This window comes from Rhinatrema bivittatum, chromosome 18 (assembly GCF_901001135.1).
Source record: "Rhinatrema bivittatum chromosome 18, aRhiBiv1.1, whole genome shotgun sequence".
Taxonomy (NCBI): Eukaryota; Metazoa; Chordata; class Amphibia; order Gymnophiona; family Rhinatrematidae; genus Rhinatrema; species Rhinatrema bivittatum.
The window spans coordinates 10,283,173-10,496,019 of NC_042632.1; the positions used below are offsets into that span (position 1 = coordinate 10,283,173).

At 44.4% G+C, this 212,847-nt stretch overlaps 1 protein-coding gene and 1 non-coding gene across 2 annotated transcripts; both read left to right on the forward strand.

Annotated features, from left to right (window-relative positions):
- The first annotated feature begins 1,639 nt into the window (after positions 1 to 1,639).
- Positions 1,640 to 124,066, forward strand: GABRP (gamma-aminobutyric acid type A receptor pi subunit). Its single transcript, XM_029583948.1, has 10 exons — positions 1,640 to 1,717; positions 37,962 to 38,053; positions 40,861 to 40,958; positions 60,604 to 60,671; positions 68,623 to 68,840; positions 75,105 to 75,187; positions 76,033 to 76,170; positions 93,493 to 93,645; positions 104,945 to 105,138; positions 121,816 to 124,066. The coding sequence occupies exons 2-10, from the start codon at positions 38,001 to 38,003 to the stop codon at positions 122,134 to 122,136; spliced, it is 1,326 nt and encodes a 441-aa protein (XP_029439808.1). The 5' UTR covers positions 1,640 to 1,717; positions 37,962 to 38,000; the 3' UTR covers positions 122,137 to 124,066.
- TRNAR-UCU lies at positions 6,680 to 6,752 on the forward strand. Its single transcript has one exon. It is a non-coding gene; the product is annotated as a tRNA-Arg (tRNA).
- Positions 124,067 to 212,847: the final 88,781 nt, after the last annotated feature.

Here is a 212,847-nt window from a genome sequence, read left to right on the forward strand (position 1 = left end):
AAGAAGACCAGGAAGATCCAATGAAGAACATGAACACCATCAAGTCAGGGAGGTGACCACAGAAGACCTTGCAGGAAGAAGAGCCATGGACAACCATGAAGATATCCCAACGAAGGCCCTGAGGAAGTGGCAGAGAAGTCCTTTTATGGGGCTTCAGGACTGATGAGGTGATGATGTCATCTGAAAGAGCCACGGGCTTTTCCCACCATGGGCCCTGTAAATTCACAACAGCGATGCTCATGCAAGCCTAGGGAAGATGTCATGCAGGAGATGAAGTTGGCGGTATTCAGGTCGCAAAGATGGCAGAGGTGACAACAGCATCATGGCTGGCAGCTCACACACAGTGAAGAAGGTGGAAGCGGTGTTGGCGGCACTCGGACTGTGATTTCACTGGCAGCATTAGGGCTCAAAATTGTGGCACCGGGCCAGTAAGTGGAGTCATTTCCAGGCCTGTCCCATGAGAGAGAGCAACAGACATGAATTCTATTCCCACCTCTGACACCTGCTGTTTGGAATGGCCAGAATTGTATATGATGCTGATATTGCAATCACAATTCTTGATGGAAGAGGAAGAGCTAAATAAGAAAGATAGTAAATAAAATAAATGGTTTTCAATAACAGTGGGTTTCCAATGAACAAAATTCAAGTGGCTTTGGGAGCTTAAGGATGAGAACTTCATGAACACTGAATGGTAGTCGGACAGAGGACCATAATAATACTGACTTGAATAAGAAACAATATCCTACAGGCAGTCAAGCTTGTATGACTGATAGCTGATATATATTTAATTTAACAATTTATAAACTGCCTTTCCTGAAAAGAAGTCACACCAAGGCCATAAATAATTATAGGCAATAAGAATTATGACTTAGATTCAATTTTTTATTTTATATTCTATAATTTAATAATAATAACATTAAACTAATTAAAAAGGAAACATAAAATCCATAAAAGGCTAAACACAGATATCATAAATAACATATTACAGAAAATGATGCATTAAAAAAATCAAGATTTCAGGCCTTTTCTAAAAGAAACTTAGTGAATATTTTGCTAGAATAGTGTAAATTTGAACAACCTGGCAGAGTGGGTGGGCTAATTGACATCACCAATGTTACTGTGATAGAGAGGTGCATCCTGCTCTTTACCACAGAGTGTTATAGAAGTACCTGGGAAGAGATGTGCAAAGAAAAAAAGAAACTACAGGAGGCCATGCATAATGAGAGATGAAGGGTATGGAATGATGGATCCCAGCTACATGAGAAAGATTGAAATAAGATGATGTATATTATAGCTCCCTGATGAGAACCAGAAGAAAAAAAATAAGGAAACTCCAATGCATGATGGAATCCCGATAAGGATCAGTTTGGAAGGAATATGGAGAGAAACTGTGATGATGGTTCCCTGATGAGACTTAGATGAGAAAGAAGAAGAGATCTTGCAGAGAAGAGAAAAAGATATCCTGTTTACATGTCTGTTCAACCAAGAGAGGACTAGAAAAAAAATTGCCACCAAGAATATTATAAAGGTAAATTTTCTGGGGGCGGGAGGATGTCTAGGTAGGAGGGACTGAGATAGAGGATTACAAGTAAGTGAGAAGACAAGGAGGACTGTACAGACAAAGGGCCTGTTTCCTGAGAGCTGCAGCAACATGAAACTTGCTCAGGGAGTGACCGTCACCTGCTGGAGCAACTGGTTCTCTTCCTGGCTGTGACTGGTAAGGGAGATTATCTCTGCCATAAAATGAATACAATATTCCAGCTCAATCAGGCAGGGCTCAGACAGTGATTATCCAGTGAGATATGGAGATCTGGTAATCCAGTGTAGTGAGACCCAAACACATCTCTTCTTATTGTACTCACATACTTTGTGATGGTTTTTTTTTCTTTGCTTCCTCAGGATCAGGGAACTGAGGCATTGTGATCATTGAAAGTGTGTACAGGTAACACTTATTTATTCATATGTTTATTTTCACTTATAAGCCACTTTTCTACATGATATGCTCAGAGTGGAGTGAACATCAAATAAGAGTTTTATCAGACCATCTGTTTGTCATATAAATCAGTTTCATATACTAGCCTGTTTCTGCATTTGCATGTACTAGCATTTAAGCATGTAACAGTGTTCAGGTTTAAGAATTTGTACACTTTTATTATTTTGCATGTTAGTAACTGTCCTGTGTTAAGATGCAAGATTCAGTTCCAATGGGACTGAAAGGGACATTGATAAGGTGATCCAGGCAACATGCAAGCTTCCATTATCCAGCTCTAGCAATTGTGATCTGCTATAAGCTTTCTTACAGTGACACAAAATAGCAAGGGACTCATTATATTAGGGGCTGCATTAAAATCTCCAAGTTTAATAATCCAGCAAAATCTATCCCTGGGGTAAGTTTTCACTCAAGATATGGCAAAAGGTGACCAGAAGCCTAGTTTCATATAAGGGACAGCTCCATTATGACACTGGAGAATAACTTTCAAACAACCGCACGCAGTGGCTTTACCATAATATTTTAAACCTGTGCATATCACATGTGCATGCATTATAAAATACACATATCTTTACCCTGCAACATATGCGTATATTCAGGCTTACACATGAATGCATTGCACGCAATACCTTGAAACTGTATAAATCAATGCACTGAACATGCATGCTTTTCCTTATTTTAAAAACATACTTGCATACATTTTATGCATGAAATTAAAGTAGGACTTACTTGCATATATTGGGATTTACAATGGCCAATTTTAAAACATGAGCATGCAAATGAAATTAACCAATTTACTAATTAGTTCAGCGGTTTACCCAGTCCTTCTTCAGGTTCCGGCCCGGGGGCATTTCGGGGGCGTGGCCGAGGCCTCCAAAACAGCTCCCGGGCTGGGGAATCGCGCAGCCAGCGTGCGCGAGTTACGCCTGCTTCGAGCAGGCGTAACTTCTGGAATAAAGGTAGGGGGGAGTTTAGATAGGGCTGGGGGGGGTGGGTTAGGTAGGGGAAGGGAGGGGAAGGTGGGGGGAGGTGGAAGGAAAGTTCCCTCCAAGGCCGCTCTGATTTCGGAGGGAACGGAGGCAGGCTGCGTGGCTTGGCGCCCGCTGGCTGCCAATTTTGGGCAGCCTTGCGCGCGCCGACCCCGGATTTTAATGGATACGCGTGGCTACGCGCATATCTATTAAAATCCCGCGTACTCTTGTTTGCGCCTGGTGCGCGAACAAAAGTACACATGTGCGTAACTTTGTAAAATCTACCCCAAAATGCATAGATTTGAAAATATGATCTTTAGATGTTTTCTCTCCCATGATCTAAACACCCCCCCAGGGACACCTACTCCAAATGAGGGTAAACATATGCGTGCTGGTGATGCCTATACATGCTTTTACTTTGGTAAGGGGTGGTCAGCTTTCAAATAGGCATTTGCCCGGGTAAAGGGCCTTCTCAGGGTCTCACAACAGAAAACATAGACTAAACAGTCCAACCCGTTTGGCTTCTTTTTCTGAAAACTTGAATATTGTTCCGCTCAAATGGTAGCTAATCTTGCCACCACCTCGGGGCTTATATGTAGTTCTCCTGTTAATATATAATGAGAGCATAAAAGCACTCTGCTCATGTTTACCTGCCAAAGATGAAGTGACATTACCAGGGCAAAACGTGCAAAACATTCCACACAATGCCCCATAGCATTTCAAAACTGTTATATAACTAGAACAAAGTGACCAGTTGGCTAAAGCCCTGAAACATTTCAGGTTCATTCCTGAACAAGACTAAGCCAATAGATTTGCATGTGGCATTAAAATTATGGATTATCTTAAACCTGAAATACCTTGTACTGCATGAAAGTTACACTTAATGCATTACCTCGGCAAGGTTCCAAACAGAATAATCCGTAGTCCACCCTTTTACCACCCATCCCCCGCCCAAAATAAACAGCAGGGCTAAAAAGTTACTGAATGTTATAAATTAATCCTTGGTCTTTATTTTTATATCCCGACATTCGATCTGAGATATCACATCGGTTTACATTCAGGTACTGTAGGTATTTCTCTATCCCCAGAGGGCTTACAATCTAAGTTTTGTACCTTTAATATGTTGTAAACTCAGATCAAAAGGTCAATATAATAAAGTGTGTTAACACTATTGCAAGTGTGGCCCCTCCTTGGTCCAGACTATGAATTACCCCTATGCTTGAGGTGGGGAGTACCACATGAGAAATTATATTTACCAATATGATTTATCTTTGGGTTTGTAGCCTGAATGGGGGATAAGACAAGGTCATGGTTGCCCCAATCCCACAATTCCGTGCCCTTCCCAAATAACCTCTCACTTGTGGCACCACAGACGAGATAAAATCATCACACCAGAATAAAACAGGGATTAATCCTTTTACTAGTATTATGTAAGTAGACAGTAAATCTAACCAGAACATTAAATGGGAAAAGTACAGTAGTGAAGTATAATATAAAATTGCAGTTTTCTTATTTTTAATGAAGCAATGCTAAAATAACACTGGGTATGGCTTGTTAGCCAGGGAAACCAACATACTCATATGGACAGTAAAAAAAAAAAAAAAAAAAAGGAAGGCTAATAGAGAAAGGTTGGGAGGAATAGCAGTGTACACTGCTATTCCTCCCAACCCAACTGCTATTCCTCTGAAAGTACAAAACTTTCAGAAATTATTTTTACCTCTGAGTACTCAAAAAGGAGGGGGGAGGGGCAACAGATCCACCCCAATGTCAACAGTTTATAAAGGGTATATCTACTTGAATGAGTAGATGTGAATCGGTTATTTACACTTTTGAATAATAGAAGGACTAGGGGGCATTCCATGAAGTTAGCAAGTAGCACAGTTAAGACTAATCAGAGAAAATTGTTTTTCACTCAATGCACAATAAAGCTCTGGAATTTGTTGCCAGAGGATGTGGTTAGTGCAGTTAGTGTAGCTGGGTTCAAAAAAGGTTTGGATAAGTTCTTGGAGGAGAAGTCCATTAATGGCTATTAATCAATTATACTTAGGGAATAGCCACTGCTATTAATTGCATCAGTAGCATGGGATCTTCTTAGTGTTTGGGTAATTGCCAGGTTCTTGTGGCCTGGTTTGGCCTCTGTTGGAAACAGGATGCTGGGCTTGATGGACCCTTGGTCTGACCCAGCATGGCAATTTCTTATGTTCTTATGTTCTTAAGGGTGCACCCTGTCCCAAACACAAAATTGTGTGGAAAAAAAAGGGAATGAAGAAAATGAAACTGTTCCGCTTGATGGCGTGCAAGGTCTCCCTCTCTCTCCTGTGGAGTTTCCCCAGATGGTTTACTTGGTACTAAGCAGAAAGGAGCCCTGGTTTCAGTCTCTTACAGAAAGTTCACACTCCATGAGCTTCTCTTTCACTGCCCTATCTTGTGTGCCTGTGGCAAGGGTTTATGTTTGACTTCAACTGATAGACTGAAGCAGTTGAAATACTGAATTTGTGCAAAAGGCAAGGAAATACATTTTCTCCCTCCTCTAAGATACTCTTTATGCAAAGTTTAGATTTCTTGACTCAGTCTCTTAGGAGGGTGATCCAGCCATGTGCTCTTGGGCCTGGATATCTCTGGAAAGGAAATCTCTCAGACTCTCAGCTCTTGGCTCCTCTTGTTGGGATTTTACATGTAGCTTAGCTATGAAGCAAGAACTGCTGTCTGTCTCACTATTTCCTCAGAGCACAGACTTCTATCTCTCCTTGATAATTAGATCTTCAGGAGAAGAACAGATTGCAGAGCTGCCAGATACACTCCTTTCTTCCTAGCCATCCTAGCCCTTCACACACAGACAGAGCCAGCCAATTTGTGCCTTTTCTTCCTTAAATGGTCTCCCAGCCTTCTTTTGGCTTCCTCCTCTGCTGTCTATATAGTGCTGTTCTCTGGGCAGGTTAAACGGTACAGCCCTTTTCCCAACTTGTTACACTGTGAATGCTGGATGCTGATTCTTGCAGAACATTTGTAATTCACAGGAGAGCAAACAGGTTTTTCACGTATTTTTATATTCCTTCACCTTGGCTGTGGTGGTTTGCAGTCTCTACAGGGTTGAAAAATCCTTTTTGGCAGATCCAAAACACATCACTCAGATCTAGGTGCAGCTTGGTCCACTTTGTAATGCTCCAACACATGATAAACTTTTGTGGGGCAGGAACCTGGTTTATAGTGGTATTAATGTTAATTAAAGTCATGCTTTATTGATGATAGTAGTTGGTCTCTTGCGTTTTTTGCAAAGTTTTATCTTTCTCTTTTTTTGTGTATATTGTTTGGATACTATATCTTTTTGTCTTACCTATGCAGAAGGAATAGGGCTATGACTCCAAGTGAACACAACTACTCTACTGTTTCTCTGCTTTTCTGAGATTTAATGGAGGCCAGGCTCACTGAAATGTAATTCTACATAATACCTTAAGTACTCTGAGTTTTGGGTCACCTGAAGTATGAAGCCATATCTTGGTTATGATATTGCAAAAGAATAATCACTGCTAGTTGTTATTTAAAAATTGTATTATGATCATGATGTGTAAGAGCATCCATAATTACAATAGCAATGTCTATTGATTACGCATTTTTTGTCTAGGTTTGCATTCATTCTATCATTACTTATCATTGTCACCTTCCATCACTGTTGGTTTCAACTTGCACAGTTATATCAGTGTAGTTCAGTGTGCATCTTGGCCATGTAGCCTAATGGCTAAGGCATATGACTTCTGATCAAACGATTAAGGGTTCAAGTCCCTTCATGGTCAATTGTTCAGCTTTTTAGTCTAGCATGGCCGAGCACCTTTAGGTGCTAGATTAAGGCTCCAGGGGGTGTGGGTTCAAATCCCACTGCTGCCAGTGTCTAATTTTGGAGTGGAGTAGTAGCCTAGTGGTCAGAGCAATGGGCCCTGAACCAGGGAAGCCAGCATTCAATTCCTACTCATGGATTACTAAAGACAAATTACCTCTCCCTCTGGCAAACATTTTATTTATTTATTTATTTCAGATTTTTATATACCGGCATTCGAGACAGCAGTCACATCGTGCTGGTTCACATAAAACAGGGGTGCATAGTAAACATAACTATAACAATGGTGTTGAAAAGGCAGTTACATATAACAGGGTGATAAGAACTTGGCTGAGAAGGAAGAGAAAGGAAAGGTTATTAAAATTCACACAGGTAAACGATAGAAGATAAGGATGACCATGGTGTATTTGGAGATTAGTTAACCGAGTTGGAGAATAGTTAACCATGTTGGAGATTAGTTAACCATGGTATAGTTGGAGATTAGGGGTGGCTTGGTGGTGTTCTATCAATTGGCGTCCGGGAAAGCTTGTGTGAATATCCAGGTCTTTAGTCTTTTTTTGAAAGTTGAGATGCATGGTTCTGTTCTTAGATTTGACGGGATGGAGTTCCATAACGGTGGAATGGCTGTAGAGAAAGCCCGGTCTCTTAGTGTGCAGTGTCTGGTGGATTTGGACGGTGGTACCTGTAGCGATCCCCTGTATGCATCTCTTGTTGGTCTTGACGAATTGTGTAGTCGGAGAGGGATCTGTAGGTCAATGGGAGCCAGTTGGTTGATGTTTTTGTATGTGGTAAGCATGGCCTTGTATATTATTCTAAAGTGTATAGGTAGCCAATGGAGGCTCTTTAGAATGGGGGTTATGTGGTCCCTTCTCCTGGTATTTGTCAGAATTCGTGCAGCTGCATTTTGCACCATCTGAAGCGGTTTGGTGTATGAAGCGGGCAGGCCAAGTAGGATGGTGTTACAATAGTCTAATTTTGAAAAAATGATTGCTTGTAGGATGGTTCTGAAATCTTGGGCATGGAAAAGTGGTCTAATTCTTTTCAGCACTTGTAGTTGGTAGAAACAGTCTTTGGTGGTTTTGTTAATAGTGGCTTTGAAATTCAGGCGATTATCAATTAAGACTCCTAGGTCTCTCACTTGTGTGATTGTTGGCGTGGCTTGTTGTGCAGAGGTGATGGTGCTGTTTTCTGAGGCGATGAGCAGGAGTTCAGTTTTGCCGGAATTTAATACCAGGTTTAGGCTGGTGAGGAGGAGTTTAATTTTTTGAAGGCATTTATCCCAGTAAGCTAGAGTTTTTGCGAAGGAATCCTTAATGGGTATCAGGACCTGGATATCGTCCGCATAAAGGAAGTGTTTGAGGTTGAGGTCGGTGAGAAGTTGGCATAACGGTATAAGGTAAATGTTAAATAAAGTAGGAGACAGGGAGGACCCCTGTGGGACTCCTACTGACGATGGGTGTTGAGAGGATTCTTTGTTCTGTATCTTGACCTTGTATCCTCTATTGCTGAGAAATGATATGAACCAAGATAGAGCTGTGCCTGAGATACCTATGGAGGCTAACTGGTTAATGAGTAATGAATGATTAACGGTGTCAAAGGCTGAAGAAAGGTCCAGTAGGATCAGTAAGAAGGCTTGACCTTTATCGAGGCCCAGGATGAGGTGATCTGTTAAGGAAATGAGGAGGGACTCCGTGCTTAGTGTTTTGCGGAAACCGTATTGTGATGGGAAAAGGAGGTTGTTTTCTTCAATGTAGTTTGAGAGTCGGGTGTTCACCAATTTCTCCATAATCTTGGCTATGAAGGGGAGGTTGGCGATCGGACGGTAGTTGTTTGGGTCATTAGGATCTAGATTAGGTTTCTTGAGTAGAGGTTTGAGAGAGGCCAATTTTTAGGTCATCTGGGTAAGATCCTTGCGTTAATGAGCAATTTATGATGTCTGACAGGGATTTGGAGATGGAGTCAGGAATTGATAGAAGCAATTTCGAGGGGATGTGGTCCGAAGGGTGAGAAGATGGTTTCATTTTCCGTAGTATACCTTGGATCTCAATGGAAGAAGTGAGTTCCAGTTCTTCTAAGCGGGAATTTTTGAAGGCGGTCTGATGTGGTGTTGAAGTAGAAGCGGTGTTAGGGGCAGTTGAGTTAGAAGTTTGCTGATTTTGTTGTTGAAAAATAGCGCTAGTTCTTCCGCTTTAGATTTGGCTTGGTTTAGAGCGATTTCTGATGGGTTTATTTGAGTGAGGTTAGAGACGTAGCTAAAGAGGGCTTTAGCGTCGAAGATTAGGTGGTGGATCTTGGATGCGTAGTAGTTCCTCTTGGATCTTAATGTATTGGATTTGTATTGGTGAAGAGTTAATTTATAGGTAGATAGAGTGATGGTGCATGGGTTTTTGCGCCATTTAGCCTCATTTTGTCTTAGCAGTAGTTTAAGCTTTCTTAGTTCTAGGGTAGACCATGGTTGCCTTTTGGAGGAGTTGGGGTGAGGTTTTTTTGTTGTTAGAGGGCATAGCTTGTTTGCTATCGATTCCATGATGGTGTTCCAAGATCGAAGCGCTGAATTCGGATTGGTGAAGTCTACTTGGGTGAGATGTGATGATAAGTGATTGCTAAGATCTTCTGTGGTGCATGTTTTCCTGTAAGTGAAGCAATGTGAGGGTATGTGAGATGGACTGGTATCTTTTATTGAAAATGAGGAAGTTATGAGGGAGTGATCTGACCATGGTACCTTCGTGCAGGTGGGGTGCTGGACCAGTTTGATTGCTGTATTGACGAAGATAAGGTCTAACGTGTGTCCGGCTTTGTGTGTGGGTTCGTTAACTAGTTGAGTGAAACCTAAAGCGGAGTATGCTGTGAGTAAGGCTTCGCAGTTAGGTGATAATATGGAGTTGTCGACGTGCAGGTTGAAGTCACCTACGATTATAGCTGGGGCATCTAGATTGATAAGGGAAGTAGTTAATTCGACCAGAGGAGAGGCGTCTGTTTCCAGTAAGCCTGGAGGAGCGTAGAGAAGTAAAATTTGGAGTTTGTCTGACGAGAAGAAGCCAAATTCGAGTTTCGAGTCGGTGTAGGAGGAGTGTTGAGTGAATCTGAGGTCCTTTTTTGTAGCTAGGAGGATTCCTCCTCCTTTTTTTTTTCCCTGACGTGGGATGGGGAAGAAGTTGTATGTCTCTGTGGGTAATTGGTTAATTATTGCAGTGTCTGAAGGTTTGAGCCATGTCTCAGTAATTGCGCATATATCCGGTTTCACATCGATGAGATAGTCATAAATGTGGTGGATAACCTTCGGGAAGAGCTCAGTAAACCACAATCCAGTGGGAGCATTGAGAGGAGAGGATCACCTTGCTGGTGGCTGAAAGTTTTAAAACTTAAAAGTACTGGGGAGAAATAAACTATTGGGATATATTATTTAGTGTGTTTTGTGTGATCTGTTTTAAATAGGTAATCAGAAAGTCAGACAACAAACAGAATTTGTGTGTTTTATTTTAATAGGTAGTCAGAAAGTCAGGCAACAAACAGAAGTTTGTGTGTTTGTATTTCCCAACCCTCCCAGCCCTTTCCCATCCACCCCTAGCTCATCCTTTAATTTATAGGCAGGTGTCACTTTCACACTTAAAAAAAATAAAAATAAAAAAATCAGCCTTTTAACAAACTCAGAAATTCACCATACCTTATCAAAGTTTGATCATTCCCTTGTACCAGATAAACTAATACATTTAAAGGATCCTAATTGTACACAATCCTACACCCATAGCAACCTAAATCTTAACTAAGAATTGAACAAATTTAAGATGAAGGCAGCAGTCCAGCAGCAAGAGGGGGGGACTCCCAGTCTTTTGCATCGAGTCTCAAATATATGATTTTTTACCCACCAGTGAGAACTACGTGTGCATGCAATGCAAAGAGCTCATGTCTCTCAGAGAATGAGTCAGATCTCTGGAGGCTGGAGTGGAGACCTAGAGGAGCTGAGGCAGACAGAGAGGTATATAGATGAGACCTTCAGGGACATAGTAGCCAAATCCCAACCTCAGTCTGGCATCCCTGGTGCTGTCTTGGAGGAGGAAGGTCTCATGAACGGAGAGCATCAACCTGATACAGCAGGAAATGATACTGTAGCAAGGACCTGCTCTCCAGGTAGTGCATTGTCCTCTCGCACCGAGGATATCTCTCCCAAGGCTTCTGCCAAGGAGAGAAGGGTCAGATCAGCCATCATAGTTGGTGATTTGATTATTAGGAATGTAGACAGCTGGGTGGTTGGTGGGCGTGAGGATCACCTGGTAACATACCTACCTGGTGCGAAGGTGGCGGACTTCACACGTTATCTAGATAGGATTTTAGACAGTGCTGGGGAAAATCTGACTTTCGTGGTACATGTGGGCACCAGCGACATAGGAAAATGAGGGAGGGAGGTTCTGGAAGTCAAATTTAGGCTCTTAGGTAGAAAGCTGAAATCCAGGACTTCCAAAGTAGCATTTTCTGAAATGCTTCCTGTTCCATGTGCAGGTAGGCAATGCATGGATGAGACGATGGGGCAAGGAAAAGGGATTCAGTTTCGTAAGGAACTGGGGAAGGGGGAGTCTTTTCTGAAAGGATGGGCTCCACCTTAATCAGGTGGTACCAGGATGCTGGCACTCATCTTTAAAAGGAGATAGAGCATCTTTTAAACTAGAACAAAGAGGAAAACCGACAGTCGCTCAGCAGCGCATGGTTCGGAGGGAGGTATCTTCAAAGGATACTAATGAAGCATTAGAGTTAGGGCATCCCAACAGAGAGGTTCCACTAATAATAAAAGTAGTCCAAGTTCCTGTAATTAAAAACTCACCTGAGTTAAAAGATTCCAATTTATCCCTGACAACTGAAAAGCAGAATGTTAATATAAACAAAAAACACATTTTGAAATATTTGTATGCTAATGCCAGAAGCCTAAGAAGTAAGATGGGAGAATTAGAGTGTATAGCAGTGAATGATGACATAGACTTAATTGGCATCTCAGAGACATGGTGGAAAGAGGATAACCAATGGGATAGTGCTATACCGGGGTACAAATTATATCGCAATGACAGAGAGGAGCATCTTGGTGGAGGGGTGGCACAGAATCCAACAGGATAAAGATCCTGCATGACACTAAATATATAATCAAATCTTTATGGGTAGAAATTCCTTGAGTATTAGGGAAGAGAATAGTGAAAGGAGTATACTACTGTCCACCTGGCCAAAATGGTGAGGAGGACAGTGAAATGCTACGAGAAATTAGGGAAGCTAACCAAACCGGTAGTGCAGTAATAATGGGAGATTTCAGTTACCCCATTATTGACTGGGTAAGTGAAACATCAGGGCATGCTAAAGAGATAAAGTTCCTGGATGGAATAAAAAACAGTTTTATGGAGCATTTGGTTCAGTAGCTGATGAGAGAGGTAGCAATTTTAGATCTAATTCTCAGTGGAGTGCAGGATTTGGTGAGAGAGGTAACAGTGGTGGGCAAAAGTGGGGCAATGGTGATCATGTGATCAAATTTGAATTAATGACTGGAAGGGGGACAGTATGTAAATCCATGGCTCTAGCACTAAACTTTCAAAACAGAAACTTTGATAAAATGAGAAAAATAGAAAAAAACTGAAAGGTGCAGCTACAAAGGTAAAAAGTGTGCAACAGGCATGGAAGGAAGGCTAAATGATTACCGGCATGGTTAAAAGGTGAGGTGAAAGAGGCTATTTTAGCCAAAAGATCATCCAAAAATTGGAAGAAGGTTCCTTCTGAAGAAAATAGGATAAAGCATAAGCACTGGCAAGTTAAATGTAAGACATTGATAAGACAGGCTAAGAGAAAATTTGAAAAGAAGTTGGCCAGAGACAAAAACTCAAAACAAAAACTTTTTAAAATATATCCAAAGCAGAAAACCTGCAATGGAGTCAGTAGGACCGTTGGATGATCAAGGGGTTAAAGCGGCACTTAGAGAAGATAAGGCCATTGTGGAAAGATTCAACGATTTCTTTGCTTCAGTGTTTATTGAAGAGGATGTTGGAAATGGTTTTCATGGGTGATGATTCTGATCAACTGAACCAAATCACAGTGAACCTGGAAGATGTGGTAGGCCTGATTGACAAACTGAAGAGTAGTAAATAACCTGGACCGGATGGTATACACCCCAGGGTTCTGAAAGAACTTAAAAATGAAACTTCAGAACTATTAGTAAAAATTTGTAACCTATCATTAAAATCATCCATTGTACCTGAAGATTGGAAGATGGCCAATGTAACTCCTCTATTTAAAAAGGGATCCAGGGGTGATCCGGGAAACTATAGACTGGTGAGCCTGACTTCAGTGCCGGGAAAAATCGTGGAAACTGTTATCTATATAAATAAAAATGTTAAATAGTTTGTACATCGTCACTAATCTCACCAACCGCTTAACCGAATGCATTCAAATTTGCACACAACATTCAATTCCCATACGGGAAGGATCTTATATACTTACATTACATATAGGTCACACCTGTGACAGGTAATACAAGTTTAAAAATTGCTTACACAAAACAGCGACATCTGGTGGCCGTCAGCGCAAGCACAACCTCTTACACCTTTCACACACACTCACACACCACACCCCACCCCCACACAGGGCTATTGTCTTTCATTCACACTCCCTCATAACACACAGAAATCCACACTAATCACACCACACACCCCCACCCACACGCCTGCCAATGTCACTTACTTCACCCACCCTCCCAAAACACATCAAAACACGAATTCCTGGCTGCTACATTGGGAAGCCACGCATTTCACACACCCTCCGAATTTAAATTAAAGTACCCTCTTCCACCCACCCACGCACTGCACTCCGATCACACACTACATCTGAAACAAGTCTGTGCTTATCCGCCGGCACCACAGGAACGGTCCGGGACACATCGCATTCAGTAGGGCCGTCGGATGCCAGCAACCAAAATGGCGCTGGCGAACCTTGCCCTTACTATGCTATACGGAGACAACAATGACGTCGGTATACCATGTGACATAGTAAGGGCAAGAGCCCTTCGGCGCCATATCCTCAGCGGACATTTGCCCTTACTAGGTCACGAATCCTGATGCATCCCTTTCACCGGTGAAGTTTTGCGACATGGCAGCCGGCGGAACAAACCCTAGCACACACCCTCGCCACCGGCTGTCAGTTTACACAGGTAGCCGGGGAGGAGCACGGTGGGGGACTGTTCTTATTTTCCGCCGCACATTTTTCATGGGGGGGGCACTCATTCTCCACGTCTCCTGAGAAGGGGGCTGTAGCGTGGGTTGCTCTATTTCACTGGGTTGGGGGGGGGGGGGCCCCAGGAAGGTGTGCTTGCATATTTAAACTATTCTTTGCTGGTGCTGTTCATTGGCGTAAAAAAAAAAAAATAAACACACAAACTGTAACCTTTACTGCTCTGTTCTGTTTTTTCAACTTTACCAGGCTCAGCCACAGCTGAACCGATTGCTTTCAAATTTGGACACAAGCTTCACCTCACATACGGCAAGGTTCTTCTACACTTACATTACATATATGTCACACCGGGGGCTGGTAAAAAAGTTTTAATATTTGGTTCCACAAAACAGCGACATCTGCTTGACGTAAGCGCAAGCTCTTACACCTTGCACAAATGCTCACACCCCACACACACGTGACCAATGTTTGGGATTCACACACCCTCCGACCAGACACAAATCCACCCTCCTCACACACCCCCGCACACATGCCAATTGCACTTACTTCACACACCCTCCCAAAAGACACAAAACCCCACAAAATTCCAGCATGCTACACCGGGAGGCCACTAACATGCCACATGTTTGCAATTCCCACACCCTACGAGATCACACAAAAACACCCTCCTCACACCCCCCCACGCACATGACTTTTCTACTTACTGCCCACACCCTCAGAACGCACGCAAAACGGCAGAATAGTTTGGGCTGCTCCAGCGGGGGGGGGGGGGGGGGGGGCAACAGCGCTCCGGGACACATCACATACACTAGGGCAGTCGGCTGCCAGCAATCAAAATGGCACCGACGGCTCTGTCCCTTACTAGGACACTCGGGAACGCCAATGGCGGCAGTAGCCCATGTGACATAGTAAGGGCGAGGGCCCATCGATGCCATTTTCTGGACTGGCAACCGGCGCACCTTCGCCCTTACTATGGGGTAGATTTTAAAAAGCATTTACTCGAGCAAAACTGGTTTTTGCTCGAGTAAATACACTTTACTCAAGTAAGTGGGCTTTTCAAAATTGCTACAATATATGCCATTGAATTGTCCATAGGATTTACTCAAGTAAGTGCACTTTACTCGAGTAAATAGCTTTTGAAAATTGCTACGATAGTATGTCACATTTACATGCGTAACTCCTTTGAAAATGACCCCCTATCTGAGCAAGACGCCCGCTCCCATTGCTCCACCCCACTGACAGAGTAAGTTCTAACAGCCGTCGGAGACAGTTTCAGTGCTGGCTGCCGAGGGCCAGGCGCCAATACTTCCATGCCGGAACGAACGCACGCTTCACCGACTACCATTTTTGACAGATATCGGCGGGCCTGCAGGGGGGGGGGGGCGTGGGGATGTTATTGCATCCATGTTCGGGGGAGGGGCAGGGGGCGGTTATCCCCATTCTCTTTTCTTTCTTTTCCACTTAACCTGGCTCTGCCACTGCAACGCATGGCCGGGTTCAGCTAGTAAAGAATAAAATCACAGAACATTTAGATAGACATGGTGATGGGGCACAGCCACCATGGATTTACCCAAGGGAAGTCTTGCCTCACAAATCTTCTACATTTTTTTGAAAGGTTGAATAAACATGTAGACGAAGGTTAACCAGTAGATGTGGTGTATTTGGATTTCTAGAAGGCGTTCAACAAAGACACGCATGAGAGGCTTTTAAGAAAACTAAAAAGTCATGGGACAGGAGGTGATATCCTTTTGTGGATTGCAAGTTGGTTAAAAGATAGGAAACAGAGAGTAGATATAAATGGTCAGTTTTCACAGTGGAAAAAGGTAAACAGTGGAGTTCCTTAGGGATCTGAACTTGGACTGGGGCATTTTAATATATTTATAAATGATCTGGAAAGGGGTACAACGAGTGAGGTCATCAAATTTGCGGATGACACAAAATTATGTAGAGCAGTTAAATCTCAAGTGGAATGTGATGAATTGCAGGAGGACCTTGTGAGACTGGAAGCATGGGCTTCCAAATGGCAGATTAAATTTAACGTAGACAAGTGTAAAGTGATGCATATAGGGAAAAATAACCCTTGCTGTAGTTACACAATGTTAGGTTCTATCTTAGGAAATTGTTGGCCTAGTGTGCTGTGACTATCAAAAAGCAAACAGAATGTTAGGATTTATTAGGAAGGGAATGGAAAATAAAATGGTGGATATCATAATGCCTCTGTAGTGCTCCATGGTGAGACCTCACCTTCAATACTGTGTACAATTCTGGTCGCCGCATCTCAAAAAAGATATAGTTGCGATGGAAAAGGTACAGAGAAGGGCAACCAAAATGATAAAGGGGATGGAACAGCTCCCCTATGAGGAAAGGCTGAAGAGGATAGGACTGTTCAGCTTGGAGAAGAGATGGCTGAGGGGGAATATGATAGAGGCCCTTAAGATCATGAGAGGTCTTGAACGAGTAGATGTGAATTGGTTATTTACACTTTAGAATAATAGAAGGATTAGGGGGCATTCCATGAAGTTAGCAAGTAGCACATTTAAGACTAATCAGAGAAAATTCTTTTTCACTCAATGCACAATAAAGCTCTGGAATTTGTTGCCAGAGGATGTGGTTAGTGCAGTTAGTGTAGCAGGGTTCCAAAAAGTTTGGATAAGATCTTGGAGGGGAAGTCCATTAATGGCTATTAATCAAGTTTAGTTAGGGAATAATTGCATCAGTAATATGGAATCTTCTTAGTGTTTGGGTAATTGCCAGGTTCTTGTGGCCTGGTCTGGCCTCTGTTGGAAACAGGATGCTGGGCTTGATGCTCTTGGTCTGACCCAGCATGGCAATTTCTTATGTTCTGAAGTTAATGTAAATCGGTTATTTACTCTATCAGATAATAGAAGGACCAGGGCACACTCCATGAAGTTAGCAAGTAGCTCATTTAAAACAAATCGAAGAAAATTCTTTGTCACTCACAAATAGTTAAATTATGGAATTCATTGCCAGAGGGTGTGGTTTCAGCAGTTAGTGTTACTGGGTTTAAAAAAGGTTGGATAAGTTCCTAGAGGTTAAATCCATAAGCAGCTATTACGGTAATTAGTAAGCAATAGTAGTCTGTGATCTATCTAATGTTTGGGTGCTTGCCAGGTACTTGTGACTTGGATTGGCCACTGTTGGAAACAGGATACTGGGCTTGATAGACCCTTGGTCTGACTCACTATGGTGGTATTTCTTATGTTTTTATGTAGAGATAATACATTCTTTTGTAATGCATTGCATCTTGAAGAAAATTGAAGGGCTTAGCCCAGGTCATATTTAAAAGAGCTGTGTGTGTCAATTGATCCAAATTAGATGGTTCTGAACCAAACATGATGGATGCTACTACTGGGTATTGAGAAAAAGAATTCCTATTGTGCAATAAACAGGATACTTTTTCAAACTAGCTGACATAGCTAAGACACCAACTTGTTGAAGGTACTGTAGTCTTGACAGACATTGTATCCTTATAAGCAACAAGTTCTCCAGCACATCCACAGTCACATGAACCATTCTGCTAAGAAGAAAATCAGTTTCTAAAACCCACCCACCCTGTTATTGTTTGTAAGGTTTTGGGTGGACCCTTGGACACTGTGGCTGCTGACCACGCCCAAGGGGGGAAGTCCTGTGAGGGGCCACAGATCAGGCTCAGATTTAGGACACACAACACAGATAGATCTTTTATTAACAGTATTGAGGAGCCACCAGAGGTGGCAGTAGAGAGCAGAGATGGAGCCCGGCTGGGCTTGTAGTCCCTCAGGGCTCTAGAACAGCGATCTCTCAATGGCTGTGCTGTAGTGAAGAGAAACTGAGATAGTGAGTTCAATGAAGTATATACAGGGTTCTGGAATAGAGCCTCGTTGGTTGAGTTCTTACACAGCGGTTTCTCTCGGTAGGAATCACAGGATCTGGAATAGAGGCAGGCCCTCGAGGTGTGAGTACCTGGTTCCAGAGAACAGCTCTGAGAGAAGTAGATGGTAAATCACTGATGGTGTAGGCAGTGGTATCTTCCAGGCAGAAGTGAAGTCCAGGCAGCGAGTCCGGGAACATGGGCCCTCGAGGAGCAAGTACCGGTTCCAGACAGCAACCTGAAAAAGAAGAGAGAAGCCCCCGATGAGCGGGTACCCCAAATAGAGTAAGTCCAATAATGGAGAGGCAGAGTAGCTAGGTACGGAGAGCGAATCCCATCCGTAAGGAGTTCCTTGACCTTGCTAACTCGATTAGCTAGCAGTAGTGTATGCTTTTTGTATCCGGGATGCGTGACGTCATCACAGGGGGACGCCCCTGAGGTTCGCGCCAAAGAAAGTATTTGAAGCAGGGCCGCGCGGCATGCACGCCCTAAGGCAGCTGGACAGCATGGTGGGAGGCAGCGCCCAAGCCGGACCAGGGACACCGGAGAGGACAGCAGGCAGACACTGCGGCAGCCAAACGTCCATCAACCACGGGAGGAGTCGCCAGAGAGGTAAGGAGGGCAGAGTGGAGATGTCGGGCAGCAACAGTCATAACAATACCCATGGATTATAGGGTATCCAATCAATGCTTACTTTTGAGATCATGGGTATTGTCATGGAGTTGAAAAGGCCATGAAAGTCTAAGACAAAGGAACTAACTAAGAGGAAGAAACCAAGAAAGATGGGATTGTTCTGTTGGACACTTCTTGTAAACTTCTGTCTATGTCTGCTGCAGTTCTTATCTGTGTTAGAAATCTATTCGCCAGTATCTCAAGACTTCTTTGTACCTTATTGAGAGCAGTTTGCCATTTCTTGCTCTCTAAAAGTTCTTTGCCATTCTGGGATGTTTTCAGATATGGATATTGCGCATCTGTCTCCTGCATAAGCCATGGGGGTAGCCGACGGGAGGATGGAATACCATAGGGGGAAGATCCGAAGGCTCTCCTGTCGGGTGGCGAGGCAGGAGCAGAAGATGTGACCAGCTGACCCTCGGCACTGAAGACAGAGGTGACTGTGGAGGCAGACGAGGAGTCGAGACATTTGAAGAGAAGAAGTGTGTCTTCGCCACTGGAAGCCTGAGGTCCCCCCAGAAGGAGCCCGTAGGGACCCGGACCACTGGGACTTAGGTGGACCTTTGAGAGGTCGAGAGTTCGGTGCAAGGGCTGACTGGAGCTTCACCCCTGGAAGCCCGTGGTCCCCCCGGGAGGAGCCCGTAGGGACCCCGGCCACTGGGACTTAGGCAGGCCCATGGAGACTATGGTCAAGGAGAGTCCAAGGTCGAGTGCCAGAGGGTCGTCGCTCACCAGTCCGAGGTCACACACCGAGGGATCACCACTTTCCAGTCCTAAGTCAATACCAGGAATCACCGCTAGCCGATCCGGTCAGGAACCAGGAACACCAGACGAAACAGGAACAAGGATCTAAAGCACAAGAACTCACCGAAGCAAGCAGACCTGACTAACCAAGGAAGTTGCCAAGTCAAGGAATGAGCAGAGGAAGCCTCCTGTTATACTTCCTCTGCTCTGGATCTAAAGGGCTAGGTACCTTTAATTCTAGTGAGTGGGCGCGGCCTCGTGCCTAAGATGGCAGCGGCCATCTTGGATCTCGGGCCGCGGAGGAAAGCCGGTAGCTACCGCAAGGGAGGAGCAGGGACGGCTCCTGACCTGGCGGCCAGCCCGGAGGCCCGCACCGATGCGCGGGGGCACCGGGCACATGTAGCAGGGCGGTCTGCCCTGACGCCGACGCCGCGGCCGCCACGGCTCAGGTAGGGGGGCACGCCCGCGGACAGCCGCGGGCGCAGAACACAACACATGTGTTAACATCCCTGAGACCAGACCATAGACTGACATCCTGGACCTTGTGTTCTCCGCTCACAGAATGGTTCCGTAAATGGCTGCACTTACTTCAGGGCAGGTGAGTCTTGCCACAGCAGGATGTCACTGAGTAGCAGGATGCCACCAAGTAGCACGCTACTGGGAGCATCTCCATTGGGCTTTTCCTAGACACATGCACCCGAAGTCACAGCTCTTAAAGGGCCCAAGGCAGGAAAAGCCACAATGCCTCGGATGACATCTGGACTCTTTGCCCAATAAAAGGGCCTTCCTGATGTCCTCTCAATGCCTCATCAAAAAGGTTGCCTTGTTCCAGGTCTTCTGCCTTGTTCCAGGTCTTCAGTTTCAGCCTTGCTCAGTTCCAGTCTTCAGCTTCACCCTTGCTGTGCTCCATCCTTCAGCTTCAGCCTTGCTACACTTCAGTATCCACCCTGCTCCCATCAAGCCCTCAGCTTTTGCTATAGCCTTGTGGATTCTGTCATAGGGATGTGAATCGTTTTTTGACGATTTAAAATATCGTCCGATATATTTTAAATCGTCAAAATCGTTAGGGCCACGATACAATACCAATTCCCCCGATTTATCGTTAAAAAATCGTAAATCGGGGGAAGGGGGAGGGCAGGAAAACCGGCACACTAAAACCCCCTAAAACCCACCCCCGACCCTTTAAATTAAATCCCCCACCCTCCCTAACCCCCCCCCAAATGCTTTAAATTACCTGGGGATCCAGCGGTGGTCCAGAACGGCGGCGGTCCGGAACGGCCCCCTCAATTGAATCCTGTTGTCTTCAGCCGGCGCCATTTTGCAAAATGGCCGCCGCAAAATGGCGGCGGCCATAGACAAAAACGATTTGACGCAGGAGGTCGTTCCGGACCCCCGCTGGACTTTTGGCAAGTCTTGTGGGGGTCTTGTGGGAATAGAGATGATGTCATAGATGTGACTGGGTAGTTGGTTTATAAGGGCGATGTCCGAATTTCTGAGCCACGTCTCTGTGATGGCGCAAATATCAGGTTTTGAGTCCGTGAGATGGTCGTAGAGAATGTGAGATTTCTTTGTTAGGGACTGGGCATTGAAAAGTGATAGGGTGAATATCGAGAGTCCTAGTAGTTGGGAGAGGGGGGGAGGCCAGGATTGAGAGGAGAGATCTGGTAGTTCAGCTTGAACGTTGTGGTGGAGCCTTAAGGCATGTACTGTGGTAGTGATATATAATGGGAATAGGGTAGGATTGCATCTTGCTTCTCGCTTCTTAAGGTGTATGCTAACAGATGATTGATAAGGGAAAGGTACTGGTACAGGTGTAGGTCAGGTTAAAGATGTTAATTGCTGTTTAGTCTTGTACCTAAGACTATGTTGTCATCCGCCGTTGAAATGTATGAACCAGCCTTTGCCGGATTTAGGGGTCCGAGCTTAAAGATTGGTGGGCTGTCTGTCTAGAGTGATCGGCATATCCTCTGCCTCTCCTAATGCAACCTGGTCAGCGTCGTCACTTTGGACGATGCTGACCAGGTTGCATTAGGTTGCTGACTAGGTTCAAGATAAACAATCTATATAAAACATATAGATTGTTTATCTTGAATCCTACACAAATTGTTGCTCACCACACTTTGTCCTGAGAAAAAGGAATACTGTAGCGAATAAGCTACTATAAGAGATTATAAACTCCAGAATTATGATAATATCCACATATCTATTACTTGCAAAGTAATATTTCATCCATTTTTATGCACAGTCTCACAAAATTACACTGTCCTAATTGAAATATCCATTGTAAGTATATTGTATTGAATATGCAATTAGACAAAACCAAGATGGCCCATGCTCAACAGATGTCATATTAATGCAATGGTTTCTACAATGCCTGGACTATTGGGACAGTCTCAGGGCATGTGAATATAAATCCATCCTCTTTGCAATCTTTCCATCTGCTGTAATAAGATCTACTTACCATATTTAAGTTTTGTAAGTTCTAGCAAATTAGAGTGGAGGAGTAGCCTAGTGGTTAGAACACTGGGCTATAAACCAGGAGACCAGGGTTTGAGACCCACTGTTGCACCTTGTGACCTTGGGCAAGTCACTTTACCCTCCATTGCCTCAGATACAAACTTAGATTGTAAACCCTCTGTGGATAGAGAAATATCTACAGTACCTGAATGTAATCCACTTTGAAGTGCTGTGAAAAGTGGAATTCCACTTTTCACAGCACTTCAAAGTAAATAAAATAAATTCCATGTGATACTGTGATGGTTCCATGGAATACAGTCACTGTGTAAGCATAGCTATCTCTTTAAATAAGCAGTCCCAGGCCCAGCGATGAAATCTCAAAATGTCAGAAAGAGTTCATTTATAAGCGCTTTACAAAAGAGATTACAAAACAAAAATGTAAACTTTTTTTTAAATTTCTCTTTTTAATTTTTTATACTAGCACTGGCTAATCATGAAGCAATTCCCTCACTGCCAGAGGCTAGGCAAAATCAATTAATTAATTAATTATTTATTTATTTATTTATTTATTTATTTAGGATTTTTATATACCGACATTCATGTGGTAGATTACATATCATATTGGTTTACAATGAGACACAGGTTGCAAAGAGCATTTCAAAGAACAGGGTAATAAGGAACTGGGAGCAAAGTAATAAAAAATTAAGAAACATAATTGGAAACTGTTAAATAGTGACCACGTAAGGGGTGGGAAGACAAACCAAAATCCAAACCAAAGAGACATTGAACATAAGATACAAAATCCAATCCATTGCAATGAGACATTGAACAAAAGATACAGTGATAATAACCTATAAGATAATCAAAAAGTAGGTGCAGTTCAATACAATAAAACCTTGAGAGTGAATATGCGATGGTAATAAGCTTGTGAGAATGTCAGAAGTTATGATGAGACCTGTCAATCTAGATGGAGAGACCATTCCGGACAAGAATGGAAGTATGACCTAAGAGAGAGTAAGATCGAACTTCCTTGAGTGTGTAAAGGTAGTTATTAAGTGATCCAGGATAAATCATTCCTACATTGGAGGAATGTATCGACTGGTTATGTGGAGGCTTGTTTTTGAAAGGAACGTCTGGTTATGGGAAGGCTTGTTTGAACAGCCAGGTTTTGAGTTTTTTTTTAAAGGTTCGAGGGCAGGGTTCTGGATGGAGATCTAAGGGAAGAGCGTTCCATTGAGAGGGACCAGCAGTGGATAGTGCACGATTCCTTAGGGCGGCCTTGCATGGGTGGGCATAGAGAGAGCCTTTGTAAGCAGATCTAACAGGTCTGGAAGATTCGGGGAAGTGAAGAGGTAAGTTAAGATCGAGAGGTATAAGGTTGTGCGTAGCTTTGTGAATTATCAAAAGGACTTTGTAGAGAATTCTGAATTTGATGGGTAGCCAATGTAAGTTACGAAGTATGGGAGTGATGTGCTCTCTTCTGTTAGTGTTGGTCAGGATCCTTGCAGCGGCGTTCTGAACCATCTGCAGAGGTCTGATAGTAGTTGCTGGGAGACCTAGGAGGAGCAAGTTACAGTAGTCGAGTTTTGAAAAAATGATAGATTGCAACACCGTCCGGTAGTCGTGGAAGTGTGGAGGAGGGGTCTTAGCTTTTTCAGGACCTGTAATTTGAAGAAGCAGTCCTTTGTGGTTAGCTCCAAAGATACAAATTCTCCCCTTCTCCTGAGCTAAAGGCCAGGGTGAGTCTGTGTTCTTGTAGGCTGAGAACATAAAAAAAGTTAATACCCCAGCCCAAGCTTTACTACTTCCTGGCTTTACCTCAACTGGGATTTCCTTGAGACTTTGCAACCAATAGGTTCGGAAAGAACCTCTTCCTCAGTTTCTTTGGCCAGTAGCAGCATCCCATCCCTGCTGCAATATCTCTGGTGTAGAGATATCCATCTCCAAAAATCACTTTGAGCCTCTTCTGCTTCTTGCATACGCCTAATAGAGCTATCAGACCCAGGTGATGCTCCGGCTCTCCATCTTCCATAACTCCTCCTGTGAACTCTTTTTCTTTTCAACATTATTCCTTGGGACTAAGCTGATGCCTTGGTATTGCCAATCCATATATTCTGATCTAATTTCCCTCCTCTTGTTCTGTGTGATGTAAACCCCTTGACAGGGATCTTACCAATACGTTTGCTGTGATTATCCCTAACTGCCTTACTCCAGAAGAGACATTAACCTGTTGTGTTGTGTAGTAGGTGAATGAGTACTGTATAGATAACCTTGAGCAGGTTATCATCTTGGGTCATTTTCAGGATGGTCAAACATATTCCCATGTTGATTTTAGAGTGAAACACCAAATAATATGCCATTAACATATTTTGCTTAAGTTCCCTTAATAGTTTGCCTCATACCTCACTATACGCTCATTGTGTGATTGCCTCACAGTAATGCATGCCTTGCCCTGTCATATTGCTCAATATGACTACTATTATAGAAAAAGCACGTTTCTCCCTGCAGTCCTGTACAAATGAGGCTTGTTCACAGCAAATGACCAAATAGCAATATTGATGTAAAGCGATTTCTTACCTCTCCTTTTCCTCTAGCATTGAGTCACAAAATGATTTGCATTCCTCCCTTCCTCCTCATCAGAGTAAAATGATCTGGAATATGCATTAATGGAAACAAGAGTGCGCTAGGCCCAGCAACATTTTAAAGGAATCTAACGGGTTGGTTTCTTCCACCTAAATTACATCATTGCTGAGTCTCTTGTTCCTGAGACAGTAGATCAAGAGCAGGTAGCCTGGTCATTTTTCACATGAGAAGGGGATTTATACAGTAGAAAAATAACAGCTCTTTCTTCTATAAAAAGTATCCTGGCACCTAAAGCAGTCCAACCAGTTGGGAAGTAGGTTGGTGATTTTGTTGTTTAGAATTTTATTTGTGTGCCAGGACATCAAATCGTGGTTATTTACTCATGAGTTTGCAGTGAAGCAGAATTGATGAAAGACACAGGGGCAGGGTTTGGTGGGAATTAGGCTTTGTAATGTGCTGTTTTTCTATTTTATGATGTAAACATGTGATGTATTGAAGTTACTGTTTATTTTGTATGATTTGTTTCTTGCCTTGATTGTTTGTTCTGTAAGTGTAAGGCATCAGATTCAGAGAAATAAATAAATAGTATAATTCAGTGAGCCCTGGTTTCCTGACATTCTATAGTTCTGGCAAGGACTGCAAAATCAAGCCCTAATCGCAGAATTGCTAGGTTCTTACTGAATAGCAGGAAGTGAGGATGGGCTGCTTAGCCAAGCATGAATGCAAGAATTCCAAGTCTGAAGAGTCGTGCCTGGGGCTGCATCCTTCTCTTCTGCTGGAGTCACAGTTTGAACCCTGTACTAGTATGGTGAGGAGGGCATTGCTCAAGTCATGTTGCTCTCCTCTTTCTACAGTTGGCTAAATGAGGATGAGGGGAATTGGCTGGGGGAGAAGCAAGGATGGGCTGAGGAGGGGAGGTGGGATTTGACTAGGGATCTGAAGTGGAATCTGCTGGGAGAAAAGGAGGGGATATTGGTGCAGAGAGTAGCAAAGAAAGGTAATAGAGATAAGTGGGCAAGAGATATGTGTGAGAGAAAGGAGGCTTATGCCTCCCTCTCTAACCCCCTTTCCCCCATTTCCCTCCAACCCCTGTCCTCCTTCCCTCTATCCTCTATCCTCCTTCTATCCCTCTGTCCCTCTATCCTCCCTCTATCCCTCTATCCCTCTATCCCTCTACCCGTCTCCCTTCTATCCCTCTATCCCTCTATCCTCCCTCTATCCCTCTGTCCTCCTTCCCTCTATCCCTCTATCTGGAAGGTGGTGCTGATACTGCCTGACTATGATGAGAATCAGATGGATGATTCCAGCAGGTTAATAAACTGGGCTATTTGAAAGGGGCTACTTCTGTTCATATACGAGAGGCATGTTACCACCCACCTTATTATACCACTTGTGAGGGGCTCGTGTCATCCATCCAGTTGCTGTCTTTGAGACTCAGATTTATGTCTCTGAGACTCATGCCAATGCTCTCACTTGTGAGAGGAAACAGAAAACTTTGTGTTGATTGTATGCAGCCTCCACCCTTGGCAGGAGTGGGGGATGATCTTCACAAAGTGATGCAGACATTTGATGATCTGGTATACTCTCTGCAATTTCCATTGTTATGTAGAGCAGTTCCTGAATAATTTTACATTGCAGTTGTACTTTGAGGAAGTAGACTCAGTAAGAGTGCGGTTTGTGAATAGTTTCGGTCACTATAAGCCTTCATAGAATCATTAAAAATAAGATTGCGGAATAATCTTAAAAGGTCATCTAGTCCGTTCCCTGTACCTGTATCATCCCAGGCAGTTGTTGTAACCTGCCCTTAAAACCTTTAGAGAACAGTTTTCAGACTCTCTACATTGGGTCAAAAGCTACATGCACTTTGTACCAATTTTCAAAATGAAAGCACACATTTTTACTTTGAAACTTGATGCAAGTACAAATTATGTGCAGTCATTTACATCTGCTCTTTTTCTGGACCTATTTTTGCAGGAAAAGTATGCATTAAGATTTGAAGATACTATCTATGCTTATACTTTTTTCTCCATCAATCTAAATACCCCCAGGAATGCCTCTCAAAGCAGCTAAAATATGGAACTATGGGCATACTTTTAGCTGCATGGAGTGAAGGAAATATTTATATAGCTGGTTTAATGGGAATAAAATACGCATTAGTCCAACCAGCAAGAACATATCTTCTTCACAAACCCCCATTTTCCATACCACTACCTACTTCGGTATCTAATCTCTTGCTGCAGGACACTTGAGACTTTCTCACTTATACGTTATAATTTTTATGCTCAATAAGACCTGTCAACTTAATTGTTTAAGTCTTTTTTTTTTTTTTTTTTTTTTTCTCCTTTATCTTTTGGTCATCAATGTTACAACGTTATTGTTAAATTTTGAACTTATGTACACTGTTCCAAGTTTCATAACCTTGTTCTATGTAATGCCTTTTGGCAATTTTCATGTTCTGTTTCAATGTAAACCGATGTGATCTTTATTTCATATAGGAACACCGGTATATAAAAATCTAAAAATAAAAAAAAATAAATATCCCTGAACCTCCATACAGTCCTTCCTCCCTCTCCTTCTTTCACATCCTCAATTCCCTTCCTTCCCCCATATCTGATCCAGCTCTATCTTCTTCCCCATCTGAGAGCCCCTCTCCTTCTTCCTCCTCTTCCCTAGCCCCAAGATCCAATACCTATACCAATTCTCCTTCCTCCCCTTCCCAGTATTCCCATCCTCCTCCCCCATTTCTTGCACCATCATCATCATCATTGTTTATGTATATCATGCTTTTCCAACAAGAGATTTCAAAGTGTGTTACAGCAGGTTAGTTTATACAAGAGGAGAATGAGAATGGTCAAGCACCATACTTACTGCAGAAAAGCACATATTGTTTCAGCAGGTATTGCATCTGCCATAAAATAAATACCATAGGACAGAAATGCATGGTACAATAATCTGCTTCCCAGTAACAGGGTTCTCCGATGGACAGCACACATGGTGACATCAGTAAAATCCCTCCCCACCATAACTATCCTTGAGACTTCCAAAGGGCTTCCAGTCTTTGAATCCTCTTCTCCATGGCCCTTTCCTGAATGCTCTCCTCCTACCTGCCTCTCTGAGATCTCCAACCCTTCTAGAGATCCCTTTCTCTTACCATCTTCCCTCCCCCCCCCCCCCCATTACATATGGTCCTGTCCCTTCTCCCTCCTACCTTACCGTTCCCTCTCCACCTAATATACACATCTCTAGCCCTCACTTTACCCTACTTCATGTAATTTGGCTGGTCCTGGCCTGGTGATGGATATTAGGAGATAAAATCAGGCCTTGCAGCTGTCTTGTAAGCTCAAGGAAACCTGCATGAGGAGTAGAACCACTGCTGTGAGTGCATGTTAGCTCAAAGACTCAGTGCTACTTTTTCCTTCTACTGCTGCTACTACTACCACATGAATATCTATGCTGCTGGTGGGCTAGTATCATCTAGGACTGGGTTTTGCTTCTTTCAATTCCAGACTAGGGTTGCCAACTGGCTTGAGACTTTCAGGACAGGTTGATCTGGTTTTATTTACCTGCATGCATGCTGCGACCTGACCCAAGGACTGGGTCCCAAACCCTGGCCTTCGGCCCATGGCTGAGCCCAGGCTTGGGTCTAACCACTGGCTGGGTGCATTCACCCCAGTGGATGGCAACATTTTGATGTATGGCTTATCAGTGCCCTGCACTATAAAAATCAGGGTCCAGCATTTGCTGTTCCCCTTTTTGCCCTGCTGTCAAAAGCATCACGACTAATTAGTTAAGAATAGTAATCCCCATGCCTTCTATTAAGGGTAGTAACTTCTGCTCCATGCAGATTACCCCAAAACACCCTTTACTTCATGTCAAACCTCTAGCCTTTAGGAATCTGCATTGTTTATCCAATGTGCTTCTGAATTTGTTTTGTGTTATGGAAGCCCCTGGTTGTCCCCTAACACCAAGCCTTACACCAACCCTGAGTACATTTGCAGAGTCTTATCACCCCTTTTCTTGATGCTCACAGAGTCAAATCAACATGTTTAATTTTGGCTTGTTTAAATATTTTTAAAATGTGCACACAGAGGGAAAAATGTATGTAACTGGCCAAGAAAAGTCTGCAGTCAAATATGTTTCATAATTGGCATTGCTAAGGCAGAAGGATTGGGCTATTAGAAGGGCATCTTCCAGCAGCACCTTACAACACAGTATATTCCTGATGCAAGTAGTGTTTCATTATGGCTAAGATAGAGCAGAAACCAAGAATTAGATTAAATTAAGGAAGAGGAAGGGAATAAACCGAAATTAGGTACAAATTAGGTACAAATTTAGAATGTGAGCCCTCAGTACCTGAATGTAATCTACTTTGAAGGTGGCTGAAAAGCAGAATATAAGTAAATAAAATAAAAATAAAATAAAATACATCTCTGCTGGGAAATGTATAGGGTGTTAGCTAGTTTGCACTATGTTCCATGTTAGTACTTTTGCATAATCACCTTTATACATTTTCTGCCTGGTGTGATAGAGGGACTGCTTCTCAAATGCCCTCCCCTATCTATCATATATGATACTTGGCTGTTTTGGTCTTGGAATCGTGGTGCAAACTATTTGGTTAAGCAAAGGTTCCCCAGAAACTGATGACACTGAGAGGGTGGTAACCAGGGGTGTAGTGGGACTCCTGTAATGCCGGACAACCAATTCTTCAATGAAGCTCTCAGCCACTCCGGTGTCCAAGAATGCCTGGAGTGGGATCTCAGATTTCCCCAGGATGATGCTAACCAGAAATAGGAGTTGGGGAGAAGTACCTTGTTGACCTAGGGTGGCCTCTCCTACCATTCCTTGGCCCACTTTAACAGGGCATTGGCTGGTGTGGTGTCCTGAACCTGCGCAAAAAAGACAGAGGTTAAGGCGCCTTCTGCAAAGGCATTCCTCCGATGGCAATCAAAGTCAATCCACTTGCAAAGGTTCAGCTGGGGTTTCAACCGATGGAGGGTCCCTGGGAGGAATCACTGGCCGCTGGAACTGGGGGGCTAGCGGATGGGTCATCGCGCTTGGCTCCATTCTCTAGTTCTCCCCACAGGTGAAGGTCAAGGCGAATAGTCAGCCTAATGAATTCTTCCAGATCCTCCATCCAACCCAGCTCATCCTTCAGACAGGCCCTGATGAAAGATGGCTAACAGACTATCATCCCGCCATTGTAGTTCCGGGGCCAGAGTCCAGAATTGGACCGTGTATTCACCAATAGTCCAATAACCCTGGCTAAGCTATAACAGCTCAGATGCTGCCTATAACATTCGTCCAGGTTAAATCAAATATGAGCCAGAAATGAAAGAATTGGTTGAGGTCTTCCCACTCCCATAATGGAAAAGCCCAGGCCAGAGCTAATCCCCCAGTAGAGACAGAATAAATGTGACTTTAGTTCTGTCAGTCTGCAGAGTGAAATGCATTTGGCACTGATTAATAAAGCCGCAACATGCCTGGGAATTGCCACTGTATCTTGGTGGTAGAGGAAGACGTGGTGGTGGCGCGACCATGGGAGCTGGAGCCAGAGGTGAAGCCACTTCAATGGGTGCTGGTTGTGTAGAGAGCACATCCATTCATGCTGCGAGCCTTTCCAGGACCCCTGTCACCTGATCCAAAATGGCATGGAGTGCAGCAAGTTCCACCGGATCCATTATTAACAGTCATTCCCTCAAGTCGAGCTCTCAGTGCAGACAGCCAGCAGGACTTAGGCAGATCCCAAGGCACAATCAGAAGCCAGAAGGCAGTCCAGGGTTAAGGCAAGCAGCGGGCAAGTAGAATCCAGTAACCCGTCCAGGGTCAAGGCAGGCAGTAGGCAAGCAGAATCCAATAACTGGTCAAGGAGAGCAGCAGGCAAGTGCCAAGGCAAGGAGTCCAGCTTCAGGTAGGCTAAGCAGTCTTGCGTGTGTGACATCATCATCAGTGTGACTACCCAAAGCTCTTACCAGAGTGTTCAGAATCAAGAAAAAAAAAAGACGTGCACACATGCCCTATGTGTCTCTTTGTCGGATATTAGTAATGCACACATCAGAACATGCAATGGCAGCTCCCTACCACAGAGTGAGTGTCCAATGCCGAGGAGTCTGGGAAGGTGGCTGAATTCTAAGAGGCAGGTCCTAGCTACAGGATTGCTTTCCACCTGGAATTCATTTCAAGAGGATGCTTTCAAAAAAGGTTTAGTGTAGCTGGATTTAAAAAAGGTTTCCACAAGGTTCCTGGAAGAAAAGTCCATAAGCTATTATTAAGGTGGACTTGGGGAAATCCATTGCTTATCACTAGAATAAGCAGCATGGAATCTATCGACCTTTTTGGATCCTGCCAGGTACTTATGAACTAGATTGGCCACTGTTTGAAACAGGATACTGAGCTTGATGGACCCTTGATCTGACCCAGTAAGGAAAATCTTATGTTCTTATGAGCTAAATCTGTATGCATTGGAAACCTAATATATGCAAATAAATCTCATGCATTTTCATTGTGTGCATATCCTGAGAAACTGATTGACTGTGAGATCACCAGGACAGGTGTGGGAAGTCCTGTTCTAGTGCAGGGAAACCTCTAATTTAGCACAGAATGAGAAAGCTCTTCACTTTGGACAGCTTGTTGTTCTGTACTTGGGTGCCTGCCAGAATTTCCCACCTGCAATTGATAAAATTACTCACCAAGCATCCCATCAAACAGAAAATCTTGGGTGCCTGCCAGAATGCCGCAGCTAGAATCCTAACTAACACTAATAGAAGAGACCATATTACCCCCATCTTGTGCAACCTCCACTGGCTACCCATCAAACAGAGAATCCTATATAAAGCCTTAACCATCATTCATAAAGCAATTCATAACGTCGCACCTATATCTCTACAAACCCAACTTCGTCCACACTTATCTGCCAGACCCATCAGAAGCGCCTACAAAGGCACATTAGTCGCAGCTCCTGCCAAATCAACACTAAGAAAAAGAGCACTTTCCACGGCGGGACCAAACCAATGGAATGCGCTACCACCAGACCTACGACTCGAACCCAATCTACCAGAGTTCAAAAAAGGATTAAAAACCTGGCTCTTCAGGCAAGCGTTCCAACTCCCAGAGTGTAACTAGGCACCTTCTCCTGACTTTCAGATCCAACCTTTGCAGGGTGTCTCTAACACCTTGTCACTTAATTGCATACCCATACTTTCTTATTCGCATGTCTATTTAACATTCAATATTCACCTTTATATTACCGCTTACTGCAGACCATTTACGCTACTAAAGTTCCTTGTAAAAAGGTGAACACACACATACTATTCAATACACAAATAAGTTTATTTGTTATTATGTTATTATGTTTAAATTTGTTAAATATTATTGTTACTTTCAATATTCCCTGAAATAATGTTCAATGGTTGATTAGTTATTGTTTAATGTTCCATGTAAAATAACCCCGGTCTAACCCCCCAGACCAGGGCAACCTCTTCGTTACTTGTAAACCGGATTGATTTGTATTGCATACAGGAATTCCGGTATATAAAAATTAAAAATAAATAAATAAATAAATAAATAAAATGAGAAGCAGCTGCTTTTCCTCTAGACTTGAAGATCATTAGCTTTCCATGTGTAACATTTGTATGCAGCGTAGAGTATCCTCTAATGCGCTTCTGTTAAAGGGACAAAGCAGACCTTCCTGACCTTACAGCTTTTCTTAGACTAAAGAGTTTATTCATGCAATCTCTGGGAATCTGACATTTCTCAAAGGGATTCTATCATGCTGTGATGAGGCAAGCTCTTATCACTGGAAACAAAGAGTGGTCATGCAGAAGTGCAGCTGGCACAGTGCAGGTAGAGAGGGTGCAGTTGTTGAGGGAGAAAATAGATGAAAGCACAGCAGACTTGTTGGTATTGTAGTCCCAGAAGGGTGGGGCAGAGATTCAGCACTGGGGAAGTGTAATGATTATGTACAGGTATGTCTGATTGACCAGGGATTTCCAGAGAAATGAAAGAACCCCCCTCCTCCCAAGGGAATGAGGCTTAAAGAAAAACAAAGGCCCTGGGAAACAGTGGAACTTGGCAGACAGAGAGGATGGCAGTGCCATGAAGGCCATGCAAGTGGTCAGACAGGACCGTGGTGAGCACAGAGTCACCATTATCGGGAGGCCAGGGAACCACAGCTCAAGACTGACTTCAGGCTATATCCTGGGAAGTGCGTGAAAAGGCGCTATTAGGGAGACAGTGTGACCAAAGAGCAAGGGCTGGTCAAATAGGGCATGGTGAGGACGGAACCACCATTACTGGGAGGCAAGGAAGCCTGGAAGGAACCGATAACAGCTCTAACTCAAGACTGACCACAGAATAGCACGCTTGTTCCCCATAAAACACTTGCACTTTACTTGGGAGATAAAGTCCACGTGTGTTATGGGGAACGGGAGGTTTGCCTGTACCAAAATGTATGCTTAAGACATTGCGATTTTCTGTAGAATCTGAGCTGTGATTAGCCTATGGCCTAATAGGCTAGCAAATAAAACCTGCTGTTTCAAAGTCTCGGACTGAAGTTGTCCAAGGGCAGCATGGACGAGCAACTCATCACACATGCTTTATGTTCTCAAAGAATACTTCGGACGCCTATTGAATTATATGCATTAACTTTTCTAAACATGAAGAATTTAAATATTGATCAGAAAATCCAACAAAATGAATATAAATATAAAACAAAATAAAGAAGTAGAAAAAGAAGTAGACCAGCTATTGCAAATCAATAATAAAAGCAGGAGAGACAAAATGAGTACAAAAGAAATTAAAAACCTAAAAACTATTGCAAGTGATAGTAGGAGGGAGGTTGAATCTGAGAATTGCAGAGTCCGAGCTGGGGTTTTACTGAAGGACCGGGGCTTCTTGGTGGGAGGAGGGGTTACTGGATCCAGGAATGGGGAGGGGCAGTCTTTTGCTGATTGAAGTTTCTAATGGGCCTATTTTCAGAAACCTCTGAACACTAAGTTGGCAGGCTAGATTTTCTCCAGCTAAGCAAACTGAGGCACAGCTTAGCCAGCTGAAAATTCACCAATGAGGGCTAAGTCAGGCACTTTCTGAAAACGGACCATGTTATCTTTAAATTTAAAAAAAGATTCTTTCCTTACTTGTGTAACATGGACAAGATCCTTATGTAACATCCCCACCATAGGAGGCTACAGAGACAGAGGAGCACCAACAGCTTCTGCAGCACAACACAGGATTGTGCTATGGGGCACCGAATAACCTGTAAGATCCAGGAAATCACACTTAGAAAAATGAGTCCTCACACCAAGGCTTGTGTCCAAAACAAGAATAAAGTTTACTGAAAGTCAGCAATAATCCATCAAGGCCAAAAATATAAGGACAATTCTAAAAACAAGCAGTTAGGGAAAACAATCTTCACCAAAAACACTTTTCTACAGTCACCAACAGGTTGATCACTCTACTCGAGAAGCTGAGAAAAAATGCAGGGCTCTCTCCCAATTCTCATTTAGTCCCCCTGAAGCCAGGAAAAAACCATTCTCCTCTGAACAACTGGAAGCAGCCTACCTAGTTGGTGTCCCAGCTGCTCCAAAAGATTCCCTCTCCCTTTAAGACCTCGAAATAGAAATCCTTCCTGCATCTGACCGTGAACTGCCTGGATCCCCACAGAAGTCACTCCAAGCTTTAGATGGATAGAAACTTAGAAATGACGGCAGAAAAGGACCAAATGATCCAACCAGTCTGCCCAGCAAGCTAATGCCAGTATCTGCTGCACTGTGCAGGTTACCCTCTTACTTATCAATTTCCCAGCCCTCAGATGCTGTTTGAATCCAATTTCTCTTAACCATTCCCTTAGAATCGAGAGCATCAAAAGTATCAGGTTTAGTGATTCAGGGTAGTAAGCGCCACATAAGCAAGTTACACACATTTTTATTTGTTCCCCAAACCATAAAAGCATTGATTGCTGTCTGAATCCAATTCCCCCTTTCTCCACCTCTGTTGAAGCAGAGAGCAATGATGGAGTTGCACAGTATCAAGATTTATATATATATTTATTTAACTGCTTTTCTATACCGGTTTAGTAGTTACATCATACCGGTTCCCATCAAACTGAAAGGTAGAAAGTACATTAAAACAGGGGCGCGGGCTGGGAGTACAATATAAGAAAGGTGCTATGCAGTAACTGGCATAGGGAATTAGGAGAGTAGAAAACAAGAAAAACAGAATAACAGGATTAAACAATGTAACATAGGTTAACAGTAAATATCAACACAAGAAACTGAGGCAGCAAAGGTTAAATTAGATTTATTTGTTAAGGGTAGCCACACCAGCAAGTTACCCCCAGTTACCCCATGCACTCTTTTCTTTATTTTCAACCTCTAGCCTTTAGGGATCCAAAGTGTTTATCCCATGCCCCTTTGAATACCTTCACTGTTTCCCTCTTCACCACCTCTTCCAGAAGGGCATTCCAGGCATTCACCACCCTCTCCGTGAAGAAATATTTCCTGACATTGACTATCAGTCGTCCTCCTTAGAGTTTCATTTCATGACCCCTAGTTCTATTGATTTCTTTCCAATGGTTTGAAGTTCGTGCATCATTAAAACCTTTCAGGTATCTGAAGGTCTGTATCACATCTCCCCTCTACCTCCTCTCTTCCAGGGTGTACATATGCAGATCCTTCAGCCTTTCCTCATATGTCTTCCAAAGCTGACTCCTCACCATTTTGGTCGCCCCTATGCTGTCTTTATCCTTTTTGAGATATGGGCTCCAGTACTTACTGAATGCAATACTCCAGGTGAGGTCTCACCAAGGACCTGTACAAGGGCATTATCACTTCCTTTTTCTTACTTATTCCTTTCTCAACTGCAAAGTGTCAAAGAAAATATATCTTACAGAGTTTAATGTTACAAGGCATTTATACAGGTGTCTAACAATGCAGGAAGCCCCCAAGGAAATAACCTCAGGTCTCATAATAAGAAACTTCCTCCCTCGTTCCTGTGTAGATTTAGCTAAGTCATTACATACATTAATTGTCTGAATGTAATTACATTAATTGTCTGAAATGTAAATATTGCTCTGTTCTTTCTCTCCCCACTTCCAGTTCCAAGTTAATTTTTCCCCGTTTTATTGTAACTTTCTCACATCCTTTTTCTGATTCCCTGTATTTAAAAGTTCAAGGTTCTTATTGAGAATATTGTTTATTACGCTACGTTATGCTTTCACACTTTGTTAATTGTAAACCGGGTTGATGTGATGCCTGTCATGAAACTCGGTATAACAAAAACATTAAATAAATAAAATAAAATAAATAAGTCTGGAAAAATCCATACTTTTTCCCCTTTAAAAAGAACATCGCGATGAGAAAAAAAACAAACAGAGAATGTTGTTCCTCTCTTGCAAGAACAAAAATGGTGTCACTAAAGTAACTCAAGAGAAGGTTTGAGCACCAGAATTCTCAAGGAAATCAGTCAAATTAAGAGTGATACAATTCTGCTTGTGGGAACAAGCCCACAAGCAACCTCTCACCTTTTCTCCATAGTCTGCTGCTGACTGCCATCTCCTCCGCAGCCTGGAGGCCGTCATCAGTCCCATTGCTACCCGTGGTGGGGAACCCCCACTGTCCAGGCCTCCATGTGGCCTGGAGACCGCCATCTATCATCCTCCATGTGGCGGGCCAGCCACCGCCGACCAGACCTATTCTCGTGGCCTTGAAGCCACCGCTGAAGCCACCTCTCGCGGCGGACAGAGCTGCCACCATTGGATCTTCCTGTGGCAGAGAGCTGCTCCTTTTGATGCACCTTTTCACAGCCCAGGAGCCGCTGCCGCTTTCTTCTTCCCACGGCCTGGAGGCCAACATCAAAGTCTTCCTCTTCATGACCTGGAGGTCACCATTGCTAGGCCCTCCATGGCCTGGAGGCCACCACCAACATCCTCTTGTGTGGCCTGGAGGCCAACCTGAAGCTCCTCTTCATGCGGCTGGGAAGCCGCCATCAGTCTCCTTTCTTCAAGGCAGTAGCTGCCTCCGAAGACTCGGGCCTGCTTCAGCTCCTCTTCACAGCATGGCTGCTGTCCAAGGTCCTGCCTTCTTCCTTAGGCATGGGGGTCACACCTCTTCAGCCTATTTAAAGGGACAGTCCTTCTGGCTCCTCCTTGTGATGTCATTGAGGCGTTTCCTCTTCAGCCCTACAAAAGGGCTCAGCCTTCAGTCAGTCTTCACCTTCACAAGGAGTTGGTCATGAAGTCAGACCTCTCCTGGATCTTTAGTTCCAGCTCTTCATTCCAGGAGTCCTCCGTGATCCCTCTTCACTTCTTCAAGGCACTCTGTTCTTCGTTGGTCCTCTTTGTCTTCATGTATGGTTCTTGAACCTCCATCGTCACCTTCATTCCATTTTCTGGTCTCTCGTCAGATCCTGTCCTCTTGTCTTCAGATGTCCTGATGTCACCGTGTCTCCAGAAGTCTTCCTGTCTTCAGATGTCCTGATGTCTCCATGTCCAGATGTCTCCCTATCTCTGGATATCCTGACATCCCCTTGTCTTCGGATATCCAGACGTCTCAGCCTCTTGATGTCTTCGTTTGTCATGTTCCAGTTGTCCCTGTAGTCCTCCTCACTAGAGGTCCCTGATGTCCAGATGCCATAGATGTCCCAACTCCTAGATCTTCTGATGTCCCGAGGTACTGGTGTCCTTCATATCTGATGTCCTACATTCCAACCCTGATGTTCCAAGTCTTACTCCTGATGTCCTGATCCTGAAGTACCGTCAGTCCTTAAGTTCCGGGTTCAGCTCATTTGCCCCAGACCTTGTCTTCAGCTGACCTTTCTGGGAGTAAATCCATTTCTATCTGGTTTCTGAGTTTGGTGGCTGGAGCCCTCTTCCCGGCAGGATCTGTCTTCGAGCACTGCCCGGATTCCTCCTAGTTCTGAGCCTCTGTCTTTCTCTGAGTATCCCGAGTCCTTATCCTCACCTGAGTCTTTCTAAATCCTCATCGGAGTATCCAGAATCCTCACCTGACTCTAGAATCCACTTCTGATCTCCACCTACTTCTGAGCATCTTGTGTCTGAGTTCCAAGCCACCTCATGTCTTAATCTTGTCTGAGCTCCTTAGTACCAAGTGTCCTTGTTTTGTTTAAAAGAGATTTGTTTGAAAGAGATTAGGGGTGAAACAGGCCCCAAATATTTTTAGAGCGATGATGAATGTCTTTTTAACCACCCTGAACACATCCTGAATATCCCCTTTTTCATGATGCTTCTATTCTCCAAAACCCAAATATTCCCAGAGCCCAAAAGCACATGGAAAAAATCGAGCCCAAGACATTTCACTTCTGAGTAAATAAAGTTTGAAAATGGAACTCTTAAGTAGCTTCTCTGTTCTGACTTTGTCCAAATATCTCTACTGACTGAAATCTGGTAAAAACTGGAATTTTATGTTTTCCCTCTTCTTACTCTTTTCCATCTGCTCATAAATTTGTCAGATGGTAAGTTTCATGATCGCAATAAAAAAAAGTTATATGTTTACTGGATTTAATGTATATACTCATAAACCAAGCTGTTAACATATTAAATACAGTCTTGATTGCTCAATTGCTATACATGTATAAAGACAAATGAAGTCTTTTCCTCTGAGTCTACCAGCATAAAATATTCTGCTTGTCATGCAGGAGATCTTGTGTCCGGGTCCCCACCTTATTAAAACAAAAATGTATCACAGAAACTGGAACTCTGTCATCTTATGGCTCTTTCTGTGCTTAAGGTAAGTGCAAGTTGGCAGGATTTTAAAGTCACCTGTTATATGAAGGAATCAGAGCAATAGTGTATACTCATCTTCTAGAGTAGATAGATAATCAATGAAAACTTGTAAAATATATCAAATAAATTTAATATCACACAAGTACAATGAAATCAAACTCATTACTTATATTGTCTTCTAATACTATGAAAACTAACTAACACATTCATATCTGTACATTCATACTATAAGGGAAAGTCCAATATACATTGTAAGGGTTACAAAGCACTATGAAACACGTATGTTAAACAAGTTACAAACTACACAGCAATATACATGTATCGATGAAAAGACAGGATGTTTCTCTTCAATTAAAGCTAACAATGTTTCACTAAACAGACAGTGTAACAGAGAGTTACATAACAAAGTGTCAAATATAAAGCTCCTGATACTGCCGTAACAGAATCAATATCTTTTCATCGATACATGTATATTGCTGTGTAGTTTGTAACTTGTTTAACATAAGTGTTTCATAGTGCTTTGTAACCCTTACAATGTATGTTGGAGTTTCCCTTATAGTATGAATGTATGGATATGAATGTGTTAGGTTAGTTTTCAAAGTAAGTTGTATTAGAAGACAATATAAGTAATGAGTTTGATTTCATTGTACTTGTGTGATATTAAATTTATTTGATATATTTTACACGTTTTCATTGATTGTTTATCTAGAAGATGAGTATATGATATTGCTCTGATTCCTTCATGTCACAGGTGTTACAAGTTTGGAATCTCCATTATTTACCTGTGTGTTGTATTTTGCCCCAGGACTTTAGTCAGACCCAGACTAATGGATAGATAGCAGCTCTCCATATATAATCCATGGAAGGATGGATGGCTAGGAAGTAAGTGCAGACTTGTGCTCAGAACTAGTCAGGTCCTGAGATGCTCCGTGGCACAATTTCCAATCCTTCCTCTGCCACCAATAATCCCACATGTCGTTGAGCTCATCCCTCTAGAGCAAATTTTTAAGAAGACGCTCAACAAGAAAAGTAAGCATGTACTTTTCAATCCACTCATACCAATCTGATATTCATGCATAAATTACTGGCATTCTTTGTTTGGAGATTAGGCTGTTATACATGTATCAAAGATGCACACTCTTTAAGTTGTTTGAAATAAAGATGACTTAGTGTTTGGGTACTTGCCAGGTTCTTATGGCCTGGATTGGCCACTGTTGGAAACAGGATGCTGGGCTTGATGGATCATTGGTCTGACCCAGTATGGCATTTTCTTATGTTCTTAAAGCATGCACATTAACTGTGTGCATACTTTTTTGAAAATTAAATATGCGTTCATAGAAGTGAAATTTTAAAGCCCAGTGCTTGCATCAGTGTAGGGATGCACAAATAAGTTGGGCTCGCACACACCGACCATATTGTAAAAAGCACCCAGATATGTGTGGAAATGCTGCAGTGTGCTCATCTAAAAAAAATGTTTTAAAGGGGCGGGGGTGTGGGCGAGGTCTAAATGGCATGGGCGCTTCAGGGCGTGAGACTGCAATGTGTACATAAATACATAACCCGGCATGAGCTGAGGACCCCTGCTGCATAACTTTCCTTCTGCCACAGATGCCATGTAAGTTCTAAAATAAAGATAAATAGGCAGATCTGTGGGGATTTAAGCGTCGGGGCTCACTTGTGGAGTGAATGCTATCAAACCGAGGAGGGGTGGAACAGGGGACAAACTGGTAAAACTGGGAATGGTGAGGCATGCACCCCTTTTAAAATTCTTTGATTTACATGGTAGAAGCAGAATTTGCGTGCACAAGGACGCGCCCACTTAAAATTTGGCACACGTACACGCAGCCAGGTAATTTTATAACATGCATGCATATGCAGACCTATGTACACAAATATGTGCATGCATGCTGGTTTGAAAGTTACCATCCCTGTTTTCAAGCACATCTTAGAAAGTGCCTTCCCCACTCTCTGTAATAATGTGGCTAAAAACACATGGAAATCCAGCTAGGCCGATTCAGCAGCTTTACCCACGAAACCCCTGCTTTTGCCCACATAAATGCCAATTAAGCTTTTGAATATTTACTCTTTGACCTCCTTGTGCAACAAAAGCATAAATCTAATACTCCAAAAAGGCTGTGTAAAATCCCACAAGAGTTTGTGTATGTTCACCAAAATACAATTTTTTTACAAAATGTAGCTGAGTGAGAAAGCGTTACCATGTTTGAATGAGTCGTTTATTGGGACACTTTGATTCTCTACATAGAGAAGATGCAAACTGAAAATTATATATAGTGCAGAACTAGCTAACATTTTGTTACCTAGCCATGGCTGGAACTAACATTTTGATACCCATAGGCAAGACCAGAGAGCAGGAGAGCAGATGACTTTGGGAGAATCATATATGGGACAAGCAGCATTGTCCTGATCCAGTCCTGTTCTGCTTGGACCATATTATTTTCTTAGCCAATGCTCCTGGTTCTGGACTCCTGCATTTGTTTGGGTTACTAGACAGTTCTCCAGAACTGCTGCTTAGACCACAGTGGTATATGGCAGAGAGTCAGACAAGAAGCCATAGTGTCGGACACTATCCCTGTGCCCAAAAGGAAGCTGTCGTTTCCATTCAGTGCCTTGGTATTGTTAGTTATTATCTTATATTCCACATATCTAATATGACAATCTATGCAGATCATAAAATACATTCATAAATATATAAAATCCAGGATAATAAATCAACAGCACATGTATAAAATCACATGAATGAAATAGCAGATCCTGCAATCCTTGCTTACGAATGTGCACATCTGCTTGTAGTTCTGTCCAGGACACCAAAGGGAGTGATACCGAGGTTCTTCCTGGCTTCCAAAATCTCACAAAAGGCTACAACAAATATCTCAGACCCCGATTTGATGGTGAGTGTTTTTGATTTTTAATGCCTGATTAAACAGAGTAAAAAGCAGTCAGTTTTAAATATTTTTCAACTGTAGCAGATATAAATGAAAAAGGTAACATTTCAGCACTGTCAGCTTCCAATAATTTAAATGTTTAAACACTGGAAGAATGCTTTTTATTTCAGCTGAACCTAGAAAGAGCCATGCTAGCAAACATCATGCTGCCACTGTCATGTTGGATTGGAGATGGCTCATTGCATAAAGATAAAACGGTTCCTTGGTATTCCTTCTAATGTCACTGCTATTTCATATAGTCCCTTGCTCTAGCAAACTCCTTTCAAGATAACCCTGGTCATAGAAAACATATTCTTACCCACCCCCATCTTCCCACAAATTAATTATTTTATACAACAACATTATAGAAGGCAAAATATTCTGTCAGCATATCTACCTATTAATTATCAGCAATAATAGAATAGTAATGTGTTCCTGACGCGTAATATTTGTGTGTGCGCACGTGTGTGTTGTATTTTAATGCATTTGTAATCTGCCTAGGGTAGCTGCTCCAGTATAGGTGGCGTATAAGTACTTTTAATAAATAAATGATAACAAGATCAATAAACAACTACATTAAACCTCCCTGATTTAAGCTGAACCTCCCTGATTTAAGCTGATTTAAGCTGAACCTCCCTGATTTAAGCTGAACCTCCCTGATTTTAGCTGAACAACTCCCCTATGAGGAAAGACTAAAGAGGTTAGGACTTTTCAGCTTGGAGAAGAGACGACTGAGGGGGGATATGATAGAGGTGTTTAAAATCATGAGAGGTCTAGAACGGGTAGATGTGAATCGGTTATTTACTCTTTCGGATAGTAGAAAGACTAGGGGGCACTCCATGAAGTTAGCATGGGGCAAATTTAAAACTAATCGGAGAAAGTTCTTTTTTACTCAACGCACAATTAAACTCTGGAATTTGTTGCCAGAGAATGTGGTTCGTGCAGTTAGTATAGCTGTGTTTAAAAAGGGATTGGATAAGTTCTTGGAGGAGAAGTCCATTACCTGCTATTAAGTTCACTTAGAGAATAGCCACTGCCATTAGCAATGGTTACATGGAATAGACTTAGTTTTTGGGTACTTGCCAGGTTCTTATGGCCTGGATTGGCCACTGTTGGAAACAGGATGCTGGGCTTGATGGACCCTTGCTCTGACCCAGTATGGCATTTTCTTATGTTCTTATGTTCTTATTCATGCAAAATATCCCAAAAGAGCAACAGTGCGTCGTATATCTAGAAAAATACAGTGGTAGCTAGGCAGATCTTAGCAAAATACAGAATCTGATCATGAGGAAAGCAGAAAGATATACAAAGGGGCCTGTATACTACAGGTTTTCTTTCATTTTTTTAAACTCTTTATTTAATACTCCAAATGTACAGCCATTCACTTCCAGATAAAAGGATAAATAAAGCACAAGCAATATGAACGCCAATAAGGAAATAAACAGTAAGAAAGCATTGACCCTTCAAGTACCAGCAGAGTTAAAAAATTTCCAAATCTTACCGTACAATGAAGATTATCCTTCAGCATAAAGGTAAGCTTCTCAATCAAAGCCATATTGTGCATTTGCCCCCGCCAGTGTCCAGGGTAGGTACTGACTTCCATGTATTTGCAATAGATAACTGTGCTGCATGAATTAGGTGTTGGGCAAATAGATTCTTGTACAGTATTTGTCTAATACTTGCTTGCCCCACAAACACAGCAAACACTGTGCTGGCATTAGTTCCACTTCACTATCAGATGGCCCAGCAATCTCTCCAGCCTTGACCAGTAGGAGCGAACATAGAGGCACTTTCCCACAGCCCCTCCAACAGAGGGGAGACACCGAAGGGGAGAATTTATGGAAGAACAAAGGATATCTGTAACTGTGCGACAAAGGTTTAACCATCAATTGGACCCTGTGCGCACACAGAGAAGTCCTATGTGCATTCTTCCAGATCACAGACTTTAGTCAGGCCTAACTCTCCACACCAGTGCTCTTCCACGGGCAGAGAGGGCTCCGCTAGTAAACAAGTCTGGATATTACAGAGCAGAGGTTCCCAAACCTGTCCTGGAGGACCCCCAGCCAGTCATGGTTTCAGAATACCCGCAATGAATATGCATGAAAGAGATTTGCATACACAGCCTCCACTGTATGCAAATTTACCTCATATATTCATTCTGCTGCAAGAAGATGGCTTCCACCGGCAATAGCTCAGCTCTTCCCCACTCCTCTGTTGCAATGCTACACGCGGCTAGTCCCACGAGAAGCCCTCACCTTCACGGCCCAGAGGCCGCCGATGCCATTTTCCTGTGCAGCGGGGCTGCCGCCACTGTCCTCTCTCCATGCAGCGGGCAGGGCCGCTGCTGCCATGTTTTCCCATGGTCCGGAGGCTGCCACTACCGCTGTCCAATGCAGCTTGAGCCCTGCTATCCACGGTGGGCAGAGCCACTGCCATTGTTTTGCCTTTGCGGCATGGAGCCGCTGATGTCTGCATTTGTTTTGCGGCCAAGAGCCCCCTCCAGCCAGCCTTCATGGCATAGACACTGCTGACGCTGTCCCTGGTCCTGCCCTCTCTCCTAGGCATGTGTCTGCACCTCTCTCCGCCTCTTAAAGGGCCTGCAGCAGGAAAAGTCTGCGGCCCTACCTGATGAACTCATCCGGGCATCTCCTCTTCACCTTCACCAGTCCCTTGTTGCCTTTGCAAGGAGCCAGCCTGCTCCTGGATTCCTCTTCTGTTCCAGTTCTTCATTCCAGGAGGCTCTGAGGTCCATCTTCGCTTCTTCAAGGCATTCAGTCTTCATTGGAATTCCCTTGTCTTCGTCCTTGATCCCTGGTCTCTCGTTGGATCCCACATCCTCGTCTTCAGATGTTCCTGGTGTCCTTGTCTTTAGATGTCCCATCTCCAGACATCCTAATTTCTTCTGGCTCCTCTCTTCAGATGCCCTTGTCCTTGGATGTTCCTGGTTACGGGTTCTACTCCTAGCCCTCTCGCCGATCTCTGCTTCCAGATGACCAGCCTGTGTGTAATTCTGCATCTGGCCCAGTGTCCATGCCTGGTCACTGAAGCCCCTGTCCCAGCTGGATCCTGCTTTGAGTGCCACCTGGATCCCTCCTTCATCCTGAGTTTTAGCTTTGCCTTTGACTATCCACTCTCCAAGTGTCTTCATCTCATCCAAGTCTCCTAGTACCTATGTTTCATCCTTGTTCTAGTATCATTGCCTGTCCTCAACCTCTGTCCATCTTGTCGTGCCTGCCGTTCCCATACGGTGGGTCCAAAAGGCTATCGAGTGGCCAGAGGGCTACCCCAGAGACCTGCATTGTGTTGTTGAGCCTCTCCTGGTGCGTTCTGGTTTGGCAGAGGTCAGGGCCCCTGGTCTTCAATCTGTCCGCCGATGCTCGGACACACCTTGCCTGCCTCAGCACTTCTTCGGAGTTCCTCTGAGGTCATGCAATGGTCTAAGGGCACACATTCTCTCCTCTGAATCAGGACCACTCCCTAGCACTCCCGCAACATCCTCCACTTGGAAATTATCAAGCACTTTAATTAATTTAGTATAATAGGATAGAGACTGGTCAGTCAACCCATATTCAACTTTAATGTCCAAAATGGGCTTAACAGCACTCTCTTCATTCATTTGACCTAAAAATCTAAGCCCCTCATCCCTCCAGAGGTTTGCTTCTGCACTAAAGGAATGCATTGTCAAAGCAGGATTTCACCACAAAGAATAAAGAGGGGAAGGAGACACCTTACCCGGACCCTCAACACTCTACACATTGATCTCCATATCTTGACCATGCAAGCAAGAACAGGGCACATACTACAGGCCCATCTTCCTCCTGGTGTCAAAGGGGACTGGAAGAGAAAGGAGGCTGAGTCTGTCTCCCCATGATCTCCACCTCCCAGGAATACCAATAAACAGTTTTATCTCTATGCAATCTTTATTCTACCTCCAGATGTGCAGCCCAGAAGTAAGCCTGTAAGTTGGGAAGGTCCATACCTCCAACCTCCTTAGGATGCCACATCATGTGCCGCCACACCTGAGAGGAATCCGCCACCCAGGCGAAATTTAAGGCGCATAATATTAACAATTTGTAAAGAAGCCATCTAGTTTCTCGTTTTATCAGATAATCTGTTGTACTGTAAAGCGCTTTGCTGAGTTATTGTTATCTGTAAACCGAGGCGATGTGCCACACGTGCCGCGGTATATAAAAATCTTTAAATAAATAAATAAATAAATAAATAAATAAATAGGAGAAAGCAGGGAACTTGCTGGAACAAATAGAATAATTGAGGCAACACATTCATTTTAATTACATTAATTCTACTTGACCAGGAAATAAAGTTCCTTGCTTATTCTTTTTATTCTTTATTATTATTTTGATCACTCTGTTAAACATCGAAACTTTGTAAACCGTTGTGATGGCGAAACCGAATGTATATAAAACTTGATAAATAAATAAATAAATAAATATTCCTCGAGATCTTGCTGAAGTTTAATAAAAAAATCAGAGAATAGTTAAGGTTTTAGAGATCTCCCAGAGAACGAGAGAAGAAGATCCCCAGGTACTAAATGAGTCCACCCTTTTGCAGAAAGAAAAGCACAGCAGTTTCTTTCTCTGAGTACAGGTACCTATAGGAAAAACCTCTGACTTAACCTTATAGCCAGCAATAATCCCAAACCCACCAGTCAGGAGCAATAGTGTACAGCCCATAATTCTGATGGTGTTGAGAAAAGCAGGTGAAGCCTCTGCCAGAGGACTTCTTTTCCTGCCAAATATCCACAAGCATAACCTCTGAAGTCTCCACCTGCCCCACAGGCTGTATGTGTGAGGACTGACCTCTGGAAGGGTCCAGCCATGTGTTCCAGTCCCCACCCAGAAAGGACAGAGAGGAAAAAGACTCCAGGAGGTGGGCACTTTCACTGGGGGCCATACTCACACAGCGCAAATTTCTTATTGTAGAGAGAGAATTCCATAGACATATCTCCCATCCGGGTCTTCCTTAACCTTCTCAACCACCAAAGGAAGAGATTTGTGGATAAGAATACACACACTCCCTACTCTTAGAAGTACAGTAAGCATTTGCCACTCTGCCCATCCAATCCTGCTCCAGCTTAGCATGTTCAGTGCCAGTAAGTTGGGTCTCCTGAAAAGCTTCCCAACACCCTTAAACCAATACCAAGAGCAGCAAATGTAGGGCCAGTACTAAAAGAACTCCCCCCCCCCCCACAATATCTGCTAGTTCTAACCCCTCCTCTCCTTTCATAAACCCCAAATCGCAGAAGCATGTCCAGGCTTGGGACCCCCAAGACCTGTGTAGCTTCCTTAAATTCAACCCAGACCCATAGGCCCCCAGGCCCAATGCCCAACAACAAACCCTGCTCCTCATCACAACCCCATGCCCCCCACCAATTACCCAGGAAATCCCCCCCCCCAATAAAATAGCCCAAAAAGTGTCCGAACCAAGTCCCAAATGTGATCATTTTGTTGGAAAAGCAGAAATGAGATTGCAGCTTGCAGTAACTGTCAATATCAGTTTTGCTGCTTCCCTCTGCAGCACAGCTTGACTAACGCTTCCACGAGTAGTCACCAGGAGCAGCACCCACCACTATTTGATGCATGCCTGTGTAACATCCAGCAAGACTGCACTACAATGATCCAAAATGGATATCTGTACAATAATTAGCAAGAAAATACCAATAAAGGACCCCAACCCTCAATCCCCATCCCTGCCCCATCTCACACAGAACATTAAGCAATCTACCCTAGCCTTGTCTGCCCCAACCCTGAAATAACTGAGAATATTAAAGCCTCCCTGTAACATGTATATGTGTTTTGAATGTTGCTACTGCAAATCGATCAGTGTAAACCGCCTTGAAATTAAGTTGAAAGCCGGTATATAAAGCTGAATGAATGAATGAATAAATAAATAATTGTGGATATCTTCAAAACCCGACTGGCTGGTGGGACCCCAGGAAAGGGTTGGGGACCACTGCTCTAAATCATCTTATCTCTCCACCACCTTCTCGAGGGAGCGCTCCAAGGTCTCAAACTGCTGACGCATGTAGGGGAGGAACATTTCTAGCTTCTCCACCCACTCGGTCACGTTGTCTAGCTGGGCTGTAGTCTTCCCCAACCATGGAGATACTCTATCTACCACTTATTCGAGTTTGCGTCTAAGCTGTGATGTATTTTTTTCTCCCAGTTGACTCGTGTTGCAGAGGAGGGGCCTCCCCTATACAATTTTAACCCCCTGCACTATCTTGGTGAGAAGGGCTGAGTTGGCCATGCTTTCATCTTTGGAGGCAGTCTCATCCATGCAGGCCGCTTTTTCTGTGGCAGTTTTTCTGCATGTCCGCTTCACCTTCTATGTTTGCTCCTCTCACATATGGGTAGGGACATTTTGAGGGCCTTCTCAAACATATTTCTCCGAGGTTTGTCTGTTAAAATGGTAGATAAGGCATGATATTAAGATCGAAGTCGGAGTATCTCAGATTAGCAGCCTCTCAGTGCCCCCAGTTTTCTCTTTTTTTTTAGCCTATTTACTAAGTATTTTCTCCCATTGTGGGTCTATGGGAAAAATGCTCAAATTATATTAATCAGCAGTTGCCATCAGAGCACCGAGTGATTAGTACAGATGATCTTTGCTTCCTGAAACAGGCTAAGTTACACTGCTACTTAGCATTTACCAACTTAAGTCAGAATTCGGTAAAACCAATTGACAGTGCCCAGGAATGTGAGCATTCCCATAATTGCTCTTTCACAAAAACAAAGATAGTCTGTAAGTCCATCTGCTCTGCCAGTTATTCCTGCCTACTGCAATACTTTCTCTCAGGTTTTACCTTCACTTCCCCACCACTGAACATCCTCTGTGCTTGCTGATTTCCAAAGAAAAACAACTTGGATGCTTTCCCTTACCTGTGAAAACTGCAAGATACGTGAGCTACAAGTATCCGGTGACATCGCAAGCAACAGGGGCATGTCAGAGCTGCCTCCAGTGTCACAAATCCAAACACAACAATAATTCAAGCACATTAATTCACCATCACCGCATCCAGGACCTTAATCAATACAAGGAAACAGAAGGAAACTGAAAAAGGAAAGAAAAATCCCCCTCGCGTTAAATCCTTAATTAGGGATTTGCTGTCCTTTGTTTCATTTTGTGTGCACAGTTTTTTTTACTGTAAAAACCCATTTCATGCAACATTTAAAAACCCAGAAAAAAACCCCCAAACCTCATGTTTTATTTGCTGGTTCACTGAGCACCAAATCACTAGGAAAGATAAAGCACCATTGTTTTTTAATTTTATAATTCATACTTTCTATTAGTTTACCTTATTGGTAGAAGACTGGAAATTTCTTCCCTTCTAGAATCTATTTACAATTAAACAATTGTAAATATTTCCCACATTCTGTTGAGTGAGTTACTTAATTTTAAATGGCCTGATGCATGTGTGCATACCATGTGTTTTGTGTTCCTGCCTTCCATTCATGATATACAATCGCACCACTAAAATGAATGAAACAAATGGAGCAATGAATGCACATCCCTAGCAACCAGCAGCTTTATAATAGATTTATTACTCACAGAGTAAGGTCTCCCAACTGGAAGACATAATAAGGAAACCTTCCAACTCCATGGAAGATGCATGCCTGTTATCCACTGAATTTAAGTTTGTAGTTTTTGCAAAAAATTATTTAACAGGACATACTCATGAGACATGGAACATTCCAGTCTCTTCCAACAATCACCCAAGATCTCTGAGCATATTTTGTGAAATCTGTTCGGACTAAGATACCATCTAAACTGTATAGCCATTTTTATGTCCACTTTGTAAATCACAATTTACCTACTCTCTTATTAATATTACTAATCAGAGAAAATTCTTTTTCACTCAACGCACAATAAAGCTCTGGAATTTGTTGCCAGAGGATGTGGTTAGTGCACTTAGTGTAGCTATGTTTAAAAAAGGTTTGGATAAGTTCTTGAAGGAGAAGTCCATTAACGGCTATTTTTACTTAAGGAATAGCCACTGCTATTAATTGCATCAATAGCATGGGATCTACTTAGTGTTTGGGTAATTGCCAGGTTCTTGTAGCCTGGTTTGGCCTCAGTTGGAAACAGGATGCTGGGCTTGATGGACCCTTGGTCTGAACCAGCATGGAAATTTCTTATATTCTTATGTAAGAAATTTCCATGCTGGGTCAGACCAAGGATCTTCCACCACTCATCGGACATAATGCAATGTCTCTGCATGCTTAGACTTAGCTATGCTCTTGCTTGATGAAGCTGCATATTCTCCATTATTAAAACACTTTTCAAACCACATTCTCTACATGAGTGTTGTCTGGCTGTAGAATTTGATCAGACAGGGTAAACGAAAGACCCTTCTGAACTTCTCAGGTTTTACATTTTTCCTCAATCACACATCTGGCCACATCTCCTTAATCTTCTTACTTCCTATCTAGAAAAGGTCTAGGAACATAATCCAGGTAGGAAATGTAAGATATGCCTAATGTTCTTCAAGGAGGAAAATTCTCTAGATGCTTTCAAATAACTATTCAGTGTGTCATATGTTAAGTATATGGGCAGAGATGGGGTTCATCACATTTTTGTTCAGTGTTTTCCTTCTAGGCAGCCAGTGCAGAGAATTAAGAGGAAGCTCTCCTACATAAAATAGTTCAAATATACAGAAGGTCCTTGGTTCGATCCCCAAATCAGATCTTCTATTTCCCAGGTCGGCTGGAGCTGGGAATGCTGTGGAGTCAGTGTTCACAGCCCTTGGGGGTGGGAGTCATGGTCCTTGCCTAAGGGTGACACCTGGTGGCTGCATTCAGGGTTATTGGTGGATAGAGCCTGGCCTTGAGCTGTTACTGCAATAATAAACACAGGGGGTAAGTTGCAAAAGAATTTCCACATTTAAAACTGGGCTTTACACATGTAAATGCGCATAAAGGTGCTGTTGAAAATTGCTATGATAGTATATTACCTGCTAAGTGTGTTAGGGACATGGGGCTATAAAACAGGGTAAAAATCCCTGGGTAATTGCAAAGGAAAGTTTTTGGCTTCTGGTTCCATTTGAGCTGAGAAAGTCTGATACTTCACACATAGCTCTCTGATTCAACGGCAGCGGAGAAAGTCTGCTACTTCACTTTCAATGCATATCCAGCATAACTCTCTGCTTCAACGGCAGGGGGAATGACGAAAAGTGGATCTATATACAGGCAACAACCAAAAAGGACTGAATTAAATAGTCTGGGTAAACAAATAAGCATGGGGGTAGCTTGCTTATTGCGGCTGTTACTACCCCTAACTAATTAAGCTAGATATTTCACTTAGATGCAGTTCCAACACTGCTCTCTACATTAATGGTGGGGGTGGAAGGGAAATAGAACCAAAAGGTTACTAAGAGCCAAGAGTAACAGATAAGTATAAAAAATAAAAAGTGCGAAACTTGCTGGGCAGACTGGATGAGCCATTTGGCCTTTTTCTGCTGTCATTTCTATGTTTCTATAAGTACCAAGGAACTGGCAGAAACAGATGGAAAAAGAAAAATGCTAGAAGTCTGGAGCACTCCGCCCCCTTCTTCACTAGAACTGTTTTTGTAATCTTTAGGTGGTTTATGCCACAGTCAGGACCAGTTTTTTCTGCACCCGTCATAGATATCCAGAATTACTTCCACCCTTTTTTTCTTAGCTTGCTTTAGTTGTGGACAGAGTGGATTATCCTGAAGTCTGCATAGTGAGCCTACAATACCCATACCCATATTATTAGTATAACACCCAGTCACACAGGGGCTTCCAAGAGCCCCTGCGGTCGATGGACTCAGAGATGACCAGGGCACTCAATAGTGAACCCAAGGCCTGGTCGGTGGTACTTAACATAGCTGAGGCGGGAACGAAAGGCATCGGTGGCCCAAGGGCCTCTACAGTGGCCCTGCACCTCCATGGCCTCGAGGGAGACAATAGTATTGGGGCAGCACTGCATCATGATGGCATTGAGGCCACATCCTGCGCTGCACCTCGACGGCATCGAGGGCTGCCACAGCATCGAGGCTACGCACCTCAACAGCATCGAGCTGCCACAACATTAAGGCTATACACCTCGATGGCATTGAGGACTGCTGCAGCATTGATACTACACACCTTAACAGCATCGAGGGCCTGCCACCGCTTTAACCTCTACAGCCTAGAAGTTGGCACACGCACCTTGATGGGATTGAGTGCATCGATGACATCAATGGCACCGCAGGTATCAAGGTCTTTGTTTGCATCAAGAGCACCATGGGCATCAAGAGCACAGTGGCATCAATAGTACCGTGGGAAACGTGGCATTGAGTGCACCAAGGGCATTATGGCATCGAAGGCACCACAGCTTCGATGGCACCACGGCACTGAGGTCACTGCAGTATCGAGTACAGCATGGCCTCGATTAATAGCATCGAGGGTGTCGGTTTACGTTGCTACTCCGCCACTTCAATGCCCTAGCCGGTGCAGGGAGACTCCCAGCAATTCAGACAGTGCCTCGATGGCATTCAGCCTCGATGGCATCAAGAGTGACCATGGTGCACAATGGTGGTCCTGGTCCCCGACGTGATCCTGACATCGATGCATCAGAAGAACAGTGCGCTGGTCACAGATGTACATGGGCAACCATAACTGGGCATGGCACCAAGGTTTGGCAGCAAGCTTCTAGCCCATGCTCCTGCTAACCTTCTCTCCCAAAGAGACTGCACTGCCAAGACTGGCAAGCAGGAGGGGAGGCTACATCATCCAGGGCTCTCATCCATGGAGACTGGCACCGGCCATCCATTGCTCCTACCATGTGACAGGGGCCGACCAATGGCACCGATAGCCCCTGTCACATGGTAAGGGCAAAGGGCCACTGGCACCATTTTGATTCCTGGCAGGCTCGATGGCCCGAGAGTGGAAGATCGCTCCCAGGACCCCTGCTGGACCACCAGAGCTTTCAGTAAGTCTGGGGGGGGGGGGGATCGGGATGCTGGGGGGTTTGTAATTAAGTAAATTTGAAGGGTTGGGTTTATTTTTTTATTAAATAAATGTGCCCTCCCCCCCCCCACGCTAACCCGAAAAACACATTTTTCCCGAATTTTGGATAAAATCTGTTTCGGGATTCGGGTCCTCCGAACCATGCTGAATTAGACAATTTCTTTGAAAATGTCCAATTTGGCAAAAACGAATGCACATCTCTAATGTGAATATAATCATTGGCCCATTTCTTTCAAAATAGTGATGCAGTCCAGCATCCCAACAATTTATATACATACCACAGATGTGTCAGTGTGGTTCTTTCCCTAAAAACTTTTATCATGAAAAGTAAATGCTGGTTAGAACACTACAAACATGATTATCTCCTTTCCTGAAGTCCCAACACTTCTTCAAATGTTCTGGACTGATGACTAACTTCAGTTCTGTCAAGGCCTGTACTGAATCCAGGTTTAAAAAAGGTTTGGGCAAGTTTCTGGTAATCAGGTCCATTAATAATTATTAGTCAGATAGACTTGGGGGATTACTACCTTTTAGTTCAGGGAATGGCTCTTCCCTTAAGGAGCTGCTGAGCACATCCAAATAATACTGAGAGGCAAGATGCTAGTCTGGGCTTGATGAGCATTGGTCTGATCCAGTATGGCACTTCTTGTGTTCATAAGATTATGTCACTATTCCAGTGACCAAAATGCAGAGAAATATTTACGTGATAGCATTCCTGAATGTCACAATACCTATGACTTGTTCATAATGCCCGGTGAGAAAGTCAAAGGTTGTTTATGTTACGCATGCCATCCGCAGCAGACCTGCAGCACAACCCCCTCACCTTCTTACAAGGACTTCAGCTTCTGGTTCCTCCTCGCTAGTGGCGGTGGGCCACCAGCTCTGACCTCTGGCCTCCCCCAGTGCCTCTAGCTCCGCCATAGTCCCCAGCATTTCAGGTCAAGATACCATTACTCGTCGAGCCTCTCCTCATGGCCCATGGAGAGACACCACCACCACCCGCGCTGTGCCCCTCCCTAGGCGCGCGCACATTGTTGATCCTTATGAAGAGCCCGCAGCAGGAACCTGGTGCAGCCCCGGAAGATGACGTCAAACTCTTCAGTGTATTTAAGCTCAGGCCTCGCTTCATAGTGTTGCCTTTGCAACAGGTCTCCTCGCTACTCAAGAACTCGTTGCGGCTAGAGATTCGTCTCTACTCTTCATTCACAAACCTCGTTGTTCCTGGTTCCTGTTCTCCTCGTTCCTGCCCTGTCTATGTTTTGGATTGATTGCACGGACTTCGACTTCACTACGCCTGACTACACTACAGCCTATCTCCAGACCCAGACCTAGACCTTTGCTAGGCCTGACTACGCTACAGCCCATCTTCAGACCCAGACCTCTGCTATGCCTGACTATGCTATTGACTTCTCTTTGATCAGACCATTGCTTCGATTGACCAACACTATTGACTTCTCCGTGATCAGACCATTGCTTCGATTGACCAACGCTATTGATTTCTCCGTGATCAGATCTCAGCATTGCTTGCCACGATCCTCACATTGCCACCGGCCCTGATCCAAGCCTGTCTTTGACGTCTCTCCTAGCCTACTCCCTGGACGTGGACTTAATACGCTTTGGCCTATCTTTCCTCGAGCGCCCCCAGTCAGACTCTGTTCCTTTGGCGCCCGAGTTCCAGTTCTTGACCCAGTCCAAAGTAGGACATGCCATCCAACGTCTGCTGTATCTGGGCTGAACCAACTTCTCTTGCTATCCAACCTCAAGGCCTACCTAAGTCCTGCTGGCCATGGCACCCAAAGGCTCAACCTGGGGGGAACGAGGGCTGTTATAGGTGAAGCTCCAGTGGCCTCTGCCTATCAGCCCACTCCAGCTGCCGACGGTGGGGACCCGTAGGTCCTCACCTACAGATTGCGTCAACCCCACCTCGGCCCAAGGGTCCACCTCCTATGCAACAGTTTACAAAGATCAAATTCATTTTTGCTTCAAAAACCTGTGAGAGAATCAGATTAAAATACTAAAATTTGCAATATGCTTTACCCATGCCTGAAAAAGATTAGGCTAGAATAAGGCAGATATCATTAGAAAAAGACAAAAGAAGCTCAGAGAAGTGTGATGGGAACCATTTTTTTCAGTTTTGTAATTTATTTGTATATTTTGTTATTTTTTTCAAAGTAAAAAAACATTTAACAGTCCAATCCTCAACTGATCTCATCTGTAGCTTGATTCTAGGCAGGCATGTTGCTTAGTTGCGTCATTAGTATTTTCTTTTCTTCTGGTACTTCTAGAACAAAAACAAAACACACAAACAGAAGAGAAACAAGAAAGTCCTTCTTTTATCTTTTAAATGAGAACAGTTCACTGTATTTAACAGAGTCCAGGCTAAAGCCGGCTCCAATTAATTATAATGGCCAGGATTGGACTTGATAATCTCAGTCCCATATGGCAGAGTGCTTTTGACGAAAGCACATTTCTTGTCTCCAATGACAACTGAATACACTGCATTATGCTTCCCGATACTTCGTTATGCTTCCCAGATCGCAAAGGCCTTCTCTACAGCTCGATAAAAAGCACCATCATCTTCTGGCATGCCTTTCGTCATCCTCAGACATTGGATGGCTGTGTCTCTCAACCAGTTGCTTCTCTAAGCATTACTTTATTCATCGTCCACAGTACAATGCTTTTTCTTATCACTGTATTGTGCCAAGAATTTTTAACTATAACCCTTTTCTTATCACAGAAATTATGCAGGCATGCAATCAAGCTTCTCAGAACATTGTTTCTTAAGGGGCCAAGGATCTATGTGCCATCGAGTTTTATACATATGTAACCCCACTTTTGCTGGATGCGCCCTTCCCAACCCCAGAGAACCACTGTAATCACTCAGCCAGGGTGGGGGAGTTCATTCAGGCGTTCTTGGATTGGAGGCAGGTTCACCTGCAAGGTCAAAATGGGTCAAGGATGCCTTGAAAAAACACAATGTTCACACCAAAGTTGTGCTCCAAAAGAAAAACAGTTTATTTCAAAAATAACTAATTCAGCAAGATATATAAAATGTTCTCAGTCCAGTACAGCAGAAATTGTAAAAAAAAACCAGTTAAGATCTCAAAATCAGTCCTTATTCTCCCAAAGAAAATATCCCCCAAAAGCAGATTATCTTCTCATCTCCCTACCAGGTCCTCTGCAGTCATAAGAACATAAGAACATAAGTCCCAGGAACAAACACAAATGGGTTGATTTTAAAAGGGCCATGCATGCGCCCATCTCACTGCACACAACGATACTGCATTGTACAAATCAATTGCTTTTCATCACTTATAAAGTCTAAAATTCTTTAATGATGTCAAATTTATTTATTTATTTATTTAGCATTTTTATATACCGACTTTCCAATAACAGAATTACTGATCAATTCGGTTTACATTTTAACAGAACAATAACATTGACAAGTAAATGTCTTACAAAGAACAGGTCGATATAACTTGGATAAGTAAATATGGGGTTAACCAGTAAAGATACATTGCCTAATATAGGTATAAGTAAAAGATACAGTGCCTAATGTAGGTTAAATAAACAGTTGCTAATTATAAGGGGAGGCCTAAGTTAAATAAACAGTTGCTAATTATAAGACTAGGTTATGTCTTCGACTGCCATAGATTAAGTGAGTTCTATAGATGATCTAAATAGCTCTCAGGTGGGTAATCATTGGCCGAGATGTTCCACAGGAAGCTGTTATGGGAAAGCTTGGTTGAACAACCAAGTCTTGAGTCTTTTTTTAAATGTAGATGAGCATTGCACTGCTCTGAGTTCTGGTGGGAGAGAGTTCCAGATTTTGGGGCCCGCTGTAGAGAAGGCTCTTTTGCTTAATGCTGACTTCATCGGTAGTGTATGTAGGTTGTTTTTATAGGCTTGTCTTACTGGTCTGGAGGAGGTGTGGAATTGGAGAGGGATTTTGAGCTCGAGTGGTGCCAAGTTGTGTAGAGCCTTGTGGGTTAGTGAGAGCACTTTGAATAGTATTCTGAATTTCACGGGTAGCCAGTGTAGGGTTTTCAAAATAGGTGATATGTGGTCTCTTTTATTGGACTTGGTTAAGATCCTTGCTGCTGCGTTTTGCAGCATCTGTAGGGGTTTTATGGCGTTAGCGGGGAGGCCTAGTAGAAGCGAGTTGCAATAATCTATTTTAAATTTAGAATGAATACCTCTGAATGTGTCTGTAACAACACTCTCCCTAACCCCAACCCACCTCCCGAAAACTCACCCTGAATCAAAGTGCCCCTTTACAGTGGTCCATATATAGAGTTATCAGGCTGAGCCTAATAAAGAGGTTCTTTCTCTCTCTGTCTCTCAGTCATAGAAAATTGGCATGCATAAAATACACACGTCAGTGCTGGGAACACCCTTTTCCGCCTGCTTTTTATGCACGCCCTTCCCAGCATATGTGGTCGTTTTTGTGCATGCAAGGCTTTTAAACTTTGCCTTAAAGTCTCTTTCAAAACTCCCAGGTACTCACAACAGTTCAGAATTGGCTCCAGGACAACTCATTCCCTGACCTTAGGCAGATGAAGTTTCCCCAATCCTGCAATGAAGCTCCATACAGGCAGAGTACTCTTCTTCCGGTCCTGCAGTCCTCCACCACAGTTCCTTTTTACTCTTCTGTAATCTTCAGCTTCTTTAACTTCTCAAGTTACTCACTCCTCTCAGATTCTCTTAACGGCTTATTAAAACCTCCCACTCCTCAGTTCATTTCAAAAGAACACTTCAAAAACTATAATTCTATCGATATCTTGTGGGAGGCATATTTTATGCCACTCTTTAGCCAAGTCCCCCTTTAGGGGATGAACCAACGTGTCACTCAAAAGTAGTAGCTCTCATACCCTTTGTCCTCCTGTTAAACTTTCTTTTCCAGCAAGTCTACATATTAAATCATAGAACACCTCTGAACTCCTATTGACCTTCAGGCGCTTGAAAAAATCTCCTTGTTCAGAGAAGTCCCATTCTCTTCCATTACCAGTATGCCATATAGTGGCCATCAGGGCCATATGTATGGCTTTCAAATTCACTTCCCTGAACTGAAAAGGGATAGACCAATTCTTTACACTCTCTGAATACAGTCCATCAGTTTCAGGAATTCCCTGATTCAAATGTCCATATGACTTTCTATATTGCCAATTTGTTCCAATAACGCTTCATTATCGGCCTCCATCTTCAATAGTTTATTTTGGATCTCAGTTAATGTCTCTGCATGCTCATCTGATCTTTGTTCTGAAACTTCAGTTTTAATGCCTATATCCATCAAGTCTTCTCCCAAGTACACTACCGATTTTTTGGTGGAAGCTCTAATTTTAAATTCTTTAACCATAATTGCTTATCAGTTCTGGTGACTAGCAGCTCTTCACTTTTGCCTCTAACGCTGAATCAGTTGATGCCATACTCAGTGGAGAGACTGGCCTCTGCATTTTCCCATATCATTTCTGTATTTCCAGCTCAAAAATTCTTGTTCCCATTGCTTGGGCCCTGAACTGGAAAGCATTTATAGGTTTAAAATTGGGTTTTACATGTGTAACTGTACTGTACCCATGTAAATAGACTTTTGAAAATTGCTACAATATATGCCATTGAATTGTCCATAGGATATTATTGTGTAAGTACACTTTATGCACATAAATGGCTTTTGAAAATTGCTACGATTGTATGTTACATTTACCCATCTAGCTCCTTTTAAAATTACCCTTTTGGGGTTTATTCCTATCCATCATGCTGCTTGTCATTTGGAGGAATCTACAATGAGTATTTGAAAAAAATATTGCCAATAGGAGCTGATTGTGGAGGAATTACAAGCCATCCACAAGGAATGGTTCTCTTAGACATTCATATCTAGTGTTGAAGTCATTACCTCCCAAATTTAATTTTTGGAGATTCAAGTTTTTGAAAAGTTCCTGGAACTTGTTCAATGATGTTCTTTCCATTGGCACAGGAAAGGATAAAATCATTGCTGAATTTTCAAAATGTTACAAGCTACTAACAAGTGAATTTTCAAAGGAGTAACACATATCAATGTAACATGCTATTGTAGTAATTTTCAAGAGCTGTCTACCTGCATCAGATGCACTTAAAGGTAGATTTTAAAACAAGTGCATATGCGTCCATGTGCACGCGGTTCCAGGCATGCGCACATGGATGCGATCATTTTATAACATGCACGCATTTGCACGTCGGATTTTAACATCTGCGCACACATGTGCGGACGGCCCAATTAAGGAGCAGACTGGGAGGGAACTTCCCTAACCCTAACCCTACCCTTCCTCCCTTTTCCCTTCTCCTCCCTGACCCCTAAACTATCCCTAACTAACCCCTTTTTCTGTTTCAATACTTATTACTTCTCTGAAACAAGTATCTTCCACATGCCGGCCACTTTATATCATATCTTCTGCATTATTTACTTGCAGTTATTACACGTCAACCATTTCTGTTCTATCAACCTTAACAATGTCCCTTTAAAGGACTAAACGTGAAATGGCTGTGTCTTTTAAACCAAAGTAAACTCCAGGAGGTTGATATTCAGTACCACTTAGCCGGATAAGTTCAGACTTATTTGGCTAAGTGGTGCTTTTTGCATATTCAGCCTTGTTCAGCAGCCGCTACATAGCCATATAACTATGTATCCAGCTAAATAGTTCTCCAACTAAGTATTGGATGGGACAGGGGCATTTTGAGTATGGCAATTTATCCAGTTAATTTATAGGGAGATTTACTAAGCTGCAATAAGGCTGTAACGCATGATATATGTTGTTTATAGCATGATACACCCATATCATAGTGATATCACTCATTTATGATATTGTACATTTTTTTTACCAAAAAATCTGCCCCTATTGTAATTATCTGCTTTACATGCCTTTGCATGCACAAAATGTACTAATACATACAAAGCAGATCCTATCAAATACAATAGCATTGCTTGCCTCAAAAAAATCAAGCTGTGTTATTGTAACACAAACTCAGAAGTTATAGATAAAATATCCCAGGGGAATGTCCCCTGAATGTTTCTTAACGGGTCATGTGACCCAAACAATCCACCCCACCCCACCCCATATTCCAAACCCCTCTGGAGTTGTGAGAACAATCTGCTCACTCCAAATCCCTGCACTGTTGAGGCTGCCCAACAGTCCCAAAAGTTAAATATTTAATTAAATGTTGTGCAGTGACACACCAACCCACCTTCTTGAAGCTGCTTTTAAATCCTAAATGCTTCTCTACAATAAATACACTTGTTATGACTTTGATGGAAATAGTGAACCCTGGGCCGAGATGAGCGATGTCTCTGCCCACAGGGAGGAGCCCTATGGGCCTAACCATCGGTGGGCGTGGTCTCATCGACGTAGGACACAACTGTAAAGAGCTTTTATTAGGGAGAAAAGATAATGCATAACCTGAGGAGCGGGAAATGCAATAGGACAGTTCTTGAGCAGGAAATACTCAGGGTAGTACTGTAGATGTAAAGGTCCGGTAGTGGCCCGCAGCACGGGGTACACCAGGAGATTCCTGTAGGCTGATGGAGATACCTCTGAGAGCAGATCCGGTAGTGGCCCACAGTGCGGGGTAAGCCAAGGATAGCTGGTCAGTAGATGAAGTAGCAGAGGTCTGAAGATACAGGAACTAGGTAGAGGATCTTGAGTAGTGGTACGATACCCTGTAGCTCAGGATAGTTAAAGGAGGTATGCTGATGAACGGTAGTGGCCCGAGGTATGGGGTACACCGTGGAATCCCAGCAATGTAGACAGTGTAGGAAACTGAAGAATGTACTCACAGAAAAAGTTCCAGGAGCTTGAACCCGAGGATTGGGTTAGGTGAAGTCCAAGGCAGAAAGGCCCTCCGAGGAGTGGATAGCCGAGACGCAGAAGGGCCCCCGTGGAGCGGGTACCCAGAGCGTCCCAATGCCATGAGTAGAACTGGAACAGAAGATTCCAATGTAGAGTGGATTTAACAATGAGAAAACTCCTTGCTAACTTGTCTTAGCAGTGGGCCGGTCAGCTTAAGTATACCAGCGGGTTTAGGTCATCAGGAGGGGACGCCCCCGAGGTTCCCGCCATGACGTAAACAAAAGGAGGCCCTGCGCGCACACATGCCTAGGTGATTCCGGAAGTAAGATGGCGGTCGGCAGTGCCCACATCGACCCGGGGATGCCGGGGAGGTCGGCGTTGACTGGCAGAGGTAGCCACTCTTTCAATGATAGACGGTGCAGGGAAAAAAGAGGTGAGCATGAGAGGTCACAGCCGTCTGCGACCGATGGGCTCAACAACACTTCTCACAGACTCTTGTTTCTCATACATGTTTGTCTTGACCAGATTATAAACTCCATGGAGTAGGGGCCATCTTTTATATGTAACTGTAGAACATTGTGTATGTCTAGTAGCATTGTATAATTGATAAGTTGTAGTAATAGTTATTTTTGGTGTGGTGTTAATCTCCAAGATTATACAGCATCTCATAGCTCATTGCTGAAATATTACAGTATTTATGTTAGAGAAAATTTAATTCCAAAATACCTGTTTTGAATCTGTGTAAAATTTCATGGTTGGTTTTGTGTTCATAATTTTTTCTTCTTGATTGCTCCTGCCCTTCAGGGAAACCAGTGGAAGTTGCCATGTCTCTGGAGATCGCAAGCATTGATGCCATTTCTGAAATAAATATGGTAAGTATTTCAAGACGAACTACCCAGCAAAGAAAAAATTACTTCCTGTGACAAAATATGCCAAAAAATGCATCAAAAGCAAAAGGTGCCAAAACTGGAAACTTTGCTCCTGTAAAGTATCCATGACAAAGAATATGGTTTGCATAGAAGCTTGATATTAATGATTTTTATTACTGCAAAAATGTGCAATTTTATCATTAATTGTGTGAGAAATCATTTTTCATTTAGGGGTAGATTTTCAAAGGGTTATGCACGTAAGATACGTGCGTAACCCCCGAAAACCTACCCCTGCGCGCACGAGCCTATTTTGCATAGGCTCGACTGCGCGTGCAAGCTCCGGGATGTGAGTCTGTCCCGGGGCTTCAAAAAAGGGGCGGTCCGAGGGCGTGGTGGCGGTCCATGGGCGGTCCGGGGCAGGGCCGAGTGCTCCGGCACAGCGGCCTGTGCTGGGGCATGGCGCGCCGGCAGCTGGCTGGCGCGTGCAAGTTACGCCTGCCACAGGCAGGCATAACTCAGCGAAATAAGGTGCAGGGGGATTTAGGTAGGGCTGGGGGGTGAGTTAGATAGGGGAAGGGAGGGAAAGGTGGGGGGGACCAAAAAAAAAGTTCCCTCCAAGGTCGCGCTGATTTCGGAGCGGCCTTGGAGGGAACGGGGGAAAGCCTTCGCGCCTCCCCTAGGGCTCGGCGTACGCAAAGTGCACAAGTGTGCACCCCTTTGCGCGCGCCGACCCTGGATTTTATAACATGAGTGTGGCAGCGCGTGCATGTTATAAAATCGGGTGTACATTTGTGCACGCCGGGTGGCACGCACAAATGTACCCCGCACATATAACTTTTAAAATCGGCCCCTTACTTTTTTAGGGGGCTGAGTATTATGAAAAATTTTGATAGATTTTGCCCTGGGTATGGTGAACAATTTTATGGAAAGTAGCAATTTTGAAAAAATGATTTGTGAATCAAAATGTTGACTTCATGCACATCCTCACACTTGACTGCCTAGTTCCAGAAATAAAAGTTAGCAAATAGAACAAATAGATACATTGATAACTTTTTATTGTATCTTTTCATATATTTCTTGATTAGCTTTGGGGAGCTGCAAACCCTTCCCCAAGGTCTGAACAGAATGAGTAAAAGATGACATTACCAGAAAATATAAGTGGACCGTAAAAGGCATTCCAGTGATAATGGGAAGGGGAAAATATGGAGAGGAGTTAATCAGTAATCAGAAGATGATATCTAACAGATGTTCTACTGTTTCATTGTTCAAGAAGACTACAGAAGCTATCTTACATTCTTGTGGTAGCAAGATAAAAATATCAGCAACAAGGCTTTAGAGTATAGGATACGTGTGCATGTCTTCGGCCACAGTCCATCATTTTCAGTGGCTTCTTATGGACTCAAGAGGACAGCACAAGAAGGAGAGAAGGAATCTGGCACAGATGCCAGACAATTCGTAGAAAGAGACTTCTATGAGGATGATGGATTGAAGTCTATACCTACAGCTATCAACTTGTTAAAGAGAACACAGTATTAGCTGAAGTAATGAAAGCTTTACTTTTGGAAGACCATGCAAAAGACCTTGTTGCGCCCGTCGGTCGCAGACAGCTGCAACCTCTCATGCTCACCTCTTTCGCTGCACCATCAATTCTCAGAAGTATGGCGGCCTCTGCCAGTCACCGCCAATCTCCCTGGCATTCCCGGGACGGCGTGGGTGCTGCCAACCGCCATCTTGCTTCTGGAGTCACTTAGGCAGGCACGCGCCTATGGGCCACCTATGTACACATCATGGCGGGAACCTCGGGGGCGTTCCCTCCGCATGACATCATCTCGCTACCTATACTTAAACAGACTGGTCCAATGCTCCTACGAGTTAGCAAGGTGTTCTTCTCATTGCTGATCCACTTCTCCTTGGACTTCTGGTTCCTGTTCCTGTCTCGGTGTGTGAACGCTCTGAGTACCCGTTCCTCGGGGGCTCTTCTGCATTCCTAGGCTATCCGTTCCTCGGAGGGCCTTCCTGCCTGGGAACCATTCCTCGTGAGTACCACTTCGCTCATCTCTCACAAGCCTTGCTGGGATTTCCCCGTGGTGTACACCGTTCCTCGGGCCACTACCACATCCTCACCAGCAGGATTTGCTACACCTTACCCTGTGCTGCAGGATATTGTTTCTTCATCCTCAAGTACCTTCTGAGCTCCAGGACCTCAGACTACCTCAACACTATCTTCGTACAGTCATCTTCGGCATACCCCACGCAGTGGGCCTCTACCAGATCTGCACACCTGAGGTATTTGCTACACTACTGAGAAAGACTGTCTGGCGTACCCCACTCTGTGGGCCACTACCTGTTACAACTGTCGCTGCCCGACGTCTCCACTCCGCCCACCTTACCTTTTTTGTGACTCCTCCCGCGGTTGATGGACGTCTGGCTGCCGCGGCGTCTGCCTGTCGTCCTCTCCGGCATCCCTGGTCCGGCTTGGACGCTGCATCCCGCCATGTTGTCCAGGTACCATAGGGCACATGTGCCGCGCAGCCCTGCTTCTTATTCTCTCTTTGGTGCGAACCTCAGGGGCGTCCCCCCTGTGATGACGTCACGCATCCCAGATACAAAAGCCTACACTTTTTGCCAGCTAATCGAGTTAGCAAGGGATCTCCTTACGGATGGGATTCACTCTCCGTACCTAGCTACTCTGCCTCTCTAACTTTTAGACTTTATCCTAACGGGGTACCCGCTCCTCGGGGGCCTCTCTCATTTCTTTTAGGTCGCTATCAGGAACCGGTACTCGCTCCTCGAGGGCCCATGTTCCCTGACTCGCTGCCTGAACCTTTCTCTTCTGCTTGGAAGAAACCGCTGCCTACATCATCAGTGAGTTACCAACTTTATTTCCTCAGAGCTGTTCCCTGGAACCAGGTACTCGCTCCTCGAGGGCCTGCCTCTATACCAGCTTCTGTGTCACCTTCCAGGAGAAAGCGCTGTGTGAATAACTTTACCAACAAGGCTCTATACCAGAACTCTGTGTATTCTCCACTGTACTCACTATCTCAGTTTTCTCCACTACAGAACAGCCATAGAGGGAATCGCTGTTCCAGTATCCTGAGGAACCCTAGCCCAGCCGGGCTTCATCTCTACTCACTACTGCCACCTGTGGTGGCTTCTCAACTCTATCTAATAAAAGATATAACTCTGTGTTGTGTGTCCCAAAGCTGAGCCTGACCTGTGGCCCCTCACGGGACTTCCCCTCATGGGCATGGTCAGCTGCCACAGTGTCCAAGGGTCCACCCAAAACCTTACAAACAATAACACTACCGGATCGTCTCATCTGAGGCGTCACCCTGGGAATACCCTCAGCTCAAGAACTGTACTTTGACTGCATTACCCGCTCCCCGGGTGGAGCGTTCACATCGCTGGGCCCCAGGCAAGTTAACTCCACGCGCCCCAGGCCGGTGATTGCTAAACTTCATAACTATGCCCATAAAACTGATATTTTGAGAGCGCTGAGAGTGGGCTGCTCCCTCATGTATGAGGGGAAACAAATCTTTCTATTTCAAGATTTTTCCGCAGGCGTTGTGGTGCAGCGGCGTGCCATGGCGCTTCATTGCTCTCACCTGATCAGTATGGGTCTGCGAGCCACTCTAATATATCCGGCACATCTTTGAGGGGTAACTGCCTCGGGCGTACAATGGCTGGAGAGCCCAGAAGCTGCTCAAACCTTTGTGAGCAAACATCGAGGTTTGAATTTGGATTTGGCTGCCCCAAACTAAGGGGGCTTGTTCAATTTGAGCGTCGGGACTGAGTGGTGCACGGCTTAGTGAATTATCCTGCTTCGTGGATGGGATTTGTGACTGTGCTTCTTCAATTCCCTGAGTCAGCTCAAATTTCGACTGATGACCCGAAGATTTTTTTTTATTTTTTTTATTAATCTTCCTGGACAAATTTGGAGCCTCCCTGACATTTCTTTTGCCCTGCCAGTGGGGTCTGTTTTGATTTCACCTTCATTGCTGTTTTTATTTATTTATTTAAATTTTTTATATACTGACTTTCATGAAAAGGATATATCGCATCGGTTTACAGAGAACCAAATTGAAATTTAACTGAAATTTAAAGAGAAATTTAACTGCTCCTGCCTTGGTTGGGAGTCTATGGGTTTTTTGGCCCTTTACCTTGCTCTTGAGCCCCTTCATCTCTCTCTTGTTTTCTCTTCTTTCTCCCCTTCCTCAAATTTATCAGCTGAATGTTCTCCCCCTTATTAAAACTACACAGGATTTGATGCACTGGTGGCAACCCCTGCCCTTGTCCTTATATGGTCGAGTCCACTTGTATAAAATGGTTATCCTCCCCAAATGGCTTTACCTTCTTCTATTCGGCGTGGGGACCTGACGACATTGGACTGTGCTTTGAGGCACTTTCTTTGGATGGGAAGGAAAGCTAGGCTGCCTCGTTCATGGTTACAGGAGCGCTGGGGTAGGGGGGGTTGGGGGTCCCTAACCTCAGATTATATAACTTGGCCTGCAATATGCGAGTGATCAGGGACTGGATTTTGGGTTCCTCTTCACACACCCCTTCGGTTGCTGATTGTGCTTTGGTGGTGCCGCTGGATATAACTTATGTTGTACAGGTGGAACCTACCAGACTCTCAACCTTTTTGGCCACTTCTGTCAATATTCACCCTATCTGACAGGCATGGGTCCAATTAACTAAACGCTTGCAGACACCGCAAGTTTGTACCTACCTGTTACCGGTTTACAGCAACGCTGATTTTCTCCCAGGCTCTCAGACTACTGCCTTTCGGAGCTGGACGGGAGCAGGCATCACTCGCCTCGGGCAACTGCTTAATGAGGAGGGCCGCCCGCTTTCCTTTTCTTATAGCTTGGGGGGTCCTCAGTATTTCCGTATTTACAAATAACCCACTATTTAAATGCCATACCTGCTGTATTTCGACACCAGAATACATTCCAGAAGTTAGGGCAGATTCTCCAACTGGTTAAATCATCCACCCCTTCTCTCTCTTTTTATTACAAACAACTGTGTCAGGTTGGGCGGGTGGACATTTATACCACACTTGCTGACCGGTGGATGGGGGAGGGGGAATTTGTTGTTACTGCTGCAATCTTGCATGTTTGTTACTGTCGAGTGGCCAGGATTTCACATAATTCCTATTATAGAGAGCTTCAATATAATTTTTTAGGGAGGGCTTATGTTTCTCCACAGATGGCATATCACCAGCGTCTTACTAATACCAACGCTTGCGGTTGTTGCCCATGGGTTACTGGAACATTGTTCCATGTTTTTTGGGCTTGCCCAGCTATCCAGCTCTTCTGGACAAAAATTGCGAAATATCTGGCCACTATATTAACTCTTTCTATTCCAGTGGTGCCTCTGTGGCTTCTTTTTGGTTGTATACTGCGTCTCCGGATACGAGACCCTGGAACCCATCTACTGCTACAAAGAGCTAGTCTGGTGGGGAAACAAGTGATTCTTCTGGGTTGGAGAGAAGTGGAGCCGCCATCATTTTGGACCTGGTGAAACCTTTTTTACTCGCTTATGCACATGGAATATCTATTGTCTCGCAGTTCACACCGCCATAGGAGTTGTTTTCTGGCTGTTTGGGAGCCCTATATTCAGACTCTTCCACATCAGGCCCGCAGTCGATTGCTAAATGACTGAATGCATACAGTTCCGGGATATGATGTTTGGCCACACATGGGTTGGGATGCCTAGTAGCACGTTTAACTACTTTTTTACTACACATGGTGGGTTTTGTTGGGTTTTTTTTGCTTTTCTCATTTGTTCCCATTTGCCTCTCTAGGTTTTTGTACAGAGACCCATGGGTTGGGGGGGAGGGGTTCCTGTTGGGGGAAGAAGGGGTATGTATTGTATGACTTGTCAGCTTGGTTTTGAACTGGGGGGGGTTGCAGTAACACGCACCCCTTAGTATGTCTGTTAATCATTTCTTGCAAAACTCAATAAAAATGTTTACACATAACAAGGAGCATTGCTGAAATGATTGCCCTTGATAGCCAGCTCCTACAGCTGGTAGAGAATGAAGGCTTTCTGTGTTCTGTGAAGTTGGCATGCCCACATTCGAAGTCACCTCAAGGACCACTTTTAATAGGGCGTCATCTCCAGCCTGTACAAACAGTGCCATAGTCCCATCCAGACTCTGCTGGCTAAGGCACAGGGGAGTAGCGTGCAAGTCACCACTGACATCTGGACCTCCAAGAAATCTACGCACTCTTATCTCTCCCTGACTGCACACTGGTGTGATCTGGAGGATGCAGGGGCAGGTAGCAGCTCTAGTCAGGATGGAGAAACAGGGTGCAGGTGGGCTTTGCTGCACCCTTAGTCAATGGATGAGTCCCATAGCTCAGCAAATATTCTATCAGCCATAAGGCAGATGCTGGAAAATTGGCCCCTAGACAGGAGAGCTAAGAAGTAAAATACTTGTTTCTTTGTCATAGACAATGGCACTAATATTGTTAAGGCAATACAAGATGGGATCTTAGAGAGAATCCGATGTTTTGGTAGTGAAGGATGCCCTGGGGCTGAGGTCTAAGACCTATCAAAATGAATGTTTGGCAGGGCTTTTACAGCAATGCAGGAAAATTGTGGGGTGATGTGTAAATGCAGGGAAGATTCTCTGAGAGAAGCAAGAGGAAATTCCAATTCCTCTCAAGTTCCTCATTGTTGATATTCTCACCCTTTGGAATTCAAAGTACCTGATGCTAGAGTTGTCAGTGGAGCAGCAGACACCCATTCAAAATCTGTCTCAGGAGATAGGAATAGCTGTGAATTGCCCCTGGTGCATCATGATTGGGCAGTGATGAGGCAGCTGGTAGATATCCTGAAGCCCTTCAAGGATGCCACAGAGGACATGAGGTCTTGAGTTGCCACTTTGGCTGATGTGATCCCAGTTGTAAATTGTATGATAAAAAAAGATAGAGGGCTATCAGCAGGACATTAGAATGAAGGCAGAGGTGTTGCAGTTTGCTTAGTGCTTGCAGCATTAAGTACATATAAGTGATATCTTTGATGGAATGCAACATATACAAGCTTGCTTCACTGCTTGATCCCTGGGTGAAAGGGAATGTTACATGGGAGTCTGAGTGTCTCACACAGATGAAGCAGATGCTGGAAATGTTGGTCTGTCAGGAGGAGTGCTAGAGGCATGGGTAAAGTAGGGGTATAGCACAAGTGGAAACACTGGCTATGTCAAAGAGTAGTTCAAGCAGGAGCAGCACCCAGACAGCTAACACATCCCCAGCAAGACTATGCCCTACTACATTCCTTTCCAAATTTCTCTGCTCACCTCCTCAAAAAAGGTACCAGATATCTGCTGCCTCATTGAGGAGACCTGCTGCAGCTCGATGAGTATACGTTCTCTTCAAATCCTATCCTGGACATTTGCTTCCTCACTTCGTAGCACTTAGGACTAATTTTCTCTCTTTTTTTTTTTTTTTTCAAAAAGTTGAACCAAATGGCACGTTTCCCAATCTTTGGACACTATGTTAAATTTTAGAAATTATTGTGCTGCTGTATACTTATTTATTTTTATTACTGAGAGGTCCATATTCAGAAAGCCTCAGAGCATTACGTTAGCAGCATAATTTTAAGCCTGCTGTTTGTGTGGAACAGTCTGAAGGCACAAATTTAGCCAAATAGCACTTAATAAGATATTACCCAGCTAAACTATATTACCCGCTCTCACCAAGCTCTACCCCACCCTCATGTTGACCAGGCTGGTTGTCCATCATATTGTGGGAATAGTTACCGGGACAATGGGAGGATAATTTTAACATGAAACATTTACGTGGGCATAAAACTTTTGAATATTGATCTTTATTCATCTATTGCTTGCATTTGATTATTTTACCTCTCTGAGGAAAGATTTCTTTGGAAATGTGGCGTATAAGAGAGATTCTGTGATGACTGTGTGCTAATGTTCTCCTTTCTACAGGATTACACAGCTATGATATTTCTGCGCCAGCGCTGGACAGATGAACGTCTGGTTTTTGAAGGCAACAAAAGCCTAAGTTTAGATGCTCGACTTGCGGAACTGCTCTGGGTTCCTGATACGTACATTGTAGACTCCAAGAAGTCTTTTCTGCATGATGTCACAGCACAGAATCGTCTTATACGAATATTCTCTAATGGAACAGTTCTGTATGCTATTCGGTGAGTGAATCCTAGAGGTACATAAAACAATCCAATAAAAGGCAGATGTTAGTACGAGCACCCAAACGAGATGTTAGACCACCCAGCACTGATTGATCCTGATATAAGCTGAGCAGTAGGTTAAGCCTTCATATTCCAAGCTATCTCGTGAAGCCTGGAGAATCCAGGACAAGAGAAAAGTTATAAAGGGTCCCAAGCCACCTTCAAAGCCCCTCCCTCACTCTTCATGTTATACCCCATTGATCTAATCTACAGCCTCAGTAGTCATTATTGAGTAGATTGTAAACCCTGGGGCGCTTAAGTGGATGAACAGAGATTTATAACCTTGATTTAAATGCAGAGTGTGTGCATTTATATTCTAAATCTAATTGTGTGCATATTTGGATTCACCAATTCACCGATACCTCCACCAGTTCATCCAGTCCTTCTCCAATTCACCTAAACCCTCTATTATTAACACCCTGAATCCCACATGTTCACTGAGACTACCCACCTAAAAACTGCAGACAAAAGACACGTCCAATTTCAATTGTGTAAGTCAATTAGGTGTAAAAATGTTTGGACAAATTTGGTACTACATGCACGTACACCTCTTACAAAACAGCAACTTGCACACATAAGTCTGAACCCCACCCCAGAATGCTCTTACTGCTTCCCCTCCTCGGTAAAATGTTTGCGCCGTACTGTAAGTACACGTGTGCTCTCAAGCTTTATAAAATAGCCTATATGCATGACTTGAGCACATAGGCTATTTTTCCATGCAAAACCTCTTTGGAAATTCTCATCTGAATGCATTGTCTACCCCTTGTTCTGACTTGCTGCAACACCAGATGAATTCTAGACTTTTGCACCCATACTGTTACCTAATAATTAGAATGAGTTCCGTGGTTTCTTGCTTTTCAGTAGTTAAGTGCAGTCATTTTCGGGATGCAGAGTGCCAAAGATATTTTTTAAAATATTTGTGGTGACTGCAGTTATTTTAATCAAAATGTTTGTAGTTTATTGTTTATTTAGATTATATAATATTATATTGATTATTTATTTATTTAGATTCTTTTTTATACTGAAGTATAGCAGAATGCCTTCACTCCAGTTTACAATTAAACAATTAAATCATACATGAAAACGTTTTCATAATACATAAACATTAGAATCATAATTAACATCTCGGCAAAAGCAGAGTAGAATAGAATGGAACAGAATTAAAGAAAAACATCTTATAAATTGGTCTTGCTGAAATTTAACAGGAGATGTTGGTTAATGGGGAAATATGTATAGGATTAGCATTGTAGAGGTGTGTGAGAGCAATTTATTCGAATAAGGGCTGGTTAGGTAAAAAAGGAAGAAATGGTTCAAGGTAATATATGATTATTTATTGCATTTATATGTCTTTGTATGTTGTTATAGGCATTTTTGATATGGCAGTTATCCAAATTTGAATAACAATAATTAGGAAAGAAACTGTGATCAGGAATACATTATCCATACTTAAGGAAAAGATAGAAAAAGAAATAATTGAACAAAGCTGAAAAGGAAAGGAAGGTTAAGAAACCTGCTTGGAGTCAAAGAATTAATTTTAGAGATAGAATTTATGTCTCTTGGTTTAAAGCTCTGTGCTGTCCTGTAGACTCCATTTTGGATTTATGGTTTATCTGAAGCCACTGTCCCAGCTCAGCATAAAATGCAGCTCACTAGGACCTTATCCAGCTATATTCAGCAGACTGCCTAATCAGCAGCACTTGGCTGAATACCCATGACAACTTATCCAGCTACATTGTCACCTGGATGGAGAGCATCACCTAGTGTAGCAGGTCATGATTTTGTAGCAAGGTCCTGCTCTCCAATTGATGCATTGTCCTCTCAAACGGAGGAAAAGTATCCCAGGGCTACTGCCCAGAAGGGAAGGGTTAAGTCAACTGTCATAGTTGATGATTTGATTATTAGAAATGTAAATAGCTGAGTGGCTGATGGGCGTGAGGATTGCCTGGAAACAAGCCAGCCTGGTGCGAAGGTGGCAGACCTCATGCATCACCTACGGGCCGATACAGTACAGTGCGCTCCGGTGGAGCGCACTGTTAGCCCGGGTTTGGCCACACATTTTCAACGCACTAACTTTACCCCTTATTCAGTAAGGGGTAATAGAACATCGAAAATGCGCTGCCAACCCCCCCCCCCCCCCCGAAACTAATAGCGCCCGCAACATGCAATTGCATGTTGATGGCCGTATTAGTTATTCCCACGCGATCCAGAAAGCAAAATGTGCAGTGAAGCCACACATTTTACTTTAAAAAATTAACGCCTATCCAAAGGCTGGCATTAATTTCTGCCGGCGCCGGGGAAGTATACAGAAAAGCAGAAAAAACTGCTTTTCTGTATGCCCTCTGACTTAATATCATAGCGATATGAAGTTGGAGGCCCCAAAAATTAAAAAAATTAAAAATTTAAAAAAAAAAAATTTTAAATCGGCCCGCAGGTCAGAAGATGGATGCTTAATTATGCCGGCGTCCGTTTTCTGAACCCGTGGCTGTCAGCGGGTTTGAGAACCGACGCTGGCAACATTGAGCATCGGCTGTCAAACATGCTGACAGCCGCCACTCCTGTCAAAAAGGAGGCACTAGGGACGCGCTAGTGTCCCTAGAGCCTCTTTTTACCGCAGGCTCTAATTTGCATAGACCACCCTCCTGAATCGCGCGCCCAGGAGAGTGGCCTGTGTGGGCGCTCGCCGGCTCTCCCGCGTGTTTTTCTGTATCGGCCTGCTAGATAGGATTTTAGACAGTGCTGGGGAGGAGCCGGCTGTTGTGGTACATGTGGGCACCAATGACATAGGAAGATGTGGGAGGGAAATTCTGGAAGCCAAATATAGGCTTTTAGGTAGAAAGCTTAAATCCAGAACCTCCAAGGTAGCATTCTCTGAAATGCTGCCTGTTCCACGTGCAGGACTCCAGAGGCAAACAGAGCTCCGCAGTCTCATTGCATGAATGAGACAATCATGCAGGAAAGAGGAGTTCAGTTTTGTAAGGAATTGGGCAACCTTTTGAGGAAGGGGAAGTTTTTTCTGAAAGGATGGGCTCCACTTTAACGAGGGTGGAACCAGGCTGCTGATGCTAATCATTAAAAAGGAGATAGATCAGTGTTTAAATTAGAACAAGGGGAAAAGCCAACAGTTACTCAGCAGTGCATGGTTTAGTGGGAGGTATCTTTGAAGGATACTAATGAAACAAGAGTTGAAGCATCCCAACAGAGAAGTTCCAGTAAAAACAAAAGTAGTCCCTGTACCTATAAATAAAGAATCACCTGAGCTAAAAGATTTCAAATTAACCCTGTCAACTGAAAAGCAGATAGTTAATACAAACAAAAACACACTTTGAAATGTATGCCAATGCAAGAAGTCTAAGAAGTACAATGGGAGAGTTAGAGTGTATGTAGTGAATGATGAGATAGACTTAATTGGCATCTCGGAGATCTGGTGGAAGGAGGATAACCAATGGGATAGGGCTATACCAGGGTACACATTATCTCACAATTATAGGGAGGATCAACTTGGTGAAGGGATGGCACTTTATGTCCAGGATGGCTTACAGTCCAACAGGATAATGATCTTGCAAGAGACTAAATGCACACTAGCATCTTTAAGGTAGAAATCCCATGTGTATTGGAGGCGTATAGCAATAGTAATATACTACCATCCACCTGGCCAAAATAATAAGACAATGAAATGCTAAGAGAAATTAAGGAAGCTGACCAATTTGGTAGTGAAGTAATAATGGGAGATTTCAATTACCCCAGTATTGATCGGGTAAATGTAACATCAAGACATGCTAGAGAGGTAAAGTTCCTAGATGGAATAAATGACTGCTTCATGGAGCAGTTGGTTCAGGAACTGATAAAAGAGAAAGCTATTTTAGATCTAATTCTAAGTGGGATGCTGGATTTGGTGAAAGAGGTAATGATGGTGGGTCCACTTGGCACTTGGCAATAGTGATCATAACATGAGCAAATTTGAATTAATGACTGGAAGAGGGATAATAAGTAAATCTCAGCTCTAGTTCTAAACTTTCAAAAGGGAGACTGATAAAATGAAGAAAATAGAAAAAAAATGAAAGGTGCAACTACAAAAGTTAAGAGTGTACAACAGACATTGGCATTGTTTAAAAATACCATCTTAGAAGCACAGTCCAGATGTATTCCATGTATTAAGAAAGGTGGAAGGCAGGCCAAATGATTGCCATCAAACTTAAATGGTGAGGTAAAAGAGTATTTTATCCAAAAGAACTTCTTTAAAAACTTGGAAGAAGGATTCATCTGACAAAAATGGAAAAAGCATAAGCATTGGCAAGTTAAATGTAAAACATTGATAAGACAGGCTAAGAGAGAATTTGAAAAGAAGTTGGCCGTGGAGGCAAAAACTCATAATAAAATTTTTTAAAAATATATTGAAAGCAGGAAGCCTGCAAGGGAGTCGGTGGGACCATTAGATGATCCAGAGGTTAAAGGGGCACTTAGGGAAGATAAGGCCATTGCAGAAAAACTAACTTGTTTGCATTAGTATTTACTAATGAGGATGTTGGGGAGATTCCCATTGCAGAGACAGTTTTCAAGGGTGATGATTCAAATTAACTGAACCAAATCACAGTGAACCTGGAAGATGAAGTAGGCCAGATTAACAAACTGAAGAGTTGCAAATCACCTGGACCAGATGGTATACACCCCAGGGTTCTGAAATAAATAAATGAACTGGAAAACTATAGACTGATGAGCCTGACTTCAGTGCCAGGAAAAGTGTGGTAATTATTCTAAAGAACAAAATCATAGAACATATAGATAGACATGGTTTACTGGGAAACAGCCAGCATGGATTTACCCAAGGGAAGTCTTCCCTCACAAACCTGCTACATTTTTTTGAAGGGGTTAATAAACATCTGGATAAAGATGTAGTGTATTTGTATTTTCAGAAGGTGTTTGACAAAGGTCCTCATGAGAGGCTTCTAAGAAAATTAAAAAGCCATGGGATATGAAGCAAAGCAATGTCCTTTTGTGGATTGCAAACTGGTTAAAAGACAGGAAACAGAGAGTAGGATTAAATCGTCAATTTTCTCAGTGGAAAATGTTTAGCAGTGGAGTGCCTCAGGGATCTGTACTTGGACTGGAGGTTTTTAATATATTTATAAATGATCTGAAAAGGGGTACAATGAGTGAAGTGATCAAATTTGCAGATGACACAAAATTATTCAGAGTAGTTAAATCACTAGCAAATTGTAATAAATTGCAGGAGAGCATCCAAATGGCAAATGAAATTTAATGTGGATATGTATATGGTAATGAATACAGGAAAAATAACCTATGCTATAGTTACACAATATTAGGTTTCATATTAAGAGTTAATTACCACCCAGGAATAAGATCTAAGCATCATAGTGGATAATACATTGACATTGTCAGCTCAGTGTTCTGTGGCAGTCAAAAAAGCAAACAATTTGGAATTATTAAGATGGGAATAACAAATAAAATGAAGGATGTCATAATGTCTCTGTATCGCTCCATGGTGAGACCATACCTTGTTAATACTCTGTGCAATTCTGTCACCGCATCTTTAAAATTATATAGTTGCACTAGAGAAGGTACAGAGAAGAGTGACCAAAATGATAAAGGGGATAGAATGATTCCCCTATGAGGAAAGGCTAAAGAAGTTAGGGCTGTTCAGCTTGGAGAAAAGATAGCTGAGGGGGGATATGATAGAGGTATATAAAATCATGAAAGGATTTGAACGTGGAAATGTGAATCAGTTATTTGCTCTTTCAGATAATACAAGGACTAGGGGGAACTCTATGAAGTTAGTATGTAGCACATTTAAAACAAATTGGAGAAAATTATTTTTTACTCAATGCACATTAAGCTCTGGAATTCATTGCCAGAAGATGTAGTTAAAGCAGTTAGTGTAGCTGGTAAAAAAAAAGTTTGGACAAGTTCCTGGAGGAGAAGTCTGTAAACCTCTATTAATCAAATTGATTTAGGGAATATCCACTCCTTATTACTGGCATTAGTAGCATGGGATCTATTCAATGTTTGAGTACTTGTCAGGTATTTGTAACCTGCATTGGCCACAGTTGAAAACAGGATGCTGGGCTTAATGGACCCTCAGTCTGACCCAGTATGGCAACTTCTTATGTTTTTATGTCTGATTACTGAACTACTGAATATTTACCTTCTGCAGATGTATTATATCAATGCTTGTCACACCCTAATTTATTTGTATCCCTCTCAAAGAATCACTACCACAGTAGCATGTAACATGGACCTGTCAAAGTATCCTATGGATAAACAGATGTGTAAACTGCAGCTGGAGAGTTGTAAGTATGATGTTCCATGCAAACTTGTCTTATTTTCCTCTATTTGATCTCCTGTTGCTGCCAAATTCAAATATTCTCAGCTTCTGGTCTCAAAGTCTACCACTTGTCATACACCTCTGTGGCTTAGATACTTGTGCTTCAGAAAAGAATTAACATATTAACCTGACTTTTTAATGCAAACCAAATATAAGTTTTCCATCACACTAGTACAAGCCTGTTGTGATAGATCGTATGCCCCAGGTTATTGCCGTGCTCTCTATCCCATCTGACAGCAGCAGCACCCCTTCGGGGCATGTTCGATAAGAGCTGCTAAAATGTCACCCTTCATCCAATGGAAGCTTTCAGTAGCTATCCCTTTAATGGGTTTCCTTTCATAAGGAAGTCCATAGTCTTTGCTGTGCCTGTCAGGCCATCTTTATGCATTTATGTGGCTTGTACAGCTTGAATAGATCTGTCCCATCCCTTGCACCTGCACAGATGTCAATGGCAGCTTTGGTGTTGGTTGCACCTGAGGGCTTAGCAGGGCTGGAGCCCACCAGCCAGAATCGTCCTGGTACCACCACGCAAGTTGTTTTAGGAACCAGGGTCCCTGATGGGGAGGTGGAGGTGAAGAAAAGGAGAGTGGGAAAGAAGCGCACCTAATTTGTGCACCCGATCCTGATTGGACTTGCCATAGTACTGCCTCCTCTAGCCATGACCCTGCGCTGTCTTCCTTCCTCTTATCATGATTTGATTTGACTTGTTATTGACTATCCTTTATTGAATGCACAATATTATGAAACTCTTAAACTTGTTATTTTATTTGAATATTTAGTTCTGATTTTAGCCTCCCCTCTTTCCGTTAGGGGGCTACAGTGTAAACGATTTGGTCTTTACTTGGATAAGGGGGAATGATTCTATCCGTGGCCTGGAGAACCTGAGTCTGTCCCAGTACACTGTGGAACGCTACTACACGCTGGTTTCTAAAGGGAAGTACGAAACAGGTAAATACTGGGATTGAGGCCATAACTCTGTACTCAGCCTCCCATTGCTTCACCAACAGTGGGAGACAGTAACAGACTATTTGGGGATAATCTAGGATAACCATTTGTAATCTCTGATACAATGCCCTCTGTTAATGGCAATATTTTTGTAACTGAGATTCTAGGTTGCGGGTCCCAAATTTTGCAAGCTATTGGCTATTGCCAGTTGACAGCTGTATCTCACAAATGTTTCACATTCTCTGGGTCATATTCAAAAGAATTGTTCCCGTTCTCTTTCTGTGGAAAAATAAATCTTTATTGCATAAAGCTCTGTGAATTTTACTGTGTGCCCAGTGAACATTTAACCTGGATCTGATGAGTAAAACACTAAGCACTGTTGATTAGGAGTAACCACCCAGGAAAAGGATCTTGGAGTCATTGTGGTCAAACATTGAAATCCTCAGCTCAGTGTGTAGCGCTGGTCAGAAAAGCAAGCAGAATGATAGGAAATATCAGGAAGGAATGGAGAATAAAATCAAGAATATCAGGATGCCTCTGTATAATGTGGATCAGTAGTGCAGCCACATTGTGAGAGCTATGCGCAGTTCTGGTTGCCCCATCTCATAAAAGACAGAGCAGAACTAGTAAAGGTTCAGAAAAGAGAAACGGAAATGATAAAAGGGCTAGAATGGTTCCCCTATGATGAGAAGAGACAACCGACAGGGGATGAGATAGAGTTTTATAAAATCATCAGCAGGGTAGAACAGGTAAAAAGAGGACTTTTCTTAAACTGCCAAATAATAATAGGACACAGGGAACACTTCATGAAACTAGCAAGCAGCACAATTCAAATATATTGGAGGAAGTAATTTTTCATTCAGCTCACAATTATGCCATGGAATTTTTTGTCAGATGATGTGGTCAAGGCATAGCACAATATAATGTAAATAGTTAATCCTAACTGCTCAGTTATCTTACTCTAATTCTCTACCCAGTTATATGAACCTTGTTGTAATGTAACTTTACGAACGCTTTGCACTTGTTAATGTTCCTTCTGTGTTCACACCCCCTGTTATATGTAAACCGGCATGATGTGATTTTTTAATCACGAATGCCGGTATAGAAAAACTCTAAATAAATAAAAATAAATAAATAGCTGGGTTTAAAAGAGGTTTGGACAAGTCCATAAACAATTTTTAGCCATGTGGTCTCATGGATATCCACCATTTATCCCCAGGAGTGAGCAACATGGAACTGGATCTACTCTCTGGGATCATCCAAGTACTTTCTAATGATCTGGATCGGTCACTGTAAGAGACAGGATGCAGGGCTTGATGGATCTTGGTCTGACCCATCATGGTGCATCGTCTCATTTACTGTACACATCCCAAGCTGAATAGCAAGTTTCAGCCCCCTTGGTGTGCTGGGGCTGGGGATGCCATAGGGCAATGTTCATAACTAAGCAACACGACAAAAAAAGGAAACCAACCTTGGTTTTCCAACGATCTCAAACGGATAAAACAAGAATTACGCCACAAAGAAAATAAATGGCGCAAAGCACCTTCCACCACTACACTATTGTCATACAAAGGAACACTACATTACTACAGGACTTCCATTCTAAAAGCAAAAAGAGAATACTTCGGTAAAAAAATCCATGACATCCAATTTGATGCAAAAACCCTCTTTGCATATGTCTCTCAAATAACAAAGTCTCTACCACCGTCGATACCTGACGAACAAGCTCAGTCCAAAGCAAATGAGCTAGCCCTTTTCTTTCAGCAGAAGATTTCAAACACACTTGCTCTCCTTCCTACCAAGACTGACTACAACACCTCATTCGATAACACCTACATTCTTAAGGGAGTCAAATTCGATAAATTCGAATTAATATCGACCAAAGAGATCGAATCCATTCTTAAAAGGCAGAAACCATCCAGCCACCCATCGGACAACATTCCTTCCAAGCTACTGCTACTTATTCCTAATATAATCTCTGGTCCCTTAACCAAAATCATAAACTGCTGCTTAACTCAAGGACTCTACCCAGATAATCTAAAAAACGCCTCCCTGAAACCACTCCTCAAGAAACATAACCTAGACCCTGGTGTGCTGGCAAATTTCCGCCCTATCTCTAATCTACCATTTCTAGCCAAAATCACAGAAAAATTGGTCAACATCCAGCTCTCGGATTATTTAGAAGATCACAACTTACTTTTCCCTTCCCAATATGGGTTTCGCAAATCTCGCAGCACAGAAACCCTACTCATATCTCTAACTGACCATATTCTTATGGGTCTAGACAAAGGACACTCCTTTCTCCTAATCCTTTTAGACATTTCGGCGGCTTTTGACACAGTCAACCACCCCATCCTCTTGAATCGCCTCTCAGACATAGGCATTTCAGGAACAGTCCACATTGGTTCAAGTCGTTCCTCAGTAATAGAAGTTTTAAAGTCAAAATAAACAATAAAGAATCACCATCTACAAATTCTTCCCTTGGCGTACCACAAGGTTCATCCCTATCACCTACCCTTTTCAATATTTACCTCCTTCCCCTTTGCCAACTGTTAACCAGTCTTAACCTTATTCACTACATTTATGCGGACGATGTCCAGATTTTGATTCCCATAACAGAATCTATTAACAAATCCATCGCACTCTGGAACAACAGCTTACAAGCCATCACTAATCTCCTCAACAGTCTAAACCTGGTCATCAATGCCTCTAAGACTGAACTCCTCCTCATTTCCTCCAACCAAGAAAACCCCTCGTCACAGATCCATCACAAACACCTTCTCACCCACACTCATGTGAGAGACCTTGGAGTAATTATAGACAACCGTCTTAACCTAAAGAATATGATCAAAACCACAACTAAAGAGTGCTTCTACAGACTTCAAGTGTTAAAAAGACTCAAACCTCTCCTATTTTTTCATGACTTTAGGACTGTTCTTCAATCCCTAATATTTGCCAAAATTGACTACTGCAGCTCTCTCCTCATTGGCCTTCCCAACTCAACAACCAAGCCCTTACAGATGATACAAAACGCTGCAGCGAGAATTTTAACAAGCACCAACCAGAGAGACCACATTACGCCCGTCCTCCGTAATTTACATTGGTTACCAGTCAGTCACAGGGCTCTGCACAAAGCTTTATCTCTAATTCACAAATCAATTCATAGCTTCCTCCATCTTGACCTCGAATTCCCACTCAAACTCCACACTTCCAACAGACCAATGAGAGAAACCTACAAAGGAGCACTACAACCCCCACCTTCTAAAGCTACACGACTCATCTCTACCAGAGACCGAGCTTTTTCCACAGCAGGTCCAGCCATCTGGAACAACCTACCTGCAGAACTCAGAATGGAACCGTGCCTACCAACATTTAAAAAAAAACTCAAAAACTTGGCTCTTCTTACAAGCCTTCCCTGATCCTTCAAACTTTCACTAGACAACTACAACTACTCAGCATTGAATTTGGAACTTCGCCCCTTCAATATTCTCATCAGTTACTAGTCTCCTAGTATTTTAATTTAATACATTCTTAAGGTTTCTCTTTTTCCAGCTGAATTCAGCTTCCTAGTTCATGGTCCTTGTTATTATGTAACTTTCTTACTTTTCTGCTTTACCTCCACTAATTATAAAAAGTTGTTCCTTTGTTATGTTATGTTACACTGATCTACCCCTGTTCGATGTAAACCGACCTGATATGGTATTTAACCTTGAAGGTCGGTATAGAAAAATGTTAAATAAATAAATAAATAACCCCTGGGGGATGAGGGAGGGAGTCATGGTCATCACTCCAGGCTTGATTCAGGTCTCATGATTGGGTTTCAGAAGGAGCCCTGCTGTATAGTCCCAGTTGAGCATTGTCACTGCAGTGATCAGGAACCAGGAGAAAATTGCTGGGTCAAAAAAATCAATTTGGAGACCAGCAACCTCAATAGAAATGGTATTCATGAAGTACAAAAAGATTTCCAAAATCTAGGCAAGATGATAAGACACACTGCAAAAAATATTGCCTTTTTAAAAGTATTATCTGTTCATGGAAAGGAAAATGAGAAGCTATGCCATATAAATAATTTCAATTCCTGGCTCAAAACCTGGTGCACAGAAAGTGGTTTTGGATACATTGGAGGCTGGGGTCATGTATGGAGCAGTAAAAGGCTATATGGTAAGGATGGCCTACATTTGATCATAGCAGGAAGGAGGTTGCTAAGTGAAAAATTAATATCATGTATTATAAGGCATTTAAACTAAAAAATGGGGGTGGCAAGAAATGGCCAATTAAATTGGCATGTCACCCCCAAGCAAAAAGGATGTAGGAGGAGAAAATAAAAAAATCAGCCCAAAAAAGCAGAAAAGGTGCCTAGGAATTGCTACAAATCAAGAGAGAAAAAACTATGACTACAAATGCTCATAGATTGGGCAATAAAATCTCTGACCTGCAGGCCCTAGTGGTGGAGGCAGTCTTGGTCATTGTTGCTGTTACAGAGACATGGTTCACGAATTCTCATGATTGAGATTCAGCCATACCGGGCTATAACTTGTTAAGGAAGGACAGAGAGGACAGAAAAGGGGGAGGAGTAGCTCTTTATGTCAAAAAGAATATCCAAACTACTGAACTGCAAGGAATGTGGGTTAGAGAAGAAGCATTATGGGCTGTCCTAAAAAAAGATGATGGTGCATCCGTTGTTACTGGAGTGGTTTACAGGCCTCCAACTCAAATGGAAGAACTAGATAGAGATCTGGTCGAAGACATCCAAAAGATGGGAAGGAAGGGAGAAGTGTTGATTATTGGAGACTTTTATCTGCTGGATGTATACTGAAAAATCCCTCCCACTGAATCAACTAGAACTAGTGAGATAGTGGATGCCCTGCAAGGGGCTCTCTTCAAACAAATGGTAATGGAACCCACAAAGGAGGGAGTTGTACTCAACCTAGTGCTCAACAATGTTGTGGGGGTGGACTCTTGGCCCTAGGTGAGGTTAGTGCTACCTGTGAGGGAAGACCCCCCCAGGTCCAGCGAGGCAAGGCCGGACGGGAAGCAGAGGCAAACAGGAGCTTCACTAATACCAGCACTTGTTCCCTGCAGGTTGAGTCCTTGGGTGCTGGGTGGGGACGACTAGGCATGGAGAGAGACAAGGAACAATGAGGATCCATTCCAGGGACCACAGCAGGCAACAAGAGAAGTCAGGTCTGGTCCGGGGTCAGAGGCAGGTGGCAAACTTGTAGTCCGGTCCGGTCCAAAAGTCAGAGGCAGGCGGCAAACTCATAGTTGGGTCCAGTCCAGGGTTCAAGCAGGGAAAAGGAACTAAAGTAGAGCAGGAACAGGATCAGGAACAAGCAGGAACGAAGACTGGAACTCAGGATCAGAAACTCGGCAACTCAAGAACTACACTCAGGACAAGCGAGGCGACTTGTTGCCAAGGCAAGCTCTGACTGTCAGAGCTTGCCTTAAAAAGTCCGGACCAATGACATCATCAGGAGGGGCCGGCAGCCCTTTCTTGCTGCGGGCCCTTAATAAATTAGGGAGGCGTGTGCGCGTGCTTAGGAGTCAAGATGCATCTCCACCGTGCTTTGAAGAGCGCCAGCAGCAAGCAGGGCCATGAAATGGAAAGCTGCATCAGGGGCATTTCCCCTTTATCGCTGGGGAGCCGGAGCCCGCTCCTGCTATGGCGGGGCAACGTTGGGTCAGGGAGACCAGTCGCAGGCTCCAAGGCCGGCCAATGTAACAGTACCCCTCCTCTAAGCCCCCCTCCTGAGGATCAGAGTGACCGGGTACCGACTGTCAACATCTTCAAGGCTCCACTGGTTCTCCTGGTGAGAATCGGCAAGTTCTGTAATCCAATAGTTAGCTTTTCTGCCTAGTTCATGCAATTTCAGGGATTGAGGTATCACTGAAGATGGAGGAAAAAACATTCCAGAGTTGCTTCGACCAACAACCGGGACCCCAGACGAGGAAAGGCCACTTTTGGCGTTCCCATGGTCCCGACGGGCAGAAAGAGTTGAAAAGGGAAGCCTTCTTCCCCTCTCTTGTTGCAGAAGGGCATGCAAATTCTGAATTCCCTCTTCCTTATAGGTCAAAAGGGATACAAATCCTTTCATAGTTTGGTTGTGTTCAGCTTTACCTTGAGTTAGCTGTTCCTTCAGCTGCCGAAGACAGCCCTCAAGACATTCTTCCAGAGGGAGCAAGGGTTGGTCTGAGTCTCCTGAGATCTTTTACCGGAAGAAGAAGGTTAGGGAGAACGGTAGCCACAATCAACGAACGGGGAGACTCTTCCGGTCCTAGACAAGATTTCGAGCACTGTGGATAAGATCAGTCATGGACCAGTCAAATTGCGGTTGATGCTTTTGCAACCATGGCAGGCCCAGAATAACTGGGTTCATGGCTTTAGGAAGGACATAGAAGGAGATAAGTTCCGTGTGGTGAGGCCCAATTTTCAGCGTAAGGGGCAGAGTGGTGCAAGTCACCAACCCAGGGAGGAAGTCTCCATGAACTGAGGAAAGAGCCAATGGTGAGTCAAAGGAAGCATGGAGATCTGATACTGGTCCACGAGCTCTTGCTGTATAAAGTTTCCCCCGGCACCAGAGTCCACTAAAACTTGGGTGGCAAAACAGGTGGGGGGTTGTTCCAGGGAGGTTGGCAACAGGAATAAGGGTGATGCGGTAGCAAGACCAATGATTACTGGTTCCGAGGTCTTCCAGCATGAAGCAATTTCCTTCCTTTCCAAGCACTGAGACAGCAGGTGACCTGAGTTCCCACAATAGAGGCAAAGGCCTAATTGATGGTGACGAGTCCTCTCAGCATCTGTGAAACAAATATGGCCCAGTCGCATGGGTTCCTCTAAGGAATTTCCCAAAGGCAAGGAGCGGTCATAGCCGAAGGGGAGTGGTTCCCTAGAGTGACCCTTCTGAGTTGAACGGCTTTCCCGGGCCCGCTCTTGGAGTCATCTGTCGATCTTCCCCATGAGATCAATGAGACCTTCGAGGGAGGTGGGACGTTCTCATGCCGCAAGTTCATCCTTAATCCTGGAAGCTAATCCTTCAAGGAAGATGGCGTGTAAGCTGTCCCCCTGCCAATTTAGTTCAATGACCAGGGTTTGAAATTCGATTGCATAATCAGTTAAGGAGCAAGTCCTTTTCGCAAATGTAAGAGATCAGAGCCCATGGCATGAAGCCTACCTGGTTCCTCAAAAACCTGTTTGAAGGCTGAGACAAACTGTGGGAGATTTGAAAGCAAGGGGTCTGAGTGTTCCCACAGGGGGAAAGCCCAAGCCAACACCTTTATCCTATCCAGAAGAGATAGGATAAAGGTCGTTTTGGACTAGGTCATTTGGAAAAAGTGCTGACTGAAGGGTAAAATGCATATGACTGATTAGGAATCCCCGACACCGCTTAGGGTCTCTCCTGCGTAATGAGGTGGTGCCAGCAAAGAAATGTCCGCCAGACCAGAATCAGAGACCGGCACGGGAGCCTCAAGGGGCAGTGATGTGATATTGGGTTGGGTCAGGGAGTCCTGGCGAGAGGCAAGGCAGTTCACATCAGCCACCACCAGTTCTAAGGCCGACTGGAGATTTTGCAGTTTCAGAACAAGCCCAAGGAGGCTTTCAGCGCAGCCAGATCCACCAGGTAGGAATCCAATTGGGCATTTAGGTGCTCGATGGAGGCCACCAGTGCCTCAAGCTATTGTTGCTGTTGCTGGATCTTAAGGGCCAGGCCCAGGATGGCTTGCAGGGCGAATGCCTCAGCCAGGTCCATGGCCATGGCAACCTGTTGCGGGGGTGGACCCTTGGCCCAAGGTGGGGTTAGCGCTATCCCTTGAGGGAAGACCCCCACAGGTCTCCACCGTTGGGAGGCGAGGCCGGACGGGAATCAGAGGCATTAAGGAACTTCACCAATACCAGCCCTTGTTTCCTGCAGGTTGAGCCCTTGGGTGCTATGCCCAGCTGACCTTAGGTGGGCCTCTGTGTGGATGATCCTGGGGATGGCCAGGCATGGAGCAAGACAAAGATCCAGTCCAGGGCCACAGCAGGCAAGAAGAGAAGTCAGGTCCAGTCCAGGGGTCAGAGGCAGGTGGCAAACTCGTAGTCTGGTCCGGTCCAGGGGTCAAGCCAAAGTCAGTCCAAAGAGCAGGGTGATGGAACTAAAGTAGAGCAGGAACGGTTAGTGGAACTCAGGATCAGGAATAAGCAGGAACAAAGACTGGAACTCAGGATCTGGAACACAGCAACTCAGGAACTACACTCAGGACAAGTGAGGCAACCTGTTGCCAAGGCAAGCTCTGACTGTCAGAGCTTGCCTTAAATAGTCCCGGACCGATGACATCATCAGGAGGGGCTGGCAGCCCTTTCCTGCCATGGGCCCTTTAAGTAAACTAGGGAGGTACGCGTGCGCCTAGGGGCCAAGATGCAAGAAGTAGATGGCGGCGGCATCTCCGCCACACTTTGAAGAGCGCCAGTGACAAGCAGGGCCGCAGAATGGAAAGCTACATCAGGGGCATTTCCCCTCACCGCCAGGGAGCCGGGGCCTGCTCCCACTACAGCGGTTGGCAACGTTGGGTTAGGAGACCGGTTCTCGAGCTCCGCAGCCGGCCGACGTAACAACTAATTGGGGATAATGTCTTCAAATGTCCAAGTAGGTGCCCATCTCAGCACCAATGATCTTCTAACAGTATGATATGAGATTGCAAACAGGATAAGGAGAAGTCACACGAAGGCCCACGTTTTGACTTTCAAAAATACAGACTTTGTCAAAATGGGGACATACCTGGAGGTAGAACTGGAAGACTGGGAGAAAATGGGAGAGGTGGAACAACAGTGGACCAAATTAAAAGGAGCAATCACAAAAGCAACAAATCTATATGTTAGAAAAGTAAACAAAGTAAGAGAAATAAGAAAACTGATCTGGTTCTCAAATGAGGTGGCTGATGGAAATAAAATCAAAAAAGCAGTATTCAAGAAGTCTAAAGGATCCCAAAAGAGGAACCCAGGGAAAGAATATCTGGTAAACTTAGGGAGACGAAGAAAGTAATCAAGAAAGCAAAACGTCTGACAGAAGAAAGGATTGCCAAAGAGGTAAAGCGAGGTGATAAAACATTTTTAAGATACATCAAAGGTCGAAAAGGTATAGTAAAATTGAAAGGTGACTAGGATTAATGGTGTGGAGAGAGACGAAGAAATGGTGGAAATATTAATCAAATACTTCAGTTTGATATTAACTAAAGAATTCAATACAAAACACTTTGCACCATACATAAATTAATACATAATGAAAAAGCAGATTGGCTTAACACAGCCCTCCGCGTTCACGTACCAAACAGAAACCTAAGATCAGCTAGCAAAGCACTCCTTACAATTCTATCAATAAAAACAGCAGACTCACTCAAGTAGAGAGAGAACTCTATCCCTGGCAGGATCCATACTGTGGAACACCATGCCATTAGAGTTAAGGTTACAAAGTGACAGCAAATCCTTTCGAAAAAGCTTATAAAAACCTGGCTATTTAACAAGCTTATCAAAGAGAGTTGATGGAGTAGTGAAGCCGGCGAAGTGCGAGGTAGGAACAAATGAAAATCAAAATCAAACACACACCATCACAATCAATATGTGTGTAGCTGTATTTTATGTTTATATTACTTTGTCTTATCATCCATCACTATAAGATAAAGTGACACATAAAGTTAGCATTGCTTTCAATTCCGAAAGAAAAACTACGAACAGTATTGTATCACATTCCTATTTATGTGCCTATTGTAAAACCGTTGTGATGGAAACTATTTAACGACGGTTATAGAAAAGACTTAAATAAATAAATAAATAGATATGCACCTGGGGATGTTAGCAGTAGTAGTCAGGGGCCCCTTCTGCAAGACAGAGGACACTAGTCTTTGAAAAAGGGGGTGAGTGTTCCTCAAGCTCCTTCCAAGACTTCGGCTCCTTCTACCAGTCAGGTGGCAGGCCAGCAGCAGCAGTACCCAACTATAGCTAAGAAGTGACAGCCCGATTGGTGTGGTGTTCGGAGGGAAAGAGGCAGGCAGCATCCAAAGTGGTGACAAGGACTATCAGTGAAATGATCACTATCAGTGAAATGATCACTTTAGACGATCAGCACCTGCAGGTCATTGAGAATGTGGCTCTCAAGCGTTTGCTGTAGCTTCTAGCTCCAAACTAAAAAATGCCGTCCAGGACCACTTTCAGCAGAAAGGTCATCCCCAATTTGTAAAACCTTGTCGTAGCTGTGTGCAGGCACTGCTGGTGAAGGCACAGGGGAGCAGTGTGCTTTTCACAAGTGACATATGGACATCCACAAATGCCTCACACTCATTCCTTTTCCTTGATAGCACACTGGTGGGACCTGCCAAGGTAGGGGCAGACAGCAGGTCCACAGGAGCTGGGAACAACAGGATGTGGGTGGGCTTTGCTGCACACTCCCTGGCAGATGGTTCCCATAACTGCCAATATTTTAGCAGCAATTTTTATTTTATTTTAAGGAGTTATTGTAAACCGGTTGTGAAGGTATATACCAACATCGGTATAGAAAATAAATAATAGATTCTGGAGAGCTGGCAGCTGAATCAGAGAGCCAGAAGTCTCAACGCAGGTTTCTTTATCACCAAATTGGCTCTAATATAGTCAAGGCAGTATCTGACAGTGGATATCAGGGTGTATGATGCTTCACTCATACCCTACACCTAGCACTGACGGAAGCCCTGGGGCTGGGGTCCAGGGTTCTAGACATGCGTAACTGCATGGCTACTAGAGAAGTGTAGAAAAATAGCTGGACACTTCCATGAAGTGTGAAGGCAGGTGTCTTCTCCTATGAAAAGCAGGGGGAATTAGAAATGCCTCACATGCGTCTCAGCATAGATGTGGGTTACCTGCTGGAATTCAACCTACATGATGCTGCAGATGCCAGTGGAACAGCAGACCACCTCTGCATGATCTCTCTCGGGTATGGAAATAGGTGTACAGGCTCCCCTTGATCATCATCACTAGTCAGTCATAAGACAGCCTGTGAAAATCTTGAAGCCCTTAAGGATGCCCCAGAGGAGCTGAGTGCTACAAGTGTCACCTTGGGAGATGTCATCCCTAATAGTAAATATCCTGTTAGAAAAGTTGGAGAGCTTTTAACGGAATAAGAAATGAGAGGTGAGGTGCTGTGCTGTGCTGTTTGGTGTTCTTGGAAAGCACCTAAAAGCCCACATACATGCTCGCTACATTAAGTGATCCACTTGTGAAAGGGAGACTTGCACTAGAGATGAACAATCTGACACATATGAAGAGCATGCTGACATAGGAGGTCTGTCAGCTAGAGTGCCACAGGCTGAGGCAGAGGAGGAATGTAGCACAGGAGGAAACACCCACACTGGCCAGTTCAGACAGCAGTGCAAGCATGCCGACATTGCCACCTAGCACAACCTTCCACAAGATATTGGAAACAATCCTTACTTCTGTCCCAGGCCAATCACTAAAGCAGCTGGGAAGAAAGACTTCACATCCAATATCACCAAAGGAGATGGCAGCTCAAATCTCAGTGACACGCTATCCCACTGAGACCATCGAGGACATGGAGACAGATGTGCTGGCATATTCATCTCACAAGTCTAACATCTGGCCAGACCTAGCGAGAGTGCCCATCGCTATCTCTCTTGTCCACCAACAAATGTCCCCAGTGAAAGAGTGTTTTCCATGTCAGGAGACATCATAAGCCCTCATCACACTTAATGGAGAAGCTAGTGATCCTTAAAATGAATCTGCCTTTGCTTGGCTATCCAGATTTGCCATGTGAGTGGAAAGATGAATGAATGAAACGTGAAGGACCTGTAGCTGCTGGCTGCTCTGCCTTTCTGCATGCCGTGCCTCAATTATCAATTCAAAAAGAGACCTGTTATATGGATGTCAATAATCTGAGTGTACCTTCATACGATGCTGTAAAAAAAATACGGCTATCGTGACTGTGAAGCCTATGTGTAGGCTTTAAAAATCATTAGGGTACCCCAGTGTTGGAATGCAAACTTTTGTAGTGCTCACTGTCCACTGTGCAATTGTTGCTTGAAATGATCACGTGGATACTGTTGCAATATTCACTTATCTCAAAATTGTAGTCGGTCTTGCCTCAGCCGACATCCTGATGTTTCGGAGGCTGGCTCCTTCTTCAAGGGCTGGATATGCGCAAGAGAGACGGTATTCCAGTGAAACATTAGATGTTGTGACAGTGAATTTGATTACTGTGCCAGCAATGTTCAACTTGTTAAGTTTGTTTAGCGGTCTGTTAAAGCTCCGTGAAAAACAAGCGGCTGCTCCACGACTCTGTGCTGGCATTATCAGCATTTAGCAACATCCAATGGACTGTTGTTGACTCACTGCATCTGCCTGCTCTCTCTGCAACACCATTAATGGGACCCACACTTCACCAACTACATTGATGCTGTTTTCCAGACCCACGATGCCAGATCAAGGGCTGGAAAGGTTTGCTATGCTGAGTCCTGCTGTGTCCCCAACACCGCCAGTTGGGCCACACTATAAGTATCACTCTGCTCCTGTCCAGGCCTGAGATGCAAAATCAGGAATTAGAAGAGATGCAAAGCTGTGTCCTGCTGTGTTCCCAACAACACCACCATTTGAGCCCCCACTACAAACCACCACAACTGCTGCTGCCTCCACGGTCCAAAAAGCCAATCCAAGGGCCACAACACCAAAATGATGAGTCCTGCTGTGTCCCCCCCAACACAGCCAGTTGGACCACACTACAAGTACCATCCTGCTGCTGCTGTCTAGGCCCAAGAGATGCAAGGTTGAGGGCTGGAAGAGATGCAATGCCGACTCCTGCTGTGTCCCCAACACTACCAGTTGAGTCACAGTACAACCACCACACTGCTGCTAGTTTATGTGTATGATAGTATCCTAAATGCCTCAAAAAAATAATCATATTCCTCTCCTTGTCATAGAGCAACTATCAGAAATGTACTACAGCCAAGTATCTATCCCTTCAGCCAGAAGAATATAAGGAAACAAACGTTGAGTGCAAAACATTTACACTCAAAACTGTTAAAGTGCCAACTAAAAGACCGCACCTTGAATACTGTGTACAATTCTGGTCGCCGCATCTCAAAAAAGATATAATTGCGATGGAGAAGGTACAGAGAGGGCAACCAAAATGATAAAGGGGATGGAACAGCTCCCCTATGAGGAAAGACTGAAGAGGTTAGGGCTGTTCAGCTTGGAGAAGAGAAGGCTGAGGGGGGATATGATAGAGGTGTTTAAGATCATGAGTGGTCTTGAACGAGTAGATGTGAATCGGTTATTTATACTTTCGAATAATAGAAGGACTAGGGGGCATTCCATGAAGTTAGCAAGTAGCACATTTAAGACTAATCGGAGAAAATTCTTTTTCACTCAATGCACAATAAAGCTCTGGAATTTGTTGCCAGAGGATGTGGTTAGTGCAGTTAGTGTAGGTGGGTTCAAAAAAGGTTTGTGATAAGTTCTTGGAGGAGAAGTCCATTATCGGCTATTAATCAAGTTGACTTAAGGAATAGCCAATTCTATTAATTGCATCAGTAGCATGGGATCTTCTTAGTGTTTGGGTAATTGCCAGGTTCTTGTGGCCTGGTTTGGCCTCTGTTGGAAACAGGATGCTGGGCTTGATAGACCCCTTGGTCTGACCCAGCATGGCAATTTCTTATGTTCTTATGTACTAATAGAACATTGTGGTGCCACTGGAGAAAGGAGAGCCAGGACCAGGGGTTTCTGAATTGCATGGTGGGGGATGGAGAGCACTAGCATCCTTTCAGCTGCTCAGCTGGTAACATTTGGTAAGATGCAGGCTTAACCAGCACTTATTTTGAGAAGAAGCAGGTTATGTGCGTCAGTCACTGCTGGTACAGGAAGAAAAGTCCCGCTAGTCTTCCCATCTGTGCAGGAGCTTATGCTTGCCCTCACTCTATTCAGATAAGCCTGGTCTGCTCATAAAGTGCAGAAAACAATTCAGACCTTCCCGCTTCAATGGGCATTATTGTGCCAGCCTCACCATTCACTCTGTGCCCCTTCACAGATGCCCAAACTCAGGAAGCTTTCCCCTGCTTCAACCCACTGCAAGAAGCACTAAGATACCTGAAAAAGGAGAGGTGACTAGTACCACAGAAACAAAGAAATAGCTTAGTAGTGCTGGGAGCTGAAAGCCTTGCTCTCAATTGCAAAAAAATCATCACAGGGTCCCCACCCACATAAATATTAAAAAGCACTACAGTTAGCCATTGCTTGTCCAGGACAGAGCTTCAGTGCAGGCTCAATTCCCTCAGCAACAGGAGTGCTTGGGAGGTTTCTGGCCTAACTGAATCCCATCACACCAGCAGCACACAGCTAAAAAATGTTATGATTCATAAATAAGCATCTTTAAAGTACATCAAACCTCATTAAATAAACAAAATAGGAACAGAACTGCTTCAGACAGCTCTAGCTTGGGCAGCTGCATTAGAGAGTGGGGATGGACAGGACAGAGCTGTGCTGGAAGCGGTCAGCAAGGCTCTGGAAGCCACGGTGGTAGCCCCCATTCCGGCTCACCCACTGCTTTAGGTTCCACTTGTTGGGCAGCTTCTTAGAGAAACTTGGATAGCTCCTCATGGCATGACTCCACTGCGCTCCTCTGCTTTATGTTTGCCCAAATGCAGCCTTCAAGACAACTCCACTGAGCTCTTCTTTTTGCCCAAATGCAACCTTCAAGGGATGAATGACTCTGCTGAGCTCCTCTGCCTCCTTTCCCCAAATGCCACCACTAAGGCATAGCTCCACTGTCTTCCCCTGCCTGCTTCACCCTAAACAGCTGTTGAGGCAAAACAGGCAGCGGAGGTCATAGGATCATGGCTTCAAAAAGGTACTGAGGTGAAGCAAGCAGGGAGGTCAGTGGGTTCATACCTCAATGATGGTGTTTGGTAAATGCCACTGGGGCATGACTCCACTGAGATCCTCTGCCTCTTCTACAAAAACCACCACAAGAATAACTTATCCTTTATCAGCCCTAACCACTGAGGCCTGTCGCTTACAGCTACAGCATGCTACTATGTTCCAACCATTGCCAATGAGCCTGTCATTTATAGTTATGGCCTGCCATGTTCCAAACATTAACAATGAGGCCTGTATAGCTACACACGCCATGTTCAAATCATTACCACTGAGGTCCTAGCCATAGATTGCATTACAAACTTACTGAAATACTCCGCAGGATTTTAAGACCATGCTTCATCTATGGTATTCACCTTCTTGCCATTGGCTCTTGCCATGGCTCTCCATTCTTTTGCACACTTGTGGCAACCGCTTCATGAACCATAACTGATTTCATAGCCCTACTACGTAGCTATGACATGTGTGGCTTACTCCGTGACACAAACATATCCTACTGGACTGGTACAATCACACTTTGACAGGAAGAGTCATCCGCCCTCTCTGTGGTTGTCTGCATGCGCCAATGGAATGCCTGGTATCTCCCATGTCATTCTGCCTTAATGCCATGACCCCTCATCCGACACCTTCAGATCCTTGTGCCGCTCAGCCTTGCTGCCATGCGCACATTTTACACCTTTATATTCTTATTCTGCCTGTACCTTCCTGGCATACTCCAGCTCTTACACTTTGAAGACTTCCTGTCAGTCTGGGGTGTCTGCTGTGCACCTCTCCCATGCTTTTTGGATTCTTTATCTTGATACCACTCTTTCTGATTCTTTCTTCTTTTTCTGTACCTTGGGATTTTTTTCTGCTACATTTTCTGCTTTGTTCCCTCTTCATGTTGCTTCAGGGTCCTGATGCCATTTTTTGGTGCCACTTTGCCTCTCGTGCTTCCATCAACTGTTCATGACACTATTGCTGGGCAGCCATCCTCTTTCTAATGCTTGAGGTGTTCTTCCTCCTCTTACTGCTTCTCTGCTTCACTTACATTGCATTAGAGAACTCCTGCCAATCCCATCGTCCTTGTTCCCCTTTGCAGAGCCTTAGGCTATTTTATGCCAGTTGCCATTTTCTAAAGTACCATGTGACTCTTTCCCCCTCTTGATGATTTTTTTCTCCCATGTTTCATTCATTACAATTAATATAAAATTCACTATTCTAGAGTCTAATTTAGACTGTAATAATTCTCCCATATGTTTTAATGGAAAGTAAATGAAACGAATAAACAAAAAAAAATTTGTTTTGAAACGAATGAATATGGGTCCCAACGAAATGAATGAATGAACCAAAACAAATTTTTTTTATCTACATATCCCTATTGGTAACCAAGTGCTTTTGAATAAATTGGAAACTTTAGAAAATTCACTGGGGAGGAAGAATTTGTGGTTTAGAGTTCCTCTGTTTTCCAGAAAAGAGATGTTTAAGAAATATGAAATTCTTAAAATACCATCGACATCTAAGGTATTTTACTTTACTTCTCCTAAAGAAGGATTTAATGAAGGGATTGAGAGGGTTTCCAGCTCCCTCAACATGTTTCTTAATCATTAGAAGGGTCTACTGGTAATTTTAACATCATTCTACTATGATAGTAAACTTTGTTTTGGAACCAGACAGGAAATGGGTTTTGAGATATTTTCATCATATGAATGATTTTTTAAAAATATGGTAGCAGAAAATGGGGGAAAGTGTTCTTGGATTAAAGCCTCAAACCTTACAGCCAGGGACTTGGTTCCTTGACAAATTTCCTGTAAATATCTCTACAACGGTAATTAGAAATAGCGACGGTGTAAACATGGGTATCACAATAGCTAATACAAAATACCTGGAATATGAAATCAAGAAATTTTATTAAATCCAAAAATGTAAAAATAAACATGTTTACAATATGCAATAATCTATTCCCATAGAGACAATCCACAATCTTTTTAATTCAAGCATTTAAAAATATGCAAATTATACAACTTTTCAAAAGAAACTATCCTAATACATATGTACATACCCACTCTGACATATCCAACAAAGGGGAAACCACAATGTTTTTTCTTGACGCCTGAGTAATTGGAAGAGCTTATTTCTGATAAAGCCATGCAGACCTTTTCACGTCTTTCAGTTATTACCTGGATTATGTACAGAAGTAATATTAAATTGGTCCCCCCATCCCCTGCAGAATTATCACCTTTTGCTGTTAATTAGGCAGTAATATTATTTTCCTTCATTGTTTGACTCTCACCCACAGTATATAGAATACAAGAATTTGGGCTTTTTTTTAATCTTTTATGTAATGTTTTTTTCTTCGGCCTTGATCTGTCTGCATTTCTGATTGAGATGTACTATCTTGAGTTGTGAAATGTAATCAATCTTACATTAATGTGGCGTTTTCATGGGTCTATCACTAGGTGTTTACCCACGGCTGATACTCTTCTTTGAGCTGCGGAGGAATTTCCTGTACTTCGTTCTGGAGACATATATCCCAGCCACACTGCTGGTCATCTTGTCCTGGGTATCGTTCTGGATTTCACTGTCATCCGTGCCTGCCAGGACCTGCATCGGTAAACAGCATAATCCCAGACGCTCTAGAGAAGGGAGACTCAAGGCCAGATGTCCTAAGCATTTTTTCTACAAAACAGGAACATCTTTTATAAAATTTGACACCGTAGTGGGTCAAAATTATTGGTCCTACTTCCTCCAAAATGTTCCTTGTTTTCTGGCATATTTCAACCATATATAAATACATTTTTTTATTCTGGGATGAAATCTTCACAGTTTAAATATATACTTCAACATATTTAACACAAGTTGAATGAGCTGAATCAACCCTCCATAGATTGTATATCTCCAAACAGTTTTGCAGTTATTTTCTTTTTTATTAATGTCATGACACGTAAATGAAATTTTTGCTTCTTTTCCTGGTAATGTTCAAACACCTATGAGAAGCTAGTGCTTGCTACTTTAAGGGCAGATGATGAATTATGTTAGTGGATTCAATGCATGGGATGCATCAATAGAAGAGTTATTTTGTTACCTGCAAAGATTTGAACCTGTTCATATCTTTAAATAGAAGAGCCAAGCCATCACTTTTACATAGAAACAGAGACTATGATGGCAGATAAAGCAATACGTTTCATCTAGTCAGCACAACTACATTCCTGTTCATCTTAGGATTTCCCCTCACTGCTATCGCACTAGGCATCCTCTGTGCTTTTCCATGTTTTCTTCAGTTCCATTATTTTGTGTCCACTACTTCCATTGGAAGGCCATTCCATGCATCCACCAGTCCTTCTGTCAGGAAATATTTCCTGATGCCAGTTCTGAGTCTACTCCCTCCACCTGCCATGACCACTTGTTCTGCAGCATTCTTTCCCTGAAAAGGTTTTGCTTCATGTGCATTATTTATTCCTTCAGGGTATTTGAATGTCTGTAGTATAAGCCCCTCTCTCTCCTCTAAAGCAGGGGTGCTCAAACCAGTTCTATGGGCCCCCCCCCCCCCAAGCCAGTTGGGTTTTCAGGATATCCTTAATGAATATGCATGAGAAATATTTGCATACACAGGAGGTAGTGCATGCAAATAAATCTCATACATATTCATTAGGGATATCTTGAAAATCCGACTGGCTGGAGGGCCTGTAGGACCAGTTTGAGCACCCCTGTAAAGGTATACATTTTTAGATCCTTAAATCTCATCTCATATGGCTTTTGGTGTAGACCCTGCACCATTTTAGAAGCCTTTTCTGGACTGCCTTGACCCTACCTACTCTATATCCTGAGGATTGGCCTCCATAATTGGACAAAATATTCAGGGTAAAGCTTCACTAACAAACTGCACCCATCTTCTACTGATTATGCACTCTCTATGTACCCCAGCATCCCTTTCATTCTGGCCACTGCCTTATCACATTTTCATTACTTTGAGATCATCAGATATGATTACCCCAAGGTCTCTCGCCTAGATAGTGCTCATTAGTAGGGATGTTAATCGTGTGCCCGATCGTTTTAACGATCGGGTTCGGCTGGAGGGAGAAAAAAATCTGATCAGTAGAGATGTGAATCGGAATCGGTTCCGATTCCGATTCACATCGCTAATTTTTTTTACTGAGGCCCAAGCCGATAAAAAAAAAACCCACCCCGACCCTTTAAAATTGACCCCTTAGCTTCCCCCACCCTCCCGAACCCCCCCCAAAACTTTTACAAATACCTGGTGATCTAGCGGAAGTCCCGGGAGCAACCTCCCATTCTCGGGCCGTCGGCTGCGCTAATAAAAATGGCGCTGATGGCCCTTTGCCCTTACCATGTGACAGGGTATCCGTGTCATTGGCCGGCCCCTGTCACATGGTAGGAGCACTGGATGGCCGGCGCCATCTTTAAAATTGGCGCTGGCCATCCAGTGCTCCTACCATGTGACAGGGGCCGGCCAATGGCACGGATACCCTGTCACATGGTAAGGGCAAAGGGCCATCGGCGCCAGTCGGCCCAAGAACGGGAGATCGCTCCCGGGACCACCACTGGACCACCAGGTAATTTTAAAATGTTTTGGGAGGATCGGGAGGGTGGGGGAAGCTAAGGGGGCACTTTTAAAGGGTCAGGTGGGGGGTTTTTTATCGGGCCATTGGCACCATTTTTATGAGTGGCAGCCGACGGCCCGAGAGCGGGCGATCAGTCCCGGGGCTTCCACTGGACCACCAGGTACATGTAAAAAGTTTGGGGGGGGTTTGGGAGGGTGGGGGAAGGTAAGGGATTAGTTTTAAAGGGTCGGGGTAGGTTTAGGGGTTGTTTTGGTGTGCCAGTTTTCCCACCCTCCCCCCAAATAACTCCCTTTAGTGGACACTATCCCGATTAACGATTTTTTCATGATAAATCAGGGGAATTTCTATTGTATCGCACTCTTTAACGATTTTGGATGATTTAAAAAATATCGGACGATATTTTAAATCGTCAAAAAATGATTCACATCCCTACTCATTAGTATCTCATCCTCTTTAGGATTTCTCTACGCTAAATGCAAGATTCTGAACTTTTTTGCATTAAATCTTAACTGCCAATTTCTCATGTATCCCCAAACCAGGTGGCTCACTATGAGACAAAACCACACAAACTTGACATCGGGGCTAAGTCACAGTCTCAAAAATATCCACTTTCTTTAAGTCTTATATAGTGGATTCTTTGTAGGGGATAAGCTTACCCTTTAAGTCCCTTGGCATTTTGTGTGTTCATCTCCAAGTGCTTAAAAGCCAGAAGGCCACAGGAATAAAGCACTTGTTCAACATGAATATATGGACACACCATACATTTTCTTCTTGGTAAATTGTAATCGAGAAATAAATAGTAACTGCGTGGTTCCTCAGCTATTCCCACTTGAAATTGGGGACTCTCGGACTACTGTACATGGCTACTTCCTCCAGTCTAGAGTTTCCTGTAAAGGATTTGCATTCACAAAAAAGCAGGGAGTAGCTTGCTTGTTACAGCGATTACTACCCCAAACCAAATAAGCCTGATACTTCACTTTCAATGCATATCCAGCATAGCTCTCTGCTTCAACGGTAGGGGGGGAATGAAGAAAAGATGATTTATATTCAGACAACAACCAACAAGGACTGAATTACATAGTCTGGGTAAACAAATAAGCATGGGTGTAGCTGGCTTATTGAGGCATTTACTACTCCTAACCAATTAAGCTAGATACTTCACTTAGATGCAGTTCCAGCACTGCTCTCTACATTAATGACAGGGGTGGAAGGGAATTGGAACCAAAAGGTTACTAAATCGGAACCAAAAGGTTACTAAAAAAACAAGTGTGAAAGCTTGCTGGGCAGACTGGATGGGCTGTTTGGTCTTCTTCTGCTGTCATTTCTATATTTCTATGTTTCTATGTGTATCTAAGTGTTACTATGCTCTGGACAGATCCTCTCCTTTGTTTCCTTCTTTTTCTCTGTAACAGGAAGGTATCTCCTTTACTCTCTTCTGCATACTGGATATTGCGGCGACTGGCCACAACCGGCCAGCCTCCCTACCTCCATTGATTCTTCGGAGCGGCAGCCCTGCCTCCACGGCAGGTCCAAGCACGCCTAACAACGCATTTCAGGCAGCATCCTCCCAAACAGCATCGGGTCCTCCTCTGATGCACATGGGATGTCCTGCCTCTTAAGGGAGCCTCATCAGGAAAGACTGCCCGGCCCCAGAAGATGACGTCATCTCCAGAGGGGTATTTAAACCCCACAGCCGCTCTCCTTCAGTGCCTTTGCAACAGATCCCTTCTGTTGTGCTTGGGCTGGTCTGCCTTGTGCTGCCTTCCATTCCTTGGTGCTACTGTGCTCCTGTCTCTTTGTGTTCCTGCCCTTGTCTTCGGACCCATTCCTCGGCTTGACCCCCTGATTCAACCTCGTCTCGTCTCTTCGACTCATCTCTTTGCTGCCTGCCTTGGACCTTCTACCTGGTCTTTGATTCGTCTCTTCGCTTCCTGCCTGGACCTTCTGCCTGGACCAATTCATCTCTTCACTGCCTGCCCGGATCATCCGCCTGGACTCCATTCCGCCTCTTTGTGCAGGTTGGTTCCTATCTCGCTGGGTGAGCGCCCTGAGGGAGCAAATACTAAACAGTGGCAATTGAAGCCATCCAAGCCTTCAATGACATAAGAAGGCATTTTTGCAGGAGCCATGTCTTTATTACCCCGATCCTACTCGCCCATTCAGCATAGAAGTGGACGCCTCTGACTTCACAGTGGGGGCAGTACTTAGCCAATACTCTCCTCAAGGGATGTTCCTACCCTGCTCTTTCTTCTCCTGCAAATTTTCCCCCCGCGGAGAAGAATTATAGAATTGGAGACAAGGAACTGTTAGCCATTAAGATGGCCTTCGAAGAATGGAGACAATGCTAGAGGGGGGCACAACACACTGTGACAATTTCATTCACCGATCATAAGAACCTTGAATTGCTTAGCAAGGCTCAACGATTGAATCTGCGCCAGGCTCGATGGTCGCTGTTCTTCAGTCGATTCGACTTCATACTACGTTACCGTCCTGCTGATAAAAACGCACGAGCCGATGCACTCGCCAGACTGCATGAGGCCAAAGACACTCCGGAAACAACCCACTAGATCCTGGACCCTGCCAAGATCCATCTAGCCACCACCGACATCATACTGCAAGGGAAGACGGTAGTTCCCCTTCGCCAGCGACCAAAGGTACTTGCTTGGGCTCATGACTCCCTCACTTTGGGACACCCAGACAGAGCCCGAACCCTAAAACTACTATCTCGATATTATTGGTGGCCTTGGATGGTCCAGGACGTAAGGTCCTATGTGGATTCCTGCCCAACTTGTGCGCAACAAAAGCCCTTGTCTGGTCAGCCCTGGGGATTGCTCCTTCCTCTCCCCGGCCCCCCCCCCCCCCCCCGGGAACCCTGGACCCACATCTCCATGGATTTCGTGGTGGACCTGCCTAATTCCTCGGGCAATCACGTAATCTGGGTCGTGATCGACAGGTTTTCCAAGATGGCACACTTCGTTCTTTTACCGAAACTACCGTCAGCTCCAGAGTTGACACGGCTGTTTACCTTACACATATTCTGACTGCATGGCCTTCCCCTGCATATCGCATCCGATCGTGGCCCCCAGTTTACAGACAAGTACTGGTGGGCCCTGTGCAGGAAGTTTGGTATACGTTTGGATTTCACCACACTGCCTTTCACCCACACAAAGGAAACGGACAAGCTGAGTGACTTAACAGGGGATTGAAGACCTTCCTCCGTTCTTTGTAGGAAGCCGCCAAGATGATTGGTCTTCACTCTTGCCCTGGGCGGAGTTTTCTCACAACTCTCACATCCATTCAGCTACGGGTCATCTCCATTTCTAGTCGTCGACGGAACGCATCCTAAACCTCCACTGCCACTACCTCTGTCTGTGCCTTCTCCCACAGCCCAACTCACGGTGGACCAGATGCAAAGCCTATGAGAGACTACCAACGCCAACTTGATGAAAGCTGCTGACAAAACACCAGCCAACCACAGCTGATAGACACCCTCCGTCCAGCCGGGGATCGGGTTTGGCATAGCACCCACCACATCCGCTTATGGGTCCCCTCTATGCGGCTGGCACCCAGATACTTGGCCCCTTCTCTATTTCCGAACACCTTAGTCCAGTGACCTATCGTCTAAGACTACCCTCCAGCCTCCGGATACACAATTCCTTCCACGTGTCCTTGTTAAAACTTTGGTGCTATCTTCCTATCATACCATGCCACCCAAACCCCCAGAGGTGATTTCGGACGACGATCCAGTCTACCAGGTCCAGGAGATCCTAGATATTCGACGACACCATAGACGTTGGGAGTATTTGATTGCTTGGGAAGGGTTCGGTGCTGAGGAAAACTCATAGGAACCCTCCTCTAACATCTTGGACAAATCCTTACTTCAGCACTTCCATTGGACACATCCTGGCAAGCCTGGTCCTTCTAAGAGGGGGTGTAAGAGGGGGGTACTGTTGCAGCAGCTGACTGCAACCGGGGCAGCCTCCCCTACCTCCGTTGATTCTTCAGCACAGCAGCTCTGCCTCTGCAGCAGGCCACGCATGCCTAATAATGCGTTTCAGGCAGCATCCTTCTAGCCAGCATTGGGCCTCCTCTGACGCGCATGCGGGAGGGCCCCGCCTCTTAAGGGATCCATGTTGGGAGAGACTGCCCGGTCCCAGAAGATGACATCATCTCCAGAGGGGTATTTAAACCTCACAGCCGCTCTCCTTCAGTGCCTTTGCAGCAGATCTCTTCTGTTGCTCTCGGGCTGGTCTGCCTTGTGCTGCCTTCCGTGCCTTGGTGCTACTGTGTTCCTGTCTCTTCGTGTTCCTGCCCTTGTCTTCAGACTCATTCCTTGGCTTGACCCCCTGATTCGACCTCAGCTCGTCTCTTCAACTTGTCCCTATCGCTGCCTTCCTTGGACCTTTTGCCTGGACTTCGATTCGTCTCTCTCTTCGCTGCCTGCCTTGGACCTTCTTGCCTGGACTGACTTCGATTCGTCCTCTTCGCTGCATGCCCCGGATCATCTGCCTGGACTCCATTCTGTCTCTTCATGCAGGTTAGTTCCTATCTCACTGGATGAATGCCCTGAGTACCCCCCCCGCTCCTTAGGGGCTTGTCAGTGTTCATAGGCTATCCGCTCCTCGAGGGCCGTCCTGCCTGATCTCTGGGACCGGTCCTCGTGAGGATGTCCTGTGGTGATCTTCACCCTCACGTCCGGCTCAAGGGTCCCACATCCCTCAACAGGATAGGTACCTGCTGTGGATATGCACCTTGTAGGTGCCACTTCTTTCACCTGCTTCATTGCCTCTGCTGGATACTGAATGAATATCTACTCCTTCACCAAGATTTTGCCATGTGGACACTGACTCTTTCTGACAGTGAGAACCAGATGGGAAAAAAACAAGTTCTCAAACAAAAAGGAAGTTCCAAAATGAATCTTCTCTACCCTCAAAGGATAAATCAATTAGAAAATCTCTCTGATCTCCAAGAATCCATGACCCATGGAGTTGGGGCCTAGGGTTTCTCTAAGAAAAAGGGAACAGAAAAGAAACACTCCTCTCCTTTAGACTTACAGCATAAAAATCCACAACTTCTCTAAGGGTCTCTGTCTGGTATAGACACAGGTAACAACCATTGCAGCAGCCGCATATTGGGGTGCTTAGGCATAGTTAGTATCGGCCTCACACCTTCTGCAAGTGCATAGCCCTTCTACAAGGCCATAGGGATCCCAGCGGGACCTTCACTCAATTATGGACAAATTTTCAGAGGCCTACAAGCACAGAATTGGGGAGATACATGCGTGGATTTTCGGAGGCCTGCAGCCACGCGCATATCTCCCGGTATGCACATTGGAAGGGCTAAAAGAAAAAGGAGTGGGCCGGGGAGGTGGGGGTCTGAGCATGGCAGGGCATGGACAGGCTGGGACAGTGCCATTAAGGTACTGTCCTGCTGAAGCTCACGCCAGAAACGATGGACTTGCGCAACTTTCTGCTGCTCCAGAATACGGGTATGAAAAAACATTTTGGTTAGCGGGGTTTTAGGGGTTGGCGCTAGTTGAGTAAAAGGGAGGCAGGTTAGGTAGAGGGTTTAGGAAGTCTGCTTCTTTACTGGAGTGGACTGGGAGGGAACTGGGATTCAGGCCTATCTCGTCACCACGTGCATCTACCAAACTTCCCCCACTTACGCGTATGAGAGGGCATTCACGTGCACATCCGTGCGCCGACATAAAATCGTGCGCGCGGGTAGAGGATTTTATAACGTGCGCGTTGACGTGCGCATGTTATAAAATTGGCATATCCATGTGCATGCACCGACTACTACACACACATGGACACCCGTATAGAGGTTTGAAAATCTACATTTTAGCGCTTAGGCTTTCTTAGATATTAAGAACATAAGAAGTTGCCATATTCAGTCAGACTGAGGATCTATCAATCCCAGTATCCTGTTTCCAACAGTGGCTATTCCAGGTCACAAATATCTGGCAGGATCCCATGCTGTTAATGCCCAGGGATAAATACAGTAGTTGTTTTTCCCTGTCTATCTGGTTAATAATAGTTTATGGCCATCTCCTCCAAGAATTTCTCCAAACCTTTTTTAAACCCAGCTACACTAGCTGGCTTTACATCCGCCAGCAATGAATTTCGTTGAGTGAAAAATAATTTTTTCCAATTTGTTTTAACTTCATAAAGTGTCCCTAGTTTTTCTATTTTTTGAAAGAGTAAATAATGATTTTGATTTATCCATTGTATTCCACTCATTTTATAGATCTGTATCCTATCTTCTCTTAGCTGTGTCTTCTCCAAGCTGAACAGCTCCTACCTCTTTAGCCTTTCCTCATAGGGGAGCTGTTCCATCGACTTTATCATTTTGATCGCCCTTCTCTGTACCTTTTCCAGTTCAGATCCTAGAAGGGGTAGCTATGTTAGTCTGGTGCAGCAAAAATGACACGAGGTGCGTGGCAGTTTATAGAGAAATCAACTTTTGAGGACAGAGTCCAACTCTTCAGATGCATCTCCATGGAGCTGTCATACCTTTTGTCTTAATTTTTATATTCCTCATCAAATCAGGCTGTTTTAGATGTGTTTTCTTTGGTCCATTTTTAAAATTTCGGTTTAATTCTAAACAATTAGGAGGCCGATATTCAAAGGTATTTAGCTGGCTAATGTGCAAATTATCCCCACACTTATCCAGATAATATTTATCCACATAAGTCATTATCTGGATAAAATGTATCCAAATAAGTAAAGGGTGTTTGGGGGGGTCATTTCAGAGAGGGTTTCAGTTGGCTGAATTACATATCTGGCTAACTGATATTTGGAGACAGCTGAGAGCTGGTTTAAAGTTATCAATTTTATATCAATGTCAAAAGAATATAGCTGAGTAAGTAATGACAGGCCTTAAAAAAATGACTCGTGGGCCTAATGGCCCAAATTGGATCCCCATTGTTAAAAAAAGGGTCGTGCCAAGCCCAAATCTCTGTTTATGTGTTCTTAAAAATAAAAGAAGTCTGCCTGGTGGAACTGGCCTCCTCTTTCTCTGTTTCCTCCCCAGATCAAAATCTTTCATGGATGACCCCCCTACTCTTTCTCTCTCCCTCTCTCCCCCCATCATTCCTTTCCCCCACCCGGTAGCTTTAAAAGCTCTCTGGCTGCGCTGGGATTGCATTACCTGCAATCCTGGTGGCTTCCAACATTGCTCTGACAGCAAAGCTGGAATCTCTATCGCCACTTAACCAACTATTGTTTTGAATACAGCCAGATAAGGCTAAAATTATCCAGCCACTCAAGGACAGATAACTTTACCTGATCAGCAATTTTCAAAAGATAGCCAGTTAGGTTTAAAGTTATCTGGCTAAAGGTAACCAGATAACTTTAATCAGGGATATCCAATGGGCCCTGAGGTTCTTTCTGAACCATCATTATTTTGTTGGGAGGAAGATTAAAAGATTCTGGAGAGGGCCACTGAGTGCTGGTATTTGCTTTGATCTATTGATATACAGGATCATGTGGCTCTGGTCTGATAGATAAAGACTGAGGTCCAGGCATTAATCTCTTTGATGTCTAGGTCTGCTATGGCACAATAAATATTAACACTGGGGCTGATACTCAGCTGCGGAGCGGCTAGTTCAGTTAGCTGGATACGCCTACCCAGCCGGATAAGTATATCCGGCTAACTTTAGGACAGCCCTACAGTGCCACCAGAATTAGCCGCATAAATTAACTCATTCTAGCCGCATAACTCATTATGGGCCGGATTTTTAAACATACGAGCGCAGGGTACATTTGTGCGCACTACCCGGTGCGCACAAATATAGGCCCGATTTTATAACATGCGCATGCAGCTGTGTGCATGTTATAAAATCTGGGGTTGGCACACGCAAGGGGGTGCACACCGAGCCCTAGGGGAACCCCAATGGCTTTCCCTGTTCCCTCCGAGGCCGCTCCGGGTTACGTGCGTAACCCTTTTAAAATCTGCCCCTATGTGGCTAGAATGTAGCTACATACAGCAATGAATATCACCATCTAATTGGCTTTTGAATATCTACCTCACTATGTCTTAGGGATGTGCATTCATTTAAAATGAATATAAGAACATAAGAAATTGCCATGCTGGGTCAGACCAAGGGTCCATCAAGCCCAGCATCCTGTTTCCAACAGAGGCCAAAATCAGGCCACAAGAACCTGGCAATTACCCAAACACCAAGAAGATCCCATGCTACTGATGCAATTAATAGCAGTGGCTATTCCCTAAGTAAACTTAATTAATAGCAGTTAATGGACTTCTCCTCCAAGAACTTATCCAAACCTTTTTTGGACCCAGGGAAAAACAAGCAAGCCGATTCTGTAAAGTGCATGGGAAAATGGGTGCTCAGTGTTGAGAACCAGTTCTCCCAATGCACGCACAGCCACCTCTCCTGGGCGCGCAATCCTGTATTTAAATGAGGGGTTGTGCTTAAAAGGAGGCGCTAGCGACAATAGCACATCCCTAGCTCCTCTTTAGCAATGGAAGTCCAGGACAGGTGGCTGTCAGTGTGTTCAGAAAACTGGTGCTCAATTTTATGAGTGTCCATTTTCCAAACTTGCTGACAGCCACGGGTTAGGAAGATGGATGCTCATAAAACTGAGCATCTGTTTTCCTAACCTGACCCGCCAGCACTTTTAAAAACATTTTTTAAAATTTTTTTTACCTTTTGGTTCCTCCAACTTAATATCGCTACGATATTAAGTTGGAGGTTGTACAGAAAAGCAGTATTTTCTGCTTTTCTGTACACGTTTTCCGGCAGGCATTAATTTCTGAGCATAAAATGTGCGGATCGGCCGCACATCTTTTTTTCAATATCCCAGGCAAATGACTAATAGCTTTATCAACATGCATTTGCATGCGATGACCACTATTAGTTTCAGCGGGGGTGGACGTGCATCCAACAGTGGGTTAAACAGTGCGCTCTGCTGAGCACACTTTACAGTATCGGTCTGAAGGTGAGTTAGACTGCAGGATGAGAAGAAAAGGGAAAGAGGCTGGAGGGAAGAGATGGAGGAGGGACCAAGTATACTAAGCAATGACAAAAAAGGCAAAACCAAAATGTGAGAAAAATAAGGGGAAAACAACATTAGTCTTAAAACAAAAAAAGAAGAGCAATTTAAACAAAATCTAAAAATAAAAAGGCAAAATAAAAATGGATTTTAGGTTATAGAATCTTTGAAATTTTTTGCATAATGATAAGGTCCTTGATTATCCTACATTGCAATGGTTAACACTGACACCAAAAATAATCCAAACTTCCTTATTTATTCTGTCAAAATGTATTTTAGTTTGCATGTAAAATAATTTGTTTCATTTTCAGGCGTAACGACTGTGCTTGCCATGACCACTCTCATGATGGGCTCCCGTACCTCCCTGCCTACCAGCAACTGCTTCATAAAAGCTCTCGACGTCTTCCTCGGTATCTGCTTTACTTTCATTTTCGGTGCTCTCCTAGAATATGCAGCCGTGCACTACTGCCAGGAGCAACATTCCAGCACCAAGAAAGACAGCAAGGTATATGTGAAACTATGAGAAGGAATACTCTAGCTTAAGTGCTGATTGCATGCTAAAGCAACAACTACAGAACAGATAGAAGATAAGCAGCAGCAGGGGAAGCCTCTCTCTCTCTGTCACACACACACAGACCCCCTACAGAACAAGCAGAGTACAGGCTGCAACAGTGCAAGCTTCACACATACACACACACAGTCACAACCCCCCCCCCCACACACACACACACACACAGACACACACACACACACACACATCCAGAACAGGCAGAGTACAGGCAGCAACAGTGCAAGCTTTACACATACACACACACACAGAGTCACCTCCCCCCCCCACACACACACACACAGAACAGGCAGAGCACAGGCAGCAGTGCAAGCTACACACACACACTATCCCCCCACAGAATAGGTATACAGGCAACAGTAGTGCAAGCTTCACAAACATGCACACACTGTTCCACATAGAGCAGGTAGAACATAGGCAACAGCAGTGCACACACTCATACACATACACACACACACTGTCCCACCAAGGAACAGGTTAAACAAAACCAGCAGCAGTGAAAATTTCACACACACACACACACACACACACTCACATATCTATAACACAAACACAGTTCCCCCCTCCCACACACACACACACACATAATACAGGTAGAGCAGTTCAAACTTAAAATACATACACACACACACACACACACACACACAGTCTCCCCACAGAACAAGTAGAGGATAGGCAACAGCAGTACAAGCTTCACACACACATACACACTGTCCCCGTCCTGTCCCCCCCCCCCCACCCCCACCAACACCACAGAATAGATAGAACACAGGCAGCAGCAGTGCAAACTTTACACCCTCATATACTCACACACACACGTCACACACTCACTCACTCACACACAAACACACACATATACAGTGTCCCTCCACAGAACAGGCGGAGCACAGGCAGCAGCAGTGCAAGTTTCACACATTCACTGCAGGTACCATCTTTCAATCATAAAAATTCTGAACACAAGGATGCACAGAGTAAAACTTTCAATGATGGTGTCCTTCCACTTCCACACAGGACTATTACTCTTTCCCTACCCCCATTTTGGAAAACATGTGTTTGTTTAAAGGGGAAAAATATTAGTCATTTATCAGGTCACACATATTTTATAACTCACTGTAAACATAGTGATTTAAAAAAATATTCTTTGCTCTGGATGGGTGACTTCTATGTATAAAGCTTCCAAATTGTATGCAAATGCATAACATCTTCTGAAGAAAATGTTTTACAACATTTATTTGTAAACGTGCACAGCCTTGTATATTTTTCCCATTCTGCAGTCTAAAAGAAAACCTCAAAGTGTTTGAATATCCTCTGTGGCATCATTAGGAGGAAACAGTTTGACATTACAAAGACACTGTCAATAACGTTTCCTGTGACATACAATTTCTCATATATATAGCCTTGCCACAACAAAATATTAACTATGCATATATGATAAACTATTTTTGGACCTCATATTTTAGGCTAAAGAGACAGGGGCAGGATGGAGGCAGTCCAGAGAAAGGCGACCAAAATGGTGGGGCGTCTCCATCAAATGGCTTATGAGGAGAGGCTGAAAAGCCTGGAGGAGAGGAGGTGCAGGAGAGATATTGTTGCGATCCCCCCTGCTGCTGCGCTACAGGAGGTCTCTTACCTTCCTCCGGAGGCCGCTCTGAAGCCTGGGCCTCGCCTGTGTTCCATCCGGGACTTGCTCCAGGGCCTGAGAGGCCTAGCTGTGCCTGTGGCTTGCTTGCCAGCGTTTGGACTTCCTGTTTGGCGACGCCCTTCTCCTAGGGGCTGGCCCGCAGCTCTCCACCTGACTTATAGGACCAGCGGTGGGCGGTCCTGGCAAGCTCCTCCCAGGGAGTTGCCTTCTACCTCCAGTACTTAAGGACTTTCTGTTCACTTGCAAAGGGCCTGCGGATCAGGTCCTACAGTCGTCTGTAACCTTGCTGATCCAGGTCTTCCGTGATCACATATGCTTTGATGGATCCCTGTCCAGTGTCTCTGCCTAGATGTTTGTTCCTGTGCCTGCCAGCCGTAAGGACTTCGGATGTGAGTATCCCAGCATCGGAGTTCCTGTTCGCCTGGAGTTTCCCTGCACCCTCCTTCTCAGCGTGGTCCGCGACCAGCCTTCCTGGGCTGTGTAGGGCGCGTCTGGGACAGGGTGGTCCGCGACTCAGTTCCACGGGTGGGCTGAGTAGGGCGCCCTGATGGACAGTGCCATGTTTCTGTCCAGCCTTGTCTACAGTGTCTGCTTCAGCCCTTGCCCGGATGTCTTCCTGTCTCTGCCTTGACCTACGTCCTCGTCTGGTTCCTGAGCCTTCTGTCCTGTTGGGCCCTGGAGTGGCCAACAGGAGGGATTCGTCCCACGGGCTCTTGAGCTTCTGCCAGCCGAGGGGGCTTCGGATGTGAGTATCCCAGCATCGGAGTTCCTGCTCGCCTGGATCTTTCCTGTGTCTCGCTTCAGCCCTTGTCCTGATGTCTCCGTCTTGCTTCAGCCTGCTTCTGCCCCGTCTGATGTCTTCTGTTTAAGGACTCTGTCTGCCCTCACCTCTGTCCGGCCTGCTGCCCATTGCCGTTCCCTGCGGCAGGTCCGAAAGGGCCGGGAACAGTCGGAGGACCGTTCATTAGTCAACTTCCCCGTGTTGGCTACCATGGGCATGCAGGTCCGGCTGAGGGTCGGACTCCCTGCATCTGTTCCTGCCTGCCTGGCTCACCATGCCTGCTCAGCTCACCTCCCACGGTGTGGCTTGGGGCTCCTCCTTGAGTCCTGCCGTGGCCCAAGGGCTCACCACCACCCGCTTACGATGACCGCGCCCGCGCACGCTCGTAACAGATATGAAATGATACAGACCTTCAGATAAAGATAGCTGAAAGATTTGAATGATGCACAATCAACGACAAACCTTTTCCGTTGGAAAGAAATCAGTAGAGCTAGGGGTCACGAAATGAAACTCCAGGGAGGACGACTCAGAACCAACATCAGGAAATATTTCTTCATGGAGAGGGAGGTGAATGCCTGGAATGCCCTTCCGGAGGATGTGGTGAAGACAAAAACAGTGAAAGATTTCAAAGGGTCATGGGACAAACACTGTGGATCCCTAAAGGCTAGAGGATGGAAATGAAGAAAAGAGTGCATGGGGTAACTTGCTGGTGTGGCGGTTACTTCCCTTAACAAATAAGCCACAACTCCATTATTGCTCTCTGCTTCAAAGAAAGGAAGAAAGGAGGAAAAATAAACATAGGCGTAACTTACTGTTGCAGCTGTTACTAGGGGTGTGCATTCGTATTGAACATAAATGTAAAACGCTACTTTTTTTTTTTTTTTTAACTTAAAAAAGTGATAAGACATAAACGATCGGATTTCCAACGTATTCAACATAGCTATGTTGAATAAGTTGGAAATCGCGATTGTTGATCCAAAATAAAAATTTAAACCCCTCACCTTCCTTAATCCCCCCCCAAAGACTTACCACAACTCCCTGGTGATCCAGCAAGGAGTGATTCCCCGCGGGGAATCACTCCTTGCTGGATCACCTTTTGGCCAGCTTGGGGGTGTCAGCACCCCCAAGCTGGCCAAAAGTTCCTTTTGGGCCGAACGAGGATCCCGGAAGCGACCCCGCGGGGAATCACGTGACGTCGGCGCCACGTCGCAGTGACGCGGCGTCACGTGATTCCTCGCGCGTTCCCTCCGGCACCCTCGTTCGGCCCAAAAGGAACTTTTGGCCAGCTTGGGGGTGTCAGGAGGCCCCCCCAAGCTGGCCAAAAGTTCCTTTTGGGCCGAACGAGCGTTCCGGCGCGAACCCGCGGGGAATCACGTGATGCCGCGTCACTCTGATGTGACGCCGACGTCACGTGCTCCTTGCAAAGTTGGTCAGAAATGGCGTCCTGATCCCGATGGACCACCAGGGAGTTGTGGTAAGTCTTGGGGGGGGGGGGATTAAGGAGGGTGAGGGGTTTAAATTTTTATTTGCACATATGGACATATACTCATTCTGTTTATGTCCATATTGACCGCAAATGGGACCCCCTTTGGACATATGGACATATGAACTTAAACTTTTGCTCTGCACATCCCTAGCTGTTACTGCCCTTAACCAATAAGCCTGAAACTCTTGATGCAACTCCAACATTACTCTCAACTCCAAAATTACTCTTTTCTTCTATGGCAGAAGGTAACAGGGAATTGGACTCTAACAGCAACCAACAAGGGCCCTGACTTTGACAGCCTGGGAAACTGATAAGAATGGGGGACATGTATGACTCAACAGAAACTACCATAATCTTGCTGGGCAGACTGGATGGACGTTGGTCCTTTTCTGCCGTCATTTCTACATAAGAACATGCCATACTTGGTCAGACCGAGGGTCCATCAAGCCCAGGATCCTGTTTCCAACAGTGGCCAATCCAAGTCACAAGTACCCAAACATTAGATAGATCACAAGCTAATATTGCTTATTAATTAATAGCAATTTATGGATTTTTCCTCTAGGAACTTATCCAAACCTTTTTTAAACCCAGTTATACTAACTGCTGTAACCACATCCTCTGGCAATGAACTCCAGAGCTTAACTATGCGCTGAGTGAAAAAGAATTTTCTTTGATTTGTTTTAAATGAGTTACTTGCAAACTTCATGGAGTGCCCCCTGGTCCTATTATCTGAGAGAGTAAATAACAGATTTACATTAAATTGTTCAAGTCCTTTCATTATTTTATATACTTCTATCATATCTCCCATCAGTCGTCTCTTCTCCAAACTGAACAGCTTTAACCTCTTTAGCCTTTCCTCCTAGAGCAGCCGTTCCATGCCCCTTATCATCTTGGTCATTCTTCTCTGCACTTTCTCCAGTGCAGCTATATCCTTTTTGAGATGTGGTGACCAGAATTATACACAGTATTCAAGGTGCGGTCTCATCATGGAGCAATACAGAGGCATTATGTCATCCTCTGTTTTATTTTCCATTCCCTTCTTAATTCCTAACATTCTGTTTGCTTTTTTGATCACCACAGCACACTGGGCCGATGATTTCAATGTATTATCCACTATGATGCCTAGATCTCTTTCCTGGGTGGTAACTCCCAAGATAGAACCTAATAGCAAGGGTTCTTTTTCCTTATATGCATCACTTTACACTTGTCCACATTAAATTTCATCTGCCATTTGGAAGCCCAATATTCGTCTCGCAAGATCCTCCTGCAATTCATCACAATTTGCTTGAGGTTTAATTACTCTGCATAATTTTGTATCATCCGCAAATTTGATCACCTAACTCATTTTACCCCATTCCAGATCGTTTATAAATTTAAAAAGCTCCGGTCCAAGTACAGATCCCTGAGGCACTCCACTGTTTACCTTTTTCCACTGTGAAAACAGACCATTTATCCTACTTTCTGTTTCCTGTCTTCTAACCAACTTGCAATCCACAAAAGATCAGCACTTCCTATCCCATGACTTTTTAGTTTTCTTAGAAGCCTCTCATGCGGGACTTTGTCGAACACCTTGAGAAAATCCAAATACACCACATATACCGATTCATTTTTGTCCACATGTTTATTCACCTGTTCAAAAAAATGTAGATTTGTGAGGCAAGACTGTGTCCCATCAAACCATGTCTAAATGTTTTGTGATTTTATTCTTTATAACAGTTTCCATGATTTTTCCCAGCACTGAAGTAAGGCTCACCGGTCTATAGTTTCCCAGATCACCCCTGGATCCTTTTTAAATGCAGGCACTTTCTCTCTCATACACACATGCAGGGGCTCTCTCTCATGTACACATACTGGCTCTCTTTCTCTCACACACACACACCTCTCAGGCATCCTCCTTTCTTCTGGGCCTTGGCCTTGCCCACTCCTTATTTACTGCTGGAGGGGAGGTGGAAGGAGGTGGCCCTGAAGTGCCAGATGCATCCTTCTGCTGACTCATAGGTCTTTCTTCAGGCCGCAGTTGGTTGGGCTCCATCGCGGCCTGCTGAGACCATCCTCAGGCCATATCGGATTGGGGTCCATTGCAGCCCCGCCGAAACATCCCTCGGGCTGCATAGGGTTGAGCTCCCATCGTGGCCCCACTGAGACCTCTCTCAGGCCATGTCTGATTATGCTCTGTCACAGCCCCACCAAAGATCTTGTTTTGTGACAAGCCCTCTCAGCTGAGATGAAGACCACATGACCAATATGACCGGACCACGAAGGAATGCCCAATTCCCTGACTGGCCAATCCACCCCTGCTTCTCATATAGCAGCAGCTGTGGTGGCAACAAGTGATTGGCTGCACCATTCCAGGAGGGAAGAAAAACATAGAAACATAGAAATGACGGCAGAAGAAGACCAAACGGCCCATCCAGTCTGCCCAGCAAGCTTCACACATTTTTTCTCATACTTATCTGTTTCTCTTAGCTCTTTGGTTCTATTTCCCTTCCACCCCCACCATTAATGTAGTGTTGGAGCTGCATCTAACTCACTCTTCCCTATACTTTTCATTTGTTGCTTGTTTTTCGATTGTTATTTGTAAGGACCCTGCCCTAATATTATTGTTTTAATGTGAACCGATACGATGTGCAAACGGCTATCGGTATAAAAGAGATTTTAAATAAATAAATAAAATAAAATATCTAGCTTAATTAGTTAAGGGTAGTAACCGCCGCAATGAGCAAGCTACACCCATGCTTATTTGTTTACCCAGACTATGTAATTCAGTCCTTGTTGGTTGTTGTCTGTATATAGATCCACTTTTCTTCATTCCTCCTGCCGTTGAAGCAGAGAGTTATGCTGGATATGCATTAAAAGTGAAGTATCAGACCTTCTCCCCTGCCGTTGAAGCAGACAGCTTTGCTGGAAATGGAGATCAGTTAAAGTGCACGCTGCAGGTTGTAGTCAGAGCGGGACTACTCCGAAGATGGAATTCCAGACAATTTCCAGTTTTTCAACATTGTCTCTGGCTTACAGACACAAATGCCTACATCCAGACAGTCTGGAAAATATCTGGATAGTTGGCAACCCTAACTCACACACACACACACACACACACAACACACACACTGAAAAACACAGGCAGCAGCAGTGCAGACTCCATATACACTTTCACACAAGCACACCCATACACAGACGCACACACTGTCCCATAACAGAAGAAGTAGAACACAAGCAACATCAGTGTAAGCTTTACACACACATACACACACACACACACACAGTGTCTCATCAAAGAACAGGCAGAGCACAGGCAGCGGCAGCAGTGCAAACTTCATGTACATACATACACACACATACACACACACACACACTGTCCCTGTTACGGCTCCGGGCCGTGCCCTGGGTCCCCCACCTACCTCAAGGCCAGCCCGGGTCACCGCGGTCCCGATTCGGCCTATCCAGGCCTCTGCCACGGCTCTCCCTCCTCGAGGGAGATGCCGGCGTTCTTTCGCGGCTGGCCCCGCCCCTAGGCGCTCGTGCGCAGGAGCTGGGGATTTAAAAGGGCCAGCGTGGGAAACCATAGGACTGCCTCCAGATGATGTCAGATGCTCAGTCCTACTTAAGTCCTGCAGCCAGACTCCTTCCTTGCCTTGCAATGAGGTTCCTCAGGCTTCTGTGTCTCTAGTTGCTGCGTTGGACTTTGCTTCGCCTCTGCAGACTCTTGACTCCTGGCTTCTGACCCTGCTTCGTCTCCTGACATTGTCTTCTGCCTCCACTCCTGGTTTTGGTTCATCCTCTGACTTCTGGCTTTCGACCCAGCTCCATTCCATGACTCTGTCTTCAGCTTTCATCCCTGGCTCTGGTTTGGATCTCTGACTTCTGGCTTCTGACCTGGCTTCACTCTTGGACGCTGACTTCGGCTTCTTCCATCATCTCAGGAATCTGGTACTTGCTGGCCCAGAGGATTCTCCTAAGTCCCAGCGGCTCGGGCTCTCACAGGCTCCTCCTGGGGGAACCGCGGGCTTCCGAGTGTGAAGACTCTTCATCTACCTGTGCCCAGCCGTCCTCCGTCCATCTCTTCGGCTGCAGCCTGGATCCTTGGTTGCATAGGGTCTCACCTAAGTCCAAGAGGTCCGGGTCCCTATTGGCTCCTCCTGGGGGGACCTCGGACTTCCAGTGGGGAAGCCTCTCCGAGTCTCTTCCATGCCGACTCCTGGCTGTGACTCTCGCTGTGGGCCTCCACAGCATACCATCCACTGTCTCAGCCGGCCCAAGGGTCCACGATCATAACAGTCCCACCACAGAACAGGTTATATTCTCATCTCCCTAGATATGGTAGCTTTCGATAGAGTCGATCATGCCATTATCCTTCATCATTTACATGACACCGGTATTTCCGGTACCATCTTGCACTGGTTCTCGTTCTTCATTTCGGATTGCCATCAATGAGTAGAGTTTGAAAATAATTGTTCTCACTGGGCAGAAATGTACACTAGTCTACCACAAGGTTCTGCCCTTTCTTTTTCTTTTTTTTTTAATTTATTTATTTATGTTTTATTGAATTTTAACAAATTATATTCAAGAAAATACAAATCTTGATTGAAAACAGAGATACATCATAATAATTGATTCCATCCTATAACATAATGATTCATATAGGGATTTATACTTCTTAAACTATTAGTATCTCAAATCAAAGTCCACAATCAGAGATCACAAGACTTAAACCTAAAGAAAAGAAAATTGTATCTTACAATTTACATCTAAATAGAAAAAGAAGCTTTCATATTGATATTAAGTACATTATTTCCCAAGGCAGACTCTTTATCATACTTTGCATTCACTCGAGAGGAACTACCTGGTAAGGAATTTTTACCAACAAGAAAAGCTGTAAGTTGATTAGGTTGTAGAAAAACATATGATAAGCCTTGGTATTTTAGATTCTGCCCTTTCAGCTATGCTCTTTAATGTATATCTATCTCCTTCATGCAAAGTGTTAGCAGGGCTGTGCAAGGGTTATAAAATATACGCAGATGCAATTGTGTATAAAATATATGCAAATATTGCGTATAAAACATATGCAATTTTTTGTCTGGATCCAGTCTTCTTGGTTTGAGACAGTGGACCTGGTTAATCCTTATGTCCACAATTAAGAGATGGTTATTTTTTCAATAAATTGACTCTTAATCTGACTAAAACACAGTGTATGTTAATCCAATGTTCCCCCCTCTAAGATTCCCTACACCTCAATTTTGATCGATAATACTCCTTTTCCACTTGACTCTTGTATTCATATTTTAAGCGTTGTTATCATTCCTACGCTTTCTTTTCGACCTCACATCAAAAGCAGAATCAATGCAGGTTTCTTTAAATTGCGTGTACTTTGTGGCCTTAAACACCTGCTTGATCCTCCTGATTTCAGGACAGTTGTACAGGCCTCAGTTCTCCCTATGGTGGATTACTGTAATTCTATTCTTTTGGGCCTGCCTGCAGCTACCCTGAAACCCCTACAGTTACTGATTAATGCTGCTCTTGGCTCATTGCCAGCACAAATAGACGAGCCCACATTACCCTTACTCTTATTGAGTTACATTGGCTGCCCATCGCCGAACGTATTAAATATAAGGTTGCTCTAATTACTTTCAAACTGATTACATCTGCCATTTTCCCTTGGGGCAATGCACTTTTTATATCTCTATTGTCCTACTCGGCAGTTACGCTCCTCTCAAATGGGCTTATTAGACATACCCTCACCTCTGCAAACCAGGCTGTGTAATACCAGGGATTGTGCTTTCTCGGTGGTGCCCATTCTCTAGAACTCGTTTCCTATAGCTCTGAGACAGGCGGATAGCGTGAAGACATTCAAAAGTGCTCTAAAAACATACTGTTTAGGCAGGCATTTTATTAGTCCTCCAAGTTTCATCGCACTTTGTTTCTTTATTTGTTATGATTTTACGTCTGATTTTAGGTATTACATTAGCTTTTAGGTTTTAATTTGTTTTGTGTTGTACATATGATTTTATGTATGTTTTTACTATGGGGCGGATTTTAAAAGGGTTAAGCGTGTAATATACGCGCATAACCCTTTTAAACCCCTCCTGCATGCACCGAGCCTATTTTGCATAGGCTCGGTGACGAGCAAGCCCCGGGACGCGCGAATGTCCCGAGGCTTGAAAAAAGAGATGGGGCAGGGGCGGTCCAGGGCGGAAGCATCGCCAGAGGCCTCCGAAGGCCTGCTAGGCCAGGGGATCGCCCGCCGGCACTCAGCTGACACACGCAACCTACGCCTGTCCAGAGGCAGGCGCAACTTAAATAATAAAGGTGGCGGGGGATTTAGGTAGGGCTGGGGGGCGGGTTAGATAAGGGAAGGGAGGGGAAGGTGGGGGGCAAAAGGAAAGTTCCCTCCTCGGAGGGAATAGGGAAAGATATCGGGGGCTCCCATAGGACGGCGCATGCAAGGTGCACAAGGGTGCACCTCCTTGTGCCCTGACCCCGGATTTTATAATATGCACATGGCTGAGCGCATATGTTATAAAATTGGGCGTAGATATGTGCACGCCGGGTTGTGTGCACAAATCTACGCCCGTGCGTAGGTTCGAAAATCTGGCCCTATATGTTTTGTATTGTGTATATGGTTTTATGCATGTTTTAGGTTCTCTCTATAGATCCTCTGTACATCGCCTAGTATATGGGCGATAAATACATTTTAAATAAAGATAAAGGTACAGCACAGGCAGCTGTGCAAGCCACACACTGTCCTATCGCAGAGCAGGTACAGCTAGGGTTGCCAACTGTCCGGATTTTCTCCGACAGTACAGAATTTAAAGGCAGTGTATGAAAGCCAGATGGAGGGCTGAAATATACGGAAATTGTCTGGATTTTCAGAGCTGACCATAGGCTGTCGGCAACTGATGACGTTGTTCAGACTCCGGCAACTGTAAGGGAGGAAGCAGCCCAAGCTGCAAGGGCATGATCCTTCCGTTCTTCAGAAGCAGGAAGGGTAAATGAGGTATCACATCAGCACTGCCAGGGTGAGCTGCGTTAAGGAAATCATGCGCCATCCCACTGCCACCAGTGAGGCTGTGCAACAGAAAGAGGCCAGAAGGGGCTGTCAGCATTTTCTCCTTCCCACCCATGGTGCAGTAGAAAGAAGCCCGTGGGGGCCATTGATATTTTCTTCCTCCTGTCCATGGCACACTTGAAGAAATAGGGTCAATGATATTACTTGTGCAGAAATCCATTAATGATTTAGCGATTAAAGTTCAAGATGCTTTAAATCAGCATAAAGAAACTCAGAAGAAAATAGAGAAATTGGAAATAAAAGTGAAAACATCAGAAGATAAGATGGAGGAACTTGAGAAAGTTCAATTATATTTGATCAAGTCTGAAAAGATCTGAACAGACAACTTAGAACTAATAGAAAATCAAATGAGAAATTTGAACCTTAGGGTTTTAAATTTCCCAAAAGTTAACCTTATTTCTCCAACTGATCTATTTAAAAGTTATCTGTTAAAAGTATTGAAGTTTCCAGAAACTGCTATTCCTGTTTTATCTAGGGTATATTATTTGCCACAAAGTCTAGGAGAGAGAGAAAAGCAGTTAACTGAGGGACAAGCAGAGACAGAATTAAATTTGTCTGATTTATTAGAGAAGTCTATTGAAACTAGTGTCTCCACGAGGGCTACCTTAATTGTCCAGTTTGTATTTCTTTCAGAGCGCGATGCAGTGTTAAGGCTTTACTTTAGGAATCAAAAATCTAATTTTTATGGGCAGACTTTAAGAATTTTTCCTGACATTGCCCGCTCAACACAGCTTAGGCGGAGAAAATGTATTTCAATGAGAACCGAGGCTGTGGAGAGGGGTGCAAAATTTATTTTGAGATTTCCATGTTGTTGCCTGATTCTATATCGGAATATAAGATATATTTTTAATCAACCGGAACAATTAAGACAATACCTGGACTCTCATTCCTAAAGAAAAACCTTTAGAATAGGGTTCCAATATGGATAGAATGAAGTATGATAATGTGTTTTCCTCAGTTCTTATATTATCCTCAGTTCGCTGCTTAGAAATATTGTTGAGTGAGGTCTCAAATTTCCTTGTATTGTAATACAAGTTTACAGAAGGAATTTTCCTTCTGGATGATTCATTTTTTGTAACTATGGAAATGCTCTAAATAAAAAAAAAAAAAAAGAAAGAGGCCAGAAGGGGCTGTCGGCATTTTCTCCTTCCCACCCATGGTGCAGTAGAAAGAAGACTTTCTACTGCACCATGTACAGGGACTCGACTTTAGATGTCGAGTCCCTGTACACATCGATTCCTCAGAATGAAATGATGGAGATTGCTTTATTCTATTTTGAATCCAGAATTCGTCCACAACGGATACCATCAGATTTTCTGGAAGCCTTATTACATATTGCACTTACAAAAAATTATTTTGCCTATGAGAATTTTTTTTCAACAAATCTGCGGCACCGCAATGGGTGCCACCATGGCCCCTGATCTTGCCAATTTGTACATGGGTATCTTTGAGGAGAAGTGGATAAATGACAAACAACCTTTTTTTCAGAACATCTTTACATGGAAAAGATATATAGATGACATTCTGATTTTATGGCGAGGGACCCAAGAAACATTTCAAGATTTTTTGATTTGGTTGAATTTATGCAACACCAGTCTTCATTTTACAGCTTCTTTCAATACAGAGGTTATTACTTTTCTGGATATTACTATCACAAAGACCCCAAGGGGTTTTACAACCTCAGTTTATCGAAAACCGATCAGTAGCAACACTTTCCTACATTTTAGTAGTGCACATCCGCGAAATTTGAAAGAAAATTTACCTACTGGACAATTTTTTAGAATCCGCCGTCTCTGCTCCTCTCTAAATGATTTTAAAGCTCAAGCTAAGATTTTGAACGATCGGTTTGTGAAGAGAGGATACCCTAGAAAGTGTTTAAGACTTTCCTGCGAGCTAAATAAACCAATAGAGACTGGCTATTTCTACCAAGAGAACAAACAATTGAAGATCTGGTTACATGTGTGGTCCCTTTCTCTTCAATGGCATCAGTATTCAAACAATTGGTACATCAGCATTGGCATTTATTACAAGTGCATAAAGAATTTGAAATAAGACCAAGATTTACATACACACGAGGTTCAAATTTAAAAGATCAACTTGTTCACTCCGATTCAACAATAGCTACATTTAATCAAGGGCTAGGTTCACATACATCATGCAAAACCTGTTCTGTATGCATGAATATGTTAGAGACAACTTGTATTCAATTTGAAAATCTTTCTATTACAGTTCGTTTAAAACAACACACTACATGTAAATCTGCAGGTGTCATATATTTTATTCAATGTCCGTGCAAGCTGATCTATGTGGGCAAGACGATGCGACAACTTCGAACCAGGATTATCGAGCATAGATCCAGTTTAACCACACAGCGTCTGAATGCATCAATTGTATCTCATTGTCTCGACAAGGGACATAGTTTTGATGAATTACAAGTCTGTGTACTTGAACAGATATTGCCCCACTGGCGTGGGGGTGATTTAAATCAGAAACTTCTGCGATCTGAGCAGAGATGGATACACTTTCTTGATACTATCTACCCTAAAGGATTGAATGCAGAAGCGAAATTGAATGTCTTTTTGTGACAGCAAAAAGTTTTTTCTGCAACAGCAAACTTGATACCTACGTCATACTGTGTGATGACGTTTGAAGTCCTGATTGGACACATTCTAGTTAAAAACCCGCGTCTTTTTCAAAGATGGTCTCTGTTCCTCTTGATTAAAGACATTTTGAGATGGCTTCCGTCCTGCTATGAGGTTCGCTGGTTTGCCAATCCCAGATAAGTATTGTTTTATATACATAGATACATATAAGTTTAATAAATAGTTTTTCTTTAAACATAGGAATATACTTAACAGAGAACATGTAAATAAAGAATGAGATTGAATATTGAGCTCCTGATGAAGCAGCGGTTGCTGCGAAACTTCGGCCGTAGGTTGAGCTTTCTCTACATCAATTTTAAAAAAAGATTACTATAAATTATCAGTTAAAAATCATAAAAAATTGAAAACAAAAAGAAAAAATACAAAGACTGCCTGCCGCAGATGATTAGAGGTCCGGGCGGGTCTCCTTTGAATACACAGAGATCACGCTGTCAGGCTTGATGATGCGGCCAAATATTTAAAATAATTAAAATAAAAAACGATTTTGGGGAAGTGGCATTGCAATAAGAAATTTATTAAATATAACATTTCCTTTTGTTGATGCAGTAGAAAGAAGCCCATGGGGGCCATTGATATTTTCTTCCTCCTGCCCATGACACAATAGAAAGAAGCTAGGCAAGGCCATTGGGTTCTCCTCCCTCCTGCCTGCGGTACAATATAAAGAGACCTGGGGGGCATTGGCATCTCCCCACTCATCTGCAGTGTAAAAGCAAGAGGCCTAACCAGGCCTTCAATATCTTTGGCTGCTGAAACAGAGGCCTAGAGTCTGTGTATGTGTGAGAAACAATAAGTGTGAGAGAGCCTGTGTGTGTGTATATATGCGAGAGTATGAGGGAGAGCCAATGAGATTGAGACAGCCTGTGTGTGAGGAAGAGAGCCATTGAATGTGAAAAAGCCTGTGTGTGTAAGGAGGAGAGAGCCAGTGAGTGTGAAGGAGCCTGTGTGTGAGGGAGGGTAAGAGAGCCTGTGAGGGCAAGAGAGGAAGTATGTGTATGAGAGAAAGCGAGAGAATCAGTGAGTGCGAGAGAGCCTTGTTTGTGAGGGAGAGGGTGAGCCATTTATTGTAAGAGTGTTGTATGTATGTGTGAGGGAGGAAAAGCCAGTGAGTGTGAGAGAGCCAATGTGTGTAAAAGGGAGAGAGCTAGAGAGTGTTAGGGAGAGTGAAAAGCCAGTGAATGTGGGAGAGCCTGTGTGGTTTTTGAGTTAGGGAGAGTGAGGGAGCCTATGTGTGTGTTTGTGAGGGAGAGAGAGCCAGTGAATATGAGACAGCCTGTGTGTGGTAAGGGGAAGAAAGCCAGTGCCCAGTGAGTATGAGAGAGCCTGTGTGTAAGGGGGAGAGAGCCAGTGAGTGTGAGATAACCTGCTTGTATGTAAGAGGGAGAGAGAGCCAATGCAAGAGAGCCTGTGTGTGTGTGTGAAAGAGAGAGAGAGAGAGAGAGATGGTGAATGTGAGAGAGCTTGTATATGTGTGAGAGAGAGAGCTAGTGAGAGTGAAAGAGCCTGTGTATGTGTGTGAACGAGGGAGAGAGAGCCGGTGAGAGGGAGCATGTGTGTGTCTCTTGAAGGGAAGGAGGGAGGACTAGTAAGAGTGAGAGCCTGTGAATATGTGAGAGCCAGTAAGAATGAGAGAGCCTGTGTGTGTATATGACAGAGAGAGGGAGAGAGTTTGTGTGTGTGTGGGAGAGAGGAAGAGCTTGTGTGTGTGAGGAAGGGAGAGAATGAATGTGTGTGATAGCCAGTGAGTGTGAGAAAGCCTGTGTGTTTGTATGTGTGAGAGAGAGAATGAATGTGTGTGTGTTAGGGAATTAATCTCCCCCACTAATCCACGACAATCTCAGGGTGACTGGAAATCCAACGTTCCCAGGTAAGGTGAGCAGGGGATATTTTTTGTCCCTCTTTAATTATTGGACTTTATTTGAATTGATATGTCTGCTGTTTGAAATATTTTTTTGTTGTTTGGTAAATTTGTAAAACTTTTAATGAGTTAATTATAGGATGTTATTCTATTCATGAAATGTTTTAAAATATTATTTTTATTAGTATGGTTTCACTGTTATGTTTTATATTTCTTGGTTTTATTGTTGTTTTGTGAGGAATAATGATGTTTCTGTTTTTCCATTCTTGCATTATATGCAGTGTTTGGCTTGTTGCAGTTTCCCATTCATTTTTTATCTATATGTTTCTGTTGATGCATTATAGCCTTTTTTATTCTGTATTTGGTGAGGATCTGTCTGTGTTCTGCGTGTGAGACAAGTGAGATATTCTGCTGATGTGTACTTTTTATATAGCAGGCAGCAGCAGTGCAGACTTCATATACACTTTCACTGAAATGCATCGTGTGCAATTGTAGGTGCAAAAGACAGGTCTTTAGACAATAGGGAAAGCGCTGTCAGACTAAAGACCCGATTAGACAAATTTATAATGGCTGATTCTGATGAGCCTCAGATATTTCCAAAAGTGCCTTGCTGGTGCAATAGCTTCCTAGAGAGGTCTAAGTCCTTGGACTGGAAAATATGCTTTCTTGGTCTAATATTGCAGATTCTTCCAATACAACATCACAGCAACTCTTCGGTAACACTAACCAGGAGAATCTTTTACTGTTCTCTCCAGTGGAGCAAAAGGAATCTTCTCCTCCCTTCAGCTCAGAGAGAAAGCCAGCAGAGGTGCGGCCTCCCCTCTCCCTCTAGTTATCCTGAGAACTTAAAAAGTGTAGTAGAAAGAGCCATGCACAGAAACTCTTCTTGTTACACTCCTTGCAAGAAATGTCCACTTTGGTAAAAAGCCTAAGTCTTACATTTACAAGTCGTAAGTTCCGCTTGACATTTGATATAAAAATCTGAGTTTCCAGAAGTTAGAATCCACTGATTCAGTCAAAGTAATGTGAACAAATGTCATTTCTCTCTGTTTGATAGCTGCTGCTTCTTCTTCCCACCCTCCAAATGCTGACAACCTGTAAAAAACTTTCTTTCTATGTCCCAGAGTCCACCAGAAGAACTGAAAGAAGTTAAAATCACTTCCATCATTGGCAGTTCCCTGCCCAGTTTGAAAAGAAGGAAGAGCCTGAATCAGGCTGAGCATACAACAGAAGACTCCAGCAAGAGCAGCAGTGCCACCAGTGACCTGAGGACCAGTGAAAACACCTTTATGTACATGCTGAAAATAAAATGGAAAATGAGCAAATTCATGGATTACTTCACAGTGGAGAATCCATACAACATTGATCGATACTCGAGGATACTCTTCCCTTTGTCCTTTATGATTGTTAATCTCTTTTACTGGGCTTACTACCTGTACATGTAGTAAAAGGATTGATTCATGGTCTACTCCTTTAAGGAACCCAATGGAAAGAAACCCACAATTGCACACAGCAAGAAGATGCTGAGTTAGTGCATGGGTTTCTTTACTTTTCAGTATTTGAATCATTTATTTCAAGAGGTTTTGGTTGTCTGTTAAGGGTACTGTGGGCTGACCATTATTTTACTGTGCAAATAGTAAATCAAAACAAAATGAATGTCAATGGATACTACACAAGGATTGTTATTCGGTAGGTAAATGGATACTGTGACCAATTTCTCTTACGCGGTAACAGGTGTAATCTTGTTCCAGTTGGAAAAGAAGACTTATCAAAGCTGAGACTTTCCAGTTACTCCAATTACACTTTCAAAAATAAATGAAAAGTTAGAACCCCCCAAAATTTGAAAGAAATAATTCATCAATCTATAATAATGATGAACTGAAAATTATGTAATACTTTCTTTGGGATTTTACACTATTTCCAAAGGGCACACAAAAGAATTTACATCTGGGACTGTCCTCAATACACCTCTCTCTCCTCTCACGTATCCCAAGGAGTGGATTCTTTTTTGGGGGTGAAGGAAGTCCTTCTTGGCCTAGGCGGTGGGGTGCTTTTCCCTCAAGCGAGTGTGTTTCAGTGTCTCTCTGTCTCTGTGGCTGTGATGTGCTGTTGCTGGGACAAACAGGCAGGACACTGCACTGAGTGTTCAAATAAATTGTATTGATTTTTAAAAAAGTTCAATCAAAGTCAATTCAAAAGATGTATATATTTACAAAAGGGTATATTACAAAGTCTCGCGTCCTCTGAATATGTGTCCTGTTAACCCAGGTTCCTGGCATGGAGTTTATCACTTCCTCTTTCAGTGCATAAACTGTCCCAGAGGGTTAGTGAAATCCTAATGTGGGGAATCTCCTGAATCCCATAAAAATCCTACCTGAGTCCCAATGTTCAGCTTCTTTCACCTAGGCTGTGTCCTGGACCTTTGGGTGGAGATCCAGTTGGGGTCTCCAAAATCTTGCTCCTTTTCTTTTCCTGAAGTGACCTTTCTGGTGGAGAGATCTGTTGTAGCACAGGAAAGTGGCTATACCAGCCCAGCTTTCCAGTGAGGAGGGGGTGGATCAAAACTTCCTTATAACTAAAAAGGGAAAACCTTCTTTCAAGCAAAAAAAAAATCTCATTCGGTGGTGATGCTGTTATTGCTCTTGCCTCTTCCCTAACCTGGAAGGGTGACTCTCAGGTCTCCAGCCCCAGTCCTTCAGATTCGGGTAAATGGCCTTCACAAAAAGGTCCAAGGTTTCACACCAGTCAACCCTTAAAAAGTAGCTAAATCTTAAAACAGAGTCAAACCCTTACAGGCAGGGAGTGCACTGCTAGGGATCTCCTCAGCAATCACAAAGGTTTGAGTGGGATAAGTAGGCCTCATTCAACACTAGGGAAAACCAAAATCAGCTCCTTATTTCTAAAAAGCTAAATCAAATAGACCACACGTGTTCCTAAGGCCCCCCCCCCCCCCCCAAGTAAACTGAGATCACCAAAGACAACCTCAAAGGGAGGTGCTGCCAATGAATTGTGTCCCACCTAAGATATTACATGTCCTAATGGTCCATCTAGTGGCCTACCAGGGCGTGGCCACAATTATATAAATGTTTTCTAATTTTTAGTTAGTTTTCATTTTTACATTTTTTTAAATTTCTAGATAGTTTCTTGGATTTAATTTTAATTTATTGCAATATAATTAGGCATGCTCATATCAAGTAGCTCATGACTTTAGAATATATATTTCATATGGTGGGCACCACTTATGCAAAAAGTCAAGGTGATGTCTAATCATTGAATGCCCACCGAGATTTATATAAATCCCAAATAACTGAAGGATGGTATACAATCCAATTCATTAATCAGAGAACAATATTTGTAATTTAAAAAAACAAATTGGCTTTCAAAATCAAATTCAAACGTTATTGCAATGATTGGCATGGGAGTGAGCCCTTTATGCTATGGCGTAGTTGACGCAGCCTTGTTGGTAAACCTATAAGACCTACGCCGACAGTGGCGAATATGCCCTTTAGCAGAACTGTCTGGAGCTCCACTTACACCAGCCACCTCCTCTGCAGCTGGCAGGACTTAGGCAGTCCCTAGGGTGGTGGAATGAATAAGAGTCCAGGGACAAGCTGGGGTCAGGACAAGCAGCAAGCTGATGACATGGAGACAGGTCAAGTGCAAGCGGCATGCAGGCTGTGAAGCAGTGCTAGCAGCATTAGGGTGAATGAGTCGGCTCATGGGACAGCATCATGAGGCGCGAATTATAACAGTTATGTCTTCAACATGAACATAGTGATTGGTAGAATTCCTTTCTTGTTGTCAGAGTTTGAAAAGCTAATCTGGCTATCTCAAGAGGGTATATCCAACATAGATGTACATAGCAAGCATTTGTCCAGTAGTCCTTAAACATACCGTCAAAACAAAAATGAAGTGAAAAAGTGAAATAAATAAATAAATGTTTTACACCATAAGCAGAGTTGCCGTGTGCCTCAATTCTTGGAGAGATATTTTAGGCCAGTTCTGTCTTTCTGACAGCGCCTTCATACTGCATTTTAATAACAGGGTTCCCAGCAATTCCATGTCATAATAAACAGACTGAGCCAGTCCTGGTTTTATCCTATTACAATGCATGGAGATGTGCCACTGCTTTTCTTAAAGAAACCAGAGCTATACATCCATGCTTGCAGTACGGGTGTGACTTATGCCAAGGAATTGTCAGGAACAGCAGGACTACAAATCCTAGAATGAATTGAGATTATAAATTTTGAAGCCAGGGATTGGTGAGAAGTCTTCCTTTAGTAACTGGGTCATTTTGCAGTTCATAGGCTTACAACCTTATCCAAGTCAACTCATAAAATGAAATTCAATCCTTAAGGAGGGATCAGGTAATGACAACTTCATGCCTTTTGTAGACTGTCACAGGTGTGAGTCCTTGGTCTGTGGCATGGGTGACTCAGCCTAGTAGACGGACCTATTAGGCCCATGCCAACTGCAGGTGGACTCGCTCTAAGACTGGAGCTGGAGCTTTACCTGTACCATCCCTATACCCTGCGGGTTGAGTCCTTGGGTTCCATGGCCTGGCAGGTCTTAGACAAAAATCCTATAAGGAGCGGTCTGAGGTTGACAAGCCTCAGGCAGAGGTGAGAGCTGGCAGCAAGCAAGGGTGTCTGAGTCCAGGCCAAGGGCAGGACAGGCAGTGAGCAAACTGTATCTGGGTCCAGGCCAAGGTCGGGATAGACAGTGAGATAAACAGGTCGAGGTCCAAGCTGGGGTCAGAGCAGGCAGCAGTCCAGAAGCATAGAATCCGAAGCAGGGGTCAGAACCAGGAATCAGGCCAAATGGATAAGAGACACAGGCAGGGTGGACAGGCAAGGCAAGGAGGCAACAAAGAAGCAAGGAAGGAAAACAAGGAGGCAAGACAATGCAAAGGCACAGAGACAAGTAGCAATACGCACTGCCGCAGGAGGGCCTGTTGCTGAGGCACCGGCTGGGAATACAACCTGGGTTTAAATACCCAGCTGGTGCTGACATCATCAGGAAGCGACATCACAGGTTTCCCACCACGGACCCATTAAGAGTTGGTGCACGTCTAAAGGGAGCCATGGGGAAGACAGCATGGCGGTGTCCTTGCAGTGGAGGGTGAGTGCAGCCGGTTGTGGGACATCCCACGGTCAGCCAAAATGTTACATAGGGGAACTAAGAAAAGATTGATCTAAATAAATATTCAAAATAATGGGGAGACAACCGGATGTAATACAGCAATACCAAACAAGAAAATGACATCCCTTGGGGCGAAACGCTAACAGCTTCTTTCTGCCTTGAAGTTTTTTATCTGGATGCAGTTTTCTGAACAGACATTAAACAGAAACTGTGAAGACATACTGTAAATCATAAAGGAAGAATGGTGCCCAAGGGTACTAAATGTCCAATCGTAAAGCAATCTGGAGGAGCGGAGGCGAGCAGACCACATGGCCCTAAGAAAGGTAGGATTACATTTCTGTGCATGCAGTCAGCCAGGACTGGAGGGACCTGATTGAGGGGGACACACTAGAAGCTGAGCAAATGAGACATAATGTTCATAATCTTGTAATTTATTCAACTTAAGCCACTTGGGCATTACCTAGAGCCCCCCACCCCTACCCCCGAGTTGGGTGAACGGTGTGCTGTGTCCTCAGGTTTCATTCCAGGTTCCACAGAGATGAGAGCAGCAAAGGAGAGCGCTGTCAGGAAGCCTAACCTGGCTTTTGAACTTACATCTCAGGAGATCAGGGTATTTGTAGACCTAGTTTCTACCATTCAAATCAGCACTCCAGGCACCATAATTTTAAAACTTTTTATATTCCACCTATGCAAGACAACTTGTTCTAGGCTGATCACAACATTACCACTAGCAAAGAATATATAATAAAACAAAAAACATATACATAATAAAATATACATAAAACCTTACTTTCAAATCTATTCACATTATTGCATTTGCTCGTGTAAGTGGACACATGGAGATTTACCCTAATATTTTATAACAGGAAGCTGTAAGGACTGCTTTCAGTGCTGGCCTTTCCTCCCTGAGGGCTGCATCTGTTTTGAAGAGGAGTTTGAAAGGAGAAAACAGAAGGAGGATATCTGGAGGCCCCAACGGAGTTTCCACCCCCGGGACACAGGACGCTGCCAGGCTGGAGTGAGTACGGGATTCTTCGTGGACCTCAGGTACTGGGTAGGGTTCCCAAAACGGTTAGGACACCCCCAGCCCACTTGGGACACTTCCATTCCCTGCTATGGAGGATAAACCAGTTTCAAGCCCCACAGAGTTAAAGGTCAATTAAATCCTGGCTCATGTAAATCTCAGGGCCCTGAGTGCACCGGGACATTTTATTTGCTGCACCTCTTGATTATTTCAAACTCAGTCAAAGTAAACTTTCATTTAAACACCCATCCAGAGAGTCCGGCCTGGTTTGTAAGTGTCCCTGTCCCGAAGAGCGAGGGTAACACACCCCTGTGGGATACTACACAATCCTACCTGGGCCGAGAAGGTTTTCCTTCACCCCCCACCCCTTGGGAAAAGAATGTGGGGCAGCAGACTGAGGAGCTAACCCCGGTTAGTACATTATTTTACGGCCCTTTAGGATGTGTGCATCCACCAAGAAAGGGTTACATGTGTATAGTATTTCCACATTTTCAACGACCATATCAGATATTCAAAATTCAATATTACCTCCGACTGTAAGGGAAGCCAAGTCCCCCACTGATTCAACAAATGCCATTCCTGCCATCGTAAATTTCCGTTTGGGAAGCATTTTTCATAAAGATATATTTGCATCTCTGCACATGTTTTGTATTTCTATTTTATAACAGTGATGTTTTCCTATCTAAATAGTCCCATCTGCTGCAGTGAGTCTTGCATTCCATTGCATGCCTACAGGAGTGAAATAATGGACACGTTGTGGCGTTAACAATGATTTTTCTTTTGTTTTGCTGGTTAACTTTATAATACTATGTATTTTCAGATGAACAGGACATGCATTTAACCTAACCAATAGGTATGCATTGTGCAGTGAACAGAACCATAATTGTATCAGAACCTCTTAGGTCAAAGGTAAGTGATATAATATTATTAGAAATAATATTATTAGATATAATAGTGTTTACTAAAGGATTTCAAGTGACGTACAAGGCCAAAGGTTAAGTGCCTAGAGCTGCTTAGATCTGCACCAGTCCAGGGATCAAAAGTAGAAATTGCCGTTCCCAGTTGTAAAGTTAAGAGAATCCTTTTTAGTGCAGCTGTGGGCATGCTGGCAGTTAGTGCTGTTTTGGGATGAGAGGTTTACTATATTATAATTGAGATTATTAATGGCTTTCTGAAGGCTAAGTCCACAACCAGCATGCTTTACAATAGGTCTAATAGCATATGGGCTCCAAGTGTCTTTTTAGCATGCACTGCTGTGATTGGCACCACAACAGTACCTGTAAAAATAATATACATGTTGCTGTGATATTTTTATCTCAAAAGACTATGCATTGAAGGTAATTTTTCATGTAAAATCTCTTATAAATGCATAATTTCCTAGCATATAGACAGATGGACTCAGGACAGTGGGTTATGCACCTCTGCCAGCAGTTGGAGATGCAGCAAGCTGAAGTCACAGTATATACATACTCTGCAGTGACCTCAGTCTGCCGGTATTCTCCGTCTCCAGCAGATGGTGGACTTGCATCTCTCTATGGGGATTGCTTCAGATTTTAGAAGGAGAATTTTATAAAGAAAAGCCCCGCTCTCCTGCAGTGATACCAAATGGTCCCTCCTCCAGTTGAGAATTCCTGAGGTGATTTCTGTGGGCCCCTCAGATGTGTGCCTTGGTCTAGTAGCTGGTTTTTCAGCCGTCATGGACTTAGCTGATTGTACAGCTTAAAGGCAGCAGGTGCAGGAAGCCGAGCATGTCGGCGACGGCAGATGCTCTCTCTCCCCACAGCCGGAGATTGCCTCTGCCCTCAGCCAGGAAGGGCTGAGCTCAGGTAAGTTTAAAAAAAAAAAAGACAGAGTAGAGTGGTTGTGTAGGACTTCCTCCGGTCTCCATGCATCATTCCGACTTTCATTCCCACTTCCATTGGGGTTCAGGGAACTGGGCAGCCTGGCGGGTTCAGCAGCCCAGGTGGGCTATGCCCCACTGTTAGGCTTTTTCCTGTGCACCGCGTGGTAGGCTGTGGCAGCATTTTGGCGCGCTTTTCTGCGTAATTGTCTGCCCTCTACAGCAGTGCATCTGGCTGTGCATCCGAATTGTGCGCCCAGTTTCTTTTGGACGCGCTACTCTGCGCACATTCTAAAACAGATTGCCCCAAGCGTATGCGCTTAGTTTTGTGGCGCATTTAACTTTTGTGTGCTTAAATTTTTTCAGCATGAATCAGCTGGACACACATCTTCAGTCGCCTGTTCAATGTACTGACGAACTAATGGCGCCGGTGACCAAGAAGCGCCTTGCCCTCTGAGTTTCCTGTCATACTCAGGCCCTCTAACAAATGCCAGCGCTGCTTAGAGGCTCAGGAAGAATTATCGTCCTCTGATTTTACTAAGCCTGGGTAAGGCCATTTCAGGAGGGACGCCTGACCTTGGATCTCCCTTGGCTGGTTCCTCCGCAGGGGATGGCAGCTCAGTGGGCCCCGCAGAAGTGCCTTCTGGTTTTGGCATGGATCCTTCTGCCTTTTCTTGGGTGGAATTTTTTCAAGGATTGCAATCCTTCCTTCAGGCGCAGTCCTCAGCTCCGTCCAACCTTGCCCTTCCCTCTTCTGGTACTATGTTTAAGTGCCGAAACACACCTCGGTTAGCTGCGGGTATTCCCGGCAGGAATCCAGATGGCACCGATGATGATGAGGCAGATCCTGACTCTCTGGAAGATGGGGAAATTCCTCTGGGACTGGAGCCATAGAGGACTATTTAGTGGTTCTTTCATAGAGATGAGCTGCCGGCCCTGATTTCCCAGACTTTGAAGATGCTGGGAATGCCTGGGGCAGGTTCCATGTCTGAGCCAAAGAAAAATCCCATTTTGGTTTCCTTCTTTTTGCAAGTAGTCCACAAACTGCAGCATCTCTGCTTCCATTTCCTCTTGCACAAGGAAGCCCTCTTAACTTTTCCTGCAGAATATTTAAAATAGAGATGACTGCACCCAAGGCAGAGGTGGCTCCAAAGGATGAAATGGCGCCCCTTGGGCTGTGGCTCTTTTGGTGATTTGTAATGCTGGAGGGGAGGGGGGAGGAGTCAGGGGAGCCCTATTTTATGTGTTTATTTGATTTATATTCCACCTTTCAGCCATTTCAAAGCTGAATGTAATCCACTTTGAAGGGTCAAAAAAAACAGAATATAAAATCTCAATAAATAAATAAATAAATAAACAAAGTGGATTACATTCAGGTACTGCAGGTATTTCTCTGTTTCCAGAGGGCTCCCAATCTGAGACAATGGAGGGTAAAGTGACTTGCCCAAGGTTACAAGGAGCAGCAGTGAGCCCCTGGCTTCCCTGGTTCTCAGCCCAGTTCTAACCACTAGGCTACTCCTCCACTCCATATTACCTGCCTCTCACCCTTCCCCAGCACCTTCCTCCTGGGGGTGTGGGAGGCCAGTGAATGGTGGGAGTCTGTGGTACTGTTAGGAAGCCGATTGCAGAAAGGCCCCGCAAGCAGCTTCGCTTACCCGTGGCGGCCCCAACTCTGCCTCTGCCATGGTTATGGCCCTCCTGCCGACGTCCTGCTAGGCACACACGTCTCTTTAATTAGAGGGCCCGTGGTGGGAAAGCCCGCAGCGCCTTCAGATATTGCCATCCCCGGCTGCCTTATAAAAGTGCTCTTTTGCCTCTCAAGGGTGGCCTTCACAAGGGGTTTCCTGTGGTCTCCAAGTCTTTCAAGATCACCTGTTTCCTGTGGTCTTCATCTTGTTCAGCATCCGGTCTTCAGCCTGTTCCAGTGCCTTGGTCTTTACCTTGGTCCAGCATTCTGGTGTCTTCAGCTTGTGTCAGATCTTGCTAGCATACTGTCTTCAGTCTGCCTCAGCGCTCCGGTGCCTTCAGGCCTGTTCCACAGTCTTCAGAGTTCCCGAGCTCTGTTCTGAAGCCTTGGTCCTGCCTTGGTCTGTTTGGTCCTGGTTCTCAGTCTTCGCCTGGCCCCTTGTCTCACCTGAACGTCTTCAGTCTTCGCCTGGTTCAGAGTCTTGCTTAGACTCCGAGTCCTCAGCTTCAGCCTAGCTTGTGCCTGGATACGCTCACCCCCCAGCAGCGTGGAGCACAGCCAGCCCTGGGGTTGTGTCAGTCGTGTCATGTCACGGGGCTCACGCATACCTGTAGTCCGAAAGGGCTTTCAGAGTGGCTGGAAGGCTACCCCCGAGACATCACCCTTTGGGCTTATTCCTGACAGTCCTTGGGGCGGTGCTCCTAACAGGCACACTCTCTTAGGGCTGGTGCAAGAGTATTCCCGAGACAGCCTTTCATTCCCTCTCCCCCCCCCCCCCCCTCCCCACACAATCAAAAATTATGCATTCGTTTCAATTTTAAAATTTATTAACTGCTTCCCCAACACAAAGGGAGATTGTATATGGAAAAGGGACATTCAAAGTACAATCTCTGAATATCCCTTACAACATGCATCACTTACACCAACATGTAATATATATGCACGGCAATAAAGACACTTTCAATAATAGTATAATAGGATTAATAATATAATCTATCTTTCTCATAGTAATCAAGGCGGCTTACTGGATCCCATATGGTTTAGGCCTATGGCAAAGTGCACTGGGTGTGGATTTGACCTAAAGAATAAACTGAACTACAATTCCAATATAGTGTTACGTGCGCCAGCCACAGCAGACACGCGGCTCGGTCCCCTCAACTATTTCAAAGTGATCCAGCATCTGGTCCCTCGTCTTTTCCAGCCGTGGGCCACCAGCTCCGTCTTCGGGCTGCCCCTGGGGCCTCTGGCTCTGCTGCAGCTCCTGATGCTCAGTGTCAGGCCTCTCTGCGTGGCCCGCGGAGAGACGCCGTCCCGACCAGCACCGCGCCCCTCCCTAGACACGTGCGCACAGCTAGTCTCTAAATAGGGCCCGCAGTGGGAACCTGGCCGCAGCCCCGGCTGATGACGTCGGCAGAGCTCCAGTATATAAGCCCAGGCTCCACTCTCTCAAATTGCCTTTGCAACAGGTCCCCTCGCTAGTCGAGTACTTGTTGCCTCTTCCGTTTATTTATTTATTTATTTAACACTTTTCTATACCGACCTTCATGAAAAAAATTTCATATCAGATCGGTTTACATGTAACAAAGGGTATAACTTAAACAAGAACAATTCACTAGAAGCGGAAGTTACATATAACAAGGGTAGTTAACTTGGAGGCTAGGCTAGTCAGAGGTATAGGACAGTGTAACTGAAGTTCTTGGTTCCCAATCCTGATTGCCTTCGTTCTTGTTTCCTTGTTCCTGTGTTCCTGTGTTCCTATTCCTTCGTCTCTCCTTCGGATTGCTAACCTGGTTTGACCTCTGCATCTCCTGACTACTCCGTTGCCCCTCTCCAGCCCCGGATCTCAGCAGACAAATCATATTCAATAATTAAAACTAACAAGGATAAAAAAAAAAAATCTCCTGCTCTCCATAACTGGGTACTTTATTTTATTTTTATTTATTTATTTAGGATCGTTTATATACTGAGGTATAGCAAGTTGCCTTCACTCCGTTTACAGTTTAACAACTTATTACAGATGAACAGATTAACAGAGAACTTCTAGAAACTTATTAAGTTAACGCATTACATCGTTCTATATACAGGCAAATTTAGATTTCCAGTCCTCCTGAGATTGTCATAGATTAGAAGAGGGCACACAAACTTTAATCTCTCTCACACACATATATATAGGCACTCTCACAGACACCCAACACAAGCACAGGCACTTTCTCTCACAGACACATACGCACACACAGGCCGATACAGAAAGAAACACAGGAGAGCAGGCGAGCACCCGCTCTCCCTGGGTGCGCGATCCAGTAAAGAAAAATATGCTAATTAGGGCCTGCGGTAAAAGAAGGTGCTAGGGACACTAGCACGTCCCTAGCGCCTCCTTTTTGACAGGAGCGGTGGCTGTCAGCGGGTATGACAGCCGACGCTCAATTTTTCCGGCGTCGGTTCTCGAGCCCGCTGTCAGCCATGGGCTCAGAAACCAGACGCCGACAAAATTGAGTGTCCGGTTTTACTTTTGAGTAGGCGCTAATTTCTGAAAGTAAAATGTGCGGCTTGGCTGCCCATTTTACTTACTGAATCGCATGGGAATAACTAATAGGGTCATCAACCTGCATTTGCATGTTGCGGGCACTATTAGTTTTGGGAGGGTTGGCCGCGCGTTTTTGACGTGCTATTACCCCTTACTGAATAAGGAGTAAAGCTAGCGCATTGAAAACGCGCATTGTTAACGAGGGGTTAACAATGCGCTCCACCGGAGCGCACTGTACTGTATCGGCCCGATACAGAGGCTCACTTATACACATACTCAAGGACACTCTTTCATACACAGGCACACCTAGGCATCCTCTCATATACCCTCACACACACCCTTTCATACACACACACACACATGCACCCATATACACACAAGCACCCTCTCATACACACTCACTCTTGTACACACTCACACAAGCACCCTCTCATATATACAAACACACACATACACGACTCTCACATGCACATACACATACACACACACAGACCCTCTCATACACATTCATACTGACACCCTCTCATACATACACACTGTCTCATACACATACTCACACACATGCACACTCTTATACTCACCCTCTCATACACACACACAGAAACCCTCTCATATACATAGTCATACACACTCACACACACCCTCTCATACACATACACTCATATACATTCACACATACGCACAGATACCCTCTCATAGACACAGACACCCTCTCATACACATAGACACACACACACACACACCCTCTTTACACATGCGCTCTCACAAACTCACACATACCCTCTCATATACATCCTTGCACACATGTCATAAACATACAAGCACCTTCTCATACACACAAGGCATCCACTCATTCACACACACACACCTTCTGACACATACACACACACAAACACACAAACTCACCCTCTCATACACATACATACTCTCTCTTCTCATACACACTCACACTCATCCGCTCATACACACACAAGGCACCCGCTCATACACACACACACACACACACACACACAAACACACACACACAAACTTACCCTCTCATACACATACATCCACTCTCTTCTCATACACACACACAGACACCACTCATACAATCTCACACTCACCCTCTCATACACACACAGGCACCCACTCATACACACACATACTTTATGACACATACACACACAAACTCACCCTCTCATACACATACATATATTCACTTCTCAAACACACACACACACTCATATACACACACACTCACATATACACAGAGGTACCCTCTCATACATACTCACATTCAGGCACCCTCACACACACACAGGCACCCTCTCATACATACACACATAAACACTCTCTCATACTCAGTCTCTCACACACACAGGCACTCACTCTTCCAGGACAATTTCTCGCTGTCCCACACACATACATTTTGGACCTCTTCTCCGGCTGCAGGCTGCACAGCAGGGCCTTCTGCCACCGGCTGCAGAGGAAATGCCAGCGGCACTGCAGGGCCTCTTCTTCTAAGGCTGGATCCTCCTTTTGGTGGCAGGGAGTGGGAACTTTGCTAGCATGTCACTTCTCCATGCGGCTGCGGGATCGTCCTTTTGCTAGCAAAGAGTGGGAATCCTGCTGCGGGATCGTCCTTTTGCTAGCAAAGAGTGGGAATCCTGCTGCGGGATCATCCTTTTGCTAGCAAAGAGTGGGAATCCCGCCAGCATGTGCCGCTAGCACCATGGGTTTTCCTGCTAGTGCTGGTGTTGTCCTGAATGCAGGATGAGGTGGCCAGGGCAGGAAGGTTTTGGGGTCACTTTTGCTACCTCATATTCTTACAGCCTGAGTCAACTGCCTCACCCTACCTCATTATAGCAGTGGTTCTCAACCTTTTTTTCTGTCGGGACACACCTGATAGATAGCTCTCACATGCATGACACACTGAACACAATCTCAAGGCTAAATGTAAATGTACATTTTGCATCCACAGGAACCCACCACCCCTGACCCTCAGCAATGGGTATGAAGTAGATCTAGAACATTCCCCATCCAATTCACCATACAAAAAAGATATTATAGTGTTATCTCAATAACAGCAACACAAACTCCCTCTACTACCCGGCGCAATAGCTCTAATTATAAAAAGATAGCAATTCACCACCAATGCATGTCCTATTGAGAAAACACAACAAATAAGATGAGGTATTTTACTAGCCTACATGCTAGTTAAATACCTTACCTCGGTCACACACAAAATCGACCTTCACCAAGTACAGAAAGACCACAAATTACAAATATGGAGACAGAAACTGGACTGGAAACCCCAAAAAGCCACTCTGCATGCAGTTCAAAACTGGAGAAAAGGAAAGAGAAATATAGCATCTAACATAGTCCCAGGATTTGCAATAATGCACACAAACTAATCCATACAAAGTTACACCTGCACTATGGCATGCACTCAAATGGAGCAACCCTACCTATAAAAAGGCAACACTACAAATATTAAACTAGGCCCTAAACACCAATACACCTCCTATTAGGAAAACAGAAAAAGCCAAGCTGCTATAGATCCCCACATAGTTTTATAGTTGTAAAACTATATGAATGTTTCAAAACAGCTGATGAACAGAACAACATCTAACAATTAAAAACAAAAAAATTATTTAAAATTCTCCAAACACCAATAAAATATTTCAAAACAGCAGACACATCACATAATACCAAATAATTAAAATGTCAGTCAATCAAGAAAAATGATCTTAAAAAGCTACCTTTACTTACCCTCTCCAGCAGTTCTCCTACTCCTTTCCCTTGCAGGCCACACAAGAAGCAGCAGTAGCTGCTGAAGCTGTCCACAAGGTCCTCTTCCTTAGGAATCACAACCAGTCTCTGTCTCTGTCACTCTCTCTCTCTCTCTCACACGCACCAGTCACAGCCTCAGGACCAGTTTCTGTCTCTCACATATCAATCATCTCTCCGACCAGTCTCTCTCTCTCTCTCACACACACACACACACACACACATCAGTCACCTCCCTGATCAGTCTTTCTCACACATAGACACGAGACCTCTCTGACCAGTCTCTCTCAATCATACAATGTTCTGTCTCTCTTACTGACACACAGGCTTTCAATCACACACAAACATAGGCTCTCTCTCTCCCACTTACATAGGTTCTCAATCACACAATTACATACATATGTTCTCTCTCTCTCTCTATCAATTACATAGGCTCTCACATGCTCTTCTCTTACTTTCATAGACGCTCAGTCACACAATTACACACATGCTCTCTCTCTTTCTCTTATACATACAGGCTCTTAATCATACATATACATGCTCTCTCACACATACAGGTTCTCAATCACACTTACATATATACTGTGTCTCACACAAAGGATCTCAATCACACATTCAGGCTCTTAATCACACAAACAGGATTTTAATCACCCACTTACACATACAGGCTCTCAATCAATCGCTCACTTACTTAAATGCTGTCTCACACATACACACGCACACAAACGATCTCAAACACATATGCATGCTCTCTCTCTCTCTCCCTCCCCACCAAACTAGCGGCAGCAACAGCCTCCTCCTTTTCCAGCCCTCGCGACCTCAAGAAAGAAGTCCCATCAGCCGCGGGACTGACGATGCTCCTCTTTTTGCTCCAGGCCGCACTGCTCTTCTTCGGGCCGATGCAGCACGCAGTTTACCTAGCATGGTCTCTTCTTCCCGTGTGCAGACCATGCTAGCGTCGCTGACTCCAGTTCTCTTGCTGCATTCTATCCGGGCTATCAGCATTTGAAACCCGTGCAGAGGAAGAGTTTCCATTTCGCTGGGGCAGGGGTAGCAGCTGGGCCAGTGGGGGACTGGGAAGTGTGGCAACACACCTGCGTGTGCTTGGTGACACACTGGTGTATCGTGACACACCGGTTGAGAACTGCTGGTCTAGAGCACCTAATACCTGGAGCTGGGGGATGGAATCAGTTTTCAAAGTTTGTATCACTGAAGGGAGCTGGGATTTTTTTTGGGTGGGCCCAGGACAGACCATGAATGAACAAGGTGAGGGGGAGGGGGAGGCAGCACAGTAATTGTTCTCATAGGGCAGCAAAAAAGCTGGCACCGGCCCTGGCCTTGAGCTACCATCCACTCCTGCCACTCCGTGGCCAAAAATTCTCTGTTTAATTTTGAGGCAGAACTAACTTTTTTTTTTTTTATCACCGGTACCATGCAAGGCTGCTTCTGCACCACTTCCTCTACCCCTGCCAACATCCTCTACTGTCCTCTCCTTTTTCCTGATATGATAGAATGTGTTCAAGTTCACTGTCTACTGGAGGTTTGGAAATAAAAGAATTTATGTAGTGACACATTTACTGTGCCCCTACTTACAGTATAGAGTCAGACACAGAGACACATATACAGGGTATGTGTGCTGTGCTGTACGCACTAGTGCTGACTGACTCCACACATTAAAAACAAAACAAAACCAACTGTTAAACACTAACAGCACCTAAAGGACTGGCAGCCTGCTATGGCATTTGTCCACTACTCACCTCACTGGTGTCCAGACAGAAAAAAAAAATATATTACTAGCACTGCTATAACTGCCTTACACTGTCTCCCAACCAACCCTCCCCCCAGCCCCTGCAGAGAAAAATCAAAATCAGCTGGAGTATACACCATCTCTCTTTCTGGTACAGTGAGAACGAGACCACTGAGCACAGAAGATCAGAAGCAGCCAAAAAACAGTGCCAATTCCACAATAAGCTTTTTTTAAACTCTGAGAGAACTAAGCACTCACATTCTTCGCTTCCAAGAACTAGACAGGAACCACATAGCTTTCGTACGTGCTCAGAGTTTACAGTGGGAGGACGTCAACAATATTTGATGCAGATAGCCACTATAGGCAAATTAAAAACATGTTGTACCTTGATTTGTCCTCTGACTTGTCTCCTTGACATCTTGTCCTTCCTCTGCTCTGAGAAGACTCTGACAATTGTATTTATTTATTTAAAATATTTGTTTCCAACACCCTCCAAGGTTCAGGCGGGTTACATGAGAACATACATAATAAAGTCAAGGTTTGTAACATCAAAGTACATAAAATATTAAAAACATATCTCAACAAAAACAATCACTGCCTGAAAAACATAAAAAATTCTGTGGATCCCAGGAGAAGAGGAGAAGCTTCCAGAACAAACTGGACATAAGTTAGTCATCTGCTGGGAAAGCTGCTTTAAATAAAAGAGTTTTTATTGCTTTCTTGAAATCTTTAATGTCATTTAGAGATTGTATTGAGAGAGAGGTAATTCCACAAATAGGGGCCTGCTACAGAGAAAGTGTTGTGCTGGAGGTGGACCCTTGGCCTGGTGCAGGATTGGTACGGCCCTCTGATCGGACCAAGAGAGCGCCTGCCACCAGGAGGCGGAGCACACGAGGAGACAGAGGCTAGCTGGAGCTTTGCCAATAACAGTCCGAGGTTTCCGCAGGTTGAGCCTTTGGGTACCTGGACCGCCTGGATGGTCTCGGATGGTCTCCCGGAGAGGTAACGGAGGGATGTGCCCACCACGAGTAAGGGTGCATGGCTGATGCAGAGAGGATAGACCAGGCCCGAACTGGAAGCTCCGAAGACCTCAGGGAGGTAACAGTTCAGGAAGGTTCTCCAGGTGAGGCAGGCAGCACTTGCGGGTCTAGTCGGGTGAAGGCCGTGGTTGGAATCCAAGCAGGTTGGTCTGGTAGTCACGGTAGGCCAGAAGAGAGTGTCCGAGTGAAGCGCAAGGGTCAAAGCCAGAGTATCCATCCAGAAGTGGTCAGCCAAAGCAGGGGTCAATACCAAAGTCAGTCCGAGCATAGTCAAGGCAAGCGAGGCAGGCAGTGGTCAGTTCCAGGCAGCAGACAGAGTGGTCAGGCAGGCAGTGGTCAGTTCCAGGCAGCAGACGAAGAGAGTAGTCAGACAGGCCGAGGTCAGTACCAGAGATCAGTCCGAGAAGGTACTACCTGAGTAAGGACACAGGAGCTCCACTGTGAGGCCTGCGGCGTGGAGGAAGCCAGAGAGGGCCGCGGTGAGTGTTGGGGGTGCCAGGAGCTGGCAGCAACGGCAAGACCAGAGCTAATAGAGGGCAGCGCAAGGTGAGCAGGCCTGGTTGCGGCACCCACGCGGCCGGGATACGCAACAGAAAGTTCTCTCTCTTATTAATAATCTGACCAGACGAGAAGAAGGGACCTCTAGTAAGGATTATGAGGAAGAACAAAGGATTCTTGATGGGGTATATAATCAAAGAGTAGAGTCTGACAAACATGTATTGTCATGGCTACTTTGTATTGTATATTGTATATTATATATTGTAAATGTAGACAATAAAGATATTTAGAACTTGAAAATATATAATTACCACCAAAAAGAGAAACACAGGGAATTAATATTACTATGCATAATTTTAATATCAAGGATATAATTAGTTTTGTACAGGTACATTTAAACAAAAACTGTCAAAAGTTAGATTTAGATAGATGGTCTTTATAATTATATTGTTGTGCGTCCTGGCCGTGTTGGTGCCGCAACCGGGCCTGCTCACCTCGCGCTTCCGTCCACCAGCGCTTCCCGTCTCCAGCTGCCGTGGCCAGTTCCCATCGCCCACGGCGGTCCCAGGTGTCCCCAGGCCCGTCGGGGCCTTCCAGCTCTCATCGCTCCTTACGCCGGGACTAGGCATCCTCCATGGCATCGGCCCCGCCCCTCGGCACGCAGACCACAGTTCCCTTTAAAGGGCCCAGCATGGGAACCTGGTCCGTAGCACCAGGAGATGACGTCACGTAACCCAGGTGTAAGAGGCGAGGCTTTTCCCCCAGATCCTCGCCTTGGCAATCGGGTCGACACCTTGGTGTACTAGTTTGCCTGTTCCTTGTTCCTGTGCCTGATCCTGCTTGTTCCAGTGTCTCCGTGTTACAGCGTTCCTGTGTTCCGGTGTTCCCGTGGTCCTCTGTGTCTTCCAGCATCTGTCTTGTTCCTGCTCCTCGTTCCCTGGTAGTACCCTTCGGATGATTCTCGGTACTGACTTCTGCTTGCCTGACTACGACTGACCCTTGCCTGCCCCCGACCTTTGCCTGCCTTCTGACCATGTTGACCGCACCTTGAATACTGTGTACAATTCTGGTCGCCGCATCTCAAAAAAGATATAATTGCGATGCAGAAGGTACAGAGAAGGGCTACCAAAATGATAAGGGGAATGGAACAGCTCCCCTATGAGGAAAGACTAAAGAGGTTAGGAATTTTCAGCTTGGAGAAGAGACGGCTGAGGGGGGATATGATAGAGATGTTTAAAATCATGAGAGGTCTAGAACGGGTAGATGTGAATCGGTTATTTACTCTTTCGGATAGTAGAAAGACTAGGGGGCATTCCATGAAGTTAGCATGGGGCACATTTAAAACTAATCGGAGAAAGTTCTTTTTTACTCAACGCACAATGAAACTCTGGAATTTGTTGCCAGAGGATGTGGTCAGTGCAGTTAGTATAGCTGTGTTTAAAAAATGATTGGATAAGTTCTTGGAGGAGAAGTCCATTACCTGCTATTAAGTTCACTTAGAGAATAGCCACTGCCATTAGCAATGGTAACATGGAATAGACTTAGTTTTTGGGTACTTGCCAGGTTCTTATGGCCTGGATTGGCCACTGTTAGAAATAGGATGCTGGGCTTGATGGACCCTTGGTCTGACCCAGTATGGCATTTTCTTATGTTCTTAACCGACCTCTGCCTGCCTGACCACGTTGACCACCACCTGGAACTGATCTTCGCTTGCCTTGACTATGCTCAGACTGCCCTTGAATTGACCCTTGCTTTGGCTGACCACTTCTGGACGGATACTCTGGCTTTGACCCTTGCACTTCACTCAGACACTCTCTTCTTGTCTTCTTTGACCACCAGACCAACCTACTTGGACTCAGCCCGCAGCCTTCATCTGACCAGACCCACAGGTACTGCCTGTTCCGCCCAGAGAACCTTCCTGAACCGCTACCTCCCTGAGGTCTCCGGAATCTCCAGTTCAGGTCTGGTCCATCCTCTCTGCATCAGCTGCGCACCCTTACTCATAGTGGGCACACCTCTTTGCTACCTCTCCGGGAGACCCTCTGAGGCCCACCTAAGTCCAGGCGGTCCGGGTACCCAAGGGCTCAACCTGCGGAAACCCCAGACTGTTATTGGCGAAACTCCAGCTAGCCTCTGTCTCCTCGTGTGCTTCGCTTCCTTGTGGCAGACGCTCTCTGGGTCTTAGTCAAGTTCAAATACACCACATCTACTGGTTCACCTTTATCCACATGCTTATTCTCCCCTTCAAAAAAATGTAGCAGATTTGTGAGGCAAGACTTCCCTTGGGTAAATCTATGCTGGCTGTGTCCCATTAAATCATGTCTATCTATATGTTCTGTGATTTTACTTTTTTCCCAGCATTGCATTCAGACTAATCGGTCTATAAGAACATAAGAAATGCCATACTGGGTCAGACCATGAAGCCCAGTATCCTGTTTCCAACAGTGGCCAATCCAAGACACAAGTACCTGGCAAGTTCCCAAACATTAGATAGATCACAAGCTACTATTGCTTATTAATTACCGTAATAGCAGTTTATGGATTTTTCCTCTAGGAACTTATCCAAACCTTTTTTAAACCCAGTAACACTAACTGTTGAAACCACATCCTCTGGGAATGAATTCCAGAGCTTAACTATGTGCTGAGTAAAAAATAATTTTCTTCAATTTGTTTTAAATGAACTACTTGCTAACTTCATGGTTTCCCAGATCACCACTGGAGCCCTTTTTATATATCAGGGTTACACTGGCCACTTTCCAGTCTTCAGATACAACAGATGATTTTAATGATAGATTACAAATTACTTGTCTTAGATCTGAAATTTCATTTTTTTATTTCTTTTAGAACCCTCAGATGTATACCATCTAGTCCAGGTGATTTGCTACTCTTCAGTTTCTCAATCTGGCCTACCACATCTTGCAGATTCAGCATGATTTGGGTCAGGTCATCTGAATCATCACCCTTGAAAACCATCTCCAGAACAGGTTTCTCCCCAACATCCTCATTAGTAAACACTGAAGCAAAGAATTAATTTAGTCTTTCCGCAATGGCCTTATCTTCCCCAAGTGCCCCTTTAACCCCTCAATCATTTAAAGGTCAAACTGACTCCCTTGTAGGCTTCCTGCTTTGGATATATTTACAAACATTTTTATTATGTATTTTTGCTTCTACAGCCAACTAGGAACATAGTAACATTGCAATGAGGGCAGATAAAGACTAAATGGTCCATCCAGTCTGCCCAGCAAGTATTTTTCATTTGCTATTTCTACATAAAGAGTCTGATTTCTTAGGGTTTCTCTCCTCCAGTGCCTCCCCTCCTAGGCAGTGAGGGAATAGGTAGGGAAGGACTGGAGCAGACACATTTGCATCTCTTTATGATCTCCGGATTCAGCGGAGGGCTGACTGGGAGAGAAGGAAAGAGACATTCTGCTGCTCACTTCAGGGAGAGGTGGTAAATGCTGAAAAAAGGGTGAGGTAGAAAGGGGTTGAATGCTCGAGGATGGGTGTTAAAGAGGGTGGGATTAATGTTGGGGTTTCCAATAGTGGGCAGTCTGGGTCACAATTATCTGGCAGATTCCTAAAGTAGATCTATTTCTTATTACTCCCAGAGATAGCTAAAGCTTTCCCTAGTCATCCTCTTTTAAACCCCACTATGCTATTTGCCTTGACAACGTCCTCTGGCAACATATTCCACAGCATGATAGTGCTCTGAGTGAAAAAATACTTTCTATAATTTGTATTAAATCTGCTGGTTGTTAGTTTTATGGAGTATGCCCTTGTTTTAGTATGATTTGAAAGGGTAAATAACCATCCATGATTTTATAAATTTCTATCAATTCTCTCTTCCAAGCTGTGTAGCTTCTCAATATGGGGGGAGGGGGGCATTGCATTCCCTTGATCATTTTGTTTCCCTCTGCTGTAAGCAATGCAGTTTTACCTATGGTTATAATTTAAATAGTTGGCTACCTGTTTTGTGGGGAGATTTGGTTCCCCTTTACATTTGAGCTGCTGAGTTACAAAGCAGCAGCCACAAGCTACTATTATTTATTTATTTATTATTTATTTAGGTGTTTCATATACCGTCGTCCGAAACGTAGATCACAATGGTTTACAAGATCCGCATACATATTCATAGTCAATGATCACAAACTGGGTTAGCATTCACCTTCTAATTCGATACCGCAATGATCTCGTTCAAAATCATAAGTATTTTAGGAAATTACACTAGTTACTGTATATTCTAGTTCATATTCGTGCATTTTCTATTCTAGTTCATATTTATGCATATTCATGGTCGACTTAACAGGAATACAAGTCCTAATCCTGCTAACAGTGTACATCACATCATTCATTATTGCTCGCTCCAGTAACATCAATGTGCATCACATTATTCATTACTTATTGCTTGCACTATTAACATCAATTTACATTATTAGCTGTTGTTGGGCGTGGAGAAACAAAAAAATAATCACTACCAGGCTCTGAGCCTCACATTAGCAGTGCCCTGCAGTTTTGGAGCCAGAGTATGATCACTAACATGGGATAAAGGAAGCAGGACATTAGTACTACAGAAATCTTTCAATAAAATACTAACAAAGAGAGCCAAAGAAGAGCACTGAAACCCTACGAGAGAGGCTGCTAGTGGGATCTCTCTCATAAGGATTCAAACAAAGCTTTTCCCCTGGGAGTTATGACTGTGTCGCACATTGGGGGTTCTGTTGATGTTACTTTGTGATGGTCATCTGAAGGTATTTGTTGCGCCGGAGGTGGACCCTTGGGCCGAGGTGGGGTTGACACTACTCATAGGAGGGATCCTACGGGTCCCCACCATCGGCAGGCAGAGAGGGCTAACGGACAGAGGCCGGCTGTCGCTTCACTAATACCAGCCCTCGTTCCCCGCGGGTTGAGCCTTTGGGTGCTGGGGTCACATTGATTTAGGTGGCCTCCGTCAGTGGTTGTCGATGGGTGGCTCGAGATCAGCCCAGAGGCAGCAACTAGTGTATGTATCAGTCTGTACTGGACGAGGCAGAGTCCCGGAGACCTGGTCACTAATAGGAACACAGTTTGACAGAGGGCGCCCGAGCAACAGCAGGTCAAAGCCTGAATGAACCACGTCCAGGACAAAAGCTGAAGCGGCGTCTTTAAGCAAGCTGGGATCAGGGCTGGCAGCAACCTGGAAGCAGTGGCAAGCAAGGCTGAGGTCTAGATGAAGAGAGAGTCAAAAGGATGGTCAGACAAAGCAGAAGTCCAGGGCTGGAAAGAAGCAACGGCATAGTCAAGCAATGCAGAGGTCAAACCAGGTCAGCAAGCTGAAGGAGAAACGAAGGAACAGGAACAAGGAAACAGGAACGAAGGCAATCAGGATCGGGAACCAGGAACTGAAGAGGCAACGAGTACTCGACTAGCGAGGGGACCTGTTGCAAAGGCCATTTGAGAGAGTGGAGCCTGGGCTTATATACCGGAGCTCTGCCGATGTCATCATCCGGGGCTGAGGCCAGGTTCCCGCCATGGGCCCTATTTAAAGACTAGCTGTGCGCGCGCCTAGGTAGGGGCTTGGCGGTGGTCCGTACGGTGTCTCTCCAAGAGCCATGCAGAGAGGCCCGACATGGAGCATCAGGAGCTGCAGCAGAGCCGGAGGCACCAGGGGCAGCCAGAGGACGGAGCCGGCAAGCCACAGCCGCCAGAGACGATGGACCAGATGCTGGATTACTTTGAAAAAGGTGAGGGGGCCGAGCCGCGTGTATTTTGCTAAAAGAAACCCCCAAAATAATTTCAATGGTTGTACTTGTGCAAGCCATGGTATAATTCTTATTGGATTAATAATATATAGTATAAAACTCAACGTTCCTTGTTTGTTTGTTTTTTAAAGAAAATCAGCACTTCGGTCTTCAGTTGCAGAGACCTGTACTGGAAAAATATAAAATCCATCTTGGCTATTGTTATGTGATATATTGATAGAAAGTTATTGTGCATTATCTAGTTCTGCCTAGCGGTGACCAGCCTGATAGTGGTGCCCGTGTGCTCCGAACTTGATGGGTCTCAATTCTCACTCCTTTCAAGGGGATCCCTCCCCATTATCTTCTCTTTTCAACTTTCAGTCCTCTTTCCACCTCTGGGGCACCAGCAGCTGAGCAGGATGCTCCGTGTTTTACTAAGCAGCTGGAGGATGGGAATTCTTTTATGTGGACCCCTCCAGGGTGACTAACCAGGGACTTCTAGGGTGAGATCACTGTCACAGTGAGTGCAGGGAAGCCTTCGCCCTGTGCACTGTTCACAACAGTTCATCTCCTTTCTGGGGTTTGTATCAGTGTGAATTTCTGTGATGTTAAGCATTACTACAAGAAGGACATGGGCAGGTGGGGGGATGCGCAGGGACGGCAGCACAAATGCATTGGCCCCCCGGGTACCGTCAGGGCCGGCGGAGCCATTAGGCAAACTCGGGAGCGCAAGCCTTGTGGGGGCCGCCGGCCACGAGCAGCAGCAGCAGGGAGGAGGAGTAGAGCTTCAGCTGCTCGCGGCCCAGCGCAGTCGGGGGCGAGATCGGGGTGGTAGTGGTGCGACAGGGGGGCGCGCACCTGGGGGGAGGGGGGCATGGGCACAAGGGCGCCTAATCCCCTTGCAATTTGCACTGGCCCTGGGTACCGGAGACCTTTGCTACATCTCTGTCTAGCTCAGAAAGGGTTGCAGGACTTGGGCTAGTATTCAATAGGGTTCCTAAAGGGTGGCCACACGTGGTATATTTATATATTAATTTATGTAAAGGCTTTTTTAGACCGACACTAGTGGTTACATCATATCCCTGGCCCTGCTTGGAACTGCTCTTCTGGAAAGTTTCCCTTTGGCCTGGATGTGTGGTTTGATAGCCTAGAATAAAAGCACCATCCCTGCCAACAGGAAATTCACTTGCTTCAAAGGATTCACGCTTTCTATTTTTATTCATTGCTTGCTAATTTGCATTTCAACTGAATTGGCCATTGAAAGTTTTCTTGGTACTGGCAGATAATATTTACATTTTGTATTATCTTACTTTTCCTTCACCTCCTGGCTAACAGCAGTTAGAGGAAGGGGGAAAAACTGCTCCACTCGGAAATATTTTTTCAATTTGTATTTTACATCTTAGGCTTCAGACAATAAATGTAAAACTCAGCAATGTATTAAAGTTATCTTCTGATAAAGAGAGGAACTGCAAAAGGAGGATCAGGATTTGCTTCAAGGCAATAGCCTGGGGAGGTGACAGATAAGAAAACAATTTTTTGAAGTTGTAAATCTTGTTCATGAAAATTACCCTGGAGACATATGGGCCGGCATTTTGGACGCGCTAGCTTTACCCCTTATTCAGTAAGGGGTAATAGTGCGTCCAAAACGCACGTCCAACCCCCCCCCCCCCCCCCCCCCCCCGAACCTAATAGCGCCCGCAACATGCAAATGCATGTTGCGGGCGCTATTAGTTATTCCCGCGCGATACAGAAAACAAAATGTGCAGCCAAGCCGCACATTTTACTTTAAGAAATTAGTGCCTACCCAAAGGAAGGCGTTAATTTCTGCCGGTGCCAGGGAAGTGCACAGAAAAGCAGTAAAAACTGCTTTTCTGTGCACCTTCCGACTTAATATCATGGCGATATTAAGGTCGGAGGCCCCAAAAGTTACAAAAAGTAAAAAATAAAAAAAATAAAAATTTAAAATGGCCCACAGCTTGCGGGCCGAAAACCAGACGCTCAATTTTGCCGGTGTCCAGTTTCCAAACCCGTGGCTGTCAGCGGGCTCGAGAACCAACGCCGGCAAAATTGAGCATTGGCTGTCAAACCTGCTGACAGCCACCGCTCCTGTCAAAAAAGAGGCGCTAGGGACGCGCTAGTGTCCCTAGCGCCTCTTTTTACCGCCGGCACTAATTAAAATAAATTATAATACAGGAGAGTGGCCTGTGCGCGCCCGATAATGAGGGCAATTGCCAGGGTAAGTAAAATGGCTTTAGAAAATTGTCCGCAGCTATTGCTTGCACTGAGGCATTCCCGGGAGAGGGGTTAGGTCAGGGGCAGAAACAGCATACCTAGCTTTGCATTTTCAGAACCATACACATTAATTTCCATTAAAAAAAAGTATTTTATTTATTTATTTATTTATTTAGCACTTTTATATACCGATATTCATGTAACAAGTTACATATCACTTCGGTTTACATTAGAACGATAACAAGCATGTAAGAATGCGTTACATTAAACAAAAGGATGAACAAACTTGGATCAATGAAACTGGGTTTAACAGAGCTGATAAATAAATGATCTTTTCTGGAGGGCCGGAAACTAACTTAGGTATAGAGCCCGGTGCCTAAGAAGATGACACTGGGTCCAGGTACAGGGTGGCTAACTAGTTTGATCGTCTGAAAAAGCTAGGCTCGCTAGAACGATGGTCTATTAGAGAGCAGCATAATAAACTGAAAAGGGTCATCTGAATTCTGAGAAGGCTTGGTCGAACAGCAAGGTTTTGAGTCTTTTTTTTTTAAAGGTAATCGGGCAAAAAGTACTTGCAGAGAAAGCAGTTACTTATTCCTGCGACAAAAATAAAAGAGAAAGAATACTGGTACTTTCCCTTTGAGAAATGGTGCAAAATCTGCAGGTAAAAAGGGACCTATCACTTTTCAGACAGATCTGAAAATTGCCTCAATAATGCTCCTCCAGTGGTCACCTACACCACGGATTAACCATGCCCAGGGCTCTGCGGTTACCACATGGAGGGAATTGGAAGCCACTTTTCTCATAGAGAGCTCTGCCTTCTGCTCATATTAAGCCACTTTATATTGTAGACCAGAAACACAATTTCCTGGACAGTTTGCAACTAAAGTTTGTGTTGCCGAGTATCCACTCACTAAGTAGGTGTTTCCAAGGAGACATCAGCAGGAGTCAGAGATTCAGTGGAGGAAGGAGAGAATTCATTCAGCCCAAGCTGGTCTGATTCTCAGGATACCAATTAATGGATAAGCAGGAGATTTACATATACTGTCTCTCCCATGTATGCACATATCTCCTGCATGTTCTTTATGGCTATTTTGAAAAGGGATTAATTAGGTATGCCTTCATGCATGTGCTAGGAAACGCAGCATTAAAGGGAAATGTACATGTTTTACTATTAGATTTCCTTTCCAGTTTGTACCCTACTTTTCTTAATGAAACTCAAAGTGGCTTAGAAGACAAATTTATTTATTTATTTGTTGAGTTTTGTATACCGTCATTCGGTAGAGCCATCATAACGGTTTACAAAGTATACATTTTTCTTATCAGTTGTGCAACAGTATAACAATGTGAACAAATAAAATACATAAAAAAATAAAACAATTAGTTTGGACATCCCAAAGTGTTAACAAGGTCAAGCTGTGCAGCAGAGTACTTTGGCAATGTTATCAGGAAGGAAATCTCTGGGACCGGCTGAAATTAATTTGCAGAGTTCTAAAGCACAATCATCCCTGCTTAAGCCAGCAATAGATTCATTATGGCCTAGAGAAACCTTGACCAAAACAGTTGATAGTATAATATTTTAATTAATAAAGCTATCATTGCTTAAGCAGCAACACTGGTTGCTAGTCGTTTACAGAATTCGATTAAAATACTCTTATTAGTGTTTACGGTAGTTAAGACAAAGGTTCCCAGTACTTGTCTGGCCTGATTTAAAAATATCCACCATCTTGTCATCTTCATTCTAGATGAACTGCTATTAGTGCTACCTGGCATTAAACAGGAGTTACGCTCTCGGGCTATTTCTGTTAATGACCCTAGTATGTGGAATACTTTGCCAAATGATGTGCACTCTATTTTAGATATTAAAATTGTGATGAATGGCGTGGGAGTGAGCCCTTAGTGCTGTGGCATAGTTGATGCAGTCTCGTGGGCAAACCTATGAGGCCTATGCTAACAGCTGACAAACTCGCCCTTAAGCAGGACAAACTCGCCCTGAAGCAGGACAAACTCGTCCCGAAGCAGGACAAACTCGTCCCTGAAGCAGGAGAGCCACCTCCCCCGCAGGTTGAGCCCTTGGTTTCTGGTGGCCAGCAGGACTTAAGCGGGTCCCTAGGGTGGTACAGAAATCAAGAATCTAAAGGCACACTAGCAGGGCCGGAGGAACCACTAGGTGAGCTAGGCCTGTGCCTAGGACGCTGAGACTTAGGGGGCGCCGCGTCAGGCAGCCAGCCCCCGACTCGCCCTGCCTCCCCCACAGTGCCACCCTCCCTACACCCCCCCTGGTGGTCCAGCGGAGGGCCCGGGAGAGATCTGCCTTGGCTGCCACTAAGCAAAATGGCGCCGGTGACCTTTAGCCCCTTCCATGTGACAGGGGCCAACCAATGGCACAGGTAGCCCCTGTCACATGGTAGGGGCTGAAGGCCACCGGCACCATTTTTGTTAGTGACAGCCGAGGCCACAGGAACGGCAGATCGCTCCCCTGGCCCTCCATTGGACCACCAGGGGGGGCGTCGGGAGGGTGGCACTGGGGGGGAGGCAGGGCGAGTCAGGGGCTGGCTGCCTGCCACAGCGCCCCCTAAGTCTCGGCGCCTGGTCTCCGGCTGCGCCGATCTTCCTTTCTTCGGCCACGTGATCAGCTAAACCGGCTGCGCCGATCTTCTTTCTGTGTGTGTGCATGTGAGAAAGGAATGGTGCTTCTGTGTGGGAGTGTATGTGATGCGTATGTGAGAAAGGAATGGTGCTTCTGTGTGTGTGTGTATGTGGTGTGTATGTGAGAAAGGAATGGTGCTTCTGTGTGTGTGTGTGTGTGTATGTGGTATGTATGTGAGAAAGGAATGGAGCTTCAGTGTGGGAGTGTATGTGATGCGTATGTGAGAAAGGAATGGTGCTTCTGTGTGTGTGTGTGTGTGTATGTGGTATGTATGTGAGAAAGGAATGGAGCTTCAGTGTGGGAGTGTATGTGATGCGTATGTGAGAAAGGAATGGTGCTTCTGTGTGTGTGTGTGTGTATGTGGTATGTATGTGAGAAAGGAATGGAGCTTCAGTGTGGGAGTGTATGTGATGCATATGTGAGAAAGCAATGGTGCTTCTGTGTGTGTGTGTGTGTGTGTGTGTATGTGGTATGTATGTGAGAAAGGAATGGAGCTTCAGTGTGGGAGTGTATGTGATGCGTATGTGAGAAAGGAATGGTGCTTCTGTGTGTGTGTGTGTGTGTGTTATGTATGTGAGAAAGGAATCTGCCAGTTTAAAAAAATGAAATGTGATAATACATATACCTCAACTTTTGTGCTGGTTTTGTTGAAAAGTTGGATGAAAGATGAAATTACTGAATTTTAAGCATCCCTCTTCTGGAAAATAAAATTTAACAAAGTGGGTAGAGACAAATACTAAAGTAAAAAAAAAAATTAAAGTATTTAAAATGTTCATCTCAGCAAAATCACGAATTTAAGATACGGATGCCAGGTGGGGTTTGTTTGGTTTTTTTTAAGCATAATTTAAGCATGAAGACTAGGGATGTGAATCGTTTTTGAACGATTAAAATTATCGTCAGATAATTTTAAAATCGTCCAAAATCGTTAGAGTGCACGATACAATACAAATGCCCACGATTTATCGTCAGGGGCATTTGTATTGTATTGTTAAATAGGGCACACCAAAAAAGCCCCTAAACCCACCCTGACCCTTTAAATCGACCCGACCCGACCCATCGCTATTTTTTTTTTTTACGGAGGCCCGCGCCGCAAAAAAAAAAAAAACCCATCTGACCCTTTAAATCGACCCCCCCTCCCGACCCGACCCATCGCTAATTATTTTTTTACGGAGGCCCGCGCCACAAAAAAAACAAAAAACCCCATCCGACCATTTAAATCGACTCCCCCCCTCCCGACCCCCCCAAAACCTTTTAAAGTTACCTGGTGGTCCAGGGGGTCCTTGGGGGGCCTCGGGGAGAGAGCCAGGGGGGCCTCGGGGAAAGATTTCCGTTGCCCCTTTGCCCTTACCATGTGACAGGGTATCCGTGCCATTGGCCGTCACATGGTAGGAGCACTGGATGTCCGGCGCCATCTTTACTCATCAGCCCATATTATACTATGGGCTGATGGCCGGCGCCATGTTTAAAGATGGTGCCGGCCATCTTTACTCATCAGCCCATATTATACTATGGGCTGATGAGTAAAGATGGCCGGCGCCATCTTTAAAGAAGGCAAAGGGGCATCGGCGCCATTTTTTTTTTAGAACAGGTGATGCCTGGGAAATCTTTCCCCGAGGCCCCCCTGGATCTCTCCCCGAGGTCCCCCGAGGCCCCCCTGGACCACCAGGTAACTTTAAAAGGTTTTGGGGGGGTCGGGAGGGGGGTCGATTTAAAGGGTCGGATGGTTTTTGTTTTTTTTTTTTGCGGCGCGGGCCTCCGTAAAAAAAAAAATAGCGATGGGTCGGGTTGGGGGGGGGAGCCTTGATTTAAATGGCCGGATGGGTTTTTTTGGTTTTTTTGCGGCGCGGGCCTCCATAAAAAAATAATTAGCGATGGGTCAGGTCGGGAGGTCGATTTAAAGGGTCGGATGTGTTTTTCTTTTCTTTTTTTTTGCGGTGCGGGCCTCCTAAAAAAATGTGAATTGGAATCGGAAACGATTCCAATTCACATATCGTAACAATCAGATTCGAGCCCCCCCGCAGCCGAATCTGATCGTTAAGACGATCTGGCACACGATTCACATCTCTAATGAAGACTAGAATAGTTCCAATCTGAAACAGTTTTGCTTTTTTTTTTTTTTTTTTTTTTAAGCCTTTAGAAAATGTATATTTTTAAATGACTAAGACTGGTATCTTCCCATTTAAAAGGGAAGCTGACTAAGGATGTCTTTCTGTTCCATATCTCCCACATGAATAATCATATGACTGATAGTTTGAAGAAAGACACTTACTTTATTGCCTGAAAGCGTAAAACAAGAGAAGCTGTACAGTGTGGGTGGCTGTCCCTTGGGAGGACAGAACCTGAAAGAAGGGTGTCATTTCGCCTTCTGATAGGAATGTGGTTTTCTTATTTAACGGTTGGAAGCATCACTTTCACTTTTAGTAAAAGTGAAAAATCATGCTGCAAGTCTGAAAGCAAGGTGCTTCTGTGAGAGTGTAACTGTATGTGAGACAGGGAGAGTGCTTCGTGTATGAGTCAGGGAGGGTGCTTGTGTGTGTCAATGTGTGTGCGCGAGAGAGATGGAGCATGTTTTTGGCTGGCTTGTGGCTGTGAGAGGGCATGTGTGTGATTGAGCCTGTTTGTAAGTGAGATAGAACATGTGTGTGATTGACAGCTTGTGTGTAAGTGAAATAGAGAGAGCATTTGTGTGATTGAAAGCCTGTGTGTAAGAGAGAGCGAGAGCATTGTGTGATTGAGAGAGACTGGCCAGAGAGGTGACGTGTGTATGTGTGAGAGAGACTGATCAGGGAGATGACTGGTGTGTGTGTGTATGTGTGAGAGAGAGAGAGAGACTGGTTGGGGAGATGATTGATATGTGAGAGACAGAAACTGGTCCTGAGGGTGTGACTGTGTGTGTGTGTGTGTGTGTGTGTGTGTGTGTGTGTGTGTGTGTGTGTGTGTGTAAGAGAGAGAGAGAGAGAGAGAAGAGACTGGTTGTGGTCCCTAAGGAAGAGGACTGTGAGGACAGCTTCAGCAGCTACTGCTGCTTCTGGTGTGGCCTGCAAGGGAAAGGAGTAGGAGAACTGCTGGAGAGGGTAAGTAAAGGTGGCTTTTTAAGTTCATTTTTCTTGATTGACTACCATTTTAATTATTGGGTAGTATGTAATGTGTCTGCTGTTTGAAATATTTTATTGGTGTTTGGTAAAGCTTTCAAAATTTGCATGAGTCTTTAATTATTGGATATTCTATTCATCAGCTGTTTTGAAATTATTTTATTTATATGGTTTTATAATTATGATTAATGATTTATATATCTTGATTTTATTGATTTGTTTCACGAGGAATGGTGAAATTTTTGTTTTTCCATTGTTACACTAGAGTCTGGCGTGATGCATTTTACAGTTCAGTTTTTGTCTGCACATTTCTATTTATACTTTATGTGGCTTTATTCTGTATTTGGTGAGGGTCTGTCTCTGCTCTGTGTGTGTGATCATGATGAGAGATTCTGCTAGCATGTAGTGTCTGAATAGGGATCTATAGCAATCGGGTTTGTTTTGTTTCCTCAGTAGGTGGTGTATTGGTATCCTAGGACCCAGTGTAATATTTACCCTTGCTTATTCACAGGTAGGGTTTTTGTTGTTTGAGTCCTTGGTGTTATTACTGTTATGTTACAATGGGATTGCAGCATAGATTTTGTGTGTCTCTTTTTGTGGGGTTTTGTGTTAGTTCACAATGTGCCTGGCAGTGGAAGGTGTTTGTGCTGCTGTTACTGTGAGGTGACACCAGAATTTGAAAATATCTTAGTATGATGAGCTGTAAGGGAAACATCCAAGCTCCATTGTTTGGGGGAATTTCAGTGGATGCACAGAGTTAGAGAACTGGAGGTGCAGGATTTATATTGACATTCTGTCCCTTCCTATATATTGCAGACTTCACTCTCATAGCCACATAGAATTAGTTGAATGAGGCTATCAAATAATTTTATAGTGTGAAAATGGCCAGCTTTTTAAAATTACGCAGAAGACCCTTTGGACTTTTTTATTAACACTTTTTTTAATAATCAATTTTAAAGCAGGATCCATGCTATAGAGGTGGGTGTGATGAAGAAATTTCATTTTGGCTCCCCCCCCAACAATTCCGCCTAGAGACACCACTGATTTTCTATGACCTTAAGCATTAGTACAAGGATTACAGGGGGATGCTGGAGCGGCACACAAATGCATTGGCCCAAGGGCGCCGGAGACCCTTTGTGCACCACTGGATGCGAGTCATATGGGGCCGCAAGCGGTGGCAAAGAGGAGTGGAGATTTGGCGGGCCGTGAACAGTGCCCAACCTGCTCGTGACCCAGAAAACCACATAGTTGGCGGGCGTGATCGAGAATGAGGTAGGAGTCGGGGCCGAGACCGGGGGGTGGCGGTGCGACCCGGAGGGGGGGCGCAAGGGAGAAGGCTCGCCTAGGGCACCAAATCCCCTTGCACCGGCCCTGCACACCAGGGTCAGCACAGGCAGCAGACTGGGCATACTGGGAACATCAGGGCAGGTGGTAAGCTAGAGTAGTCAGGTCCAAGGCTAAAGGTCAGGTCCAGGTAGCAGACAAGCATAGTCAGGTCCAAGGCTAAGGTCAGTACCAGGAAATCAGGCCAAGGATAAATGAAGACCACTGATGAGTCACTGGTCAAGACTAGCTGGACAAAACAGGCTGGGCAAAGCAAGGTTGGAAGCAGGAACACCAAAATAAAGAAACACAAGAACAGCTGAAATGCAGGACCAACACACTGCACTCGGCAGAAGACTTGTTGCTGAGGTATCAGTAGGTTGTCCTGGGATCCCTTATATATTCAGGGTCGCTGATGTTATCAAAAGGTGTCGTGGGTCTTTTCCTGCCATGGGCACTTTAAGTACCGCTGCGTGCCACATTCATGTAAAGAGGCCTCCAGGAGGAGCAGGATCAGGATTCAGGTATTTCACGCTGCTCTCGGCGATGGTCATCCACTGGCAACATCCCTGCCATTATGTGATGCCAGCGGTGTCTGGGGTGAGTTTGGCAGCTCATGGGACAAGCCCATGAGCCACCATATGCTAGTACCCTCCCTCCAAAGCCACTCTCATCAGGCTTCTGGGCTTGGGTTTCCTGGGGAATCTCCTATGGAAATCTCATAATAACTGTGGGGCTTGGAGGTTAAAGGCTGGCTGCCAGGAATTTTCATCAGACCAGACGTTCTTCCAGGAAATTAAGTACTGAATTTGGTTCCTAACTTCCTGGAATCCAAAATTTTTTCAACTTTATACTAAGTGTCTTCTTTAGCTACAACTTCTGTGGGCTTGAAGGGTGGTCTAGATAGCTGGTTTCAAAAAGATTGCTGATTTCAACAAGGACATATGAAATGTATCATGAATCTGGACTGTAGAAGGTACTGGCCCCCACCTGTCGCATAACAGGGACTGGGCCCACAAACCTCGGGGCGAACTTCAGTGAGGACATTTTAAGTTGCACATTTTTCATACTGAGCCACACTGGGTCTCAAGGCTGGTGTTGGGGTGCTGGGTGACGTGTCTTGTCTGTTTGCTTTTTGAAATGCCCCACTGTTTGTTCCAGAAGGTGCATTTTTTGCCAGAGCTCCTAAAATTAGCAACCCATCAGGACAGGTGATGGAGACTGGGACAGATATTGGCATCAAACTACATCTGGAATTGATTCAAGAAACCTCTACACTTTGTGGGATCTCCATCATATCTCAGAGAGGGAGGCAGATGAAGCATGGGAATAGCAGGCCATGCAAGAAATGCTGGAGTAGGCTCTGTGGGAGCTGAATGAGTAGCCAGACTGAAGATAATTGGCCATTGTGTTCAGTTGATCTTGCTGCTGTTTTAGCTGATGATCTAACCCGGCAATGGTGGAGAGCTGGGACAAGTCCATTGAGTTCATGGCTTCAGCAAACTGTGATAAGAGATGTTGGAGTGAGCCCTTAGTGCTGTGGTGTAGTTGACCCAGCCTCGTAAGTGAACCTAAGAGGCCTACACCGACAGCTGACAAACATACACTGAAGCGGGACAGACTGGAGCTTCACCTATACTAGCCACCTCCCCCATGAGTTCTGGCAATCGGCAGGTCTTAGGTGGGTCCCTAAGATGGTAGAGTGAAGAAGACTCCAAGGGCACACTGGGGTCAGGACAGGCAGCAGATTGGAGATACTGGGAACAGGCCAAGAATCGGGGCAGGCGGCAAGCTTGAGTAGTCAGATCCAAGGCAAGTGGTCAGGTCCAGGTGGCAGGCAAGCATGGTCATGTCCAAGGCTAAAGGTCAGGTCCAGTAGATCAGGCCAAGAATGGACAAAGACAATTAATGAGACACTAGATGAAACTAGCAGGAGCAAGACAAGACTGGATGAGACAGGCTGGGCAAGGCAAGCTGGACACAGGAACACGAAAGCACAGGACTACAGGAACAGCTGAAATGCAAGAAAAACATGCACTGCACTAAACAGGAGACCCATTGCTAAGATGATGGTAGGTCATCCTGCAATCCTTTAGATAGTCAGGGCCACTGATGTCATCAAAGGGCACCACAAGACTTTTCACACCACAGGCCCTAATAAGTACCGCTGTGTGTGCATGCACATAGGGAGGCTTCGGGAAGGAGTAGGATCATGGCGGCATTCAGGCATCGTGGACTGCTCTCAGTAGTGGTCATCCACTGGAGGCATCCCTGCTGTGAAGAGATGCTGGTGGTGTCTGTGCTGAGTGAGGCAGCTCGCAGGACCGTCGTGTGAGCCACCAAATGTAATGAAAACCTTTTGTAAACAGCTAAAAGCCTTACTTTTCCAGGAGGCATTTACTTAATTGATATGTCAGTATATAGAAAAATCTTAAGCAGCTTAGCAAGTAGTTTTCCTATTTTGTCTGGGGGAGTTTTAGGCCCAGATTGTCTGCCGGGAGCAGAAATCTCAACAGATAATCAAATTTACAGATTTCCTACAAGATTCTCAATTGGTTATTTCTTCTAGGGCTACTTCTGTTGGTAGTTTGTGCACTCGTCAGATGAAATTTGGATCTTAAAGATCTTTATTTGTCTTAAACAGAATGGGGTAGATTTTAAAAGAAGCGCGCACGGCCTACATGTGCGAGTGCTACTCGGCGTGCGTACATGTACGCCTGATTTTTATAACATGCGCGCACAGGCGTGCGCATGTTATAAAATCCTGGGTCGGCGCGCGCAAGGGGTACACAATTGTGCACCTTTGCGCGTACCGAGCCACGCTGCCTTCCCCCATTCCCTCCCCCCTAGCCCTATTCTAACCACCCCCAACCTTTATTTTACCTTTTGTGCCTGCTGGCCAACTGCCAGCCCACAATCCCAGACACAGCGGGAGCCTCACCCCGCCCTGCCCCGCCCATACCCCACCCCTTTAGTAAAGCCCCGAGACACACGTCCTGGGGCTTTTTGCGAGTCGCCGGGCCTTTTGAAAATAGGCCCGGTGCGCATAACCTTTTTAAAATCTGGCCCAATATGTTTTTGTCCACACAGCACAAAGGAGATGCAAAAAAAGTGTGAGGTCCAATGATTAAACAAAACTTATATACAAGCATAACTTGTAGACAGTAAGTGAGATATTTTTATAATCAGTTCTTTATAATCCAGGAAACTTGTATAATTAACAATACCAAAAAATAATTATTTATGAGGAATACCAAAAAATTATTATTTATGAGGAAATAGAGGACATTCTAGTGTCCAACTCTTATTTTAATATTTGTTTTTGGATTTGTGACCGGATAGGTTTTGTTTTGTCTCAGTATTACTTGGAAAGACATTTTTGTTGGAAGACCAAAAATTTGTCAGCATATCTAAGACATTGGTTTTTATGGAAAATATATAAAATATGAACAAAATATAAATGTTACTTAATAAAAGCAAAGTGACCCGATATCATAAACGAGTCTGCTATTAATACTGACTTGGGATTTAAGGGTCCAACAAATTTTGATGGCAGTGAGGTGCATTATAAAGAATACCAGTGAACAATTGCTTTGATTTTGTTTACAAATTAGTTTACTGGAATACACAATTGGTGTGTTGGTGGGTTCATTTTGTCATTGTTAAAAAATACCATCCTAGATGCACAGTCCAGATGTATTTCACACATTAAGAAAGGTGGAAAGAAGGCAAAATTTTTTTGTAACTTTCCCTCTCCCTTTTTCTGATTCACTGTATTTAAAGTTCAAGGTTCTTATTGAAAATATTGTTTTTTACGTTACGTTATGCTTTACACTCCTTGTTATTTGTAAACCGGGTTGATGTGATGCCTATCATGAAACTCGGTATAACAAAAACAATAAATAAATAAATAAATAAATAAAATGATTACCAGCATGGTTAAAAGGGGAGGTGAAAGAAGCTATTTTAGCCAAAAAATCTTAATTCAAAAATTGGAAGAAGGATCCAACAGAAGAAAATAGGATAATGCATAAAAGTTAGCAAGTTAAATGTAAGACATTGATAAGACAGGCTAAGAGAATTTGAAAAGAAGTTAGCTGTAGAGGCAAAAACTCACAGTAAAAACTTTTTTTATCCGAAGCAGAAAGCATGTGAGGGAGTCAGTTGGACCGTTAGATGATCGAGGGATTAAAGGGGCACTTAGAGAAAATAAGGCCATTGCGGAAAGATTAAATGATTTCTTTGCTTAGGTGTTTACTGAAGAGGAATTTGGGGAGGTACCCATACTAGAGGTTTTCATGGGTAATGATTCAGATGGACCGAACCAAATCACGGTGAACCTAGAAGATGTGGTAGACCTGAATGACAAACTGAAGAGTAGTAAATCACCTGGACCGGATGGTATACACGTCAGAGTTCTGAAGGAACTAAAAAATGAAATTTCAGATCTATTAGTAAAAATTTGTAACCTATCATTAAAATCATCCATTGTACCTGAAGACTGGAGGATAGCTAATATAACCCCAATATTTAAAAAGGGCTCACGGGAAACTACAGACCGGTTAGCCTGACTTCAGTGCCAAGAAAAGTAGTGGAAAGTGTTCTAAACATCAAAATCACAGAACATATAGAAAGACATGGTTTAATTGAACAAAGTCAGCATGGCTTTACCGCCCCGGGCCAAAACCACACACCCGGGCCCACCCCCAAAATGCCGTGTCCCGCCCCCCAAAACGCCGCGTCGATCGACCCCGCCCCCGACACACCCCCAAAACGCCCCCGACAAAAAACCCTGGGACTTACGCGAGTCCCGGGGCTCTGCGCGCGCTGGCAGGCCTATGGAAAATAGGTGCGCCCGCGAGCAGGGCTTTAAAAATCCGCCCCATATAACTATAACATTGAAAATTCTTGCTTGAAAATAAAATTAATCAGTTTTGAAGCATCAGGTTACACTTAAATTTTCATCAGGTTACACTTACATTTTGCATTTGTAATCTGGGTTCTGCCTTCCCCCTCTACTCCTGAGGGATGTGCTAGGTGGGTTTTAAGGGAGACTCAGTTGGAAGGAGAATTCCTTTTCTGCCCTCCCCTTCTTGGTTTCCTTCGTATGGTGACCCCTAAGATAAGAACATGCCATACTGGGTCAGACCAAGGGTCCATCAAGCCCAGCATCCTGTTTCCAACAGAGGTCAAACCAGGCCATAAGAACCTGGCAAGTACCCAAAAACTAAGTCTATTCCATGTTACCGTTGCTAGTAATAGCAGTGGCTAATTTCTAAGTCAACTTAATTAATAGCAGGTAATGGACTTCTCCTCCAAGAACTTATCCAATCCTTTTTTAACCACAGCTATACTAACTGCACTAACCACATCCTCTGGCAACAAATTCCAGAGTTTAATTGTGCGTTGAGTGAAAAAGAACTTTCTCTGATTAGTTTTAAATGTGCCACATGCTAACTTCATGGAGTGCCCCCTAGTCCTTCTATTATCCGAAAGCGTAAATAACCAATACACATCTACCCGTTCTAGACCTTTCATGATTTTAAACACCTCTATCATATCCCCCCTCAGCTGTCTCTTCTCCAAGCTGAAAAGTCCTAACCTCTTTTGTCTTTCCTCATAGGGGAGCTGTTCCATTCCCCTTGTCATTTTGGTAGCCCTTCGCTGTACCTTCTCCATCGCAATTATATCTTTTTTGAGATGCGGCGACCAGAATTGTACACAGTATTCAAGGTGCGGTCTCACCATGGAGCGATACAGAGGCATTATGACATTTTCCGTTTTATTCACTATTCCCTTTCTAATAATTCCCAACATTCTGTTTGGTTTTTTGACTGCCACAGCACACTGAACTGACTATTTCAATGTGTTATCCACTATGACGCCTAGATATCTTTCTTGGGTTGTAGCACATAATATGGATCCTAACATTGTGTAACTATGGCATGGGTTATTTTTCACTATATGCATCACCTTACACTTATCCACATTAAATTTCATCTGCCATTTTGATGCCCAATTTTCCAGTTTCACAAAGTCTTCCTGCAATTTATCACAATCTGCTTGTGATTTAACTACTCTGAACCATTGTGTATCATCTGCAAATTTGATTACCTCACTCGTCGTACTTCTTTCCAGATCATTTATAAATATATTGAAAAGTAAGGGTCCCAATACAGATCCCTGATGCACTCCACTGCCCAATCCCTTCCACTGAGAAAATTGTCCATTTAATCCTCTCTGTTTCCTGTCTTTTAGCCAGTTTGTAACCCACGAAAGGACATCACCACCTATCCCATGACTTTTTACTTTTCCTAGAAGCCTCTCATGAGAAACTTTGTCAAATGCTTTCTGAAAATCCAAGTACACTACATCTACTGGTTCACCTTTATCCACATGTTTATTAACTCCTTCAAAAAATTGAAGCAGATTTGTGAAGCAAGACTTGCCTTGGGTAAAGCCATGCTGACTTTGTTCAATTAAACCATGTCTTTCTATATGTTCTGTGATTTTGATGTTTAGAACACTTTCCACTACTTTTCTTGGCACTGAAGTCAGGCTAACCGGTCTGTAGTTTCCCGGGAGCCCTTTTTAAATATTGGGGTTATATTAGCTATCCTCCAGTCTTCATGTACAATGGATGATTTTAATGATAGGTTACAAATTTTTACTAATAGATCTGAAATTTCATTTTTTAGTTCCTTCAGAACTCTGACGTGTATACCATCCGGTCCAGGTGATTTACTACTCTTCAGTTTGTCATTCAGGTCTACCACATCTTCTAGGTTCACCGTGATTTGGTTCGGTCCATCTGAATCATTACCCATGAAAACCTCTAGTATGGCCGCGCCCTCCGGAACCGCCCCTGGGTTGCGTCTCGGCGCGCCAGCGACCCGCTGGCGCGCACGGATTTACTTCTCCCTCCGGGAGGCGTAAATCCGCAAACAAAGGTAGGGGGGTTTAGATAGGGCCGGGGGGGTGGGTTAGGTAGAGGAAGGGAGGGGAAGGTGAGGGGAGGGCGAAAGAGAGTTCCCTCCGAGGCAGGCTGCGCGGCTCGGCGCGTGCCGGCTGCCCAAAATCGGCAGCCTTGCGCGCGCCGATCCTGGATTTTAGCAGATACGCGCGGCTACGCGCGTATCTGCTAAAATCCAGCATACTTTTGTTTGCGCCTGGAGCGAGAACAAAAGTACGCGAACGCGCCGTTTTTAAAAATCTACCCCATATATGAATAACATCTTAACAACAAAACAGGATAACAGATGTTCATGTACATGTTAACAAATAAGAACTCTTTTCTTATTTTTCTTATTTCCAGGAACTAACAGAACTGGTTTTGAATATAAACCATACATAAAGGTCGGAGTTAAAGGCACACACATTTAGGTAAATCACAGCAGAAGAATGTGCGGCAATCAATTAAACTGGACAATAACATTATAAATGAAGCATAAACAATTTAATGAGTGCACACACCAATAGTGCACAAAATTTGAATACTAAGCGTAAAAACGTAGTTTTACAAAGCCCCGACACGGCTGTGTTTCGCGTCAGGCTGCGTCAGGGGGATGAATTCCAAAGTTCTTCAAAGAAATAAGGGTGAAGCTCTGTTTGCAACGAGGATCGCTAAATGTCAGATACTTCATATATAGAGTCCCAAATTGTTTTATCAGTGACAAGCGTCTGAAAAGTAAATTGAGTCCACCGGGGACATCGCGACAGGTTGTGGAAACTTCAAAGAATGGACCCGAAGGTCTCAAACACATATAATTCTACGAGGTAAAAGTGTGGGTTGGAGACAAGCTTCTCACACTGTGCTTGTGCCCGACATGATAGAAAGCAAGTTTACTTAAGGAGGTTGTCAATAGTGTCCAGTTTAATTGATTGCCGCACATTCTTCTGCTGTGGTTTGAATATAAACCAACATAACTATCAGATAAGTCTTCTATTAGTCCCCTTCTTTATTGTGGACTATTAAAAATGGAGCTTTAAATCAATAGTTATTTAAAGAAGCTGATCTTTTTCAGATGTTGTTACTGAAACCAGCTGATGAATGATACCTTGAAAAAATTTCTAGGAGACTTCTCTGCTAAGTATAAGTTAATCATTATTTGTGTCTCTTTCTCTTGTTGTCTCCTTTTACTTTCTTTTTCTTTAAAACTGAAAGTATAAATGACTGTTGGGACTAGCTGGATTTTCCGGTAGCCAAAGTGCCCGTGTACACTTATCTGTATCCTTATTTGAGAAATTTGAGTGTGGCCAGCTGGTTTTAGGGTTCTGCGTCCTCTCATGGAGTCTGGGGTTTGATGATAGCAGCGACACTGTTTGCGTCTCTGCTTGATTAGCTGAGAGACACTGGCATCTTATCCCAAGAACACTTTTTATCAAAATGTGCTGTACTCTAAATAAATGAAAAACAGGATTATGCTAACGTGATAAAGTCTTCTGGTCAGGGACACTGAGGTGTATACTAACGGGCGGATTTTAAAAGCCCTGCTTGCGTAAATCCGCCCAGATTTACGCGAGTAGGGCTCTCGCGCGCTGGCACGCCTATTTTGCATAGGCCGCCGGCGCGCGCAGAGCCCCGGGAAGCACGTAAGTCCCAGGGTTTTTTTAAAGGGGGCGTCGGGGGCGTGTCGGGGCGGGGCCGAATGACGCGGCATTTCGGGGGCGGGATGCGGCGTTTTGGGGGCGGGACCAGGGGCGTGGTGCCGGCCCAGGGGCGTGGTCTAGGCCTCGGGACCAGCCCCCGGGTCGGATGACGGCGTGCCAGCAGTCCGCTGGCGCGCGTAGATTTACGTCTGCTTCTAGCAGGCGTAAATCTAGGGACAAAGGTAAGGGGGGGGGTTTAGATAGGGCCGGGGGGGGGGGTTAGGTAGGGGAAGGGAGGGGAAGGTGAGGGCGAAAGAAAGTTCCCTCCGAGGCCGCTCCGATTTCGGAGCGGCCTCGGAGGGAGCGGAGGCAGGCTGTGCGGCTTGGAGCGCGCAGGCTGCCCAAAATCGGCAGCCTTGCGCGCACCGATCCAGGATTTTATAAGATATGCGCGGCTATGCGCGTATCTTATAAAATCCAGCATACTTTTGTTTGCACCTGCTGCGCAAACAAAAGTACACGATCGTGCTTTTTTTAAAAATCTACCCCTAAGTGTTGTCTCGCTGGTTTGGTTTCACTTAATACTACCTATGGCATCAAAAAATAAATGATAATTATTCCTATTTTCTTATTAAGATAGAGAGGTTTTAGCACATATTTTCCTAACCAAACACACAGCAGATTTCCTCTCACTCTGTATGTATAAACTGTCTCAGTTCAAGGTGTCACTAGAATCTTAAAGTTGTAATCTATACAGATAAATCAAGTGCAGCTTTGGATTGTGATGCGAGCTTTATGTCTTGCCACTACAAATTACCCTGCACTTTTTCCTTCTCCAGACATACAATTGTTTAGTCTAGAACACATTTGATCCTTTTATACTGAAGCTATATAAAAGCCAGGGATCACTGCAGTGTGCTGCAGCAGTCAAAAAAGCAAATAGAATGTTAGTAATTATTAGGAAGGGAATGGTTAATAGAACAGAAAATGTCATAATACCTCTATATCGCTCCATGGTGAGACCGCACCTTGAATACTGTGTACAATTCTGGTCGCCACATCTCAAAAAAGATATAGTTGCGATGGAGAAGGTACAGAGAAGGGCAACCAAAGTGATAAAGGGGATGGAACAGTTCCCCTATGAGGAAAGGCTGAAGAGGTTAGGGCTGTTCAGCTTGGAGAAGAGACGGCTGAGGGGGGATATGATAGAGGTCTTTAAGATCATGAGAGGTCTTGAACGAGTAGATGTGACTCGGTTATTTATACTTTCGAATAATAGAAAGACTAGGGGGCATTCCATGAAGTTAGCAAGTAACACATTTAAGACTAATCGGAGAAAATTCTTTTTCACTCAACGCACAATAAAGCTCTGGAATTTGTTGCCAGAGGATGTGGTTAGTGCAGTTAGTGTAGCTGGGTTCAAAAAAGGTTTGGATAAGTTCTTGGAGGAGAAGTCCATTAATGGCTATTAATCAATTATACTTAGGGAATAGCCACTGCTATTAATTGCATCAGTAGCATGGGTTCTTCTTAGTGTTTGGGTAATTGCCAGGTTCTTGTGACCTGGTTTTGGCCTCTGTTGGAAACAGGATGCTGGGCTTGATGGACCCTTGGTCTGTCCCAGCATGGCAATTTCTTATGTTCTTATGTTCTTATGTTCACTGCTGTGGTATAAAAAAAAATCTCTTTCTCTATTATCTTTACTCACTTTACTGGAAAAATAAAAGATCTTAGAAATTTGTGGAATATCTTTAACCTCGTACTGCATTATTTCTCTAAGATATTTTAGGAACATTTCCTTAGGTGAGAGGAGTCTAGTCTGTGGGAAGTTGACCAATCTCAAGTTTTTATATCGTATCATATTCTCTAAATGTTCCATATTTCTATGGATAGCGAAGTGAGTGTCAGGCAGCTCCCCCCTGTCTGTGAAGCCAGCCTCTCACTAGTAATGCAGGGAAGGAGCTGTTTCAGCCTCACCATCCTCCCCCCCCCCCCTCACCCACACACCATTCACTGGCTGGGACATGGGGGAGGGGAGGAGTGAGGGTCAGGAAGCTCCCCCCTGTCTGTGAAGCCAGCCTCTCACTAGTAATGCAGGTGGGATAGGGCACTGCATGCAGGAAGATCACAACACCCCTGGTGTCAGGGTTAGGGCACTGTGTGCAGGAAGATCACAACACTCCTGGTATTAATAGGGATAGGGCACTGTGTGCAGGAAGATCACAACACTCCTGGTATTAATAGGGATAGGGCACTGTGTGCAGGAAGATCACAACACTCCTGGTATTAATAGGGATAGGGCACTGTGTGCAGGAAGATCACAACACTTCTGGCATTAGGGATAGGGCACTGCATGCAGGAAGATCACAACACTCCTGGTATTAATAGGGATAGGGAACTGTGTGCAGGAAGATCACAACACCCCTGGTATCAGGGTTAGGGCACTGTGTGCAGGAAGATCACAACACTCCTGGTATTAATAGGGATAGGGCACTGTGTGCAGGAAGATCACAACACTCCTGGTATTAAAAGGGATAGGGCACTGTGTGCAGGAAGATCACAACACCCCTGGTGTCAGGGTTAGGGCACTGTGTGCAGGAAGATCACAACACTCCTGGTATTAATAGGGATAGGGCACTGTGTACAGGAAGATCACAACACCCCTGGTGTCAGGGTTAGGGCACTGTGTGCAGGAAGATCACAACACCCCTGGTATCAGGGTTAGGGCACAAGTTCTAGTCACATTGACTGATCACATTACTTTTTTTGTCAAGCTACCAACTGTTTCCATTTCCCATCCCCCATATATTGTCAGTGGGAACCTTGGTAACATGAATAAATAAGAGGGCAGCCAATAGGAATACATATTCATTCCTAAACTGACCTGAAAAGTGTCAAATTGTATCATTTTCTGTTAGTGCGCACTAACAATGGTTAGTGCGCACTAACTCCCAGTTAGTGCGCACTAACGGGAGTTAGTGCGCACTAATCGGAAAAAACGATTTTTAACGATTTTTTAACTAAAAAATCATGCCAAACACGATTTTCTTCTCCTGCCAGATGATTTCAATCATTAAGACAATAGGGGACACGATTCACATCCCTAGTTAAAAGGTATTTTATCCCCAAATAATGATTAGAGACTAAGGTATCACTTTCGCTCACAGGTAAGAGACACATTTTTTTTCAAAAGTGAAACCTCTCACACTTCCAGAATTCTTTAGCCTTTCACACGTTTTCTAACAAATGCCCAGAAAACATTCCGTGGCCTTGGCTAAAAGTTATGTTGACCTGATCCCATCCTGTCTCTCACCTGCCACTGCCCATCTCATACACACATCCCATTCAATCTTAAATGTGCTTATACCTTTCCTCAGTGTCCTTTTTCCAGTAAAAATGACACTTAAACAAACTCTGTGACAGAGCAGCTGCTCTGAGCTCCTTCTCTGAGCTGTGCCCCACCTCTCTCTCTCTCTGCAGGTCCTGCTCCTCTCTCCAAAAGGTGGGGGCTGCTTTTGCAAAACTGAAAGTAAAATCTCAGCAGCTCTGCTCCTCCCTCTTAACTGAAGGGAGGGGAAAAGAATTCTCGCAGCTGCCTGCACATTTCCCCCATAGAGTAACATATTCAGGGGCCGATGCAAAAAGGATGCGCTGAACACTCAGCTCCCGCTTTCCTAACACGCCCCCAGGCACCTCTCCTAGGGGCATGATGCAATACTTAAATTAGGGCTCACGCTGTCAAGGAGGCGCTAGGGGCGATTAGAGATGTGATTCAGCCTAACCTTTCGGTTTGGCCTTCGTTATCGGCCCGCCGCGGGAAATTTTGTTTTCCCGCGGTTCGGGCCAATTTTTCTTTCGGGTACTCCCCGAAACGAAACACGAAATCCGCCCCAATCCTTCAAATTTAATTAATTGCAACCCCACCCTCCCGATCCCCCCAAAGCTTGCCGAAATTCCCTGGTGGTCCAATAGGGGTCCCAGGAGCGATCTCCCGTTCTCGGGCTGTCGGCTGCCAAAATGGCGCCAATGGCCCTTTGCCCTTACCGTGTGACAGGCTATCGGTGCCATTGGCCGGCCTCTGTCACATAATAGGAGCAATGGACGGCCGGTGCCATCTTAAAAAATGTCAGTGAAAAGGACCAATAGGCAATACGTGAAGGAGTAAATAAATTAATATTAAATGCCCAACAGTTTAATATTGATTTATTCACCCCTCCTAGTGCCGGCAGTCAAGTTTAGAAAACGGAACAGAAACCTGGAGATTACTTTGAAATGGAGGGGAGGGAGTTTCAGTTGCATCCAGGTTTCTGTTCCAGATATATGGCAGGGGGCCGGAGAGAAATCAGAAGCAGAGGTGGGAACTGGCGGTGTTACGATGGACTCTTTTGATATGCCTAATCGGGCTTTGGTAAATAGTAGAGAGAGAGAGAGAATGTTGTGTTAGGAGAACAAATAACATCAGAGCTGTCTAAGAAATCTAAAGGGCAGGAGAAGGGGGAGGACTTGGCAAGTGAAATCAGATCGATTACTGAAGCTTGACCAGAAGGGGGGATGAGTACTGGTCTCACTATGAAGAAATTATCTAAATCAAATATAATCACTTTAGATTCTATTTGGAACGCGTTGGTTATATTGGAAAAACCAATCTCCTCATTAACAAGGGTAATAAACACTTCTCAAAATACGATCCAGATAATGGAACCTATGTTAAATTCTCATGAGGTTAGAATAAAAGACATGTCAGATCAAATAACAACTGTCCAAGAAATACAAACTAATTTAAATCAATCAGATACAATGAGGAGGAGAAAAACTGAAAACATCGAGAATAATATGAGATATTTAAATCTTTAAAATATTAAACTTTCCATGCATTGAATTAATATCTCCAAACGAACAATTTAAAAAATATCTTATGGATGTTCTTTTGTTGTCTTTAGAAACGTTACCACCGACATCGAAGATTTATTGTGCTCCAATAGCTAAGAATGTGAATGAGATAGGTTTAAGAGTCCCTAATCTGAATATTGAATCTGATTTAATTGCTTTCTTGGAAGAACCATCTGAGGAACAGATTATCGGGGAACTTTACTTGCATCTTTTTTTCCCCCGCAGAAAGGGACTTAGTCCTATGTTTGTTTCTTCGAAATCGAAATAAGTTGTACTATGGACAAAAAGTCTGGATATATCCAGATATGACGAGAGAAACACAATCTCGTAGGAAACCTTTTGTGGGAATGTGTCAGGAGGCAAGATCATTAGGTGCTCAAATAAATATTAGGTACCCATGTAAATGCATGATGAGAATTGAGAGTAACAGGTGTGTCTTTTATGAACCATCACAATTAAGGAGCTTTTTAGATAAACGCAAAGGTGAGACCAGTACTACCTAACTACTGGTAGTTCAGGTGATAAAAGGATAAAGGCTTGATAGTTCCTCCTTATTTTCCTTATACTTGTTTTTTTTTATACAATGATATGTACCAGTAAATCCTAAGGTCCTTTCATTTCTTTATGACTTACTAGCAGAAAAAATAGTTTGTTAGTCTGAATTGTAATAGTTTTCCTTTTACTCTTATCCATTGAGGATACAAGGTATAGCATTATACTTGATGTAAACTTTTCTGTATACATTATGAAAATTGATAGATAAAGAATTAAAAAAAAAAGAGAGAAAACAGATGCTGACTTTATTGGTGTCGGTTTCCCTAAACCATGCACAGCCAGGGGTTCAGGAAACAGACTTCAACTGAACATCAGCTTCTTGCACCCGACTAAAAGCCCTTTTTTTTTAAGATTTGTTTCTCCTACTTAATATGACAGTGATATTAAGTAGGAGGCTGTACAGAAAAGCAGGTTTTTTGCATTCAGAGTAAATAGCTAATAGCCTCATTCACATGCATTTGCATGTGATGAGCGCTATTAGTTTCACTCCACGTTGGACGCGTGTTGTGGAGGCACTAATTCTCTTATTGCATAAGGGGATTAGTTAGCGCCTATACAACCCTTGTCCAACTACGGGTTATACAGTGCGCTCGGCTATTGCATTGGTCCCTCGGTGAGAGGCTACATCCCAGCAATGCTTTCTTATTTTTACAGCCCAAGGGCTTATGTGAGTAAAAAAAATTCTTTACCCCTCTATTTTCATATTTTAACTTCTGCTTAAATTTGGAAATATATATAAGAAATTTGAATCTTGTATTAAAATTCATATATCCCAAAAACTGTGTGCGTTTCTCTGTTCTCTGTAGCACCTCTGGACCTGCCAGAGCATGGCTCACACTGCCCTCTTGGCTAAGAGAGCAGAATTCCACCTATTAAGTACAAAGGGGCCAATATTAAAATATATTTGGCTATGTAAGTTGGCTGATAAGACTTGTCTGGCTAACTTTCACAGGATATTCAGCAGCACAGCCACTTGTGCCTGGCTTGGCCACTGTTGGAAACAGGATACTGGGCTTGATGGACCTTTCATCTGACCCAGATATGGCATATCTTATGTTCTTATACCCAGATAAGCTTATCCAGCTAACTTTAGACCTGCTATGGACTATGTTTAATTTATATAGTTAACTGCTACCTGTTATGGTTTTTGGTGAAAGTTGTGAACCCCAGGCAGAGGTGAGAGATGTCTCCGCCCACAGGGAGGAGCCCCGTGGGCCTCACCATCGGTGGGTGTGGTCTCAGCGACGTAGGGACACAGCTGTGAGAGAGACTTTATTAGGGAGAAAAGATAATGCATAACCCGAGGAGCGGGAAATGCAATAAACACAGTTCTTGAGTAAATAAGGTAGTAAAGATGGTGTTGATGATAAGAAGATCCAGTAGTGGCATGCAGTGCAGGGTACACCAGGAGATTCCTGTAAGCTGATGGAGATACCTCTGAGAGCAGATCCAGTAGTGGCCCGCAGCACGTGGTACACCGAGGAAACTGTACTGTTGTTACAACTGTCGCTGCCCGACATCTTCACTCTGCCCACCTTACATTTTTTGAGACTCCTCCCGCGGTTGATGGACTTCTGGCTGCCGCGGCGTCTGCCTGCCATCCTCTCTGGCATCCCTGGTCTGGCTTAGGCGCTGCATCCCGCCATGTTGTCCAGGTACCATAGGGCGTGCGCGCCACACGGCCCTGCTTCTTATTCTCTCTTTGGCACAAACCTCAGGGGCATCCCCCTGTGATGACGCCACGCATCCCGGATACAAAAGCCTACACTTTTTGCTAGCTAATCGAATTAGCAAGGGGAATCCTTACGGATGGGATTCGCTCTCCGTACCTAGCTACTCTGCCTCTCCAACTTTTGGACTTTATCCTAATGGGGTACCCGCTCCTCGGGGGCCTCTCTCATTTCTTTCAGGTCGCTATCGGGAACCAGTACTCGCTCCTCAAGGGCCCATGTTCCCTGACTCGCTGCCTGAAACTATCGCTTCTGCTTGGAAGAAACCGCTGCCTACATCATCAGTGAGTTACCAAATTTATTTCCTCAGAGCTGTTCCCTGGAACCAGGTACTCGCTCCTCGAGGGCCTGCCTCTATTCCAGCTTCTGTGTCACCTTCCAGGAGAAACCGCTGTGTGAGTAACTTTACCAACGAGGCTCTATACCTGAACTCTGTGTTTGCTCCACTGTACTCACTATCTCAGTTTTCTCCACTACAGCACAGCCATAGAGGGAATCGCTGTTCCAGTATCCTGAGGAACCCTAAGCCCAGCCGGGCTTCATCTCTACTCACTACTGCCACCTCTGGTGGCTTCTCAACTCGGTCTAATAAAAGATATAACTCTGTGTTGTGTGGCCCAAAGCTGAGCCTGACCTGTGGCCCCTCACAGTACTTCCCCCCGTGGGCGTGGTCAGCTGCCACAGTGTCCAAGGGTCCCCCCAAAACCTTACAAACAATAACAACTGTAGATGTCTAGGAGGCAGAGGTCTGTGAGGCAGGAACCAAGCCATAGATTGTTGTCAGTCGCAGACGGCTGCGACCACTCTGCCTCACCTCTTTTCTGCCTTTCTCTTCCTCCATGGGTAAGATGGCTGCCTCTGGTGCCGAGAGCATGCCATCCCCATCCGCTATGCTCCTTCCCATGGCGCGCGCACACGCTGCCTACGCTTATCAACACATCATGGCGGGATCCTCGGGTGTGTACCCACCGCATGACATCAATACCTCCGGGTATTTAAGGCTCCGCTCTGCTCCTAACCAACGAGTTAGCAAGGACTTCGGTTTAGCTACTCTGACCGCTTCTAAGCTGCATGCTTGGATTCCTCGCTACCCTCTGGGGTATCTCGCTCCTGAAGAAGCTCTGGACACCCACTCCTCGGGGGCCTCTCACTTCCATCTACCCTTCGGGGTTTCTACTACCTAACTTAGACAACCGCTCCTCGAGGGTCTCTCTTCTCTTTTCAGGATCATCTGCATTCCTAGGTACTCGCTCCTCAAGGGCCTATCCAGCTCAGGGTATCCTGCACCAAGGACCTCGGGTCCCGCCTTCATCTACTACCAGGAGGATTCCTGCACTACTCCTCAGTGAGTATCTCTATGCTCCAGCTCTCCATTTCCACCCTTCAGGTTCAGCTTATTCCGCTCTGCGGAACACCACCAACCTAGTTACATCCGGGTGAGACCATCTACATCTGAGACTGTGCTTATTGGCACATCGCTGGACTTCTGTGCCATCTGTTCCTGTGCAAGTATCATCTACCTACAGCAGAACAATAAAGTTTTCCTTCTCAAGTATCTATTCTCTGAGTCTAGCTTATCGCTGTGGTTCCTCTTGGGGCCCCTCCCCATGGGAGGAGTCATCACCACTGTGACTGAGTCCACACTATGCCACAAACCCAATATAGATCTTGTGTAGATGAAGCAATACCCTGAGGCACAGGGTGAGTAGAGTAGAGATGCTGAAGAGTGGTAGTTGCCCCAGGCACGGGGTACACTGAGGGGACTTCAGTAGAGTTGAGGAAGGTACTCACACAAGGAATTTCCAGCAGAGATACCCAAGGATTGGGTCAGCATAAGTTCAAGGCAGATAGGCCCTCCGAGGAGCGGATATCTAAGACGCAGAAAAGCCCCCATGGAGCGGGTACTCAGAGCGTCCGATTGCCATGAGGAGATACTGGAACAGAAGATCCAAGTTAGAGCGGATTTAACAACGAGAGGACTCCTTGCTAACTCGTCTTAGCAATGGACCAGTCAGTATAAGTACACTAGCGGGCTGACGACATCGGGAGGGGTCGCCCCCGAGGTTCCCGTCATGACGCATACATAAGGAGGCCCTGCACACGCCTATGAGATGCCGGAAGTAAGATGGCTGTCGGCAGCACCTACGCCATCCTGGGGACACCGGGGAGGTCGATGTTGGTTGGCGGAGGCTGCCATTCTTCCCATGATTGACAGTGCAGGGAAAAAAGCAGTGAGCATGAGAGGTCGCAACCGTCTGCGACCGATGGGCACAACACTACCTGTCCTTGGAGCCAGTTAGGTTGAATAATTTAAAGATAGCCATAATATAGATTGTGTTCTTACTGACTTTTAGTATTCTGCACTAGAGATGTGAATCGGAACCGGAATCAGTTCTGATTCCGGTTCCGATTCACATCGTGGGGGGTTTTTTCATCCGGCCCGATCGCGGTTTTATCAGCTGCGCCTGAGCCGATAAACAAAAAACCCACCCGACCCTTTAAAACTAATCCCTTAGCTTCCCCCACCCTCCCGACCCCCCCCAAAAAAAACCTTTATACAGGTACCTGGTGGTCCAGTGGGGGTCCCGGGAGCGATCTCCCGCTCCCGGGCTGTCGGCTGCCACTAATAAAAATGGCACCGATGGCCTTTGCTCTTACCATGTGACAGGGTATCCGTGCCATTGGCCGGCCCCTGTCACATGGTAGGAGCACTGGATGGCCCGCGCCATTTTTAAAGATGGCGCCGGCCATCCATTGCTCCCTCCATGTGACAGGGGCCGGCCAATGGCACGGATACCCTGTCACATGGTAAGAGCAAAGGCCATCGGTGCCATTTTGATTAGTGGCAGCCGACAGCCCGGGAGCGGGAGATCGCTCCCGGGACCCCCACTGGACCACCAGGTACCTTTTAAAAAGTTTTTTGGGGGGTTGGGAGGGTGGGGAAAGCTAAGGGATTAGTTTTAAAGGGTCGAGGTGGGTTTAGAGGTTATTTTTGTGTGCCGTTTTTCCCGCCCTCCCCCAAAACAATAAAAGAACCCCCACGAACAATTTTGTGGGGTTTTCCTATCATTTTGGGGGAGCCCCGATTTCTGATGATTGAAAATATCATACGATATTTTCAATCGTCCGAAGCCCGATTCACATCCCTATTCTGCACTTCTATGTGGCATTCTTTGAAAACTCTCTCTGTTTTCCAAATATTGATATTGTTAGTCTATATTAAGTTGCTGTGTTTGTTAATTTAAAAAAGGCTGGTGGTAGTCCCACTTCACAAGAGTGGGAGGTGGTTGGAAAATTAATGGAGACGCTGCTGAAGGAAAGAATAGTGAACTATTTACAATCCAGTGGGTTGCTTGATCCAAGGCAGCATTGATTCACCAGGGGAAGGTCCTGTCAGACAATTCTGTGATTTTTTTGATTGGATGACTAGAGAATTGGATCAGGGAAGATCGCTCAATGTGATTTAATTGGATTTTAGTAAAGCTTTTGATACGGTCCCGCATAGGAGACTCTTGAACAAAATGAGAAGCTTGAGAGTGGGTGCCAAGGTAGTGGCATGGATTGCAAACTGGTTGACTGACAAGAGACAGAATGTAATGGTAAATGGAACCTAAACTGTGTTAAGTGGAGTGCCTCAGGGATCGGTTGAAGGACCAGTTATGTTCAATATCTTTGTGAGCGACATTGCAGAAGGGATAGAAGGTAAAGTTTGCTATTTGCAGATGATACTAAGATCTGCAACAGAGTAGACACACCGGAAGGAGTAGAGGGAATGAAAAGTGATTTAAGAAAGCTTGAAGGCTGTTTGAGGATTTGGCAGCTGGGATTCAATGCCAAGAAGTGCAGAGTCCTGCATCTGGGGTGCAGTAATGCAAAACAGCTGTATGTGATGGGCAGTGAGAGACTAATGTGCACGGACTGGGAGAGGGATCTTGGAGTGATAGTGTCTGGTGATCTGAAGGTGGCAAAGCAATGTGACCAGGTGATAGCTAAAGCTAGAAGAATGTTGGGCTGAATAGAGAGAGGAATAACAAGTAAGAAAAAGGAGGTGGTAATGCCCTTGTATAGGTCCTTGGTGAGGCCTCACCTGGAGTACTGTGTTCAGTACAGGAGCCCATATCTCAAAAAGGATAGAGACAGGATGGAGGCAGTCCAAAAAAAGAGCAACCAAAAAATGGGTCAGCATTGGAAGAGGCTGAAGGATCTGAATATGTATACGCTAGAAGAAAGGAGGTGCAGGGGAGATATAATACAGACCTTCAGATACCTAAAAGGTTTTAATGATTCATAATTGCTAATTCCTCTCAGTATGAAAGAAATCAGTAGAACTAAGGGCCATGAAATAAAACTCCAAGGAGGATGACTGAGAACCAAATATTTCTTCATTGGGAGGGTGGTGGATACCTAGAATTCCCTTCCAGAGGAAATAATTCAAAAGGCATGGGATAAACACTATGGCTTCCTAAAAGCTAGAGGATGGAAATGAAGAAAAGTCAATTCTGGTGCGGTCGTTACTGTTGATACAAGTCTAACACTGCTCTCTAATTCAAAGTCGGGGGGAAAAGGTGAATTGGATTCAGACAGCAACCGAGGGCCCAGACCTTTACAGTCTGGGGAACAAATAAGCATGTAGGTAACTTGCTGATGTTACTGTTACTACCCTTAACCAATAAGCCTAATACATTTGATACAACTCCAACATTGCTCTCTGCTTCAATGGCAAATGGTAAAGGAGAATTTAACCTTGTAAACCTTCGTATTTTTGTAAACCGTTATGATGGCGAAACCGAATGACGGTATATAAAACTCGATAAATAAATAAATAAATAGATTCAGACAGCAACCAATGTAGGTCCTGACATTTACAGTCTGGGAAAGTGAGAAGCATGGGGGGTAACCTACACGGCATGGCAGATACCACCATAAGCTTGCTGGGTAGACTGAATGAACCATTTGGTCCTTTTCTGCCATCATTTCTGTGTTTCTATGGATAAGGCTCAATATCATTAATTATTCAGCTAAGTTAATCAGATAGCACAGCCTTTTTACACCCACTGCCTGCCCACTGACTGTATGGCTATTTAGTCAGATAAGTCACTCATCTGGTTAAGTGATAAAGCCAGATATTCAGGAGCAGCCAGATAAATCCAGTTTATCTGGCTAAGTAGCATTTGAATATGTAATCCACAAAATCCAGGTGTTATTTTTATTTTTTCTTCCGAAATAACCACAGAGAACTGCAAATCCAATAACATTTCCAGCTATATTAAGTGGTTGTTAAACCAAACTTTCTTTTATGTCACATCTGTAAACTTTGTGATAAGGTACAAAAAAAGTCCAATGGTAAAATCTGAAATGATATAGAATATCAAAATAATATTTCTACAGGAGACCCATAAGCTAATAATATGTTAAAACTGTAACATATTGATATAATTTATCATATAGACATCCATTTGATAGACAGCATTTAGAATTTCTGTAGCTCCCCAGTGCTTCTCATGACAGACATAATGCAAGCAAAATGAGCTGACATTACAAATACTGACGTGGTTTATAATTAAGTGTAATTAAACCCAGTGACATGGCAGCCAGTGAAGGAAATGCATTAACTTCTCATCTGTCCACCTCATTAAAGCCACCACATCTCTGCACTTAGTTCCTAAATATTTCCATTCTGCATCTGCTTTCAAGCTGCAGCAAAAACAAGATAATATCCCAGCCAGAATGAGGGTCTTACCCCAGAGATGTATTTTTAAGGTAATGTTCGTGAGCCAGCCCCTTAACTCATGCTGTAGATTTACAGAGTTGCTCAGACCTAGGAAGGGAGGGAAGAGGACTATTGCTACTGTGACAGTTCTTGCCCCAGCCAATGAGCACAACTCAGTGTCGCTCATGCCATCTGGAGAGCAGGGAGTGACAGACTGCTGGAGAACCACAAAAAGAAATCAACATATGCAGCACTGGCTCCTTATCTCATGATATGCTTTTGACTTTTTTATGGTTCAGCTCACCGTAAGGAATAATTAATATGCTACAGGTCTTCAGGCATAATAGCGCTCATCTATCCAATTGTAGCCACTAATTGTTAAGGTTGTGCTTTTATCTGAAATAACATTCTGTGCTCTAACATCAATAGAGATGTCCAGAGGAAAAAAATGTGTTTTGGTTAATTAATTTGTTTTTGGGTATCTCCGTTCATTTCTTTAATTTTAACACCCCAAAAATTATTCGTTAATTTGTTTCATATATTTTTCATTATATAGTGAAGTCAATGGGGAAAGTCCATTGACTTCATTATAAAATGAAAAACAGGCCTGGGGCCCAGCCCAAGGCAGGTCCTGGATGCTGAGGCCCAGGCTTGATGCCTGGACCCAGCCAAGACCCAAGCCTGGGCCTGGCCTGAGAGTGGGTCCAGGTCAGCAAACTCCTGGCCTTGTCCTGAGGCCTAGGATCAGGTCTGATGCTGGACCCTGGCCTAGGATCGTGTCTGATGTTGGAGCCCAGCCTAGGCCGGATCTTGGTCACTAAGGCCCAGGCCTAGGCATGAGGACCAAAACTGGGTCCAACACTGAGGCCCAGCAAAGGCTGGGTTCCATCGCCTAGTTCTGGACCTAGGTGTAAGACCAATACTGGGGCCCTACTAAAGCTGGAACTCATCACCAGTGCTCAGGTCTGATGTGGGGCCTGGCCAAGGTTGCTGAAATCCAGGGCTCACCCTAGGCCCAACACTGAGTGCCAGCCTCGAGAATGGACAATGTCATTTTTAGTTGCCATTTCAAGAAGATGTCAGAAAGCCTGCTTCAAGGCCTAGATATTGGGCCTGGGCCTAGCCTAGGCCCAAGCCCTGGCAACTAGACTCGGCCTCAGCAGGAGACCCTTTTTTATCTTTTTATTTTTTGCACGAATATGAAAATACCTGAAAATGTTTTTCGTTTGAGGCTAAATTTTGGTTTGTACAAACTGAAAGTAGCCTCATTTGTTGTGTTTTTGTCATTCATTCAAAACAAATGCATAAAATCAGTAACACATTCTATCATCACATTAATATTAATAGTGCACACTAAAATATAGAGTTTGCTTGCTTTGTCCTCATTGGCTGCATACTCTTACATTTCATGCCCTTGTTTTGGTATTTCCTCAGGGTATGCAAGCCAGTTTAGGTAGACTAATAGATGGGGGTGGGACGGCACAAGGGGCAGAAAGTACCTGGTAATTAAGCAAATGTATAGTTTGACTCTTTCAATCTATGGTCTTTTGGAGAAGGGGCCTGGCATGAGGCAGATGCATAATCTGCTAATCCTGGTTTGTTTGTTTGCAAGGGGCATGATGTGGAAAATGCAGAGTTTGACTTTGCCAATTATGTGTTTGCTCTTTTTTTTTTGCTAATCTGAGACCATGATGTAGGGAATCTTTGGGGTCCCTCACTAAAAAGAATATACTAAATTGCTAGGGAGGTTCAGTGCAGATTTAGTAGAGAGAGAATGGGTTTTACCCTTCCCCCCCCCATTTGGGAGCTGCAAATTATGTGTTCTAGTTGTTTATCGTCCTCAAGCACCATCAATCCTCATGGATTTTGAGTTGAACTTTCATGTAGATAGGATCTCTCTGCCTCTTGCTGTACAATTTTTTCCTTATTTGTTGAAAAGGAGTTGGGAATTTTCCTTTGTGGGGTCAGCCTCCTTTCTGACCCGATTCTGCTTGTTTTAACTATTTTAATCAATTTTATGAGAAATCCCTTAGAGCCTGTTCCCTTTTTGCTGTGGATTGGGATGTCCCTGTTTAAAGCTGGATGAAGGGATAGGGAAGACCTATAGTCTGCTATCACTCCTTCAGACGATGGACCTGACAGTGACCCAAATGCAGAGGAGATTCAACTTTAACTTGTCTGTTTTTAGACTATTTCCTCAGTTTGGGAAACAGGGCTGTTTTTCCACCCTTCCTGCCTCTGTTTTGTTTCCCTCTCTTTTGGAATTAAATACTATTTTTGTTCTTTGGAGTTGAGTGCTCTTGGTACCAGGGACTCAGTACCTTACACATTGAGAGAGAAGTGTTTTATTCTGACTGAAGGAATTATCTTAGAAGGGAGTTCTGCCATTGCAGAAAATAAAAGGAGCTGAAGGTATCGAGAACTATGTATGCTGCTGACTCAAGTGAGAGGTGCTTGAAAGGAGAGTGCTGATCAGGTACTAAATAGGAGAGCTAAAGTACCACAGAAGACCTGGAAAGGTATGAGCACTAGGACTTAACATATTGGGACTCTATTCTAACCACTCCAGAATGGGGAGAAGCTGGGATCAAATTGGGAATTTAAAGGAGGAATAAACTATCTTCAATCTGAGTAATTGGAGTAACTCGGAAGAGCAAGAGATCGAGTGTTAAGAAGTGTGTGTCCAAGGAATTAAAAGACTCTGCCAAAAGAGTGAGGTCACAAGTTTATTCATCTGTCTGCTGTCCTATTATTTATTGACTTTATTTGAACAAGAAATGAAGCTGTAAATATTCTTCAGCATTCAAAATCAAATATGAGCAAATGAAGATGGAAACCACTTTACTGTCAGTGTGATTTTTGCTGCTAAAGACTGTGAGAATTAGTGCTTTTTTATCAGGGTCGGAAGTGGGCTTTTTACTAGAATATTGCAAAAGCACCTAGGAGCTATTGTTCCACTCCACAGGGAGTCCTGGAACTCAGATTGTAATTGCTATCCATGGAAAGACTGAGATAACTGTGCTCAGAAAGGATCCATCTCTCTTATCTGTGTGCCCCTGGGTGGAAGGGACAACGCCATTCCTCGCTGTCCTAGAGCCTCGCACACCAGCCGGCTGCCAATGCACGCAAGTTACTTCAGGTCGGGTCCTGAAGAAACTTGCAAAATAAAAAGTTAAAAAATTAAAAATGGATTTTAGAGGGTGGGGAGGAGAGGGGAAAGGGAAGGGAGGTTAGGGTAGGGAGTAGGAACTGGGGAAGACCCCAATGCGTCACGGCGCAAATGATGCCAAAATTGACACACACACATGTTATAAAATCGTGCATCTATGTGTGTGTGCTGTGCAGTACGTGCATATTTTTTTAAAAATCTAGCCCTAAATGTAGGTGATTGATTTGTTTCATAGCTGGTCTTGCTAGGCGGTCAGTATCACTACTGCTCCTGCATGATGCACAACTGCACTAACAGTCTCTCTGTATGTGTGTGTATGTGGCTGGCTTTAATGTGTCTTCTGTGGCTGTTTCCATACTAAGAACATAAGAAAACATAAGAAAATGCCATGTTATTATTCCATGTTACCATTGCTAATGGCAGTGGCTATTCTCTAAGAGAACTTAATAGCAGGTAATGGACTTCTCCTTCAAGAACTTATCCAATCCTTTTTTAAACACAGCTATACTAAAGGCACTAACCACATCCTCTGGCAACAAATTCCAGAGTTTAATTGTGCGTTGAGTAAAAAAGAACTTTCTCCGATTAGTTTTAAATGTACCACATGCTAACTTCATGGAGTGCCCCTAGTCCTTCTATTATCTGAAAGAGTAAATAACCGATTCACATCTACCCGTTCTAGTCCTCTCATGATTTTAAATACCTCTATCATATCCCCCTCAGCCGTCTCGTCTCCAAGCTGAAAAGTCCTAACCTTTTTAGTCTTTCCTCGTAGGGGAGCTGTTCCATTCCCCTTATCATTTTGGTAGCCCTTCTCTGTACCTTCTCTATCGCAATTATATCTTTTTTGAGATGCGGCGACCAGAATTGTACACAGTATTCAAGGTGCGGTCTCACCATGGAGCGATACAGAGGCATTATGACATTTTCCGTTTTATTCACCATTCCCTTTCTAATAATTCCCAACATTCTGTTTGCTTTTTTGATTGCCGCAGCACACTGAACCGACGATTTCAATGTGTTATCTACTATGACGCCTAGATCTCTTTCTTGGGTTGTAGCACCTAATATGGAACCCAACATTGTGTAATTATAGCATGGGTTATTTTTCCCTATATGCATCACCTTGCACTTATCCACATTAAATTTCATCTGCCATTTGGATGCCCAATTTTCCAGCCTCACAAGGTCTTCCTGCAATTTATCACAATCTGCTTGTGATTTAACTACGCTGAACAATTTTGTGTCATCTGCAAATTTGATTATCTCACTCGTCGTATTTCTTTCCAGATCATTTATAAATATATTGAAAATTAAGGGTCCCAATACAGATCCCTGAGGCACTCCACTGTCCAGTCCCTTCCACTGAGAAAATTGTCCATTTAATCCTACTCTCTGTTTCCTGTCTTTTAGCCAGTTTGCAATCCTCGAAAGGACATCGCCACCTATCCCATGACTTTTTACTATTCCTAGAAGCCTCTCATGAGGAACTTTGCAAACGCCTTCTGAAAATCCAAGTATACTACATCTACTGGTCCACCTTTATTCACATGTTTATTAACTCCTTCAAAAAAGTGAAGCAGGTTTGTGAGGCAAGACTTGCCCTGGGTAAAGCCATGCTGACTTTGTTCCATTAAACCATGTCTTTCTATATGTTCTGTGATTTTGATGTTTAGAACAATTTCCACTATTTTTCCTGGCACTGAGGTCAGGCTAACCGGTCTGTAGTTTCCCAAATCGCCCCTGGAGCCCTTTTTAAATATTGGGATTACATTTGCTATCCTCCAGTCTTCAGGTACAATGGATGATTTTAATGATAGGTTACAAATTTTTACTAATAGATCTGAAATTTCATTTTTTAGTTCCTTCAGAACTCTGACGTGTATACCATCCGGTCCAGGTGATTTACTACTCTTCAGTTTGTCAATCAGGCCTACCACATCTTCTAGGTTCACCGTGATTTGATTCAGTCCATCTGAATCATTACCCATGAAAACCTTCTCCATTATGGGTACCTCCTCAACATCCTCTTCAGTAAACACTAAAGCAAAGAAATCATTTAATCTTTCCGCGATGGCCTTATCTTCTCTAAGTGCCCCTTTAACCCCTTGATCATCTTACAGTCCAACTGACTCCCTCACAGGCTTTCTGCTTCAGATATATTTAAAAAAGTTTTTACTGTGAGTTTTTGCCTCTACAGCCAACTTCTTTTCAAATTCTCTCTTAGCCTGTCTTATCAATGTCTTACATTTAACTTGCCAAAGTTTATGCTTTATCCTATTTTCTTCTGTTGGATCCTTCTTCCAATTGTTGAATGAAGATCTTTTGGCTAAAATAGCGTCTTTCACCTCCCCATTTAACCATGCCGGTAATCGCTTTGCCTTCTTTCCACCTTTCTTAATGTGTGGAATACATCTAGACTGTGCTTCTAGAATGGTATTTTTTAGCAATGACCATGCTTCTTGGACATTTTTTACTTTTGTAGCTGCTCCTTTCAGTTTTATTCTAACAATTTTTCTTTCAGACTTTCAGAGTGAAAGTCGGAGTGAAGTCAGACGTACCAGAGGTCAGGGCAGGCAGCAGACGAGAGGAACCAGGCACAGTCCTAAAGTCGGGGCAGGTGGCAAACAAGGAGAGTCGGAAGACAGGCAGATGGTCAGGGCAGGTGGTAGACTAGCAGAATCCAGGCATGTAGCAGGGTCAGAGCCAGGAGAGCAGTCCAAAGGGGCGAGGAGTGAGGACAAGGACTGGGAGCAGGAATCAGGAACACAGGAATCAGGAATGCAGGAACCGGGAGCAGACAATACACACTCTGAAGATTAGGACCCGTTGCCGAGGCAAAGTCCTGTGTTCAGGCCTGACATCATAGGCGGGGGTCACATGAGTTTTTTCATGCCGCTGGCCCTTTAAGAGCCGTGAGGGATTGTGTACACGTGCCTGGGGGAGCCAGAGTGACGACGGCAGTGGTGCGGCCGGCCAGGACAGCCCGACTGGGCCTGAGGGATTGCTCTGCCTGGTGGCACACAGGGCGGCTTTCCTGGGGCTGGAGGTAGCGCGGCCTCCCATGGCCGGCGAGCGCAACAAACACAATGAGATTCCACTGAACAGACTTGTAGAACTAGCCAAGAGAAATAGCCAAGGCTGTTGAAATGCTAAAATGTAAAGGTTAAAATGTATCTTAAAAGGTCAATATTAAGTTTTGTTTCTCCTGGACTCAGTTTCCAAGAAATCATATGACTTACAGGAATCCAGTCTTTATATGGAATAAAATAATGCCAACCAATTAGGAAAATGTTATGCAAATAAACTCATTGGTGCATAAGTTAGAGATAGTAAAATATTTAACTGATTGTAATGGCTTAGAACAGTGGTTCCCAACCCTGTCCTGGGGACCCCCCAGCCAGTCATGTTTTCAGGATATCCAAAATGAATATGCATGAGAGAAAATTTGCATACATTGCCTCCATAACATGCAAATTTTCTCTCAAGCATATTTATTGTGGATATCCTGAAAACCCGACTGGCTGGGGGGTCCCCAGGTCAAAGTTGGGAACCACTGGCTTAGAAGAAGTGAGCTGGAATTTACTCTGCACTGTTTGATAAGCACTGCTCCTATTATAAGATATCATATAATAAAAGACTAAAGATTTTTCTCTTACTGGCTTTTGGTATTCGGTGTTTGCTAGTGTCCACAACATCTTTTGCAACCGAGATGGGACATAAGGCAAGAAGGAGGGGACAGGTGAGTAAAGGCTTATTCCCTGACTTGCTACCTTTGAGAAACCCAATGTTTCCACCCCTTCCTCCATATAGGGAACCCCACTGATTTGGGCATTTTGTAACATGCCAACTGCAGAGAGGCAAATTTAGGTTTACCTCAGATACACAGGACATATTCCCATGGGTACCTTGTAGATTTCCCTAGTAGTTGCAGGGTGAACATAAGGTCTTTTGGGTTTACCTTGATACCTCTGGGGTATTGGGGCAGACTTCCCTGGTTGTTACTGGGCAAGTATTTGATTGGGTGAGCCTAGACACAATGTGTGAGATCTTAGATAATACTAGTACAAAGGACGTCCAGATAGAGAATGCATGCTTCTGAGTATTGAACTGCTATGTTGTATGTAACTGCAGACATAAGACTGCCTACGGTGAATGAAGAATCATTTGTGTATTTGTGCATAGTTCTTTTATGAATCTTGGATAATGCAAGATAGAGCCTCGTCTACTACGATAATGAATTATTATATTTTAATGTCTGTCTTTGTTGCTTGGTTCAGTGTTATCTACTTTTATGCATTTATCCCCCCTTTCTTCTTCATGTGTCAGTGTTAGCAAACCTGCTTACCTCCATACCTGCACCTGCAATGCTTGCAAACCTTAATAGGAAAACAGTGTCTGTAAGTGTTAATTTGTTGGCACATTTTGTATTTGTGTCAACAATCTCTGTGTGTGTATTTATAAATAGTGTACTGTTTCACAGTAATAATACATTTTAGTATGCCTGATTTGGGGTTGATATTCTTTAAAAATATCCTTTTCCATTTGTCATTTGTGTTTAGCAAGCTGAAAAATATTCCATTCCAGGTTTTCACAATAGTTCCTGCTCCAGCTAGTCTCTGACCTTCAACAACTACTTCTTGCTTGTGTCTGATAGTAACATAGTAATAATGGCAGAAAAAGACCAAAATGGTCCATCTAGTCTGCTCAGCAAGCTTCCCAAGGTAGTAACTGCTGCTCCGTGCAGGTTACCCCCATGTTTCTATTAAGGGTAGTAACTATTGTGTTTGTGTCATTATGGACCATTGGGGAGGAGCCCCATGGGGAACCACTGCGATAGGCTGACACAGTTAGCAGACACAGCCTGGATAGAGTCTTTATTGTACTGCTGTAGATAGATGGTGAAAGCAGGAAGGTAAGGCACTGATCCAAAAAGTGCCAGTACATTCAACAGGCTCAGACATTGTGTCTGTCGGTTCCCGACGCCCTGTCTGCCCTCCTTACCTCCTTGGCAACCCCATCTTCGCTTGCCGGAAGATTGGCTGCCGTGGCGTCCTTCTGCCGAAGTTCTCCGGTGTCCACGGACCGGCTAGATGCTGCAACCTGCCATGTTTCCTGGAAGCCTAGGGGCGCGCGCGCGGCAAGGCCCCGACATAAGTACTGGCGATGGCACAAACCTCAGGGGCGTCCCCCTGAGATGACGTCACCCACGACGGATATATAAGGTCTTAGAATTTGCTAACACTTTGAGTTAGCAAGGAACGGAATGGAACGGACTCGCTTCGGATTCCAAGCTACTCTGCCTCCTCAGACTTACCAGGGGTACCCGCTCCTCGGGGGCCTTGCTCTCTTTGTTTTTCAGGTGACAGTCTGGAACCGGTACTCGCTCCTCGAGGGCCCTTGTTCCCAGACTTGCTCTGTATTCTCTTTTGCCTGGAAGTCATCACTGCCAACTACATCAGTGAGTTACCATCGCTCTCTCAGAGCTTTCCCTGGAACCAGGTACTCGCTCCTCGAGGGCCTATTCATTCCAGCTCCTGAGCTTCTATGAGACAATTGTGTGAGTGTTCTATCAAGGTTCCTTACCAGAACTCTGCATACCCTGCCTACTCACTATATTCAGTTTCTCAACAGCTCAGCCATCCAGGGATCGCTGTTCCAGTACCTGAGGGACTACGGGTCTGCCGGGCACTCCAGCTCACTATCGCCACCTCTGGAAGTTCCTTATATGGTTTAATGAAAGATCTAGTGTGTGTCTGTCTCCAAACTCTGAGCCTGACCAGTGGCCCCTCTCAGGATCTTCCCTCGGGGGCGTGGTCATCTGCCACTGGCCCAAGGATCCACTCACAAATATCCCTATCTTATTGCTAACTCCTAATAGATTGCTAACTCCTAACAGAACTCCTAACACTGGAACATAAGAACTTAAGAACATGCCATACTGTGTCAGACCAAGGGTCCATCAAGCCCAGCATCCTGTTTCCAACAGTGGCCAATCCAGGCCATAAGAACCTAGCAAGTACCCAAAAACTAAGTCTATTCCATGTTACCATTGCTAATGGCAGTGGCTATTATCTAAGTGAACTTAATAGCAGGTAATGGACTTCTCCTCCAAGAACTTATCCAATCCTTTTTTAAACACAGCTATACTAACTGCACTAACCACATCCTCTGGCAACAAATTCCAGAGTTTAATTGTGTGTTGAGTAAAAAAGAACTTTCTCTGATTTGTTTTAAATGTGCCACATGCTAATTTCATGGAGTGCCTCCTATTCTTTCTATTATCCGAAAGAGTAAATAACAGATTCACATCTACCCGTTCTAGACCTCTCATGATTTTAAACACCTCTATCATATCCCCCCTCAGCCGTCTCTTCTCCAAGCTGAAAAGTCCTAACCTCTTTAGTCTTTCCTCATAGGGGAGCTGTTCCATTCCCCTTATCATTTTGGTAGCCTTTCTCTGTACCTTCTCCATCGCAATTATATCTTTTTTGAGATGCGGCGACCAGAATTGTACACAGTATTCAAGGTGCGGTCTCACCATGGAGCGATACAGAGGCATTATGACATTTTCCGTTTTATTCACCATGTCAGGTCCATGAAATAGCTCAAATGGAGAAGCTTACGTACATGTTGAAACACAAATTACCATTGTACAACATAGTCTGGTCTCCTTATTGGAATTATCATAATGTTCATCCTTTTTGAAGTCCTTTAACCTGTCCTCACAGGTATGTTTTTTTCTTAATGTTCTCTTTACTATTGTACTGTGCTCTCTTCCAAGTTGTGGGGGGTGGAGTGGGCTGGGATTTGTATTGATGGGAAAGTCCTGGGAGTAAGGATGCCATGATCAGTGAACAAGGAGTTTCTAATAGCATCAAGCAGGACTCTGTGCACCTGTGACTTCTTTGGACAAGTTTTAAGTTCTTTGGACACTTCGACAGGCAAAGTGTGGTTGATGCTGTTGAAGCCACAGCAGTCCTAGGATGATAGAATGGATGACTCTGGAGATCAGGAGAAGGCTGACAGAAGAGATCACCAAAGAAGAAGCCATCTGGACTGTGGGAATCTGAGTTGGTCGACTAGTTCCTTTAAAATGAAGTTTCCTCTGGAGCTGGAATCCAGAGAAGCCTGGGTGAAGAAACAAAAGGAGCCAAATTCCAATGTGATTGGTAAAAATAGTTGGGGAGCTGGAACAGTGAGGCCTAGGGTTCTCTCCCCAAAGGACCCTAGGCATTGAGATTTCCGGACCTCTGTGAACATTGAGCCAAGAGATGGCCTTGAGCAGTGCAGTACAGAGGCCCTGCTGTTTGGAATGGAGCATCTCTTCTGAGGCCAGGCAGCAAAGCCCCAACTATATTTGCTCTTCTGGAAATGGAAAGGTCAAGGGTGTGGGAGCTGGGGGTGAGAGCAGATGTTGGAATTGAGGAGCAACGAGATATTCCTTCATGCAGGACTGGTCGTTTGAGTTCTTTTCTGAAAGCAGTGATATATTTTGCCAGTTAGGGCAATGAGGGCCTCTAATGAGGTGGGAAGATCCTGGCAGCAAGCTCATCTTTATTCTTCCTGGAGAGGACTTCTAAGATATGACAATTAAACTATCTTGTGCCAGTTCATCTCAGATGCCAAATTACACTGCAAATTCATCTAGAGTTTAGGAGCCTTGAAGATGGAGCAGATCAGAAGCCATCACTGCTGCATAACCTGGCTACTCAAAGACAGTGTGGAAACATGAGCTGCTGTAGATCAAGGAAAAGGGGATCACCTTGCTCCCAGAGGAGAGACGCTCACACCAGTTCTGTTCCATCAAGCAAGGAGAGGTTATATGTGGTTTTAGCTTGGTCGTCGGGGAATAGCGGAGCCTGTAATTGGAAGTGCATTTGGCACTGGTTCAGGAATTCCCGCTTGGGGTCTCCGGCATACCAGGGTGGAGCTGGCAGCTGAGGAATGGGCCAACTGGGTGCTGTAGGAGATGGTGGTGGCACCATGGGAATGCATCCAGGCAAGAGGACAGCCAGTCCATTACAGTGGCCAAGTATTCGAGGGCACCTTGGGGATGGCCTACAGCAAGGTCATGTCCACCAAGTCCATAGCCTCAGCAACTTGTTATATCTGTTATCCCTTGGACTGAGGCAGGATTGGCTCTACCTGCAGGGAGGAGCCCTGTAGGTTCTCATCATCAGAAGGTGGACCCAGGCAAAGCAGAGACTGGTCAGGACCTTCATCTATACCAGATCGCGTTCCCCGTGGGTTGAGCCTTTGGGTGCTGGGTCTGGTAGGACTTAGGTGGGGTCTCTGCTGATGGCAGTAGAGAATGGTAGTAACCTGGGTCATAGTCAGGTGGCAGTTAGATGTATCCAAGGTCCAGGCAATGGTCAGAGGCAGGCAGAAGTCAGTTGTATCTGAGGTCCAGGCAATGGTCAGATGTAGGTAGCGATTAGTCATAAGCAAGGTGCAGGCAATGGGCAGAGGCAGGAAGTGGTCAGTCGTATCTGGGGTCCAGGCCAAGGTCAAACCAAGTATCCATCTGAGGAAGAAAAAGAGGATGGATAGGCAGGGCAGACAAGTGAGAACAAGAACAGGTGGGCAATGTAGTTGGAGCAGACAAGGATGAAGACAGAAGACAAACCGATGTTGCAGATGTTGCCTTGCCCTTATTGCCTTATCAACAGGACAAATCACTTCACAAACAATACATATCTGCTTATTACTAAGCTGAAGTTTCAGTCTTCACTCCACCTCTTCCAGTATAGTATGCCTTGATTACTCAAAACAAACTATATAGAACAAGTTACCACAGGAGGGCAGGAGATAAGGGAAAAGGATGCTCATTTTTCTCACGCAACAAAACCAATCCTTCACAGCCTGATAAGTTGTGGCATCAGCAAGGGTTGAACAAGATGGGACTTTTTGAACTCTCCTTCATCTGAGTGAGCTATCTCTCCTCTAATGGTGGATGCCTTCCAACTAATTAAAGCTTTTAAAAAGGACCTAAAAACCTGGCAATTCGATATCGCTTACAAGGAAAGAGAGCAGTTTAAACAAATAATTTTATTAACCACCACACCTGCATATGATCAAGGGCAATGGGTAGCAATCTTTTCTAGTAATGGTGTTGAGGCCATGATAATCTATACAGGGCTGGAGTGACCTGTCCTTTTTTGCGATGAAGAAAAATCCGGCCCCCGCCGGGTGGGAAGATGGCCGATGAAACCTCTCTCAAGGTTTTCTTTGATGTATTGGGATATCGCCTTGGTCTCGGGAGAGACAAGGGGTACACCCGACCCCTGGGAGGCATGGCGCCGGGGAGAAGGTCGATGGCACAATCATAGACACGGTACTCGGGGAGAGTCTCTGCATCTTCTTAGAGAAGACATCCTTGAAGTCGTACTGGGGAGGTAGACCACAGGAGGTGGTGACCACATCTGAACGTGCTGGACCTGGCGGAGGCAGTTGGTAAGGCACTGGGGTCCCCAGGAAGTCAGCTTGAGGGTGCTCAAATTGATGAGAGGAGAGTGGGCTTGCAGTGAAGGTAGTCCCAATACGATGGGGTGAACGGATCTAACATGAAGAAGGGGCAGATCGCGCACCTAGGAGGACCAGAGGGACGCCGGCGACGGAGGAGGTGCAGCGTCCTGGTCGGGCCAGAGGGCCACGGAGAGAGCTTTGTGGGGGGTCAGCTCCCAGGCCCCAAAGGTAGGGCTGCCAGCTGCGGGAGACCGTGGCCGGTATGCACAACAGAAGACAGTCATACCTTCCAGATTGCATGAGAAAGTGTTGAAAGGAGCCTGACTCCCATGTCGCAGGTAAAACACTTGAATTGCTTCAATGACACTAATGGTGGCCCCAGATGAAGCAAGATGTCAAGGTCTATGTCGACTCGTGTCTCACTTGTGCACAGCAAAAAGTATTGCATGGCCAACTCTGGGGATGTTACAGCCGTTCCAGCACCCAGGGAACCCTGGACTCACTTGTCCATGGATTTTATCATTGACCTGCCCGTCTCTTATGTCACCACTAACATATATTTGGTATCTGAGATAAGAAGTGGCTTGTGTTACAAAAGGTTTAAAAAATGATCCATGAAAATGGATAATGGTTCCAATATTGAACCTATGGACATCTTAGCCCTTTAAAAGCCCAAAAACAAGGCAGTCTTTCCATTGATACCAGAAATTGAATGCTATCATGCCACTACGCCATATTTGAACATTGACTGCAACAGTAAGTGCTGCGATACATTCTTTAAATGCTATATGTCATTGACCTCCCCGTCTCTTATGTCACCACTATAATATGGGTGGTAATTGATTGTTTCTCCAAGATGGCACACTTAGTCCCATTACCAGGCCTTTCTTCTGCTCTAGAACTGGCGCGTCTTCACCCTCTATGTTTTTTGCCTACATGGACTACCAAAGCACAAGCTCTCAGATAGAGGAGTGCAGTGAACTGCATGATGCTGGCATTCCCTCTGCAAAAAGTTTGGCATCATACTTGACTACACAACAGCCTACCAGTCACAAGGCAACGGGCAGTGAAAACAAACCAACCATACCCTCAAAACCTTCCTTTGCTCATATGTTAACAAACACCAGAACAATTGGGCCAGTCTACCTTGGACTAGTTCTCCCATAATAACCATGTCAATGCAGCCATGGGCTCCTCGGCCTTCCAGTTGGTTTATGGGAAACAGCTCTACCGCCTCTGCCATTGCCTGTGATGGTTCCATTACCAGCGGCTTAGCTTTCCTCCCAGGAATTGCATGAACTGTGGAATTGGACCAATCACCTGATTGAGAAAGTTGCCACCCAAGCCAAGAGAATGGCAGATACCCATAGAAAGCCAGCTCCCCAATTCAAGATAGAGCAGAAGGTCTGGCTCAGTACCCGCCACTTACATTTTTTACTTCCATCAATGCGCTTGGCACCACACTTTATTGGGCCTTTTTTGTACTGTGGCAAGTGCCCTGTCATATATCAGCTAAGGCTACCACCCATGTTAAAAATCCAGAATGTGTTCCACATTTTATTGCATAAGACATTGGTGCTTTCATGGCCATCCTGAGTGCTGAGTGACTCCTAGTAAGTTGTTGCTGTTGAAGATGATTTATATGAAGTCCAAAAAGTCCTGGACCCCTGCCGGAAGGGGAAAAAGGCCAAGTACCTAATTTCTTGGAAAAATTATGGCCAAGAAGAAAATTCATGGGAGCCATCCTACAACATATTGGACACCAATCTTTTGAAGGACTTTTATCAATGGTATCCCAAGAAAACCAAAACTTCAGGGAGGGGGCTTAAGAGAGAAGATTCTGTTATGTTTGGTGGTCCATAGGCTGCTCCCATGAACCACCCCACTCCCTGGCCAGGTCCATGCTGTCTTCCGATGTGGCCTGATACCAGCAACCCTATGAGGAAAGACTAAAGAGGTTGGGACTTTTCAGCTTGGAGAAGAGAAGGCTGAAGGGGGGGGGGGGGGATATGATAGAAGTGTTTAAAATCATGAGAGGTCTAGAAGGGGTAGATGTGAATCAGTTTTTTACTCTTTCGGATAATAGAAAGACTAGGGGGCACTCCATGAAGTTAGCATGTGGCACATTTAAAACTAATCGGAGAAAGTTCTTTTTCACTCAACGCACAATTAAACTCTGGAATTTGTTGCCAGAGGATGTGGTTAGTACAATTAGTATAGCTATGTTTAAAAAAGGATTGGATAAGTTCTTGGAGGAGAAGTCCATTACCTGCTATTAATTAAGTTGACTTAGATAATAACCACCGCTATTACTAGCAACGGTAACATGGAATAGACTTCGTTTTTAAGTACTTGCCAGGTTCTTATGGCCTGGATTGGCCACTGTTGGAAACAGGATGCTGGGCTTGATGGACCCTTGGTCTGACCCAGTATGGCATGTTCTTATGTTCTTATGTGGTGAGAAGCTGCCCTCCAACGTGGCAAGAAGCTGCTGGCACCAATGCAACAGGACACTGCCAGACCCAACTGGCCATGCTTCCTCTTAGGCACACGCGTCCTATTACGCAGTGTGGCCATCTCACCCTTCAAAGCAACTTCCAGGCTCCAGCTCCCCGTTGCTTATGGCAGTGGGCCACCGGCTCCAACCTCGGGCTCCTGCCAGCGCCTCTGGCCCTGCTCCACTTCCCGGGACTTCCATCCAGGATGCCTCCATCCATCGGGCCTCTCCGCGGGATCTGCGGAGAGACACTGCCAGCGGCACCGCGCCCCTTCCAAGGCGGGCACATCACTAAACCTTTTAAAGGGCCCGCGGCGGGAACCTGGCCACGAACCCGGATGCTGATGTCAGATCCTTCAGGGTATAAATACTCAGGCCTCACACTGAAGTGTTGCCTTTGCAATAGGTCTCCTCGGTTCCCTGTTTGGTTCTGAGTACTCGTTGCCTCCGTGCTTCCTTGATCCGTGTTCTGGTTTGTCTTCAAGTTCCTGTTTCCCCGTCTCGTCTCGTCTGTACTCTGATTGACCTCCTGGTGCTGATCTCTGCTATGTCTGACCTTGCCTGCCTTCTCCAAGCCTGACCTCTGCTACACCTGACCACACCTGCCTTCTCCGTGCCTTGATCTCTGCTATGCCTGACCACGCCTGCATTCTCGCGCCTTGACCATTGCTACGTCTGACCACACCTGTCTTCTCCATGCCCTGACCATTGCTACGGATGACCACGTTATAGACTCCTTTGTGCCCAGAGTTCTACGTTGCTTGCTACACCTTCCAATTGCCGCTAGCTCTCATTCGAGTTCTTCAGTGACGCCTCTGTCCCTATCCTCTGGACATGGACTCTTAAGGCTCTGGCCTTTCTTTGCTCAAGCACTTTCAGTCAATCCTCATTCTTTGGTGCTTGGGTTCCTGTACTGGGACCAGTTCAGGATAGGACTTCACCACCTGCTGACTGCTGTCTCTGGGCTGAACTACTTACCTTTGTCATCCAATCCCGAGGCCCACCTAAATCCTGCTGGCCCTGGCACCCAAAGGCTCAACCCAAGGGGAATGTGGGCTGGTATAGGTGAAGCTCTAGTCATCTCTAGCTTCAGCTCACTCCATCTGCTGACGGTGGGGACCCATAGGCCCTTGCCTGCGGGTTGCGTCAACCCCATCTCAGCCCAAGAATCCACAGTGCAATACATCTGACATTATTTTATTTAAAAAACCCATGGCGGGAAAAGCCCCACAGTGCCTTCTGATGACCTCAAATGGCTAGCTGAATAAAGGGCCCTTCCTGTTCTTCCCTCATTGCCTTAGCAACAGGTCCAACTATTACTTAGTAGCATGTGTTGCTTCCCAGTATTCTTGAATTCATTCCAGCCTTGTCTTCAGTCTTCATCCAGCCTGTCTTAGTCATAAGATATGCCATACTGGGTCAGACCAAGGGTCCATCAAGCCCAGTATCCTGTTTCCAAGAGTGGCCAATACAAGTCACAAGTACCTGACAAATACACAAACATTAGATAAATCACAAGCTACTATTGCTTGTTAATTACCAAAATAGCAGTTTATAGATTTTTCTTCTAGGAACTTATCCAAATCTTTTTTAAAAACCAGTTACATTAACTGCTGTAACCACATCCTCTGGCACGGAATTCCAGAGCTTAACTATGCGCTGAATGAAAAATAATTTTCTTCGATTTGTTTTACATGAGCTACTTGCTAACTTCATGGAGTGCATCCTGGTCCTTCTATTAGTCCTTGTCCAGCTGTCTTCATCCCCGTCGGCTCCATCCACATTGCTCACCTGTTCTTGTCCTTGCCTGCCTGTCCTGCCTATCTGTCCAACTTCTCCTCCCTTGGACAGCAACCTTGTTTGACTTCAACCTGGACCTCAGATATGACTAAGCGCTGCTTGCCTCTGACCATTGCCTGGACCTCGGATATATATAACTGCCACCTGCCTATGACCAAGCTTAATGCAGACCTCTCCTACCATCAGCAGAAGCCCCACCTAAGTCCTGCTGGCCCCAGCAGCCAAAGGCTCAACTCAAGGAGAACACGGGCTGGTATAGGGAAGGTCGTTTCAGGTCTCTGATTCGCCTGAGTCCACCTGATGACTGTGGGAACCTGCAGGGCTCCTCCCTGCAGGTATAGTCAATTCTGCCTCGGCCTAAGGGTCCAGGAATCGCTGCTACACCAGTGTGGATGCCCTACTACCAGCTTGACTACTTGTATTATTTCTTCCGTCTATGGAGAGCCCTTATCCAGAAATATTAAATGAATAAATGAATACTTCAGCTCTGTATTCACTAAAGAAGACCCTGGAGAAGGACCATTTCTACACAAGAAGCTGGAGGGTAGTGGAATAGATGAAAATCATTTTACAGTAGAAAATGTATGGGAAGAGCTAAAGAATCTGAAAGTGGACAAAGCCATGGGGCCTGATGGGATTCATCCAAGGATTCTGAGGGAGCTCAGAGATGTGCTGGCGGGTCCGCTGTGTGACCTGTTCAATAGATCCCTAGAAACGGGAGTGGTGCCGAGTGATTGGAGAAGAGCGGTGGTGGTCCCGCTTCACAAGAGTGGGAACAGAGAAGAGGCTGGTAACTACAGACCGGTTAGCCTCACTTCGGTGGTGGGAAAAGTAATGGAGTCACTGTTGAAAGAGAGAATAGTGAAATATCTACAGTCCGGAGAATTGATGGACCAGAGGCAGCATGGATTCACCAGGGGAAGATCCTGTCAGACAAATCTGATTGACTTTTTCGACTGGGTAACCAAGGAATTGGATCAAGGAAGAGCGCTAGATGTCATCTACTTGGATTTCAGCAAAGCTTTTGATACGGTTCCGCACAGGAGACTGGTGAATAAAACAAAAAGCTTGGGAGTGAGTGCCGAAGTGGTGACCTGGATTGCAAACTGGTTGACGGACAGAAGACAATGCGTGATGGTAAATGGAACTTTCTCTGAAGAGAGAGCGGTTTTAAGTGGTGTACCGCAAGGATCGGTGTTGGGACCGGTCCTGTTCAATATCTTTGTGAGCGACATTGCGGACGGGATAGAAGGTAAGGTTTGTCTTTTTGCGGACGACACTAAGATCTGCAACAGAGTGGACACGCCGGAAGGAGTGGAGAGAATGAGACGGGATTTAAGGAAGCTGGAAGAGTGGTCGAAGATATGGCAGCTGAAATTCAATGCCAAGAAGTGCAAAGTCATGCATTTGGGGAGTGGAAATCCGAATGAACTGTATTCGATGGGGGGGGAAAGGCTGATGTGCACGGAGCAGGAGAGAGACCTTGGGGTGATAGTGTCTAATGATATGAAGTCGGCGAAACAATGCGACAAGGCGATTGCAAAAGCCAGAAGAATGCTGGGTTGCATAGAGAGAGGAATATCGAGTAAGAAAAGGGAAGTGATAATCCCCTTGTACAGGTCCTTGGTGAGGCCTCACCTGGAGTACTGTGTTCAGTTCTGGAGACCGTATCTACAAAGAGACAAGGACAAGTTGGAGGCGGTACAGAGAAGGGCGACCAGGAAGGTGGAGGGTCTTCATCGGTTGACATACGAGGAGAGATTGAAGAATCTAAATATGTACACCCTGGAGGAAAGGAGGAGCAGGGGTGATATGATTCAAACTTTCAGATACTTGAAAAACTTTAACGATCCAAAGACAATGACAAACCTTTTCCAACAGAAAAAAATCAGCAGAACCAGAGGTCACGAGCTGAGGCTCCAAGGAGGAAGACTAAGAACCAATGTCAGGAAGAATTTCTTCACGGAGAGAGTGGTGGATGCCTGGAATGCCCTTCCGGAGGAAGTGGTGAAGTCCAAAACTGTGAAGCACTTCAAAGGGGCATGGGATAAATATTGTGGATCCATCAGGTCCAGAGGACGCATATAAAGAGCAGGTAGTAAAATACTGCACGGAGCGGCAGTAGCCACAGAGGCATTCATGGAGCGGGATGCCAGTGGCCAGTGGTAGGTGTCCACCTTCATGGAGCGGAAGGATGTAGGGCTGTCATCTCCCAATTAAATAAAAAACAAAAACAAAAAACAAAACAGGGATGGGATCCATCAGGTCTAGAGGACACATATAAAGAGCAGGTAGTAAAATACTGCACGGAGCGGCAGTAGCCACAGAGGCATTCACGGAGCGGGATGCCAGTGGCCAGTGGTAGGTGTCCATATAAAGAGCAGGTAGTAAAATACTGCACAGAGCGGCAGTAGCCACAGAGGCATTCACGGAGCGGGATGCCAGTGGCCAGTGGTAGGTGTCCACCTTCACGGAGCGGAAGGATGGAGGGCTGTCATCTCCCAATTAAATAAATAATAAAAAAACCCAGGGATGGGATCCATCAGTTCTAGAGGACGCATATAAAGAGCAGGTAGTAAAACACTGCATGGAGCGGCAGTAGCCACAGAGGCATTAACGGAGCGGGATGCCAGTGGCCGGTGGTAGGTGTCCACCTTCACAGAGTAGAAGGATGAAGGGCATCCATCTCCCAATTAAAAAAAGAAAAGAAAAAAAGAAAAAAAAACAGGGATGGGTTCATGGGCTTATAGGTATTACCAATTATTAGGCTTTTCAATATTTGATGATAGTTAATGTGACTTTCAAGGCATTCTTCACTTTCGGTGCATGTCCGGCATGACTCCTTGCTTCAATGACAGGGGAAAAGAAAAACTGATACTTCACACATTTCCAGCATTGCCCTCTGCTTCATGGCAGAGAGCTATGCTGCCACTTACCCAACTAATCAAACTTAATATTTCACTTGGAAGCAGCTCCAGCACTGCTCTCTACATTAATGGTGGGGGTGAAAAGGGAATTAGAACATAAGGTTACTAAGAGCCAAGAGAAACAGTTAAGTATGAGAACAAATGTGTGAAGCTTGCTGGGCAGACTGGATGGACCGGTTGGTCTTCTTCTGCCGTCATTTCTATGTTTCTATATGTTTCTATGTGTGACTGCAACCACCTATCACTATGCAGATTGGGTCTCACCAAGAAAGCCTTCAGTTCTATGTGCTACCTAATTCTTAGTGGAATGCAGGATTTGGTGAGAGAGGTAATGGTGGTGGGGCCACTTGGCAACAGGGATCATAACATGATCAAATTTAAACTAATAACTGGAAGGGGGACAATAAGTAAATCTGTAGCTCTAACACTAAACTTTCAAAGGGAAACTTTGATAAAATGAGGAAAATAGAAAAAAACTGAAGGTGCAGCTGCAAAGGTTAAAAGTGTTCAACAGGCATGGACATTGTTTAAAAATACAATCCTAGAGGCGCAGTCCATATGTATTCCACACATTAAGAAAGGTGGAAGGAAGGCAAAATGATTACCGTCATGGTTAAAAGATGAGGTGAAGGAGGCTATTTTAGCCAAAAAAAACATCCTTCAAAAAATGGAAGAAGGATCTATCTGAAGAAAATAGGATAAAACATAAGCATTGCCAAGTTAAGTATAAAACATTGATAAGACAGGCGAAGAGAGAATTTGAAATTAAGTTGGCCAGAGAGGCAAAAACTCATAATAAAAACTTTTTAAAATATATCCGAAGCAAGAAACCTGTGAGGGAGTTGGTTGGACCATTAGATGACCGAGGGGTTAAAGGAGCTCTTAGGGAAGATAAGGCCATTGCAGAAAGACTAAATGAATTCTTTGCTACCGTGTTTACTAATGAGGATGTTGGGGAGATTCCAGTTCCTGAGATGGTTTTCAGGGATGATGAGTCAGACAAACTGAACGAAATCACTGTGAACCTGGAAGATGTAGTAGGCCAGATTCACAAACTAAAGAGTGGCAAATCAACTGGACCGGATGGTATGCATCTTAGGTTATTGAAGGAACTCAAAAATGAAATTTCTGATCTATTAGTTAAAATTTGTAACCTATCATTAAAATCATCCATTGTACCTGAAGTCTGGAGGGTGGCCAATGTAACCCCAATAGTTAAAGGCACCAGGGGCGATCCAGGTAACTATAGACCAGTGAGCCTGACTTCAGTGGCGGAAAAAATAGTGGAAACTATTCTCAAGATCAAAATCGTAGAGCATATAGAAAGACATGGTTTAATGGAACACAGTCAACATGGATTTACCCAAGGGAAATCTTGCCTAACAAATCTGCTTCAATTTTTGAAGGGGTTAATGAACATGTGGATAAAGGTGAACCGGTAGATGTAGTGTATTTGGATTTTCAGAAGGCGTTTGACAAAGTCCTTCATGAGAGGCTTTTAAGAAAACTAAAAAGTCATGGGATAGGAGGCGATGTCATTTCGTGGATTACAAACTAGTTAAAAGACAGGAAACAGAGAGTAGGATTAAATGGTCAATATTCTCAGTGGAAAAGGGTAAACAGTGGAGTGCCTCAGGGATCTGTACTTGGCCCAGTGCTTTTCAATATATTTATATAATTGATCTGAAAAGGAATATGACGAGTGAGGTTATCAAATTTGTGGATGATACAAAATTATTCAGAGTAGTTAAATCACAAGCGGATTGTGATACATTACAGGAGGACCTTGCAAGACTGGAAGATTGGGCATCCAAATGGCAGATGAAATTTAATGTGGACAAGTGCAAGGTATTGCATATAGGGAAAGATAACCCTTGCTGTAGTTACCGATGTTAGGTTCCATATTAGGAACTACCACCCAGGAAAAAGATCTAGGCATCATAGTGGATAATACTTTAAAATTGTCAGCTCAGTGTGCTGCAGGAGTCAAAAAAGCAAACAAAATGTTAGGAATTATTAGGAAGGGAATGGTTAATAAAACAGAAAATGTCATAATGCCTCTATATTGCTCCGTGGTGAGACCACACCTTGAATACTGTGTACAATTCTGGTCGCCGCATCTCAAAAAAGATATAGTTGTGATGGGAAAGGTACAGAGAAGGGCAACCAAAATGATAAGGGGATGGAACAGCTCCCCTATGAGGAAATCCTGAAGAGGTTAGGGCTGTTCAACTTGGAGATGGCTGAGGGGGGATATGATAGAGGTTTTTAAGATCATGAGAGATCTTGAACGAGTAGATGTGAATCGGTTATTTACACTTTCGAATAATAGATGGACTAGGGGGCATTCCATGAAGTTAGCAAGTAACACATTTAAGACTAATTGGAGAAAATTCTTTTTCACTCAATGCACAATAAAGCTCTGTAATTTGTTGCCAGCGGATGTGGCTAGTGCAGTTAGTGTAGCTGGGTTCAAAAAAGATTTGGATAATTTCTTATAGAGGAGAAGTCCATTAACAGCTATTAATCAAGTTTACTTAGGGAATAGCCACTGCTATTAATTGCATCAGTAGCATGTGATCTTCTTAATGTTTGGGTAATTGCCAGGTTCTTGTGGCCTGGTTTTGCCTCTGTTGGAAACAGGATGCTGGGCTTGATGGACCCTTGGTCTGACCCAGCATGGCAATTTCTTATGTTCTTATGTTCTTACCTAAGGTATCCACTCCTCTTGTACTTGGTTTACCCTGGCTCAAACTCCGCCAACCATCCATTGACTGGAGCATGTTACAGATCAAACACTGGGATCCATCCTGCCAGGAACATTGTGCTGCCTCAGATTTATCTCTTGGCACTCCACTTTGGACCACATTGCTTCATGTTCTGGATCTGCCATTCCAGTATACATCATGTTCCAGCTTTTGCTATGAGTCACAACCAGGAGCCCTAGCATCTTGCAATTCTGCTGACTGCTCAAAACATTTGAAATCCATCATCATGGAGGTAGAGTCCACTGCCAAAATGATAGGGGCTGTCCTCATTCAACATTCTCCTTCTGAAGGAACCTTACCCATAGAATAGAATCAATAAGCAGACGCTTCTCTTGTTCAATCCAGAGACTTAAGAATCCCTAGATTCCCCCCAAGTTCCAAGATGATAAAGATGTACCTTTGATGTCCTCCCAGATGCCGAGGATAAGAGGCTTAGGGAGGGGACTTAGAGGAGGGGATACTGTTAGTTTTGCTACTCACAGGTCAGCCCCACAAGCAGCTGCACTCATCTACGTCAGCAGGCCTTACCCCAGCGGAATGCCACTGAACTACATGACATGGCTGGACACCACCAGGAATGCTTGTGATGGGGAAAACCCCCCGTCACCCTTGGATGATGTCATGACTCTTTGCCATATAAAAGAGCCTTTCTGATGTTCCTTCTCTGCCTCAGCAACAGGTCTCTTGCCTTCATCTTAACCTGCCTTGTCCAAGACTGCCTTTGTCTCAGCTTGCCTGTGTCCAAGGCTGTCTTCAGCCTCAGTCTTGCTTCATCTTCAACCTCAGCCTTGCCTGGTCTTCAGCTTCAGTCTGGCTTTAGGCTTAGCCTGCTCTTTGGATCCAACCATAGCTGCAGACTTCTGGACCTTATCTTAGCCTGACCGCACAAAGACTCATTTGCCCATTGTCTACACAGGCCTTGGGGCTCTGCCCACGAGGTTGCATCAACTGCACCACAGCAAGAGGGGTTCTCGTTTACATCACTCACAACAGCTCTAGTTACACAATAAAAAAAATCTATTTGGATTTGTTTGACACCACCTTTCTTTGGTAAAACCATGCTGCCTCAATCCAGCAACCCATTGGATTGTAGCTAGTTCACTATCCTTTCCTTCAGCAAACTCCATTCATTTTCCCACCACCAATGTAATGCCAACTACCTGTAGTTTTCTGCTACAGCTCTTGTGAAGTTGGACTACAACTGCCCTTCTACAATCTTGCAGCACCACTCCCTGAATCTTGGATGAAATGTGTGCAAATATGTCATGAATATTTTTTATTATTATTATTAATAAAACAATTACTCACATGCTCCATCCTTCATGGTGAGTGACATAAAAATACCCAAAAATGAAAACATGCAAGATAAAAGAATTAACATTCATCAAACCATCATCAGGTCACCAGAAGGAAGAAGTTAAGAGGCATTCATCAGAATAAACATTTCCTTCTCTGATAATTTAAATTCTTCTCTAAATAAAAGAGCTTTCAGCTGTTTTTTTAAATGGAACATAATAAAGCTGGGAGTGAGTTCCAGAGTATAGGGCCCACAACTGAAAAAGATAATTTGCATGCTTTAGCAAAGTAGACCAGCTTTGCTGATGTAATCTCTAAGAGACCTTGACTACTAGAGCAGAGAGCATGTGAACACTCATAAATCTTTAAGACAGAACTAATACATAATGAGGCTTCATTGTTTATTGCCTTGTGAACAATAGTAGCCTCCTTAAATTTTATTCACCATGCAACAGGGAGCCAGTGCAATGATTATAACACAGGAGTAATATGATATCAGAGAAAAGTCCTAGTAAAAATGTGGGCAGCTGTATTCTATACAATTTGCAGAGCTCTTATTGTAGTTGCTGAGAGAGCAATGTAATAGAGTTACAGTAATCTAACCCTGACAGCACAAGAGTCTGCAACATAGTGCAAAGCTCCATAGGTGGCAAATATGGTTTCAATCTGCACAGAAGATGTAGTTTATAAAAAGAGTATTTAACCATATTGTTTGCATGAGAGCAAAAAGATAGATTTGGTTCATATATAATACCAAGATTTCTGAGTTGTTGAGCAATTGGAAACACATGACCATTATGACGAATTTCAGCTGGGGTACCCAATGCTGGAAAACTGCTTAACACTATGGCTTCAGTTTTGTTTATATTTAAAGTTGTTTGATGCATCCACTTTTCAACCTCAGTCAAACATGATGATACCAGATTGAGTGTATCGGACAAAGAAATTTTGTTTGGGACAAATAGTTGTAAATCATCTGCATACACTAGATAGCCAAAAGAAAAGGTGGCCAAAATTTACAAATAGGTGACAGATGTTAAATAGTATTGCAGATAAAGCTGATCTTTGCAGTACAATGATATTCATTTGAAACCATTGAGAGACCTGGGTTTTTTGCCTCCAAATAAGAGAAGAATCACTATAGCCCTGTACCTGATACCAGAGCCCTGCTGAGCAACTTAGTATGATCTGTTGATTTAAGGTATCAAATGCTGCCATGATATCAAGTAAAAGTAGCAAATAGTCTATACCTTGGTCAAACACTCTCCTAATAATACCCAAGTGTGAAGGAATGTCTCTGAAAACCCGCCTTAATCAGTGCTGGTCCAGACATCTAGCCTGGTCCACCTTAAAAGCTAGAGACACAGGTAGGAATGGTGATTCTCTACCCACTCATCTTCACACAGCTTGGCTCAAGTGTTAATGATATCCAGTGTGAAATGGCTGAGGATGTTTAAGCAATCAAGGGGAGTGTTTTGAAGTTTAAGCTTTATCATTGTGAACATGAACACCTGACTGCCTTGCTGTGTGGGGGAATGGGTTGATTATCACCTGGCCATGATTGGGTTGATCTTCTCTCTGACCTTGCAATCTAGATCCTATAGTCTTCACCAGGGTTATTATGTGCCCCATACCTGGACTGGAGTTTTGCATGCAGCTGCTATAGGAACAGGACTAAAACTTTCTGGTAAGTATGGTTTGCAAACTAAAGCCTAGGGGGTCATGTCTATTATTTTTATCAGTTCAGGGACATTTGTGTTGAGAGGTGTATCTCCTATTTTATTTTGTGTCTTTTCTCTCCTAAAATGATCCATGCCAGATGTTAGATTTCAAGCATGTCTTTTCTGCTTCCCTCCCATCCATATGTGAGTTCAATACCCTATCAATGAGAACTAGCTGGAGAAATTTCCATATCACCTGAATCTCTTCTACTCTGTTAAATAGATTCTAGCAAGACTGTATTCTACAGCTTTACATGTTGAAGCCTTTTGAAAGGTTGAGGGGCCCTGCATTACATACCAGCTACAACAGAGCCTATTTTTAAGGCTGGGTGCTACCTAAAGCTCTATAAAAGGTACGACATTAGATAAATTATTTGACTTTTCCTGCCCTAAAGAAATGAGCATGTGGATGGGTGTACAAGCTTAAAGTTATGGATGTGAAAGAATGGTAAATTGATATGTAGCTTTGAATACTCTTTGTATGATGATATATGTATGTGCTGTGACATTTAAAGTCTGTGATTTAATGATATATTTTTGCTTAAGCCTGCCCCCTAGATATTTCTTCACACTACAGGAATACTGCAGACTAGCTAGGCATTCTGTCTAACAGTGGAAAAATGTATAGGGCTGATAAATATAATGGTGTTCTGTCCCTCAAAACCCCTCCTCCTCCTTGCTGTTCAGATGAAAACCCTCCATCCCTAGAATAATCCATAATTATATTTATTTATTTGTTTGTTTGTTTGATTTTCCAGAACCATTACAGCTGCCCCCAGCAGCTGTAAGGCCCTGAGAATTGCATCCATGCTCCTCAGCATCCTCCCTTGGAAGGCATGTATAAGCCCTCATCTCCTCTTGCATCCCCATCACGTAAATTCCAAGTTCACCCTTAAATTCGCCCCTACTTAGAGGCTCACCATTGGAAGAACATGCTCCCAATGATGAGCCTCTGGGCTGATCACATGGGGGGGGGGGGCATAGAGGAATGAGGGCCAAGGATGCCTGCCTGGGCCAGCAAAGGTTGCCTATTTGTGTCTCCAAGTTCCTAACTCCCTGGGCAAAATAGGGAGGAGGCCCTCCTTGATGTTCCATGACTGGGGGGAGAATCAGGTCGTCGTCCCCCCCGGCGACTGCTGCTGGTCCAGGAGCTAGGCCAGTCCTTCATCTTCTTCAGGTTCTGGTGCATGTTAAAACAATATCAGGGGTCAGAATGTACATAGATTAAATGTTTTTCCACATTTATGTAAGAACATTACCCATTAGCATAGAAGATTCACTTACCACCAGGCCCAGCCCACTGTGCCCGCAGCTGCTCTAGCCACCTCCTCTTCTTGAGGTGCAGCCACTGTGCTTTCTTCTTCAGGTCCTCTATCTATAGGAAAGAATTGGGAAGACTACAATGAGTGTGCTCTGTAGGTACTAATGGGACCTCCATACTGGTATGTGACAATGAGGGCTATAACTACATTTCACTACCATGAAGAGCCATGCTACTCAGCTTCAGTAGTCATGTAGCTGTGGAAATATCCTGCTGCATGAACATCAATTCTGCAACTGCCCTTCATTTATGACTTCTCTATGCATTGTTCAATAATAGCTCTCCTAACGTCTGTGCTTCTCTAGTCACTCATTGGCCAACAACAATGCATGCACATTTTCTTGTTATCATTTAGGAGCAGCATGCTAATGAGTAAGGGTTATAGTTATCTGAGCATGGCTGATGGTCTCATGTACAGCCTACCCTGAAAAGCTGCAAGCAAGTCCTGAGTGTTAACAACGGTGGTTTAGTGTGCCCATGGGCCTCAGCCCGACCCAGACCTTCTGAGCCGAGCCAAGCCAAGGGTTGACGGTGGCCCCGCATGGCTGACGGTCTACCCTCTGCCAGGCCGGCAAGCTCCCATGGCCAAACATCCAAGGATGTTGGAAGGTGAATGGTCCTCCGACCATTCCGGGCCCTTTCGGACCTGCTGCGAGCAGCATGGAGCAGCAGGCCTGGCCTGAGGTTGAGGGCAGACGGGCCTTGACACGAAGACATGAAGATTGATGCAACGACATCACATAGCACGAAGACTTGGGTTGATGCGACGGCATCCATGGCACGAAGACTTGGGTTGATGCGACGGCATCCATGGCACGAAGACTAGGGGTGATGCGATGGCAACCATGGCATGAAGACACAAGGCTGATGCGACGGCATCCATGGCACGAAGACAAATGGTTGATGCAACGGCATCCTCAACAAGACATTCAAAGAGGCAACACAAGGCATGGACATTGGCACTGTCTCTCAGGGCGCCCTACTCAGGCCACCCGCGGGACTGAGTCGCGGACCACCCTGTCCGTTACGCGCCCTACACAGCCCTTGCAGACTGGTCATGGATCACGACGGGAGCGGGACAGCACAGGAACACACATCAGGACTTGACGGCTCAAGAGCACAGGACAACCGTCCACCGGCAGGCAGTCCACCCAGGAGTACTGCATCTGAGGGACCCCCGGCCTACCGGTACCAGAAGGCTCGAGAGCGAAGACGAGGCATGGCATAGGGAAGAACATCCAGGAAGGCAGGAACACCAGGACGTAGGAGAACAAAGACACCTGGACATGGACCTCAGGCACGAAGACTTGAACATGGAGAACAAGACGACATCACGGTGAGGAGCTCCACAAGACTGGAAGACCTTACAAGGGCTCTGGCAGGCAGGAGCCTCCAGAGTGAAGACACGACGACGACGACGATGCAAGGCCAGGAACAATGGACAGAGCAGCCCTTTATAGGGCTGAGCAGGAAACAGTCACCAAGGTGGGGCCCAGACACTTCCTGTGTCTGGCCCTTTAAATAGGAGAAGAAGACGCGGCCACGCACCTAAAGAGCAGGAAACAGGGGCTGTGCAGGACCATGGCCAGCGGCCTGCACAGCGTCTGTGTGTAGGAGCGTCAAAGAGGCAGGGCTGAGCCTGAGCGCAGGCTCCAACGTCGGCAGCGGCTCCAGCTGCTGTGGGAGGCCTCGGAGGCGGCTCCAGCCGCTACTCGAGCCTGGGGCTGCGGCCTTAGCGCCGCGAAGATGGAGACGACGTCGGGGGCACTCCCAGCCCCGGGGGGAGACCGCGGCTCCAGCCACACTGAAGAAGAAAGGTGCGGGCGGCCTCCGGGCCGCGTGAGCAGGGAAGACCGCGGCTCCAGCTGTGCACAAGGCCCGACGGCGGCGTCCTGCCGCGTCGGGAGAAGTAACGTAGCAAGGGTAAGTGGCCTGCTCGCGGGGGGACCCGCGGGCAGCGCTAGTTCATAACACTGAGGGTAAAATGAACTGATGGATATAACAGCAGGAAACCATATTCCCTGAGAAAGTAACCACCATCTCTTCCTTACAGCATTTACAATACTTATAGCAGTAAGGCTTCAACCATTCCATGTAAATATGGCTTGCTGTCTTTGTTACCTATTATAACCTCATTGTAGCTATGATCATCCAATACAATAATCCTAGGTGTTAACAGTACTGTATACATACATAACCATATAATATAATAATCTATGGTGGCAATAATGCCCTAACGCACGTGATAACTATCGCATCATGACGATAAAATAAAAATGAGGGAAAGGGGTGGAGTGAGGGAGGAGTTTGGGCAGGGTTTTGGGCAATGAGGTGGCGGTACCACTGTGGGCGATAATATTTTGGACATTATTGCCAGCAGTAGTGCCAGATTTAACACCACCTTTTCTATTGGTACTATGGGGCGATAGTGCGGTGCGACCTTAACCATGGCAGACAAAAACGTACTGCCACGATGCAGCCGGCTGCACACTTTTGTCCCCCGACCCCTTTTTTCTTCGTGGATCATCTAGACCTTGGTTAGTTTTCCTAATTTCTCTTAGCATTTCATCGTCCTTCTCATTATTTTGGCCAGGTGGATGGTTGTATACTCCTTTCACTATACTCTCCCCCAACACACATGGGTTTTCTACCCATAAAGATTCTATTACGCATTTAGTTCTCTTGCAGGATCCTTATCCTCTTGGACTCGATGCCATCCCAGACAAAGCTCCATTTCCCCCCCCCCCCCCCCCCCCCCCCCCCCCACTATCACCACCACCAAGTTGCTCCTTCCTATCATTGTGATATAATTTGTACTCTGGTATGGCACTATCCCATTAGTTCTCATCCTTCCGTCATGTCTCTGAGATGCCAATTAAGGGGTTGATTTTAAAAGCCCATTGGATTTACGCGCACCAGGCCTATTTTACAAAGGCCCAGCGACACGCATTTAAGACCCGGGGCTTCGGGAAGGGGGAGGGGCGGGGCAGGGTGGTTTGGGGGAGGGGACAGAGGCCTCCGACACTTTGTCCATTTGCCGCTGTGTCAGAGGATCGCGTGTGGGCCGGGTGCCAGTGCGTGCAATCTGCACCTGCCCCTAGGCAGGCACAGTAGGTAAAATAATTTTTGGGGGGGGATTAGGACAGGGATAGGGGGCGGGTTGGTTAGGGGAAGGGAGATTAGGGTAGCGGGTTGGGAACTGGGGAAGGCCATGGGCGTTGGCGCGTGCAGGGTGCACAATTGTGCACTACCTTACGCGCACCAACCCCCAATTTTATAACATGCGCATGCCGACCCCTGATTTTATAACCTGTGCATGTTATAATATCGGGTGTCCATATGCGTGTGCTGGGTAGCGCACACACATGGACACACGCCCACGCACAACTTTATAAAATCTACCCCTAAGTCTATCTCATAATTCATTGCTATACACTATCTCTCCCATCTTACTACTTAGACTTCTGGCATTGGCATACAAACATTTCAAAGTATGTTTTTTGTTTGTATTAACAACCTTCTTTTCAGTTGATAGGGAGAATTTGAAATCTTTTAGCTCAAGCGATTCTTTACTTATAGGCACATGGACTACTTTTGCTTTTATTGGAACTCCATGTTGGGATTCCCTAACTCTCCTGCTTCATTAGTATACTTTGAAGATACCTCTCTCCAAACTATGTGCTGCTAAGTGACTGTTAGCTTTCCTCTTAGAGCAGTTTTTAAACTAGAACAATCTCCCTTTAAAGGTTACCGCCAGCAGCCTGGTTCCACCCTGGTTAAGGTGAAGCCCTTCCCTTTGGAAAAGACTCCCCCTTCCCCAAAATATTCCCCAGTACTTTACAAAACTGAATTCCTCTTCCTTGCACTATTGTTTCATCCACGCATTGAGACTCCAGAGCTCTGCCTGCCTCTGGTGACTTGCGCGTGGAATAGGGAGCATTTCAGACAATGCTACCTTGGAGGTTCTGGATTTCAGCTTTCTCCCTAAGAGCCTAAATTTGGCTTGCAGAGCCTCCCTCTCACATTTTCATATGTCGTTGGTGCCCACATGTACCACGACAGCTGGCTCTTCCCCAGCACTGTCTAAAATCCTATCTAGATGATGCGTGAGGTCCGCCACCTTCGCACCAGGTAGGCATTTTACCAGGCATTCCTCACGTCCACCAACCACCCAGCTATCTACATTCCTAATAATTGAGTGACCAACTATGACAGCCAACCTTACCCTGTCCTCCTGGGCAGTAGCCCTGGGAGACATCTCCAGTGAGAGAGGGCAATACTTCACCTGGAGCGTAGGTCCTTGCTACAGGATAACTTCCTGTTACATCAGTTTGATGCTTTCTGACCAGGAGATCTTCCTCTTCCAAGGCAGCACCAGGGCTGCCAGACAGAAGTTGGGACTTGGCTACTATGTTCCTGAAGGTCTCATCTATATACCTCTCTACCTCAGCAACTCCAGGTCTGCCACTTTAGCATCCAGAGATTGGACTCATTCTCTGAGAGCTGGGAGCTCTATGCACCAGGTGCACACAAAGAACCTCTCGCCAGTGGGTAAAAAATCATAATGTGACATTTGATGCAAAAGACTGGAAGGCCCCCTTTTGCTGCTGGACTGCTGCCTTCATCTTAATTTTGTTGAGCTCCTAGTTAAGTTTAGGTTTCTAAGAGAGTAGGAATGCATACAGTTAGTCTTTTAAATGTTTTGGTTTATTCACTATTAATCTGGAAGTGACTTGCAATAGGATAATTAAATTCTTGATAAGGGCTGGGGCAATCCTGTTTTAATGTGAAAGTGTCTCTTGCCTATAAATCAAAACATGAGCTGGGGTGGGTGAGAGGAAGGTGGGAGGAAGGGAAAGACAAACAAAAACAAACTAAGGGGGTCATTTATCAAAATGCGCTAAGGCTTTTTTGCATGTGATACAAATATGGAAAATAGGAGGAGTGGGGATTGCCTGGCTGTGAAGAGCTATTGCACAGACTTAACAACACCTTTTTGAATTGTGTTAGGCTGTGTGATAGCTGCTGTGAATTGAAGCTCCCAGAGCATTCAATTAGGGAGGGAGAGAGACTGGCCATAATGTCATCTCCCTAGAAAGGTATTTGTATCCCTATGGTAGGCTCACCTAGTAACTCGAGGTGAGGTTTAGGTATCAGTGTAGGGGGTTAGGGGCCCCTTTGACATTCAATGTGAGACATACGAACAGAACAGTGGTCTCTTGTGAAGATTTGATGACCCTCGGAGTGAGGAAACTCACTCCAAGATGAGATTTGGGCAATGTTCTCTCAACCTAGCTTGATGGACTCTCTACCTGGGTAACATCAAGCTAGGTGCTTTAGGAGAGAGAGTGATTGTATGTACTTGTCTCAAATTCCTACAAAGTGCTGCTTGGTTTTAAAGGATCAAGTAGTGTCAACACTTTCCTTCTGCATTAGCGCATGGAGGCTATTTCTCCACGCTCAGTATGCTGGCGCAACATTATCACACCACCCTGACAGCATAGCCTTTTCCCTCAAGAGGCAAGACTTCCAAAGGAACAAATGATCTCCCTTGCCCACACTCGGGGAAAATGTCTCTATAGTCAAAAAGCACTGCCTCCAGAGTGAAAGAAAGAAGACACTGGAGTATCCCCTGGCGATGTTTTTTCACTTCAGTCCAAAAGGCTTGAACAGCCAGACATGGCCAAAAGTAATGCTCCAACGTGCCCCTGGCAGTGGCATTCTTGGAACCTATTTCTATTTCGTGATACCCACCCTAGGATGGATATCTAACTGGTGAAAAATACGCCTGTAACATGAATTTGTATTGTCTCCCTCAGGTCAGCATTACCTGCCAGCCTTGGAATTCATGACAAATAAGATTTTATTTGCTCCTCTCCTAGGAAAATAGACATTTCAGATGCCCGGTCAGCCAATAAATTCCCATAATGAGGAGCACTCTGGAAGTCTAGCATAGCTTTATATAGCTGAGAAGAAAACATTTTTTTTTTCCCTTTCGTCAATTTGGAAAAATTCTTTAACCTGTATCTTAAAGCCTTCAGCCAGGTTTGCACTAGACAGAGACCATAAATAGTGTTGTAGTTGGTTATTTGTGAAACACTGACCTGAATCCTTCCCATATTAAGAACATAAGAAGTTGCCATACTGGGTCAGCCTGACAGGCCATCGAGCCCAGCATCCTGTTTCCAAAAGAGGCCAATCCAGGTTTCAAATACCTAACAAGCACACAAATATTAAATAGATCCCATGCTACCAATGCCAGTAATAATTAAGCAGTGGATATTCCCTAATGGGTACATTTTAAAAGCCGTGCATGGGCGTCCATGTACGCGAGGTTCCCAGCGCACGCACATGGATGCACCGATTTTATAACATTCGCCCGTCACCATGCACATGTTATAAATTCCGATGCACGCATATGTGCACGGGTGCCGACTCGCGTGCTCCAATAAAGGAACGGACTGGGAGGGAACGTCCTAAACCCCCTAACTAACTTTCCTCCCTTTTCCCCTATCTGCCCTGTCCACCCCCCTAAGTAACCTAATTTTTTTTACCTTGCACCTTATCTGCTCTCCAGAGCAGCAGTACGTTGTGCGGGCCGGCGTGCACTTCACCGGGACAGTGCCTAATGGCGCTGTCCTGGCCTGCCCACACCCTGCCCCAGCTTGCCATTTTTGTAGGTCACTGGTTTTCGGCATGTACCGGGAGATACGCACATGCCTGCAGGCCTTTAAAAACCCCCGTGGCCCGGCCACAAGCGTATCTCCCAGTTTTTACATACGCCAGCGATTTAAAATTAGGTCTTAATTGATTAATAGCAGTTAATGGTCTTCTCCTCCAAGAACTTATCCAAACCTTTTTTAAACACAGCTACACTAACTGCACTAACCACATCCTCTGGCAACAAATGCCAAAGCTTAATTGTGCATTGAGTGAAAAATAATTTTCTGCCATTTGTTTAAAATGTACTACTTGCTAACTTCATGGAGTGCTCCTAGTCCTTCTATTATCTGAAAGAGTAAATAACTGATTCACATCTACCCGTTCTAGACCTCTCATGATTTTAAACACCTCTATCATATCCCCCCTCAGCCGTCTCTTCTCCAAGCTGAAAAGTCCTAACCTCTTTAGTCTTTCCTCATAGGGGAACGTTCCAACCCATTTATCATTTTGGTCGCACTTCCCTGTATTTTCTCAGTGCAATTATATCTTTTTTTTAGATGCAGCAGCCAAAATTGCACACAATACCTATAGTGCAGTCTCACTTACCTAACTGAAGCTGTAAGTAATCCTGGTAGAAATAAGCAGTGGGATTAGGGAAAGGCAGCTACTACATGCATTTTTGTTCTGATTAAACCTGCCAATGGTACTGCTAGAAGGTAGACACTCTACTATGATTGTATATTGAGAAGTGTAAATAAAGCTTTAGTCTGTTAAGAAGAGGCTGGAGCCAGCGTGCTTTCTGCCTCCAAGCCTGAGAAGGTTACTTGGTCATCCTACACCCAACTATAGGTACATGATGCTGGCTTCTGTATTAGGAATCACCACCAGGAAAAGGACTTCTGAGTCCATGTAGAAAATACCATGAAATTCTCAGCTCAATGTGTGGCAGCAGTCAAAAAAGGCACATAGGATGTTAGGTATTATTTGGAAATGAATAGAAAACAAAACTGAGAATATCAAAATACCTTTTTGTATAGACTAATGGTGCAATCACACCTTGTGTGCAGTTCTGGTCGCCCCCATCTCAAAAAAGACATAGTGGACATAGAAAAGGTACAGAGAAGGGTAAAAAAAATGATGAAGAAAATGGAAAAAAGTCCCTTATGGAGAAAGTCTAAGCAGATTAGGGCTCTGACAGACGACTGAGAGGGGATGTCTTTGGGATTTATAAAATCTTGAGAGGAGTGGAGCAGGTAAATAAAGAATGGTTATTTACCCTTTCAAACAACACTAGGACTAGGGGACATTCCATGAAACTAGCAAGAGGCAGCTTTAAAGCAATTCATAGAAAGTTATTTTTCCTTCCGCACACAATCAAGCTACGGGCTCTGTTGCCAGCAGTTCTGGTCAAGGCAGCTAACATAGAGGGGTTCAAAAGAGGATTGGACAAGTCCATAAACAGTTATTAGCCAGATAGACTTGGAAAAGCCAGCGCTTATCTCTAAGAGTGAAACAGATCTGTGGGGTACTTATGACTCGGACTAGCCAAGGTTGGAGACAGGATGCTGGGCTCGATGGACCTTGGCCTAGCCCAGCAATGCACTTATGTTGTTATGGTCTTAAATTGCACTGTAATTTGTACTTGATAATTTGTTTTTTAACTTTTTATTTATACCAGTTTACAAAGATTACAAGAACAAATCGTGAACAGGAAAACTGAGAGTTAGATCATATAAACAAATAACACCAAGAATTAAATCAAGTAATAATATTATTCAAACTCTCTGTATTAAAGTCCTCAATGTGGAAGGGGTAGATCCTTCACTACTTTAAGGAAAAAAGATCAATAACTCATAATAAGAAATACACAGATGTAACAGTGACAATTTTGCAATCGATGAGGGATAAGGAGCCTGTAAACCGGGTACTGCGGGTGTTGCAGGTGTTATGGGGGTTTTCCCCCACTAAGAATTGGGTTAACTGTGGTGGATCAAAAAAGACAAGTATTTTCTAAATATTTCACCACACCCTTGCATGGAAATTTCAAAAAATATCTCCCCCCCAACTAACAAGACCTGTGGTCTCAGTAAGAGGAACGCTTTTCTCCTCTTCTGGGTCTCACGCGAGACGTCTGGGAAAGCTCTTATTTTACATCCCATAAAGCACTCATTTCTGTATCTCAAGGATGACTTTAGTAGCCATTCCCTCTCAGTCTCTAGTGCCAAAGTCGCTATGAGAGTTGCAGGGATTGCTAACTCCAAATCTGATGCCTCCAGAATTGCAGAAAGATCAAGAGACTGTTCCCGTGCTGGTCTTAAGGAATCCAATCCCCCTTCTTGCTCAGCAGGCTCTCTTCTGGACTTAGGCAAATAGGTGGTAACGCAGTATCTGAGACCTTGAGTGTTTCTATTAGATATTTCTTAAAGACCTCTATCGGGGATCTTAAAGGTATCTGAGGAAAATTAATGAACCTCAGATTTCTGCTTTTAATCATGTTCTCTAGATTTTCAATTTTCAAAGCAGTATTACTTTTATCTTTTACCATCAATAATTGAGTCTGTTGGATCCCATTTATCTCGGTCCTGATAGAGGAAATCTGCTGTTCCAAGTTATTAGAAACCTTCAATTTTAACTTCTTGTTGTTTAACTTGCTCCATAACTGGAGGCAATTGTTGGAGGATAGACAGTCTCATATCATTTATGGCTTCCCACAGTGTCTTTAGTGAGAAAACTTGAGGTCTTACCATTGGTGGTATTTCTATTGTGGGGATTCCCCCAACCGCACCCGCAGTTTCCTCCCTCGATTCTCCTTCCTCCATACCGGTTTGCCTTGGTGTCTCTCTCAGGCTCGAAGCTGCCACCGTCGCTCCTCCCGACCCCGCAAGGTAGGACTCCTCCAGACTTCGGTCGGGGACTTCCTCCCTCGGTTGTAAAGCTCCTCTTGTGGCAGTTGGATTCACCGGTGGAGTCCTCTCTTCGGGACTCAACGGCGATATTGAGCCTGGGAGAGAGGGGAGCTCAAATTCCCCTCCTCCTCTCTCCAACGGCTGCGGTCCCGCTCCTGTGTTGCTGCGCCGAACATGGGCGTCCATCGGCCAGGTTATGGACGTCGCCAAGGTTACCACAGGGTACAGAGTCCTCAGTTTTTGTTTCCTCCCCATTCAAATGGTGAAAATATCACAAGAAATCAATGTTGAAACACTCAGTCGAGAGCGCTCATGCCATGCTTAGCTATCTGGCAGCCATCTTGGGTCCGCCCCCCATTGATAATTTGTTTAATCTTTTACACTGAAGAATGTCAGTATGTTCATGCTTGCAATAAAATAAAACAATTTTTTATTTTAAAAGGAAGGAAACTTTTGCAGTTACAAAAAGTCCATTTTTCTGACAATTCCAGGATAATAGAAGAAGTGTATGTACAGTATATACAGACATTACCAATCACTGCAACGTTCTACTTCTTGTTAAACTTCTATCTTTCCTCTTACTCTACTCCCAGTTAGAATCATCCCTGTTTTATTGTAACTTATTTTATTTTTCTTTGCACTTGTTATAATTTTGTAATGTATACTCTCATGTTATAGTTATGTACGTTATAATGTATTGCTCACCCCTTGTTTTATGTAAACCGACATGATACGAACTTCCGTGAATGCCGGTATAGAAAAACACAAATAAATAAAAATAAAAATAAATATATAGCATCAGCGCTTGAAGCGAGACACTGCATTATCCCCACTCTTCTCCATTCCACTACATCTCCA

Bases quoted from the DNA above. Each gene is read 5' to 3' on its own strand.
- GABRP (XM_029583948.1), top strand. From the start codon at position 38,001: ATGTATCACAGAAACTGGAACTCTGTCATCTTATGGCTCTTTCTGTGC. The intron at 38,054-40,860 runs GTAAGTGCAAGT...ATCTGCTTGTAG, and splicing joins TGGCTCTTTCTGTGCTTAAG to TTCTGTCCAGGACACCAAAG. The intron at 76,171-93,492 runs GTAAATACTGGG...GTCTATCACTAG, and splicing joins TAAAGGGAAGTACGAAACAG to GTGTTTACCCACGGCTGATA.